The sequence below is a fragment of the Lytechinus pictus genome, chromosome 5 (assembly GCF_037042905.1).
Source record: "Lytechinus pictus isolate F3 Inbred chromosome 5, Lp3.0, whole genome shotgun sequence".
NCBI classification, from domain to species: domain Eukaryota; kingdom Metazoa; phylum Echinodermata; class Echinoidea; order Temnopleuroida; family Toxopneustidae; genus Lytechinus; species Lytechinus pictus.
This window is the reverse complement of record NC_087249.1, coordinates 45,060,137-45,337,370: the sequence shown is the minus strand read 5'-3', so window position 1 is coordinate 45,337,370 and position 277,234 is coordinate 45,060,137. Positions and strand designations below refer to the sequence as shown.

The 277,234-nt window shown below is 36.5% G+C and overlaps 6 protein-coding genes, 2 long non-coding RNA genes and 1 other non-coding gene across 18 annotated transcripts; 6 read left to right on the top strand and 3 right to left on the bottom strand.

Annotated features, from left to right (window-relative positions):
* The first annotated feature begins 36,384 nt into the window (after positions 1-36,384).
* On the top strand, positions 36,385-80,543 carry LOC129261360 (sodium- and chloride-dependent glycine transporter 1-like). Its single transcript, XM_064099523.1, has 15 exons — positions 36,385-37,297; positions 57,947-58,195; positions 62,337-62,558; positions 64,515-64,646; positions 65,687-65,951; positions 66,838-66,970; positions 68,036-68,170; positions 69,220-69,323; positions 69,808-69,938; positions 70,605-70,714; positions 71,342-71,476; positions 73,005-73,104; positions 73,917-74,044; positions 75,057-75,239; positions 76,192-80,543. Exons 1-15 carry the CDS (start codon positions 36,385-36,387, stop codon positions 76,564-76,566), a joined length of 3,315 nt encoding a protein of 1,104 aa, XP_063955593.1. The 3' UTR covers positions 76,567-80,543.
* LOC129260176 (N(4)-(Beta-N-acetylglucosaminyl)-L-asparaginase-like) lies at positions 80,040-100,162 on the bottom strand. Its single transcript, XM_064099091.1, has 10 exons — positions 99,979-100,162; positions 98,009-98,114; positions 96,845-96,892; positions 93,007-93,119; positions 91,004-91,064; positions 89,461-89,512; positions 88,045-88,244; positions 87,329-87,436; positions 86,636-86,769; positions 80,040-81,960 (listed from the first exon to the last, which is right to left on the bottom strand). The coding sequence occupies exons 1-10, from the start codon at positions 100,091-100,093 to the stop codon at positions 81,827-81,829; spliced, it is 1,071 nt and encodes a 356-aa protein (XP_063955161.1). The 5' UTR covers positions 100,094-100,162; the 3' UTR covers positions 80,040-81,826.
* A 231-nt stretch (positions 100,163-100,393) lies between these two features.
* Positions 100,394-100,465, top strand: TRNAE-UUC (transfer RNA glutamic acid (anticodon UUC)). Its single transcript has one exon. It is a non-coding gene; the product is annotated as a tRNA-Glu (tRNA).
* A 1,417-nt stretch (positions 100,466-101,882) lies between these two features.
* Positions 101,883-141,664, top strand: LOC129261363 (sushi domain-containing protein 2-like). Of its 2 annotated transcripts, XM_064099090.1 has the most exons (18): positions 101,883-102,337; positions 111,701-111,831; positions 112,488-112,805; positions 114,757-114,909; positions 117,511-117,676; positions 118,260-118,526; positions 118,931-119,276; positions 119,968-120,264; positions 122,186-122,475; positions 122,814-122,969; positions 123,374-123,541; positions 124,181-124,447; positions 124,740-124,988; positions 125,308-125,481; positions 126,509-126,650; positions 127,275-127,913; positions 130,808-130,854; positions 138,488-141,664. In XM_064099090.1, the coding sequence occupies exons 1-18, from the start codon at positions 102,262-102,264 to the stop codon at positions 138,532-138,534; spliced, it is 3,933 nt and encodes a 1,310-aa protein (XP_063955160.1). In that variant the 5' UTR covers positions 101,883-102,261; the 3' UTR covers positions 138,535-141,664. The 2 variants fall into 2 exon arrangements, with proteins under 2 accessions (XP_063955160.1, XP_063955159.1); XM_064099089.1 differs by lacking the exons at positions 130,808-130,854; positions 138,488-141,664 and adding an exon at positions 128,491-128,746.
* A 5,260-nt stretch (positions 141,665-146,924) lies between these two features.
* On the bottom strand, positions 146,925-155,148 carry LOC129260178 (crystallin J1A-like). 2 transcript variants are annotated; one of them, XM_064099087.1, is made up of 7 exons: positions 155,054-155,148; positions 152,424-152,543; positions 151,250-151,426; positions 149,586-149,777; positions 148,605-148,761; positions 147,798-147,991; positions 146,925-147,015 (listed from the first exon to the last, which is right to left on the bottom strand). In XM_064099087.1, exons 2-6 carry the CDS (start codon positions 152,485-152,487, stop codon positions 147,799-147,801), a joined length of 783 nt encoding a protein of 260 aa, XP_063955157.1. In that variant the 5' UTR covers positions 152,488-152,543; positions 155,054-155,148; the 3' UTR covers positions 146,925-147,015; position 147,798. The 2 variants fall into 2 exon arrangements, with proteins under 2 accessions (XP_063955157.1, XP_063955158.1); XM_064099088.1 differs by having other exon boundaries at positions 152,424-152,545; positions 155,059-155,119.
* LOC129261454 (ankyrin repeat and LEM domain-containing protein 2-like) lies at positions 154,463-183,584 on the top strand. Of its 4 annotated transcripts, none has more exons than XM_064099086.1 (13): positions 154,463-154,998; positions 158,081-158,556; positions 159,017-159,186; positions 160,132-160,296; positions 161,077-161,265; positions 162,206-162,328; positions 163,995-164,064; positions 165,743-165,924; positions 170,839-170,945; positions 173,116-173,249; positions 175,358-176,654; positions 177,403-177,531; positions 178,774-183,584. In XM_064099086.1, exons 2-13 carry the CDS (start codon positions 158,109-158,111, stop codon positions 179,051-179,053), a joined length of 3,294 nt encoding a protein of 1,097 aa, XP_063955156.1. In that variant the 5' UTR covers positions 154,463-154,998; positions 158,081-158,108; the 3' UTR covers positions 179,054-183,584. The 4 variants fall into 4 exon arrangements, with proteins under 4 accessions (XP_063955156.1, XP_063955153.1, XP_063955155.1 ...); XM_064099083.1 differs by having other exon boundaries at positions 154,512-154,998; positions 160,129-160,296; XM_064099085.1 differs by having other exon boundaries at positions 154,982-155,173; positions 160,129-160,296.
* Positions 183,585-187,988: 4,404 nt separating this feature from the next.
* LOC129261457 (putative methyltransferase NSUN7) lies at positions 187,989-232,727 on the top strand. 3 transcript variants are annotated; one of them, XR_010293479.1, is made up of 13 exons: positions 187,991-188,410; positions 193,110-193,858; positions 202,289-202,347; positions 203,047-203,330; positions 205,237-205,423; positions 209,937-210,147; positions 210,502-210,645; positions 212,433-212,534; positions 213,818-214,065; positions 215,634-215,841; positions 219,043-219,211; positions 223,576-224,334; positions 229,459-232,727. XR_010293479.1 is itself a non-coding variant. In XM_054899517.2 (12 exons), the coding sequence occupies exons 2-11, from the start codon at positions 193,477-193,479 to the stop codon at positions 219,165-219,167; spliced, it is 1,950 nt and encodes a 649-aa protein (XP_054755492.2). In that variant the 5' UTR covers positions 187,989-188,410; positions 193,110-193,476; the 3' UTR covers positions 219,168-219,211; positions 223,576-225,174. The 3 variants fall into 3 exon arrangements, 1 of the variants encoding a protein (XP_054755492.2); XR_010293480.1 differs by lacking the exon at positions 229,459-232,727 and having other exon boundaries at positions 223,576-223,975; positions 224,067-225,174; XM_054899517.2 differs by lacking the exon at positions 229,459-232,727 and having other exon boundaries at positions 187,989-188,410; positions 223,576-225,174.
* A 3,699-nt stretch (positions 232,728-236,426) lies between these two features.
* On the top strand, positions 236,427-245,889 carry LOC135154050 (uncharacterized). Its single transcript, XR_010293478.1, has 2 exons — positions 236,427-236,661; positions 242,347-245,889. It is a non-coding gene; the product is annotated as an uncharacterized LOC135154050 (long non-coding RNA).
* Positions 245,890-248,735: 2,846 nt separating this feature from the next.
* On the bottom strand, positions 248,736-266,564 carry LOC135154049 (uncharacterized). 3 transcript variants are annotated; one of them, XR_010293476.1, is made up of 8 exons: positions 266,472-266,564; positions 265,191-265,320; positions 264,114-264,276; positions 262,566-263,292; positions 261,037-261,184; positions 258,808-258,970; positions 257,540-257,749; positions 248,736-255,972 (listed from the first exon to the last, which is right to left on the bottom strand). It is a non-coding gene; the product is annotated as an uncharacterized LOC135154049 (long non-coding RNA). The 3 variants fall into 3 exon arrangements; XR_010293475.1 differs by having other exon boundaries at positions 266,444-266,541; XR_010293477.1 differs by having other exon boundaries at positions 262,566-262,699; positions 266,444-266,541.
* Positions 266,565-277,234: the final 10,670 nt, after the last annotated feature.

Below are 277,234 nucleotides of genomic sequence, written 5' to 3'. Positions count from 1 at the left end.
CAGCTGGATCTGAGGACATAATTAAATCTGAACAAAAGTTTATTTTTCAGACGTCTCCTGCATTTTTTCACAAAGTTTTTATCATTTAAAGTGTGTTTGCATTTCATTTTTCATTTAATACTTGTTTCTCCACACTTTTTCCAAGCTTGGCAATGATTTACAAAATGAAAATCAAGCCTAAGCCATTTCATGTAAATCACAGCTCAATGTAGACTGAGCATATATCGTCACAATGGCCTCGGTGTGTGGGGGAGTGGGGCGAGGCGCAATGCACTCTTCGAAGTGTTTTGGGCAAGGAAACAAGTTAAAAAAGATATCTTCAAATCAATTTTACTAGCTAAATTTCATGTGTTCTTCATGATTAAGGTCTACTTTTATTCGCATAACTATTTCTAAGTTCTGCTCAAATCATTTTCACTAACTTTTCAAAAGTAAGTGGTGCTCACTCAAGCGGAAATATTTTTCGACAATTATATCGTCATTTGCTCAAATGGATCTGTACCAATGTTAAAATGTGAAAAAATCTTCAGGATATAACAATTGTATAATTTTACAGGAATTTTTTCTAAGTGTAAACTTTTTTTATACGCACTGTATATAAGTATGTATCTCTATGGACAGCACACATCTTTGTCGCATTGCCAATAGGAGGGTGTACATTACAATAATGATCTAAACTTTCTTATTATTCATTCAATTTTTCTCAAACTTTTGTTTATCAGTTTCTTTGATTTTTCTGTTTTTGCACAAGCCATCTTGTTTCAAGGATTTAATTTTCCTTTAAAGATAACTTGTATATATTTATATATATATTTTTTAAATTCCAAGGCAGTAATGCGATGATTGCCCAGAGCTACTACTTACACTGCAAAACTCCGGTGTTGATTTAACACCAGACCGGAATCTATATTATGTCCACACCAGAGAAGTTTTGAAACAACACCAGTTTGGAATCAAACCGATGCTGTTTTAATACTAATTGGTGTTGTATATAATCAAACACCTATCTGGTGTTAGACCAAAACCAAACTGGTGTTGTTTAACACTTCTCTGGTGTGGATATAGATTCCAGGCTGGTGTTAAGGCACCGGACTGTTTTTGCAGTGTATACTGACACCATGGAAACCGCTTTCCAACTTGTATATATTTTTTAATCTACTACTTATTGTGTGTTGTTTTATATCATCAATAAAGAAGTATATCTTATATTTAAATTACATTCTTATAGACGGCTATACGACTTTATCTTGTTTCTTATATGTTTTCAACTGCATACTGTAATTTTGACAATGTACGGGTTAGGGGATGGAATTTCCACCAAAAGTTTTTGTTTTGTTATTGTTTTTGGATAGATCTAGTAGGAATCATGTATTTGTTGGGAGTGGTTCTTTGTTTGAACTTGGCCCGAAAGCTGTTGGTCCTTCCCCCGGTGGGTTACTTTGTCAATTTCCAAATTTTTACAAATTTGCATTAAAAAAAAAATTATTCATTCATTTTTAAGTTTTAAGTGTTGACGGTATGGTATGTGAGCGGAAGTGCATATGTTTTGCAATTTGAACTTGAAAGCTCTGAATGCTAAAGTACAACATGGATAAGTCAGAATCAACTGACGTGAATAATAAGAACTGACTACCGGGAAGAATAAAATTATGTGTACAATTTTCCACCCGATTTTTATGAAAATAGATTAATGTAATGCGCCCTCTTTAGTATATTGTGGACTCAGAAAAAAAAAACAGCCCTGCATTGCAGAAGTAAACAAACTTCAGGCTTTTGCCCATGGGACAAAAGCTCTCAGTCAAACTCGACAGTATTTGCTTCCCTTATTTGGGCGAAGGCTTACCCAATCGATATTCAACGGGTACATATTATTTGTTGTCGCATTTTATTAAGAAAACATTAGTCCTTAGATTTCCTAAACTACATAATCACTGGTTAATCTGGTCTTTGTTCTATCCCATAATAAGAAGTTTATGAGATTATCTCGCGCCGCTTTTAGAAAGAAACAAAGAAAGGGATTTATTCTGTACAGTACACCCCTACTTTATAAAATGAAAGAACCCATGGCAGTCGAAGGTCAATCCCTCGCGTCCCTTGATATTTTTGTGTAGTCTTGTCATAGAGCTATAGCTCCATGGTCTTGTTGAACGAATGTGTGTGTTGTGCCGAGTGTGCATACAATGCGTCGAAAGTACACAGCAGTGCGTAGTATAGTACACCAAAAACACACATTATTTACATTCAGGACTAACCGCAGGTTGGAGTACACGTGTGGGTCCCTTTGCAAGATTGACTCGGAGTTATTTGGTAAGAAAACCATGAGAAAATGTGCCCAATTACTCATTTCTTGATATCTACTTGCCTGATTTAATACTCATATGTTGCCTTTTTCTTATCACTACGGAAATATAGCACTGGATAGACATACAACTTTTGGTAAGTTTGATTGAGTTGTGATTATCGACCGCGTCTTATGAGGCTTTGTGAAGTTTTCAAGGCCAGTCGTTTCCCCCAGGCCCAGCAAGAGGTTTGGCTATACGGGTGGATGCAGCTGTGGCAAACTCTGGGTTTCGTGGTACGTGTGTGGCATGAAAAAATGGTTCAATCTTATTCCGTTGGTGAATTTCAATTTCTAGTATCCAATTTTATCCGATTTAGTTGATCTGGATATTCATGTGGATGAAAAGGAGTGAATTATGTACAGAAATTGACATGCATAGGTCTAGATCTAGTTGAAGTTTCACGTGACGTATCAATTGTAATTTATAATATCGGCGTTAATGAATATACCGCCCGGTTTACAATAGTGAATTGTCGTAGTATATTAAAATCTAACTGAATAGAATCTAATCTCTTGCTTGCTGTTTATCGATGGTAGAAATGATCAGTTCCAATTAAGTAACCTACCTAGCCTTTTTGATATTGTTCACTAACAAGTATTGCGTAATTAAGATGAAGACACTATAATTTCATGTAATACATAGGAAAAAAAAAGAAAATTGGGATGTGACATCATTTTATAGCCCATCTAATGAATACTCAGAATACTCTAATTAGAAAGATATAAATATTTTCAGCCCAGAGCACCCCTTTAGCTTTATCATAAAACTTAAAGGACAAGTCCACCCTGACCCCAACAAAAAGTTGATTTGAATAAAAAGAGAAAAACCTAACAAGCATATTGAAAATTTCATCAAAATCGGATGTAAAATAAGAAAGTTATGACATTTTAAGGTTTCGCTTAATTTCACAGAACAGTTTATATGCACATCCTGGCTGGTATGCAAATGAGGAGACTATGACGTCATCCACTCACTATTTCTTTTGTATTTTATTATATGAAATATGAAATATTCTAATTTTCTCATCATTGTCAAGTGATACAACGATTAATTCCTCCCTGAACATGTGGAATTAGCATTGTTTAATACTTCATGGTTTAGTCAAGTTGGTTCTTTTTGTCAATTCTATAAAAAAAAGTGAAATATTGTATAATTCAAACAGTAAAAAACAAAAGAAATAGTGAGTGATGGACATCATCGACTGACTCACCTACATGTAGTTGTGCATATCACTGTTTTGTGAAAAATAAGCGAAACTTGAAAATGTCATAACTTTCTTATTTTACATCCGATTTTGATGAAATTTTCAGCACTATGCTAGTTTGATTTTTCTCTATTTATTCAAGTCAGCATTTTCCTGGGGTGGACTTGACCTTTAAAAGCGAAATATTTATAGTATCACTTTCAAAATGAGTTTCATTCATGCAGTTTGTGTATGATAGCCCCTAGCAAAGTGGGTTGCCCCTCCCAAAACAATACGGTATAGGCCTGTAGACTAGCGTTGAGTATACTAGTATCGTCTCAATTTCCAATTCCCAGACTACTATTGTTGGCCTATACCTAGAAAAGGGAAGAAAACCAAATCGGATTCTCTGATTTTTCTGTGTTTTTTTCTTCATCTAATTGGAGTACAGACTAGATCTATACCCATTTGCTATTGCCTCAATAGACGAAAAGGTACTTTCTTTCCGAATTCCTTTTTTTTGGCTAACGGTACTTTATTATTCACCTTGTTTTTGTTATGTTGTACCACACAATCCCAACATGTCCTTTCTAATGTATTTCTTCCTTGTGGGCAGGGGATGTCTAACGAATTACGAAGGCTAATTAATACTCAAGAAACTCTAACATTACTAACTTGGAACCTACATGTATGTGATTTGGCTATCTTCCAATTCCTTAGTATTCAGCCTATGCCTGCCTACAGTTATTTTAAGTATGAAACCTTCACAAGGGTGTATGAAAAATATTTTTTTTTTCAATCAATGGTTTCATCCCATTAGTAGGCCTATATCTGTGACTGTGATTCTTTTAATGCTAAAAATAAGTCCAGACAATTGGTGGCTGAAGGGTGCCTGTCTTTCTCCATGGACCCTACTTTGTACAGCGCATGTATACACATGTTTATTTTCAATTGGTCTATCATCAGTTCGTCCACTATCCACATGGTCTAATTGCCATTTAGTCCACTCACCATTTCGTGTAATAACCACTTGGTCCAACAGCAATTTAGTCCATACACCATTTGGTCTAATTGGACTATATTTTAATTAGGCGAAAAGATTGAAAGTAAAATAAATATTAGACAAACTGGTTTTGAGACTAAATGGTCATAGACGAACTGGTGATTAGACGAAGTGATGATTGGACCAAGTGGTTATTGGGACTAAATAGTTGTTAGACGGAATGTTAATTGATGGAATGGTATAGACTAAATGAAGGTAGACCAGTTGGCAATTTACCGCATACATTTACCAGGGAGTTGGGAGGAGATTATACTTCATATCAGTGGATTAACAAAGAATGCGTAACATTATTAACCAAAATTAGTGATCAACACGTTCGATTTATTATGAACTTGGTGCTTCTTGCTTAGACACTTTCGTCAGGATAAAATCTAAAATATATCCTAAAATATTTTCATTTCCCTTTAAGAAAGTTAAGTATTCATTGAATACCACCTTGGCAAATTTAACCCTTGTTTCGACCTTCCTTTCACGATCTGTCATGTAAGAAAATAAAAATGAATGGAATGAGGTTTGATTTCATCCAGACTTGGGATGCTTGTGATTTTTTTTTTACTTGAAGACTCCATATTGTAAATACTTTCTCTCACTTTGTCTATAAAGAAATGAAAGTGCTGCCACTTCAACTTTATTCAGGCCGTTTTTATTCTCGATTGTCTTTGAAATAAGCAAAACTAACCGCTTATGATGCACAACTTCCTCGTACTGAAGTTATGTTCTTATTTTCAAATGAATAATTGCAACATAATTTGTGAAACATTCAGACGACATGCATTACCAATTTACCATGCAGGGTTATTGAATTAATTTTGTTCAAGTTGTGATATAATTTTTCGTGTTTTATTCATATTTTCTCTTTAGGCCTAAAGCCGCCTATTAAATTATTTGAAAAGGAAGGCGGTCTTTATTTTTTCAATACAAAATTTTATCATATTAGAAAGAACGGATCACTTTTTGTATAGTCTCGATGTCGATTATAGTGTGCGTTTTTTTTTCTTTTCGTTATTTTAGAAATGAGTCACATAATACCAGTGATATACATCTTGATCAAGTTTCAATTTGTGAACCTGATCGAACCAAGGGTGTAGTCACATAATTTGAAGAAGGTCAAGCCCAACTTATGCTACTTGACTTGATATTAACTTGAGCTGTTGAAAGCAGGAGACCTTCAATGTATATCACGCAAGGAAAGTAAAATATATTGAGTCGTTTTTATTAGTAGTAGAATTATATATGTCGAAGTCTTAGTAGCATTTTTAAAACAAAACACACACACACAAAAAAAGAGATGTAGTAATTTTGTGGGGGGATATTTTTCGACGAACTTGCAGTAAATACTTGTGAGAGTTTTTAAGTGTTTAAAATGAAACCAATGTCTTCATATCTGTTTATATGTTTTTGGTGTTACCAATACCGATAGGGATATGATGTAACATTGGACACAGATCCTTCCAGATATAAATTGATGTTAGGAGATGAGTGAAGAGGAAAATCCTGTGGGATATCTTGGTTTCAGAATCAATTCAACCAGTTTTACTTTGAGTGATTGCATCCTTGTTACTCTTATGTTGACACTGTGTTGCCCCATTTTGTGATCTTAAAGGGGAATTGAACCTTTTCATCCCTAGACAGCAAGGACACACACAAAAGTAGAAGAAATTGATTAATTAAAATGTAAGTTATATTATTGGGCCCTATATAAATCTTACAGTGATTTACTTTGTATTTGTCAAATTGAAATTTAGTGCTGTCCACTATACCGTCGTCATATCGAAAACCCCCAAATATGGATGAGTATCTCTCATAAAATTTGGAACTGACTACACTGTTATTTCTCTTGAAACTAAAGCAGTGCGTATTTCTTGGATGCGTTAATTGATCGTTTCTATATATAGTAGTGCCATTAAGTTTCGATGATGACATCACATTCACATGTATGCTAAATCGTAGGACAACTCTGCTAAAGAACAGTCATTCCTGTACTGACAAATAACATAAATTGTTTTCGAGTCAGTAAACAACATTTGCTAAACAACACTTTCTACTCCATCATGGATATCTACAGTAGTTATCTGCCCGCTATCTGCAATACATGAATGAATGAAATCTGATTTCATTGGCTGCATGCGAGATGGGGTTATTCGAGGAATCTTGATTCGAATGCCATTCGACAAAAACTTCCACGGAGGATTCGATTGGATGTTTCTTGATTTATTCGACAGGTTCATCATACGCCTATAATAGTATTATTGGTCACTTCGAGAAAATAACGCTAAAGCTGGTATGGACATTTTGTGGTCGACCGAACTCTTGCACTCTGGTGAAAACTTTGAAAAGAAATTAATGGCTTCTTTGCCATGGAAATTGAATACCATGGCAACACATGTCATCAGCCAATCAAAAGGTTATATGTTTGTGGTATTTGTCAAACGGCCAAAACGGAAAATTGATGGTTATATAATGACTTGGAAGTGATGGTTGATGTGGTTGTACATGTATACCGTAGCGGCCATGCATGAGATGGCGTTGTGTCATTTGCAAAAAAACAACAACAAACAAACAAACAAATTCATAAAGGCCCAATAGTAGGCCTACATGTATGAATGCTTTGCTGGTATCCAGAGAAGGCATATGACATGTGGCTACGAAAATGTAGGCATTTCATATAGGTCTACAGTTATTTTTTTTTTCAAGGCGCTGGGAGGGTAACCCTCTCCACCACCCTCCATGAACCTACCTCATCAGGTCCAACTCGTAAACTGTTCATCCAGGAACAGTCACCCATGCGGGGTTCCGCAAAAGGCATGATCATCATCAACTCAAACAGAGCTGGCGTGAAAATCGTCAAATCGGTTTAAAGGTGTTTCACGTAGTAATGCATCTGATTCCGGCATCCAGTTAATGTAGAAGAAGCTTATATTCATTAATCCGAAGCAAGGCGCCCAATTAAAAAGATTTGAGTTGGACCTTAACAGGTAATGACTGAAACAAGTCAACCAGTGACTTGTATGGGCGTGTATCGTTTCTCCGTCGGTACAGGGGTAATGCATATTCTCTCTTATGTTTGGTATTGAGCATAGAGCTATTACAACTCTGTAATAGCTCCATGCTCTATGGTAAGTAAGAGTGTGTCATTCACATTGGTTATCTTTCGGAGTCCTCATTATCTGCCCTTTGGAAGACATGTTTCCAACCTCATTATCATCTGTTGGAACATGGGACCTGTGTTTTCGCGTTGGGCGAGCAGACGTGTTTTGCTTGATAAAACTTGGCACGCCTCTTGATCGCGTCGATTCCGGTTGTTTGGACGAGAGGAGGAGCTTTGGCCTTGGGAAGGTTTAGCGTCATGACCCATATCCTTTGACACATGATTGCCGAATGATGACAGAACGCTCCTTGTCATCCTAAACACCGCCGGGTACACTGCACATGGTTTACATGTTTTGTTCAGATCAGGGAATTATTAGAAGTGCATCCAGGGAAGAGCCATGAATGTTACAGTGCAGAAGCTTCGTGGCAAAGCGAATCTGACCATTCCCTTGCAGAGGGTTGTGGGTTCGAATCCTGCCGAGTCGGCAAGACGTCAGTCTGCACTTTGCCCATGTTGCTGGACAGGGGCGTCGATCCATTTTTCAGATTGGGGGGGGGGGGGGCGAAATCATAATCATAATCGTTCCAAAGGCGCTCGATCACACACAAAAAAACAACCTCACCCACCCACACACACACATGCATATATATTATATATATATATGACTCATGAGAAACAGACACATATCTTATCAACAAATTAATGCAAGCGCGAAGCGCGAGCTGAAATTTCATACTATACTGACCTGAAAACAGGAAAGGGGTACCTGTTTAGGACTGTTTGTAGTAACTCATGAGGAGGATACATATCTCACTACACAGATATTGCGAGTGCGAGCTGAAATTCTTTATAATCTGACCTGAAAGCTTGACATTCTAAGCATTTTTGGTACCAATGATTAAGATGGGTATCTAAAAGAATAAATGCGAGCGCAAAGCGCGAGCTGAAAATTTTAATATTTCGATCTGGAAAAAATTGACAGTTTAATGGACGTTTTTAATAAAGAACAAGATATATATCCAACAAAAGATTATTGCAAATCGAAGCGGGAGTTCTTTTGAGGTTTAGAACTGAAAACGGGACATTCTGTTAACCTATTTAATCATGAAAAGTATGAGTTTTTGCTACAGAAATGATGTGAGCGCGAAGCGCGAGCTGAAATTTTGTATATTCCAATCTGAAAAGCGGACATTTTGAGCACGATTTTAAATAAAATATGAGTTGTGTTTCTTAATATTGCTTGCTGATTTCTGAGTAACATTGTCTTATTTTTTGCACATGCGGAATTATTGGGGGGGGGGGGTGCAAAACGATATGTTTGCCCCCCCAATATTTTCATTGGTGGGGCGATCGCCCCCCCCCCCCCTGTCTCCCCAGGATCGACGCCTCTGTTGCTGGATGTTTTGGTATTCGCCACCGTCTGCTAAAATGGGAACTGACTCTGTAGGATGTGAACATTAATTTGTTCGGGCATGGACCTACCCTCCTCTGATTGAAAAGTGGGAGGTCCATGGTTCGAGTAATGTGGGTGCCTCAAATGTAAAATTCAAATTCATTCACTGCACTTCGATATAGGCCCCAATTCCCAATTAAGTTTGAACCTTTACCCAAGTATAAAGCTACTGTTGGCCCTATTAGAAATGCATAATATAAAGCATGCAGGCATAGGGCCTAACCTACAACCAAAGTGGAATCTACAATTATGCACAGAATGTTTGATTGTCATAGGGGAAATGATTGGAAGTCTTCAGGCTTCAAGATTTTATTCACCTGGCAATATGATGTACATGTAGGCCTATATGCACTATGCATTATGCAATAACCTCAGCAAGAATGGCAGCACCTCGCACTGGCTCCCAAGATTGCCCTGATACAAGAGAAGGCTATGAAATATTCTCGGAAATTGTATGAATATCTTGACCTATATATGTTATACATCAAGATTTGTCCAATCATTTCATAAACCCACTGTGTTTCTAGTACCTGTACCAAATTAATAAATTTACATCACTATACCTGCCTCAAAACTTCAAACAATCATCAACAACAGGATAACAAGGGGATTGTTCGTTCTCACTTACAATTCCCTGACCTGGGAGATCGTAACAAATAACGCTGCGAATATTCTCCTTACCATGAACCTAGTATGTCCGTGTCCTAACATAACCATGATTTGAAGTGCCTCTCTTCAAACCAGACAATTATTTCCGTATCCGTGATGAAATTTCAGATGTTTTCATTGTCTATATACATTTGATGCATTTATCTTCAAGATTGACATATAATCTGATTTCGACTCTTCATTCTTAAGGAGTTTCTGTTAGCTAGCCCAGGGTATTCTTGGTAAGCCGAAGCTCGTGCATCTTGAAGAAAATAAAAGTGATTGGCATAAACAGCTATAAAGGAATATTGAAATGTATCAAATTCTCGATTATGTTGATTGTGAACGATGTTGTTCCAAGGAATTGTTAGTGTTTTCCATGGTTAGTTTGAGCAGTATCGTGTGTTCCTCGCGGATTCTAAATCTCTTCAAGGATCATACCAGGATAGGTGTCACCGTGTCTTTGAATTTGTGTATAGTTTCCACCCAGAGGATACAGTGTGTAAGCTCTGGGCCCCGTAACACAAACGTTTGATATTGATTATGAATTTGGAAGAAATATTTTGATCGGTTACTCTTGCAGCTTTAAGAACAATATGCACAATCAACAATGGTCATAATAGGTCATTGCAAGTCTTGCGATTGATTCGCTGCTGCAGTAAGTGTAACTAACGAGGCCCTAGGACGCAGAGATAACATTACTGGAATTTCAACCAAATAAATCGTGTAATATGGATTTTCGTCTGGTTTCCCGAGTTGCGTTCAAATTCAGTCTGCAACAGACCCGCGATCGGTTTGTAAATTAATCCCTGATAACGCTACGGGAAGAACGAAATTCTCTTGAACCTGACCCTTGTACAAGGCACCTGTGACACTGATCAGTGCTAGCTAGCTCCGGGATATAATGTAGAGGTCCAGGTTGGTTCACAGGACAGTATTCACCCAGTAAGTGTACAGAGGAGGCTTCAACATTGAGGCCAGACGTTGGATTTGTGGTGTTGAACTTGAAGCTAGTGATACCCATGCCAATTAATTGTATTAAAGCCTAGCTGTTGGAGGAAATGTATGGGGGCGACGGGCGATTATAGCCTAACCCCACCCCCGCCCCCCCCCCGAATTTCATCAAAATGACATGCATTAGGGCGGCCTTTTTTTTCTCGAGCCGCCCCAATACCTGCCACAAACAAATTTTCCAAGGCAATGGTTTATATCAAGAGAATGCTCCACGAATCAATCGGACACCCAAATTTTCGTATATCATTGATAAATCAAAGTCACTAACTTATTGTGAAGCATTAACCTTGTTTAACTGTTCGATGTGTGTTTTTGACACATCACAACAAAGTACGACTAGATGTAACCCTTAATAGGTCTATGTTAAGCTCTACATGATAATGTATGTTGGTAGGCCTGTCTTTCATAAGTTACCATCTCTTTGAAATTTGAATACGTGAAAAAAAAGTTTGAGTTGAATTACCGCAGAATTAATGCTCGATCCATCGACAGCATGATTGATCACGAAGTATAGTTTCTGTGTATATAGCGAAATTTCGAGTTTGAACCATTGATCCAGATTGCGTTTCTGGTAGGACATTGTGAAGAGAGAATGACCCGTGTAATTGGCTTTGGTTAAGCCCCTTTCACAATTGACGTACGACCATTTGCGAGCTTTTGGTCGTGCGACAGGCTGCAACAGGCATCAATCGCTAGTCATCTCATAAGATCGCACAGAGGCTTTCACAGTTGCAACAGCTGTCGTACAACAAAAACAACCAGTAAACCCCGTTGCACGAGTAAGTCGCACATGCTCTTATTGTGCTCATGCGATCACATGCGAGTGTTGCACGAGGGATTGCGAGTGGAACGGTCGCATACATGCGAATGAAACGGTAGTGCAATGTTGTAAGCCGTTGCTATTGGTCTTGCAACAGTCTTATGGCCCATATTGTTATCGCAACCAGTCGCAAGACAGGTCTCATGCAAGACAGGTCTCATGCACATGTGCAAGCGTTGCACGACCTCCAGTCAAGTAAATGCGACTACTTAGTTGTGCCACCTCTCGCACCAAGTCGTACAACGTTGAACAACACTCGCACGATGATCGCCCGACCGATGGTACGACCCCGGGTACGGCCTGATGCGAGTGAATCGATCGTATTTGATCGCGTTCGGATTTTGAACATGTTCAAAGTTCAGATGCGACCAGTCACGACCACCTCGAGTTCGTGCGACCGTCTACAACGACTGCGAGTGCTCGCAAGACACCAAGAGATCGATCGTGCAACAACAAGAAAAAACTGTTGCAGGCGGTCGTAAACTGGTCGGACGTCAATTGTGAAAGGGGCTGAACGGTCGCATACATGCGAATGCAACGGTAGTGGAATGTAGTGAGCCGTAATTTCGATCGGTCTTGCAACAGTCTCATATTATCGCACCCAGTCGCAAGACTGGTCTCTGTAGGTCTGTAAGTGTTGTACGACCTCCAGTCGACTAAATGCGACTATACTTAGTTGTGCCACCTCTCGCACCAAGTCGTGCAACGTTGAACAACACTCACACGATGATCGCCCGACCGATGGTACGACCTGTTGCGAGTGAATCAATCGTATTTGATCGCGTTTGGATTTTGAACATGTTCAAAGTTCAGATGCGACCAGTCACGATCACCTCCGACCACCTCAAGTTTGTGCGATCGTCTACAACGACTGCGAGTGCTCGTAAGACACCAAGGTATCGATCGTGCAACAATAAGAAAAAACTGTTGCAGGTGGTCGTAAACAGGTCGTACGTCAATTGTGAAAGGGGCTTTAGGCAGCTGGTGTCGAGTCGCAAGCCCTGACGTTGAGCACAACCCATGGAACAACCGTAATAAGAAACAAACACTCAAACAATTAAAAAATGAAAATAAATCATGCCGCATCAAACTTGGATTAGTACCATTTCAATGCTGGTAATACATGGTAACCGACCGATTCTTATTCGGCTTATGTCGGGGCAAATTGGAATATGAAATATTGGCTTATTTTTATCGTTACAATATATATTAAATCCTAATTAGTCTTACAAAGGGAGTCCCAGAGTGACGAGAGACAAATTTGAAATAAGGGCGGGAAGTGCTGGAGGGGAAATGATTGAGGAATGGGATGAGCGAATGATGTTCTCTGGGATGGGGGTGATCACCATAAAATAGGAATCCACCAGGCACAGTGTTTATGCTTGGAAGGTATAATAGCGGTGTATTGTTTATTTTATTAGGATCCATTAAATATTGTCTCTTCCATCACCAGTTGATGTATAGCTGGCAAATAAAGTGTCCTTTCAGTCTGATTTGAATGTAAACGAGTAGAGTTGAAGTAGAAATTGATGTACTTGTCGTCCAGAGGTCACAACTGCTTCTTTGCGTCTGAATCATAGAATTTGGAATGGAAAGTAGGCTACATGTCATGTACTTTTAAAATAAAGAGATTTGGGCCTCGTTGCAGTTACAAGAGTTGCAAATGAAGGTCCACCCGTCCGTTGACGGGTTTTCTAAATTATAATCGTGTTGACGTGTTGGACAATTCGGTGTGGCTTGTACATTGTTACATTGTCCTCAAGTTTATTATCATTATTATAGATACAAGTATTCTCATGTATGGAAATAAGGGCATATATAATTTATATATGCCCTTATTTCCATACATGAGAATACTTGTATCTATAGTTTGCCTGCATGTATGGCTGTGAAGGCTGTGATTGGATACCAGATCATACCTGTGAAAAGATCGATTTGTTTGTGTCTACCCCATTGCCGAATGCAGCCTTTGGTCCGTCCCTGGGGACAGAATAATTCATAAAATTAAAGAAATACATTTTGGAATAAACTACGTTTTACTTCGTTCTTTTACTTTTATTTCGGCAAAGAAGATCAGTGCATTCATTGATGTGGTGACTCATTTTATTCTTTCCCCTGTTTTGGAGCAAACAAATACACCTGTACATTCATGAAGTGAAAACATATTGGGCATCAGACCCGTGCTCACTCGCAGCACCCCGCGTCAATTCAAGAACGTTTTTCTTTTGTGCACCTTTTCAAGGGTGATTTCTCAACAATACTTCGCTAGGGAATAAACGAGGAGCTGGTTATTATTCAAAACGACCGACCTGTGGATATCGCCTTTGTACGCCATTGAGCTGAATATAAATAAATCGTTGCGAGTCCTTTTGTGGTCGTTCTTTTTGTGTTCAAAATGACTCGATATTAGAACATCGTTGTCCGTCTGGTTTGGAGAGGGATGTGGGGCTTACGTCCTTCGGAAGTGTGAACTGTCTGTAGTCTGTACAGTATATCTACAACATAGAAGCCATTCATCAAGTATCTTTAGGATGTCTTGGGGCAATACTGCACCTTCGAGGGATATATTTCCCTTGAAGATCCGTTTACCAAAGTCATGATCTAGATTGGAAAAAGGATGTGAGCCCAGTTGTAAAGTTTATCTGCTTTTGTTTTTGGCTTTTGATAGCCTTGCAAGGGCAACATTCATAAATCAATGCTACAGTGTACCTGCAGTAGCGACGTATAACATTTCAGTTATAGTACATCTAACTCCTTCACATGTTTGTGATGACCCTTGAAAACAGAAACTATATACTTCAAGTTGGATCTTCAGTCCTCTTGCAAGTGCAACTTGAAGTTTGATAAATCTGTTCAAGGGGTCGTAACTGGTTTGCAGTTCCTTGATCTGTTCGTGGATAGGTCCATGATCCGTTTAAGGGATTCTTGTGCCGTCACAAACACAATTTCTCGGTTGAACCCCTATGCATCTGGGTTTATTTGCTCCATTCCACCAATGTTTGTACTAATTACGTGTGTGCATGTACAGGGGCTCTAAACTCCTAATCAATAAACGAAAAACAAACGAGTGAGCCGATTACTAGCCTTTTAATGCAGGTACATGTAGACCTACTTGTCATGATTGTCTAAACTGCCATAGTTATTTGACGTTATTAGAAAGATGTTTTTTTATGTTTGAAATAAGTCTCGTGATTGAAGAATGAAGGTGCGCTGTCACCAGTGCTTTGGCCTAAATATATGAATCCTTCAAATCAACGTACACCCATATTGGTTTATCCTTTTGCCTACCGAATTGGATTACGGCAGGGGGCTCTAGGGCACGTTACCCTCTAACAATTGGGTTCAATTCCATGGCCTAATGCCGCCCCGGGGTCCTGCATTGACATCTCAAAACCACTGCAATAAATTCTTGTTTTTCCAAGACCACCGATTTCTGAATGGGTTCCGTGCAGAGATGGTGGGCTGTGTGGATTTTCGAGCGTCAATGAATATTTTTCTTCAAATTATAGCGAACAATGGATGGTTAAGAATCGACAATGGTACGTTCTCAATTCCGTTGTCGAAAGAATACATAAACATATTCGACATTTCTCTGCGATGGAGTGTTTAGAAAGCCCCTGAAAAAGAGATATTGTGTCAAATCATTATCAAATGAACATTTAATGTTCGCTTATGATCAGAATAGACACAATCATGAAGATACCACCATAGTTAGGGGAAGGCGGGGTAAGTTGTGACACTTTTTGCATTTTGCATGATAGAATTGATATGACTAATGATATTGTAGAAATAAGTACCTCGCCTTTAAATATGATTCTTGGGAAATCTTTTTCACCTATATACAACTTTCTACCCCCACACAGAAGGTTGTTGTGACCTTTGAAAAAAACGATGTCAAGTGGCACAACTTGCCCCATCTGTGGGGTAAGTTGTGCCACCTTCTAGGGTAAGTTGAGCCACAAAAACTACATGTACAAAATGAATGAGGGAAGAACCAGCATGTCAATATTTCATTTAAAGTCTTTTCACTCGCTAATTCTCTATAAATACTAACATTCTCTAAAAGTAAAAAGAACTGTCATGTGAATTTGCTCTTTTCTGCCTGCATATCGATGGATTTTTAAGGTTTGATTGTTTTTTTTATTTACATTACCATAAGAATTACCATGGCTCAACTTGCCCCATGTTGGCTGGCTCAACTTACCCCAGTCCGAACTTAATGCGATAATTTCACATCCACACATTTCTTATGCATTCATCATGTAAAAGACTATGACAAGAATGAAGGTCTATACCTGGACTAACAATATTGTTCTTATGTCTTTATTATATGTAAAGACGTGTGTGTGTAAAAAACACTTATCTATTTTACACCCGTTTTTACTTTTTTTGGTGAAATTTGTATTTTTCCCTCTAAAAAAGTACTTTTTGTTTCAAAGGTAAAAACAATGTGGTGGGGTTAAAGGTTATGTAATGGGTCATCAATACATGACACCACCATAATGTCTGACTCATTCATTTTTGGCCTGGGGCTGGTGGCTCAACTTGCCTCTATGCTCAACTTACCCCGCCTTCCCCTATACTTTCCTATTTGCTTCTTGGACCATGTTGTCGAGTTTTCTGGAAAGTGGAATCAAGCATGGAAATGTCTTCGGAAGAGATGTGTTTGGTTTTGTCAGTTTAAACTTTTTAAAATCTTGAACGATATGCAGTGCTGCGCACATGCTCGTTTGTTGATTGTCTTTGTACACCTGCCAAATCCGTTGTTGATTTAATGGTCTGGGACTCAAACATCTCCATTCACATCGGTCAAGTTACATACCCTAAAAAAATGATGGTGTTGCCGAGTTCTTGTGATCTGGTTCGCCCAAGGCTCCGACCCGGTTCATGGTAGGTTGTAGGCCTACCATACCATGTTAGTGCATAAATCTGAATTGTTTTTATGATGGATACCATGGATACTACTGATTAACGATTTCGTTGATCAGCTGTATGTTGAAGCTGTCATTGACCTATCATGGTGATCCTTGGCAATCTTTCACTTGAGCGAGGATTTTACATTATGAACTGACCGGGCGAGTTCTGTTATACTTCCATTGTTTGAAGGTGATGATCCCCCGAAGTGGAATGATACCGATCATGACGGTTGTTAACTTGTCCTCTAGAACCTGATGTTCCTTATGTAAAACACAAACGTATCACCTTTTGTTACAAAATGTAGTTACATGATATATATGCTAACATTTACTCGTGTATAGCCTATAGCCGAAGACTGTAATTGCTCTTTGTTTCATTACTGCTTGATCAGTATACTTTTCTGGACCAATCGAATGTTGCCAATCATATCCATGTATAGGGATCAATTCATCATCTTGGTCACATCACAAAATAACCATACCAATATCCGTGCTCCATTCCGTAACTTATAGGAGACAAAGGAATTTGTGCCTTGTTTACTACTTGTTTGCCCATTTTGATAGTGTAATGAATACGTGTTTTGGAAACAAGTCTTTGAAGAATCGTCACGGTTGTTGCCATTTATTATTATATTTTCCGCTTGTATACCCTTGTTTTCTCAGAATTGTTCGCCTGTTTGATGTAATTATGTGAAGAGTGTTTGTGAAATAGTCAACATCCGGCGGCCATGTCTGATGATCTGGGGTCCGTTTCATAAAGGACTTACAATTGTTGTAACTTTGCCATTATGTCAACTACCATGGTAACAGGGCTCAGCAGCCAATCAGAATCAAGGTTTCCATGGTAGTTGGCATAATGGCAAAGGTACACGTACCATAGTTTTAACTCTTTATGGAACGGGCCCCTGATCGTGTGATCTGCAACTGTTGAAATTACACATGGCAGTTCAAGAATCAAGAGAAATTCAGAGAAAATTGCGTAACATCGTAGAAATGATGAGCCAAGGCAGTTGTACATGTTTATGTACGCCTTACCACCGTCCTCTTGTCTCTCTCGTCTGAACTTGAAGTTAACCACACATGTTCATCAGACAAGTTTTATTTTGTCTTGTTTGCTCAGTTGCAGATTTCAAATAGGCCTAACCACGTTCGTTTGTTTTTAACTCGATAGAAATTGGAGTCGAAAGAAAAGAAGAACAGGCTATGATCTAGACTGGATATGAAAATGTGTCCACCAAATTGTAAGTTAAGTTATGAAAGTGGACCGTCATGCATGCCACAGATAACACTTCCATCAGAACAGTTTGTACAATGTTTCAAGTTTTAATTTGTATGTTTCATCTTGGTGTGATTTATTCATAAGATTTTGTGTACTGCGAAACTGCTCCGACATGAATCCCAAATCTGGTTACTTGCAAAACATTTCCCTTCTGGGGGTTTTGCTGAACGGGGAAAGGTAGTTACTTGTTAGTGTGTTTTCATCCCTTGTACATAATCCGGAGGGTATACAACAAAGTAACAAACAGAGAGAGAAAATTTGTTTGCGGGGTTAATCAATCCTGAAGCGAAAATGTCACGACATAATGGGTGAGTTTGGGGATTTCAGTATTAAATGACTGTAAAGCAACTCAACTTAGGTTTTGGCAAACATAGTTACATCAAACCTGGTTGCCATTGCCAAAACAAGTGTGTTTGAACATGTAAACTTGGATGAAGGTAACGGGAGGAGTGGTTGCTTTCCATACAAGTTAATGTATGTGTCAGGTTGTTGGATTTTTTTCAAGTAATTTCGTCCTTCCTGATTTTCTGATTGGATACCAAAATGATCGTCCCGAAAGCCAAAGCAATTTTAGTATTTTTTGCTTTCTGAACGAGAAATTCGGGCATATTCCCTGCGTCGGCGAGTTCATCAACAGTGTCATTCGTTTGTAATCAGTTCCATAAAGAGTTAAAATAATGGCAATTTTGCCATTAGGTAAGCCACCATGGTAACAGGGCTCACCAGCCAATCGCAATAAAAGTTTCCATGGTTTGATAATGGCAAAGATACCGTCGCAAGTCTTTGTATTTTATGAAATGGCCCCTACTTCAAATGTGCTAGAAAGGAAAAATTAGTCTGTTTTCATATTTAGACAAAATATGACGTTATGATTGTATGTTGTTACATCACTGTATTACAAATACTTTTCATATTTGTCAATTATCACTCGCGTAATTGGCAATTTGACACTTGTTTTGGCAGTGATACCTATGCCGATTGACACCTTTGGTTGACTCCAGCAACCCCGTGTTGTGAGCGATTTAGTGCCAATTATAAATCAGCGTTTTTGATTTTTACAAGCTAATAAACCTGACAGGTGCATAAACATTATTTGAGGAGATAGTTGGGGGTGGAAAACGGTAGCAAATCAATCGGTGAAGACCATGAAGACTGAGGATATCAGATAAGATCATGAACTTTTAACATGACGACGATGACGTCAAACAGACTCGGAGGATACAGCTTTTTAGCATTAATGAAACCGGCGAATTTCATTTGCAAATATGCCAGAACCACCCTGATTGGTTCTTGGTTATATAGTGTTTTAAAGAAAATGCGTATGCAACGATGATCTTAATTGGTCATTGACATTAAGCGATTGATTACAAAATTTATGTTACCAAGAACACAATGATCATTTGAGGAAGAGTAAAGGCAAGATACAAAAAAAGATACATGTAAATGACCATCGATTCCACAATGTTTATCTTTAGTCCAAGTTGACTTTTACATGACATAAGTATGGGAATGGAGCTATCATGGTATAGGCCTATAGCATTCGATTTTAGGAAAGACAAAAAGTCAGAGTTATACGCTTTTTAAATCACACTCATTGGTTTTTAATTTCTTTTTTATTTAGTTTGTACAAATCTGATCACTTGTGTCACAAACAAGGGCATTAAGATTGATGCTGAGAGTTATCTTAAATTACACTCGGATGTCACATTTGGTCTAAATATTTATGTTCAACAATTTTCCGCACGAACTTACGTGTATCATGGCATTTTGCAACGTCTTGCTTGGTGGTAGTGTCCATGGTCGTTTCAAATACATGGAGGAAGTTTGCCCGAGGGAGCAATGACAAGGTCAAAGTAGTTATGTTTTCTGCAGGAGATCATTAGCGATGATCGACGTCAAGTTCGATCATGACATGAGTCCCCCGTGTGGGCTCTCGGTACGACTTTGACATAATTGCAAGTTTTGCAATGCTTATCGTGTAATTTATCGTGCAAGGTGAACACGGGGCTAGGTGTTGGGTCAAATTAACTCAGTGGGTATCTTCATGGAGGATTTCCATGACCATAAGGATGTTTTCCCTTCCCTACTGCAAGCAGGAAAGTGGGAGTTCTTGCTTCGGGCGTTCGTGGGGGGGGGGGTATAGGAAGGCGAAGTTTTTTTCTTAATATATTTATTTGGTATATATTATACTCAAATCAGATTCACAATGTACAAATACAGATTTATCATACAAGTTAGATTACAAAACAAACTTTTGAAAATGCTCCGTAATCTATCATGGAACTGGTCAACTGGAAGGCTAGGTTTGTGCTTGAAAACGATACTTGTTTTGAATTATCGAAGGTCCACAAACACATCGGCGTTTGTAAGAAACGGAGAAGCCAGTTTTAATTCGTCATTTTAATGAGTTGTGTATAGTCGATTAGGTTCCTGAGCGGAACTTTCATGTATCACACGTTATTATTATGTTTTTTTCAGAGCTTAGCATAGAAAGCAAAGACCTAAGAGGAAATCAGTTGTCTGATGAATTGCAGGAAATGAATGGATGAATGAATGGAAAGTTCTGGGAGTAGTTTGACCCCGGTGGTCTTGTGATTGACCTTTCCAGGACCATCTCCGTGAATGTTAACCAGCTGTGCTCGTCTCCCAGACTAGTTGACCCCGAATGACCCTGTCTATTAAATTCGACCACGCTTTCCATGGTTTCCCATCCGCATTGCCATCTCTTATTTTTTTTCTGCTCTACAAAAGTGAAGTTTGGCTCTATCTGGTATAGCTCCATGTATGTTTTGAACGTCTTTTGCTCATTTCATTTGAAAGTTAATTGTAGGTCTATAAAAATATCGAGAGGACTTGGTTTTGGTAGGGTCCATGGTTTTAGGGATCTGCATGTGGATAACTATCCCATACTCAAGTTTGCCTATAGTATACAAACAGCTCGGGACACAGCTGGTAAATGGCATATCTCCAACGGTCTGTGGTCATGGTCATACCATGGATGCACTCCCAACAATTCTTGGCCATAGACCTGTAGGAGTGATCTTAGAATGTGCCTGTTTCATCAAGGAGTTACTGGTAACTCCTTGGTTTTATCAAGCAAGTCCAAGTCTATGATAGCGTTCCTGAGAAAATCGTATTCTGAAATTAAAACATATACAGCCTATACGTATATGATATAGGCCGATAGTATAGACTGGCAGTGGTTTGAGAAGTGAACCCCATTGGTCCTGGGATTGAAGTACTAATGACCCCGCTATTGACACACCTTTGTCTTGTTTATACAAGGTTCAGGGTTCATGACCCTCTTGAATATGACAGGCGTGGAAAGGTCACATCTAAATCGGCGAAGATGGACTTGAAGATCTCTCAAATTTTGATAAAATATAAGCCTATTACCCCGACATTTTCATTAGAAATTCATGATGGCGATTACAGTGTTTGTAAGCTAGGCGGAGGCGTTCGTTATGTGATCTAGAACAAATTGTGAAATAGGTGACGGATATTTGGAAACATAAGGTTCCATGGCACAATTATTGCAAAAGAATGATTCCATCGTGGCTTCCTGTAGTTTGCAGTGAGTGCCAACTTTGCTGGGAAGATATCTATCTGTACAATAGTAGGGCTGATCATGTTCACGTGTATGCATTTTAGTTCAATGAAAAAAGGACTCGGCAATGGGCCCTACAATGGAATTAATTGAGGTCCTAGGCTTTACAAATTTGAAATAAAAGCAGAAAAAGATGCAATTGCAACTCAGGAATGTTTAGCACTGCCAGAGCAGTGCGTGACTCCAAAGTGATCAAAATTTATATTTTTAATCTAGTTATTTTACAAGAGTAGAAATGCCCGTGTCCTTTATTTTTTGCTTTAAAAAAAGTGTATTTGTCGCTCGCTTTTTATGCTCCGCCCGTCTGGGAAGGTGGACAGTTCGCAATTAACTTTGTATCCTGGATAACCTGGCTTGCTGCCTCCCCACGTTTGTATGGTTCCAAACATCATACATTATATTCAACATTTTGTCTGCACTGTAATCAGCTGCTTAAAGTTTGCACTAATCTAACAAACTTTTTAAGGTAAACTTTCCCGCGCACTTTGTGACTGTGGGATTGTCAGCAAGCCATATATGACCCCTGTTACATCTGAGAGATTCCCTACCTCGGGCCGGCCCGGGGCCTACCTCGGGTCAGAAAGAAATCAGATGTAAACATCCCAAACCTACCTCGGGCCACCTTTTAGCGAACCTACCCGAGACCACATCCAGAGGTAGTCTCGGGTAGGTATCGGGCCGGCCCCGGTCCACCGATTCTTAGATGTAAACGCACACAAGCTTTCGAACCTATCTCGGTCCGTTCGCCAGCTGTCAAATTACGTCATAGCGCGCGATATCCCCTCCCCAGCCCCGTCGTTCTTCGAATGTTTTGTGGCATGCGATATGTGAATTGTGATTGATAAAGTCTTTGATTTGAGTGGAAAGAAGGAAGCATTTTAAACGTATCCTTTTCAAGTCGATCATATCTTCAACGACTGCTGAGATCATCAGCATTCTTCCAGAATCTCGGGTAAAGGTAAAAAGTGGTTTCGACTCTCTCTGGAAATGATCGGCACATGTCACACCCTGTCATTTCTGTGTAGCAGCCGACGACGAGTGTAACGAAATGTAAACAACTTCAATTAGCGCGCGCAAATTATTCAGAGCCTAGATCGAGCGCGCCCTTTGGTGTCAGCAATCGGATACCGCTCGAAACCGTACCGATAGGCATGATAGGGGAGGGAATGAACGCTTTGATGTAAACAGACCACATTTCGGACTCGGTCCGTTCGCGAACCTAATCCACCAATAATCCAGTCAAGGTTGCAAGTGGACTCGGTCGGGTCTCGGGTAGGAAACTTTCAGATTCTGGTCACAAGACTGCTGTAGGAAATCTTCGAAGGGCGAAGTTGATCTTCCCATAAGAATTGGTTGTGTTTCCGCCAATTGTACAAGACGCCCTTCCAGGTTTTGACTCCCCCCGCACTATCCCTTATCACTATCGCTTGAGATGTGGTTATTTTCTCATTTGTCTAATTGTGTTTAAAATATCTCAGATCTGTTTCTCTGAGTTTTCTATTCTTTAGTTTTTAAAATACTTTCTAATTTAGTGGGTTCCCTACAAACTCAATTTAATGTCATTAAAGTATCATTGGATGACACCCCCCCCAAAAAAAATCATTATTATCATTATCTATAATTTACAGTGCCAGTGCCAGTACCAGCATTTCCATTAACTGTCTTTCTATCAAGGTGTGGTTTATGGCTAAATAATAATTACTGATTTATAAAAGTAATTTGAGAAGGATTATCGTTAGTAGCAGCCATGCTGGTACTATTATACTGAGAGCACAATTCTTTATTATCATTGTCTTCGTACTGAATCACCATTCTCCTTTTCAAGGGTGTTGCCGAAGAAGTTTGAGTGAGAGAACGAACGAATTCATGTTTGATTTCACTCTCTGTGTAACGGAAATGCTTTTTTGAAAATATCGAGAAAAAAAACCTCGCCAAGATAACTCATGGACAATGTGCTGGGTTGCACCATGGGGAGACAGGGGACGGGGGTGAAAGTGGTGAAAAGGGGGAAAAGGAAGAGAAAAAAATAACAAAGACGAAGAAGAAGGTAGACAGAAGAGAGATGAGTATGAAAAGAGAAATATAGATGTGTTTAACTCTACTTATTTACAAATATATGATTTAATTGAGAGTGTGACAAAGTCTGACGTTTAAGGAGTTGGTCTCTATCAAATTTAATAGTGCTGCCTTTTTCTTAGTCCTTAGTCTGTACACATGCATTCGGAGGTCGATAAGTTATTGACGTTTGTATTATTTTTTATACGCTCGTTATTTTGTTAAATATGTTCTTAAAATGATGCTATACATTCATACCCAGTCTTATGAATTAAAATTCTGAATAATTAATGAACGTGTTCAATATTTCCCAATTTTATAACCACAATATGCTGTAATGTTATCTATGTAAAAGCTACGCGACTTCAAGCTTCATCAGTAACAGGGAGTTTTGCCTTCCATGCAGGTGAGTGTTTCATGACAAGTTTTCTTCGTGACTTCCAGACACTTAATTTGCTCTCAGCCAATCAGATGCAAGGATTCACAGTAGCTTATAACAATAGTCAGTAAAACTCACCATGTATTTGTTTCTTGAAAAATGCTCTCCAGTGGCCCGTTGCAGAAGGAGTATAGAAAATCTCAGATTTCAGAAAAAAAATGAATGCGGGGAGCGTTTCATGAAAAGTTTTATCTGTGATTAATTCTCACGGACTAATTTGCTCTCGACAATATAAGGACTCTCAGTAGCTTATGACAATAGTCGTTGAAAATCACTGACTCTGTTGCGTGAAAATGCTCTGCAGGAGCCTGTTACAGAAGGAGTATAGAAAATCTCTGAAAAAAAAAGAATGCGGGGAGCGTTCCATGAAAAGTTTTCATCTTGATTTTTTCAGACACTAATTTACCCTCAGCTAATCAGATGCATGTATTCACAGTAGCTTAAAACATTAGCATCATGTACTATTCGTTTCATGAAATGCGCTCCCGGGGCCCGTTGCAGAAAGAGTATAAAAGCGGAAGTCTCTAAAACTCGCTGTTGATTGGTTGAAAATCAAATTGCGTTTGATTTTTTAGAGTTTGGTTTGATAGCGACTCCTTCTGCAACCGGGCCCTAGGTCTGGTTTGGATCCTCCCGTTTGCCCTGGTGGATGAGGGGAACACTGTCTCGCTGTGAGATTCCGGTGTCGATATCCGATAATTCGATAACGGAGATCTGTGAAAGTCATAGCGATGGCATCCCAAATCTTCCTCTCATACTCAAACCATCGCGGTCTTGTCCACATTGCTCTCCTTTCGGAGACACCTATGTAGTTTCTCATTAGTTTGAATGCTGGAAATTACACATGGAATATGGTTAGAAAGAGAAAAAAATGTACTGAAAATTTAGACCACTCCAAATTTCCATTATCCCAGTACAGTGTGTGGTGCCGTTCCTGAGTAAGCCGTCAACTTGAGCTGATCATTGCACGCTCTAAATTGGCAACCCGATGGAAACAATAAATTCACTGTTAAGAGAGGCATATAGCATAGAGATGTATTATTAGTATATATCTCTATGGCATATAGGCAACTTTTCAGTTAATTAATTCATTTACCATTAATTTTGACTTGTGGGTGTTATATATTTTTTCGAACTATGAACATGAATAGAAAATTTATAATTGTTGCCATTTTGAGGAGAAAAATAAAATTAATGATTTTACCTTATGAAAACTGTGTACCTTTTTTGGTTAATGGCCTAAAGAGATAAATCAGTCTTATGATTGATTGCAATTTTCAATAGGGCCTACATGGTTATTGTTACCAATCGTCAGATTGGTTATTGTTTTGATATTTGTTTTACGTTACTTGGCATAGAAATTTGTTGCTATCATTCAGGATGTCCATTGCCATTGAGAAGTTACCAGCCACATCCAAGTTGGCGGGAAAGTAGAAATTAATTTGATTTTTATTTTAAGTTGAAGTTTAGGTGATGTTTTTGCTAGCTCAGATTTTTTTTCCACGAGTGAACAAAATGAAAATTGATGACGTCAATAATTTATGAGGCACGTTTGAATTGTGATTGAAGTTCATTGAACCGTATACCTGTCTTGCGTTTGCGTCTTGTCTATATATGTCCACACTAGAGAAGTATTGAAACAACACCAGTTTGGAATCAAACCGATGCTGTTTTAAAACTAATTGGTGTTGTATAAACACCTATCTGGTGCTAGACTAATACCAAACCGATGTTGTTTATAAACACGGTGTGGACATATATAGATTCCGGGCTGGTGTTAAATCAACACCGGAGTTTTAGCAGTGTAGGGTACTTTGAAATAGAGGGTTATGGGTTTGGTTCCGAGCCACGGCGTACTTTTCTTCTGCAAGAATTTGATCCACTTTGTGCCGCGCTCAACCCAGGTGTGGTGAATGGGTATACCAATAAAAATGCGCCAAGCGATTCAGCTGGAGCTAAATCAAGGGTTGAATAGGCAATTTCAGTAGATAATCGGCGCCTCATAAATGCCATAGTTATTTTACCATGGATATATTTGTATGTAGTATCGCATCCACAGATATATCATGGATTGCCATGGATACAGGCTTACATACTAGAATTATTCCCTGATTGAACCATGGAGCTGTAATAGCTCCATGATTGAACTGTTGCGTTGAAATGCTGTGACAGTGAGGACGTACCGCGGTGGAATGACTAACGCCTGTGACAGATACAGGGGGAAATAGAAATCGGGACAATCACAAGTCAGTCCTGTTTGATTCGAGTTTACTTTGAGGGGCATTCCAGCCTCGGACATCGATGATGATCAAGATGATGATTGGAAGATACACCGGTTCAAACGCCTGTCCGTCCCATCTTAAGACCGATTTATCGTGCCCCGAGATCTCGACGTGCCCACGCCTTTAAATTGAATTATTATCATAAAGAACCTGGTAAAGCACCGAATACAGAATCAAATGCGATATTAAAATGCATATAATTGGTAATTCGTTGATAATTTCAAAATTGAATGTATTCAAACGGGGGACAGGGTCCTGAGACTCCTGACGGGTCATCATACAATTATAAATCTCGTTGGAAAAAAAACTAGCCAATAATTTAGGCGGAGGCTGCAGCTATATACATTTGCTGTTACGCAAAATCAGATAACCGCAGTCTTTGCCTTGATTACAATGTACAGTGTCCAAGAGTGGTTTTTTCGACGGCATCGAAAGTAAAATTGTAATTTCATGCAAACAGACGCTACGTGTTCCGATCCATTTATTGCCACAACAACTCTCAAGTTTCACCTGATTCTCCCGAGACGCATTTATTATATTCTGACATCCATTTGAGATTAACAGGTTCATTACTGTGTTCCAGAAAGAATGCTCGGTTTCATGAGAACCACGTGATATGGGTCACCGTGGAGACCGTGACCCTGGAGTGTGCTATAGGATGCAGACGACAGTGACAATGTTTTCAATTTCAGGAGTGTGGAAGCCTTTTCTATTCCCCGCCATTTCAACTTTGACTGACCTGGGTGTGTGACCGGGGTGTGTGACTGATAGCTTGTGAAAAAAATCCATGTTACCTTAATGCCGTTTATAGCCTTGTCATGATTTTTCGTTGCCATGGCTTCGCTGGTACCAGTTTGAGATGGAGTAAAACATTTCCCCTGCTTTCTCCTATCTAAAATTTTTGAAAAAAACAAACAATTCTGGTTACAATTGATATTTATACATTCGGGATTATTTGTAAATATTTGATTTAGGCCTAGGTCTTCTGGATTGTAATCAAATAATAGCAGGGCCCGCTGGGAGAACAGTTTTCGGAACTGGAGTGGCCACTCTGGGTAAATATTATTATTATTATTATCACAATATGTATGATCTGATGATAAGGTCTATATTTTACTTTGCATGGTCTGTAAAATTCTTTCAAATGCGAGTTAAGGCAAATTGGAAAAAAACGGTTCAACTATTTCCTTTTCGATTCTTAACTGCAGTATTACTTTATCGAGGTTGTCTGTGCAGATTGTGCTCCTTTATTATTTCAACCGATTTGGTTATTAAAAATGCAATAGTTGTGTCACGAAATTCTCTTCAGTGTATGAATTATTGAAGATATTTCTTTGGAACATGTTTTTATCGAGGAGGGGCGGCTAGCCGATTTTGAATATTTCGTCATAATCATTTTCGTCCATTCATACAAAAATAAAAAAGCTAGGGGAGATTCTGAGTTCAGACATCTTGGATCGTTACAGGTGAAGTTTCAAATATGTTGAGACGTAAGGTTTATCTTGTTCTTTGGTGCTCACACCCTTTGAAGATATCACATTTTATCCGGGATGTCAGTCTGATTGCTCCCTGGCTACGGTGGTGCCATGAGGGCATCAGGAATCGCCCCCCCCCCCACTCCCCAATTCCGCGATAGGAAATATTTTTAAGACGGCAAAATAGCTTAGAAGTGGGACGAAAGGGATGGATTAAAAAAAATGTATTTTAGTCGACCCCTTCCATTTCACGTCTCATCTGGTTTCTGTGAATTGCGAAATTCTTGTATCTGCGCCCAACATCGGTCCTGTTTAGATTTTATGCAACCTGGGGAGCGTTTCATGAAAGGATTTTATCCGACAAGTCCTGTTTTATCCGACAATTACCATAGCAACAGTACCTCTCAGCCAATCAGAATCGAGGAAAGTTGTCAGATCTGACAACTTGTCGGACATAAATGTTGATGAAACGCTCCCCTGGTTTACTATTTGAATTTTGGTTTATATTTAGAGTTTAAACAAATTTTAAGCACTAAATTGCTTCATTGTTTTTTTTTTTACAATTCGTTTAAACTTTAACAATACGTCATCGGTTCATATAGTAAACAAAGTTGTCGTGGTTGTGTCAAACGGTTTTTAATGTGGCACAAGTTCGCACAACCCCCTTAAAAAACAATATTCTTCGCCAAATCCTATACTGTTGCTTCCTGGAGTGACAAGGGCGCTGAATGGAAATAAAACGTGATTGACTTTTAAATCAATATAAAAATTATATTGAAATAACTATATAAGCTTCCATTTCATTCCAAGTTCTATTTTTTGAGTGATGTGGAAGCTAGATTAGGGGGTACCTATATTATTAATGCGTATACTTTCAACTCTACTGGAAGTGAGATATCTCTTTGTTTATAATATTGACTATCATATCGCTCATTTACAGGGGAATTACAGTTTCCGTTTCTTTTCTTTTTTTCGCTTGTGTTTAACTTGGTTTTCATGGAAACTTGTGGCGGGAAGAGTAATGCACGTTATTAACTACAAGAACATTTACTCTTTGTTTAAAATTTAATGCAATCAATATCCGGCACTGGAAATAATATTTAAACCGTATACCTTGGATAGGATATCATCATTTGTATTCATATTAATTACATGGATGTATATCAATCTAACATTAAAAAATAAATAGGTTTGGGAAAGTCATTAATTAATTACTAGATTACATATATGAACGTATAATTATGCGGACTCGCTGGTGATATATTTTAGTTAACTGGATTTCTGTTTCGGTATTGCCAACTGATGCAACCTTTGAAGAAAATGTTCGATATAAAATGATTGCGTTCATTGATGCTTATATTATAGTGATGGTAATCGGAAGATGGGATGTCAAAGATCTTTAGGTTTGGATTGACTGTATGGACTAGGTTTCTTTAAACCTCATTTCATGATCAGAACTATACCTCATGTAAATTATATTTGAAATTGAACATAGGAATATTGTGTAAGCGATAATTTTCAAAGTGTTACATTTTTTCGCTTGTAGCCTTGACGGCCGATGTTCTTTTTAAACTGAAATTCATGACAAGAATTAAATGAATCATGCTTCAGATATAACAATGGATAATGAATAAAAATTATTTGAAATATTACATATGTTGTCAAGATAGGATGGCAATAGTCTTAGATTAATTGGGTTGGACAGAATGGTTGAAGTCCTTGAGAAAACTCAATGTCATGTCCAGAACTATAACCAAAGTTTAGATTGAGTATGTTCAAGTAATAAATCCGAATATATAAGATCATTTGAAATAGTCAACGTGTTATGATAGGTGCTTGTAAGTTTGTAACTATGATAATAGAACACGACAGGATGTCAAAGATCCTTCTTAGGTTGGGATTGACTGTATGGGCGAGGTTCCTTCCTGTTTCCTCAAAGCCAAGAGCTCTTCGCGTCTTCTTGGGATGGTAAAAGGACTTCAAACGGAATAAATCGAGAGAGATGGAATGAAACAGAAATCCGAGTGCAAAACGAACCGGGGCTCCGTAACACAAATGTTTGCGATGAATTGCAAATATGAAAGAACGACACTGAGTGGTCCCTGGTCAGTAGTTAAAACCAAACGCGCGTGTGACATTGATATTGATTGGTCAGTTCAGTTAGCGATTGATCGCTAATCTTTGTAGTACGGAGCCCAGGGGCGGTATTCTGAAAACTTTCTTATCTTAATTTTGTTCTTATCTACGTCACGATCTCAAATTGGTATTCTGAAAACGTTCTTATCTTTTTCTTATCTTTTGTTCTTATCTTTTTCTTATCTTGCTAAACATCCTATGCTGAGCGCGTAAATGTATTACTCGCGCATATAATACAAAAGCGCGCTAAAAAGATAAGAACAAAATGAAGATAAGTGGTATTCTGAAAACGTTCTTATCTTTTCTCTTTCTTATCTTTCACGATATTTATGATAATATTTAAGATAGCTAGAGGGTTATCACATCTCACGATGTCCGCGTTCTTTCTTGCTTAAAATCGATGGCCACTATTAGTAACAAGTTCCCACAAGTATTCCTCCCACCCTTTCTTTCATTCACCCTTTATTTTCCCTGTCTCCTTTTTCTATCCCTTTTTCTTTATTTCTTTATTTTCTCTTTTTCTTCCTTTCTATCTGTCTGTCTTTCTTCCTTTCTATGTGTTTGTCTTTCTTTCTTTTTTATTCTTTATTTATATCTTTGTTTTATTCTTTTGAATCTTTTAATTTCTTTACTTTTCTTTTGCTTTGTTTCATTTATTCGTCATCTTTCTTCCTTTTTTATTTTCCCTTTTCATTTTATCCCTTTCTTTCTTTTCTTGAATAAGTCTTTATTTCTGCTTTTATTATTTCCCCTTTCTCTCTTCCTTTCCTTTTCTTTTCTTTTCATTTTTCTTTCTTCCGTCACATTTTTGTAATCTTTTTATTTCTTCCTTATTTTTTCTTTCATTCTTTCGTCTTTATATGTGCTTTTCCTTTTTTCCCCTTTTTCTTTCTTTCTTCCTTCCCTTAATATTAATTTTTTCCCCTTATTTTTTTTTCTTTTTTTTTTGGGTTCTTTTTTTTCTTTTTTCGTTCATTCGTTTGTTCTTTCTTTCATTTTTTTTTATTTCTGCTTCCTGACACTCTTGTGTCTTATTTACTTTCTTTCTTGTGTTTTATTCTTTATTTCGCTTATTCTTTTTTCGTTCATTCTTTATTTACTCTCTTTCTTTTCTTTCCTCTCTGTGTCTTTCTTCTATCAATTTAAAAAATTTTTTTTTCTTTATTCTTTCCATTAATGTTTTTCCGTTTTCTTTTTTTTTATTCATTCTTCACTTTTCCTGACTTTTGATTTTCCCTTTTCGTTCCTTTTCTTTCTTTGAATTTTCCTTTCTTTCTTTTTATCTTTCTGTAATCTTTATTTTTGCTCTAATTTTCCTTTCATTTTTTCTCTCTCATCTTTATTTCTTTGTTTCATTTTCCTTTTCCTCTCTTTTTATTCTTTTTTATTTTGTCCTTTTACTTTTTTCCTTTAAGTTTCTTTCTTTTCTTTCTTCATTTTTTCTTCCTCACTGTATCATTGATAATCGTATCTATTTTTTTCCTTATTTTATTATTTTTAAGTTCTTTTTGCTTGCTTACTTTCGTTTACTCTTTATTTCTTTCATTATTTTTTGCTTTGTTCCTTTCATATTTTTTTATTCCTGCTTCATTCTGACACCTTTCTGTCTACTTTCTTTCTTCATATTTTATTCTTTATTCGTACCTGCTTTATTTACTTTTTGTCTTTACTTTCTTTCTTTCTTTATTTTGTGCACGTGTCTCGAAATAATAATCAGTCATTGCGTATAAAATTCCTATTTCGCGCAATGCGCCGGAAACAGTGTACGCACAGCGCCCATGATATTCTCTTGACATAACGAACGCTTCTATTGGTTAAACTGCCAATATAAAGCGCATTTTGATTGGTAATATCCTAAAAATGGGCGTGTTGAAGATAAGAAGGAGGCAGTCCTTACAAAGATAAGAACGCGTTAAGAAGATTTTCAGAATACCGATTTGCAATGATTTTAGCGTCTTCTTATCTCAATGAGATAAGATAAAAGATAAGACCAAAGATAAGAACGTTTTCAGAATACCACCCCAGGTGATTTACCTCGTTCCTGTACGATTGGCTTTTCGTAGCTGATCGCGAAAAGTTTTGGACGGTCTCATGTTTTTTTCTCCAATTAAGATCTGATAGGATCCGAAACGATCACGAGGTTACTCCACGATTTAGAGTTAGACAACGGTTTCAATCGTGGCGCGAATCATGAGAGTGGGAACCAGGTATTACCGAGTTTCTTTGAAACAGTTCGAATTCCGAACCTGCATGCTTTTATAATTATGATCTACTTCTGGTGAGCTCTACAAGAGAACATGATGCATGGCATTTTGAATTCCTGTGGTAGCTGTTTATACCAAGTTCCCTCTGCCACGATTCGCGCCACGGTTGAAACGCTGGTCTGAATCGTGGAGTAATCGCAATGATCGTATCAGAACGTATAAGATCGTATCAGATCAGTCGAGGCAATCGTATTGATCGTACAAAAAATTGAATTGTTCAAAAATTTTCGCGATCAGTTACGAAAGGCCAATCGTGGTGTTTGCACGATTTGGGTATACGATGTATTAATCTTTAATCAAGATATCTTATGAGTGTAATCGAGATATACTCTAGATACGTGACTACGTGTACTTAGAAAGTGGTAGTCACACAGACCAGGCCGACTCCAAACCGATCGATGAAATGTCATCGGAAATAACGTATTAGCTTTGAGCGGTCTGGGTCGCTGTCATGGCTGTATAGCATGGATTCCATGATATTTGCTCCGGCGACAATCGCTCCGCTGCAAACTCCACACATTAACAAAATAATCAACTTCAACCCTGGATTTAACACTATACCCTATCCTAAACATAACCCTAAACCTTACATAAAAGCCTATTGCAACCCTAACCCTATATCTAAGACGAAATAAAGCCCGGAGCAATTGTCGCCGGAGCAAATATTGTGTCACCGTAGCGGTTAAGCTCGATAGGTCCTACGATAGTACATGATCATTGGAGAGGTAGCCTGAGAGATGGAGGGAGAAACATAGAGATATAAAAGAGGGGAGAGAAGGATAGAAAATGAAGATGCATTTCCCAGGTGTCACTTTATTACACACGCCAAAAATAATAATCGCTCGTGTCAGTTTAATCAGGAAATATAGTCTGTCCTTGGCTCATCTTTCATTTCGAGCTTGTACAAAGACACACACAAAAATGTAGAAAAGGGATAAAAACAAAACAAATTTTTAACAAACACATCTATATGCTGAGTATACGAAACAAATAAATTGGCCATGTTTCAAAGATAATCTTGACCTTTTAGTGGAGAATGAGAGGGGGGGGGGCTTACTCCTTTTAGTGGAGATATTTATTTGAAGATTTGTAATTTAAAAAAATCTTAAGGAATTGAGGATCAAAGTGTTTGAAATCTTGGCAAATGTGAAAAGGGAATACAATACTGTAACGGTGCTTTTGGTTTATTTGCTCTGTAATTATATTGTACTTCATGAATTTGTAAATTGTCCCCTTCAGTATGTGCTGCTGGTATATGGATATATGTATATAGTAAAAATGCCAAGAAATACATAACTTAATATTTAAAAGATAAAATGAAAATGTAATCGAGATTTGCTTTTGTTTTTAATTTTACATTGGTCTTGGGAACACATTGGCACTTCATCATGTATTACCAGTCACAAAGAACTGTTCCTTGCTTCCGTGCCATCCTTGTTGGATTCATACATGCTGGCTCATGTATCTCGAAAATTGATTTTATTACAATTATTAATGTTACCAGTAGTAGTTTATGTTCGGTGATGAGTCACGCGACAATGCGCTGTGGATGTCATCTTTTTGAAATATGGCATTTTATAATTTATGATAATGTCATGCGACCGCTGCCGACTTGCAAAATGACTATGTTGATATGTTCAAATGCTGCCTTGGGAGTGCAGAGTAACGTTTTGTGTCGTGTAGTTTCAAATTGCTTTTCATGACATTTGCTCGAAAATCTGCTCGATAAACCAAGCATAAAACCTAACCTACATGTATAAAACTAAATAAAACCATAATCCTTATCCTCGCATTCTGAATGAAAGACACAATCAAGTTAAGTCCAATCCGATGCCTTCTGAGATATTAAGACCGGAGAAAATGTCGTGTCTATGGGAACGATTTTTTTCTTCAAATTTCTGCATTTTAGTATACCAACCTGATTTCCAGGGGTGTTGCCTATATGGTGTTCAACTTACCATCATCCCCGCTTCCACAGTGACATAGTGTTTATAGCTCATTTAATGGTATATGATCTGGGGTTATTAGGCCTATAATGTTTGTATGAAAATATGATGAAGAAATTCGATGGATGCTCATATTCAAGCATACTCAGCAACCAGTAAGATTATACCAGATCTAGTAAGATTATTATTTTTTCTCTCGAAAGGGCAATATAAAGGCAGAAATCAAATTATTAAAAGTATGTGCAGTATATAGTGTGTAAGTGCCCCAAATAAGATTTTTTTTTCTGTTTTAGTAGGATATTTCGTTTTGAAAAGTTGGCATGTATTATGATATTCACCAGTTTTTAGACGTTTTGTTGATCATGAGTGATATTTTTAAAAATAACATTGAACAGAAACAAGACGAAGCTTTAGTCAAGTGCCTTAAGTACATTTTTACAATGAAGGTGATATAAATACACAATTAACGCAATCATGAATGTAATGAATACTAAATTTGATATTTATGTAGTATTTGGATTTTCAAAACTATTTCGCAAGGCATGCTCATACAATGTCAAATTTCCCCGCTTCATATTCCACAAATCCTTTATTTTATTTCTAATCTCGTGTCATTGATTTTATTTCTCTTTTTTTTGTAAGGGGGGGGGGTAGGTAAATCTTGTATAAAATATTTAAACCTGTTTCTATAAACCATTCCTATTCAAATCCCCGTTTTTATGACTCTGAATAATGAAACATTTCGTTACAGCTTCATGACAGACAAACTGAAGAAAATCGATATTTACACAATAATGAACAATAACAGGTGCCTCCCTAAAAGGTAATATTTTCCCTTCAAACATGCATTCGCTAAATCTGATATTTTCTCTTTTAAAAATTGTCCAGTTCTGACTTTGTGTCACGTCACGGGTGCCACCCTTATTCCCACCCCAATCCTTCTGCTTTCTTTCATTCTCGACCATATTTTATCGAAACATGTTCTTTTTAATATCCATGTGACTGGAAATTATGAAGGGATATTGGATGAGTTAGAGAAATAGTTGAACTTGAGTTATGTACATGCGTGATGCGTGTCGGTAATCTAAATCAGGGAGACGTGAATCATGCCCGGGAATCATGGATGTTTCGTTGTTGTTGTTTTTTCTCCATCCCTGTCAGCACGCACGTTTAGAAGTCAACTCGTGTGTGTAAATATTTATGCCGTAATCTAGGCCAGGCAGACGCCATTGCTAAATTTGAAATGGAGCTGAACACTGACGATGGATACTCATCAACGATTGTAATGATAGTCTTGATCGATCAATTTAACCAATCGTCTGACTCATAATTAGTCTGCTTTGGTGCCAGGTTACGAGGTAGTTTTCCCACCGTGACGCAGGACGCTTTCGAGAACATAGAAAATGTCAAATGCCCCTCATAACAAAGAACAGTCGGGAAGTCTTTGTCGAAAATTGGTGAATCAAAACAGCAATATCTTCCTTGAACCTGGACAAACGGCATATTCGCAAATTTTCGTCACCTCCAAAACTTAGGACGAAACTGCTGTCCATGGTTACCAATTATCGACAAAGACCTCACAGCTGTTCATTGTCATTTGGCGGACATTTAAAAAAAATTACTGTCTTCTAAGTCGTGGAGTTAAAACTCCCTAATAACGGGTCTGTCACACCTACAGTGTATGCCGACGTACGTAGGATATCGCAAGCCGTTTTCACAATCCGTTCATGACATCAAGAATTTCCTTTCGGGAACAACACAAATGATCCTTCATGAGAATTTCAATACTTGATATTTTATGTTAAAATGCAATTATATCAAGAATGAAATGCTTGATGTTAAGAATCGATTAAAGGGGAACACTGCTTGGCACATGTAGAGTGCGTCTGCATAGGCCTAGTCTGACCAAAACGTCTCGGTTATGACGTCCCCTTTATAGGAAAAGCTTTCATGTTCGTATTTTCTGTGGCAGTCTATGCTGATGTTATGAGCTATTGACGTTTGTTGGGGGGGGGGGGGTATCCCATGACACTTGATTACTCCCACTGAACTAGAAGTAAAAGACAAGAAAGGAAAGCAAATTGATTCTACTTGAAGTTGAATCCTTAGCCTTTTTATAAAATTAACTTCAAAATATAATCTTGAGTGCTTGGGAATTTTGTTCATCATGTGATGTCAAGGAAACAATGCTTCAAGAATAAATACTCATATGACTCAAACTGAGGGTATATATGAAGAAAATGTTTGTCATTGTTTTATAGGTGTCTTCTAGCGATGTAGGTTTTTGCCTAATTTTCGAGCCTAATGTATTTCTTTTATCATATTTTGCAGATATAAGCTGAGACGCACTTACCCCACGTGAAGACCAGCCATGGACGGGGGAGACTATCCCGTTAGTATGGATTTCGATGGCGAGTACGGGATGGAGGTAAATGCCAACAAAGTGAAAGACGTGGAGGAGATTGAGCCTGCCATCGCCAACGGTGGCGGCGAGGAACACTACAGCAACGGCATGGACATGGACCTCGAAGCAGAGTTCGACGCACAGCTCAACGAGCTCAACAGATCTTCAAATGTTGGGTTGAGCGAAGCGATCTGGTCAGCACCACCTGAAGAAGAAGAAGAAGGAGACAGAGAAGGAGAAGGGGATAGTCCTATTCAGAATGATCCCGATATTGAGTTGCATGAGGAGGATGAAGGCGAGCCGGAAGCTCAGGAGGCTATTCCTCTCGTTGATGATACACCTGTGGTGGAAGAACCTCCAGAAGATATCAACACTGGTGAAGGTTTCCTGGACAATGACGTTGATATTGCGACAGAAGGTTCGCTCGACCTTGAAGTTGAACAAGGTGGTGACATCGCCACAGAAGGATCACTGGATCTCGACATTGAGGTACCTGATCACCAACAGCTCACGGATCGTTACATCCCACTGGGAGCTGAAATGGATCTTGGTGGAAGCGAAGGAGAACAGTTTCCGGTGGAGAATCCAGAAACGGAGCCCTTGCAGCAGGAGCAGGAACCGTTACCGCAGGAGCCAGAGCAATCACTGCAGGAACCACAGCCGTTGCTTCAGGAACCAGAGCCATTAAGGCAGCAGGAGCCTGCTGTGCAAGATGAACCTGATGGACGGTTGGGAGCTGTAGGGGAGGAGGAGCAGCAACTATTGCTCAGCGATGACGGGGCTTTAGATACTGAAGTGGAGGCTGGTGCTATGACTGAGGGTTCCTTGGATCTAGATGTACATGTAGGTGCCCATGTTGAGGACGAGGACGAAGATGCAGGTATGGTTAATGACACTTTCTTTGTCTCTTCTCTCTTCCTTTAAAGCTTCCTGTGGATTTGTAATCTTAGAACACTATTGCTTCTCCATCGTGGCTCACCACATGGCTCAGCAAGTATTTTCTGACAATACATGTAAGTTTAACATCTACAGTGGTGCTCAAAAGTTAGTGAAACCAACCAGAAAATGAACATACAATAAAGTGTTCAGGTTCTGCCACGTTTTCGATATTTGATGGTGATAAAATATTACGTTAGATAAAATGTGTTTCTTTGGGCTCGCCAAACATTGTAGTTATCTACATTCAACACTTAGCATGAAGGAGTGTATTTTGTGAAGGGGTTCACTACCTTTTGAGCAAAACTGGATGTTCAATATTCACCCTTTGAAAGTAAAATGTAGACCAGTGAGCAAAGGAAAAAGTTTTACAACACTTTTACAGTCTTTGTTGATTTTACAAAAAAGCACATCACACAATTGTCACATGGGCTGTGTAGCGTGGTCATGTATACAATTCTTAATGGTAATTTGTTTTTATTATTGTTGTTGTAATATTCTAATTGTTTATGGAATACTCCCCAGGGAGTGAGGATGTGCACACATTGTGTGCGGGAATTCCTGATTGAATCCGATGACCGGGGTAACATTACATTTAAAGCCCATCTGTAAAGCCGTTAGACACGTCGTTCCGATGTGTTAAGCGCTATATAAAAGCGGATTATTATTATTATTATAATCACATAGTTTCAAAGATGATGAAGGGTTGTTAAATCAGTATTATCCCTCACCACTTTGAATAATTTTACATTCAGCCGGCACACGTGTATTTAGATTCCCTTATATGTTTCACAAACACATGTTCGTAACTTAATATCAATGCTACCAGGGAGCTGGTAGTACCCAACCTGGTAATACCCAGTTGTCTGACCTCTCACACACTTTGAAAATGTATGGTGCATTTATGATTGACATCAAACAATAGCCTAGGTATCCCTGTCCTTGTACAGGTAACGTACATTTACAAATCTTAGAAGCGCACGTGATAGAATTAACACTTGTTTCTGCAAGGTTCATGAACTTATCCCCGCAACGGTTTTGTGAAACGTGCCCCGGAGTCCGAGTCCATCGCCCTATGGTGTCTTGTTGGTTTGCCTGTAAGCAGCGTGGGGTAATTTCCCCCAGCGGTCCCTGTAAGCAGGTACAGGATATAATGCCATCCTGCTACCCTGGCCATTGAAAGGTCGCAGTCTGGAGTAACCTGTAAATGCTTCAAGAGTTCAATGATTTTAATGGTAGTATTAATTACCTTATACTGTTGGAATTTCGGTTGGTAGTTTGATTGGAAAGTTAAGTGAATGAAATGAGATTATCTTACCTTACCAATGGCGTACAGTATAACACAATATTTATTATTATTATCATATTTTTTTTTACAGATTTCAATTTTGATTCTGATACGTAACTGTACAAGGTTTTTGCTATGGATTAACCATTTCATTATTAGGTCCCTTCGGAACATAGCCTTATTAGGACTTGGGGATTCGGTTTACCTGTTATTAATTATAAGAAAACCCAAAACAAATGCTACCGACTCAAAAGACCTGTTACGACCCGTCATTATTGACACCTGTCAATAATCTTATGATTGTCTACTTCATATTTTTGCCAGAATTTTCTTAACCCTCTCGCTTCTAAACGTTCTTGTATCTCTTGTAGTTTTGTTCATTTTGTTCTACCCTTTCAAACCCTCGTTATCTGACATCTTATCTCACCATTTCTATTAATAAATAAATAAATAAATAAATAATAAATAAATAAAAGATTTAAAAAAAATCATGACTAAAGGGAGAAAAGGAAAGGATATTGATGAAATATGATTCTATTTTTGGTATATCATATCGTATTCTTTCAAAAAGGTCAATATTTTTGTTCTGATAAGGGTAAACATTTTGCTTGCTTGCTTCGCTCGCTCGCTCGCTCGCTCGTAGCTTTCTGGTACTTTTGCCACATACATCATGTCTGGCCCCCTCATTTTCTTGTCGCATTACATTTCTGATCACTGATTTTTATCACCCAGTTTCTGATTTTCATGACATCGTAACATGATTTTCTGCTACACTCTCCATTCTTTGTTGGATTTTTCTAAACATCAAAATAACATTTTCCCGTTTTTGCTTGCCTACGATGCCGCCTACATGTATTCATATTCGCTGACGTTTCCTACTGTACGTGTATGTGTTTTCGTATTACGATGCGTGTTCGGGCGATGTATTTGGTATAGGCCTACTATTATGGGCAAATTCAATAAGTTGGTGTTGAGTCAGGGAGATGTTTGCATATCTAATAACTTTATTAATGAATGCTATTAGGGAAGCGCAAGGCGTAACCAACAGACGTTTAACGCTTACTCATCTTCCAGTAGCTTCAGCTAAAACAGCCTTTGTGGAACCCCGGCATATTTCAAGATGAAAGCTTAATTGGATCATCGTGTAAGGTGAAGATTGATACACGCTGTATCAAGTTTAAACCGATGTGCTCTAGCATAAAGTGTGAATTCGGGGGGGGGGGGGGGGTGGCGGTGAGGGGTCCTTGCCCCGATACTTTTTATTTTGGGGTGGGGGTAATTATATTTTTATGATTTTGTGTATTTTGCTTGGCATAAAATTTTTGTACACCACCTTCCGGTCAATTCTGGATTTCCCATGTTGGCTTATACCAGGAAGCCTTGGAGGAGGGAAGCTAAAATTTGGTTCTATCAATTTATTTTTTTGGTAAATTATTAATTTCCATTTTTTCCATAAAATTTATTTGTTCATTATTATTTTTTTAACATTTATTCTACAACTTTTTTTCTGGGAGGGGGGGGGGGGGCTTTGTAATTCGGTAAACTTCCACACAGTTATTTTCTGTCTGTTCAAAGCTTTTTTTCTATAGAAAAAAACTGGAGATTTACCGCGATAAGACAGGGACTCCTCTTCATGCTGTGCGCCCCAAGATCTGTATCAATGCGGTGCGTCCCTTTCGGTAAAGTTTCCTTTAGAATTCTGACAAAGAGATGCCAAAGACTATAAATTTCATCAGAAATAATTCGAGGAAGTTTTCGTCCTCTAGCTGTTGAAACTAATGGAAAGGGACAGGGTGAATCTCAGTTGTATGTGAAAAACGATCTCGTACAGACAGGGATTACGAAATATGTGTTCGGAATCTTGTTTAATTTCCGGGGATGCTACAATATGAATAATCATATCCTAGACTATATTTATATTTAGACTATATTTGCAAATGGGCAATTCTATAAAATATGTACGTCTGATCCCCTATTTTGTGGGACTTTAATGAAATTTTCTGTCTCTGATTTCTTGATCTTTTGGCAGTCTGTAATGCTCTCAAATGACCATGAGGTAGTCAGTTTATGAAAGGAAGTAAAAATTGAGAAAAATGGGGGTCGGACGTACAAAAGGTTGACTATTTTATGGAATTGCCCTATAATGCACAAATTCATATGTGGTTTGGTTCCATTTTTTATTTATTTACCGTATAAAAATAAAAAATTGTACAGTGTACAAAAAATGAAATACAGATGAGAATACTGCAGGTGAAAAGAAAAAGCTATCACTATTCAGATCCATCGATATAATTTATCCGTTCTTCCTAGAGGTCCAAGATAACGAAACTCGATCAATTAAACCATACCATACTCCTATGTGGAAAAATAATGTTGATATTATTTACGTTGATAATAGTTCATTCACTTAATTCTCTCGTCCAGCTGGATATACAATGCGTTACCTTTTCACAAACTCCACTGTTCAATCGATTTCTGGTTCATTAGCTTTTCTATAATTAACCTCGCTGTAGAGATTTAGTACCAGGATATGAGCCAACATCTTTATTTATTTATTCATTAGAACATATTTATTCAGGTACAAAAGATCAGCATAAAACTGTTTTTCATCAATGACCTGATGAAAACATAAAGAACAACATATATCATCATATCATACATGAAAATAAAGTCAAAATCTAAGTCAAAGATAACAATGCTTAGTAATATAAATAAACATATATTTTTACTTAAATGATAATATGAATCAAATTGAAATATTTTAAGTTATCAAAAGAGAACAGTTACTAATTATATAATTTATTCACTGATAAAAACACTGAAATCTTAGGGGGAAAACGTGTATAAAGGTCAGTCGCGAGCGAACAAAACTTTTTGCCATTGCTGGAATATAAAACAAATCACATCTCGCCCAGTTTGCTTTGCTTCTCCCTTTTCCTGGCCGTGGAACTTTTTTTTTTTTTGGGGGGGGGGCATTGGTACCCCGGTGATGCGCACATTTGATATTATTTGACAGTGACTTTGGAGGAGATATTAACTATTGTTCACTCAACCTTTTCCTTGTAACGCAACATTGCCTGCAAACCAAAAGGGATTACACGAAGGCTGATTATTGAGGAAAGATAAAGACAAATTGAAGATCCACTCAAACTGTCAAGAAATGCTTGACCTCGTCTCCGACATACCGTTACAACGTCTCGCAAGAAGTAAATGCTGGTGGCATGCATAGCCATGGAGGTATCTCCGCGACTTCGCATTGGAAACGAATACAGATTTTGAAGACGTGTTCAACTCCGTTGTGGGAGTCCCGTTGTATTTTCCCACGGTTCCCTACCGGTTTCCAAATACAAATAGCATTATTATGCCCCTTTCAATGAGTGCTCCAGCTCCCTTTCGTTCAAATAAAGCGAATTTGAGGGGGGAATCCTTGCCCAAATTCGTTCAATTTACCACGGCGAGTCCATTGGGAAAACAGAAATGGAGGCACTTATAACAGTGCCAGTCACCTTCGTTTTGCAAAATCTCAAAGTTGAAAAGAGTAAATTAGGAAAGGTTTCTATGGTTTCCTATCGCGCTAATCCTTTTAAAGGTCTAGTTATCCTCAAAAACCTATTTTATTCAACAAAAATCAAGTAAAATCAAGTACAACGCTGAAAATCTCATGAAAAACTTATATTGAAAGAATGCATTTAATTTAGATATAGTGGAATAAAAGCAAAATATTGAGGGAATCGACGACATAAACGAGGCCTGCTTATTCTTAATTCCTTGCGCATATTGTTGCTTGGAACAATTATGACATTTCAGTTATAAATGATTTGTTCTCCAATACCCCCACATGCTGAAATATTTCAGTCGTAAGTTAGAGAGCTTGAACTTCAACTTATAAAATCTATGAAATTAAAATATTTTTGCTTTTATTTGTAATACAATGAATGATAATAATGAGTGTGACATCAACAGCTCATCCCTTCTCACTCGTGTTCGTTCTCCACAATGCAGTTGCATAGAGGCGATATACTTAACATAATCATGATAATACATATCATAATATATAAAATGATTAGTTACATTGTTTGGCTGTTTGTTTATTCGAATCAGGGCCCTATTTCATAAAAGTTATACCATTATGGTAACTTTGCCATCCAGTGGTATACTACCATGGTAACGATGATCAACAGCCAATGAGAATCAAGGATTCCATGCAATTAGTTACCACTGCATGCTTGACAAAGTTACCGTTATAGTAACTTTTTATGCAACAGGACCCGGAGTGATGTATTCAGGATGTTATTCAAAATCCAATATAGTCAGGGCCCAGTAACATCGAGGTTATCGATATTGATGGTGGGCCTGATTTTTACGATTTAGCATACACAACAATCAATGCAATCAGTAAAATAGCAATCAACCTAACAATCAATATTGCTAACATTGATGTTCCAGGGCCCAGGGCTTCACCTGGATTGACCTTATGGCATCCTTAAAGAAGCAAAAATGAAATGGGAAAGGAAATTGATCATGGAGTTTTCTGTAAAGGAAGCACAGGAAATCTCGCGCCAATCTCCGAGCTTCTAGTCAGTTCCTTTCTACTCAAAAGATTATCACAGAATATCGGCGAGATTTTAATGTGATTACGGAAAATATAAAATAAAGCTTTAATCAATATTCAAATTATATAAGATACACGTATAGGCCTACATATTAAATGTATGAATGCTTCGTAGCATGACCAAATCCTCCATACAACAGGTTGATTCGAATAAACAATAAAAGCTAAATCAAACGTAAGTTAACACTATAAATTCTATCAAGGGGTTAATTTTACTTTGATAGTTAAAGCCTACAATGTATTTTCAGTTTTGGTATTAAACAAGATGCAAAAGTTTTGTTAAATCTCTAAAAAGTCCTAATCATGTTCATGTATTTGATCACATCGGGTCTTCTTCCTTATATTTATAGTTTGCGGTAGAAACTATTGCGGTGAAATGGTAGTTGTGGGCCAGTTAAGGTTGTAATATTGCCTTTATGAATTATGAAAATAATATGTAAGTTATAATACTGCATTACTAAACAAAATCTCATTGAAGGACTCACACAACGGAAGCTTGATGTAATAAACCGATAATATATAGATGTGAATAACCGTGCTATAAACAAACTAATTACTGTTATTCTGTCATTCCCTGAATGCAGTGACCAGCTGAACGCCTGTTAAAATCATAATAATTCAAAGCGATTATTCATACTTGAACATGAAAATAACACAACTAACTAAACTAAGTGGAGCTTTCCGAGACGATAATTTGAGAAGAACGACTTAATTCGAACTTCTTATGGGTGTGGTCGCATGCAGGTTACTGATATTATGCGCCGGAGATCGTTGGCAGTGTGTATTGCTCCGAAGATTAATTGCCGAGCATTTTGTTTCAAGAAATTCAACACGGCGGTGGTCGGCAGAGTGACTCGATATACAACAGTCGTTTGAAAATTAAAGCGACGTTGGGTAATCGAATGTGTTTTATTTAATTGTTTTAATGAATGATTACATTTTGAAGTTTATTATGATTACGATCACGCGGATTCGGAAATTCCGCCACCTACATGTAGTGTAATAAATATTGGGTAAACTTTTTACCACCACGAGGGTAAATATGTGTTCAACCAATTTGGGGCAGTAATTTACCCAATGCGGGAAGCATATTGTCCAGTAAGATTGAAAAATAAGCGTCAATTACTGTATAATGGGCAAAGTTTTCATCTTACTGGATAAATAAAAATGCCCCCCAAAATGCCCGATGTTGGTTGGACATATTACCCTCATGGAGCACTTTTACCCAATATTTCTTAGAGTGTAGAAGTTAATTATTCAACCAAGGGTTGTTATAGGAAACCTAACCCAAATGGGAAATCGTATTAAAGAATTGGAGAAAAATTGGGAAAATTTTGAACCACAAAAGGGAAGTTTTTAATTTTGAGTTTCAAGGAGTTGTAATCTCCTCACGTACATAGCAGTGATGGTTTCAAATTAGCCGCATTGAAAATGAAACTGTTGTGTGTGGGAATGACAAGTCGTCCATTTGTATATTATCTGAAATTGCTATTATTCTGAGTTTAACACAGAATTTTATTTTTATTTCATTTTCCCTACAATTAATCGTTCAGATTAATTACTTTTATTATAGCCTTAGTCATGGAATAAGTCTGTCATGATTTAAAAATATGGTGTTTGTACTGCGGATCGACTCGACTCCAAAATGTTGAGAGTATAGGGAGTGTACCTTGTACATGTTGTATGGCGTTAATGTGGAGGACGATAATATCAGAGAACAAACTTTTGCTATTATGGAATAACGCCTTTTTAAAACAAATCTGTCATATTTGCACTCTTTGATGACAAATGATTTTGTATGATTTATATTTAAAAAAAGATATTTTCTGAAAATGGGAGAATGTTTATTTGAATGAATGGAGGAAATTAAGAAGATCCACGTAATATTCCCATTACAAAATGAGGGAACCTGTATTAACGCATCCCACTTTCACGTTTTTCATGACATTATTAACATCTTTTTCGTGTACATTCTTGCATGCTTGCATCATGATATATCCATTGGTTTCCCAGTTACAGTCATAAACTCAGTGTCAGACTGTCCATAAACCCTTGGTCAATTGATAATATTGGATGCATGGCATAGATGCATCTGGATATACATGTACACGAAACCAGACGAAGTTCATATTGTAGGGAAAGGGGAAAGTCATTTCGTGACAGGCATAGTTTGGAATGTTGAGTAGAGTAATTAAAAAGTAATCAGTAGTCAATCATCAGTAATGATGGCCCATTAACGTGACATTGTGGGCTTCTGTTATGAGTTCATGCACTATTGATAGAGCCAAAGTGTCGATGGTCTTCCCTGGGCGACATTACCGAGTTTTCGCTCTGCGTTGCGACAGCGACGCAGCAAAATGTATTGAGAATGCAAGTAAAATCACGATGAAGTCTTTGTCGAGGGGTGGTGAATGCGGAACAGCAGTTCCGTCCGACGTTTCAGAGCTGACGACAAATCGGAATATGTCCTTTGTCCAGAGTCACTGACGAAACTGCTGTTTCGATTCACTGACCCTCGACAAAGACCTCATTTTCATGAACATTTGATAATAGATTCTCTGCCTTTCAGAAAGTGTCTGCGTTGCTGTTGCGAAAAATCCCTATATTGTATCTTCTCCGAGAGGGTTTTCACACTAAAAGTTTACTCTTAAACGAATATGTCTACGGTGGAGACTCGACGACAAACTCAAAGTCTAGTCTCCAGCTTCAGACTCTTGCATTGTGCGAAAAACCACACTCTAGAAACACTTGAGTAAAATTTTACCCAATATTGGGTAGAAAGGGAACATGTATGTTTGCTGGGTATATTTTTTACCCCCATATTGGGCTATTTCAACCAACATTGCGTAAAATTTACAAAATATTGGGTAAACCTTTTTTTTTAGTGCAAGGGTATGTACAGAAGTGTTCGAGTGTGTTAAACCATTGACCTAGTTAAACGGACATGAACGGAGGGGAACATCCCCTTCATAAACTCTCGGAAGCTTCGGCTCAGATTAGTCCCTTGAATGAATTAGAATAGAATATAAAGTCAAAACAATCTAGTATTTATTCCCGGCCCGTATGCATGTTTTTCCTTTGTATATTTCCCCTTTTTTCGTCTATGACTTTTGCTCTTCAATTTGATAATAAAACCTCCCGGTTTTGGAAATTATTTCCCACGACCACGACACCTTGCGCTTCTCAACTCGGGTCATTCATTTAAGATTTTTGTTCACTGGTCATGACCATGGATGTACAATGAATGCCCTGGCCTTGTTTTTGCGATGGCCTCTACATTGTTTTAGAATCATACCTCTTGTTTTACTTTTGATTGATATTCAAACACGAATTTAAAGAGTTCAGGCCTGTATATGAGAGGATGTCACTGACCGCTAGATAGTAACCTCATGATAAATGCATATTGCTGGTAGGTACTATGAGAGGGGATTTTAAAGGCAAAGTGGCACACCCATGAGTGGCATATGGCGCCATCTCGAGTCCCGAATTACTCGCAACGTACCAGCGCTTTACCCTGAATGCACGATTCGGGTCTTTTTCCATGATCGTAATTTCTCCTACTTTTGAATTTTGCTATTAGAAATATCAAATTATTCCCAACAATCCAGCAATATTCGGAGCGGGAAAAGGGAATAGCGCACGATAATGCTCCAAACATATTATGCAAACACATTTACTTTTTAAAGAAAACAACTCAAATTCTATACAGCTTGCCAGACATGGCAACAGTGATTGTTTCATTATACATGTATGTACAGATACAGGTCTTGTAAATAGGTGCATTGTTACCGGGCTAAGAAACAGTCGGCAGTCTATACTAATGAACGAAAGTGCGTTAGTGATGCGCCATTAGGGAGATATTCGCTCCGCGAAGTTCAGGGATTAAATAACGCCGTATTCAAAATGACAAGAATGTGATACTGGATATTTATTCAGAGAAGTTTTGTGCATTCACGGTCTATTTTTGGTGATTTTCCATCCATCCGCATTTGATATTTCATTGAAATTAATATAACGAAAGATAAGGAGCCTTGCTGTTCGAATTCCGATAAATAAATACATTTCTTTGGGTCTTTGGGAGGTCGGTAATTGTAATACTAGATATATGATAATCATTAGATATTGAGGCGTGCTGCTCGTATATAGGAAAGAACAATGATTTAAAAGAAATAGATTTAGTGAGAAAACACACCTCCCAAGAAAATTCAGTAGGGTCGTTTACTCCCAATGAATCATGATATTGGAAATCGACCGTGCTACCCTGTAAATTGAAACCTCCGTTAAACAAAAAATGGAGATTTAATGCGAATTTAAAGGGTAAGTTCGATAAAGTGCCGATTCGTCCATTGCCAACTCGTCCACTCACTACACGGTCTACCTTCATTGAGTCTAATGCCATTCCGTCCGTCAACATCTCGTCTAACAACCATTTGGTCCAATCATCGCTTCGTCTAATCACCAGTTCGTCTATGACCATTTCGTCTCATAAAAAAGTTGGTCTAATATTCGTTGTATTTTCATTTATTTTGCCTTAACACTTAGTCTAATTAGACCAAATGGTATATGGACTAAATGGCTATTGTAAATGGTTATTACACAAAATGGTGAGTGGACGAAATGGCAATTAGACCATGTGGATATTGGACGAACTGATGGTAGACCAAATGATAGTAGACGAGTTGGCAATTGGACAAATTGGCCTTGGACCAAATGAAAATAAATCGGTAAGTTCACCCCCACTAGAATTTTACTATTAAAGTACTATAAAAAAAAAGAAGATATTATTGGTGTAGGTTTCAGAAAAAAATTCATCAAAGATTTAGGAAGTTATTAGAATTTTAAGTTTATGATTATAATTATGCGAGCAGCTGCCCCTTACGTTATACGAAATGCATAAATGTCATTTTTTTTCATGACGACTATTTTTTTTCTTTCAGGACCATGTGTAGAATTATTATTCTGTTGATATAGGTCTATGAAAGGTACAATCAAAACAATTTTTTTTTTTAGAAAATGACATTTCATTGATTTTGTTTACAAGATATTTCTTTAATCTTTGATGGATTTTCCTCAAACCTTCACCAATATCAATACTTTTAATTATTTTCTCTGCTTATTTACGATATTTTTTGTCAGGGTGAACTTTTCCCTGATCAAGTGATCATTAATCTTCAAAATAGCATTATGAAATGTTGAAAGGCTGAGGTGATTTTTTTTTCTCTCTCTCTGATAATAACTAACGTGACTAATTTGGGATGGACTTGGTATAGTTTATGTTTACTTTTTTTTCCTCCCAAGTCTGTTTCTTAAGTCTTAACCTCCGTGATATCTGCCCCAATGCGGTCTTTTTTGTATATATTTTTCGCCATCAAATACAAAAATATTAATTTCTAGATCCTCCTGTTTGTCTTAACTTCTAAAAAAAAGTATCTGAAATAACTCCTAAAAGTCATAAAGTAAACAATGTGTTATGATAATGGTAACTTTGTAATTAATGCAACTTACAATGAAAACCTTGATTGTGATTGGCTGCTGAGCCATGTTTCCATGGTAGTTAACATCATGCCAAAGTTTCATCAGATTCTTTTGGAAACATCGCTCTTGGAGGAAGCGCGAATGTCGTGACATTCAAGTCTATTGAACCCGCCTAGACGAAATTTCACCAAAAGGCAGGGCTGTATCCGATTCTCATTATATTCATAACCGTGGTTTAAAAAAAAGGAATTAAAGGCAGTAGTCGTCATGATGAGTAGGTCAGTAAATTTACAATTAGGAGCAATTCACGTGGAGTTGTAAAAAAACCCGCACATGCACATCGAGTCGGTATTGTATCTCTGCGAACTCTTCGAACTCCTTATACCTCGTTCTTACAGTCTTGCGAACTTCATAAAGCCATGGTTGACCTTTCGTAACCAATCGCAAAAAAACATCAACAATAAACCGTTTAAAAATTATACGGTCAATATGATTGCCACAACTATCTGCTATGATCTGATACAATGTAACACTATCTCTACGGTTACCCCCACGAGAAAGACTATACGGTTTCAATCGTGGCGCGGATCGTTACATTGGGAACGAGGTATTAAACCCGGCACAACACTACGCGGTCTGATTTTCAAAGAAATTCTTATAGCTTTTTGTGTGAACATTCCAACCCATAAAGGCCTAAACGATTTAAGTTCTGAATACTGTTGCGAAATACGAATATCAAAATAATTAAAATCGAAATTCCAATCGAGCCTCCACGAGGAATAAATCGATTTTAATTCTAAATCGTAATGACGTCATCATCGGCTGTGACTTGAAGCCGATTTTAACTTTGCTCTGACCAAAAGGCTTTCAGTAAAACAGAATTCTGATTTTAGTATTCCTAGCATAGTGCCGAACTTTAAATTATCTTACTTCTTTTATCTATCAGATTTTATGCAAAGTGCCATCGTGTGGGATCGTGCGGTGTGCACCGGGCTTTATACGTAACTTCATCATCATTATCCACGTTATCAGTGTGCCTTCACAATTTGAATATTTTTACATTCAAACTCCCCTAACTTCGTATTTGAATGTGTTTTTTGCCCCCATGTATTGATTTCCATTGAAATTATATCATGTAGACTTCATACAAAGTATATCAAGTTCACCTTTTGACTGTGAAGTGACCTTTGAATGGAAAAAAAAATAGATCATAAAAATAAATGCAGTTCTGAGGGCTCTGTCCTCACTGTCTCCAACCATCTTCCCGACAGACTCTCGCTTCCATCTTGTTGTCTTTATAGGCCTATGCACATCGTGCGACAAAAAAAAATAATGTTCGTTCCAAATCACAGTAATTGTCATTGTTCCTGATGAATAATTTGAGAGATCGAGAAGATCTAAAAATATCAATTCCAAGGTACGAACGTCAGACTCATAATATTGACATTTCGTCATGTTGGGGGTGTTTTGATTTGTTGTTGTGATGCCAAGAAGGGGTTGTGGCACAGTGGATCAGTCTCCCGACTTTGAAGCACCAAGTCCGGGGTTCGAATCCCACCATGACACTCGTGTCCTTTGGCAAGGCGTTTACATGTACTTGGTTTAACTTTTAGACCTACTTATAGTACACGAATGTGGTATTTTAGCAATCACTTCGCATACGCTTTCTATAACGCAGAAAATCTATTGTCAAAAGCCCTTATGACAACTTAGCCTTTGTCGAAAACCGGTGAATGAAAACAGCAATGTCGCCCTGGACTCTGGACAAACGACATGTTTGCACTGTCTTGTCCGATTTAAATCTTAAGACGAAATGCTGTCCCGCGGTCCACCAACTTTCGACAATGACCTCTAATCTATATCCATTGTGATTTGACGGACATTTTCCATAGATTTCTCAACGTTGCAGAAAGCGTCTGCGAAGTGGATGCTACAATACGCTATTATAGACCAAAACGTATTACAAAAATGGGGATAGACCAATATTGGCAAGTTTCTATTCCCAACTTCACTTCCTCATCGAAACCTCGATGTTGAACGCCACCACATCGAGCTAGTCAATCTGGTCATCTTCTCGCAAATTAAAGTAGGCAAACTTTCACTAATCACTTCAACTGGAAGAGGCTGGAACGTGGGCTGGAATGATTGGAACGCGGAACGGACATCCCGAAATAAATTAGATTAAATGCACAAGTTATAGGCATCATCTTTGCTGTCCGCTCTCCCAAGCAAGAGTTCACGTTCGCCCCAAGGGTAATAAAACAAGGATTCAATTATCTTTGAAGGTTTATTCATCCTATGTGAAAAGGCTAAATAGTTTGGGAATATCATAGCAGGGAGGTGCTTCTCTGACTGTAGTATATCCCATATCACTGATAGAGTGAAAACATTTCATCGCTTTCATCGCAGTTCAAGTCATGGTATCCGGGAGAGGTCGTAGAGGGCGTAACATGATTCATGGCCAATGATCCGTCTTCCAAAGACTCATCTCGATGTAATTTGCTACCGAATTTCATGTTAGTATAGACTAACACCACGTATTTTTAGTATCTATAATCTTAGGTATGGTGATGGATGTTGCTATGCAACAGGGGTCTTTTTTATCGTGATCAGCATCATCTGTGATGTTCGATGGAAAGCTCTTGCCGTGGAGGTCTTCTCTTAGCACAGCATGTCGTTTTGTTATTTATTTTTCGTAGGCCTCTTGTTAATGTTGAAGATGGTAACAAAAAGTTATGGAAGAATTTATTGCATACGTAACGATTTCGTGAGTTTTAATGTTGGGGATGGGTGTTTGGTGATGGGCTTTCGCTCATATGCTACTATTCGAGGGTGGGACACACGTCCCCCTGCCCCCCCCCCCCCCAAGATCGCCGCACATTATCAATTGGCCTGACCAGGGAATGCAAATTTGGCACAGTGCCTTAATTATTTCAACTTTTAAGTCCTAACCCAGCAACCAAGACGCCTTCGCTTGGAAACCAGTTATCATGGTTATGTGTTGGCAAGTATTTTGCAGCGTTCGCTCGAGGGGACTCGAGTAGTATAATTTGTGGTCGAAGACTGTTGCAGGAGTCACCTGGAACAACTTTATTCCAAATTGCAAATAATTGTAACCAATGGCTGCGCATTCCATTTGAAAGTTGAAACTATAAACTCCCGCAATAATTTTGGTGTAAAACTCGGGACTAAACCTCATGACGATAAGTTTAGTTTGGTGCAGCATTTGCACAGTAAAACCACGGGGGTAGAACCTCCCAAATCTTCAATTTTAAAACTCGGCAACTACCTTCCGTCGGAAACCAACTCTCCCGTGCTTTATGGCAGTGATGATGATGATGAAAATGTCAGTCTGCCACCGACCTTAGCCAAGTTGGGTGATTTCCTCTCCCAGTTGGCAGAAGTTCTGGAAAGCAGACGGCTTGTCCAATAACCTAAACTTCCCCTCCATGACAATGATTCGAGAAAAAAAACATGATGTTGTTATCATCCGAAGGCTGTGTATTTTGTTGTTTTTAAAAGCATAACGAGTGAAGGATAGCAGGTTATGTCGCCAATAAACTGGCATGATAGAAACATCATGAATCTTGAGCTCATTCGTGAGGCTGGATGTTGAACTGGATTGACTTAAGCGGAGTTTCCTCATCGATACTGATTTTACGTATTTAACTCTTTAAGTCGTTTAACCGTTCAACCTTTTCAGTCATGACGCCTGTGAAGACAAGGGAGTAAAAAGGAATGAAACTAGATTGGACTTCCATGCCATTTGGTTGTTAGATCTGCTGTTACCAATCGAGCTATGTTTTGAATTTGAAGGGGGAAAGTTTCATGATTAAACGGGATTATAATATGGAAGATAACGTTCAGTATTATTGCAGGAGAGAAATGGGTGAGTAACATCCAAATGTGTTTTTTTTTATTAAAAAAAATAGATAAAAGAGGTTGAATTTTCCCCCTAAATTAATCTTGTCAGTCGTTCCTTCTGTGATGGGGAGGGGTGGATTTTATATTCTCAGAAGAGAATTTATGAAGAAAAAATCGTAATCCGGCTCTAAAGCCTCCCGTTGTGATTATTAAATTCAAGTTCAAGTCTCCCGCAGTGCGGGCCGCATCTTTTTCGCGGGGTTTTAATACTCGCGATGAGTTGGGGGCAGTCGACTGTCGTCCACAAGATTAGAAGACTCCATTTCTGTTATTGCGGGGCCGAATGAATTCATTTGATTTGGTCCGCGGAGGAAACCCAGTTAAACTTACCCAAACAATGGCAGGTGTTGGGTTCATCCCAGAAAATGAAATGGATTTGTTTCAAAATTCATCGCGGAAAATTGGCGGACCAGCGACAGCAGCGCGTGATTAAAGTGAGAAGCACCAGACGTATATTACAGACGCCATTTTGAATGTTACACGCGCCATTGAGTAATGCTTTCACAATGTGGGAATTGATAAAATGACGTAGAAATATTTTTCTTAATCGTTTAGAATGATTATTTTCTCATTGATAGCATTAGAGGGAACATAATTTATGAGGCATACCTTTTGAATCTTAATGTTCTCATTCTTTGAATAAAAAGGGCCCTTTGACGATAGTCTGGCTTAGTGACTGCATAAAAAGCTACAAATACATATTATATCCAGAAATTTTTAAAACTTTCCTTTCAGCCAACTGCCAAGTATCTTTTTTTAAATAAAATAAGAACAGTGGAACAGAGAGTGTGGTCACAGTATGTTCACATACATTTAAGTGGGCCATGTGAATTTTGATTTTACACTGGTACTCAAACTTATCAATAATAGTCCCATACTGACTGCAGACATCTCTACCAAGGAAATGGGAGGTAGAATTATCTGCCTGTACTGTGAGTGTTTACAGTGTGTTCAAAGTGTGGGTTGTGTGAAGGTAGGAAGTACACTGTAAAAATGTTTGAATTTAACCATGTGATAGCGATTTCACCCTCTTTCACACTGTAAACAGTTTGGGACACAAAAAAACTTATTTTTCTGGCAGGGATTCACACACCAACATAGGGCCTATGTAGCGGCTACAAGACAGTTCCACACTGTGGATTGCTCTAGAATGTCAGTGTTCAACAGTATGGGCTATATGAAGGTATAATTCACCTTGACTGTTAAAATACTCAAATTCAACAATGTGAAACTCAATAATGCGAATGCAGTTCCACACTGTGGATACTTGTACAAAGTAGTGTTCACAGTGTGTTTACCTTGTTGGCTATATGAAGGTGTAAGTCAAGATTATGACTGTGAAAGAACTCAAACTTAACAACGTGAAGACATGTCACTATGTGGATACCTCTACTGCATGAATGTTCGCAGTGTGGGTTATGTGAAGGTGCATTTCACCAGGACTGATAAAATACTCAAACTTAACAATGTGACTGTTCTACACTGTGTATACCTCTTCAGTGTACTGAGTATTCACTGTGTGTTCGCAGTGTGGGTTATTTGAAGGTGTAACATGTATTAATTCACCATGTGTTACGGCAACTGTGGATACCTCTGCAGTGTGAGCAGGGAAGTGGGTGTGTGAATGTTCACAGTGTGGTCACACTATGTGAAGGTGTGATTCACCATGACTTACAGCAACTGTGGACACCTCTGCAGTGTGAGCAGGGAAGTGGGAGTGTGAGTGTTCACAGTGTGGTCACACTACGTGAAGGTGTGATTCACCATGACTTACAGCAACTGTGGACACCTCTGCAGTGTGAGCAGGGAAGTGTGAGTGTTCACAGTGTGGTCACACTGTGTGAAGGTGTGATTCACCATGACTTACAGCAACTGTGGACACCTCTGCAGTGTGAGCAGGGAAGTAGGAGTGTTCACAGTGTGGTCAGACTATGTGAAGGTGTGATTCACCATGACTTACAGCAACTGTGGACACCTCTGCAGTGTGAGCAGGGAAGTGGGGTGTGAGTGTTTGCAGTGTTGTCACAGTAATAATATGTGAAGGTGTGATTCACCATGACTTACAGCAACTGTGGACACCCCTGCAGTGTGAGCAGTGAAGTGGGAGTGTTCATAGTGTGGTCACACTACGTGAAGGTGTGATTCACCATGACTCAAAACAACTGTCGACACCTCTTCATTGTGAGCAGGGAATTGGGAGTGTGAGCGTTCACAGTATGGTCACTGTATGTGAAGGTGTGATTCACACTGATTTCACCCTGTTTTACACTGACAACACTGTAGATATGCACACAAACATTTAATTATAGGGATTATAGGACAAGCGGTAAACTGCCGATTCGTCTATTGCCAACTCGTCCACTCACCACATGGTCTACCTTCATTTAGTCTTAATGCCATTCTGTCTATCAACATTTTGTATAACAATCATTAGGTCCAATAACCATTTGATCTGATAATCACTTTGTCTAATCACCTGTTTGTCTAAGACCATTTCGTCTAATAACCAGTTGGTCTAATACCGATTTTCTTTTCATTCATTTTGCCCAATTAACATTTATCCAATTAGACCAAATGGCTATTGGACCAACTGGTTATTAGATGAAATGGTGCATGAGTGGACAAAATGGCATTTAGACCATGTGGATAGTGGACGAATTGATGATAGACCAAATGAGAGTAGACCAGTTGGTAATTATACAAATTGACATTAGACCTAGCTTTGACCTAGGTCCATGCTTGTAGAGATGAATTCAGAAATTATAAGAACAAAAGAATCCAGATAGAGCTGAACACCATCATACTGTATGTACTGAGGATATATCCGGGGTATATATATATATATATATATATATATATAAATGTGTAAAGTTATACATGTACAACAATCGAAAATCTGTCTATCTGACGGTCAATCGGATCGGGGTCGCCCTAGCCACTAACCCGTCTCTGTGGTCTAGTGGTTAAGGCACCGGCGTTCAAAGCTGGGGGCCCGGGTTCGATTCCCGGCAGGGACATTTTTTCGGCATCACCAATTTTTCCAAAGGGTAGATAGCTCTGGGGAACCTTGATTTAAGCTACGCCTACCATTGTTCTCTTCATCCATTTCTTTACAATATATATATATATATATGTATATATATATATATATATATATATATATATATATATATATATATATATATATATATGCCTATACTATGATGTACACCTGTAGTATAATGTAACAGTGCACAATGGTTGGAGAGATAAGAGAATTATTGAAGTGTGAATGAGGATTGAAACACTGTAAGCTGCTTCTCAATTCAATAGTTCAGGCTTTAATTCTTTCTTTATTTGATTCTATTTTAATTCAAGATGGAGTTTATAATCTTTGTTCCAGTCCAGGGAGTTCATTCTGATTGAACTGTCCACATTTCTAGTTAGTTAGTCTCTTGGATCGTTTGTTGGCTTTACAAGTCATCAAGCATAAAGGCCTGTAGTGACAATCATCCTGTGGCTGTAGTTTGTTGCATTGACCAAAACCAGAGATATAATTCTCTTTCTTCGAGAGCTCAGAATTAAAAGGAAAAAATACCAGAAAGCATTATATTCTCCCCAAAAAATATGAATATCTTCATATTTTTAATGTCAACATGAAAAGAACAAATTATGTCAAACCAGAGATATTTAAATATGTGTGTGAATTTGTTGCATGAGTCATTTATTTTTAGTTCAGTAATTGAAAGGTGATATCACCATTTCAGTGGTTATGAACTTAAAAAATAACCTGTAAATTCCAACAAATGAAAGTTAATATGATCTGTTGCACTGATAATGACATTGGAGACAAAAAGAGATATATGATCTTACCAAGTTCCGATGTGGAAGTCTGTAAAAGCACAATCTTTAACCCCATATTGACCTATTCGGCAGAATTTGTCACGTATACCTGATTTTTTTTAATGTATAAGATTAAATGATCCTTCATTTAATCGATGATGATGATTCTCATTCGTATGTGATTTGTACATTACTAACATAACTCTATTAGTATTCATTTCTTTTCAAAGAAAAAAAAATCATGATCAGGCTGGAAAATGTGATTCTGCTCTTTCTTTACAGATTTAAATTAGTGACAATAATTATTTTGAAAGATTTATTATAAGTTTGGCAAGTGTGTGTTTTTACCTTGAGTGAAAACAATGGAAATAAGATACTAAATGGATGTACAAAGAGAAAAATACTACAATAAAAAAAGCTTTATCATTTATCAGAGATATGTTCAATTCAAATGTAATGCGACAAACTGTAATTTTATGACTGTAAAAGCCTACAGTATTAATTTACTTACTTGCACATTAATGTCGAAGCTATCGAGGTAAAATATCCTCTGTAAGACTACATAACATGACTGTAGACATTCAGCAAAAGCATCCAGGATGTTATGGTATCCTTGAAAGTCTGAAATTACTAGTAACATTGATATCATCAAGATGTTGCAAAGAGCTCAGTGATAATACTCGTATGGATTAGAAACATTAAAAGTGTTCATGTCTGTAGATTAGGTCATTCCTTATAGGAGCATTTCAGAAACATTGTTTTTTTTTCTGATAAAGACAACATTTCTGGGTTTTGATACTGGCATAGATGTAAAGTGGTAACTGTATGATAAAGCAAACGTTATTGGATAGTTCATTTGAGAAGTCAATTCATGAAACGTTTTCTAGAGCCCTGTCTTGCAAAGAGTTCCAGTTGTTGGTTATGAGATAGGAATTACTAGAATAGATCATATCAATTTAAGTTTAATTTAAATCTATCACAACTCTTTGAAAGACAGGGTCCCAGGTGCTCCACAATGAGCTGTTTTTGTCTTACAAACTTTTTTTTTTCAAACTATCTCTTGTAAAATAAAAAAAAAACAGTTGAATTGACTCATTTGCCACTATGTTATCTAACCTACGAATTTTTCAATCTCATTTTATTTTTTTTTTATCTTTATACCATTGTGATGGAGTGTCGTGGCCCAATGGATTAGTCTCTAGACTTTGAATCCCAGTCATGGTGTAATTTCCTTCAGAAATATATTGACCCATCATGCTGCTGCATGCAACCCATGTGAGGTAAATGTGTAGCAGCAATTTGTTCCTTGAAATGCTTGTCTGCCATAACAGGCTGCTAGGCTTCAGCCAGAGTAACAAAATCTAAAGTCTCTTTAGGAGTTCCATGAAATGTTAAATTGTACATGATTATGCGCCATACAAGAAATGAATAATATGAATATTATTATTATGATTATTATTATTATCTTTTCCTCTATGCTACAGATGTGTTTGAATCAAATGAGAGGCTGGAGTCTCCTTCGGCCACCTACGTGAACACCACCTTGGCCAGCAATGCATCCTCCTTGGGCGCCCACGAACCAGCCCCGGCGCACGCCCAGAGCCTCATCACACCATTCCGAGATGACATCAATGGCGACGTGACAAATGTTGACAGACCAGGAGATGGGGTTAGGGTGGCAACAGCAGTAGATGACATTACGGTGATAGAACCTACAACAGGTAGGGTAACTGGCGATATCATCACCAGTAGTCCCATGTAGTCATATGGATGTTATCTACTGCCAAGGTACCTCAAGTAACCCATCATGGTTCACCTTTGCACCTGTATTTGATAGTTTATTGATACCAAGTATGTGACACTCATTTTTTAATTGCTTCCTTGGTAGCAGCCCTCGCTTCCACTTTTCTCATTACTGATGCGATTCCCCATCGATCCCGTAACCCCTTCCCTCCCCCACAATGCACTTTAAGCGAGATTGAGATCATTCACCACGATCTCATTGTGGGTTTAAGGAAACGGCACTGATTGGAAACATGAGCTGGCATTGTTGCTATGCTAACCCATAAAGGATGTCAGAGAATTGAAAACACAACACTTGTCAGGAAACACCATTTTGACGTATTACATCTGAGCCCTCTCGAGCCCTACCCATAGGGGTTTATTTTCAAATGGTCTAATGCCAATTCGTCCAATTACCAACTTCGCTGATGTGGTTTATGGTACACCATGTACACCATGAGAAGTGTTATAGAAACAGTGGATAGAAGAAGAGAAGAAATGGATAGGCGAGAACGTGGAGATTTGAGAGTAGAGTATTCTTTCTTGAAAGTAGTCCTGAAAAGGACTGTAAACCAGGAAAGATTGATGAGTTGAGAACAGCTTGAGTAGTAGAGCTAGTGAGGAGATGCTGGTTTGAGTCGGCAAGTAGAGATGATGAGTAGTAGAGAGACTCGACGTTTCGGGCAGGTTGACTGTCTTCACTCCTGAAGACGGACAGTCAACCTGCCCGAAACGTCGAGTCTCTCTACTACTCATCATCTCTACTCGCCGACTCAAGCCAGCATCTCCTCACTAGCTCTACTACTCAAGCTGTTCTCAACTCATCAATCTTTCCTGGTTTACAGTCCTTTTCAGGACTACCTTCAAGAAAGAATACTCTACTCTCAAATCTCCACTTTCTTGCCTATCCATTTCTTCTCTTCTTCTATCCACTGTTTCTATAACACTTCACATGGTGTACCATAAACCACATCAGCGATTGTACATACCACCATGCAAACCTTCAAACAAATTACCAACTTGTCTACTATCATTTGGTCTACCATCAGTTCGTCCACTATCCACATGGTCTAATTGCCATTTCGTCCACTCACTATTTCATCTAATAACCAGTTGGTTCAATAGCCAGTTAGTCCATATGCCACTTGGTGTAATTGGACGAAGTGTTAATTTGGCAAAATGAATGAAAATAAAATGAGTATTAGACCAAGTGTTATGGGATGAACTGGTGATTAGACAAAGTGATGATTGGACCAAATTGTTATTAGACCAAATGGTTGAAAGATGAAATGATGATGGACGGAATGGCATTAGAATAAATGAAGTTTAATAGACCATGCGATGTTTGGACGAGTTGGCAATAGACGAATTGGCAAGTTACCCCTGTAGATAGCTCCTAAGCCTCTATCCCCTCCCAATACATCACATATGTTATCAGCGGTCTATAGCATAGTTATATTGTGGATGATGCTAACTTTGAAACCATCAAATTGCTTGATAGCTGCTGCAAAGGAAGTAGGCCCGATGCTATCATATGAAATAATTATGCGTATATAGTTTACAGGGATAGATGGGGGAAGATAAGTTCTTATTTTGGTCAGCTGGATGACGTCAATATTACGCCATTCCTCACCTGCTCAGAGCATGTTTTAAATTTCTCAAGAAAGTCAGACTTTATGAGGTAAAGGAATTGTGAGGATATACAATTTTGGGTGATAAGCGAAATGCTTCTTGATTCAAATCATAGAAGGTGGTTAAATCAAAAATAGCATGTAAAGCAAAAGGGGTAATTCACAGAATTTGGAATTTTAGGAGTCACTGATTCAGAATCTATTTTGAGATTCATTAGCTCACATGGCCTTGCAATCATTGCGCTAGATGTTGGTCTAATTTTCAGAAGGGCTTTGAACGATTGGGCTTATTCCTTTGATCCATGTTTCATTTTGTCTAACTTAGATTTGGTGTATTAAATTGCCAGAAGGACTGTAATGACCATTTGAGCTAATTATTACTTGTTCTGATTTCCCATTCATCTTGGCTGAAATAAAAATTTGTCTGGGTACATTATATTTAGTGGGGTCAGCAATATTGGATGTTATATGAAAAGTTTATTGTCCGAGTGGAACTTTTGAACATAACTTTTAATTTGGCCAAGTGGTTATTGAGCTATCGAGGGGGATCAAAACTAGCCTCTTGCAGAGGATCAGTCCTTGGTATCTGTATCATTTGAAGACATTGGCGGTGGAAGCCAAAAATTTTAGGGGGGACCACCAAAATTTTTTGACAAGCAAAAAAAAAGGTTATCAACCAAAAATGTTAGGGGGGACGCAAGAAACAAAATTGACAAGCAAAAAAAAAAAAAAGTTATCAACAATAAATTTAGAGGGGGATCGTCCCCCACCTCAAATTTAGGGGGGGGGACACGTCCCCCCCGCTTCCGCCCCCATGTTTGAAGATGACTGAAAGGCCATCAGTCCTCTGGTAAAAACCACTCAATTCAAACAATGGACATGCAGTACAGTTTATAGGCAAATTCCTGCACGATGACCATTTGTTGTTCCGGAGCATGTAATGTAATTGGTTGTGAGTAATTGTTCCCATGATGCAGCATTACCCACAAGAAAACAACTGGAAGTAGCTATGATTGATCACTTCTCCAGGGCCTAGTCATGAAAAGAGTTAACAATTGATTCACATCAACCTCATCTATGGAAAGTCAAGGAGTACCTAATCATTATGTAGAATGTGTATCTGTCTGCGCATATTGCTTTTGGGAGATGATTTACGTCATTGTGTAATTGATAATCAAGTTTTTACATTAAGTGATTGACACATTCAGGCAAATCAGGGATTGTTGTTTTGGCCCCGATGTATTTAAACTACATTTAGTACATGAACTCTGTATTGTTGATTATTTGTTTTTATTTCAATGGGTTGTAATGTATTCTTAACAGAGGTTTCAATTGTACCATGGTACAAAACCATGGACAATGCAGATTTCCTGTACATAATTATGCTTATTTCTGAATAAAATTCATTCTTTGATGAAGTGCGATAATGCAAGAGGTCTGCATAGTCCATTTTTTGTATCATGGTACTATTGAAACCCCTTGTAAGAATATAGGCCATTAAGAATAGAACAAATAATGTACAATAGGTCTGGCCAGGTGGCAGCGGTGGGATGTTACAGTGAATTCATTTTTGCTCACAAACCAAGAGTCTGTTCACCATCTTGATAACCAATTATGACTTTACTGGCTTGCCATAATTGACATTGATTTTCAATCAGTCACGTTTTAAAGAGTAGGCCATAGTCAGTAGTGGTTGGATTGGGTGGGTGTAAGTTATGGATTCAGGAGGGAAAATTTCAGGACTTTCCTTTTGTTGATGTTGAACCTGTTTCAGAAACCTTTCTTCCTTCCTTGTTCCGCGGTATATTCAGTCTGGCCTTAATAAATCCATTAAATGTTTCTATAAACTGAAAAAGGTTATGCAAAACAATGATAGGTTAAGCATGAAGATAATTCTTACATTGTTTTCATATAATGCATATATGTTTTTGTTTTGATTTCTGTTACAACTGGCAGACACATGCTTGGAAATATGTCAAGCTTGGGATCATAAAGCAGTTTACATATTAACTGGAGCATTTACTTATGCTTTGTGGGATACCCCATATTTAACTGGTGTTTTTACAAAATTGGACTAAATTTCCTTGTAAACTTTTGTCGAATAATGAACCTTGAATTGAATTTTTGTTAACATCGATAATTTTAATCACAAAGATTGTATTCTTTTAGCTAGGGGATTGAAATCATTGAGAACATAATGTAGTACATGTACCTTGGAACACTTTTCAGTTGTTTGTAAAGTCGTTAATAACCTACAAACATGTAAAGAAATAGTCATCGGAAGAGCCTGCATGTGCTTGAAGGGGGACCATTTTACTTTAAAAAAAATTCTTTGTCACATGAAGGAATTGAATCATGTGATAAACTTTAAAGTGATTAGGTGACAAGATAAATTCAATAATTGTTTCATTCTGCATCTTCTTTCTTTCTTTCTTTCTTTATTTCTCAGAAACAAAGCTCTTGGACCACAAAGGTAATGGCGATGCAGTTGTACCCATGCCCCTGATTCGAAAGGGCTTCCCTCCCCCATTCCCGATTGGTTACAATGATGAGAATCTACACAGAGGCAACTGGGGTCACAAGATGGAGTTCATGTGTGCCATTTTCTGCGTTATCTTCAACATCGACAGCTTCGCACAGTTTCCATATTTGATGTACGCCAATGGAGGAGGTAATGACTTGATTTTTTTGGTAAAATTGTCATGAATTTGTTTATAAATATACTATCATTTCATGAATAGATCTCTCAATTTTTTTATTTGCACTATGTTAAATCTCGATTGTAGCTTGAGTGTAATGTTCAAAAGGCTGTTTTTTACCTTGAAACACGGTTTTCAAGGAGGTTTTAGATTACAGCAAGGTTACATTCAAACAGTTTTTGTTAGTATAAATCAATTTAGTTTCAAAACAAGAAATTGTAAAAAAGCTGATTTTTTTTGGGGGGGCCTACTTTTCATAACTTATTTCCTAAGACTGCAACATTGGATGAGCTTCTCTTTTTTTATGATTTTTCCTGGATAATAATAGTAATACACTAACTTATGAAGCACCAAATCCACCTTGAAATGTGCTCAAGTTAAGAACTATTTTAGAATATATTTTAGCAGATTTTGAATAGACTCAACAGACAACACAAGATGCAATACAGTTTTATACCAAAGCACTGATATGTTTTATTTATAACGTCAAGGATCTTGACAATGATATTCATGACAAAACCTGTTTATTCCTGGGGAGGATTTGGTCTGTATTTCTTGTTTTACAAATTGGCAGATATACTTGATTCTATTTTTTTAAGTACATGTAGGCCTAGAAATTTATGTTCATTGCAGTTTGATATTGAAAAGTAGATGCTGATGGTGGTTATTGCACTCCATGCATGTCTATAACTTTAACCCTTTCATAAAGCAGGAGATAAGAAGCATGTACATATTGGAATAAAGCCAGTATTTGAAGTGTGCACTCGGCTGCTCTGACATGTATTTGTTGTCATAAGAAAGCTAATGATATCATGTCGTACTTGATGGTGTTATTGCTTAGCATTGGATTTCATTTTGTTTTCTCTTTGATAAGTGGGTAGGATCTTAGTTTATTTCATATTTTCTTTCAGTATCAGTCAGGGTTTTTTTTATAGTCACATTATATTGAAATGACATGTTTATTTGTGGTCTCTGATCGTCCCACTCTGTTTTCTCTCTTTATTTCTATCCTTCACCCTTCTCTCTCCCCTCTCTCCCTCTTTCTTTCTCTCTCTCTCTCACTTTGTCATCGACTCTTTCTGTTTTAGTCTTATTCATTTCCTTCTTGCTACCCCCTCACTGACTGTTCCTCCCGCCGATTTTTCCCCATTCTCTCTCTCTCTCTTATTCCCTTTCCTTTGTACTCTCTCATTTTCTTCCTCTTCTATTTTATCTATCTCATCTCTTTCCCCTTCCCCTCATTTCCTTCCCCTCTCCCCCTTTCTTTCTCACTCTCCCTCTTTTTCTCTATCTTGCTCACTTTTTTTTATCTCTTTCTCTATCTTCATCCCCCTCTTGTTCTCTCTCTCTCGCAGCCACCAAATTATGGAATAACTTGCCATTTGAAGTGAAAACATCTCCATCAGTAGAAACATTCAAACATTGAGTAACGGCATATATATCTTTCGTTAATTTCCTAACATTTTTCTTTCCTTTTTCTAAACTTTGTTTGTTTTCAAGTATTTCAGGAGCTCTTACAGCACAGAAGAATATGCACATAGTTTTTGCGCATGTGGAAGCGTCATGGTGCAGCGGTTCTGACTCTCGCCTTGTAATCAGAGGGTCGTGTGTTCGAATCCCACCGTGGCCTTACGTCCTTTGGCAAGGCATCAATTCACACCCAGGTGTTAATGGGTACCCGGTAGAATGCGAAAGCCTATGTAGTATGCCTAGCTATTGATTCTTAGAACTCTCGTTGGAATGCTCCCCAGGGAGTGGAGGAAGTGCATACAGTGTATGCAGGCATGCCAAGATCCGATGACTGGGGTAAAAGCGCTTAGAGACGTTCCGATGTATTAGGCGCTATACATATAAAAGCGGATTATTATTATTATCATAAATCAGTATATATATATCTCTCTCTCTCTGTCTTTGATTCTACCATCCAGTCGTCTTCCTGATCCCATACATGATAGCCCTGTTCCTGTTGATCCTACCCTTGGTCCTGATTGAGATATCCCTGGGCCAGTTTGCCAGCTGTTCTTTCCTCACCTGCTGGAAGTTCTGCCCGCTCCTAAAGGGTAAGTGCGGGCCTCGTCTTACAGAGAATTGCAATTAATCCGATCAACCACAGCTATGGAAAGCCCGCAACGTTAACAATTGAAATGCACGTTTGTTCAAAATATTTTTTTGTTATTGGGCATATCGTTTTATTGAATATTGTCTGTGCTTCTCTTTGTTTTCAAAGGACATTGTACAAATTTTCTGTAGAATGAATTATGACATTGATGGACTTCCATATAGTTGAGGTTGATAGGATCAATCGTAACTCTTTGTAAGACGGGACCATGGCATGAAACTTTAGGCCCTGTCACATCGTTTCTTGCAAGGCCTGCAGGTGAGTTGCAGTCACTCACCCACAACTCGCTTGCAACAAAGTAAGTTTTGAGCATGTTCAAAACTTTTCTGCAGGCAAATCAGACTTTTATGAACTGCTGCGGCTGACTGCAACCGAGATACTGCCAATGCAGGCGACCCGCAAGTCACGTGCAAGGCTTGCATGGAACAGTGTGACTAGATCTTAAAGTGTGAAAGTAAAACATGTCTTTAGCCACTTAAAATAAAAAACACTGTAAAGCTTTTGAAATAATGTAGAATGTTTCAAAAAGATGATTAAGATCTATTGGACTGACAAAGTTAGCAACGATACAATTCCTATAGAACGATCTTGTTTGGCAAGAAAGCAAGGTGTTTGTTAGATTGAATACATGCTTCATGTGAGATGAGAGATTGACTCAGAATGTGTGTGTGTTGATGATATTGCACACAAACAGTTGAGCATTTTGCTTTGTCACACAAATATGAATAAAAGCTGTGTTTTTTAATGTTTCTACGTTTCTTTCAATCTCTCATATTAAGGTAATAATATGGAAAATAAAACAATTTTCCCAAGCAACCCTTTACACATGCCCCAAAGTCCGCAATATTCCACACTGACTGGACCTTTCATTGGCGAGATCTGAAGGTCATGCAGTTTGCACCCCCTCCCCCCATCTTTGTAAAAAAATCTTGTCTAAAATGTCAGGTTAAAATAGGATTTAACCCACTTGACATTTTTCAGGTCTGAGTATCGGGATGCTGCTTCAGCTGTTGGGGTTCGCCTTCCTATGGGGACCATTCTCCGGACACAGCCTATACTACATGTACACCATCTTCCTACCGACCGATGACTTGGTATATACCACCTGTTCCAATGTATGGAACGTGATCAGCTGCCAGCCGCTGGTCCCAGGGAACTACTCCGCCCAGGATCCTTATTACGAGTCGTCCATCCAGGAGAACGTGACAGGTTTCAAAGCAAGCTTCCCTGAGGAAGAATTCTACAGGTAATTTGAAGGAATTTAGCAAGTTTTGATAAGTTTCACTCTCCTATCTTTCGCTTCTATTGTGTTTTGTATGAAATTTTACCCCTCGGTTAATTTGCATTCTCAATCATATTGTATTCAGATTTTTAAAGTCGGATTGTGTTCTTAATTATTAGGATTATTTGAATATACTCGCATGATTATCGACCCGTTGTATATATTCGCCGTTAATCTCTATATTTGTATGTATAATTAATTTTTCGTAATGGTGTTTTCACTTTCAGTTTCTTTGTTGTTCTTTTACTTTATATCTTGTACTTATATTCTTCTTTGTTTTCTTCTTTCTTAGTGGTTTGAAACGTCCGTATATTATTATTTTATTTTTTTGCATTTTTAAAAATAATTTCTGTACATGATGGTGAGAATAGCTATGGGATGAAATATTGAATGATAATTCAATGTGATCTGCAAGGGCTCTCATGATTAACAAAATAAGCTCTCTTTTTAACCTGTTGACGACTGAATTCTTTGATTCCTATCGGCTTTTTACAGGGATCTCCAGGTTCCAGTCGGCAACGGGTTAAGTGAATTTAGTATGACCTTTGACCTCTGTTTTTTTATTGGTGCTTTGTTCTCATGGAGATTGATGCAACCAATAACCTTGTACCTTATCACAAAACTTCTATTTGCCCATGTGATTATCATTGGCAATGACATGGATGGTTGTCTTTCCATTTATGCTTTTTACTTTTGATGTCAATCCGACCTTAATTGATGACCTTTGACCTCAGTGTGATAGGAACCTTGTTCTGATAGATAACCTATGACCCACTGTGGTATGGGTGGTGTCTTTTCAATCAAATTTTATCTTTTATTCATGTTTGATGACCTATGACCTTCTTTACAGGCACTATGTCCTGATGGATGCCGGTACGACCAATAGTCTTGGGTACCCTTTGACCCACCTGATGATAGCATTGGCCGTGGCATGGGTGGTGACTTTTAATATCATCCTCTTCGGCATCAAGTCTTTTGGCAAGGTAAGAAGAAGAGGGATGCCCAGAAAAAATGGAAGATTCTAGAATGTGATAAGGATAAGAATACTGTTTCTAAAGCATCAATAATATTTGTACAAGTACTCATTATTTATATAGATGGGAAAAAACAGTGATACATGTAGTTCTGTTAAGGTTAAAGGGGAAGTTCTCCCATACAATAAGTTTGATTTGATATAGGCAGAAAAATTAGAGAAAAATATCGGTAAAGGTCTAGGTCAAGGTAAGAAGAAAATCCATAAGAATTAGGAAGTTATGATTTTCATAGTTTTTTATTTGTGATTCATTGAAATAAAGAGTGGATTCATTTGTTCAACAGTGTTGGCTCATTAATTGAGGATATGAATATAAAAAAAGGCCCAAGTCCATAGGAGGTAATTTTGAGAAAATCGAAAACAAACTGGATATTTTTTATATTTGGGCAATTAAAGTATATGTGGCCAAAAGACATCAGAGAACATCATAAAACAAATTTAAGTCTACATTTTTTATGAACATTGATATTCACATTACTTGTGGGCAGGGCCTTTTGTCTGGTGGACTTGGGTCGTTTTTAGAATCATATGGACCTGGGTCATTCTTACATTCATATACATGGTAGACTTCTGTAGTAAGTAGTTGAAGTAATGAGAGAGGGTGCTATGATATGAATGTAAGAAAAGCCAAAGTCCTGGACTTGGGCTTTTCTGACACTCATACCAGATTTTCCTCCTTAATTTAAGGCATTTCTGAGATGATTTTAGATTCATCATTTATACACAAGATAAGTCATTTTTTAATGAACAATTTCCCATATTTAACTCAATTTCGCCAAAAATTGGACTTGGGCCGTTTTTATACTCAGATACTCAATTGTCAAACCACCAAAAGCAGGTGTAAATTTTGTGCCCTTTTATAAAAGAACAATTTCATTGTTGGACACTGAAATACACTGTCTTAAATACTGTATGAATGAAGTTTGTATAATCTGTGGTTTCATTGTACTTATGATCATTCTATTGTGTTCTGTATTTCAAATCTTTCTTCCTCTTATCAATTGTCATTTTCCAGATTGCGTATATCTTGTTCAGTGCTCACATCATCCTCCTCATTGTATTGCTAATACGGGGCGCCATCTTGGATGGAGCAATGGACGGTATCAAACTTCTATTCTGGCCAGAAGTTAGCAAACTCTTGGAAGTAGAGGTATAATTTCAAAGAATTTTCTGTTTTTGTTCGTTTTTTATTTTTTCTAGTTTAGTTGTTTACATATATATATTTTTGAATGATTAATTCTCTCTTATCAATTTTTTATGTATGTTCTTTAATCTTTTTTTTTCCATCATTAAAATTGTATTAATATTTTTTGTTAAATTATTTATTGATTTATTCATTATTTTTTGTTTTATATGTTTATTTTCTATTTACAATATGTTTTGTGTTTGGTTGGGGGGGGGGGACCACTGAGGATATAAGCCAAAAGTAAAATACCTTGTCAAATATTGGAATTGTTTCTTTCGAGCGGGAATCTCGCAAGCTGCCTTTCATTACCCATTCTCACCCTTCATAATAGACAAAACATTTGGGGAATGGGGGAAAGCTGCTATAAAAAGATGCATAGAGCCCTTATAGCAGCTAATAGACTCAGCATAGACTTATGACGAGGTACCTAAAATAACTAATTGATTATGTCCTTTGAAATTCGTTCTTGGGATTACCGAGGAACCATTTGAGGGATCCAATCTTGGTTCATTTGTGCTTTACTCGGGGGATGAGATGATCTGATTTGATTTTTGGTCATAGGTCAAAGTTTACGATGGTCATTTTGGACCTGAAAATATTTGTCTCATGCCATAATTGAAGAACTGCTTAAGGGATCAATTTTAAACTTAGCGCATGTTTGCACATGTGAGTGACATATGATCTTGGGAGTGTTTCGTAAAATTACTGTCAAACCTTTTATCCAGCAGTTACTATAGTAACAGTGCTTCTCTGCCAATCAAAAATCAATGAAAGTTGTTAGATCCTACAATTTATTAGACAAAATGATGATTAAATGCTCCCCTCATTGCCGATGGAATATGGGGTCAAAGGTCAAAAGCCAAGGTGGTTATTTATTGAATGTATGACAATGGTGTAGGCATCAAATTTTAATGGGTGCAGTCAAGAATCCATCTAGTTTGTTTCGAGAAATATGTTTATTCTAGAAGCATATAGATTGAAGTCTTTAATATGCTGTCCTTTTATTTTCACAGGTTTGGTCCAAGGCATTGAACTGTGCAATGATCACGTTTGCACCAATGTGTGGGATTCTGATGTCATTGAGTAGCTACAACAAATTCCATAACAACTGTTTCATGTAAGTATGAAACACAAATGTCAGTTGTGGTAGCGATTTCTAAATGAGTTTGTACAGAATCCAATAAAGTGACTCCCCAAGTCCCTCAGTTTGCATAAATAAAGAATATGTGCCAAAAGTTTTTGGAAGAAATTGTGTAATTGCTGAGAAAAAAGCAAACTAAGCATGGGTTTCAAGCCAAATGTCTGGTATTTTTCCAAGCAATAATGATAGACTGTCCCACATGTGCGTAATTTTGTTGGCGGTCTGCAGTGTGATTGTTTTTGTCTCGCCTGCATATAGTGAGAAGCTACAGGCGCCGCTTTTCCAAAGGTGGCACCCTCCCCCCCCCCCATCTTCTTAGGCGTCAAAATAGCCCAGACTTTTTAGTCTTTTTTTAAAAGGAAGGAACAGATTTCATTGTTATCATGATCTTCAAAGTCAAGGACAAAAAACAAACCATGTGCAGGAATAAAAGATGGAAATATTTTGATTTCCTCCCTAGGGATTCTGTCGTTCTCATCCTGGTGGCGCTCTTCATCAACCTCCTGTCTGCCGTCACATACTTCTGCTATGTCGGTTATGGAAGCAAGGCCCTTGATGTGAATTCCCTTCACCTTTCTGATAAAACAACAGGTTAGTTTTTTTTTATTTGTGACGTCATATGCAAGCAGCGTCCCCATATATATCGTGCAGGAAAAAAATCAATGAAAGAGAGCTACGAAGTAGAACTGGTGTTCAGTAATTATTACTGAAAAATGAGAAAGAATACTCAGGTGGTTTCATGCAGATTACTGATTTCTAAAGTTTCAGTTTACGTGTTGTCCTATGGTATTTCTGTGAAAATAATGATTTTCTTTCCAAAATTTTGATTTTCAGCCTTTAAAATACTGAAATGTTCTTGATCTGGTTGGCATCTCTGATGAAATGCCATTTTCTCAAAGTATTGAAACTGGTTTTTATTGTATCTTCAGTAAATTAACAGATAAGTCATTTTACATCCACTCCTTAAGGAAAAAATAGTTTTCATGAACCATTAAAAATGGAAAATTATGCATTTTATATTACATAACATTTGGTTGTTTTGATGTCACAGATCAACAACTTAAAATTCTAATAACTCTTAATTGATTATCCTCAAACCTTCACCAACATTTTTCTACTTTTTTTCAAAACAAACTTTTTGTCAGGGTGAACTAGTATCCCCTTTAATGGCATGCGACATATTTGGACCAATGGTGATGTTTTTAGTAGTAATATGTCAACCAGTATTTCATTAGAATTTCATGTGCTTTCTTCCAGGAGAAACAATCTTTGTGATGTTTACAGCAATTTTTGGCTCCCTACCACATACGAGGATTATGTCTTTCCTTCTCTTCTTCTTCACATTCCTTTCAAGTCTCAGCTTTCAGGTAAATAGTACTTTACTATACATAGAAACATCCTTTTATATCCCACTTAAAGGGTCATTGTAAGAAACTTGTTATCATTTTCAATTTCTATTGAAAAAGATGAATAATTTATTGGGGGGAATAACCCTAATAGACCCAGGTTAGCACCGAATAAATAGATGGAAAAAAAATCATCTTTTTAAAATTTGTCATTCTTACATTTGTCATTTGATATTGGTGATGATAATAATAATTAAAATGTTTATCATTTCAATGTTTTGTGGAAGCGTTGTGGTGTCGTGGTTTTGACTCTAACCTTGCATTAGAGGGTTCCAAAGGGTTCAAAACCCACCACGGCCTAGCTTCCTTACTTTGGCAAGGCATCAATCCAAACTTTGCCACTATCCACCCAGGAGTTAACTCAGTACCTGGTAGGATGCAAAAAGTATGCCTAGCAAGTGAGTCTTAAAACCCTTGTTGGAATACTCCCCAGGGAGTGGAGAAAGTGCCGACGTTGTATGCGGGCATGCCAGGATCCGATGACCAGGGTAATGATAATTACTTTGTAAAGCACTTAGAAACACAAAGTATTAAGTGCTATATATTAGTAACTATTATGATTTATTATTTTCCATTTTCCCTTTTCAGGTTGTTGTAACACTCTCATTAGTAATTGGTTTTCTGGATGTATTTGGATGTCGTCATTCGTGGAAGGTCATCATACCGGTCTCGTTCTTGGTCACCGTGGTTTGTTTTGGTGGTGGACTACTCTTCATTACACCTGTAAGTCATGGTCTATTTACATGTATTATGATCCTTTAATTAACCCTATCTTAACTGGACTATTTCGGACCAGTATATACTGGGGGGGGGGGTCAATTTGAACCCCCCCCTCAGATCTCGGCCGCTAATTGCGCGATCGCCGCGAAAATTTGCACACTCGTAGAGCCAGATGTAAACTACAAGACTATAAAAAAAAATCCAAAATATTAATTTTTTATATTTTTTTATTAATTAATTATGCAAATAAGCGTTTGAAATTTGCCCTAAATTTTGGTTTTGTGTATGTTTTTGCCTTAAACTCAATTTATATAGCTAGCAGAAAGCTAATTTTTGGTGGGAGTATCAATTATTACATTTCTGACAAATATCTACAAAAAATTGCAAAAATATAATTAATTTCTTATGTATTTTATTGTATTTTAATTCTTATGTATTTCTTTGTTTTTTCAAACCTTTGTTTTTTATTGTTTTTTCCGATGAACTTTGTCAGGGACGCTTTTGCGATCATAAATAGCATAAAATAAATCCATTAAAACCAACAAAAGTGAAAATAATCATACATTTATGATTTTTGGTTGAAAAACACAATTTGCATTGACCTTGTACACGGAATCACGTTCTTAAGCTATTTCGGGTCCGACATGCACTTACAAAATGTTGCGTAATTTCGGAACCAGGTACCCGGGCGTCGCAAATTTGGTCTCAAAAGATGCGCAAGACTTGAAAGTAAAAAGTCAGCGAGCGTTGCGGTAAAAAGATTTGGCGCGACGGCGTAGTGACAAACTTTGTCAAGGGGAGTGGGTCAAATTGACCCCCCCCAGTTTAATAAGGGTTAAATAATATATACATGTAGGCCTCATTTGATCTGCTTTTAAGCTTCAAATTGTCAAAGTACAAGTTCACCCCAATAAAAAGTTGATTTGAATTTATAAAAATCAAACAACATTAACGCTGAAAATTTTATGAAAATTGGATGTGAAAGAAAGTTATGGTATTTTAAAGTTTTATAATCTTACAAAAAACAGTTTTGCCAATCCTAGTCAGTATGCAAAGGAGGGAAACAATGACACCATTCACTTACTCTACTTCTTTAGTATTTTATTGTACGAAATACGGAATATTCTAAATTCTTATTTCAAAAGTTGACACAAATTCAACACTGAACAATTTTTCAATTGCCAATGTTATAGCCTACTTTGATATGATTAAGGATCACATTTTTGTCAAATCTGCCAAAAATTAGATATTGGATAATTCATACAATAAGATATAAAAGATGAATTGAGTAAGTGACATCACTGACTCTCTTATGGTTTCCACTTTGACCTGATTTGGTTAAATAATATTTTAAATGTTTGTATTGCCTTGTTTGTTGAACGGAGAAATAAATATCTCATATCAAATCAAACCAACCAATATTATCATCAGTTATAACTGTAGGTCCGACGAGTCATTCTTGACCGTATCATCCTACGTTTCTCTTCTTTTTGATTTATTCATGACTGTGTTTGTTCTATTTGTAATACAGGAGGGACCACATTTCTGGGAAGTCCTGTATAAGTTCTTCATGCCTCACATTCCCTTCATCTTGTGCATCATAATGCCTCTGGCTCTCACATGGATATATGGTGAGTGAGAAAATTATTGCAAAGTCTAGTTATATTTTCTGCCTTTAAAATAAAAAAAATTAAGTTCTGGGGAGCATTTCATAAAGGACTTGTTGGACGTTCCATCCGTTAAGTCCTGTTTTATCTGACAGTTGCCTTAGGAACTTTTCTTCTCAGCCAATCAAATTCAAGGAAAGCTGTGAGATCTGACAACTTGTCAGATGAAAATGTTGATGAGATAAGATGAAAGTGTTCATGAGATACATGTAAGATGAAATTTCTTAAGTGTTCAAGATATAAGATAAAAATGTTGATGAAATACTCTCCTGGCCTATCCCCCCAAAAATCCTAAGTGTTCATGATATAAGAACATGTAGTGCACAAACCACAGGGTCAATCTTATAATATAACAGAAATGAGTTAGCAAAACTTTTTTTTTTACTTGTGGATAAATTTGGAATGATTTTTGAGAAATGCCTAGTCAGATCTTCTTCATTCAATCTTGGTGTTACAGTTTTATTAATCAATGAACTAGCCATTCATGTTGTAAATGAAGAAAGAAAGAGACAGATTTTTTAATGAGTGAAGTCTGTAAATACATTTACAAGCCCTGGCTGTAATCCTTTGGCCAGTATAATATAGAATTACGATTAAGGCAACTTTGACTTCGCAAAGGGCTTGAATTTTAAACAAAAATCACCTGAAATCAAATTTATATTTGGATCTGGCAAGCGGATGCACTGTGGGCTGAAAGTCGTTTGAGCCATGATTTTCGACTTGCGAAATTTTCTTGAGAATGACCCTCGACCATAATTTTTATCTTCCTTTTGAAGGAACGATACCAGCCTGGAAGTTCCTCAAGTTCCAGCGAGACATCAAAGCGATGGTAGGATGCTTCCCGATCGTCTTCCAAGGGATGTTCGCCGGACTAGAGGCAGTGATCATCCCAGTTGTCATTTCGGTAAGATTGGTGTTTCTCCCCCAACTGAGAGGAAGGTATGCACAGATTAAGTGCAAGCAAACCTGCTTGAGGTGGATATCTGTGTTATCCCATTGCCTACTGGATTCTGGTAATCCATGTACAAAAACTACGGGAATGACTGAATTTGGCAGTCAACAGGTTAACCCATTGCCTATGGAAGTCGATGTTCCCTGTACAAAGCCTATGGGAAGTTTTTTTACAGAATCCACTTGTCGACTGGTTTACCCATTACCTACTTCAACCAAGTGATCACTGTACAAAGACTATGGGAACTACAGAATTCAATAGGCAACAGGTTTACCCATTGCTTACTTGAATCTGGTGAGCCCTGTACAAAACCTATGGGAATACTAGAATTCAATTGTCAACAGGTTGTGTAGAAGTTTTATGGGAGGAGGAATACAACTACATGTAGAAGTATTAGTAGCATGCATGGCGATTTTGTGTGATTTTTGGTCATCGGGGGGGGGGGGGGGGGGCAAGATGACCATCTCCCATAGGCTGCCATACAAATTTCAAGTTCAAGGGGGGGGGCACACCCCCAATTTGGAGTAACATTGTTTTTGTTATCTTAGAGATATACACTGAAATAGGTAACAACAAAAAATAATGTGTTCACAGAATTGAACAATATCTTGCACAGAAATTTAAAAACTATGAATAAATATTTGCCTAACAATTTTTCAGGAAAATGTATCATTACAGAGTATTGAGCAAATGACGATCAGTAAATTACTGAAAAAGCCTGTCCGTTCATATTGTAGTCCCACAGTTGTTTTCTATCTTAGCTACATGTATGCCAGGAAAAGCATGTGGTAATGAAATGAATATCATTTTAAGCAAGCCTGAATTATTTGAAAGTTGTTCTAAATAAGCTTTCTGGCATATAATATTTGCTTTAAGATTGCTTCCAACCATTTCTGATTGAAATATACCAGAATTCAAACTTCGCTTAAACCATTGGAATGTTTCTAATTTTCTCCTTCTCCAGGTGGCGTGGGTTTACAATCTTTATCTTGTCTTCAGTAACATTGATCTGAACTTTGAGGTCTACCAGGGTTGGCACATTGCCGTGGCAATCATCTTAGCGTTCGTCCCTCTCATCATCGGCTTCCTGTCGGGTGCCGTCATGGAACTCTGTAAATATGTGACGGTCTATAAATACTTTACCGAGGTAAGGAAATATAGAGCAGCGTACTATGTGTATGGGAAGACAAAACATTATATTGAAGCTTGTCTCAAGGTTAGGTAAAGATTGCTCATAGGACAAGTCCAGCCCAACAAAATATTGATTTGAATAAAAAGAGAAAAATCCAACAGGCCTAACACTGAAAATTTCATCAAAATCGGATGTAAAATAGGAAATTTATGACATTTTCAAGTTTTGCGTAATTAAAAAAAACATTTATATTCACATCCTGGTCGGTATGCAAATGAGGGGACTGATGACATCACTCACTATTTCTTTTGTATATTATTATATGAAATAGTCAAATTTTCTCCCTGTTGTGCTGTGAAACAAAGTATTATTCCTCCCTGAACATTACCTTTAAATTGTATTACCATTGTTTTAACATGTTATGGTTCAGTCAAGTTGGTCCTTATTGTCAAGTCTATAAAAATTGAAATATTGTATGATTTGATAATAATAAAAAACAAAGAAATAGTGAGTGAGGAACATCATCGACTGTCTCATTTGCATAGCACTGAGTTGTTCTGATAACTGTTTTGTGAAAAATAAGCAAAACTTCAAGTTGTCGGAACTTTTATATTTTACATCCGATTTTGATGAAATTTCAGCATTATGCTAGTTTGATTTTTCTCTATTGATGAAAATCAACATTTTTCTGGGGTGGACTTGGCCTTCAAGTTGTATCTATTGGGACCAGCAAAAACTTAAGAGAAATTTGGCTTAACCCTAACATGGCTGGCCCCTCCCCTCAACGCTTTAAGCCAATCAAAATCAAGGAATTGTCAGATAGCAAACGTTGATGGAATGTTTCCCTGATGTTTGCAGTCATACACATCCTATAAAGCAAATGACATGATTTTTTTAATAGGTTCACATGATTTTCCATTTGTTGTGAGGATTTATTATTACTTCTGTTTGTATTTAAATTTCCCAGCTCTTTTGGCTTGCATCAATGCCTCTGCGTGAGTGGGGGCCAGCGGTTGAAGAAAACAGGACAGAACATGACTACCCCATCGTCAAAGCCCAGAGAGACGACCTGGTAGTGGAAGAAAAATACCGTGAGTACTCGCAGGAGAACGTCAACAACGCCAATGACAATTGTCTGCGGCAGAGCCAAGGCTATTCCATGTCGCTGAACAACGAGGGCAGCAATCCACCGTCGCCTCGCGACAAGCCGGACAATGTTTACCCGTCGAGTAGTGACACGTTGGACAGGGACCTCGATCCAGCCATCAATTCAAATGCGACGTTACCGGCGGGCACGCCTTTGCTTGGACTCAGTTTGTGCTCGCATGAAACTACACTGTAGCTCAAACCTTCATAAAGACTCGGAACATCATGCAAGAAAATAGACTGCAATTGATGCCAAAAGTTTACGTTTGAGAGAAGGATTTATTTTCTCACAAGAATTTGAAAAATATATCTGTTCTTTTATCACTTCTTTCTATTTATGTTTTGCTACACATTTTTATTACCAATGTACATGTACATGTGAGTAAACATTTGTCATCTCTTTTTTATTTGTGGATAATAATACAGTTTATATTTCTTGTATCAGTGCATATATTTTTCCTGACAAAAGTGGGATTCTCTACTTTTGTTATCACTAAATGGAATGAGAGTTTTGTTGTTCTTGTTACATTACTTCATATGTTTGTAATATTTGTATAGAATCACATGTAGCTGACATGGCTGAAAAAGAGGAGTTTCAAGTTAAGATAAATCATTTTTTTCACGTTCATTTGTTCACTTTATTTCGAGAACACTCCTCACAAAGTCCATACATATCCAGTCTAAATAATCCAGAAGTGTTAAATAATAGGATGAAACAGAGATATTTGTTTCAATTTTGGAATATTCAGGCAATTACATGTAGTATCTGTTTTGCATTTATTCTTCTCTAAAATTCATGAATTTCAACTCTGCTATCGTTGTGGAAATTTGATTAGCTAACACCAGTATTGCAATTGTTATCATTGAAGTTTAGGACAGGTTGAATAATGATATGATTTTTTTTTTATTTGAAGTTGCACTGTACATTTAAGCCTGCAAATATTTTATACTTTGAATAAACAAATATGAAAATGGCAATATCTTAGCATATATATAGCATATGGACAGAACCATTGTTGTGTAATGGTTCTGACTTTTTAATCAAAGGATTAAATGATCGCACTGCAGCTTAGCGTCCCTTGGCAAGGCATCGGGTGACACTTTGCCACTCTCCACCCAGGTGTTAAGCTGTTCCCTAGTAGGATGTGTAAGTCACTGTAGTATGACCAGTGTGTCAGCGTAGCAGCTCTTGTTGGAATGCTCACCTGTTAACAGAGGAATAGCTGAACTATTGTGTGTGGGCAAAAAAGGAAGGATGTTCCAGAATTTGAAGTACAGAGTTTTATCTCAGCAACGACAATATCATGGACTTTATCCTACAATGAGAAAACAGCATTAACTTGATATATAAAACTATATAATACTATCACATTTGCATTGAAATATTTGCAGCATATTTACCTTTTCACGCAACTTCTTGGTTAGGACCAAATCGCCTACAATTGAAATCCTTGGCATTGGTTGGCAAGTAGACTCTGGTTTCTGATTGTTAATATGTTGTTTGTCAGAGAACAGCAACTTGTCAGTGATAACATCTTTTATGAATGAAGCCCAAATTTGTATGAGTAATGGAGATTCATAAACTAATATGCACAGTATCAATTAACAGTGGACTCAGACTTTCTACTTTTGCTTTCCTATTCCTATAATTTTTACTGAATAGTTCCCAGATTTTATACTTGATGTTAAGATGACAGGCATAGATACGTTTTTAGCATTTTGCTAAATAAACACTGTTTGAATAGCATCGAAAGACAGTAAACGTCTTGCAATTAAGCATATTATTTGACAAAAAACACCCGTTTTATTTTGTATATACACCTCATCAAATATGTATATACACTTTGTACACACTGTTATTATGAGATATGTACAGTTTTATAGTAGTATTAGTTTTGTATAGAACATTTGAAAAGATATTGTCTATGTTGCCCTTTTAAACCTGATGTTTGCGTGATGGGGATTTTTAAACCATTTTGATGCCAATTTGTCCAATTTTGTCAGAAACCAGAAAGGGCTTGTGGTTTTGATTCTAAGAAAATTGAATGATAATAGGAAATAACATCTACTTTTTAATATTTCATGATAAAAAAAAAAATCCATGATAACAGCGTGGGTTAGATTACATGTACAGTTTTGTTTAGTGTCTTGGTTTGGCACTAAGTTGATGGTAACACTTGCATTTAAGACTGAAGTCTGTGTGAATTTTACACTTTTTTGGGAGAGATTCTTGCTGGGTTGGGGGCTCCAGGCCTTGCAACTATTCTGATAACAGCCACACCTATTAAATTGATTCCAAATTGACCAATGATATTCCATTTCAAATGATATAAATTGGTCATTGGTGTAACCAAAACCTTAGTAATCAAAATTCATTGTGATCATTGTGTAATAAAAAGAAAAAGAACACCCTCTGTAGGCATTTTGCAAAGAGTTAGGTGCACATCCAAGCTTTTTTTTTTTTTGATGGTGATCTTGTTTGATAAACTCACCAAGAAGAGTTCTGTCATACTTTCTTCATGATTTTGGTTCTTTATCTTGCAGGTTGTATTGTGCCACCGTCTTGCCCTTATTTGACATGTTGCCCTTTAACCTTTTAGCCTTAAACCTTTTCAATCTCAATAACTTCTTAATGAATGAGTTTATGCATAGGATAGCTTCACAGACTTTGCTTATGATATTCTCTATTTAAAGCATGTCCTAACATCATCTACTCAGATTGTTGACATACTTGCAACGCAATGAATTGGAAAAAAAAATCAAGTGAGAACTGAATTGTAGTATGGTGATGGTAAAGTGTATTTATTATTATTATTATCATATTAGGAAAATGAAATTTACATGTAGCATTCCTTGTAAGTGAGCACTTAACTTTGCACAATTTGGATTTTATTCATGGCTTATTTCAGAGTAGACAAACAACAACTTATTTTGAAAAAATTGTGATTTTGTGAAAATGATGTAAGTAATTTTCTTCCAAGCAAATGTTTGCTTACAGTACCATGTAAAAGCTAAAGGATCTGTCATGTCTGAATGTTTTAGCCAGGGTATGCCTACGTACATACTCTCTGACAAGCCGTTTTCCCCTTTCTTGGTAGCACAAATTGCCCTTTGTCAACAACACAAATGGTTCTTCATTATACAGGATTTGAATGATATTTTTTTTATGTCAACAAGTGCAGTTCTTGATATCATGAATAGGATTTATGGAGAAAGTGGCTTGCCATAGTCTTCATGCATTGGCATAAGCTGGCTAAATCTTTTCAGGTGTGACAGCCCCTTTAATGAGTCACTTACAATTTGTGCAACAAATGGATTTGCATGGCATAAAAAACACCGCTCTTCCCAAAATCACCCTTTTTAGAGGCTTTTTGATGACCATCTATACCGTACACTTGATGCGATTCTTTTTTTTGCAGTAACGGCAGTAGAAGATGCCTGTATATTTTTCAGGTCAAGATAATCAAGAAATGTACAGAAATAAAGCAATAAAATGGACTTTCAGTGTGATTGCAGAAGTGCACTTGAAGATGAAAAATAGTATTGATGGAAAGGCCTATATATTTACTCTAGTGGTAGTTGTAGCACCAATGTAGTGGCACATGGGAGTTATGGTGATGAAATTGTACATGGTCATGATTTGTTGTAAAACTTCATGTTGATATTGGATTTGTTTTTTTTAAGACCATGTGAATTGTCGATGAATTGCAATTATGAATTCAAGGGCAAAACTGTAGTAAAGTGAGTGAACATTTCGTCTTCCTATAATGATGTAATGTCTAATAATTTTCTCTTCCATAATGTCTTTTGTATTAGAGATAACGATTCTTGCCCACCTTTTGTGTTACTTTCGTTTTAATCATGATTTAAGTCGATGATTTAGTAATGTAAATGAATTCAACTATCTACAATTATCAGATTATCATGCACTTTCCTAGCAATATTCTAGAATTTACCCAATTTGTATCCATTATTTTGATAGATATGAAATTAGAATTCACTGAATATTTTATCGATTTACTCCATTATCTTTCAAACACAACAGATACAACCTTTCATACACCCTTTTTTTTTTACACAAGAAACGGCCTCTATTTTTCTTATTGGTTATTACTTGAATGATGTGAAACGACTGTAAGTCAGTAATAAATACTGCATGTATTTGCTTATAAATTGTTGTGTGATTATGACCATGTGTTTGCATTGTTGAGTAGAGTACTGCAGTTTTGAAGTCTGTCTTTTGGTTCACATCAGAGCGGTGGTTTCAAACAAGAGATCCTCGTGCAAGGCATCTATCCAGTCGTCAGAGCCTAAAACTTGTATTATTGGCATCTACTGCAATCTGAACAATTTGGGCTCCTGAAAACTTTGTTGGGCCTGTTGCCATGGCAGAGGTACCAACATTTTGAAATCGGAATTAGGAAGGATTTGCAAGTGGCATCAAATTATGTGCTTGGAACATGCATCTCGAACTCCACCCTTGTAGCCAAAGTCCAAGAGAACCAAGTAAGAAAGGAGCGGATATATAGAAAGGAAAGGGGTTTAGAGAAGGAACCAAATGTACGGACATATAAACACACAAGAGTTTTCTGTTACATTTACAAAATATATTTCATGTCCTTCAATATTTCCTTTACATCATAACAAAATACAAACAAGTAGTAGTTCATGTTTTACATGATAAGATATCAGGGAGTTCTTGCAACTGCAACATGGACAGATACCAGAACACAGTAAATCTATTGAAAATGCCTGGCAAATGACAATGAGCAGCTGGGAGGTCTTTGTCGAAAACAGCTGACGGAGCCGACAGAAATTGCAAATATGTCATTAGTCCAGAGTCAAGGATGAAACTCCTTTTTGATTCACTGTTGTTCATTGTCATGTAAGACATTTGACAATACATTTTCTATGTTCTTGAATTCATCATGCTTTGTCGAAGTGAAAACTCCCTATTCAAGGTTAATGAAAATAATGAAATTATAAAGTATTGCATTGCTCTTCGACTCAAATTTCAGCGACATGTGCATAACATGATTACAATGGTGCCACAAACCTTTGCCGTAATTATTACCGTTTTGCAACCAAATGTTGCAAAACTTCTGTTATTTATGCAGGCAAATGGAATTCCTATTGTGTTTACATTTTGTGTTTAGTAACTGAACTAAAATGGGTGACCCTGTCGTCAAGATCAAGAGAGGCAAGGCCTATCACTGAAATCAATCTATATGACTGTGCAAACAATTAAAAAATCTGGTAGAGCTAGAAAAACAATGAATTTGCACTTTCGTACTCAGCTGATACTTCCCGGCTGTATATGGTGGCGCTGTGTGGAGCTGCTGCACTATTTGCGACTGGAAGTCGCAAGGTCGCAGCAAATTTACTCAGGATTTTGGTATCGATAGTGGCTCATTATTGGCTATATGCGATAAAGATATTTGATAGGGTTTTGACCTTCAATCAGTACTTGATGTATTATAAGTGGTGACATGAGGGAACGATGAGCAAGGCACTTCAATGACTTGGACTGAGGACATCGATGGGTCCCTGACTGAGTAATGGAAGGATGAAAAGCCATGACAAGCTCCACCTATAAGAGACAAGAAATGGGAATGTTTGTTATGATAAATGTATATGAGAATGAACATCTGTTTTTAAACCAATAAATAGTTTTATCCCCCTCCTCATCATCCTCATCATCATTACCATCATTAGCATTACCACCATCATCATCACCAACACCACTGCCATCATATTCATCATCAATGGATTGTAGTTGCAAATAACGTTCTATTGAATACATAGCAAGGATGGCTAGGTACAAAGAAAGTTTGAGCAAGGCATAGTATTACAGATCAATGTGCCATTGAATACATTATAGGTTTTTTGATGCAAAGACAAGCTTAGGCAAGGCATTGTATACCAGATAAGGTCTCATTGCTAGGTTGGTTGGGTACTAAGAAAGCTTGGGTAAGACATTGTATTACAGTTTAGGTCCCAAATGAATACATTGCTAGGCGATGCATTGTATTACAGACAATATCTCATTCAATTCACTGCTACATGTAGGTTGGTTGGGTACAAAGAAAGCTTGGACAAGACATTGTATTACAGACAAGATCTCATTCAATTCACTGCTAGGTTGGTTGGGTACAAAGAAAGCTTGGACAAGGCATTGTATTACAGACAAGATCTCATTCAATTCACCGCTAGGTTGGTTAGATACAAAGAAAGCTTCAGTAAGGATTTCTATAATGGACATTAAGATCTCGTCCAATTCCCTGCCAGGTTGGTTGGGTACAAAGAATGCTCTCACAAGGCATTGTATTACAGTTAAGGTCCCAATGAATACATTGCTAAATTGGGTGACCACAAAGAAAACTTGGGCAAGGCATTGTATCACAGATTATGACCCATTGAATCACTACCTGCTTAGGTTGGTATTGACTAACAATGCATTCTGTGCAGAGAAGCCATGTTTGAATGTGTTTTGGTTGTAAATGTTTGCTGGGCAGTCACTCTTGTCTGAATATGATGCTGGAGTTGAAAGCTGATTATAGAAGGCTTTTGGCTATTTCATGCTTCTGGACACCTGTATTCACACCAACAGATTAATAGCTCCTGTGCAATGCAAATGACTGTATCACAGAATTGTGCTAACCAAATTAGATATGTGTCCAGAAGAATCACATGCACCAGCAATGGTAATGGATTCCTGTGTGCTGTCATCAAGTGCATTCACACTTGTGCTACCAAATAAGAATAATATCAAAGGACTTTATGGACTCTCATAGTCACAGCATGAAATTCATCCCATGGAAAAGTCAACACTTATTTCATGAGATTTCCAGTGCTTACAAATGTAAAATGCTGAGATGCGCTGGGAGGATATAAAATCAACGACCAACCACGGCAGACACGCTCCAAACTGACTGTAAGTGCTATTTTACCTTATATTTTTTTATGATTTTAGGGGGTCTTGAGACCATGTGAGGCTGAGAGTTAAATTTGTCTACTTCAAATTTTTTTCTGCTTTAATAGTCTGAACTTATAAACATGGTTTCGCCTCCAAAACACACCCTGAGGGTGCATACTTGATTTCTACGTGGTTAAAACAACTGCTGTGTTTTATAGTCTTTTAGAGTGTATATTTCAGTTTACATTGAAGATCAGGCTAAGTGGAAAATCTTTTAATGTAGATAATTCTACATTAAAACCCTAAGCTAAGCCTCGTGAACCCTCTCTGAATTTACAGACCAACACATGATATCAGTTCAGGTTCTCATACCATTTACTTTAACATGAAGTAATACATTGCAGTTTGTCATTTATAAGAAATCCAACATTTCTTTTCACCTGGGCCCCGCAAAATAAAAGCTGGTATCAAATGCAACCAATCAGATTCGATGTTGTATGTATATCCTGCACAAAAGACTGCTCAGTAACCAATCAGAGTTGAGTATTCAAATCAGTGATCAATCAATCACAAAGCTGGAGGTCACAGGGCCAAGAATGCTCATCTGACTGACACCCACCAGCCTCAAGAAAAATATTCTCCAACCAATCAGGAATCCACCATTATTGGCAACTGCAATATTTGTGCGCGCGTGCCACAAAGACTTATCACGCTTCCTTGATTAGCCAAGAATAAAAATATTTCATAAATGCAAGAGAATTACACGTAGGGCCCTATTAAAGGACTGGAAAGCCATTTTCCTTTTTGTGTGTTGGCAGGTAGGGCAGATACTCTACAGGTGTTTATTTTTCGGCATGACATTGTATTGAAACAAGTGGAACGCCTCTGGCAGTCTCGCCTGCATTACGCAATTGAACATAGCAGCAGTGCTAACTTTGAAAACTGCTATAAAATAATCATTCACAAAAACACCATTCATATAATGATATAATACCACGTCCATTGACCATAGATGACATTTGAACGGTGACTTAAGACTTGTCAACTACACCCATGTCCACATTTCATTCATTCTCTATCCATAAACTTTCAAAGTTATGATGGCACTTCAACAATTACCCCAACATGGCCTAAGTTTATTGACCTTAACTGACCTTTGACTTGGTTTTGTGACCTGAAACTCACAGGGGATGTTCAGTGAAGCTTGATTACTCTTATATCCCAAGTTTTATGAACTAGATCCATAAACTTTCAGAGTTAGGATGGTAATTCAACAAATACCCCCAACACGGCCAAAGTTCATTGACCTTTAATGACCTTTGACCATGGTCATGTGACCTGAAACTCGTACAGGATGTTCAGTGATACTTGATTACTCTTATGTCCAAGTTTTATGAACTAGATCCATAAACTTTCAGAGTTAGGATGGTAATTTAACATATACGCCCAACACGGCCAAAGTTCATTGACCTTAAATGACCATTGACCATGGTCATGTGACCTGAAACTCACACAGGATATTCAGTGGTACTTGATTAACCTAATGTCCAAGTTTCATGAACTAAATCCATAAATTTTCAAAGTTATGATGGTAATTCAACAAATACCCCCAACTTGGCCAAAGTTCATTGACCCTAAATGACCTTTGACCTTGGTCATGTGACCTGAAACTCAGGCAGGATGTTCACTAATACTTGATTAACCTTATGTCCAAGTTTCATGGACTAGATCCATAAATTTTCAAAGTTATGATAGTAATTCAACAAATGCCCCCAACTTAACCAAAGTTCATTGACCTTAAATGACCATTGACCATGGTCATGTGACCTGAAACTCACACAGGATATTCAGTGGTACTTGATTAACCTAATGTCCAAGTTTCATGAACTAAATCCATAAATTTTCAAAGTTATGATGGTAATTCAACAAATACCCCCAACTTGGCCAAAGTTCATTGACCCTAAATGACCTTTGACCTTGGTCATGTGACCTGAAACTCAGGCAGGATGTTCACTAATACTTGATTAACCTTATGTCCAAGTTTCATGGACTAGATCCATAAATTTTCAAAGTTATGATAGTAATTCAACAAATGCCCCCAACTTAACCAAAGTTCATTGACCCTAAATGACCTTTGACCTTGGTCACGTGACCTGAAACTCGAGCAGGATGTTCACTAATACATGTACTAGATTAACCTTATGCCCAAGTTTCATGAACTAGGTCCATATACTTTTTAAGTTATGATGTCATTTCAAAAACTTAACCTTCGGTTAAGATTTTGAAAATAATTTTCCCAACATGGTCTAAGTTCATTGACCCTAAATGACCTTTGACCTTGGTCATGTGACCTGAAACTCAGGCAGGATGTTTAGTAATACTTGATTAACCTTATGTCCAAGTTTCATGAACTAGGTCCATATACTTTCTAAGTTATGATGTCATTTCAAAAACTTAACCTTAGGTTAAGATTTGATGTTGACGCCGCCGCCGCCGTCGGAAAAGCGGCGCCTATAGTCTCGCTCTGCTATGCAGGCGAGACAAAAACTGTGTCGCAATGCTACAGTGGTATGTTACAAATTTAGTCTCAAAAGCAGAGTTGCCATCCTGTACAAGGACATTTCAGTATTCTAACATATGAAAACCAATATTTTGGTGAGGAAATCAGCATTTTCAAAGAAATTTCACAGGATAACACATAAAACTGAAACTTAAGAAATCAGTATTTTGCATGAAACCATCTGTATTCTTCTCATTTTTCAGTACTAAATACTGAAAATCAGTACGAGTTGGCAGCTCTGCAAAGGTGGAGAGAGACAAAGCAAACATTCATGAAATTTTATGGGACAACCTATCTGTGTGCTTTCCAAAAAAATGATCCGAAATGTCAAAGGGGCCTTCATGTCCCCCCCCCCCCCAGTCCAAGAGTAAATGTTATTTTGAATCCAATGAAAACTAGAGATGCTCAGCGGGTCGCGCGGCTGAGCACATGTATCCCCCGAACCCACTGAGTCATCCGTCATTGCGATATATAGCTCACATGGACATCTCTGCTATTTCTACAAAAACTCTTGTTACAATAGTAACAATGTCTCCGCCCACACCAAAATCAATAGGCGGCTTCGCTATACCATACTCAACCTTCATGCCAAATTTGATGATTGGAGAAGAAATGCAGCTGATAGAGCGGCCACAAGGAAATCTCCGCGGCGGCGGCGGACGCGGCGAGGCCAAATCCATAGTATCCTCCGAATCTGTTCGGGGGAAACAATAATTCAAGGGGCTGTTGTAGATATTTGAAGGGAACAAGTTGCCCTTGGCACTTGTGTGATTTTCTTCCTCAACTTACCATATTTTCCATTGATGGTAGCAGCTATAAGAGCACCGCTGAAATCTGGATGATATTTAGTGATTCTCTCGAGCGCCGACAGACATGCTTTGTCAGGTGCCATCCCATTCCTTAGATTCTCCACAATCTGATAGCTGTGGATACAAAAAAAAAAAATTGAGAAATTCAAGCTGAATCAAGCAGGAAAATTAAGAAATCCTGCTTGGTGATATTATTTTTATTGCTCTTCTTGGCTGATTTAATGTTTGGAAATACACTATCATATGGAAGTTTCGATATATGGATCAAGTTAAGGAAATAAAGGCCTGAAAAAGTGGTTGATAATCATAGTCTTTGGTGACACTGAATTGCATTTATATATTTTGGCGGCCCACCAGTCTCTGCTGAAAAAATCTCTGGCAGTCAACGGTAACAAAAGAAATGGGATGACTCAGGCCTATTATTTACGCATTTTTATTTTTGGAGACCAAATTTCTATTAGGGCTGGCTAAAAATAGAAGTGGAGCGCCTCTGGCAGTCTCACCTGCATTACACGATTCAATATAGGAGCAGCGCTGACTTTGAAAACTGCTATAAAATAATTATTCACAAAAAACACCATTCATATAACGATACAATACTCCCCCTCAGCCCCCCCCCCCCCATTCCTCTGGCCATGCACATATCATGCCATTAATGCTTCTATGGTCTCACCTGGGTAAAAATCGCATCATTACATCACCATCCCCTGTTGCAGCTGCCCCGCCAACTTCTCTATCTACATAGGCACCTGATCCAGCAATAGGGGAATCCCCAACTCTCCTATCAAAATAGAAAAGAAAAAAAAAGATATTTATATATGCAGAGAAATCATTAATTTCCAGTGTACATAAATTTTTTTCCATTTGGTAACTATAGTGCAATTTTTCGCTACTTAAGGTTAAAAGTTTTTAATATTCTTTTTTAACTTTGTTGATTGCACTATTACAGATACTGAATGAAAAACATTTTTTACCATTCAGGTAGTTGCTGAGTTTATTACACAGAATTAATATACAAAAAGATGAATGAATGAATGAATGAATGAACGAATGAAGAATGAAAAAATGGATGGAATACTAAATGAATAAATAAAGAATACAAAAGAATAATGCCAACATTAATTAGTATTACTTTAAATTCTCAAATAGTGGTATAGAAAATAAATGAACAAATGTACGAATGAATGAATGACTAAATGAATGAGAAAACAAACAAATACATACATTCAGAAATTCTGTATTACTTAAAACTTTTATGACTAAGAGCAATGTGTACTTTGTATGCAAGATATCTATAAACAAATAAACTAAAATAATGCACACACATAAATGACACTATTAAAGATTTGTAACAAATACACAGTCAAAACTTGAAGTTACTAAACCTACCCTGGCACTTTATGTGTGGCACCATTCGTGGATGTACCCCCGGCTATATGCCCATCAGAGTCGATCACAATCATACCAATTGTGTCATGATTCTTGCTGCTGACATCTTTGTTATAGCGCCCTCTCTTGTTTGACTTCACGTGATCTCTTTTCAGGGGGGTGTATGGACCGCATGATTTTGACGGGTCAGGGGACACATTCTGTAAGAGGGATTTAAAGAGCAACATCAAAGAAACATCAATTTTAACAATTTTGTTAATGAGATTTTCAGAAATCATCTCAACCTGAATTTGATCATGTACAATAGACAAATTAATTAGCCAGAATCCTTAAAGGAAAATGAAACATGACGCTGAAGTCACACTTTTCAACTAACCCCGCGAACATGGTGACCTCCATCCAGAAACTTCGAACCTGAAGAGGCCCAACTGTGAAGAGGTGGTACTCCATACTGGGAAATCAGATGAGTGTATATTAAAGTAGTTTCATTTTGATTATCCACTAATTTGTGTTATATGTGTTATTAGATTTTGGGTTCATTTTTTTTAAAAGTGTATAGCAAGAAACAACTGCTGATTTGACTACCTATACTACCCCATATCCCCATATTTATGACTTAGACCTTGAAAAGTCACCCCTTTCACAGAATAACATATTACAAACATCCGTTTTGGAGCCAAATTTGCTCAAATGTCACCTACGTTTTGAAATTTATGGCCTTACATCAATAATTGTTGTCATTGAGTTAAATATCCAAAGCAACGACTTTCTCAACTACTAGACAAAAGCCTGAAAAACATTGAAACTATGCAGTGGAACTTAACAAGTTCAGCGCCTTTCACCCTGTTGCTAGGAATATAAAGGCCAGTATTCTCAAGAGGTTTCAATTATACCATGGTACACAACCATGGACTATGCAGATTTGTGTTCATAAATTATGCTTATTACATCACATACACTAAGAAAAGTCCAATAATGAATGCGCATTTTTTGGCAAAGCCAAAAGGCATCTTGAATTGAAGCACTAATAATACAAGAATCTGCATAATCCATGGTTTTGTACCATGGTACAATTGAAACCCATTTTGAGAGTATGGGCCTTTAATGTTAAAGGTTCAATCAGAAAGCAGTTGAAACATCACAATTTAACAGCAATATTTAGGGATTTCCATGGCGAAGAATTAGGGTTTAGTGGTTCCACGGAACACCGTGTATTCTTCCGAGGGCGTACATGTATGTTGGTTGTAAAAAGGACCACCCAAGCTCCACAGTTTTACAAGTGTGATCTTGTCGTCTTCATGAAAATGAGCAAAAGATGTAAAAGCAGGCTCTATATACTCTGCCAGGAAGCTATATGAACAGTGCCACGATCACTTTGTTTATTCATTTGATTTCCAATAAAAACATGGAACTTACCTGTCGAAAGTTGGGTTGGCAATTTGATTTTTGCCATTCCTCCCACATAGATCTGTAAATGGAATATCATCAGAATCAGATATTATCATAATCTCACTCCCCTCCCCCCCCCCCCCCTTAAAAAAAAGAAAGAAAAAAGTCAGTATCTGAAAAAAAAATTGAAGTTTTATCTGATAGACAAAACGAAGGAAAGTTCAGACTATCGAGCAGTAAATGAGAGCTCACCTCAACACGCATGTCTGCAGGGGCCATTGGCAGAAAAAGTTACAATCAAATACTTCTCCAGAAATCGATAGCAATTCCATTTTCAACCTTTCAGATGTGCATGTTAGACTTGTACTAGATCTTTTTTAGTTCCATTAAATGCAACAGGCCCCAGGATGAGCATCCCTAGTCACAAATTTCACTGTCGCAGACAATTAGAAAGTCAAGTTTTAAATATCTTGTACCTAAATTCTTTGTGAGATATATACCCTCTACAATGTAGGCCTACATTATAAACTTTAAACTTTATATTGTCATTCTTTTAATGTTTTCAATGATTTTTATGTAACTTGTAAATTTCGTTCAATTGCAACAAATCTGTGTGGTGCTCATTATATTATTTTGATATTCTTTTGACAATAGGGTATCGCACAAAGAATAACATCATCCAACTGTAGTTCATAAACCAAAATTTCGTCACTGGAGTCCAAGGGAAAAGATTACAAAACTAAGGATTTGATTTTTTTTCATCCTATATCACACAAGTAATATGTGGTAGCCTCAGCTGAAAAAAACAATTGGTTAATCAGTTTAGATACAAAAGATAAAGAGGGAATGGTTAAATGTTATGAAATGGTGACATAGATCCTAATCAAATGATCGGCTCAAATGTGTCATGTGACCAAGAAAATTTACTAATGAGTGGTATTAATGACAAGTTCTATTAAATGGTCATGGTTCTGAAATGGCGCTGATTTATCAAATAACACAGATGCCACATCTTATAAGCAACATTACTATAATACACATAATTTTGCTTGGACTTTTAATCACAAACATCTGTAACAGTCCAAATTCACTCAGCTAAGCCTCGGGCATGTTATAACTGTTCAAAAGGTACCTCATGTGTGTAATGCCATTGATGAGGTGTACAGTGAGTGATTGTATTACCGACCGGCCTTGTATTACCAAACGCGTGCATCATATGCGTCAGAAAATAATTTCATACACTCATAAACGCATTTTCAGTCTTTATATTCTCAAAATAATTAAACATTTTAAAAATAGCTCATCAGTTATTTTGGGTTTTTTTTTTCAACTTTTCCTATAGAAACACACGTTCGGTAATACGATACCATTTTTCAAGTGACCAAAATAATTCACCTGATAAGAGGGGTCAGATTGGAAGCTGATATCGTACAAAAGAAAAAACGATTTCTGCAAAATGTTTACATATTTATTTTTTGTAGGTATTTATGGTAAAAGTTTGTTGAATTTTATGAGAGTATTGTGATTGATATTATCAAATTCATGAAAAGTATTTTTTTATGTTACATACCTTGATTTGTTTGTTGTTAAATTTTCCTGCTTGAATCCCATTTCAATTGCAAATTTGGTGGCTAAGAACAAAGAAGAATGCAATTACAACAAAGTTACAATCTAAATGATCTTAAACATTATGACTTCTGAACAACTCAATCGTGCATAAATCAGAGTTCATAAGTCTTATAAATTTACTTCAAAATAAATACAAGGGTATATTACCACATAGAAACTCATAAGTGTATTTGATTGATGACACTTTAATATCTACATAGCTATTTACATTTACTTATCTTTAATCTGAAAATTTAGCTGTGACCTTCATTTCTCTTTAGTGAAACACAAATTCATTCAATAATAATAAAATTGTAACTGTACAAGTAGTATTCCCCCCCTTCTAGTTCTACAACAACAACAAAAGCTACTACTACTGTGGTTTAATTCCAATCCGTCTATTGCCAATTCGTCCAATTGCCAACTCGTCTACTATCATTTGGTCAATCATCAGTTCGTCCCCCGGGGGGCCACTTACATTGAAAAGTGGATACCATGTGCGACCAAAAAAACACGTAAAAAGGATGTCTTTTTCAAGAGAGGGCACGTTACGTACGTTACGTAATAAGGGTGTCAAACACACTAAAATAATGAAAAAAGGGTATCTATTTTCGCTAGGAAAGCTACGTGCTTAGGGTCAAATTTGCGAGGGTGTAAAAAATTAAGACTAAAATGTTTTATAAAGGATGTACTTTTTGCCCCAAGTGTCAACACTACGTGATTAGAGTAAGATTTTGCGCGAGATGTGGGAGGTGGGGCTGTACTAAACCCAATCAGGTAAAACCATAGTCTGTAATAGCTCTATGGTAAAACCGACGACCGAGTGACATAACAATAAAAATATTGTACTTGTTTAGGGGGTCAATTCAGGGAATACTTACCAAGAGTATCGTTTTGTTTCCAATACTTGTTAAGGGTCGGGTTTCACACGCCAATACTTGTTAAGGGGTGCATTTTCAGAATATGGAAAATACGTGTTTAGGGTGCTTTTCGAGACCTCATGGTCGCGCATGGTATCCAATCGTCAATGGAAGTGGCCCCCCCAGGGTTCGTCCACTATCCACATCGGTAATTGCTATTACGTCCAATCACCATTTTCTCTCAACCTGTTGGTCCAATAGCCATTTAGTCCATATACCATTTGGTTTAATTGTGCAAAATGAATGAAAAAGTCAATATTAGATCGACTGGTTATGAGACGAAATGGTCATAGACAAAATGGTGATTAGACAAAGAAATGATTGGACCAAATAGACAGAATGGCATTAGATAAATGAAAGTAGACCATGTGGTGAGTGGAAGAGATGGCAGTAGACGAATTGGCAATTTACCACTACCACTACTACTACTACTACTACTACTACTACTTCTACTTCTACTACTTCTACTTCTACTACTACTACTACCACTACCACTACCACTACCACTACCACTACCTCTACTTCTACTACTTCTACTAGTACTTCTACTACTAAAGGCCATCGCACACCTTACGACTGGTCGCAATCCGATTTTGGAACAAATCGCATTTTGCTCATTTTCTGAAAATGTGAATGGAACATATCATTTTATTTGAGGTTTAAATTAATTGAAAGAATACTAATATAACCATTCTGAAAGATTGCAAGCCTTTATTTCGGAGTAAAGGCCAAATTAGTTTCAAATCGTAGCCAATCGTACGACTGCTGTGACGTCACTACGACTAGATATTAAATTCGCTTTATTATAAGAAGGATGATAGCATAGTCACAGATTTCAACACAGGTATTCGTACGATGATTTAGAACATTTCACGGTAAGATATTCCACGTCTCAATGTTAGCATCAAATTCTACTACATTTTATTCTGAAATCGGGTCGCAGACCAATCGCAAGGTGTGTGGTCGCCTTAAGACTAGGACTTTTAATAATACTTCTATGCATGTACAAGTACGGTATGAACAATATAATATACAATGTACAAACCTGATTCTCCCACTAGCAAAGTCTCTTTTGTGTACATCATTACAGCTCTAGCAACTGAAATAGCACTCTTAATGCGATGAAGTCCCCCAACAGAACCAACTGTATGAGTATCCCTTCATTAAAAATTCAAGATATGATTAAAAATACATTATTGCTCAGTTTGTGAGTGATCTGTACATGCACATGTAACTGCAAAGGAGAAATGTTGTTTGGTTCAGTGTACTACATGTAATAATAATAATAATAATAGCTAATTTTTATAGAGCGCTTTTCCCAGAATGGCTCAAAGCGCGTTACAGCATATTATTACTCCGGTCATTAGATTCATTTCAATCCCGCACGAAAATTGCACAATTTCCACTCCCTTGGAGCAATCCTTGCATTCATCGCAGCCTCATTATGGCGCTGGCAAAATCAAACATACAATATCTTTCGCATCCTACCGGGTACCCATTTAGTACCAGGGTCGAGAGTGGCAAAGTGTGGATTAACGCCTTGCCAAAGGACGCTAGACCGCGGTGGGATTCAAACACACGACCCTCTGTTTACAAGGCGAGAGTCAGAACCACTACACCACATTATGTACATTATCATAATAATCACCATAGTCATCATTATCAAAATAATTATCAACACCCTCCTCAATCATCATTGTTTACATGTATGTCATCATTATCACAACAATCGTCATTACCATCCTCATTATCACTATTTACATTATTATCATTATCACTATTGATATCATCATCGCTATCATTATTACTATACGGGGTAAGAAACTACTTCAATACATTAACTCTTTAAGAGCCATTGGCAGCTATAGTTGCCCATAGCCCTCTAGTGCCACTGGCAGCTATAGTTGCCCAAGTAACTTTTTTTTGTTAAACCAATTTTACAGCCAGAAAATCAACACCATATTCTGTGTTTTTTATGTTGTTATATTGGCAAGGAATTCACAATTGATTTTGTTATATAAAAAATAGTGGTTTACATAGACATTTTTTGAGTAAAATGGCATTTTTGCATCATTATTTTGAAGAGTTGATTTCGGATATTGCCGCGATCTGAATCAAGATTTCCCCTATAGACACGTGTGATATAAAGGTTGTGTGTAGCAATACACGTACTTCTATGGACAGAGCAAAGGCGAGTGTGCGAAGGCATTCAGCTCAGAATTGACCAATGACAGAGCGGTACGATGTCTCTCACCCAACGCTACTCGCCCATTCGCTATTGTTTTATGAATATTCATGAGCTATCGATCGGTTCTTTTGCAGGCCGGTATGGTAGTATTCTTGTGTCGAGGCCTTTTTCTGCCTGCAAATGTGCACGGTTTGGGGGAATTTTTTTGGGGGAGGGGGGGGGGGGGTGGGGGGAAAGGTCTTATACTTTGTATTTTTAGCATTCTCACAAAATTGTTCTCGTTATAAATATATGAGTAAAGAAGGCTGTCATTTCCAACTCTCATCGCACTGCAATCATCACACTCATTATTTATTTATTAATTTATTATTGTTATTATTATCATTATTAGTATAACTAGTATCGTAATCATTATTATCATTATTGTTATTATTATTATTATCATTATTCGATCTCCTTCACCTTCTTATTATTAATGTTATTGCCATCAGAATCATCATCATCATCATTATGATTATTATTCAAAAATAATTGTTGTAATCATATCAATTGCATTCCTTCTGCAGCCAAACTCTCTCTTCATAAACTTAAGATCAGGTTAGTAACGGTTCATATTCGCTTGTGTTTTTATAGCCCAAACCATTAAAAAAAGAATGATGATAACGGGTTGAATATTACATTTCTTTATACCACGCATATTATTGTACACTATGTTATCTGAACAAATTATTTCTTTTACCACGGATAGTGCTACGAGCTGGGGAGGCCCTGGGCGGATGCAGGAGTTTTCTGTAGGGGGGCAAATTGTTTTCTCTTTACCTGGGTCACTCATAAGAAATCAATACCGGAACCTTTGAAAGTATTAAAAAGTCAAATCAAAAGACGCGCGTAAGCCCCGATTTCTATGAACATCCTGTGCTAAATTACTCTCCTAGATGATAGGTCAGGAGGGAGCGCGGATTAGAGATTCCTCATGAAAGAGAGTCTGGGCATCTATTGTTCATGACTTGGTGGCATGAACAAAAGAATGTAGTCACGTAGAATGTTAACAGGTGGCTACAACCAGTAATACAGAAAAAATAGGCCTATTTTCTTTTTGAAAATTTGTATTGATTTTTGTGTTTGTAACTGATTTGCATTCCCTCTTCTTTGATTCACGAAAAATAAACTTGTTTTTCTTACTTCTGTGCACTTTGCCAAGAACGCCCATATTATTTTGTGGGATTTTATACCCCAAACTTGAAAGTATTGAATCTGTCCGACCCCTCTTTATCTATATTTCAATATATCATCTTTAGTTCTTTTATATTTTGTCTCCTTCTGACTGGCAATAACTTTGTTTGTTACACTAGCTACGAATAAAAAAAATTACAGAGTCTTATTTTGAAGACTACACGAATGAAAGGGTACGGTTGGCCGCACTTTGAAGATACATGGCTCTAATATATTATTGTGTGTGTTTGCGTGGGGATCGCAGCTGTGCTGTGATTGGTCACTTGATTGGCGACAATGCCCTTTTTTGGAACAGGTCGCTTTCTCGTACTTCAGAGGAAATAACTTGAATAGCAAAATAGTATTTCATTCAAAAGAGCATTATTTTTTCGTTATTTCTGTTTGTTCAATTTCATCAATAGATACGTCATTTGAAAGGGTAAACATTGAACTATCATTTTATCTTCTTAATTTCTTGGTATCTCTACAATTCATCAGGTTATTTACTCTTTGAAATGTTCAAGAAATCATAATTTTCTAGGTTTTACTTATTGAACAAAAAACGATGTAAAATATTACATCTTTTCTCAATTTTTCCATACGCGAATATGAAAAATAATAACACGACCATAAAGCACATGAACCATGCATCATTTCATGTGTAGAAGGTTTTATTATACTACGTACGGGTAAAGAATTATGACCGTTTTAAAATCAGTCGCTGCTCACATTTCGGTCAATTTAGGATTCCCGCGAATATCCCTGGCAGTAGAGGGGTATTGGGCCTGGCAGAGTAAGAGTTAAAAGGATGGTCCGGGCTGAAAATATTTATATCTAAATAAATAGAGTAAAATTCACAGAGCAAAATGCTGAAAATTTCATCAAAATCGGATAACAAATAACGAAGTTATTGAATTTTAAGGTTTATCAATATTTTGTGAAAACAGTTCTATGCACATCGTCACGAATATTCATTTGATGGGCTGATGAGGTCATATCCCCACTTTTCTTTTTCATATGTTATCACATGAAATCATAAATGCTTTTCATTTTTCATACTTGTGTAAATGATGTGTCTCCATTACGATGAAATAAGTTGCGGCAAGAAATAACTAATGCACTTAATCAGTTGTCAATCCAATTTTTTTAGTTCTTGGTAGAAAATTTTTGAATAATCCTAGTTTTTATATAATAAAATACAAAATAACAAGTGGGGATATGACATAATCAGCCCACCTAATAAATATTCATAAAGACATGCCTAGAACTGTTTCACCAGAATAATGCAAATCTTTAAAATTCAATAACTTGTTATCTGTTATCCGATTTCGATCAAATTTTCAGCATTTTGCTCTGTGAATGTTACTCTATCTATTGAGATATAAATATTTCCAGCCTGGACCATCCCTTTTAATGTACAGTACTTACAGTAGAAGATGTTTCTAAATGAATATACACAGAATATATTAAAAATCTTCCTCACCCATCCATGATCATAGCATCCAATGTGGTCTCCCCATATTCATCAGGACTATAATGAAAACAACAAAGAAAAGAAATCTGAGAATAAAATTATCCCCAGTTTCCCCACTCCAGTACTCATAGTATGAGAGCTGAAATTGAAGAAATTGATATCAAATCTATGATAGATCCTAAATAAAATAATGAAGAAAGGAATTTTCAAAGTTTTAAGTTTGTGACGTCATAGACAAGCATCTCCTCCACGTATCGTTTGATACAAATTCACAAAAATACAAGTTTGTCAAAAAATATAAGTGACTTTATTTGTGCAGTGGATATCATACAGTGTTATAGCGACACATTAGAAACACATACTTTGGTATGCATCAACTGCCTGTTCAATATGAGAGTGTATTCCTAAAAGGACTGAAATCCAACAAATATCGCATAGGCTCCCGTACAAAACTTGCTGTTCAATATGAGACCTTATTCATCAGTTTTGTGCGCATGCGTGAATGCATGAAATATACAAAGCGTACAACAATGAAAGCAATGCGATGCGCAGCATAGAGCACAATGGAAACATGTACTTAATGACGTCATAATGAACTATACGTAAGTCACATCTCTATGATATTACAGAGTGAGACCATATTAACTGATTGTGGTAAGTTACATGAGTTGCTCAATCAAATTTTTATCTTTTTTTTTTTTTTGGGGGGGGGGAGTGGGGGTGGGATAGATAATTATATTGGATGGCTATATTTCATGGAATACCAGAAATATTCCACTCATTACAGCCAATACCGGTATTCCACTCTTCTCTGACTCATGGAATATCTGCCCTACGTCTTGCAATATTTTTGGTATCCCATTCAGAGCCATCCAATATAAAATAATAATCAGACCCCTCAATTTCGTACCCCGTTCTTTGCAAAAAATATTTTTATTAATCCTGTTTCATCAAAAAATGGAATTCATATCGTGTGATACATGGGGGGGGGGGGCTGCTCCCATGACATCACAATTTAATTCATAAGTTTCTTACTCTTTGATGGATTTTTTATTTTTATCAGATTTTTTGTTTGAATTATCAAAACCAACTTATCAACCAATTATCATCCTTCATCAGAGGTCATCCACCAGCAATTAATTTTCTTTGTTTTCATTTATGATGATTACTTACCTTCCACCATAGCCGACGGTGAAGTCACATTGCTCTACCTCACAGACTGAACAGCCCTCCTCCACGGCATCCAGAACAGAGGCCCCTTCGTTGATTACATTCCATGCTTCAGGGATAAATATAAACAGACATTTGAAAAATTCATGAATTGTCTGACATGTGAATCAAAAAGTCAAATATCTTGGCACCAGGGGGCATAGACGGCAGGGGCTGGGGAGGAGGGGGATAAAACCTCCCAAACTTTCCGGATTGGGGTATGCTGTGTACAATCATCCCCCAGGTATCAAGGTGAAAAAATGTACAAATTGTAATATTTTTAATAATACATTTACAGTGATTATCAGAATCTTTATCATTATTGTTATCATAAACATCATTTATAAATGCATTTTACAACAAAATCAATACATTATAGTCATGCAATTTACAATAAAATCAAGTTAGAAAAGTCGATTTCTTCCCTGCCCACTTTACTGGCTCTTAACATTCTTTTATTTAAAAATATAAAAGTCCACATCGGCCAACTGATAATGGAATAACGATGAGACACTACGGGGTAGGCCAATTACAGAGACCGAAGTTCTAACTCGATCTGTACACTACAGCTACAGGGACTCAATGTCCATATGTTAAAGTTCTGATAAACCAGGGAAGTCACTTGTTCACTGCAACCATCCTGCCTGTGGAGAATCTACAGGTAGGACTATGGCATGCCAATGCTGTACACAGCACACACTTTAAAAAATGATTAAAATATCACTTTTGTGACCAAAATTACTAATTTCCATACAGTTGCAATTTATTTTTCATTAGTAACTTGGGAATAATTTTTGTATTCACTAGAGCGCTCAAAAACTTGAATTTTGGGCATATTTTTGTGTACGCCCTCTATTGATAGAAAATAATATGGCAAGAAAATTTTCATTTTTTAATCTCTATTTTTAATTAAGAAAAAATAATTTAAAGAATAAAATTTACTTAAGGGCCAAGTTGTATGACGAATAACTGTGATGGAAACTGTCAGTGTAAAAAAATCAAGCATTTTTCCCAAAGAAAAAGAGAAAATAAGCCAAACATTGCCATCCTTATTTTGCCACACATGGAGATATAACTGAGAACAAGGTTATATCATAACCTTGTTCATTGAATGAGTGAGGGAAGTGGGAGTTGCGCAACAGCCAAAGTCACTGTTTTTTTTCCTATAAGTTTATTTTTCCCGTTTTGGTGCATTTCAGGCCAAAACAGAATAGATCTAATAATCTTCATTTTGGAATTTGGCGACTCCAGGGGCCGATTGCACGAAAGGGTCTTTCCAAGGACCGTCTTTCGTGTCGCCCATCTTTTATGATACGCCATGTGAAACGCATTTCAAATAAATTATCTGCAAATACATTTTATTTGTCCGTTAAAATAAACAAAATATTTGTTTATAAAATGATGTGATATCTCATGAAATTGTATAAAATTTGATTTAAAAGCAAGCTTACGAATTTTATTTGTTTATCATAAATTTCAGAAACACCCCGCTTATAGCGCATCATAAAAGATGGGCGACACGAAAGACGGTCCTTGGAAAGACCCTTTCGTGCAATCGGCCCCAGATCTTTATATAATTAGGTCTATATTATGAAATTAAAAAAACACAAAAACAAATCGATGAACCCCGTCAGGGGGATTTTGCATTGTTATTGTTAACCCCCTAATGGCGGCTGCAAGATCGCGAGCCGACTGTGTACGAGGAGAAATAAATAAAAACTCCTTGAAACAGACGGCTGCCATTGCCAGCTGTCTACTACGGGGCCGGGGTAACCCAGCCGGAGCTCCGGCCCGCTCGCGGGCCGGAGCTCCTTGGGTTAACTACGGGGCAGCTTCGGGGCGACGCTCACAATGTCAAGACAATGATCGTGTTCGCTGCAGCTGCAAAAACCAACGTCCAAACAAAAATATTGACAATATTTTTGTTTACTCACCCTTCTCTGTTGCGTTTGTAAATGGCCAGGTATTGATTACAAGTGGCATCCCACATTCTACAAAATATAGCCCGTTCAACCAAAGAAAAAGAATAGTTGCTGAAAATATATGCATTTTCAGGAGTTTCGAGTACAGGCTCGACGACAATACGCGTTAGTTTATTCAGATCACGTGCCTAATGTTATTGAGTGGTCACCTGACTTGCTAAAAGTAATCATGTGATATTGTCAGATTTATTTAACTTGAGTAATTGTGGTAAATGCCTAAATATTCTTTACAGGCACATTAAATTTTCGGAAAATAATGATATTTAGGCAAACAAACTAAATTCATGGTAAATTTATTCCCGTTTTTATCCATCATGTCAATTTGTATGCTTTAAGTTTGTTACATTCGCAGAGATAGGCATGGCAATCCCGTGTGGTCTAGTGGTTAGGATTCGTGGTTTTCACCCACGCGGCCCGGGTTCGATTCCCGGCACGGGAGACCTCAATTTTTTTTTCTTTTCCCTTCATGTAGTTCTTTATGTAATCTATAATGAAGAAACAAGATTAACTTCCTTCTTAAAAAATTGGAAAATATATATTATATATACATTGACATCTTCCATGGGCTTTTATAGATACCTACAGCATTATGCAAATAAGTTCTATTATACCGATACTTAAAAAAGGGAAATTCCAGTGTAAAGAATATTGGAGCCAATTATTATAATGAACATATCGTTCAAGAGAGCAAAGGTACGCACTACTACTGTACTTCAGTTGACAAATGACACAGAATCAACAAAAACAACAACAACAACAAAACCCAGAACGTGACATGCAATGAAACTTATAAAATGGGGCAACTTGAATTAGTAGCTCAAAATTGAATTTTCTTTTATCAGACTCCCCTGATTGATAAATAAATATATGACTAAATGAAATACGTAAATGAATAGGCATACATATATAATACATAAAGTAATGAATAAATAAAATAAATGCAAGATAAGTATTAATAAAAAAAACTTGAAATTGAATAAGAAAAAATAATAATGATAGTAATACATCTGAAAAAAGCAGTGAAGAAGCTGGAAAGCAGAAATGTCACACTCATCGTAAGCGGGAGGGACCGAGGGACAGAGAGAGTGAGAGAGAGACTGAGGGGGGGGGGACATAATGCTGTGAGGCGATGCACATTACCCCTTCACCTGTCGTCTGTCTGAGCTAACGACCATTGGGGAAGGGGGGGGGCGTCCATCAGTGAAATTTAGAGAAAAAAAAATTCCGCTACCAATGTGAAAGGGTCGTCTATATCCCCCCTCCCCTTAATTCTGAAGAAACTTAAGAAATATTAATCTATGCATTCTGCAATTCCTGATAAAAGCGTACAGATACAATTTGTAATAAGACTTTGGATACAAAGTCATATATAATTCATTTTAGGGCTTTTTTAACTTAAATAGGAAGTTCACTCAGACAAAAAGTTTATTATATAAATAGCAGAACTTGTTTAGACCTTTCTGATAAGTATCCTTGCCTTCCCCTCCCTTAATTTTCCGGTTACTTTTTTATAGTTGGCATATAGTGTGAGACTGAATTCGTCTCACACGTCCATCATACACAGACTTAACGCCTGGGTTGAGTGATAATGCCATTTGAAATTTTGCGCCCCCCCCCCCTCCGGCCCACCGTACAATCCCCTTCCAGTTTTTGGCTGACAGACATACTATAATGTTTCAAAACCGAATTCGTCTGTTCTTGGTTTTCACAGGACCATCATACACAAACCTAAAGCCTCAGTTATAAGTAACAATACCATTTGAATATTGTACCCAGCAATCAATAAAAACCTTTTGTGATGAAAGAAAAGAGGCCTTTAAATTTTACAGCATGCATGAGAGCGCCCGCTAACGGTCCTACACCTTCTGCATTAAACTAAATAAGAATAGCATTTCAGTTATTCATTTCGCCGGAGCGTATCAGTAAACCAGTGGACTGCATAAAGAGTCGGAATGAATTCTTTTACAGTTGCACTGCGGAACTCCACCTGATTATATCAATGGATAAGTGAAGATCAACGTTACAATGAGGACATTAAACTTTGCAAAGGATTGTCATTAGACAGCGAAGATTATGGTTGGCCTATATAGCGTGAAACCATCACTTACAGAAAACTGAGCTTATATCTGAAATATCTCTTGATTATTAATGTTGGAGCAAAAGAGGAACTGTACTTCAAAGACTCCGAAGGATTCATAATATTTAGAAGAATGGTCTGAATGATTTTTGGTGGAAATGGAATTGGTAGGAATACGCATTACTTTAGTGTTCTTTTGGATGACGTCTTTTGCTAGGATATCATACCAAGCAGGTAGGTGCTAAGGATATACAGATGATATGATTTTAAATTTTTGAATTACATCTATTTTTTAGATGACACTTGATTTATTTGACTCGTGTTTTTTTTTCCAATGAGATACATGCTAGGGACGACATCCCCAACATGGGGATTTTTTCCTTTCAGTTAAGAAAATTAAATAGGAAAGAGCTTAAACAAAATAGTTTGGAAGATGAACTTTCCACCCTTATTTTTATGGAGGAAAAATATCGTTTCCCTTAGGTCATATAAGCCCCACTGGCGTACAGGTCTGTTGGGGGAGCTTGTGCACATGGACCCATCAAAATTTTCAACTTGACCAAGAGAAAAATTGAGAAAATTAGAGAAAAGGAAAGTAAAATTGATGAAATATTATTTTCTGAATATTATGTCAAAATCTATCACAATAAAATCATAAGACATTTTTATCCCATACGTCATGTCTGGCCCCACAATTTTTTAGCTCATTGCGCGACTCTCCCCTCCCTCCCCCCCCCCCAGCGAAATATCCTGGCAATAAGAACGCCACTAGATACCTAGATTACAGGGTTTGATTTCTCTCTTTATTTTATTTTATTCTAGCTATGAAATATGCCTATTCACCAGGTAGTCAAATCCAAGGAATGTTCACTTTTCATGAAATCCAGTTTCCATACATGGTGCCACTGGCGGATCTAGGGGGGGGGGGGGGCAAAGCTAGCCCTTGACCCCCCCCCCCTCCCTTAGAGAGGCACAATTAAAATTTGTAATGTAAAAATTAAAACAGAAGTGTGCCCCCCCCCCCCCCCCCTTTGAAAGTAAAGACCTTCTTTTTTTTTGCTTGTCAATTTTTGTCGTGGACGAAATACCTTATATTTTGGTTAAGAACCTTTTTTTCCTTTCTTGTCAATTTTTTCCTTCCCCCCTTGGAAAATCCTGGATCCGCCCCTGCACGATGCTCTATCTGGATATCCTGTGCCAAACTATTTGGTTGTCGGAAAATGTTAGGGAATATGTTGATTAGTTTTGTGTCTGGAAAATGGCGAGGGAAGATTGATAAAAATGTGATTGTATCTCGTTCCATTTTGCCAACCCCTTGAAGGGGTGACATAATTTTTTTTATTGATATTCATCTCTCTTGAAATAATTCGTAAAACGTTGGTGAATTTCATTCATTTTCAGTACTTTGTGGCACCGGAGGTTGTTAAAACAAAGTAATGCTGATATGTGTGGAAAACTTACTATTTCACGTTTCTAGTTCATACTACTTCAACGTACCGTATTGAATTATGGAAAGTGGTCATTATTCCTAATTTGTAGATGACGTATTAGAATTACGCAATTTACACTATCATTATATTCGTCATATTGATAGGGGCGAATTCAACAAAAACAAACTGGGACGCTTGTTTGTCTCTTTTCCACACAGTGACTTCATCCACTTGGGTGTGTTACAAGTAATTCATTTGCAATCGATTGCGAATTTTACCACTCATCATCTTAACTACAACATATGTTTTCATACTTTCTTTTGCAAGAGAGAGAGGCAACCGATCACTTGCTAAATTTGCGATCAATTACAAAATTGCGATTAATTGGGGTTCACAAATGTGTCTGCGATTGATTACAAGTTTCGTGAAACGCGTCCTAAAATGCTTACCACGCGAACAGGTGCAATGCGGTCAGCCTTGTGAGTTTTATTCGCACCCATCCCTTATCAATTGCTGGAAAATTATCTCTATTGTATAGCGTTGACGATGATTGATTAAAATTGGTATTGTTGATTGTAAATATATTCATATGGACTATTCCAACTGAGAAATGTCTGAGCGAAGAAAACCTATCAATTGGGCTTGTCGGAATTAGGTTAAGCCTATGAATGAATTACAAATTAAGTCTGGTATTGTTATATGATAACTGATAATTATTTCGAGGTGATATTATTGAGTGTACTACTTTCATGATTATTATTGTCACTATCTTTATTGTTAAGATAATAAAGTGGTAGTATTAGTTATTACTTATTAGTACAGTAATTACAGTTATTTCATTTTCATCGTCATCATCATTAGCAACGAAATATGCATCGTCATCGTCATCATCATCATTATCATTATTATCATTGTTATCATCATTATTGTTATCATCATCATCATTTCTATTATTGTATTAGTATCATCATTATCATCATTATAATTGATGCTTGTGTATAGATATAATGATGATGGTCATGATGACGATGATACAATGATAACTGTATATATATATATATATATATATATATATATAGTAATAATATTTATAGCTGTATTAGTAGTAGTAGTACTAAGTAGTAGTACTATGTAGTAGTAATAGTAGTAGTAGTAGCAGTAGTAGCAGTAGTAGCAGTAGTGGCAGTAGTAGCAGTAGTAGCAGTATAAAGTAGTAGTAGTAGTAGTAGTAGTAGAAGTAGTAGTAGTAGTACAGTAGTAGTAGTAGTATAGTAGTAGTATAGCAGTAGTAGCAGTAGTAGCAGTAGTAGCAGTATAAAGTAGTAGTAGTAGTAGTAGTAGTAGAAGTAGTAGTAGTAGTACAGTAGTAGTAGTAGTAGTAGAAGTAGTAGTATTAGTAGACAGTAGTAGACAGTAGTAGAAGTAGTAGTAGTAGTAGTAGTTGTTGTTGTTGTTGTTGTTGTTGTTGTACTAGCAGAGGCAGCAGTAGTAGTTGTTGTCAAAGAAGAAGTAGTCGTAGTAGTAGTAATAGATAATAGTGGTAGTACGAAAAGTGATGACGGTAGTTCTATTAGCAGTATATAAGTATAGTGGTATAGTAGTAGTAGTAGTAGTAGTAGTAGTAGTATAGTAGTAGTATTAAGTAGCATGTTACTCGAATTATTATCATCACTTATCATTATTATTATCATTATAATGTTAATACTATTAATAATAATAATTATTATTATTATTATTATCATTATTTATTATCATTATTATCATTTTTATTATTATTATTATCATTATTATTATCGTTATTATTATTGTTATTATTATCGTTATTATAATTGTTATTATTATTATTGTTATCACTTATCCTTATTATTTTTATTATTGTTATTACTATTATCCAGACCTATCCTATTCTCGTATACCTATTACCAGTGGCGTAATTAATCCCAAAACATAGTGTATGGGAGCAAAATGTAAAAACTCGCAAATGAGCGAAGCGAATGAGCAACCCTGTTTTTACATGTTTTTCCTCTTTTAAAAGCAAATCTTTTAAAAAGCAAAACCTCTATTTAAAAGTCAATCTATATTTGTGACAAAATTTGAAACAAGTATTCAGAAATAGTTTCGAATTTTTTTACCCACTTTTTCCTTAATTAACTCAGCTTTGGGCATGGTATAGGAAGCATTTAATTTTTTATTCAAAATCTAAAAACAATACACAAACAATATATAGTTTGAGACAAAATATACGAACAACATTGATTCGGTCGAACGGTGCCACGCACACAGGTCTTCTGTAATGTACATGCAGAACATAATGAATTGAAGAAAAAAGTCTAAAAGTAGATAACAACGAATTAAAAAATATACACATATGGCATACTGTGCAAAGGTAATTGAATGAATATAGATAAGGATAATGATTGTTGAAATAATATAAGATGAAGGAATAAAGGATAAACGAAAAACATTAAAATTAATCAAATTAAAATTGGACATTAAAAAAAGACGTCCAAATGAAATGACCGAATTCAATTAGACAGATCAAAACAAAACGAACTCTTCACTTTCTGTCTGTCTGAACCCCCCCCCCCCTCCAGGCCCCCCTTCGCCTAATTTCTCGATCCTATGTCTCCAAACTGTAATTATGTACGAAATACATCACAGTGAAATTAAATTTTTGCCTCTCTTATATGCTGCAATAACAGATCGAACTTTCTTTTGTTCTTGAGCCTTCCCAGCTGTTTTTGTTTCGTTTTGAATAATACCACACCTCCAAATCACGTTCGAAGAATACAGATTTTTGCCCTTGTTATTACGACCTTCAGTGATTTTACTCTTTTGTTATTTTTTTATACGCTTTTCGTTTCATTTTGGGAGACACAGTCTGATCAGTGAATTAGATGCTTTACAAAATTGTGTATAACACGGGAAATTTGTTGTCTATGAATGCTCTTTAAACAGTATACATTCAAACTGCTCATTCTTATACTCAACACTTGGCTCTTATTTATTTCAGCGTGTGCGACAGTATTTTCTTTCATGATCTATTCATTCATGTGGATTTTTAATACATATATAATTATATATTGTTATTTTAAGCGTGTTATTTTATATTTTAAAAAAATGTTAAGGTTTTTATTGAGTGTCGCAAAGTGATGTTTACTTTTGACATGCCGGATGGTTAATGAGCCCCCAAAATCGAGGTGGCTAAAAATCGCGTAAAGGGCATCGCTTCTAAACAGCTGTGAGCGAGCAAAGCGAGCGATCAAAAATTCAACTTTTTAATACTAGACATGTGGAATTATAGATTTTTTTTCCCTTCCCATTCCACCTATTTCCCCCCTTCCCCCTCTTTCCCCCTTTTTCATTATAGGAAAAATCATAAGGCATGTAAGGGGTAATCACATATACCCAATCCCCTGTGGCACTATATAGCCCGTGCATTTCAGGAACCTAAATCTTTCAAGTTCGCTTTCCTTGTATGGTTTTTCCTTCAGGAATGTCAAAATTGTATTAAAAAAAACATATGATTGAGAAATAAGAGACAGAAATTCATCACGTGCTTTTGTAACACCAACCAAAATCATTCTTTAGATTGAAATTGATGACTTACTTTTTATTCATATCTTGCGCCTCATTACGTTTCAATACAGTTCTTCAAAGCACTCTCCGTGAACCCTTAAAAAGAAAATATGCTTCCTTTTTTACCCCAAGGTGAAGAATTGTCAGTGCTATCATAATGAAAAAGACAGTGCACACAGATAACTTTTTTTCTCTATGGTTACATTTTAGCCAAAGTAAACATGAGGTAAAATGAAACGAGAAGTTGCTATTTATGGGTACCCCTGACCAAGATATGCATGACTTCTTACGGGCCTTACAAACAGCATGGACAACAGGAACGCATCTTGGGGCCCCGTCTTACAAAGAGTTACGATTGATCCAATCAACCACAACTATATATCGAAAGCCAGCAACGTCAACAAGTTTGTACAAATTATTTTCTAGATATGATGTATATTCATACAGTCACTGTCTTCTTGACAATTCAGTATGATTCTCTTTGTTTTCAGAGTAAAAATTTCGTAAAGAAAAAATATGACATTGATCGGTTTCCATATATACATGTACTTGAGGTTGATTGGATCAGTTGTAACTCTTTGTAAGACGGGTCCTAGTGGGTGTTTCATGAAGCTCTTGGGAAGTTACGAGCAACTGTATGACCGACTGGTGCTCATTTCTTAGCAACTAAATCAAAACAAAATGTGAAAATTTGGTGAGTATAATTTACTACAAGAAAGGGTAACCAGACTTTCGTAAAGTCGCTCGTAACTTAATTATGAACTGGCGAGTGGCGCTCAATCACTTTATGGAAAAAAATTGGGGATGAGAGTTCTTAAGCAGCATTTACAAAATACTTCAAGCAAGTCTAGTCTGTTTTGTTGTTTTTGTTTCAATTTGTCCGTTCTTGTGCTATTTCGTATGTCTTGTTTAACTTTTTGTCATGCCTTGTTCTTGTACCGTTCTGTCACGTCCTGTTGTTGTCTCACCTGCATAGCAGAGTGAGACTAGGCGCCGCTTTTCCGACGGCGGCGGCGGCGTCAACACCAAATAAAACTTGGACATAAGAGTAATCAAGTATCACTAAATATCCTGTACGAATTTAAGGTCACATGACCAAGGTTAAAGGTCAATGAACATTTGCCATGTTGGGGGTATCTGTTGAATTACCATCATAACTTTGAAAGTTTATAGATCTGATTCATGAAACTTGGACATAAGAGTAATCGAGTATCACTGAACATCTTGTTTATTGGTCTAGTTCATAACACTTGGACATAAGAGTAATCAAGTATCACTGAACATCCTGCCTGAGTTTCAAGTCACATGACCAAGGTCAAAGGTCATTTAGGGTCAATGAACTTTGGCCAAGTTGGGTGTAAATCTGTTGAATTACCATCATAACTTTAAAAGTTTATAGATCTGATTCATGAAACTTGGACATAAGAGTAATCGAGTATCACTGAACATCTTGTGCGAGTTTCAGGTCACGTTACCAAGGTCAAATGATATTCAAGGTCATTGAACTTTGGCCATTTTGGAGGTAATTATTAGATTGCTGTCATAACTTTCAAAGTTTATAGATATAGTTTATAAAATGTGGATATAGGGGCAATCAAGTATCACTGGCAATTCTTAGGTCGCATGATCAAGGTCAAATGTCCTTATTGTCAATGAACGTAGTGTTGTATCATTACATGAATGGTGTTTTTTTTTTTTCAAAGTCAACACTGCTGCTATATTGAATCGCGTGATGCAGGTGAGACTGCCAGAGGCACTCTACTTGTTGTAACGTTTTGTGTCCTTCTCACTTTTTTCTTCATATCTTATAATATTATCCAGCCTTGTTTATCTTTTACCTGGGAGACTATGATAAAATAAAATATATTTAGCGATGATCTACATCTAATTTCTCCAAGAAAGATATGGTGATTTGTACATTATATATATAAACCCCTCAAAAATTTTTTGGAAATCTGTGTTTGGCCATTAATTTCTCCAAACTCCCAATTTAACACAATGCATATTTTACATAATTCAAGAGATCATATAATTCTCTTTAAAATGATACCATGCTTGTTATGATCATGCCATTACGAAAAGAGCAGGATTCAAAAGTGTTGGATGAGATCTGAATTGAAAAGCTGCAAAACGAGCAAAAAAAGTTTGGAAATCTGAGTTTGGCCATTGATTTCTCCAAACTCCCAACTTTACACAATGCACATTTTTGATAGCATTCGAAAGATCATTTAATTTTCTTTAAAATGATACAATGCTTGTTATGATCATACCATCACGAAAAGAGTAGGATTCAAAAGTGTGGATGAGGTCTGAATTGAAAAGCTGCAAAACGAGCAGAAATAGTCATTAGGGTCAATACATTAACATGATTCCTGTGTCTGTGTCAATAGAGATGAAAATCCATTCAAATCAACCCCCTGCTTCTGTAGTGATGGTTCTGTGAAATAACATGGTTTGAGTCTTGGTTTGAAATACACATGCATTTTGTTTGTTTGTTATGTGTTTGCTTGTGCAGAGGTGTGTTTGATTCCATGTTAATGTTCATGTTAAGGTGCATAAAAATAATTACAAGAAACCGCTGAGAAACCCACTCATCACCCAGCGGCGTAACAGGGGTCGGTGGCCAGGGGGGGCAAGAGCCAAAAATTTCCCGGTCATATCATGGTATAAACAGGCGTAATGGTGTAATGAGGCGACTATTTTGAGAAGGCCAGATATTGCGTATCGGGCAGAATTTATCTTTAAAAACAGTTGCGAGCGAGCGAAGCGAGCGAGCAAAAATTTTGATCTTTTTAATACAAAAATCAAATTTTGTGATAGATTTTGACATGATATCCAGAAAATAATATATTTCACTCTTCTCTCTTTAGATTCCTTTTTTGTGGTCTGTACGCCACTGTGAACAGGATTCTTTGTGGAAGTAGCGTGAAGAGTAAAAAAAAGAAGAAAAAAAAAGGGGGAGCAGTATAGCACATGTGCTAAAAAGCTGCTTTATATAAGTCCCGAGCGAGCGAAGCGAGCGAAAAAAAAATCACCTTTTCATGAGAATCTAACTTTGAGCTATTTTTTTGTCATTATATTCAGTAAATAAAATCATATCCTACACTTTTCCTTTGTTTTTCTTTCCTCTTTTTTTATTATTCTTGTGTGTAGAACTTTTGGGGGCCATGCCCCAACCCTTCCATACGCAGTGCTGTGCGGTTGGGGTCCGGGCGGAGCTCCCGGAACTTCTTGATATCAAAGCCATTTAAACCTCGCAGATTGCCGCTATTTTAATCAAATCGCGGTCATATACAGAATATAGCTTTTACACAACACATTTATTCAACCCGGTTGCATAGTAAACCAAATATTTTTAAGGGGCAAAACATAGCAATGTGGGAAAATTTGTAAAAAAAAAAGTCGCCAGCATGCAAAGCGAACTGGAAAAAAAAAATTACCAATTGAAATTAAATTCTGATTATGTGATAGCTTTTTCCATTTCATTCAGCAAATAACGCATTTCATTGTTTCCATTCATTTCATTATACGTTGTCTCCTACAATTTCTTTTATTTTCTCTTGGGTGTGGAACCAAGACCCCCCGCGCCTGTATGCCAGTGATTGATTGTGATTGAACGGGGGGCGTTATAGAGCCATTTGAAGGTTATAAATGAAGAGCCCCTACTGCGTGGGGTCTGGGGCAAAGCCCCAGTAGCTTATTTTTCATAAAATTTAGCAAGCTTATAGCACAATGTTGTATGCAGTCCATCTTTTTTCCCGCTCTTTAATTTCAATCATCGGCAGCCCGGTCGTGTTATTATTTTTTTTCCTTGTCCCTTTTCTTTTCCAATTTAGCTTTTGACTAACCCTCTTTACCTTCGTTTCCCGCTATTGGTTGCCATTTTGTCATCTTTTAATTCATTTCCCACCGTGATATTGCATTACATAGGCCTATTTCGGAATGATTTGTTCTTTCTCAAATGTTCTTCTTTCGTACATTTTCCCGCTTTCCTTCCTATTCCATTAAAAAAAATTGTTTTTTCTTCGTTTTCTTTTCCCTTTCCTTTTCCTCCTTTCCTTTTCCCCTTTCCTTCCCCTTTCCCTTTCTTTCTCCCTCCTTTTTTCTTTTTCCCGTTTTTCTTTTATTTTCCCGGTGAAATCCGCCAGGGGGGGCAACTTGCCCCCCCTGCCCCCCCGCCTGTTACGCCACTGTCATCACCACTGAAAAAAGAACAGTGACTTTCAAAATTGCGTCATTTTGCAACTTTTGATATTTGACGTTGCCCCCACATTTCACGGCACTGCACCTCCATGTGAACAATAATCACATCATGTAAGGTATCATTTTAAAGAAAATTAAATGATCTATTCATTGCTATTAATTACAAATTGATATTTAATAAAATCGATGGGAAATTATCGATCAATATAAAAAAAAACCGCTGAGAAACTCACTCATCAGCAAGGAAAAAAAAAAACAGTGACTTTCAAAATTGTGTCATTTTGCAACTTTTGAATTTTGACCTTGCCGCGGCCCCTGATGAAATGCAATGGTTGAATGGTTATGTTTATATATTTCTTTTCTACCTTTCCTTTTCTCAACTCAGAAAATGTTCTCTATCCATTTGGGCCAGCTGAGGGGGATACGAAGCTTCCAAGCAACGATGATGGCGATTCTGGAAAAATCAAACTCGATTTGAAATTTCCATATTTTGATGAAGATCACGCCTCGTTAATAGTACGTATTACGACTTAACGTTACACTTCAAATATCGTCTGTTTTAAAGGGGTACTCCGGCCTGGGGAGCGTTTCATCAACATTTTCGTCAGGTTTATAACAACTTTCCTTGATTATGATTGGCTAAGACGCACTGTTACCAAAGTAACTGTCTGATAAAACGTCTGACCAGTCCTTTCATGAAACCCTCCCCTGGTTTAAAATCATGCGATTTGGACGGATAGAGTTTAAAAAAAAAAACTCTTGTAATTTCATCAACTTGATTTGGACGAGATCGAGATTTGGACAAAAGTTGTGACAAGTAAATTTTTTTCTCTAAAATTTAGATAAGACATTTCTATGAATTTCCTCATTATGAGTGAGTTGATGCGATGGTGTTATCTCCCCACTCATTCTTTTGTATTTCATTGCATGAAAATAATGTTAACGCAAACTTTCTCCACCAGAATGTAAAAAGTCGAAATTAATTGCTGAAACATATTTCTACATGGAAAACCCGTTTTTACACAAATGTTTGAAATATTAAATTTTTTATATCATATAAATTAAGAAAAAGTCAGCTGGGGACATGACATTATAGGGTGTCTGCGAAAGTAACAATTGTGACGTCATCGACTAATATCCCCATTTCAATCCTTGATATTTCATTTTCCAAGGTCAACACGAACGGCATCATCTCGTTTATCAAGAACGTCTCCCAGTACACACCCGACGTCTTCCCCCTCGACGACGACCGCCGTATCATCGCTCCTTATTGGGCCGACGTCGACACGTCAGGCCCCCGTGGTGAAAATGGCAAGGTCTGGTACCGTCAGACTACGAACGACACGTCATTCTTGCAGAACCTCACGGATCAGATCGGGAGCATCTTCCGAGTGGAGTTCAGGTTTCGCCCTTTTGTTGCTCAGTTCGCCTTTGTGGCCACATGGGAGAACGTTACATTTTATTCCATCAGCGGCGGCGCTGCTTCAAAGGTGAATACTTTTTTGTCTTAGCAGTGGCGGATTTAGGGGGGTAGGGGTTTAACCCCCCACCTGTGGCTCCCTAAAGATAATTTAAAAAAAAGTGTGGGATCAAACTCCAACCCACCTGTTTACGAGAATCGCGCAAGCTGAAAAGTGGTGGATCTACGGGGACAAGCCAACTTGTCAAATCCCTTCTTAGCAAAAAAAAAAAGAAGGTTAGATCCGCAACTGCTTAGTGGTCTTTAAAATAAGAGAAAATCATTTCTCTTATTTTAATTGGCCATTTTTTTTAAATCCACAAATGTTACTTTTTAAGAATATTACACAGTCCATATTGTCAGCCACAACTGCATTTTAGCCACACGTCTACACTGTAAAAAAAACATTGTGTAAATTTTAAACCAGCACGAGGATAATTATGTGTCCAACCAATTTTGGGCAGTATTTAAACCAATGCGGGAAACATATTGTCCAGTAAGGTTAAAACATAAGCAGCAATTATTTCAGAATGGGCAAAATTTTCATGACACTGGATAAATAAAAATGCTCAAAAGAAATGCCCAATGTTGGTTGGACACATAATTACCCTAATGGAGCATTTTTACCCAATATTTTTTTAGAGTGTATTCACTTTTTGCTGTAACATCTTTGAGAAATTAACGACAGTAATAAACACATGACTTAATGTAAAATTTATTATTTTGAACTTCCCTTGAAGAAATGCAAAATCAATGTGTTTTTATATTTGCCTTATGAGCACGTGGCCCTATAAAAACCATAATCAGGCCATTCAAACTTTAATTATCATCATGATGACAAGACTCACCAATGATAATTAGGCATCTTCCGATACGCTTTCAAAATATATTGGGTCAACATTTATAAGTATTTTTTAAAAATATTTTAAACTAAGAAATCGGGAATATGCAAATGAATGGAGGATGGGCCAGTGCTATCAAAATTGTAAAAACGAATAAAGCAAATTCAACTGACTAAAAATGTTATCAACACTCAGCATTGCTTTGCTTTGCATTTATAATTTTCCCGTCCATTTTTTGTTAGGGGTAGCCTTAGAATGTGTGTTTTGCTTGCATTCGGGTATAAACTTGAAAGCTTATATAATTATGTTGACCCTAGCATTGAGGACTCCGTGATGATATTCTTTTAAAGTATATGTAAGAATATTTTTAAAAGGCTATGTTGACCCCCTTTATTTTTACCCATAATTTTCGAGCAAACACGACAGATCGGCATCCATTTTTATTCCCATATTGTTGGCCTTGTATTGTTTACTTTAATGATATTTTATACTGAGTGAGCAGTCGACAATATCGGTCAGCAAATTCAAGATTTTTGGACGGTAATTGAGTGCGCTATTATGGATGGCATTTTATAGGATACAGATACAGTCGCTTTTTAATTTGGATAAAACTGGATAAAATCGGACGTCTAGTGAGAGTGTGTAATTGGGGACGATGTGTGAGTGTGTGGGAAGTGTGGGTGGGTGGGTGTGTATGTGAGCCTCTGTGTATGATAATCGTGGTGAGTTATTTTGAATAAAATCTGATACAAATATTTGAGAGAAAGGGGTGAGAGGGTATTTGATGGGGTGTAAGAGGGTGTGGTCTTGTACATGGGTGTGGGTGGGTGAGTGTGTGTGTATCAGAGAGAGGGATAGTTAGAGAGAGAGAGAGAGAGAATGAGAGGGGGAGATATATTGTAGTACTATCGAATGTAATTAGAATGTTAAAAGGGTTATATTATTATCTGTCATGTCTGTGGGAAATAAATTTGAATTTGAAATTGATTTAGAGAGCCAGAAAAATAATTATTAACAAAACGATGAAAATTTAATGATTGAAGATAAACATTAGGAAAATTACCCAGATTGTTGGCCTTGAGTGTTGTTTACTCCAGTAATATTTTATCCTTTTCTCCTGTCCTGTTACCGTGCCAACAGACCAATACATTTCAGGCCGTGCTGGTGTCTGATGGCGACTATTCTTTTACAATATTCAACTACGAGAAACTCGAGTGGACAACTGGGAGCTCGAGCTTCGGTGATAAAGGGACAGGGCTCGCTGGAAACAGTTCGGTAGCAGTAGCAGCGCAGGTGAGTAATGGGCACTGGCGTAGAGATCGGGGGGGGGGGGCTTTGGGTCATGAAAAGCTCACACCCCCTTATAAATGTAATATTATTATCTGAATCTTATGTTAAAATCTATCAAAAGGTTACAGTCTTCTGAAAGGTTTTTTTAAATCTTGCTCGCATCACTCACACGCAGATTTTTTAAAACAAATTTTGCCACATACGCCATGCCTTGACTCTCAAAACTGTTGTTTCATTACACTACTGATAATGGGGGAAAATGATCCCTGCTTGAAAGAAAACAGTGTTACACAGTAAGTTCAATGAGTTGATTATCCGAAAATAATTATTTACACTGTTAAAATATTGAAATACTAGAATTCAACAGTGTGAATGTATGATCACACTGTGGACACCTCGACAGTGTGACTGTTCACATCGTGTTCTGTTCACATGATCGACTATGTGAATATGTGGTTCACACTGTTTAAATCTTGAAATTTAACAGTGTGAAGGTGATTTCACATTGTGTTTCACACTGTGAACACACTGTGGCACACACTGTGTGACACCGTTCTTTCCAGTAGGGATATTATTTATCCGTATCAATATACTCAGAGTACAACAATGAAGCAATGATCAATTGAATCGTCACAAATTATGTTGGCATAACGACTTCTGTAAAAGGACTTATTTGTTTGTTTATATGCATGACCGTAGGGGACAAAAAATATCGTTTTTAAAACAAATATTCTTAGTCTTGGAAAATGCCAACCGTCAACTCAATATACGACAAAACATCCTTTTCACAATACGCGTTAATTGATTGGTTTCCAACATTGATTTTGACCAAAGTTAAAGGTCACATGATTGATTAATGCAGAGTCTGAATATAATTGTGCTTTGAAAATCCTGTTGAATACATTTTTTACTTACACAAAGGGAAGCCACATTAATCAATGTGTCGCTTTTTAGCCCCACAAAACCCGGGCATAACCGAAGATCTTAATTGCTTTCTACATACGAAGACTATTATTTTTTCTTTAAATCAAGATGTACACATATTTGTTCTTTGCATATACGACGAAATTATTATCATTATTATTTTTTTTACAAGGAAGTATTCAATTTTTTCTCTATAAATGTATTAATCAAATAAATTTTCGTTGGGATTGTGTTTTGAAAGCAATCTGCTTTATGATGGCAATATTTAATCTCCTGTAAATTGTGAATTTTGTAATTATTTGGCAGTAGATCATTTTTGTTTGAAATAATATTTGTACCATTTATCTACTTAAAAATAAGCCATATTATATTTATTAGATAATGAAAGTATGGATGAATTTCAAGAAGTCGTAACTCATCTATTCATAGATATGTGATAAGAGGTATAATCCACCTTCAATGCTCGAACAGGTGAGGGACTTTTAGATTTGCACGTCCCGATCTAGTTGACGTGACTTATTAAGGACAAGTCCACCCCAACAAAAAGTTGATTTGAATAAAAAGAGAAAAATCCAACTAGCATAACGCTGAAAATTTCATCAAAATCGGATGTAAAATAAAACAAAGAGAGTTATGATATTTTAAAGTTTCGCTTAATTTCACAAAACAGTTATATGCACATACCGGTTGGTATGCAAATGAGGGAACTGATGACATCACTCACTTACTATTTATTTTGTATTTCATTATATGAAATACGAAATATTCTCATTTTCTCCCGATTGTCCTGTGGAACAAAATTTTATTTCTCCCTGAACACTGTGGAATTACCATTGTTTAACATTTTATGGTTCAGTCAAGTTGGTCCTTATTGTCTAATCTGTAAGAATTGAAATATTGTATAATTTAAACAATAAAAAACAAAAGAAATAGTGAGTGAGTGACATCATCGATTCTCTCATTTGCATGTGACTAAATTGTGCATATAACTATTTTGTGAAAAATATTAAAGCGAAACTTTAAAATGTCATAACTTTCTTATTTTACATCCGATTTTGATGAAATTTTCAGCATTATGCTTGTCTGATTTTTCTCTATCAATTCAAATCAACATTTTTCTGAAGTGGACTTGACCTTTAAAAGGCATCCTCTTTGTTGACGCTATATATCAAAGTCTATGGCCTGTATCGTGAAAACCATCTAAAACTATGGGAAGCCGCAAATTTCAAATTGCATTTGTATGAACAACCAAGAAGTCTTTGACGAATATTGGTGAATCAAAACAGCAGTTTAGTCCTTGACTCTAGACAAACGATATATTTTTATTTTTTTCCTCTGAAATTTGGACGAAAGTGCTGTTCCTGTTCACCAATTTCCGACAAAGACCTCCCAGCTGTGCTTTGTCATTTGGCGGGCATTTTAAATACACTTACTCTGTCCTCTGGAACGTCACCGAGTGAAAACCCTCCTGATAAGAAATGGAGTGCGGATCCAGGGGTAAATATACACAAGTGTGCCCCCCCTCCCATTTGAGAGTCACAACAAATGATGACCTTTTTTTTGCTTGTCAACTTTTACGCGGGACAACTCTTCTTTTTTTTTTTGGGGGGGGGGTGTCAATCCTGGATCCGCCCCTTGGTAAAATTGACTAAAATCCGAGTTTCCTCCCCTCTGCAATAGGTTGGTTTCAATGCCGGTGATGGAAGTAACTACTATTCGGTACCCGGATCCAGAACCGATGCGATCCTTGAGATAAGTCATACCAGTAACATCCTGGTTCCAGGTAGATGGGTCTTCAGAATCGACGGCAAGTCGGTAGAGGCTGGAGGATGCAGGGAAGATACAGGTAAGAATTTTTTAAATGAAAAAAAATCTTTACTTTGTAATGGATGCATTCTTGCTGTCTCCTAATATTCGTTTAACAAGAGGTACAAATCAATGAGCAAAACTATAAAACTATAAACCTTAAAAAATGTCGATACGTAATGTCGAAAGACGTAAGAGCTTCTCGCATACGACGTCACAAAATTCAGTTTTAAAAATCCATATCTCTGCTATTTTTTAATAGATTCTGGCCAATAGTTTATCTCAGTGATAATTTTGAGGGTGACGTCATGACATTACGGATTTCCCTTTGAATGTTACTAATCCGATGAATAAGATGTTCATGTAAGAACAACCAAAAATACGTGATTTCATTTTGAATACAGCTATTTGGCCCGGGACCCTCTTCCATCAAGGACTAACAATTTATGGTTTCTTTGCCATCACGGCAACTACCATGGTAACAGGGCTCAGAAGACAATAAAAAAAATATGCTTTCCAGTGAAAAAGTTACTATTGTTGTTAGTATTTATGAAACATGGCCCAATGATTAAAATAATTTAAAGAGGAAGAAAATTATTCGCCCTCATCTTATTAATATTTAGCAAATGCGGCTCAACTTCAGATCTCCCCTCAACAAGTGAGCATGCTCGGGGGCGACGTCCTATCGATATCAGGACCCTGCTTCAAGAGCACGAACATCATCCTATGCCGCATAGAAGACGTGGTGATAGAGGCCATTTACGATCCCGAAACGGACCCGTTCACTGTTAGATGCCCATCCCCTATGTTTATGCGAGTGGGACCATCTGAAGTGATGTTGTCCAGGGATGGCGGTGGGTCCTACAACTACACTGGACAGGTCTCAGTAGGTGAGTACTGTGGTATTTCAAATCATTATTGAGGAGGGGAGCCCGCGAGAGAGGGAGGGAGGGAGGTAGAAAGAGAAAAAAACGTGAGAGGGGTGGGAATAGTAATACCAGGCTGTACATCATAGGTGGCAATGGTAGTGGTAGTAGGCCCTATACAATTAGGAGGAGGAAGAAGAAGAAGAAGCAAATGAATGAAGGTGATGACTCGAAGCAGAGGTAGAATACAAGGTAAAGAAGCAGATAACGGGAGAAGGAACTAGTGTGAAAACTAATCACTTTCTTTTTTTAATAATCATTTTAATTTAGATAATATATAGATATATCCTATTTCAGTCATCCAAAATGTAATTTCTGAATATTTTTCTTTTTTGTTTTGTTTCTCTTTCTTCCATTTACAAATCAAGTCGGTCTTGACAGGATCGATCCAGCTATTAGATCACATCAGATGGTTGATGACATCATCAGCTTGACATGGAACACCGACGGGTTCCCCAGTCCCGACTCCAGGGCTCAAGACATCTATATCGACCTTCTTCTGTACTTTTATAAGGAAGATACGGCAACGGGACTCGTGCAACTAGCTCCGGCGCGCCGAGGTGCCATCCGAAAAAACACCAGACTTGACAATGCTCAGATGCTCTTGTCGACAATGGAAATATCTGATGTAGCAAGTGAAAGAGGAAGTGACGTCAGCGTGGGCATTTTCCGCATCACCGAAGCGAATGAAGTAAATCTCAACATGTCAAATAGGTCAGTGTTTTACTCCACCACCAGTGGAAAATCATAAAGGAATGCATACAAAATAAGATAAAACATAACTGAATTTGAATGTCAAATAAGGAATTTTCTTTTTTCTCAATTTTTTGCCTCCTGATCAGACCTCCTCCTTTTCCTCATCTTCTTCTTCTCCATCTTCTTTAAAGTTACCTCCTCCTCCTCTTCGGGTCTCTACACAAATCTTGATCAGCAAAATCTCGGCTGCGTTTCGCGAAAGAACTTGAAGGATATTTATCCGACAATTACCATAATTATCAGGCACATGTGTTTCTCGGCCAATCAAAACTTGTCAGACAACCAATACTGTCATACTTTGTTAAAAGTCTGTAGATGGTAGGCAGTATATGGTCAATCATCACACTAGGAAGCTATCCATCAGCAGGTGAAATCTTGTTCATACTAATCTCAAAATTTTGGCTGGGAAAACCACCATTATCCAGTTTTAGAAACGGTTATTCTGACTCTGTTCTTAAGACGAAGCACACAAACCCACCAGACACAATTGAACCCTCCCCCCCCAAAAAAAAAAGAATCTTTCCACAATGAAGAGATGGATACTGTAATACCTTATTACCATTCTTTTTGTGATGCATGTATTGTTCGCTGTCCTTGACATTCTGACCATCGATGTTCGTCGGACGTCGGTTCTTTTCATTTAATTCAGATGGGTTGATGGGAACCTGGATAACATGAATATGGAATCCCCTATAGCCGCCATGTGGTCGTTGCCTTTTAACCTCAACCCGGATTCCAGCACGTCGGAAGTAAGCTGGTGCAGTAAATGGGCGTCCGACCAAATCCCTCCGTCTGCCGACAACGCCCCACCTTGCCCCTGTCTACTTCAGCAGGCTCTGGCAGATATCGGCGGGTTCGAAGACTACCCGTGGTGCGATCATCGCCTCCATGACGAGTGTCTCTACCGTTGGGAAGCCAAGCACTGTGTTAGAGCTAGAATAGCGAGGTAATTACGCATTTCCTGTTTGAAAGAACTAGTATACACATCAGTGTGTAAAGTGTATCACAGTTTGTACACTGTGTTTTCACAGTGTGTACACAATGTCACAGTATTCACCGTATGTTCACAGTGTGTACACAGCTTGTCACAGATTATACACTGTGTACAACAGTTGTTCACAGTATGTACACAGTGTGTAAATATTGTGTTCAGTGTGCAAAACAATGTGTTAACTGTGGAACACAATGTAAATCATTATCACTTAGATAAACTGCTCAGGTTTAACTTTGCGAGCTGATAATTATGTGCAGGGTCCACCTTTTTGTAACACACTGTGAACGCTTGTACTCTGGAGGTGTCCACATTGTGTAATCATCCTCACTTTATGAGTAATCTAACATTGTAAATCACCTCTTCAGTGAATTACACACTGTGTGATACCGTGACCTTTCGACCAAGGTTGACCTTCCCCTTCTTACTTTTTAATGATTTTTTTCATGTATCTTTTTTTTTCTAAAATTTTCTTGATTTTATCCAATATTAGTTCCCTTTGCGAATTCTCTCTGAACAGTTTGTCACATAGTTGTTGTCTTGTGTACCGTTTGCGTAAATCCAGTTGTGTTTCGTTCATATATCTTTGGCAATCATCAAATTCAAATAAGATTGATAAAGAGTGGGAGAGAGAAAAGAGAGAGGGGAATGGGAGGGGTACTTAATACTCTTTCTCAAACCGTGAAATGAATTAACCTTGGAGTTATATAACAGAAAGACCTCCGTGATTCAGCTAAGCGACATGCCTACAATCCCTTCATCATACCTCCCTTGAAAAATAGACGTATTTTATCTTGTTCCTGTTTTATACCATCAAGTATCGACTCATATATCCGTTTATCATGTCCTATCCTGACTTCCTCTTTTATGTCGTGTACAGGGGCGGATCCTGAGGGCCGTTCCATAAAGCTGTTCGTAAGTTAAGAACGATTGGTGATCGTTTCTTACGCGCTAAACCATCGCCAATGAATTTGCCATTTAAAACAAGGGATCACCAGTCGTTCTTAAAGTCGCTCTTAACTTATGAATAGTTTTATGAAACACCCACCAGGATTTTCCAAGGGGGGGGGCAGATTTTCCCGATGAAAATTTGGCAAGCCCCTCCCAAAAGGTCCTCACTTTCAAAAGGGGATGGGGCACACTCGGATAAAAAACGGTTTATTTACGTTATAAATTTCCATTATGGCTCTCAAGGGGGGGGGGGGGGGTGGGCCAGATCTGCCCCCCCCTGGATCCGATAGTGGTCTTGTAGATCACTATTCTAAATTGGCCCCTTTTCTGATTCGCTTGATTTTATGTCAGCTCTTTGTAATACACTGTTACTGCTATCTTCAGCTGATGTGAACATAGGCATACGCCGTTTTTCGTCTAGGTCTTCTCTAAAACTCCAACTGCGCTGTACAGCTCCCCCAGAACGTGGATAACTAACTTCCTTTAATCTCGCAAATAATATATGATTGGCTAACCACTCGTACGCTAGGGGAAGTGGCACTCACGCAACACCAGCCATGTACAATAAGTTTCCTCACGCACTCAATAATTTCTCACGACCAAGTTCTGTAAAGAACAAGCTTACCAACTTCGGCCGTATTTATTCTACTTTACGCTACGTGTGGTTCGATCTCGTTTATTAATTTGCATTATATTCTCTTTTGAAACGTCTTTAGCATAGTTTAATCGAAAAGGACATGGCGCCATAACTATAATGCCATATAGTTTTTATTATCATAAATAATCACGTTATGAAATAAATGATAACAATAGTGGTAGTCGGTATCGGAATTAAGAAACACTCGAGGCATGGAACGCAAATGGACACACATACAATTAACAAATAGTGGCGTTATCTACTTTTGATGTGAACCTCGTCTTGCAGCTCTCGCGGATATGGCCAGCTCTGCTGCTATGGTTTCGATGGCAACATCCTACACCTCAACGACACTTCTGCTGGTGGATACACACAGAAGCATCACCACCGCGGCTTCCTTCCTCCCAAATTCCCCGGGAACATCCCGTACCTCTCCAACTACCTCTGGGATCGCATCCCCTGGGAGGAATGCTGCGGGAAGACGCGGGGTGGGACCGCAGAGGAGAGGGGACGATGTGACCTCTTCAGGGGGAAGCGACCGTCGAGTTACTGCAAGGATTATAGGGCGCCCGCTGTTGGTACGTACCGATTGTATCCTTTGCGGGTTATGAATTTGTTACATATTGATGTATTAAAAGCAGATAATATTGTCATCTTCTTTGAATATTCAAAGCATTATAGTTATAAGCCAACTATAAAACAGGAGTATGGTTATGCCCAAGTCTACAATATGTTAAAACAAGTTTTGAAAGCGATGCTGAATTTTTCCACTATGAATTAATAAATTTTAAGAAACACCTGAAAAACATTAAGAATACGAACGCTACACTATGTCATAGAACACGAAAACAAATATTTACAAATATACAAATTACGATATATATCACATTAAATGCATTTCGATCTTTCGGTACAGGGGCTGTGTTCGGCGAGCCTCATTTCATCACATTCGATGGTAAGGACTACATCTTCAATGGTCATGGAGAGTACACGTTGGTCATGACCGATGATTCCCCGCCACCAGAGGGTCGAATCCAGGTTCATGGTCGGCTGCAACAATTAGACGAGTATGGTAAGGTTTAATTACAATATAATACTTTTGAAGGTGTACATGCCGAGTATTTTTTTAGGGTGGTGCTTGTTTTCGTCGCCACACTACGAATATTATAGGTAAAGAAATTTGGAATTGGTGTGTGTCGCACTCGTCCCAGGTTGACCTTTATGCACCTGACGGGAATTATAGAAACAATCCTTTGGCAATAATAAAGTTTTTTCTTTTCAAGCGCATGAGACGTTTGATGATAAATTTTAATTGCATTATTATTGTTATTATCATTATTATTATTATTATCATTCTCATCATGTTTTATTATTATCGTTACTACTACTACTACAACTACTACTAGTACTACTACTACTACTACTTCTACTACTACTACTACTTCTATTACGTTAATCATTACTCTTTGTCGACAGTTCGTGCTACTGGGTTGACGGCTGTTGCCGCCGGAAGTGATACCTCTTCCACAGTTCATGTGGAGCTGAATGACAGAAGAGAAATGGATGCGTGGATCAGGGCGGATGGAAGTGACGAGAGCTGGAACAACATCAACTTCATCAGGAGCAATTTCTGGATGGATGATGGTAATATGATTCAAGCCATATAATGAACTGAACTTTGATGGTGATAGGGACTGGGATGGTGATGATTGTGATGATGATGGTGGTGGTGGTGGTGGTGGTGGTGATTATGATAATGGTGATGATGACGGTGGTGGTGATGATCGTGGTAATGATGATGATGGTAATGGTTATGATAATGATGATGATGGTGATGATGGTGATGTGATGATGATGTTAACATTTACATCAAATACTAATACAAATTAAAACCCCAGGCTTATTGATGATGATGATGGTTATATTTATATCAAATACTAATACAATTTTAAATTCCAGACTTTTTGAAGATTTTGCTAATGACGATGATGATAATGAAGATGATGATCATAATCATGATGATGATGATAATAATACCAGAAAAGATGATAATGATCATAATAATGGAAATGGCCATAAAAGTAGTGATAAAAAACTAATAATAACAATATGATAAAAATAGAAACAATATAATAATCGCCTTATTTGAAATGGCAACAATCTGAAAACTCGTTGTTTTCCTAAGCAATACGATTTCGTCAGCATAAAAAAGCCATTATAATAGAAACGCCTCAAATCTAAGTCGTGTACAATTCATTGTATTAATATTACACATAAACGCAGGTGTTACCATCGAGTTAGGTTTCACGGAAGACAATCGCAAGCTCTTATGGGTCACTTTCGACCAGGGAATCGCCATCATGCTGGAAAAGCCCCTCGGCAGCACTGCGATGTCGGTACGGATCTACATACCTTCCACCCTAAAGGAAAGGGTCATTGGTCTCTTGGGAACCTGGAACGATGACGCAACCGACGACTTCACGATCCCGTCCGGTCGGTCTATCTCCGGCAACTCACCGGAGAATCTTCATCACTTTTTTGGCCAGGAATGTAAGATTTCAACCTTATTCTTTAGCGAAAATCATAGCATATTTTTTCGATTCTTGACATTTCTGTTCTTCGGTCGAATGACTTTTTGTTCTGTAAAATTCTTGTTTATTAAGCTAAGAAGAAAAGAAGTACTAATGGCACAAAAGATGGTATAATAATTTTGACTTATTTGTTTCTACACTGTTTCTCTCATTACTTCTTTTTTCCAACTGGCATGATGATACTACTCTTTGCCTGAAAAATAAATGAACCTTTGGATAATTTTTTGTGCTCATGCCACTTTTTTTTCCAGGGAACGTCGATCCCTCGGAATCGCTTTTCCGATACGATGTCGGTCTCAACCACTCCCTGATCAACCACGAGGACTACGAACCCCACTTCGACTTCGTACAGTTCGTCACTGATGAGGAGCTCGATGATGTCTGCGGAGACAATAGATTCTGTCTTTATGATTACATTAAGACAAACGATCCAAACATGGGAGAGGCAGCAGACATTGCTCACAATATGTGGGAACGGACGCGAAATCATACAACGAACGGTATTTCACGTTTGTTTGGTTGTTCGTTTGTTGTGTGTGTTCGTTTCACTTAAAACATTACAGTATTCTTCAATTAAAAGTATATATTGCGGGCTCAAAATGTAGAAATATGAAGTCTACATTATTATGGTGTCAATAAAGACTCTTGTTTGCATGAAGTTACATGCCTAGCTATCTCATATTTGTTTGTTTCTGTTACAAACTTAAGTCATGAATGCAGAAAAGGAAAGCTTATATACCCGCCATATTTTTCGTCCTATAACAATATTGAAATATTGACGTTTACATGTTTTTCATTTCTTTCTTCTTTTTTTTTAAGTCGTGAGTTGTGGCTATCTTCCTCCGCCTGGTAACGGTAGCAAGGTGGGCGTGGTTTATCTGGCAGGTTCCGTGGTAACGATGACGTGTAACAAAGGCTTTGATATGATTGGCACAGTGGAATGGCTCTGCCGTCCTATCGGTAGCTGGTCTGGCAATGAGACTTCTACATGTGGTTAGTTGATGCTTCCAATTCACCGAACAAGAAACTCCCCATTGACTCTTTGCACGCTGAATTAATTTTTTTGGGGGAAAATAATGACCATTGTTTCCATTTTATTTTCTTTAATTCAAGATTTCCATCTTTTACCATTGATACTTATTATCATTATTATTATATAGATGTTATCCAAGAACTATTGCCTTTTATTAGCTTATCTAATTTGAAGGTAGGGGAAAAACTGATTAATACGATTGTTGAATCTAATTGTACGAATATGCAAGATTGCGACATCAGCGCGCAAAGGGTTAATCTTTGGTGTGTTATAAGCTATATTGGGGGAGCGGGAGCGGGGCATTGTGTATTGGAAGGCCGGTGAGGGTGTGGGTGAGGACGTGCATGTGAGAGTGGTCATAAAGGTGTGTGCGTGGGGGTTGGTGTGTGCATGTGGGTGTTTGTGAGGGGGGATGGTGTGTGTGGGTGTAAAGTTTGCGTGTGTGTGTGTGGGCGTGTGTGATGTGGGCGAGCCTGTAACAGGTGTGTATGTGAAGGTTTGGTATGCGTCGTGTGTGTGTGTGAGGGTGTATGTGTGTGGGGCTTTTAGTTGATGTAAGTTTGCGTGGGTGTGGGTGTTAGTGTGTGTGGGGTGGGGGTAAGTGAGAGTACGGGTGGTGTTCATTATCATTCAAGAACAAAACGAGAAAAATACTATTGAATTGTTCTCTTCAGTTAGTTAGAATGAGTTCTCTAACTTCTGTCAGTGAAATCTCTTGATCAATAATTTGACTTAGGATTTTGTATTTTAAATAATTTGACTTCACATTTTCGATACATTTTGTCGATCTCGTTTTATAATTACCTTTGTTTAATACAAGCAATGATATTTATCAATGTATGGGAAAAAAACTCCTTATGAAAACTTTTTCTGCGAATGAATCAAAATGTCCTATGAAAATCATTACTGTCACGGTATTAATTGTATTTTTGTATCAATATAAGGTATGAAAATCCTCTATATCTCCTAAATCTTGCTTTGTTTCAGTCGAGAGCAAAGATACCCGGATGTGGTTGATTCTATACATCGTAATGGCTATTGTGGCGTTCCTTATCCTTATTTCATGTTGTCTCATCTGCTTCGTGTGTATTCTGAGAAGGCGTAAAGACAAAGAACATGATAAAGAAAGGTTAATTTTGCCTTTATTTTCTTTTATTTTACTATTCCGGTATATACACTATGACAGGTAATAACGTAAAAACGTGAGTGCATGAATTATTATGCATCTAAATTTTCTGAATCATGCTTTTAATGGCTTTGTACATCTAAATCTACACAGTTTCCTATACAGTGGAAGTGTTCTACCTGTTGTTAAGGAAATTATAAATCTACTCAAACTTGAATAAATATTATGCAAATCACGAGTTTACTCAGTTTTGAGTAGACCACCTTTCCTCGTTTATTTATTCATCCATGTATGTCATTAAGATATGGTTTTATTACTTTATTAGTATTCATATTTTATATTCCCAAAATCATAAAAAATACATGTAATATATATTTTTGTGAAATATACACCGATTTATAATTCAGTATTTCAGAATTATATTTTTTTAATGGAAATTATGAAGTAATGGAAGGTCTGGCCAAAATGCAGTGTAAAAGGCTAATGGTGGGGTGGGGGTGTTCTGGCTCTAGCGATGTTCTAATATAAAACACAGTAGAAGATGACAAAATATTGTATTATTTTGTGCTTGATAACCTTAAAGAATTCATTGACATTTTGTGACTGTTTGTATATTTTACTGTTTAGGGAGAGATCTAAATCAAACGCCGGCTTGTCCGTTGCCTACCAAAACGGGGGTTACACCCCTGATGGGGGAATTACGAAAATAAATGGCACCACGCCCACTTCGAACGGAATTAGCAACGGCAACGGGGCATCGCATCATATTGCAATGGAAGAAGAGACCGACGGAGACGTGGATAATGGCCAACCGACCAATGCGCGTGCAGCAAATGGACACACTGCAAATGGGCACGCGGCAACCAATGGGCACGCGGCAACCAATGGACACACCACCAATGGGCATACATCAGCCAGTAGCTCGCGTGGGCACGCAGAAGCCCCTCCCTCACAAAATAATGAAACATTGGATAGTACATTGGATTCGGCTGCTGGCGGAGCTGGGGGTGGGTCAGTATCCAGTAGCAACGTTAGCAGCCCGAGGAGACCAGCCCAGGTTTCGACGAGTCACCGTGATCAGCCGTCAACCTCCAGTGATTCTGCTAGTAATTACAAGGGTGGAGCTCCGCCCATTGAAAAGAAACTGAAGAAGAAGGCAAAGGAGAATCCTTATGACGCATTACCTGCCAGTTTAAAATCTAAATTGAACAATCCAGATTATGAGACGTTATCAAAATATAGGAAGGAGATTCCCGCTCTTATGGAGTAAGTTTTCTCTCAAATCTTTTAATTAAAATTTTGAACTACACTTTGGTGTCTTTGTTATCAAATACTTTGTTATTAATACTTCGGTTTGGATATTATGTTTGCGAATTTAGAGTCTTTGGACACAAATTTGCATTCTTGTACAAAGTCCTAATTTCCTTTGTCCATGTGGTCTTTATTGAATTAAATCTCCTTTTGAGGGTCAGATTTTTAACAGTACGTGGTAGGAATTTATCAAGTCCATGATTGTTTTGCTTTTTGTGAGGTATTTAATGAGTATTTCATTATTTTTATAAAGTACATCAGCCTATACACTCGTTCACTTTAGTCGAGACTTCTTTATTTTCACTGTATATTTGAAGTTTCTGACCCCTCAAAAGAACTTCAGCTGAAGATGGCCACATCCAGGTACGAGGAGAAGAAATATGTAAAGTGAAATGTAAAGAAAATCATATGAATCAATCATAGGAATCTATCGAGTACAATATTTTATTAGTTTTAACTTCTTGTGTGCCGTTATCTTATCGGTGACGAAATATATTTTCTGTTTAATCCATATCCCAATATGCTTATCAAGATATCTATGGCTCATCAAGAGATACAGAGAGGTTTGCACTGTATGTGAAGTAGGCCTAATGGTCATTATAATGGGCACCGTCCAGGGGGGGGCTGCAAGAATCTTGAAATCAATTGCACATACTTTTGGACCCCAAATCGGTCACAAGTATTACAGTTTCTTGCAAATCAATCATTCCTTTCAATGCATGCCTCGCAATAATGTTTTGTTGTAGAAAATGAAAATTTGCAATCGGTTGCAAAATTTGTTTATGTGTGTGTGCGAGCGCGCAATATTCCTTGACCACCAATATTTAGGTGAATTTCAGATTGATCAACTGGGGTGTTTTATTTCAAAATTTCAACATCTGACAAGTTGTCAGATCTGGCAATTTTATTGTGATAAGCTGAGAAACACAGGTGTTTTGCTGTTACTATGGTAACTATCAGATAATGATAACTTGTCGGTGCTGACAACCCCCGTGACAACCTCAGTCCCCGAACTCTTAAATCAGAGATCAATTTCAAAATTACGATTAATTTATATCATTTGGCCATTATAAGGCCCTCTGAATACAACTTCGGGATCAAATGGAAAAAAATTATATATATAAAATCAAATATAACCTGGATTTCGGTCTACCAGAAGTGGTTTACTTTTATGTTTAATCGCAAAGAATACACTTTGTTTTAAATCTGAATTTTTATCTAAATTTCAACTGTCCAATCAATGCCAGCAAAACGCGTGCATACAAACCGTAATATACATCAGACGCTTCTCTATCATATTTATTTGTTTGTTGGACTGTGTATACAAAGTCCCTAGTTGATTATTTTTCATTGTGTTTCGTAATAAAAAAAATATGTGCAATAATATCACGAATCATTTTTAGATATTCATCTGACCAATGTGTTGGTTTTTCGAAGCAAAAAATGAATGAAATACATTTTTTTTTTCATGTTTTGAATTATAGTGGGTTTTTCTTTCAACATGCTTATCATTGTTCCTCGTTTATATATTATTTGTATTAGTGTGCCAAATTGCATAAATTTTGCTTCTTGCCTGTGATGTTTTTGCTTTGTGGCTATAGTAAGCAGTCGATATATTATTTCGCTTATGTTTTGTCACTTTTTATACGCCAGTTCAAGACGGGACGTATTAAGGTATTGGTGTTTGGTGTTTGGTGGGGATTTTTTTACCTGATTGCTAAGAAAGCATGAATGCTTGTAAGCAAGCAACCAGAGGACCGACGGCTTAAGGTCCTCTCCGAAGGACCTGGTAATGAGGATTAATGCCTTACCAAAGGGCACTAGCGCACCAAGTGTGAATCGAACCCGGGTCACCAGAATACGAATCCCCCGCTCTACCGACTGAGCTATCGCGCCTCCTCCGAGGTATCACGCTCGGTGTCCGTCCGTCTGTTTGTCTGTCCGTCGATCCTTCCGTTAACGCGATAACTTCACTTAACTTAACATAGGCTCATATAATTTGGTGTGCATGATACTAGCATGGATCCCAGGAAGCCTATTGATTTTGAGGTCAAAAGGTCAAAGGTTAAGGTCACAGTGACATGTTTTCAATTTATCCTTCTGCAGTCCTTGAAAACGCGATAACTTCAGTTTAAACTAGGCTCATATAAATTGGTGTGTATAATATTAGCATGGATCCCATGAAGTCTTCTGATTTTAAGGTCAAAATGTCGAAGGTCAAGGTCACAGTGACATGCTTTCATCTTACCCTTCTTTAGTCCTTGTAAACGCGATAAAGGTGAAGTCGCCACCTTCCACTTTTCTTGCTTGACCAATAACTGCACGTTACAGGCGGGCGTGTTATGTGCTTGCCTTATCACTCTTGTTATGTTATGGTATGAATGATTCAGATATACCATGTGAATGACACGTCGATTTACGACCAAATTAATAATAATGTCACATTTCATTTTGCTTGTTTATTATTATTATTATTATTATCATCATTAGTAGTAGTAGTAGTATTCTATTATCATTCTTGTTCTTCGTCTTTTTCTTCTTTTCATTCTTCTCCTCCTCCGCCTCCTTCTTCTTCTACTACTACTAGTACTACTAGACCTACTACTACTTCTTCTTCTACTTCTACTTATTTTCCTTCTTCTATTTTTATTCCTTCATTGTTAGTATTATAACTATTTTCCTCATAATCATAATCATCATCATCATGGCATCTATCATTAGTTTTATCATCATCATTTCAAATATCATCGTCATTAATAGTGGTGTAATTATTATCATACATTACAGCTGTTACTATTATCATCATTGTGTGATTTCGTTTTGTTTTGTTTTCTTCACGATTCTTTCAGGGACCATCATAGTGATGAAAGTGAAGATGAGATTGCGGTTATCAAAGGTAGGTACAAAATATCAAGAGAAGGATTTTCGCTCCACGGCGCATGACGGATTCAACAACAGAAAAAGTATTATCCAATGCCCTTCATGACAAAGACCCACCAAGAAAATCGGTAAATCAAAACAGCAGTTTCAGCCTGGACTCGATCTCTGGACAAACAAATTATTTGCAATTTTTCGTCGGCTCCGAAATTTAGGACGACACTGCTGTTCCGGTTCACCAAATTTCGACACAGACCTCCCGGGTATTCTTTGTCATTTGATGGGCATTTTCAATACATTTACTCAGGGACCTGGGAATGATTTTTTCAGTGGGGGTGCTGAAATCTCTCCTCATAGTTGGGGGAAGGGGACACAATTGAGTTTTCCGTAATTACCCACACACACGCACACCCACCTCTAAGGGCACCACACACACACCCACCAACCCACCCCCCACACACATATATATATATATATATATATATATATATATATATACATATATATATATATATATATATACATATATATTATATATATATACATATATTATATATATATATACATATATACGGCTTGTCATTGTTCAAAACCCACCTTCACCCGACAAAGGAAATTACAATTGGTATGGTGTCGAAAATCTGTCTATCTGACGGTCAATCGGATCGGGGTCGCCTTAGCCACTAACCCGTCTCTGTGGTCTAGTGGTTAAGGCACCGGCGTTCAAAGCTGGGGGCCCGGGTTCGATTCCCGGCAGGGACATTTTTTCGGCATCACCAATTTTTCCAAAAGGATAGATAGCTCTGGGGAACCTTGATTTAAGCTACGCCTACCATTGTTCTCTTCATCCATTTCTTTCACACAATATACATATATAGTATATATATATATACATATATATTATATATATATACATATATATTATATATATATACATATATATGACAGACACTTAGCTTTCTTCTTACAAAAGAACATAGATATATAATTAGATAACTCGAGCGCGAAGCGCGAGCTATTTTTTCTTTGGGGGGGGGGTGAAATTTCATGTACTTTGTCCTGAAAATTGAACATTTTGAGCAACGTTTGTGGTCCTGTACAAGATGCGTATGTAACAAATAATAACTGCGAACGCGATCAGCGCGAGCAGATATTTTTTATATACGCTCTGGTGTGATCGAAAGGGAAGTGTTATAAGGACTGTTTGCTTTCACCCATTAAGACGATACATATATCAACAATCAAATAATGCGAACGCGAGCTGAAAAATTTGACATTCCGACCTAAATACTGGACATTCTAAGCACTTTTTGTAATCATGAACAGGATAGGTATATAACTATACAATTGATGCGAGCGGAAATAAAAATGAGATTTCAGACCTAAAAACGGGACATCTTAAGCACTTTTCTAATCATGAAAATGATGGGTAATTGGATATATTCTTATATTAATAATGTGAGCGCGAAGCGCGAGCAGAAAATGTTTGATATTCCGATCTGAAAAAGGGTGAATCTAAACACTATTTTAAGTACTGTGTCGGAAAATTCTACAAAACGTCGTTCATTATCATTACATTTCTGTCATTTATCAACTTACCACTAGATTTCCAGGAGGTGCTGCTTATGGAAAATAACACATGCAGCACCCCAAAATTTTGGGGGTGCTTCACCCCCAGCACCCCTGCTTCCCAGGGCCATGGGGCAGGGCGAAAAAGACTGTGAAATTTGATTTCTATTGTCTGACTTGTAATTGTTTATACAGAACACGGGCGATCGGGCGCGCGCACACTTGATTCGACATAAAACCTGGAAGTTTCGAGTCCAACCACACCCATGTCCCTCCCTGCTATCGGGTAGTGTGTAAACTATGGTTATGCACGTATCGCGCGCGACCACGTCTGTATCGGAGTGCCGGAGCTTGATTGAGTCGCGTTATAGGATCGAGGGATGTTATTGGAATATGTGAAAGACTATGTAAATGATTTGCGATTGTCGATATATAAAAAAATACAAAGGGAACCTGATTTCGTGGGGGCGCTGCCTATGGAAAATAATACCAGCACCCCCATGAAAATTTAGCACCCCCACCACCCCCGCTTCCCAGGTCCATGCATTTACTGTCTTCTTGAATCTGTTCCCTTTGCAGTTGCAAAAAATCCTTATTTACTACCATAAGAAAATAATTTCGCGCGCTCAAGAGTAAAGGATTGTGTGTATAATTTATACTAAAAGAACAAATTTCATTGAGTTGGGATGCATACAATATGACCAGATGCCGCTGTTTAATATTATTTGAGGTCAACCAGGGGCGTCGATCCATTTTTCAGATTGGGGGGGCAAATTCATGAATCGTTCTAAAGGCGCTCGATCACACCAAACAAACTCACCCACACACACACACAGGCCTAATTATATATATATATGTGAGAAAGAGACTCGGACACATATCTCACCAACAAATTAATGCGAGCGCGAAGCGCGAGCTGAAATTTTTTAGAATGCTGACCTGAAAACAGGAATGGTACCTGTTTGTAGCAGTAACTTGTGGAGGATACATATCTCACTACACAGATAATGCGAGTACCGAGAGCGAGCTGAAATTTCTTTATATTCTGACCTGAAAGATTCACTTTTGGTACTAAAGATTAGGATGGGTATCTAAAATGAAAATAGATGCGAGCGCGAAGCGCAAGCTGAAAATTTTGATATTTCGATTTGAAAAAATTGACAGGTTAATGGAGGTTTTTAATAAAGAACAAGATAATATTAAACAAGATTATTGCAAATCGGAGCGGGAGTTCTTTTAAGGTTTAGAACTGAGAGCGGGACATTCTGTTCACCTAATTAATCATGAAAAGTATGGGTTTTGGTACATAAATTATGCGAGCGCGAGCTGAACATTTTTATATTCAAATCTGAAAAACGGACATTTTGAGCACGATTTTAAATAACGAACGAGTTGTGTATCTTAATCTCGCTTGCTGATTTCTGTGTAACACTGCAATCTTATTTTATTTTTGCACATGCATGCGGAATTATCGGGGGGGGGGGCAAAACGATGTTTGCCCCTCCCGATATTTTCATTGGTGGGGCGATCGCCCCCCTCACTCAGGATCGACGCCTCTGAGGTCAACACTATGTTGCAGAAGAAGTTATCCAAATAATATATACCGACGCTACGTCCATACAGTTCTCGCTGCGGCAAAGACTAAAGATTGTCATGTCGCAGGTGGAACTGCTAGACGGCATAATGAGTACGCAACGAGTACCGCCATTGACGTGGCCTAGTCTGCATATAAGTTTTCGGAGTGCCATCAGAACAGAGCTTAGTAGCGATGCAGTAACGGCTTTCTTATGACGTACCATCAGCTCCATTGACGTAACGTAGACGTAGCGGACACCGAAATAATGTAGCAGCAAATCAATTGCGCTGCCGCTGAACGATATGCATATGTTCGCATATACACACACATATCCAGTTGTCAATATATAGACGTAAGTACAACGAGAAGTAATGCGCTAGGATGTAATATAGTCCAGTCAATCTAGCCAGAATAGGGGGTAAACCCACCACTAATTGCAACACGAGATATTCCACTGAAATGCTTTCCAGGAAGGTCCCCTAAACAACATACTAAAAGTCCCAAGAAATCCAAGCAGTGGAAATTTATGAAATTTGCATATTATGCAAATTAGCCATGAAAAATTAGAAAAAGAAGGGAAATAATTAAAAGATTACAAATTAAATGTCCAAAACAATTTTATTGGAATGGAAATTTGTGATAAATAAATGAATTCAATGTTTTTTAGTCAAAAGTGCAAAAAATCTACCTCATTTACATATTATGCAAATAAGCATCCTTATATGGAAAAATGACAAGATATTGTGATTTTTCTCATATAGCCTGCTTGAAAACATTTCATTAATGTTGACATTAATATGCTACTATATCACTAAGCATGAGAATTCATCTCAATGCTTGAAATTAATTTGCATATTATGCAAATTAGCCATTTAAAAAATAGAAAATAAGGAAAATAATCCAAAGAATACAAATTAAATGTCCACAGCAAGTAATTTGAACAAAAGTTTATGATGAATACAGAAGTTCAATGTCTTTATTTAAAAAAGCTAGCAAATCTGCCTCATTTGCATATTATGCAAATAAGTATCCTTCTATGGAAAATGTAAAAAAAAAAAAGATTTTTATCACATATACTGCAGTGAAAACATTTCAGTTTTTCAAATATGCTGCTATCAGTAAGCATTCAAATCTATCCTAATAATTATGATTTATATTCAAGGAAAAGTACTGGAAATATGTTCTTCGCTTCCTAAGCCGCGTTGTTAGTCTGACAAGATGATGGGATTTGCAAGAACAAAGCACAATATTTGAATTGGTGTGTAGTTTGTTAGAGCTGACAACCCTTTTTTATATGGATGGGAACAACTTAGACTTTCTTGAAATTTCACCGTATAAAGGGAGGCCAGGAAAAGCAAACTTATGGCAGTTAAGATCTGATGAGTAGTCTCATTAGGAAGTGTAGCAGAGATTCCGTCTGGCCTAGTAGTTTCATGCAGGTTGTTTTCTTTAACAATTTCTTCAGTAGTCTGGCTACACCATATGGGTCAGGACTGGGTCCCAGGACTTGTAGATCAGCGTCATCATCATCATGATCAGTGGTGAATACTAAGAATAAAAATCTTTGCCTTCCTTTAATAATGCTATTCCAATGTAGTCATAACAATTGATATTAAGGGCTCCCAACATGCTAATTATTACAGCCTGGATCATTGTCAATCCGGTCAACAAATTATGTATTATAGGCTTGTCTACAAACCCTCTTGTGGTCCTCTTGCATTGTAGCAATTCTAAGCTTTACCTTACTGATGCTTTTGGAGCTCTAATATACACAAGCCTTCCTAGCCTTTCTCTAAAACTCTTGACATCTTCCGACACAACTTATGTCCATTGTCTCATTGGGGCAACTTGTGTCGGAAGAAGACATGGGTAACGGTGTGTTCTTGTTAAAGTCCTCTTGATTGGCATTCAATCTCCTGTGCTCGACTTGTCGGATTTCAGTACAGAGAGTTGTATGATTGTCCAAAATACATCTGCATGACACTATTAAAGTCAGCATTCCTCCAGAAGAACATCCTCAGTCGTACCATAATTACTAAAAGGTTTATTCTTCTGTATACCATCACATTATACCCATGAATAACACGTTGAGGCAAATAAATCCTGGAAGTGGTACGCACTGTCTAATCAATGTTGGATGGTATTTGATGGTGATGTTAAGGGTGTTCCATTATGTTGTGTCCACTTGTTGGAAATGCAATAATCTGGCTTAGTCCCCGTATTGTTTGTTCATTGTCTCACTGAGGAATTTCTGTTTGCCATAAATATCAGGAAATTAATATTATTTGCATACGATTTGCTTAGAAACTATAGCTATAATATTTGGAGATGGTTGCCATCCTTAGAGGAAAGAACAGAAAATGGATGCTTCATCCTGAAGCAGCAACTAGATTCAGCAAGAACGTCTAATCACGATTCCTGTATCTGAGAAAGATGCCTATAATGCACTTTAAGCCTTCATCATGACTTTATGAATGGCTTTCATGTCGCTCGTATAGGCAAATGCCCATTTTTACTCCTATCAACCATGCCCAGAGATCTTGTAATCCAAGCAAGTACTCATATTCACCAGTGCACCAAGACAAGTGGTGTGCTACAAGGACCAAATATTCGAAGCTAATGGGCTTTTATTTGTACTGGGTGTGACATCACAGGAGCTTGCTAGCGTGGACTATACTCGCAAGAAACGCAAAGTCTCTACAAAGTCAAGAAGAGAGGAAGACTTAGATGGAAAAAATGAAGCATTCAAGCAGTGGGATCCATGTAGAATGGACTCATCATTGTACAGTATGAGTGGGGTAACTGCTCATGAAAAAAGTCAATATCAATTAAGCAAGAAGTGTAGGGAAGGTCATCATGGTTAATACACATAATCTACATGGAATTTTAGAGGAAAGTATCACGTATGTGTTTCCTTGAATATTTATAACATGTCGGATGCTTATTTGCATAATATGTAAATTACTCTTCAGATATTAAGCTGATATTTGTATTGTCCATTCTTAGTGATCACATCATATTGATCTAGACTGAAATGTTTTCATAACTGTTTTTGTGAGAAAAATCAAAATTTCTGGATTTTTTCCATATAAGGATGCTCATACATAATTATGCAAGTGGGGTAGATTTATTTACGATTTTTATTTAAAAAATAAATGAATTTGTAAAACTTATCATGGGCATCAGATCAATTCATATTGCTTTCTACACTTGATTTCCAATATTTGGATTATTTTCCTTATTTGTAAATTACTATGGCTAACTTGCATAAAATGCAAATTTTGTGATTTTCCTATATGCTTGTATATTTAAGGACTTTTAATATGGTGTTTAGGAAACCTTGTTTTAAGGTATTGCCATATTCCAATTTCAATAGATAATCTACTTGCAATTTTTGAGGGATGTATCAGCAGTGTGTTTTCTTGAATATTTATAACATGTTAGATACTTTTATTTGCATAATATGCAAATTACACTACAGGCACTAAGCTGAATACAAATGTATTCAACGTCCTTAGTGACAGCAGCATGTAAATTTCAACATTAATGAAATTTTCAAGCAGTTAATGAGAGAAAAATCACAATACCTTGACATTTTTCCATAAAAGGATGCTTATTTGCATATTATGCAAATGAGGTAGATTTGTTTGCACTTTTGACAAAAAACATTAAATACAGTTATTTATCATGAATTTTCGCTCAATTTAAATTATTTTGGACACTTAATTTGTAATCTTTGGGCTATTTCCCTAATTTTTCTAACTTTTTATGGCTAATTTGCATAATATGCAAATTTCATAAATTTCTACTGCTTGGATTTCTTGGGACTTTTAGTATGTTGTTTAGGGGACCTTCCTGGAAAGCATTGCAGTGGAATATCTCGTGTTGCAATTAGTGGTGGGTCAAACCCTATATTGACTGGACTAATAAGGACGTAACGGTAACCGGTTCGACACCGCATGGACTGCTTCTCCACCACGCACAATAAACTTAGTTGGAACACCAATGGCGCAACATGAACTTCGCGAGGACGAGATACATACGTAGCATGCACGTGACGATTTCACATTTTTCAAAAACATCAAAATTGGCACAAATGAGAAAGTCGTAGGGATTTCTTCAATTTTTTAATGACATAGCGGCAACTTACTCCGGTGTACATTGTGATAACTGCTTTTGGTTTAAGAGTAACTAAAATAACCATATAGACTCCATTCTTAATTGCGCATTTCATTATGTAGGCCTATACAAAATCAATTTTGACCAAGGAGGTGATATCTCCTTGGTTTGACTCACCATTTAAACAAAAAACAATAAATAAATAAATAAATAAATAAATGTGTGGTCTCCCATTGACTGTGTGTTATAAATGGCATGTATTATATTCCCCGACTATGAATTAGCCCTAGCCAGACTTGAGTACCGGGGGGGGGTGAGGTGTTCCTTCTGGTTCTTATTTACTTTAACTAATTATTTCTTAACTTTTCGTATTCTCCTTTTCCCCCAGCACAAATCAAGAGAGACATGGCAAGAGACAAAGATGGACGACGCTAATTGAACCAAGCATTTCGTTCAATGTCGAATTCCTTCATCTCATCCCGAACGGGAAATGGTACAAAATATAAAACCGATTTGTTAATGGGATCGCGCCAATATCAGAACAGCAATAGTGTATGATATTGAATAATGCGATATCTACATGTATTTGTTTTGACTATATAATAGTAGGCCTATAATATATGACAAGTATGGTGATGTCTTTCATTGAAATAATGAAGTTCTCTCGATTTTAACTTAATTTGTAAATATTGGTAATCGAAATTACGAAAGTTGAGTCAATATATTCCAAATGCATTAGGCCTATACTCTTTCATGCATATGGAAAGAATATGCATATTCTTTATAATGCGGTTTATGGGTATAATGGCATATAGGGAAGTTATTCCATCCTATATGTCAAAAAAATCGACTATTAATATGTCTTTCAAGGTATTAATACCTATTTTATAAGATCTGTTTTAATATTTTTGTGGTATTACTATTCATGAGTTTCTTTTTTACGATTCCTACATTTGATTTATATATGAAAACAAAATCAATGTAGTCTAATTAATCGAAATTCTTGTGAGAAAACATATATTTTTTAAAATAAAAATCTGTATGGTGTAATGTAATGATTATAATTTTGACAATGCGGAATTAGAGATATAGTTTATCAGTACAAATATGTGAAATAGTTTATAAAAGATATATGAAATAGTTTATCAAAACCAAGTCAATGTTTGAGAAATTAACTGATCACTCAACGTCACATCTAATGTTCTGGATTTTTTTCCCTTCCCGATTCTTTTTAGAGTGTAAATATTTGACTATGGAGGAAAATATTAATGTGCAATAAACATTTGAATAAATTGGTAATGAATATTATTTTGTACGAATATATAAATGACTGAAATAAAAAAAAAAGTTTAATACTAGGATCGTAAGTAGTAGATTTCAGTTTGAGACATGTCGACGTAGATAATCAACATTAGCCCTTCGTTAGGAAATTAGAGAAATAAAGCATGCAGCTCACTTTTGAAAATAATTTAAGTTATAGATAACTCATACATGTCATATATACATTGTGTAATAATGATAAGGATAGGTGGAAATGAATTCATGAATATGCATTTAATAATGAAAGCTACATGTATACTTTTTGACGGTTTATTCCCAAATCGTCTAATGCCAATTCGTCCAATTGCCAACTCGTCTACTATTTCTACCATCAGTTCGTCCACTATCCACATTGTCTAACTGCCAATTCGTTCACTCACAATTTTGTCTAATTACCAGTTGGTCCAATAGCCATTTAGTCCATATACCATTTGGTCTATGGTTGGACTAAGTGTTAATTGTGCAAGATGAAAATAAAATTGAAATGGATATTAGACCAACTGGTTATGAGACGAAAGGTCGTAGACGAAATGGTGATTAGACGAAGTGATGATTGGACCAAATGGTTATTGGACCAAATAGTTGTTAGACGAACTATTGATGGACAAATGGCATTAGACTAAATAAATGCAGACAATGTTGTGAGTGGACGAGTCGGCAGTAGGCGAATTGGCAATTTACCCTTTTTGACATATAGCACTACTACTACTACAGGCCACGGTAGGCCAAAGTTGTTGGAAAAACTATTCAAAACGCTTGAGATTGATTACATCGCCTTCTTCTGTTTCTGACATCATTTCTTAAATGCTCCGGGTTGAAAATATTTATATCTAATTAAATAAGAGTAAAATTCACAGAGCAAAATGCTGAAAATTTCATCAAAATCGGATAACACATAACAAAGTTATTGAATTTTGAAGTTGAGAAATATTTTGTAAGAATAGTTAAATGTACATCACTATGAATATTCATTATGTGGGCTGATCATGTCACATCTCGACTTTCCTTTTTCTTAATTTATTACATGAAATCATAATTGTTTAATATTTTTATACATGTGTTAATAACATCTCTCTCTTATAATGAATTAAGTTGCAGCAATGAATATCTAATGTATTAAATCAGTTGTCGATCCAATTTTTCAGTTTTTGATAGAAAAAAATGAATAACCTAATTTCATATAATAAAATAAAAAAATTGGGGATATTACATCATCAATTTGCTCATTGAATAATAACGAAGACATGAACTGTTTCATCGGAATAATGTAAATCTTTAAAATGCCATAACTTTGTTATTCCTTGTCCGATTTTGATCATATTTTCAGTGTTTTCTTTGTCTGATTTTCTTTATCTGTTTAAATCATAGTATTTTCAACCCGGAGCATCCCTTTAATTATTTCTTGTCTCCCTCCTACTTTCCCCGACCCCTTTTTCACAATGTGGAGGGCCGGTCCCCACCCCCTCTGTGGCTCCGCCCCTAACTGCTATATGTATACAGTGATAGATTTTCCTTATGTCTTAAAATTGAGAGTGAAAATATTTTTGAATAAGCAAAAACTACATCTTTTTACAGGGTATTATGAATGTCAGATCATGTACATGTATACACTTATTTCTTTGAGTCAAGTTTGACTCTCACTAGTGCCAGTAGGGAGTCAAATCTAATCCTATTTAAATTGAGTCAGATTTCAAATGAATTTAACTCGAGTGGTGTGGCATCAGCTGAATAATCACTCAATTTTTTGTCAACATTTGACTAAAAAACAAGTCACTTTGACTCGAAACAGTGTTGACTCCCACAGCTGGCAAAATTCCTAGTCAAATTTGACTCCACAGAAATAAGAGTGTTTACACTAATTCTAGTTAAAATTTGTACTAGAAAATCAGCACTCAAAGTGCAGTCACTATATACAAACACATAAAGTGCTAAATTAGCACTTCATTTTTAGAGTGTATACTGTAAATAATTTAATAGCCTAGATTTGAAGTAATCCACAATCACTCCATCTATCCTAGGATTTAGACTTATAGTGAAAGAAAGATAGCAAATAAGGGCGAATCTCAATGATCTTTCAAAGTTTAATTTTATACCAATTATGAATTTTAATAGGCCTACATTTTCTTGTATAGGGCCTACATGCAACTTACAATCGGTATTAAACCATCTAGGAAATTTGGAATGAATTGTGTATTAATTTCTTGTCAACTACATGATAAAATTGTATTAAAATAATAATTAAGACAAACATATGATTTATTATTGTTGTCTATATCTGAGTGGAAGTCGGTTTACAGAATGGAAATATCCATCCTCTCTGTTGGGTGAAATTAAAAACTAGAAAAATTTGAGAGCATAATCACTTTTAACTCCCCCCCCCCCCCGACCCTTGCTTCCCCTGTCTTGTCCACATGAGGGAAGCGCGAAAGCTCAGTCTGTAGAGCGGGGGTTTCAGATTCCGGTGACCTGGGTTCAATTCCCACTTGGTGCGCTAGTGCCCTTTGGTAATGCAATTACCTCATTACCAGGTCCCTTGGAGAGGACCTTAAGCCGTCAGTCCTCTGGTTGCTTGCTTTTAATACAAGCATTCATGCTTTCTTAGCAATCAGGTAAAAATTCACTACCATATCACTCACTCTCATTCAAATAATCCATATTTTATTGTTCGAAAAAGAAATTTAGAAAATAGAAATCCTTTAAAAATTCTTTCTGCCCAAATTGACTGTTGGCTCGGCAATGACTGTGCAGCACCTGTACCCCTTAAATCGTCAAACACTACAACAGGGTAGCAGCAACTTCCATCTTTTAACATCATTTTGTTCTGATGCGACCAAGGCTTGAACTCCGACCTCCTGGTTGCGAGACAGACGCTCTACCAACTGAGCCAACACACCATTCTTCTTCAGAGATTGATTTTAATGATAAATTGAAAACATGGAATCATAATTCTTCAACTACCTTAGCTATGAAAAGTACAGATCTTTTTATTTATTTTATACTTCTATTTCACACACATAGACATACTATATATACAATGAGGCCAGAGGTTTGTCATCAGGGGCTGAAAAACATTTTAGGTGTCATTTTTTCCCCTAAAATCTTCATATTTTTGACAAAAACATTTCATATTTGTGCTAGTTACTTCTCAACACAAACATTTCAGAATACACTTATTTGTTCAGTGGTGACATATCATGATAGAAAATGTAAAATAAATCACAGATTTGACATTTATATATTTCTATGAAACGATGTTTGAAAATATAATAACGATGGCATGAATATTGTTTTTTTTTCTTCAAAGGAAATTCCACCTGAAATATACTTTAATCCCAACAGCATCCCAATCATGTGTATTAAAGAGCTTAATAAGCTCTTTCATTTGATACCAAATTCGTCATGGTAGTATTTATATTTCTGAAGATATAGTAAATGTTACGATGTTTGGCAAGCGAACAAATTTCACTGAATTCCATGGGTGTATGTAGACTTTTGGCTTCAACTGTAGATGTATATAGAGTGACACTAGAAAGATCCGGGGCCGTTTCATAAAGCTGTTTGTAAGTTAGGAGCGACTTTAAGAACGCCTGGTGATCCTTTCTTACGCGCTAAACCATCGCCAATTCATTATACCATTTACCACAAGAAAGGATCACCAGTCGTTCTTAAAGTCGCTCTTAACTCACAAACTTTATGAAACAGCTCCCAGAGCAGATAAAAGATGGATGAGGCAAGTGATTGCCCCTCCAAACTTTGGTTTGATCAGGTCCTTCTGGGGAGTGTTTCATGACACAAATAATCAGTGATTTTCACTGATCTATTTGCTCTGAGCCAATCAGATGCAAGGATTTCAGTAGCTTATAACAATAGGAAGTGGAAATCAATGACTATTTTATTCATGATATTCTCCCCAGGTGCCTCATCATCATATGTCATTATTTATTAAAAAAAATATGTCATTTCATCATCATTAAGTTTCAACTTATATACTTAGTTGCTCTAATTGCACATGCAATCATTCAAGATTTTAACATTCATTAGCATTGTCATATCAAGACCATAGTTTTTTTTAAATATCTCTTTTATTCTAAATTCATGTCATATTTTGCTACATATGTAATACATTTGGAAAATTTGAGAGACGGTCATTCAATTAATTAGAGATCAGGACTGATTTATGAAAGTAAAGCTGTGCAAAAAATATTCTGCAAACCATTAATTTCATATTCTTATAATTACTTAAATATCTTCAAACAAATATACTTAGCTGCTCATATTGCACAGCAAATCATGATTTGAACACAATCATTAAGTAATGATCAATTCCATTTATTTGAGTATTTTTCCACATCGTCATAATTATCAAGAGTCAAGACCATAGTTATATATGTCTTATATTCTAATTTTCATGTTATATTTTGTGATAATACATTTAGAAAATTATTTTGAGAGACAGTCATTCATTTAATTAGAGACCAGGATCGATTTATATGATTTATGAAAGTAAAGCTGTGCAAAAATATTCTGCAGACCCTTGATTTATTCATCTTTAAATTATTTAAATTTTTACATCATTATGCAGATCACTAAAATGTTACTAATGTGTATTATACAGAGTATAGAATCATCTTTAAAAAGTGTTGTAACAATAGACATTTATCCCTACCCCCCCCCCCACCCCCCCAAAATATTAATTAAATATTGCTCTTTTTCCCAAACGGTGGATCAGATGCATTTTCCCCTCAATTAAGAATTTGAAATAATTATATTGAATTCTTGAAACCTTGGCACACTAACATTTGCATTTACCTTCAGATTTTGTACAACCCTGTCCCCCTCCCCCCCCCAAAAAAAAAAAAAATCAAACTTTTTTCTTTACAAGGTATCAAGGCATGAACATTCATTTTTTTTATTATCAAAGTAGAGTTTAATCATTGATGATGACAAAAAGTCTATTCCACTTTCAAACTAAAGAAAAAATATACACCTTTATAATATGATTTCAAAGATACATAATTCTAACCAAATACAATTTAATTAATATGAATACATATGAGACAATTTACAGAAAAAATTGGTCATTAAATAGTAATATACTACATACATGTAAGAAAATATATCAATTTTGGTAATGACTTCTTTAATAATGCATGATAGAAACAGAAAACTAGTTATCAAATGTGTCTTCATGATAAAGAAATTCCATCAACGTTACGACCAACTTTCAAAAGTGTTTAGTCATGACATATCATCCAACTCATGACATGAAAACATATCCGAGATATTGCTCTATATTCCATGCGCATATTGCTGAGTATACGTACGATACCTGCTTTCATCAAATAAAGATAATACAAGTACTGGTACAGATACAAAACGAAAGAAGCACACATTCAGGTAGTAATTTTGCGAGGTGCAGACATAAAGAAACAAATTCATTTTGATGAGGTACTGAAAAAAGGGTTGGTATCGAAAGTCATAGCAGTGGCAGTCACAACCTCTCACAACCTTTTACATATAAATTCATTATCACCATGTTGAGTTCTGGGCTTTAATGAATGCCTTACTGCTCCTTTTAATGGCCTGAGACATTTTGGGTATCGTTATTTCTTTTCCCCATTCATGTGGCTGCCCTGTACTGGTTTCGGCTGGGTCTGCGCCTGGCTTCCCGCGCCCTTGTGGTTGCCCTTTTGAGCTGCGCACAACCATAACAACCAAAACAACTATTTCATTTGTAGTTTTGTCACTTTTGCATAGATTTGTATTGAGAAGGATAATTTCCTTTGGTCTCTTTCAATCCCTTGGTTATTAATTGTCTACTTTTTGACTGCCAAACGTTAGGTTGTCCGCACAAGTTTTTTCACAGCTCTGATTGGAATAAATCTACACCAAATGTACAATGTTGATTTTGTGTCCTTCATAACTTGTGGCAGCCACAATCCATACTGAGAGAAAGTAGCTTTGCCCTGATAGGTCTGTGAATCTATTCACCTTTGTGGTTCACAAACATTGCAAGCGTTGAGTGTTTTGGCCAGATGGATTAGTCTTCTGACTTTGAAACAGAGGGTCGTGGGTTTAAAAAGCCCAGTCATGACATAATTTTCTTCAGCAACAAATTGATCCACATTGTGCTGGACTCGATCCAGCTGAAGTACATGGGTACCTGGCAAAAACCTATAACTTGAAAAGCAATTGCACTGTAAAAGGTCTGCTGGGCTAATGCAACCAGACTACCCATATAACTTTGGAAGCACATAAGGACATTAAATGGTACAGTATATGTGATGTACAAGTAATGAAATATATTATTACTGTTATTATTAACTGATTTTGGACATAACCAAGGCCATTCCGGCAGAGAAAAGAGAGCAAGTACATCTTGTTTGCCTCGTCACCTGAAATCAAGAGGTGTTTATATGTTACATGGCCTAGACTTTATAGAGTTGTTCCCATGTTTACTATAGTATCGTAAATACTTAGGCCAGAATTAACACGGGTAGTTTAGATACGGACAATATATCTATATATGAATTTTTTTTTATAAGCATACATGTTCATGCATAAGTACACTTAATTGGATCAATTACAATTTTGCATTTATGGAAACAAGGCACATGAAATCTGTTATGATTATTTTATAATAATTATATATTTAACTTTGATCATATGAAAAAGAAATTTATTTAAACAATGACAAATGAAAATTAGCACCTTTTTCATACATTGATTTAAGAAAAAAGGATTACTGACTGTGTTATGTACTCATATTGTATTATTGGAATGAGAGATGTGATTAATTTTCCTTTCTAAGATCCTTCAGTTGTTCACAAAGTTCCATTGCTTTCTGGGTGCACAATGTCTTGGCTTTCCAGTCTTCGGGAATGTTCTCCATGCCATTCTAGAATAAAAACCAAATTGAAATTGAAAGCAATGAACACAATGTAAAACAATTCCAAGTTCAAGTTATATCTGGAAGATGTTTTGCAAAGTGTGACCTTAAAACTCACCTAAATGTTACCAAAGCAAAAACAGTGTTTTAAGGAAATGTCATATATTTCGTGGAATTGCCAAACTGTGATAATAAGAAAGAAATTCCATAGCTGCTGCTTTCCAGAAAGGGGCGCCGAACTCTGAACATAGTGCCATATCCTGCCATCAATCAGAAATAAATTGTAAATTTTATGGGGCTTTTAATATGATGGTTATTTCATCTTTATTGAAAAGAGAATGCATGAAAGCATACTAAAAACATACGATTTTTTGCTATATACTTTGGAATAAACGCTATAAAGATTAGGGGTAAAAATTACTCATCATTGTAGTGAGTATATATGATTACTACATATTGAAATATTGCATCCTGGATAAGGGTGCGGAGTTGCAATGAGGTAGTTAATGAGTATAGATGGCGCTGTTTAAAGTGGTTGTGACATAGTGGCTTTAAGACTCTACCTACCCTCGCTGCAAGACAAGCTCCTATGAATCCAGCACGGCTTGCGTTGCAGCCCCCAGCCTTCAAGGTCAGTCGGATTCCCTCAGCGTAGTCGGTGCTGTTAAACAGGGCATGTAGGGCGGACTGAAACGCCCCGGGCAAATCTGAAAAATCAAATCCAATCAACTTCTTACTTCAATGTATATAATAAAGTCTGTGACCTTTGACCCCAACATCTTTTGAGATCATTGTCACTGTCATAAGCATACATAAGCAAAAGGGTTATATTGAGCCATCAAACAGTTCTTTTAAATTATTGAAAGAACAACATACTTTTGTGTATATAATGACCTCTGACCTTTTGACCATGTGACATCAAAAACAATTAAGATCACTATCACATCTACATAATTATATTGGACCAAGTTTGAAGTTGATCCATAAGACAGTTCAAGAGGACACTTTGATCTATTGATTGTCTTGTAGGTACAGCCGGGTTACAATTTAAATGACTTTGAGTACAGAGCAATTTAATTACAATGTTTAATTCTGTAATACACCATTTATCGATGCATTTTGTTTTATTGAAAATGTAACGCATGTTTTGTAAATTTTAATTGTTTTTCTGACAAAGAAAAGATAAAAAATAAAGAGAACAAAAACAGGACAAAAGGATGAATGGCCTGGAAGCATGTCTTGAGAAACCACCTCAAAGTACAGTGGGTGGAGGCATAGAAATGGCATGAAGTAATATAATTCTTGTCATCTTGCAATACAAGGCTTTTTTTCACTAAACTATGTGGTATCACTCATTTCAGCCTTGGTCTATCTTTGACCACTACATTGGGAATGATACCATCTTTATTGACAGGCTTAAAAACATTCAAATCATTTGAATACTTTCTATAAATTGGATATACAGAGTATCATTTGAAACGTAACTTACATCAGTTATTTTTGAAGACTTTGGTGGCTGCATTGAAGTGTGGAACAGTACGGTTCCTCTTGACTTTCTCCAGGAATCCTATGACGGCCTTGTCCAAAGAATGTGGGCTTGTCCTGTTGGGATCTCTAAGCTCCTTGATGACATCATCAAGGACATTGCCATTGCTTCCGTTCAAGATAAAGTATTCCAAAATCCTGCATTGGATTAAAAGGAAATGAAAAAAATGTAACCAATTTAAATATTGGTGTGGGCATCATTAATATTTAATATGATACCTTTGAAGTACAGTCAACTCTTCATGATAAGTTGATCTTCTATAAGTTGACTAATCACCTATTAAGCCTTATCCATTTTTTAGATCAGATTATGTAAAACATGTTTTATTTACCTTCTGTAAGTTGAATATATCTGATGTCGAATTTTTCCTCACTAGATCTGATTTATGTGTTTCCGAGTGATTCTAAGGTTGTTTTAATTTGCCCGAAGCTACAGCAGAAGGCAGTTTTAAAGGACCAAGGGCAGGTTATACTACCAAAATTATGCATATTTTTTATTATAAAAAATAATTGTCCTTCAATGAAAACCATTACCGGTCTCAATATTTCAATTTTTGACCTTCACCAGTCATGAAAAGAATTAGTACAAGGCAAAGTAACTGCATGGGGGGTGCTTCATGAAGAGTTTTGAAACTGATTTCCACAAACATAAGCTCCTGCAAATCTTTGCATCTGATTGGTTGAGACCAAATTAGTCATCGGTCTTGCCTCTGATACTGGATGGCACTAGGGCATTTCAAATTTCTCTCACCTAGCGGCAGCCAGGCTGTGAACGATGGCTTCATCTGCTGTCATGGTGACCGAGACGGCTTCTTCCACCTTCTCTAGCATCTCCGGCTGGCCAGCGTAGAGTGCAACGACGGGAACGACCTGGATGACAGCATGCATGTCAGTCATATCATCGCTACCTGTCATGAGTGTATATGAAAGACAAGACAGATATCAGTGTAAGTCTGTAAGGGCATACAGGAGTGCTCAAAAGTAAGTGAACCTCACGACCAGAAAATGAACATATTTAACCGTTCAAGTTCTGCATGTTTCAGATATCTAATTGGGAATTCAGGTGGTAAAATATTACATCCAATAAAGTTTGTTTCTCTTGGCTGACAGAACATTGCAGTGCTGTTGTCTACATCCATCACTCAGCATGAAGGAGTGCATTTTATGGTGGGGTTCACTAATGTTTTTAGCACAACCTGATATGTTCGTTTCAAAATTCCCCTTTTCATACATTAGAAAAATTCATCTATTTTTCCGAAGTAGCATATAAATTACATGACAATACAAAAACAGCATATTTAGAAGCAAACAAAATGATATAAGAGTCTGGAGATTTTGGTACAAAATTGTGAAGTAACACTAACAAATTCTGAAAACCATAAGCTTTAGTATAAGTTCCTGTCATAAGTAGCTGTCATGAAAAACTTAACTCTATAAATTTGCTTGGCAAAGAATTCAATCCACTCGAAATCACATTTCCTCCAGTTACAGCCTCCCATGTGTAAACCCTCGACATAGCCACTACCAAATCTCATTTACATGAGGAAAGCACTAGAAGCTAAACCGTATATACATCAACGCATATCTTACATCCAAGTCCTGTATTACAAAGCCTATTGACCGATTGTACGACTGATTTTCATGACTTATTGTACACTGTGGTCAGTGCAATCAATTATAAGTCCTGTTAACGATCGATTGGTATGTTTTGTGATACCAGACCCTGACCTACCTGTTTCCTCTTCCTTTGTTGCATATTTGACGAGGAAATCTTTGAGGACTTTGTCTCTCCATGGTCCGTGGATGGGAAAGTTTTTCTGGACGCCAGATTTGATCACAAACGCTGCATTCAGTTTGTTTTCGTACTCAGATTCGGGACCAAAGTAGCGATACTGAGTCGTAGCATAATCTTTTACGTCGAGACCTGAAAGTCAGTTCAATCAAACCTGGTTTAGTGACAGAGTGTAATTGATGATGATGATGACAGTGATGATGATGATGATGATAGTGATGATGATGCTGTTGATGATAAGGATGATGGCGATGGTTGTGATGATGACGAAGAATAAGTTGATGATGGTGCCGACGATAATGATGTTGATGGTGGTGGTGATGAGGATGATGATGGTGATGATGAAAATGATGATGAATACATTTATAACAAGTATTGGAATAACTGTAAATTTTATAACAAAATAAACACAATCCACGGATGTGTGATAATCAAAGTACAATGATCACAAAATGAGAGTACATCACCATTCACCCTAGGCGAACCGTACCTGATTTTTCCAAAGGATACCCCTTACCCCCCTCCACCATTTCCATCTAATATTTCATAGATCCATTTGTGTCATCCATTCTTCAAATTCAGTTTTAAATAATGTGAATACATTGAGTCAGCAAGGATTGAGTGGTAGGCCATTACTTATTTTGTGTGGTGTGACATATCTATTAAGCCATAGAAGTACATGTACATAACTTTAATATCTTAAAGGGGGAGTGAACTGTGTGTGGTCTCTCATTGACTGTGTGTTATAATATATACGTTTTCAGATATGTACTAATAACTCATGAAAATTGACCTCTAATTGTATTTGTATAGAGTTTTCTAAACTAAAATGTTTTGAGGGGAAAAGTAGGCTAATTGTTTTGCTACTTGGTAACATAATTATTGCGGTAAAAATGAATTGAGTAGTTAATTAGCATGTTATCATTCAAGTGGGTCTATATTACTAGACTACACTAGTACTAGTGGGGGCGTCGTGGTCTAGTGGTTCTGACTCTAGCCTTTCAAGCAGAGGGTCGTGATTTCCTAGCCATGGCGTGTTTTCCTTCAGCAAGACATTTATCCACACTGTGCCGCACTCGACCCAGGTGAGGTAAATGGGTAGGCCTACTGGCAGTAATTCCTCAAAAAGCTGTGCGCACCAGAATCGGTAGACCAGCTTAGCCGGGGGAAAATATAGGAGCGCCTTGAGCACCTAGCAAGGCGGATACGTGCGCTATACAAATCCTACATTATTATTATGGGTCAGGAAACTGGCCAGGTATGAGTAGTTTAGGACTCGAGATGGCGCTATTGGTTTGTATCTGCTTTAATGTCTTATGTTTAAAAAAATTTCCCCTACATCCATGTAATCTTCTTCTAAATACACTTCTGTTTGGGGATAAACAATATTTTTTCCCAGGTGTGGGGCAAGAAGCATAAATTTTGAAGAAACTCAAAGCGAGGGAGCGTAGCCATTGCAGTTTGTCATTAGGGCGTTGAACATTGCATTTTGTAAAGTGAAATTGAAGGGCATTGTGCAAACTTTTGGTGAATTTTGTGAACATTTTCAGTAAACTCTGTAAGATTTCTAGGGGGCAACTGCAAACCTGCCCCCCCCCCATTACCTTTACATCTCACGAGCGATTCAAGAAGAGCCATGGCCTGGTCTCCATAACATGTATTCTTGCCAGTGTCGATGCGGTAGTAGGGATTCGCCGAGGGGAAGCGAAATTCTGGATATTCAAGAGCTGACAGAATGGCCTGTAATTTGCCCAGGTTGTATATCCAATGAATAGGTTGAGCTAGAAAATCAAAACATATAAAACAAAATGAAGAAGAGGCACAGGTAGAAATAAAAGTATTGGCCTAAAGATTTTATCATTTACATGTATCATCATCATCACTATTGGCACCTTTATGTTTATCAATAATGATGATGATGATAATAAAACAATGATAATAACAAGAATAATGATGATAATAATAATAATAAAATGATAATAATAACAACCTACAACTATAATGACAATAAAAAGACAATAACAATAAAAACTTGATGGTAATCATCATGATATTATAATGAATACAGTCAAGAGTCAACTCCTATAAAAAATAATGTAAGCAACAATACTGCTTAATGAACAGTGATAATTCTCTAGCTGCCATAATACTTTGATTGTGGTCATCATTTGGAAAGTGAAGATTTTGCATCCTTTATGAAAAAATAATGCCTTTTAAAATGATTTTGATACTGTAATGCCTTTCAATATTCAGATTTCCTAATCTTGGGAAGCAAGTTCACTATACTCTACTGACTAGCTGAAATATATTGTAATGAACTCAGCAAATTTTTCAGATATGTGATGACATCATAAAATCTATTTAGGTCCTTTCCCTTTTCTAAATAAAGTCAGTCAGCATAAACTAGGATGATCTTGTCTAGAAAATTGTCAAACATTTATACTAGACCCATAGGCGGAAATCCCAGGGGGGTGGGGACAGGGGGACGCGTCCCCCCTACCAAAAATAGTAGGGGGACACAAAAATATCAAATGTCCCCCCTACTATTTTTGGTTTTTATGATGGAGAAAAAAAAAATGCACAATAAAAATAATACATGTATTTTGTACTAAGTGACCTTACATTTTGGGTGAAACCTTTTTTTTTTTGCTTGTCAAATTTTTGGGTTAAAATTACCTTACATTTTGGGTGATAATCTATTTTTTTTCGCTTGTCACCTTTGGGGACAGATTTCCGCCCATGACTAGACCCTATATAGAATTAAAAATCTGAGCATACCTGCGGCATCGCCACAAAGACACCCTATCACAGCAGCTGCTGACCTCTCCTTAATATTAGACATGGTTTCACTTTCAGCCGTTTCCTCTCAGCATTTCCTTGGATTGCTCATTTTGTATTCTGAAAATTTGAAAAGGAATTTTAATACACAATATTAAAATGAACTGAATATTCATTAGAAGTCACATGATAAACAGGCAACTTAACAAATTGCCAAATCCCATTGCTAAATCTAGCAAAACCATCCCCTCCCCCCCAAAAAAAAAATCAATCAAACATACAATTTTATGGTCCACTCCAATGCCCATGCAATTTCAATTGCAAAATGCGCACTCTGTGTATGGAGCTGTTACTGCAGTGTGACGAACGATTCCTATTCAGTTTTTTCTACACTGAGGCTGCAATAAATCACTAAATACAGAGAAAACCAGCAACTGTTTGGAACTTTAGAGTTATATTCACTTTGATTCATATTTTCCTATGAGAATATGAACATTATTTAGAAATTTAGGAACAGGAAATACTTTTTCTTTGCATGATAAATTGAGTGCGCGAAAACACGGCGGGAATATCGTCTTAGTGAGTTTTGTGATATTTTCTTCCAGGTTAAGAATCTTTAGAATATAATTTAACACAAATTTGTGAAAGATGTTTCGTTAAAGTATTAAAATTGGCATAGTCTTTATCGTTTATGTGAGTGGGTCCAGTCAGACTGCAGGTCCCAAGAAAGTGGCTTCTTTCATCCAAGTGATATTCATGACTTGAGATGTTTTGCATATTTAATGAGCTTGATGCGGACCAAAACACCTCTTTTCATTCGGTCATTGCTGCTCTAATTATGCATCGAATTTCATGAATTTGGTACCATTGTAAAGAAGAAGAATCATTCTTTCAGGTCATGTGTTTGGATTTATTCAAAGATTTTGTAATAGGTTAAAATTTTGATCTAAAATATGCTACAAAATAAATATTTTCACCTGACAAAAGCTGCTATTTTCACACTTTATTTCTTTTTGAGCCCAAAGGATTTTTATATCATGATAAAGCTGAATATGTATGCTTTGAAATTATATAGGTTTCAAAATAAGAATTGGTTTAATCGGGTCAAGATCACACTTTTCATTTGCCAAGTACATAAAGCAGCTTGAAAACAAGTATACTGCACTCTGATTGGTCAAAAAGACCACACAATGGCAAATTCCAACGGTTCCAGTGCCTGGGTTCGTGGGAAGGTCACACTTCCCATGTGGTAATCTCCTCAAATACCCCGGGCCTGTTGTTCTGTGAACCTTATCCAGCCAATCAGAACTCTGGATTTCATGCAAGTACAAAATTTCAGAAATCTCGTCTTGTACCTTGGTGGGAAAAGTGTGATCTTGACCCGATTAAAAGGTGCCGCATATCAATAGTGGCATTGTGAGAAAGTACAGAAGTTCAGCTTTATGGTGATATAGATATCATTGAGGCTCAAAATAAAAAGTTTTGCACAATTTGCAAAAGAAAACAAAGGAAGAAAATTCAGTTTTGAGGCACAATTTCAGGCCAGAAATTTACTTATTTAACAAAATATTGTATACAAAATAAATGACCAATATGAAAGAGTAACTCTTACTCTATCTGATGGTGCAATAATATTTTATTTAACTTGAGGTTAAAACAGGTAAATTCTTAGAGAAAGAAAATCTCACGAATCACGAGATTTTGCAAGGAGGAGGATTCAGCCACGAGATGATTTGGATGAATCTGGCCTTTTTGCTCATTAGCATAGGGACCTGCGGTCTGACTGGGTCCCCCCATCATGAAACATCAAACTTCACTGTCAGAAACGTCTAATTTCTATCTGCGTACACAAAGCAGGGGCCGCGGAACGGTTTTCAAAGTGGGGGGGCTGAGCCAAAAGTGGGGGGGCTGACCATGCTAAAAATCACAATCATATGGTCATTTTTACGTTTTTGTACACGGTTTTGGAAAAAAGTGGGGGGCAGAAGCCCCCCTCAGCCCCCTCGGTTCCGCGGCCCCTGCAAAGCTTTCTGTCTGCCTGACTTGTCTGAGCATGTGAGAAGGAGTGAAATTCGAAACGGACAGAACTTTTTTTAGAATCCAACTTAACTGCAAGGCAGCTAAAATCTGGGTCAGCATCAGCTAGCTTAGACAGCTGGCAGCCGTCTGTTTTGAGGAGTTTTTTAACATTTTGTTTTTTTTATTTCTCCTCATACACTGTATTTGGTGAGTGAAGCCAACGGAGTTCAGCTGAACAACCAACATAACAGAGACCGAAGCTTTTGGTCTACAGCTAGCTCAGCCTCGGATCTGTAGACTGTATACTGTCTATATAATGAACAGAACCTCGTTGAGCAGCGCGCGCAGCGCTATCGATGCCTCAAATCCAGGGACGCCGGCGCCGCCCCGATAGGCCGAGAGTAGATTGAGCTTTCGGGGAATACCCAAGCGAAAGCCAAGACTGGAGTAAGATACCTTCCACTTCAAAGTTCTAGGAAAAGCTTGTTTGAATTAGTAGTCGCAACGTCCTCAAGATATTCATCATATGATCGACCACCATCATTGCAACTTCAAGGTAATATCTGTAATTGTTGTTTTTTAAGATCTCTAAATTAACCCCACTCACTCACCTAGAAGAACTTCAGCCGATGCGTTGCAATTACAGATTGTGTAAGCAGAGACAGAGTTGTGCTTCGGTCCGATACACTCATTTTCATGTCAATGGTGGCACGGCGTCTTCGAAGATTGAGGTACGAATTTGAATTTCTGGAGCTCAGAGTCAGACTCAATTTTCAACATATGACCACTGCCAGGCCCTCCCAGGACCTAGACTACTATTACTATAGAGTATAGACTCGAGTCTAACTCGTCTTAATACTCTTAACAAAACGTTAAGTACCGGTATTGGCGGTAAATGACATCGCAAATATATTATTTTCAGTCAATAAAATTACAACTTTGAAGTTTGAAGTTTAACTTTGACTTGAGTTTGATGGCCGATGGACCATATCCATGACCATAACGTCAAGTTGTACAAAGAACTAGATTTATTGACTGAAAATAATTTTGCGAATTGCGATGCCATTTAGATCTAGACCTACCCACTCATCCTACGAATGAGTGGATTTTAACCCTTGTAGGATTATGACCATGTCATGATGACATTGACATCTGGATCGATTCATTCATTGCATTCATTAATTTGGCGCAAATCAAAATTTATAATTACTGCAAGGAATACCTTCTGATCATCCAAGCGTCAACACATAGTACCAGGCCATATATATATAATAATCATGTGTTCATTACATAATCTTTCCTTAGATTGATTATTTGTGAGGTGTCAAGGTTTTTTTTACTCACACGATAGAATCATTCTTTAAAGGAGAATGAAACCCTTGAAACCAGCTGAATCCATATCAAAGAGAAAAATCAAAGAAACATATTGTTGAAAGTTTGAGGAAGATTGAATGATTAATAAGAAAGTTATGAGCATTTGAATGTCGAGATCACTAATGCCATGTAGATCCTCCAATTGGCAATGCGACCAAGATCTGTGATGTCACACACGTACAACTCCCTCATTACTTTAGTACTTATTTCACTTATATTCTCACTTTTATAGAGCCTATCACAAGGTGAGGTGTTCTCTTTATGAGAGGACAAGTACAGAGGTTTCACAACATTATATCATTGATGAATCATTTGTCATATGATTAGAATGAGCAGAAATAAAGAGATGTTTTGGGGTTTATTTTCAGTGTCCAAATGGGGAGAGTTGTTCATCTGTGACATCATAGATCTTGGTCGCATTGCCAATGGGAGGATCTCCATAGCATTAGTGATCTCGACATTCAAATGCTCATAACTCTTCTATTTCTAGTCCTATTTTACTCAAACTTTTGTTGATCTTATTCTTTGATTTTTCTGCTTTCACAAAAGCTAACTTGCTCCAAGAGTTTCATTCTCCTTTAACAGCCACAATCATTCTGAAAGTGGGCAACAACGGAAGGACAAGACCACTCACACTAATACGAGGTTATATACAAATAAGTTGCAATTTGCCACATATATCTATGTGCAACTAGATCTAGATCTGCGTAGCTAGTTACTTAATATAGTGAGTGATTGTATTACCGGACGTGCGCATCATATGCATCAGAAAATAATTCCATACGCTCAAAATTTTGCAACATCCTTTCAAAGAGAACTTGAATGGAAAGATGATGAAAATTTGTCAAAAACACATTTTCAAAGTCTTAATATTCGAAAACTAATAAAATGTGGTCAAAATAGCGCATCAGTGATTTTGTCGTTTTGTCAACTTTTCCCATAGAAAACACACGTTCGGTAATACGATACCTATTTCAAGTGACCAAAATATTTCACATGCGATGAGGGGTCTGATCGTAAAAACGATTTCGGCCAAATTTTTACATATTTATTTTTTGTAGGTAATTGTGTATTTCTGGTGAAAGTTTGGTGAATTTTATGAGAATAGTGTGTTTGATATGATTGAATTCATGAAAAGTGTTCGGTAATACGAACCACTACCATAGTCCATACTAAGCTAGCCTTAGTCTAACATTAAACCTTAGTTTATGAGGTTTATCAGGTTTATGACCACTTGACAATAACATGTCCATTTTATTTGCTGCAGCAGTGCAGGTGATGACTTCAAATTCAATTATTATTTCCTTTTTATCCTCTGAGGCTGTGAGTACAAGTTGTTTAGCTTTTATATAGCTTTTTATAGGGGTAAGGGAGATTGCAGACAAAGAAATGAAAAGGTGATTCCATAATCACGTGTGGTGCATGTTGCATGATGTCACACATTCGGTAAATTTCCAATTCGTCGACTGCCAACTCGTCCACTGCACCACATGGTCTACATTCATTTAGTCTAGTGCCATTCCATCCATCAACATTTCGTCTAACAAACATTTTGTCCAATAGCCATTCGGTCCAATAATCACTTTGTCTAATCATCAGTTCATCTATTACAATTTCGTCTAAGAACCAATTGGTCTAATACCCATTTTCTTTTCCTTAATTTTGCACAATTAACCCTTGTTTACCAAATGGTGTATGGACTAAGATATTGGAAAATTGGTTATAAGACGGAGTGGCATTAGACTAAATGAAAGTAGACCATGTGGTGAGTGGACGAACTGAGTGATGGTAGATCAAATGATAGTAGACAAGTTGGAAATTGGACGAATTGGAAATAAACCACACATTATGGCCTACGAGCAGTTAGGCTACTTCTCAAATAGTCTTATGGGCTAAAGTTCAGTCTACTATAAATTTGGTCTACTGAATTCATTTGGTCTAATACCCACTTATTCTCATTTATTCTAATGGCTAGTTGGTCTAATTTCCACTTTGTCTGCTTATCAAATGAAAACCTGGTTCATTAACAGTTCATCTAACCATGTATTTGTGGTGTTGGAGCAAGTGGACAAAATGGGTAGAGCCTTACTGGAAATAAGACAAAACTTGTAAATTTGCCAAATAGCAATTGGACCAACTGGTTAACAGACAAACTTGTTGTTGGTGAAATAAGATTAGACAATGTAGGATGACACTAAAGGGAAAGAAGATGAAGTGGGAATTGCTATTCATCAATTTACCAATACATACATTGTATTTTTCAGGAACCTTTGATGTAGATCATCCTGCAGGATGGATGCCATCCTTGAGGAACTCGGCTCTCTCTCCGACTCCGATCTGTGCCAAGAACTGAAATCAGCCGGACTTCCCTTCGGAGGCATCTCAAAGTCCACCCGGAAGTTCTTTGTGAAGAGACTTGCCACCCACAAGCTCAAAGAACAAGGCTCTGGAAATGATGAACCCCAAACAAGATCAGAAAATGGCGAAGGACAGGAGAAACCTTGTGCCTTGGAAGATAGCAAGAAGGAGGGCCATGCAAAGACCGGACCAACAACAGAGGAGAGAAAGACCGGTAACCCAGTAACAAACGGTGATACTTCAAGTAGCAAGGGAGCCGTTGGTGATAAAGTTGTGGCTGGGAACCAGTCTACATCCTTTGTTAAAGGCGAAATTATCTACGTGGTGTGTATTCCTATACAAGATGGGAATGTTCAGAATGGAGAGTCAAGCGTTGGTTCAGGTAAATCAGAAATAAAAAAAATAGTTTTATGGCGAAATAGGTAGACCTACTGCCTCTCCTTTTAATACAGCAAAAAATAAAAATAAAAATAAAAATAATGGAAGACAAACACCCACACACAAGGTCAAATGGCTATTACAGAATACTTTCAAGGAGTTTGTTTTATTATCTTTTGTAGGTTTGCATGGTGGAGTTTATAACATGGAAAAGATTTACGGTTCACCATGTGTAATATGAAGAAGGGAAAGGAAATACAGGCAGAAAAATTGAAATGGAAAGACTAGAAAGGATGAAAAGAGGAAATTGGAGGTATTCTTTTCTTGAAAGTGAGTGAAGTCCTGAAAAGGACTGTAAACCAGATGAGATGAGCTGAATATCAGTATGTTTTAATGCATTATTTAAAAAATATTCAAGATTGCATTTTGGTTTTTTTTTCTTTCTTTTTTGTATGTGTCATTAGTCACCACAAAGTTTTCCCAGAACAAGAAAGAGGTGCTGAAGCTATTGAAAGAAAACACTGAAGCAAGATTCAAGCAATTTAAGACTTTGGATGAAGCCCAAACATTTGCCAGATCACAAGCCAATCTCACCACTCCCAAGAAAGCAAATATCGTATCCAACTGCTCAGAGGTAGGAACTGCTTCTTAATTTCTCTCAATTTATTTAGTTACTCATGATATGTGAGGCAAGGGGTAGTTGCATTCAACTGGAAACTGTTTTACACAGCTGTGCTGTCAATCAATTAATCAAACAATCAGTCAGTCAATCAAACAATCATTCAATCAATCATCCAATCAGTTAATCAATAATTCAATTAACCAATCAGTCATTCAGTCAATCAATCAATCATATATAGTCAATGAGTTAATCAATCAATCATTCAGTCAGTCAATCAGTGAATCAATTAATCATTCAGTCAATCAATCAGTTAATCAATCAATAATTCAGCCAATCAACCAGTCAATCAATCAGTTGATAAATCACTCATTCAATCAATCAATCAATCAGTCAGTCAGTCAATAAATCAATCAGTCAGTCAATCATTCAATCAATCAATTAATCATTCAGTCAGTCAATCAATCAATCAATCAGTATTTAGTCAATAAACCAATCAATCAGCAAATTAATCAATAAAAATTAATCAATTAATCATTCAGTCAGTCAGTCAATCATTCAATAAATCAATCTATCTTTCAATAAGTCGGTCATTCAATTAATGAATTACTTAGATGTGATTTATTACTGTAAGATTCAATAAGGTCTGTAAATATAGCTTGTGATACAAGTACCACCATAGTATCTACTCCCTCTCTCCTTCCCCCCCCCTACAAAATAGCAAATAGAACATAATGCATCCATGATTTTTAAATTAGGTTTTAATCTTCATGATAATGATTTTTGTCTTGTATTTAGTATTTTACTATTATGAAATGAATGGTGTTTTTTGTGAAAATTGTTCACCTTAGTTGTTTTCAAAGTCATTACTGCTTTAATATTGAATCGCATAATGCCGGCAAGACTGCTAGAGGCATTCCACTTGTTTTTTTAATGTGATTTTATTTGAATTTGCAGCAGCCAGCTTCAAGTGACCGACCTAACAGTTACCGTACCCCCAAGCCTCAGCAGCTCAATGCACTTAGGTTTGCAATTGAGAAGAAGGACAAAGAGAAGTTCAGGTCCCTTGTCTGGGGAAACCCAAGACTTCTTGTGACGTCAGTAGACACCCCAACAACTCTTCATGTATGTTCTTGAATATTCAAATTTGAATGATGAGGATGATGATGACGAGGATGATGATGACGAGGATGATGATGATGATGATAATGATGACGATGATGATGATTAAGGTGATGTTAATGATGATGACGTTGATAATGATGTTGGTGATGATGATGATGAGGTTAATGATATTCAAGTCTTTCAAATCTTCGAGTTTGTCCTGTCTTCAAGATTGAATGATGACAAGTGATAAATGAAGAAAAGTGCTGCAACATTGCAGTGGGATATACTCATCATTATCAGGGAGAATAATGAAGCTCTGCTGAGTTTCGTAGATCTCTGTGATGCCAGTGGCAGGAAAAACGAAAACTTGACAAAACGTGAAGACTTGAAAGATTTGAAACTATAACTCGGCATAGTTTCTTTTATCGTGTGATGACGTTTGAAAACGTACAAAACTGTTGCTGCATCAATTAGTTTGCATCATTTTCAGTTCAATTCGACTCATCTATTTTATTTTTCTCTTCAATCTTTTTATATTTACAATGATAGTTGAAATTAGATGTTTACAACATAACAATGCAGTAACAGCAAATAGTGAATATTGATCTCAGAGATACTTCTCTTTTGTGTCTGCTTGCAAATAGATTCAATTTTAACTCTCTATCTTCTCGAAATGGTGGTTCCTGTACAATTGCTTCATCGGAATTACATAATTACAAGAGAGGTCTCATTTCTGATAACTTTGAAGAAGCCTCGTAACATTCTCTTCATCTTATAATCAATCTCTGAAAATTACAGGAGGGCTGCAAGTACAATGCCTTACACGTAGCAGCCATGAAGAACCTTCCAGGTATGATGGAGCTGATCTTGGAGACCATCGGCGACCCTGAGATTCCAAGGATGCTGTATCCTGGGGAATCGGAGGACGCCAGGACGGATCGGTGGGGGTTCCTCACACACCTGTACCTTAACTCGCTGGAAAAAGGGGTAAGGTTGTGGATAAGTTGTTACAAAGTTTTACCAGTCCATGAACAATATAGCAGAGCTTCTCAGCCTTTTTAATCTCAATGCCCTCTTTGCCATTTTAGGCCTACCTTCTCGGGGGGGGGGGGGGGGGGGGTGATCAATCTCACATAATCTTAATGAGAAAATTATCACTTAAATTTTGTCTTACTCGTAATTTTTTTCCCATTTTGCATCCTTTACAAAAATATCTTTAGAAAATCTACACTCTGATGTATGAAATAATTAAGATAAGCCACTTTGAAGGATACAAATTTTCTTCATTGTTTTCATTCATTTCAAAATAAAGAGGAAAGCGATAGGGCAAGATGGAACTCATTTTTTTTTTTTACATGAAATTTAATATTGCACATCATTTTACTCTTAGTGCTGCAGTTATTTCAGTAACAGTCTCCTTTACCTTCAAAATGTTTATTTTTTGTACATACAGTAAGTGAGTACTTTAAACTGTAATATTGCAATATGACGATAATCGCCATAGAATGGTCTCATATATATTAGCTCAGGTCTCTTCTTAGTTGAGATTGTTTTATTTGTTGGCTAATATCTTATTGCCTCCCTCATCCATCTTGATGATAGTAATTTAAATCTCTAGAGCTCTAGATCTTCCATGATGACATTTGTAAGGACAGGCAATCTTTTTGAATACTCTGTCAGCCTTCAAAATTGATAATAAAAGTGTTAACAGCAAGACCCTCTCCGTTTTGTCAACAAGTTTGGTTTTGTTATGTGCATTTGCGTCTTACAAGTTCATAAAAAATGTAATGAAAAATCTTAGCAGATTTTTGCTCTCAGGACTGTAAACCCAACTCAGTTTTGCTAGCAAGTTTTGGTTTGTTGAGTGCATTACCATCTGAAGTGTAATAAATGAGGTTTATTGTTTTGTGTTTGTTTTTGTTCTTAGAATGGTGAAACCCCGCTCCATTTTGCCAGCAAGTTTGGTTTCGTTGACTGTGTGTCTCTCTTACTTGGCCATCCAAAGTGTAACAAACAGATGGCCAATAAGTATGGACAGACTGCTAGCGAGGTAAGCACTGGTACAGGCAAAGTAATCGGGCATCCCATATTTTATGGGATTGTATGGAAGGGGGCAAACTACGAAAACAAGGATGATATCACTCTGATACACAAGAGCCTGAAAAAAACAATTCATGGCCAGGCAAAGTGTGCACGTGAAGTGAAAAGGGTATTCTCCCCATTCATTATTTGGGGTGGAAAAACCATGACAAAATGCTTGTTTAGGGTACTTTGAGATTGAAGAATGATTATTGTTTTACTTAACTCGGGGGAGGGGGTCAATTTGACCCCCCCCCCCCCTCTACAAATTTTGTCACTTTGCCGCGTGCGAAATTTTTGACCGCGCTGTTCGCTGACTTTTTATTAAATGTATGATTATTTTTACTTTTGTTTGATTAAATGGATTGATTTTATGTTATTTATGTTTTTGTGCGGGATTGAATTGAATCCAATGACCGGGGTAATAATATGCTGTAAAGTGCTTTGAGCCTTTCTGGGAAGAGCGCTGTATAAAAACTGGCTATTATTATTATCATTATAAAAGAATTAAAAAAAAAAAAAAATACATAGGAAATTAAATTAATTTTTTTGAAAATTTTACTATACAGTCTTGTAACTTAAATCCAGCTCTACGCGCTTGCAAATTTTCGTGGCAATCGCGCATTCAGCGGCTGAGATCTGAAGGGGGGTCAAATTGACCCCGCCCTCCCCCGGTATATCCTGGTCTGACATAGCCCAGTTGAATTAGGGTTAAGGCCCATTTTGAATGTCCATGTTTTTGTACAATCATGGTTTCCTCCTTGTAATGACAGTGCCACCCCCCCCCCGGATAGTTTTATTCTATTTATTCTAAGGCCTTAGCATTCAAAATATTGGGGCAAGTCTACTTTTCATTCGGGCACATTTCTTTTTTACAGTATGTTATTCATGGGGAAATTTGAAAGGGCACACAAAATATGCTTTGGCAAATACCAGTATTGAGGTAAATCAATTAAAAGCTTGAAGCAAGCATTGATTTCATGACAAAGGCCCGTATTCTGAAGACAGGTTTAACTTAGACCATGGTCTAACTCTGTGCTGAAATTATGGGAAGCCATAAGTGTCAAAATTGTTTACATTGTTTGTTTCTTATGTTTGCTGTGCTCTTTTCTGATTCTTCAATGGTGAAGACAATGATCTTATTCATACTTCCTAGACAATTGAGAAAGATTTGAGAGTCAAATGAGCTGAAATATCATATATCTACTGTTAGTGAATTATGTCACAATCGGCTATCCATACTTAAACCACAACTTTAAACCCGAGTTTAATTTAAACTCGACTTCAGAATACGGGCCAAAGTATTTCAAACCAAGGTTGATTGTCACTGTAGCCCTTCAACTCAATCAGAAATTCGTAGAATATCCTAATATCTAGTTGCCTAATTAAAGGTGCTGATGAGATTAAGTAAATTTATGTTCACGAATTTTACTGAGAAAATTTGTAAGCATTATAATTCTTAATATCTTTCGAATGACGTTAGTGTCTGTCCAGGCTGGTTTGAAAATAAAGTTAGCCAAATTTGCAACAGTCTACTGGGTTTTATTTTGCGACAGAGGGTCGTGTACACTTGTTTAATGAAAAAAAAATGTTTTCTATCAAAAAGTCTAATCATTGTTTGCATTTGATTTATTCAGATTATCTGCAACCGATACAGGAACAACGATAAAGAAAAAGTGAAGGCAGCCATTGCCGAGCTATTGGATGGTGAGTGTTATCCTTGGGGGTGTGTTTCACAAAGGAACAGTCTGACTGAATTTTGCCCAACATGGGGCCTGTTGCAGTTGATATGAAACTCTACCCCAGAAATGGAATACAATCAGAAGTGCACATTTCTGGTTTTTTTTATTTAATTTGTTACGTTTAAATGCATTTTTTTTTTTGGGGGGGGGGCAATCAGCCCCAAATGTACCTGTAGCTTTAGCTGGGGATCTCTCTATCAAAGACAAGTAAAATCTGTTGGGCGAAACTAAACATTACTGTTTACGAGTATGAAATACAGTTTTGCATGTTTAGCTTGCCACTATCTGGTTTATAGTAACAAGAATGATCTTTCTAATTATTTTACAGAGTGAATTAAGCCCAGGAAGTCAATTAAATAGTTTAGAATTTTCTGTCTTTTTTGTGTTGTTTGAGTGATTTTTGTGCTAATTTTCATCTTAATCAAGATGCAAGATTAGAAGGGTGAAATTCCCCTGGGCTAGGCAATTTTAAATTAGCCTGGGTTGTAATAGGGTTAATCAAAATACTTCTATCCCGTTCAGCTAGATAACTTTGAAACATGATCTTGGTAGTTAAAAACTTTTATTAACAAGTATCTTGGTATTTGCATGCAAAATGTAATATTCAGTCCCACTTTGTGGAAACAACAGGGAAATTTCAAGCTGCTTGGCATATGAAAAGTATGATCTTGACCGACTAAATCTCAACCTCTTTTAAAAGTTGTTTTGATTTGAAGCATAGATCTTCAGCTTTATCATGATCTATAAATCAGTTGCGCTCAACCAAAAACAAGTGTAAAACATTATTCGTCAGGTGAAAATAATTCTTTTGTAGCCTGTTTAGAGGTTTTAAAAAAATCACCTAAATTACCATTTTTAGAAATAAAGCCAAACACAAGACATGAAAGAATGATTCTTCCTCTTTGCAAAAATAGCAAAAAACAAAATTTGATAAATATTTTGGAGCAGCATTGACTGTATTAAAAGCTACTTAAATATGTAGAACCTTTCTATTCATGCATATTACTTGGAAAAAAGGAGCGAATTTTTAAGGACCTCTCTACTGACTGTAAATTCATGCATAACTTTACAAACTAATTCATGAAACAGCCCCCCCCCCCCCCCCACGTTACAAAGTCAACACTGCTGCTAGTATGAAAGGATGTTCCTCTGGTTAAGTAAGGAAAGTTTAGAATCTGATAATATGTGCAGACATTTTAGCCCTTTTTTTAAAAGAGGTGTCAATTGTACCATGGTACAAAACCATGGATTATAGAGGTTTTTGGGGCCTGTTGCATAAAACTTTTGCCATAAAAAACTCTGGCAAATTTTTTGCCAGATTTTTTTAATGAGTAATTTTCAATGGCATAATTTTGTTTTGCCAGAGTTTTTTTTATGGCAAAAGTTTTATGCAATGGGTCTTGTGTTGTAGCATTTCCCTTTTAGCGCCCTTTGCCAAAAGCATGCATTTTTAAAATTGTATTTTTCTCAGTGTAGGCAATGAAACAACAATATTTATGTACAAAAGTTTGCATATTCCATGGTGTTTTACTATGGGACAATTAAAACCTCTTTTGAGGATACTGGCCTATGCTTTTGTGTTCTATGTATGCAGGAATGGACAAATATGATAAAATGTATTCCTTGATAATTCTCCATTGTAGATCACTTCTACGTGCCTATGTGGAGAACAGAAGACAATTCATCGCCAGCTGTGATTGGTGAACCCTGGTCACCTGACGTTCCTAATAGCCAATCAGCTCTCTTGTCTGAGCAGCCCAAGGGTAGTCCAATAGACAGTAATATATCACTGCGAGCGCTGGCTGGACCCATGTCACCGTCGGAGGTTAGTTTGCTTGGAATGCCAGAAAGATTAGGTGTTTCCCATAATGATAGAAATAATATTCAGTTCTAATAAAGCACATACATGTATATGTGAGTGGCGAGAAGCCAAAAAGTGGCTTATTTCTTAACTTTAATCCCCCTGACTGGATCAAAGCAAAATTGTTAATCAACCTTGAGAAAAATTTCTGAATTTTTCGGAATCAGGCTTAAAAAATGCCGCAATGTGTAAACATCACCATGAGAACTAGCGTTGGATAGGCGATGCCCATTTTCACTAATTGAATATTTATCAATAATAATTATCCACTCATTCATTAGAATTAATACATGTAGGTATTTTTTCTTATTTCCAAAGGGTAGGGCCACTATAATTTGTTAGAGGAATTGCAGGAAAACAACGTAGCATAAATTTGATGACCATATCTACTGAATTGTTGCCTAGCAACATAGCTTTCCTTAGCTCCTTATGTAAACCACTTATTTTTCCATTTCAAACCTAAATTTTAGGCTTTTTTGACTAGGTGAAATTAAACCAAGTAAGTTGCATCAATAAAATAATATAAATTCTTATTGAAACATGATTAAAAACAAAGGAAAATAACTAATTTACACACCTAAAATTCTTTTTTACCAAGCTCCGCCTGACATATCTATCCCTTCACATATTGTTTTATTTTGACTACATTGACACACTGTACAATATACATATAAACTCTTAAAATAGTTGGGCAAAAATGCCCAACTTTTAACCAACCCTGGGCAACATTCTGTCCACACAACTATTGGTTAACCCTAACTAGGCCGGGCTTTTTTGGCTGTTCTGTGGCCGGGGGGGGGGGGGGGGGGGGGTTGATTCAACCCCCCCCCCCCTGAGATCTCGGCCGCCGATCGCGTGAGCGCCGCAACATTTTGCACGCTGGTAGTGTGTGATGTAATCTACAAGGCTGTATGGTAAAATTTTCCAAAATAATGAAATTTTATTTTATATGAATTAATTATGCTAATTTATGCATAAATCATACTTTTTGCTCTAATTCACTAAATAAAGCTCCTAGAATGCAAATTTTTTGTAAAAATATTCTTTGTAGCATTCTTAACAATCGCAATTAAAAAAAACTTCGGTTTGGAAATCAATTTCTTATGTATTTTATGAATTTCTTTGTTTTTCAACCTTTTGTTTTTCTTTGTTTTTTTCACCAGATTTATTGCACAACCTTTTTGAAGCATAATTATTCTAAAATCAATTGATTTCAGCTGTTTAAAGTAAAAATAATCATATCTTTATGAATAAGATGAGAAAACTCAATTTGCATTGACTTTGTACACAAAATAAGTTTTGGAACAATTTTTGGTCTGACATGCACTTACAAAATGTTGCGTAATTTCGGAACCGCATACCCGGGCATCGTAAGTTTGGTCTCAAAAGATGCGCAAGACTTAAAAGTATAAACTCTGCGAGTGGCGCGGTCAAAAAATTCACGCGGTGGAATGATCACAGAAAATGTTGAGGGGGGTTTGATTCAACCCCCCGGCCTGTTTAGGGTTAAAATCTGTCCAAATTGGGTATAAATAAAAACTAGTAATTAGGTAATAAATTTGCTACATTGGATAATAATTGCCCAGAATATATATATATACATATATATGAAAAAAGGGCAGATAGCTCTGGGGAACCTTGATTTAAGCTACGCCTACCATTGTTCTCTTCATCCATTTCTTTCACAAAATATTAGAATAAAAGAGTTGCCAAAGCTGTTGTACGTGTATACTTTCACACATTTGCATGCTTTCTCCTATAAGTGTACTGTATCAAAGCAATATAGCTTTGATCCAGCTGAGGCATGGCGGCTTGTCATTGTTCAAAACCCACCTACACCCGACAAAGGAAATCATAATTGGTATAGTGTCGAAAATCTCTCCATCTGATGGTCAATCGGATCGGGGTCAGAGTCCTGGGTTTTGAGGATAGCATTGAGAATGATTGGCTGTGATGCTCTGATCAGTGTCATTATCATGGTAGCTGGTGAATTACTTTTTTGTACGAAGGAGACTGGAAATAGCTGCTTTCAATGTAAGCAGAAAAACAACTGGTGAAAAGGAAACCATGTTGACTATAAAGTCCAGAGAATGGGAAAAAACAGAAGGAAAATATAAAGTCTGCCAGATCCTTGTATTGGAGAGAAAATGAAGTCTAGAATAGGATTTAAAATGGCTGAATTTCCCACCAACATGTGTGTGCGCGGTAGATGGAGAGGGAGACACCTCAAACATCAAAAGCTGTGGATGGGACTGTTGTAATCTATTGCACACATCGGCTTAATGGGATTCAACTTTGATAGTCAATTTAACACTATATTCTTGGGCTCTTAGAGGGTAAGATTTACTCCAATATCATGGCGAAACATAATTCAACAAAATAATGAATCTGTTACAAAAGAAAATTTAAAAAATAGATTGAAAATTTAAAAAAATATATATTTTTTAAAAATCAGGCAGTGTCTGGAACACATCCTCCTCACTCATTCCAGACATGTATTTTGCCACTCTCCATCCAGGTGTCAAGTGGGTATCTGGAACGATATGAAAGCCTATGTAGTATGCTTTGCAATTGAGTTTGGAAACTTTTTTTGAGGTAGTGCATGTACTGTGTGCGGGGGAATGCCAAGATCTGATGACCAGGGCAAGGTTGAGAACTTTTAGATGTCGTTCTTGGGAGCAGTTCATCAACATTTTTGTCCGCCTATGTCAGATCTGACAACTTTCCTTGATTTTTAATGGCTGAGAAGCAATGTTACTATGGTAGCTGTCTAATAAAATGGGACTTGTCAAATAAAACTTCCGACAAGTCCTTTCATGAAACGCTTGCCTGATGTATTAAATACCATATAAAAACAGAATGATAATACCATTTTAATTATTGTGGCAGGCCAACTCTGCAGAAATTATCCTGATGACAGCTCCTCTGTTCCTGCCATTAGCCATGAACTATGAACATGTCCCTATCATGTGATATGATCAGTTCTGGAGTGGCTTTTAACTCTGCTGAATCTGTCTTTCTTGCCTGACATCCGATGCAAAATTCTTTTCTAATTACATTGCAAAACTTTTTGAAGATATCCCAATCTTTGGGCAAACCAGATCTCTTTGCTTTATTATACAATCTTTGTTTTTTCCTACACATTCTCCTATGTGTTCTTGTGAACCATGGTAAATTTCGTCTATTAGAAGCCAACTTTACTGGTACATGGTCCTTCATTATGGATTTCAGCTCTTTTTCCAAGTTATCCCATTTATCCTGCGTTGAGCAGTTCATAAAACTTTCCCTGTACTTCTTACAAAACTGGTTTATTCTTTCTTTAATTCTTTCCTCATCAGCTTTCTGTCTTTGGAAAATTACTCGTTTAGGTTTACAATTCCTTCTTACTTTGACATTGATACTTGATTCTACTATATCATGATCACTAAGCCCTGCGATAACATTTACGTCTTAGACGACAGCAATGTTATTTGAAAAGAAGAGGTCTAATATATTGTTTTCCCTTGTTGGGCTATTTACTAACTGTTCTAAGCCATTGCTAATTGTAACATCTAATAATGCTTCAGCAGTTTCTTTTGAGGCTGAACTTGTTTGCAATACAATTGCCTCTTTCCAGTCAATGTTACTTTGATTAAAATCTCCTTGGATGATGACATCATAAGGCTTAACATGAGCATTTATCAAGTCAAGTGATTCTTTAAGAGAATACACAGTAGTCATATCATTGTGTTTAGGTTTATAGACTGTAGCCAATAAAATTGGTCTTCTATGTATTAGACTGGTCTTGTTCTCAGATTTGGTTTTGGCATTGTACTTGACTAAATGTTATGCAACCAAACAGTCAGTTGAATGAGTTGAGTAACAGAGTATCCCAGCAATAGAGTAGGGTAACCAACACTACATAAAGTCTGCCAAAAGAGTAATTTAAGACTAAGAATGCATACTGAGCTCAATGTGACGTAGAAATGGAACTTTAATGATTATCAATCCAAGTCAAAGTAGGGGTAATAACAATGGCATGTCAGTTGAGGCAAAAGCAATTATGTTATTGATTTTTATAGATATCAATGGAAAACACTCTGTAAAAACTATCTGGAAAGCTATCTGAATCAAAGACATACAGGTGTATAGCTCAGAAATACTTAATACTTAGGATTGCTGAGTTAGGCAAGAAATGGCTTCTGATGATGGAAAACAGTATCTGCTATCAAGTCCATTATTGAGCACATATCCGCAATATTTCCATCAAAATAGATGAACGTAAAAATCACATCATTCGAATAGCTAATCACTTGGGTATTCATTTGTGAAGAACTACCATATATTGCATTGTTCATCTCCAATTCAAGTTTTGTTGTTTTAGTCTCCTAACAAAATCTCATGCTTCTTTGGTTTTCTCATGATGCAGTCCAGAGCTAATAGTGCTGTTGGAATCAGTTTTAGTTTATAAATGGGTGTTTATAATAATAATAATAATAATATAGGTATATTTACCCAGGGAAGCCACTTCAGTTCCGAAAACTGTTCTCCCAGTGGGCCCTGCTATTATAATTACCCCGGCTTTAGCTGGGCTGCGTAGGCGCTCAAAGCATTCAAGGAATTTCTTCCTACCGGGTACCCATTCACCTCACCTGGGTCGAGTGCAGCACAGTGTGGATAAATTATTGCTGAAGGAAATTACGCCATGGCTGGGATTCGAACCCACGACCCTCTGTTTCAAAGTCAGAAGGCTAATCCACTGGGCCACAACGCTCCAGTGTTTCTTCAATCCCTTTTAAGCCAGAGTCAAAACTGATCTCAATGGATACTTTTGAGCTCTGATACAGAGTTGGTAATCATTAGTCTCTCTCCATCTCTCTCACACTCTCTCCTTTACAGGCTGTGGGCTTCCAGAAGGAATGGAAAACACCACCATCTTCCAGTAAAAAGAAAGCTGTTGCCGTCAGAAGAGGAGACAGTGAAAAAGGATTGGAACGATTAGGAAGGTGAATACTGACGTTATGTTCAGAATACTTTCATTCCTTTTCATCTTCTTCCTCCCTTTCCCCTTTCCTTCTCACCTCCTCTTCTTATTCTCCGTTCCTCCTTCCAACCTCCCTCTTCCCCATTCTCACCTTCTCTTCCTCTTCTTCCTCTATCATACATTTCACCTCCTCTTCTTATTCTTCCTCTCCCTACCTATCTCTCACCTCCCTCTCTCCCTTCTCACACCCCTTTCTTTCCTTTATTCTTCCCAACTCTCCCTTCTGTTCACTCTTCCTCCTTCCTAGCTTTCCCATTCTTCCTACCTGTCACGTTCTCCTTCCCACCCGCCCTTTCTATTCACTCTTCCTCTCTACCTCTTCCTATCCCCCCCTTCCTGCTTGTCATGTCCCCTTCCTCACCCCCTTTTCCTATTCTCCCTCCCTCGTTCCTACCTCTCACTTTCCCCTCCCCTCTCATCTCCCCTTCCCTTTTCACCTCCTCTTCCTATTCTCACTCCCTTCTTTGCAAACTGATGATCCAAATATCATTATTAGACTACTGCTTTATCAAATTTTATTCTGATATTCTTATACTGGGTTTGTCATGGATGGACATTCAAAAGTTTTTTGAAAGAATGAAGGCCCACAGAAAATGTAGCAATGAGGTGTGATGAGTCATTTTATGTTTCATTTTGATGGACAGTGTGGTTGCTACAGTGGTCGGCACCGGTCGTAACTCTCCACTATTCAAAATTTCTGACCAGCCTAATGTAATATCACACCCGCCTGTCTGGTACTATTTTCCCACTGATAAAGAAATCAATGTACTAAAAAGGATTTTGGTTCAAGCCTATCTTTAGAAGGAAAATCAGGTGCGCAGTCAAAAATGAAATACCTGTATATTTTGGTCTTGTTTATGTAACCCTTTCTCATGCATTTCAGGATATAATCTTTGTCTGTAGCATTCTAATATACAATTTCTAAATTTGTAAAGTGCTCTAAGGGCCAGCTTTAAATGTAAATAAAAACATTACCAAGAGCAGCTTTTAGATGCCAATTTAAGTTATCATGGCTTGGGAGAAAAAATGCCGAATTTGAATTCTAACAGCTGCAAAAACATCCTATCACCACTACACTTTTGTAATATGGAATGCTACATTATACGATACTTGAGTATAATTCACTTTACTTATCCTTTATCAAAGCTGTACAGGTAGAAGCCCGACTTTCCTCTGTTCTATCAGGGAGCTTGCCCATACAGGAAAGTACCCTGTTCGAACAACTGAAAAAAACTGCCAGATTCAAATTCTAATAGCTGAAAACATAATTATCAAATGACCACTACATGTACATTTTTGAAATATTGGAATATACATGTAGACCAGTTCGTAGTAAATTCATGGACAATTTTGGTCAAATGACCTTTCATTTCTTTCATTGTGATAGGCAGTTTTCAAAGCAAGATATTATGTAAGCATGCCTTACATAGCAGGATGAAGAAATTGAATAGATCAGGTGACTAGAATAGCACACCAATGAACACTCTATGGAGGTATTTGTTGCATTTCTACTTTGAATGCATATTATAGCATGTTGTACAATGTACTTGGCAAACTGAAATACCAGTCATTCGTGGACGCATTGTTTTTTTGTGGATGTAAATGAAAAATACAATTCATAAGAATATATGAATAATCAAGACATCAAAGTTGGTGCTTATCTCATTAGATTTTAAACCACCATGTCACTTTAGTACCAATGATCTTCCTCTGATCATGCGCAGAATCTTCTGATCATGCGCTGAGTGGAACTGCGAACTGGCTTATTAGACGATACTTGAGTATAATTCACTTTACTAAAAAAAACCTTTATCAAAGCTTTAGATGGGCTTTGACCCAAAAAATGTGACAAGTTTTTGTTGCCTTGAACCCTTAGGCAAGGTGTGGGGCATTAAACGTTTGCACTTTCCACCACTAAAAAGTCCTTGGTGGTGATGCTCTACCTACATTACCTATGTTCCTTCTCTTTAAAGAGGTTAGATGTCATGGTTTTTCATCATTCTCTACTTTTTTCTTTCTTTTTCATTATCTTTCTTTTTGTTTTTCTTTCTCTACTTTAATTTTCTACTGTTTTCTATCTTTCTTTCTACTTTCTGTTTCATCTTTGCTCTACTTTCCTTCTTTCCTATCAGGGAGCTTGCCCATACGAGGAAGGTACCCTGGATGGAGTACTGGACTTTCCTTGATGACTTTGTGGACTTCTCAAAGACCGAGGGTCTTGAAATCCTTGAAGGCTATCTTGCCAACAGATACTGTGAACTGAAAGGTAATCATGGGCCCTGTTTCATAAAACTTGTTATAGAAACAAAGTTAACAGTTAAAAGCTACTGAAATCCTTCAGTCTGATTGGCTGTTATTAAATTTGTTAAAGGTATTCAATTCAATTCAATTTATTCAACCATAAAAATATGTATATAAAAATCATACAGTGTACATAATAATGCAATAAATAGTACAAACTATGGCTAGGACCATAAAAAAGCAAACTGCTTGTAGAGAATGGCCCCATTATATTATACATTTGTTATTATAACAAATCATTATGAAATTGGACACCGATCTGGGCCCCAACTTACAAGGAGTTGTGAATGATCCGATCAACCTCAGCTATGGAAATCCACGGATGTCATAAATTTTCATCCAGCAAATTTGCACAAGTCCCTTGAAAAAAAAAGCACATTGAATTGTCAAGACTACATGTATGATACGTGCATGGATATACATGTACATCATATTTATAAAAAAATTTGAACAGACATATGCATTTTAGATGTTAGGGTTGCTGGCTTTCCATACAGTTGATTGGATCAATTACAATTGTTTGTGAGACAGGAGCCTGTATGTACATGTATGTGATTAACAAGTACATGTAGCATGATCTGGGGAGTGTTTCATGTAAGCTGAGTACTGCAAATCCTTGTAGCTGATTGGCTGAGAGCAAATTAGTTAGTGAAAAATCGATGACGAATCTTTTCATGAAACACTCCCCTGGTGGTTTGATTTTAGAGACCTAACTGTCTGGATAAGACTCTGGTTTAGAGATGATGCTGCAACTCTTAGTATCATATGTTATAATCAGGAGAATTGCACCACTTAGTAGTAGTAGTAGTAGTAGCAGTAGCAGCAGCAGCAGCAGCAGTAGTATGGTTTTATTTACTGATCGTTGCAGCCTGTAGGTTCAATTACATCCAGTTTACAAGTTAAAAAGATACAATCATAATATAGAGTAATACAATACATGTACGTACAATGGGTTAAATGAAATACAATATTGTACAGAATAAACTCATACAATAAAAAGAGAAAGGATTATGGTAGACAATTGTAGATAAGAGGGGGTAAAAGATAAAGAAAAAATGGACAGGATGAGAAAAATAAAGACGATAGGGAGGAAAAGGAGGGAAAGAAAAAAAGAAATGATTGGAAAGGGATGAGGATAAAGAGGAAGAGGGGGTAAGAAGAGATGAATGGAACTAGAATTCATAATAGAAAAGAGAAGGAGAAGTTCGATAAATTAGGCAATCAACGCAGAGAGTGAAAAAAATAATTGTATACATAATTTACAGTATCGTATTTCGTTCAGTATCATAAACAATTGCCAACTTTCAAAATTAGAATTCAAATGCAAATAAACAGGTATTGTTTGCTTCAAGTCTGAGAAAGAGCTCCAAAAGTGTGTGGATAAACTCATGGCATCATTATTTTATTACTACACCATGATTTTTCCTGACTTATGAGTTAATCTGTGCATTTTTTGACAGATTTTGACGCCAAAGTTTGTTTTGATTTCTGTTAGGAAATATGTTATAAAGAATTTGATTTGTCCATAGTTTCTTTCACCATGCAAAAAAAGGTATCTTTCCTCTGAAATTTTATTTTATGCCTCATCATATCCCATTCCAATTTGTACACAAAGAAATTTCTGATCCTTTCAAGAAAAGATGAATGAAAAGTTGCAGTAAACGCGGATTTCATGAGAAAATCTGTGAAACCATTGTTAATTGTTACTATATCTTTATGGATCTAGATGTGGTACAGTTACATGAGCTTTACTTTTGTGAAATCACAAAATCTAAGATGGACAAAAATATCATTCTGCAGATTGCCAACACCGATAAGAACATATGGAACAGTGTATTATTACTTGGAAAAATACCTGTCAAGTGGCTGGAATGTCATGCTTATTTTGCTAATTTCTCAGCAATTACACAACATCTGGCAGAGTCATTTGGCATTTTTTCTCTTATTTCATACATTCAGACAATTTGGTGGTTATTTTATTGGATTCTGTATGAACTCATTTTGAAATCATTACCACAACCGGCATTTATATTCAGCAAGTCTTGATAATGCTCTGTTCATTAATTTTTTTAGAGACATCATCTGTGAAGAAAAGCAGTATCACCAAGGACCCTTCTGCTGTTATGAAGAACTTGGTGACTGAGTTTGTCTCAAGTACCTCCAATCAAGCAGGAACCAGCACTAGCACTCCCAATAAGGATGGTATGGATGCTGTAAAAAGCAAAACGGGGGAGGAAAGAATCAGCAATATGGAACTGAAAAAATGTGAGCCAGATAACCAATTTACTTGTGACCAAACAAATAAGTCTACAGATTCTGCTAGGGAAAGCAATGTGCAAAGCATTGCCTGTGAACTTGAGGAAATGTCATTGAGCTCGAAAGAGAAATCAGATAGGAACTTTGGAGAGAAAAGAGCGGACGACAGTGAGGGGGCTCTTAGAAATTCTCTGAGGTTAAACGCTGGTGGCGATTCCTGTACTGTTTCTTTTGTTCAATCGCCAAAGGAACCTTCTTCAGATACTGTACTGGGAGCGACTGAACAGCCACCAGAGACAAAACCCTCAACTCCTGATGCTTTAGGAAGGATCAGTAGTGCTGGAGAGTTCAAAGAAACATTAGACCGGACTTCTCATCCTGTAGTTAGTCCAAATTGTAAACCTATCAAGAACTCAACAGAATCTAGAGCTAGTGGTGAACTTACAGAACACACTTCTCCTGCGAGCACAGCTTGTCAAAGTCCTTGTCCAGAACCAATTGGAAGTTCAAATTTAAGGACTCCTGAAAGGACATCAATGGCAGGACAGATGACCAAGCTCCTGTTTAGTCCTGTCCAGATGATAACAAATATGATGTCACAACTTAGCCTAGGATCTGTGAAAAGACAGATAGTTAGTGAGGAGAGTGATGTTGACACTGGTGTGTCTGATGAAACTGAAAACCTTGTGGACCACGAAAGAAAAGAGGGAATGAGTGTATCAAACAATGCTGCCTGTGATTCACAAAATATTCTTGAAACCCCTTTAAATCATGAACAGAATCAAATAGCCTCTATTGGACCTAGATTTAATGATGGTGCTAATGAGAACACAAAGAAGTCGGACACTTCACATCCCGTTGCCTCAGTAGAGCACAGTTCAACACCTCGTACAACTACAAGCCTTGAAGGAAGTGCCATGGCTACTCATCAACCGGAACTGTCTGAATCTGATCATGTCCCACATCATGAAGAGAATGCCAGCCCAGATAGAACAGGGGATGCGACTGCTAATGGTGTTTCTTGCTTTAAAACACCAGAAAACCAGAAGATTTTATCAAGTTCCCCATCACCAACAAGCGGGAGTCCAGAATGTAGAATTCTCTTCATCAATGGGTAAGTTTAATTTGTTAAAGCTAATTACAAATTACATGTAGTATAATTTGACGTAAAAGTCCGTAAAGTCAAGATTTATTGCAACCATGTCATCATATATTTTGATCTGGTTTATATTCGTTAACATAATTTTGTGAAATCATGAATTTTAGGCTGAAAAATGACCACACTGAAGATAAGCTTATGTGGGATAGGGTACTAGTAATGTACTCCTTGGAAAAATACCTGACACCTTGCTGAAATGCCATGTTTTTGTTTTATCTATTTCTCAGCAATTACACTCTTTCTACTAGAATTATTTTGCTCATAGAAATGAAAATATTTGGGTCATCATTTACTTGGATTCTGGTCAAACTCATTCAGATTTTTACCACAACCGGCTTATACGTGTAATGTCAATCTATTTACAGGGTTCATTGGCTTGGATTACAATTTTGCAGTCGCAGGGTGGGAGGGGGAGTCACAATGATTAGATTGTCACTGAAAATGAATTTCCTAGTTACATGCCATATTTTATTTACCATTTCCTCTTCAATTCATGCTGTATTTATTCACCATTTCCTCTTCAATTGATTAAAAATGACTTCATCCATTCAATACATGAAGACACATTATTCAGAACAGGCTTACATCTATTTTCAGTCATTATGACCCAATTCGGCACATGCTTGCATATCACAAATCAAAACTTGAAAAGTCATAACTAAACTACACCTTCATGAATATATTTCTTTATTTAATTTTTCAGTGATCTTCCAACTAAAATAGACCAACACGTTCTTCGGGCCATTGAGAATATAGACATTGATGACAGGTTTCCCTTTGTGAAAAGATGGAGACAAGCAGTGGAGCAGGTACCCGAAGAGACGAGACAAAGGTGAGCTTCCTGATGATGGTGATGATGATGATGATTGTGATGATGGTGATGAGGATGATGAGGATGATGATGATGATGATGGTAATGATGATGGTGATCATGAAAATGATGGTTATGATAATGATTATAATCATAATTATAATTTAATTTAATCTTCCGAATGCTAATACTAATCATCCGCAAATCCAGAATTTCCTTTTTAAGGGGGCTGATACATATATTTGCCTTGAAAATTAGACAAGCAAAGAATTTGAAAACTAAAAATAAAGGGTCATTACTCCATAATGAAAGCATTTTATGGGCCGGGCCATTCTCTTTTCCAAATTTTACACTGGGTACCCCCCCCCCCCCCCCGAGTCCGCCACGCTAATGATAATAAAGTAATAGTAGTTAAAAAAATAAACATAATAGAGTCAATATAATAATCAAGTTCATAATCATAATACCCATTCTTCCAATAAATTTCATTTATGGTCTATCAAGTCAAGTCCCGAAGCTAAATCATTGAGTTATGTTGGTCTCAAATAATGGAATGAGATTCCCCAAATAATGAATAATTCAGAATTTATGTCTTCCTTTAGAATAACAGTATAACATTTTTCTAGTAAATGATTATTAATTTTCACAGTTGATATAAATGCATTACTTGTACCATATCTACCCCCCCCCCCTTTCAACTTTTGTTTTTTGTACTCTAAAGTGGTTTTTCTCCTTTTTCCTACATTGTATTTACTATGATAATATGAGATTTTTTTTTTTTTTATTAATATTGTTGTGTTTGTACTATGTTTTGGCGATTTAGCCTTACAGGTTTCTTATAACCTTCATGGAAAGCCACACAATTTATTTTATTATCAAATCACATTATTTGATGTTTCTTTGTATGTTCATCCTATTTGCGAAATAATGATTGAATTGAATTGAATATAATTACAGGTGATTGCATTAATTTGAGGTTGAGGTGTGTTCGCCTAGGAAAATATGCTGTCATGTTTTCTTTATTAATATATATTGTTGTCAATTACTGTGAATAAAACCAGCCATTCTATATCAATTACTCCCCAGGGAGTGGAGGTGGGGCGCTTAAATGCGGAACAGTGATGGATCCAGTGACCGGGGTAACAGTAATTCAATCTTAAGCACTGTGCAAGCGCAGGTATTGTTATTACTGGTATTGATTGTGTAATAGTTCTGTGAATAAAACCAACGAATAAAAATTCATTTGTGTTATCCTACCTCTAGATGGCGCACTCCCGCTCACAGTCGCTATGGTTCTCCCTTCCGCAGTGGTACACCCCCATCTCACCACCGGCACCACGCCCACAGCCCTCTCATAGGTGGGAGGTCCCCCGTTCTACAAAGACTTCACTGTTGGTCGGAACCCATCAGCAGGGGGGCAGGGTCGAGGACCAACCAGGCCGGGGACCACAGGGGGACGTTTGGGCGGGGCCAGAGTCCTACAAGTGCCGGTCTGGACAAAACTCCCAAACAGAATCTGATGGTGTCTGCCTACATGCAGTGATTAAACATTTTTTTTATCTACATGTATTTCAAAATGTATCTGAGTTAATCAGTTTGCAAGTGCCTTAGTTCGGAATGTAATGAAAAATCATATATGATTTTAAAGTCTTGTTCAAATGATGAATATGAATTACTTTTCTAGTAAATTCCTCAGTAATTTCACACAGCTCTTCTTTTTGGTGTTTTTAAATTTAGAGTAGTATAAATCAATATCTGAATGGTGTATAATATGGGAGAAATTGAATTTCCACTATTTCTAAAAGGTAGTTTCAATTGACACACATGAACTTGGTTTTCATAGGCAATTGAAATACCAAATTCTGACACTTACCCCGGAGTAAATTTGGCTTGGCTTGGTTTCAGTTGTAAGTTCATAAAAAGCCTTTATGAAGATGTTAAGGGGTTATCGCACTTGAACAATTAAGTAAGTGTATGCCAATGTATGAAATCTATGGCTAGCTGTGTTCATTTCTTGATATCAATAATTCAATTGCATTTTGTTAATAGTACAATGATTCTTCAAATATAAAGTATTAAATCTTGATATTTAGTGTTAAAAGAGTGCGATGCTTATTATCAAGAATGGAATACCGAGGAGACTTTCATGACCTTTCGGACATTTTATCCAATAAGTCTTGTTTTATCCGACACTCACCTTAGTAACAGTGCTTCTCAGCCAATCAAAATCAAGGAAAGATGTCAGATCTGACAAAACTTTTGATGCTCTCCTGATATCAACGAAGGGGATTAAACGAGAAATCCGCAGACAATACATTCAGTATGTCAGCTTACACTGACTAGAACTGTGACATCCTTTTACAAAGCAAATTTTATAAAGGTAATTAAACTCAAGTGGAAAAATACTATTCTATACAGTAAGGTTTTTTTTAAAGTTGTGGGGCTTAAGCTCTACGATAATGCCAGTAGATCACTCTTTTTATACGCCCGTCCTAGACAGGACGTATTATGGTATTACGCTTGGTGTCCGTCCGTTAACTTTTCCTTGTAAACATGATAACTTCAGTTTGACTAAACCTAAGCTCATATAATTTGGTGTGTTTGATACTAGCATGGATCCCAGGAAGCTTAACGATTTTTAGGTCCAAAGGTCAATGTCACAGTGACATATTTTCATCTTACCCTTCTAAAGTCCTTGTAAATGCGATAACTTCAGTTTAACTTAACCTAGGCTCATATAATTTGGTGTGTATGATACTAGCATAGATCTCAGGAAGCCTATTGATTTTGAGGTCAAAAGGTCAAACGTCAAGGTCACACTGACATGTTTTCATCTTACCCTTCTGCAGTCCTTGTAAACGCGATAACTTCAATTTAACTTAATCTAGGCTCATATAATTTGGTGTGTATGATACTAGCATGGATCCCAGGAAGCCTATTGATTTTGAGGTCAAAAGGTCAAGGTCAAAGTGACATATTTTCATCTTACCCTTCTGCAGCCCTTGTAAACGCAATAACTTCAGTTTAATTTAACCAGAAGGTAAAAGGTGAAGTTGCCACCTTCCACTTTTCTTGCTTGACCAATAACTCCATTTTCCGTGTTACAGGCGGGCGTATTATGTGCTCGCCTTAGCGACACTCTTGTTCATTTTGGAATTTGATCCCAGTTGGTTCTGGCAGATACTGGAGAATGAGAGAAACGAATTAAAGAAGATTTTATCAGTTATTTTTTCAAAACCAATCTAAGAATGGAAGAGCTACAAACATTTGAATTTTTGATATTTTCTTCATATTTTTGTCTCACCGTAACAGCAGAGTGAGACTTTAGATGCAACGATTACATAATGTTATGTTTGTAATTCATGGTGACTGAAAAAAATGTTTTCTCATATGCAGAACTTTGTGTGGAATGATGTGTTAGATATATTGAACATGTAAAATTGGTTTCAAGTTTCTGAGAAAAATGGCCTTTATTGGAATTCATACCATATGACATATTTTTGGAGCTGCTCACATGGAAGTAAAAAAAAATTGAAATTGAGAAAAATCTTAAATCTGTTATTCTTAATTGGATTTCTGCAAACCTGCTTTCTCTGCTTTTTATTATTTATTTATATAACCAACTTGATGTCATATTCAACGCCTTCTTTAAAAAGGAAATCTTTAAGTCCAATGAACCAATTTGTATGAAGTGTGTCCGTTAGTACCAAGACTACTGTTGACCAAATATATGGAAGGACCTCAGCTATGTAAGAGAAAAGTATAGTCCTGACCAGGGGGGTGTTTCGCAAAGATTTAAAGGAGAATGAAACCCTTGAAACCAGCTGAATCCATATCAAAGAGAAAAATCAAAGAAACATATTGTTGAAAGTTTGAGGAAGATTGAATGAATAATAAGAAAGTTATGAGCATTTGAATATTGAGATTACTAGTGCCATGTAGATCCTCCCATCGGCAATGCGACCAAGATCTGTGATATCACACACGTACAACTCCCTCATTACTTTAGTACTTATTTCACGTATATTCTCACTTTTATAGAGTCTATCACAAGGTGATGTGTTCTCTTTATGAGATGACAAGTACAGAGGTTTCACAACATTATATCATTGATGAATCGTTTGTCATATGATTAGAATGAGCAAAAAGATATGTTTTGGGGTATATTTTCAGTGTCCAAATGGGAGAGTTGTACGTGTGTGACATCACAGATCTAGGTCGCATTGCCGATGGGAGGATCTCCATAGCATTAGTGATCTCGACATTCAAATGCTCATAACTCTTTTATTGCTAGTCCTATTTTACTCAAAGTTTTGTTGATCTTATTCTTTGATTTTTCTGCTTTCACAAAAGCTAACTTGCTCCAAGAGTTTCATTCTCCTTTAAGTATGACTTAGGTAGCACTTAAATGGCAACGCGTACATGATATGCAACGCGCAATCTTATTGATCAATCGCAGTAGTGCGCATCTTCGTGGCATGATCTGACCAATACTGTCATTCCTTTTATACCACGCGCATCTAGGCATTTAAGTACGACTCTAAGTCATATCTTAAATCTTTGTGAAACACCCCCAGGTCCTGTAACACAAAGATTAGTAATTGATCATAGGACTTGATTGATCCACTCAATCGTAACTATGGAAATCCATGATGAGTGTCATAATTTTTTCAACAGGAAATTTGCAAAATGTCCTTTGCCAACAAAAGCGAACGCACCTAATTGTCAAGAAAACAATAATTTATGAATAAACATCATATCTAGAAAATATTCATAACAAAGCTGCATTTTAGATGTTGATGTTGCTGGCCGTCCATATTTGTTGTTGATCGGTTCAATCGCAACTCTTTGCAAGACGGGGCCCAGATGTGTCCTATTTCTTTAGGTTTCTAAATCCATGAGTTTTTTTAGGAACTTGACCTGATGTATGCATTTTTTTTTTACTGTGTGCTGATTGAGGATCCATGATCTAGTTTGAAAAATGTACTCATTTGAAATACTAGTTCATTTCAACGTCTTGCCTTTTTATTGTAAATGTATTGTTATTGCAATAGCCGTCTAAGACTCCATTTACATGCACTCTCCCTAATTTTTGTTTTTTTTCCTTTTTTTTTAATTTTCCCTTTTTTTCATTTTTTCTCGCTTATAATCTGGGGGGTTTAATTCCCCCCCCCCCCCTGTACTAAACTTTTTTGTATTATTCCCATTTACCTAATTCAGAGTGTGTGTTTTCCATAACTTAAATTCCTTGATATCAAAAGTTAATTTACACCAACTATTTCAAACAAAAGATATTGATATATGGCATATGACATTATTAAAGTGACATTAGTTGTTGTTTTTTAATCACAGTGATTATTGGAGCGTTGTGGCCCAGTGGATTAGTCTTCGGACTTTGAAACAGAGGGTCGTGGGTTCGAATCCCAGCCATGGCGTAATTTCCTTCAGCAAGAAACTGATCCACAGTGTGCTGCACTCAACCCAGGTGAGGTAAATGGGTACCGGTAGGAAGTAATTCCTTAAAAAGCTGTGTGCGCTATGAACGCCTAGCTTAGCCGGGTAATATAGGAGCGCCTTGAGCACCTAACAAGGTGGATATGTGCGCAATATAAATACCCTATATTATTATTGGATTTTTCTTACAGTTTTTGCAATAATTATAATGAAAGGCTAATTCCATGAATGGTCCTGCTTTTCCCCTTTTATTGAAAGTGAGGGTCTGCAAATATTGAATTAATATTAGTCAATATGGCAACAAAACTTGTGAAATAAGCAAGCAAACATTGCAAAACTTCTAGATGTACAGTCCCAGTCTTTGCAGTTAAAATTATGAACATTACTGCCAAACCCAAATCTTGTAAGATACTGGAGACAAATCCTCTACACCACAACACTTCTACATGATTGCATAAATCAGAGATATTTCATTTTGCTTGGAGCTGATTTCCCATTTTGTTACATGTGTGTATATACCTTGAAATATGGTCCAAGTACTTGATATTTATAACCACGATATTGTGCCTGTTGTGTTATGAACTGAAAAGATATTAAAGACAGCTCATTGAATCATTTTAGATATACGACATTGAAAATTGATAGTGTGCTTTGTTGAGTGTCCAGTTTCATATGTATTAATCTTGGCCATGGAATAGGGACAGAGAGAACGGATTGACATGGGTGGACATGAGGAGAGAGAGAGAGAGAGTCAAAGAGTGAGAAAGAGAGGGGGTGGAGGGGGAGGGAGAGAGAGAGAGAGAAGGATAGACTAAGAAGAAAGAGAGAGGGAGAATGAAGAGAGAATGGGACAGTTGAAAAGCAATATGTCAAATAATTGCATTCGACCTGCAATATGCACTGTGGAAATAAATAAACATAGAATTGAAGAAGAGGAAAAAAATCTATATTACTTCTCTCTGTCATATTTTGTCACATGTTCTACTCTTTATTGTCCCAATATTTCTCCCTGAATATGCTCCTCTTTTGATTGCCTTCTCCCTGTCTCCTTCTGACCTGACAACCCCCTCCCCATCCTCTCCCCCCCCCCTCCCTCCTCTCTCGGTTTATTTCCAATTCATCTAATGTTAATTTGTCCGATTGCCAACTCGTCGACTACCATTTGGTCTATCATCAGTTTGTCTACTCACCACATGGTCTACTTTCATTTAGTCTAATGCCATTCCGTCAAACAACCAGTTGGTTCCAATAGCCATTTAGTCCATATACCATTTGGTCTAATTCAACTAAATTGTTAATTGTGCAAAATGAATGAAAAGAAAATGGGTATTATACCAACTGGTTATTAGACGAAATGGTAATAGACGAAATTGTGATTAGACGGATTGGACCAAATGGTTATTGGACCAAAATTTTGTTAGACAAAATGTTGATGGATGGCATAGCATTAGACTAAATGAAGGTAGACCATGTGGTGAGTGGACGAGTTGGCAGTGGACGAATTGGCAATTTACCCCTCTCTCTCTATCTCTTTATCATACTTGTAATGCATAATATCTCTTCTTATAATTTATTTATTTACTTATTTATGTATTTATTTATTTAATTGAACATTCATTCATTAATTAATATATTTATTTATTTACTTATTTATTTATTTCATTTATCTTATTTTATTTCCAGGCCAGATAATAACAAACATGACAGATACATTAGAAACATTACAAGAGAAATATAAAATCGAGCACCAGCCAATGCTTGGGGATCAGACCAAAAAGAATTGGAAATTCTGTCGAGAGGTTCACCACATGAGTCCTATTAACATGAAATAGAAATAAATTTAAACATGTAATTATGATGATACTTCTAAATAAATAAATTGTACCTTCATTGTAATATGAAAAGAGAAATAAAAACATGGCTATCGAATTAAAACAAGAAAGAATACAGGTTGGGTCAAATCATCAATTAATCAATTATCAAAAAATTAGAAAACAAAGATGGTAGGTCAATTTGGTTGAATTTTTATTTTTTTTAAATTACATTTTCACTTTTCCTTCAGCAATATCTCCAACGAAATAGGCATATTATGAAGAGCGCCACCTGACTCCCCAGCTTTTTCTACTGTTTTTCCTTTGATTTCTTTCCTCCTTTTTAAAGATATTTTGTGCCCTTTCTTAAAAGCCTAATACCAACTTCTGGTAAAATGAATAGGAAATGATTCTACATAATTATATTGAAAGAAAAAGTAATACTAGTAGACAACTCTGTAGACGGTGGAGGGGGTATGTGTGATTGCATGTGGCTAAACTGGCTACCATAGATTGGTTGATTGCTATATACACACATAGAAAACCCCGGGGGAGAACCATGCAAAGGGTGTGTAGTTTTGCTGGTCTACAAAAATGTGTGTGATATCTTGGATGTCAAAAATATCCGACAGAAAATCATAAATGACATATTTTAAGTGAGAAGCCCAAAACCGAAGAGCAATGGTACGTTTTTAAAAGTCTAGGGTAGTTTAGGGTAGCTTTAGTATGGGGGTATTCCAGGCTCAAATTAATTTGGTTTGAACAGATCCCGCCGGGGGGGGGGGGGGCAGTCAAATGTATTGCTGTACACTACACGCGTGGCCAAATTATTTCTAAACACCCCCTAAACGAGTTTTTCTCTGTGTGCAAAATTACCCCCTAAACAAGTTTTTCGCGGGCTTTATTTACACATTTTGGCCCCTAAACAAGTTGTCGCCAGAATGGCTCCGGGGAAAAGGCTTGAGAGGGGGGAACATACCCTAAACACTTTTGGCTTGTCTTTAAAAACAAGCTTTGGAGAAAAAAAATACCCTAATTACGTTTGACCATGCAATTGACCATTGACCAGTCTTTTAAAACTACCCCTTAATGTGTACAGCAATATATTTGACTGCCCCCCCCCCCCGCAACCTGATATGTCATATCCCTACTTATTATTTTTTATCACATGAAAGCAATCACTAAGATAATCTTAGATTGGCATCCCATTTGCAATTGCAAAGTGCCATTTCCCACTGGTTGATATCATATTGGCAATCTTCATGAAAGTTTAGTACTTAAAAATGGAATATTAATAATTTGTGTATTGGAGAAAATTGAGAAGCTGTTGCCTAGTATACATCACAATGGCACATGGCCCTGAGAACGATTTTTTGAGTGGGGGTGCTGAACCCCCCCCCCCCCCAAAAAAAAAGAGGTTTTCACTACAAACTGGAGATTAAACGATTCGGGTCCCGAGAAATTTAAAAAGCAAAAAAAAAAAAGTGTTTTCCCCCCAAAATGGACATCAAATTGGTCCTGAGAAATATTAAAAGCAAATGAAATGAAATGAAATGAAGGTCGTTATAGTTACATTTTTACACACCTTCCAGAATACCTGGGGGTGCTGCCTATGGAGAATAATACACCCAAAGTAACTTTTGGCGGTGCCTCAGCAACGGGCCCATGCAATGGCAATCACCTGTATACAACGAATTTGAAACATGCATATAAAATACTGTTTATAATTTTTTTTCTTTATTTTATACTGCAGGGTAGGTCTGTTCAGTTATGCAAAACTGCTTTCCAAAGGCGCCATGCAGTTTAACAAATTACTAAACATCAAGAGCAATTCAATGTACAGATGAATGTAACATGATAATAAAGAAAAAACAGAATACATTATACCGGTATTAATATCATGGAATCACACATGATTATAAATTTGTATTTGATTATTACTTATAAGTCTTAATGATAAACTTTGAACAGCCGCGAGTCCATGCATGATCTACTTGGAAAGGGGTGGTCCAATTTCTCTTCCATTAGCTGCGTCTGACCAAATTTTGTACAAATATCCCGGGGGGGCCACTTACATTGACGAGTGGATACCATGCGCGACCAAAAAAAACACGTAAAAAGGGTGTCTTTTTCAAGATAGGGCACGTTACGTACGTAACGTGATAAGGGTGTCAAAAACACAAAAATATTGAAAAAAGGGTATCTATTTCGCTCGGAAAAATATACGTGTTTAGGGTCAAATATGCGAGGATGATAAAACAAAATCAAAATGTTTTATAAAGGATGTCCTTTTTGCCCCAACACTACGTGTTTAGAGTCCGATTTGCGCGAGGTGTGGAATGTGGGGCCGTACTAAACCAAAATAATGGTGTCTAAAGGTAAAACCGACGACCAACGGACGCGTGACATAACAATAAAATGTCTCTGTACTTGTTTAGGGGTTCATTTCAGGGAATACTTGCTAAGAGTATCGTTTTGTTTCCAATACTTGTTAAGGGGTGCATTTTCAGAATATGGAAAATACATCGCTGTACTTGTTTAGGGGCTCAGTTCTGGGAATACTTGCCAATAGTATTTGTTTCCAATACTTGTTAAGGGTAGGGTTTCACACGCCAATACTTGTTGGGGTGCATTTTCAGAATATGGAAAATACGTGTTTAGGGTGCTTTTCAAGACCCCGTGGTCGCGCATGGTATCCACTCGTCAATGGAAGTGGCCCCCCCGGGACAAATATAATAGCTTTTACTGTTTGTCCGACTTCGTTCAAATTTAGTTTTTATTTTAGGCGTGTTAATCCCATGCAGTTAGCAATTAATACATGTATGCCGCCCCCGAAACTTTCATCGGGGCTTGATGGGAATAAAATTTAATACCCTAGATAGGAAGACAACATAAAAGCTTGACCTAGAAATTTGTCTGCAGCAACAACTGCAGGGGCCGCGGAAGCGGGGGGGGGGGGGGCTGGGGATGGGCTTCAGCCACCCCCCCCCCCCCACTTTTTTCAAAAACCGTGTACAAAAACGTAAAAATGACCATATATGATTGTGATTTTTTGCATGGTCAGCCCCCCCCCCCCCCAATTTGAAAACCGTTCCGCGGCCCCTGAACTGTATTTTCCAGTAGATCCTAAACTGTATAAAAAAAATGGGGAGGATATTTTAAGAAATGATATCGATATGATGATTCCATTATATTGATCGTTTACGTTTCGCAGCAGAGATATGACGTCATCAAACTTTGTGGAAGGTTGAGTTTTAGAAAGTCCGGGGACCGATCTTTAACTTTAGTTTAATAGCAGATTATCAGTATAATAAACGTTTTGAACTAACATCTTGAACCAGTTGGATCAACCATGACCTGAAATAATAAAGAAGTGATAAACTGATATGCAGAACGTTAGCGCAGGAAGTTTAACAACAGGTTTCAGCAGGCAGCATCTCGCCTCCTCCATTCCAGCTCCGCCCAGCGCATCTGCCAAATCTTCCTCGCGGAACGCATGGGGGATTTGACTACGCCGGGTACCGTATGATGCTGAGTCAGTGAGTGTTCCTTCGCATAGTGCCATAGAAAACCCCCGAGTCTGAGCGTCAATAAACCATGGCATTTGAGACTGAGACCAAATAGTGTACTAGTTGGTGAGTATAATACGACTGATGTTGCACTGCATGATAATTGTTTGCAACTTCTTTACCATGATTTGTTTGTATCAAGACAGTTTTTTACCGTATACCAATAATATTCTTGTGCAGAGAAGAAAGTAACAAAAAAAAACCAGCCACTGACTTTTGCAGCAATATCTTGAGAGAAGATGGGAAATGCCATTCACCAAATTAACTGCTGATGCCCACACATGAACTCTTCATAATCTTTTACCCTGTGTAACGTGTAATGTATGCAAATATCTAATGGCAGCGTAGTTCTATAACTTATTAAAGGAAACTTTGAAGAAAATTCAGCTCTGTGTAGTTCTGAACTTCTGAGACTCGGTAAAATATAACATTAAAAAAATTTAAAATGTAAAAAAAAATCAATTGATTTTACTTTTTTTTGTTTTTGTTTAGAAACCCTCTTTTTGATTTGTTGATTTGACCTCTTTAAAGAAACCTGTTTCCTTGTTATAATAATGACTTGATTGAGGATGCCCTTCAAATCAGAACCCCAAACCCTGACTTAAAACATAATAACTCAAAATTTACCAATCCACTCCCAATTCAATCTCTCACCCAAACTCGTCCCAACTTCTTCGTCTGGGTTGATCTGCCTCCTTCAAGATTGAAGATTCTTGCAGATATGGTTGATGCAGTGTGTGAGTAGCTGGGTTCAGGTTTAGTGTGCGTATTGACAAGGTGCAAGTAAAAAGGATTGGTGGTTTAGCTTCTGCCTTCCGTCAAGCTTTGACGGAAGGCTGTTAGAAAATACAGGCCTTAATGGAGCTGGATGGAAGAGCATTCCATGCCCTGACATGGTGGGGATTTGAGACATATTATCCTTGTATAATTTCTTGCCATACAATTTCCTCCCTTGTGACTCAGCAATATACGTCAGTAACATACTAGGGCTCTTTATAATTTTGAATGATAAATTTTCAAATGTAACTGATCTGCTTTTTATGTCAGAGATGCTCCTACCTTGAAATATATTTTTTGCAATTTCATTCATGGTATTGAGCTGTTGGTCACTAAGTAATAAAACTGTCATCACAAACCACACTTGACCACAATCAACAGTTTCCCCTGCGGACTTAGGGTGAATGACCAATGCCAGTCCCCAGTTGAAGCATTAACCATCTCATCATGTACAGTACCGGTATAACAAGTTTTTGAAACTCAGATCTGATTTATAATCAATATTGATTCGCTTCTGGACCATGAAATACAAAAGTCACTGCTGATAATGAACGAGGAATGGCTGAATATGGTTTTATGAAATGACCCCTAAAAAAAAAACCGGTCATGAATACATGTACATGGACCCTTGGATAATGATTAATTAACACAACTTAACCAAGTTTTACGTCATCAGCATCATGTCAAAGCTTCATTTTGTTTTAGTTGTAATCAATGACTGAGAGAATGCACCTGACCTTCCATGTATCAATTCAACATCCAGACAGGTTTTTGTCCAATTGAGTGTCTGTCAATACCAGCTCAGCTGCCACTTCAATAACTCTGAAAGCAACTGCAGCCAATTCTTGCTCCTCAGGAACAAGTATTGATTTTCTTTTGTGGTGTTGTTAAAACCTAAAATGGGATGGTACAATGGACGAGTCTGAGTAGTAGGTAGACCAAAAGCAATATGCCCTCAGAGAAGTGTTCTCATGTTTATTTGAATTGATCGAGATATCGGCAAATGCCGCATGTTCCTGACAAATTTGTTTGTATGTGGAATCATAGGGCATATTTGTATAACATTTTTTTTATCAGACTACTTTGGGCCTATGTTTGTTTATAATACAATCCTGTCTGTCTTGATACTTTCTACTCAGGGTACAGTTTGCTAGATATTGCCACCAAGCAGACTACATGTATCTGCTTTAATAACAAAATTATTGTTTGATGCTATAATTTGTCTCAATTGTGTGTCCTTTGGCGCCGATCATGAAAAATACTTACTTTTTACTCATACTGCAGGAGCCACATAAGGTTCCGATAAATTGTTATTGAGATCTATACAGTTGCAATTGCAAAGTGGTCTCGGGTTGCCCAATTTTTCTTGCATTGTAGCCTACAGATCTAAAGTTCTTGTAATTTGATTGAAAAATACCTTTTAACTTCCAGGTATGCATTTGGGATGAAATATTCAGTAGTTTGCTTAAAACTCACTTGCAGTACCGGTATACCCGATAGTTTCTGTGATCAATGGATATCAAAGCACATTGTCCCTTTCGCCTCTAAATTGTTTTGAGAGTTTGTCCTTTGCATTAACATCCAAATCCTAATTGTGCACAACAGATTACATCATGAAAGATGCTGTAATCTCTCTCTCCCTCTCTCTTTTGCTTGTATGTCATTGCCCTGTTTCAATACACTATTAAATGAAATGACACTGAAGAGTACATTTGTACAGGTAGTTTCATCAGGGATGAGGGAAAAAACAAGTCATTTTGTAGCTATAATAGTGTACAATTCAAAATGGAAATTGCAGACCTGAATGATTGATAGTCAGCAATGAAAGAGTGTTGCTGCATTCTAATTGCATTTTTATTGAATGATGTTGTTGTGGAAGAATGACGTTTGTGACATACCACTGCTAATGGGAATTCTTTGAAGCTTGTTAATATCTTGTGAAAGATGTGTAATGTAAACAAATTTTACTGTATCTTTTTTTTTCATTAAAGAATGTTAGGAGCTTTTTATTTTTCAATAACCCGACCTCAGCACTTCTCAATTGTAAGTACTGCTTTCTCGCTTAAAATTAAGTGATTACAGTGTTTGTTTTTTGATAGTCACTTTTTCATCACGTTCTGTTCAGATACATATGTGTTTTTGTACTGAGCAGTGAGCAACTGTGTATATTTTCATAAACCTTAATTGCTGAGGGAATCATTAGTCTTTGACTAGCCCTAACATTGTCTATCTAATGAGCTAATCATTCATTGGGTCATTTGGGTGATTAGGGCTTTTATAGGCTTTCAAACAAATTCTCTTCTTGAAGTTGAACAACTGCTCCATTTTTTTTTGCTGCTAGAAATGTAGAGAATGCAATATATCTGTACTGCAATTCTATTACTGCATATGAGTGATATGAAGAGCTTGATTCTAAAAGGGGCTAAGAACTGCACCATGTCGAAAAAGAAGAAAAAGAATTGGGAAGGTTGGCAACGATTGATTGCAAATTTGATTTTTATTCCAAAAGGAGCTAAATCCAAAACAGTTTTATTCCAAAAGGAGTTAAATCCACTACTGTATATGGTAATTTAAAATTGGTTGATTTTACGACTTTACATGAATTCATGCATTCAAATGTTTAAGTACATGTTGTGGATACAACTTCACACCATCAGACTTTGATGAAAATAACAGAATTTTACTATTTTTATGAGTAAAGTGTCTTAACTTTTGAGCTAATTAGTGACCCCTGAGTCTAATCCTCTTTTTGTCACCTTTTCACAATAGCATGTTGGTATTGTGCTTTAATAGACTTGTTAACTTTAATTTAGATGATCCCTGTTTTGACAAAATTATCATGGTACAGGTACAGGGCCCCATTCCATTACCATTATGGTAAACTACCATGGTTACGCTGATCAACAGCCAATCAGAATCAAGGATTCCCTGCAAGTTACATGTACCATTGGATGGCAAAATAAATTACCTTTAATGGTAACTTTTATGCAATGGGACCCTTGTATGGTAGTGAATATTCTTCTGTTGCAATGAGGGTCATCCAATCAAAACTTAAGCTGAGAATGTCTGCTTCAGTAGGGATATGAAAATAAAAAAATCATTTCTGGTGACATTTTAGGGGTTTTGCCATGCCTGGTCACAATTTGTTATATTTTTGTGAGATTTGAAATATATGGCATTCAACATTATGGAATCTTCACCAAACTTAAATGGACTTTGTGGAATTTGAATGGAGAGTTTTTAGCTGACTATATTCATGAACGATCTAAGGCTTTTAAACAACAGCCCTGGCTTCCTGAACAATTAGAATCAATCCTGTATTTATAAATAGAAAAAATAAGAAAAGAATGGCTAAAATATGTTATGGACTATACTGTGAGAATGAGATGATAGATATTGAACTGCATGTACAAGTATTACATGTATGTGACAAAATGATGAATGAACACAAGCAATTGTTTGTGACACTGAGCTGTGGTTCATATTCTTTCCAACACAGAAAAAAAAATCATTGTTTGCTAACAATTAAATAATTAACCATCTGTAAAATACTGATAACAATCTGTCAAATAAACCAATCAGAGAGAAATCAAATTTCATTATCTCCCAAAGAAAAAACTTTTTGAGATGACAGTTTTAATCAATAAGCCATTTTATTCTTCTATTCATCAGGCTGATTGTTTTTGTTTGTGTTCTAACAATGCCAATAAACCTCCATCAGGTAACGGCTGTTGTGGTGGTGAATTGGACATCAAATGTAACTAACATTCAGGGCCAACTTCATTGTGGAAAATTGATTTCTTCCAACGTTTCAAGAAATTTGAACTGTTTGGTTATGAAGTATAACCATACACTTCACATCAAGATTACCCGCGTTAATAAAGTCATCAGCGTCATATATTTTTTTTTATGATGATCTCACAACTGGTTCCATTCAATTCTATTTATTTTATGCTTTTCAAACTATTTGTTCTCTTTTCCTTTACAGGTGGAAATCCTAGCCAGACCTGTTATACGAGCATCACGTTGCCCTTGACAACCTACCAAGCTGTGACTCCTGATATTGTGCGCACTGGGTTCTGTATACAGGCTTGAGCACAAACACTGGATAAAATCCACAGTGATATCTCCAATACTGTCAGTGATCAGTGTACTTTACGAAGGCAATACCAACATGTTTGCTCACCCTGCATATCTGATTCTCCCTGATGCAAACTCAGAGTAAATGTCCTTGGCAGGCGCACAGAGCCCCAACCACTCAACACTGCGATGCTAATTTTGGCCTTCCGCACCAGGATCTTAGATAGCGAAATCAAACATTGACTTGGTAAACATTTTCCTGTCCAATAGCAATCATGGCCCTGTGGAGTCCTCGGCTGGGCCAGAAAGGCAGCTCATTTGGGAACATACCGTCCCCTACACACAACCGGCGGCAGTTCTCGCCACAGAAGGTGTCCAGGTCTTGGCACAGCTCCGGTGTCGACATGGAGAGCAACGGGAACCTCCTTGATGGAACAATCTTGGCTAGTCTGGAGTCTTTAGAGAACAATAACATCACAAGTCATCTCATTTACCACTATGCCAGTCAGGTGTTTAATGGATTGTCTCCGGGACCTAAATCAGACAAAATTTCCTATGAGAAGGACGTTGATGAGACAAAAACTATTCCAGTGATCAGCGTCAAAGACGCCAGAATTAAGAGGAAAATCTATGATCTTGCCTTTGAAACTTTGAAATGTAAGTACATTTGTAAACATTTTTTTCTCTTTTCCTTTTTTTTTTTACTCTTGTTTCAGAGTTCAGTGGATTTCTGGCTTCTTTCTCTTCCTACAGTTTATAGTCATAGAGGAACTTTCCTTTTATATTCCGCCTTTATTTTCTCAATCAAATTTTGAGCTTTTAACAGGGTGTACTTGATTTTTTTTCCAAAAATGCCACATGCAAAATGATTTTCAGACTAAAAAAGTTGTTCAGGTACATCTTCCAATTTGTTTTTTGTTTTGTTATAATAATAATAATAATAATAGCGGTATATTTACCCAGGGTAGCCGCTTCAGTTCCGAAAACTGTTCTCCCAGCGGGCCCTGCTATTATTACCCCGGCTTTAGCTGGGCTGCCTAGGCGCTCAAGCATTCAAGGAATTAATCCTGCCGGGTACCCATTTACCTCACCTGGGTCGAGTGCAGCACAATGTGGATAAGTTTCTTGCCGAAGGAAATTACGCTATGGCTGGGATTCGAACCCACGACCCTCTGTTTCAAAGTCCGAAGACTTGATCAAAACTAGAAGAGAAAGAATTGAAGAAAAGTCATTAGCAAGAGTGAGGAAAAGGATGATGAATGGGGAGGGGTAGCTGAATAGTACAGAGAAATATCCATTTTATTTTTATTTTTTTTAATTTTTTTTTTATAGAGGGGGAGTGGGAAGGGAAGCAGGGATCATTATAAAGTGGGTCTCATGCACTCTGACAACAGCAAGGAATGGGCAAATATAAACATGTGTACCTGTACTGGAGTTTAATACTCACATTATCTATCTGTATTGCACAATGTACCATTTATTATGATAAGCATGGTAATAGAAAATACACAATTATTAAAAAATATTGAGAACTTACAATTTCAATAAATTTCAGCAATAAATTCTGGTATACCTGTACATGTTGTCTAGGACATGAACTCATATGTCATGTACAGTAAATGTGTAAAATATTATCTCGAAACTCCAGAAGGTACAATGTACTACCGGTACATACATGTACATGTATCATGAGAATGATAGTTTAATAGTGAACCTATGATCAAGTAGGGATATCTCCCTTTTGTAGACAAATTCTGTACAAATTTGTTTTTGCTTGAACTTCAGCAGATATGTGCATTTTATATGTACTTGCTAATTAGTAATTAGTGCAGATATAACCAGTCTCATGTGTTGAATGTTCAGATACTGAACAATTAGATTAAACAAGAACTTCTAGATTATGCACAATCATTTCACAGACAATCAGATAAAGAGACTTTATCTGATAACATCTGTCAAAGATTAATGACAAATTGAACCATGTAGTGCTCCAATTATAAAGGAACCCAGGTATAAAAAATCTCTATTGAAACCCTCCTACCATACAGGTAGACAATTGAACCCTCCCCTTAAGTAGACTGAGGAGATTAACTACCTGACTCCCTGTGTATTTGGTAACAATGGAAGTTAGGGAACTCAATTGGAAATGTTTACAGTTATATGCTAAACATGCCTTTTAGAGTGCATTGTACTGTATAACTAGTGCCTCAAAAGAATGTAATCATGCGTCCAATGATTAACTACTCCAGGCACTTTTTCTTATCCCAAATACATGTAAAGCAGGATAGACACTTGCATATCTGGTTGTAAAATTCGTCGGCTTCCCGCAAGGAGGGACTTATCGACATTTTCTTTTCAAAAATCTTCTTTTTTTAATTGCTGAAATGGAAAAAGCATGTCATGAACTTTTTCTGGTACCATTCTCGAACCTACATGTAAATGTGATGTCATATTTAAAGCAAAAACATTCCAACGTGCTTTAAGTACAGATCTATGCATCTTTTTTCTGGGAAATGGATCGTGCATTTCGTTCCCGGAAAAAAGACAGTTCTTCGTTCAACGTGCTTATGCGCATAGGCCAATTCGCGCTAGCGGCCTTTTCCCAGGAATTTGATTGCGCATTCGCTTTATCAGTGGACTGCGAATTTTTCTCCCCGGAAAAAGGGCGTAGGGTAATAATTTCTTAAGATCAGAAAGTGTCTAGAGTGTTTTAAATAAAATCACAAAATACTATTTAAGAAAAATCTTGCTTTGTCAGAAAGTTTGAGAATTATGATAGAAAATAATACACTAGCTGCTAAAAGCACAAAAATGAGGTCAAAACATAATTTGCGTTTTCTTGAAAATGTACGTCTTGCGCACGTGTGCACTAAAGTCCCTTCTTGCGGGAAGTCGATGTATTCATTAGTGATCTGATGCAAGCAGCTCATCCCCCATGGTAGGCGTGAAGGTTATTTTATTTTTCATTAAATGGCTCAAGAAAACCCAAACAGATTCTTTTTTGTACAAATTTAGTATGTACTGCATGAAGGCTCTTCCATAAAATAGGAATACATCATGCACATGTACTTGAACAAAAGTTCATTCCTCCCAGTTTATTTTGTTTTATACAGTATGTCTATTAAAAGAACTATCTGTTGCTGAGCATAATTGATAAATGGGAGAGAGAAGGGTGGGGCAGGCAGATTCATGAATACAATGATAAAATTCAATAACATCTTTTCTTTGATGTATTTTTGCTCAGCACTTTCTTTAAAATAATTTGTTTTGGACATTATACAAGTTTGGCATTATTGTCATGGCAACACTTGTTAAAATTGGCCATTAGCAAGATGAAAACATACAAGAATGTAGGCTGGCGAGTAAAATAGTCCTTGAATTCATAGAAGTACTAGTTAAACACTGTACAATTGAAGAAAATATATTATTAGGAATGGTAATCTGAATCTGAACGCGGTCTTTTTTTCTCAATATTTTATCTTTTCTCAGACCTGTATTCTGGTGGATAAAAAGTATAATGCACAATTTTATAACTGCACTTAATCCTGTAAATGCAAAACAAAACGACAGGTTCTTATAGTCTATGGAGATGCACTATTTTTATCCTGTGATTGTGATAGATAGGGGTTTTAAAGGGGTTCCCATGGTAATTCTACCCAATGTATATTTTATTCCTCTGGGGTTTCGTGAATGCAGATATCCTGTTTGAAAGTTGGCCAAGCGACATGTGGTTCAAAGGTCAACTCAGGTCACCAGAATTGAGGAGTTTTCTTGATGAAACAATACTTTCCTGTCTTTTTCAATATCAGTTTTGGGGTGTTTCTGCCATACTTGGCATTTGGTATGATGAGGATATGGTCTCCACTTTGCCTATGGGGTTTGAAGATTAAATCCCTGGAGGACTGGCTGTTTATACAGAGTCTGATCTGGTGCTCTCATCTGGTTGAGGTTTCAAGAAAAATAATGAAAACCTTGTTGAATTTGACTATCATCCAAGTTACCTCACGTTCAGACTTGTCCAAGAGGAGGGGGATTTTCTGTGTTTCTTGGACAAATGTCCTGGCATTAGGAAACAAACTTGTATTGAGGAAATTTTATTTGTGTGAATTGATTTCCATGTTCTGTACGAGGCTTTGTACAGTGTAGTCTGTGTCCAAGCAGTGGAGACAGGTGTGAATGGTCGGAAGTTAAAAAAAAATGTTTTGGAGAAACTGCCCGGGTTATATTAATAGGACTTTGTGGGGGAAATTGCTAAATTTTATATCCTGAAATGAGCATGAGAAAGTATGAGCCGTAAGCAAATCAATCTGGGGATTTGAAAGAACTAATTTTTGTCTCACCTGCATAGCAGAGTGAGACTATAGGCGCCGCTTTTCCGACGGCGACGGCGGCGGCGACGGCGACGGCGGCGGCGACGGCGGCGGCGGCGTCAACACCAAATCTTAACCTGAGGTTAAGTTTTTGAAATGACAGCATAACTTAGAAAGTATATGGACCTAGTTCATGAAACTTGGCCATAAGGTTAATCAAGTATTACTGAACATCCTGCCTGAGTTTCATGTCACATGACCAAGGTCAAAGGTCATTTAGGGTCAATGAACTTAGACCATGTTGGGGGAATCAACATCAAAATCTTAACCTAAGGTTAAGTTTTTGAAATGTCATCATAACTTAGAAAATATATGGACCTAGTTCATGAAACTTATACATAAGGTTAATCAAGTATCACTGAACATCCTGCATGAGTTTCACGTCACATGACCAAGGTCAAAGGTCATTTAGGGTCAATGAACTTTGGCCGAATTGGGGGTATCTGTTGAATTACCATCATAACTTTGAAAGTTTATGGATCTGATTCATGAAACTTGGACATAATAATAATCAAGTATTACTGAACATCCTGTGCAAGTTTCAGGTCACATGATCAAGGTCAAAGGTCATTTAGGGTCAATGAACTTTGGCCAAATTGGGGTATTTGTTGAATTACAGCCATAAATTTGAAAGTGTGTTGGTCTAGTTCATAAAACTTGGACATAATAGTAATCAAGTATCACTGAACATCCTGTGCGAGTTTCAGGTCACATGATCAAGGTCAAAGGTCATGTAAGGTCAAAGAACTTTGGCCACGTTGGGGGTATTTGTTGAATTGCCATCATATCTCTATAAGTGTATTGGTCTAGTTCATAAAACGTGGAAATAAGAGTAACCAAGTATCACTGAACATCTTGTGCGAGTTATAGTAGTTTTCAAAATCAGCACTGCTGCTATATTGAATCGCGTGATGCAGGTGAGACGGCCAGAGGCATTCCACTTGTTTAAATAATCTGTACAGTATGTATTGGATTTATTGGCTGACGTGTAGATATAGATCATCATTTTTCCTGAAATAAGGAATTCTCTTGAGAATGATTGAACCCCCCCCCCCCACAAAAAGAAAGAAAGAAAGAAAGACTAGAGATTACTGATTGTTTAGAGCTGATAGCCTAAAATGCCATGAAAATGTAGAAATTATGATAATCAATATTAAGGCCAGGATTGGAGTTAGGATTTAATTTTGACTCAAAAGCCTGGTTACTTGTACAGAGGTTTGCTTTGTCAGATAAACAATGTACAAACATTGTTCAAGTTATAATATCAACCAATCAGAATGTATGTTTTTCTGTTGACATTTGATTGGAAGTCTTGTGTAACCGGGCCCCACTCTAAAACATTCAAATGAGCACAAAAAGGATATTAATGAATACAGTACAAAATAATAGAAAATAAAATGCTTGTTAAAATAAATTAGCATTGTATACACAGGTGATGTTATCAAAATCAGATATCTATGTACAGTAATCATTATTCCATTTATTATAATGGTATATAAAATGTACACTATAAATTATTGAATTTTATTATTTTCTATTTTCAGAAATCAAAATTTTCTCAGGAATAATGAGAAGGGGAAAGAAATAGTCCCAAAGGACACCAAAATGGATTATTGGATTTTGACAAAAAAATAAACACTTTGTTCTGAAGTGTAATTGTTGCTAAAATTGAAGAACTATTGTTAAGAATGAGAACAGATGGCAGAGTAAGTAATTTTCTTGGGAAAATATGTTGGGGAAAGCCAAATAACAAATGAACTATACATTCAGTAATTTGGAAATTAAACAGAACAGGGTCATGTTGAAATCTCTGTTTCATGTATTAATTGATAGTCTAAATTGGACATTTTTTTTGTAAGTCCTCACCTAAAATTCACTGCTTTGCTATATTTTTATTAGGCCTTGAATCTGAACCATCTGGAGATTTTTTAAGATGTTTGTTCGTGAATCTTGAAAAAAAAGTTTCTCATTTGAGCATCAATAATTATTAAACAACAATTATGGAAAGACATACCAATAATCCTCAGAATTCTTTGATGCAATAGTTGGCCTCACTTTGTCGATGAAACATGAAATTGGGATCACTTTGAAATTGAAGGAAAAAAAATGATCACTTACATTTCATTTTTTTTTTTTTTTGGTGAGTACATCACAAGAATGAATCTGATGTTTGCATTGGTATTGTATATTACTTTCACACAATAAATTGGATCAAATTACAGATTAAAGTTTTTCCCCAGCATTTGATTATTGATACAGTGCCAAAACTGTACTGTACATTTGCTGAGGTCATGATGAGGACACAGAGAATGAATGAAGAGATATTGATATGCTGGTGTGGACTTCTCTGACAATATATTCCAATTAAATTCAATTCTGTTTGCAGTAGTTGCTAGGTGACCACAGTGCTGGAGGCTCTAAATATTTGAATCTCCCACAAATTGTTTTTTTTTCATTGCTCAGCTATTGATCAATTCATATCCTTGCTGTTGCAATAAATTTCAATATGTACTAGTTTGCTTTCGTCATGGTAGATATCTACATGTATGGTTCACGATGCTTTTTTTTTTTCATTCTTCCCAGGTCTTGTTAATACCTTTACTCATAATAAAGAACATTGGTGAAAGTGATGAGACAAACCAAGGGTGGATCCAGAGGGGCAAATTAGGTCTTCTCCTTGCCCCCATTTTTTTTTTTTTTTTTGGGGGGGGGGGGAGGGCTTTAGTGACTAGGGGGTTGATAATCAACTTATGTTTGCAATTGCTTCATTGGTGGTATCCTTTGAACCATTTTTTATACTGTTAGTCAATTTTTTGTAAGACGCCCCCCCCCCCCCCCCCCCGATCAATCCTGGATCAGACCATTACAATCTTATTTCTGAGGCAAGTTGGATTTATGTGTAACTGTCTTTCAAAAGTGAAAAGGAACACATGTACACTGATATTGCTGGAGGTAATAGTATGTCTTTTCTACTGAAACCACAATGTAATTATTTGCTTCTTATTCCATACTGGAAACAAAAGAAAGGGGGTCATACATATACATGTGTGTATTTCTCAAATAATAAATATCTGAAATCATTTTAAAAGCTTCCAAATAATAAAAAAAGAAAAAAAAGAAGAAGAACTGATTAGAAATGTCATGATTTATAAAAGGTAAGGATAAAAATAAGATGTTTAAATTCTTCATGTACATGGGTAGAATGTGGTAGGGGGATGAAAAAGCCAGATAGTTCCTATCGGTTGCTCGATAACTTTAATTTCAAGGCTGGTATTCATTTGCTGTACTTACTGAAGTCATTCATTGTCATCAAATTATGTTTCATTTATCTTTCACCACTTTACATTCCATATATTTAGAAAACTAATTTGGTAATTACAAACTTGTCACTCCGTTCAGGTGGTGGTTGTGCTCGGTGCTCGATAGACAATATCTTCGGAGTAGATTGATTGCTTCCGTTGTGTGGAAGGTGTTAGTGAATAATTGAAAAGTCTGTCAGCATTCAGCCTTAACGACCATGATAACTACCTGTCGATGCAGCTATACATCAATGCTTTATTTTCTGGTGCAATGTGGCATTTCAAAAAGAGCTTTGTCATTGTTTTTTTTTTTCAAACATGAAACTAATGACAAACTGTGAAAATACAACTTCATATTGTATGATCATTGATCAAGATTAGAAAGGAAGACATTTTGTTTCAACTGTAAAACAGACACACGAAAAATGATATACATGTATGTTAAAGTCATTGATTTGGCATCCCCTATAGGCTTATACATTATGGATGTACATGTAAATGTAAAAAAACAGTCTTGAATGTATGACTTAATGTTTGTCATGAAACTGAACATGAGATGAATGATCTACATGTATGTTCAGGGGAAGGTTAATCTGCTTGTTAATGATATTGTGAAGGGGGACGACTATTATGTACATGTGGGGAAGTATATGATGGAACAACGATACATGTAGCTTGCAAGTGTCAAATAGGGCTTACACTTGCAAGAGTAGGTTATTTGTGCAATATACATGTATACTGTTTAATAATTGCTGGATTTACATATATAGCACAGTTTGCACAAAGCACAACTATTATTTCAATAATCTGGCTTTAACTCACGCTTACACTTTTTCAGCTGCATTCAGTGCATTCAAAAATTAATTTTGCCGGTTACCCATTTTACTTTAATACATGTACCTCACCTGGGTCTAGTGCAGCATATTTTGTGTATGTGTGTGATTTAGTATACATGTACAGTACATGAAACCCCGTATTTAGTTTAACCTGCATTTCAACATGTTTACCCAAACATCTCTAGTTATATTCTGAACTTTCAATTTTAACTTGAATGTTCTATTTGAACTATATACTTTGGTAAACTACAGATTTAGACCAAGGAATGACCTGTGAGTGTTTTACAAAGATTTACAAAAAAAAGAGTCTGACTAAAATTTATTCTTGACATGTATGTGTGGTATTTCAGGTTTCACCACATTTTCTGTTCATACTCATAGAATGCAGTCTACCATGTTTCAACTAAATCAGATTTACGTCAATATTGGCACTTTCAAAAAGCTAATACTCTACACCTTTTCCTCTTGAAACACCCCCGAGGTTAATATACAAGTAGATATTTTTTTTTAAGTATTCATTATACAGTGTGCATTCTGTGTCATCCTAGAATAATTAAAATTGAATTTTGTTTTTCCTTTCAGATCAAGCTCTGTTAGAAGATGTACTTATGGACAGTGGATTTTACAGTTACGATGCATCAGTAAGTATTACAGTAATTTTAATAGAAATATTGATAGAAAAATGTGGTGAAAATATGTGCTTGCTTATTGTGAATTTTATAGGAGATTCAGAATGCCCAAGAAGAGGCTGCAAACGATACAATAATTGAAGCTGATATGGCTCTGTAATTTTGACAATGAATAATCAATAACGGCTTGGCATATTTACCAACCCACTTGTATGGTCAATTAATTTGGGCATTGTTATGTGTAACTTTGCAGCAAATGTAAACAATATAAAGCCTTTTAGGTACAAAGCAAACAGTGGATAAATGGAATATTGTATTTGGTTGGTAAATATTGAGTGATTAATGACATTTCTACCTGTATTTTATATCTAGATAAGTCTATTATAGCTTTTTTTTCGCTTGGCAAATGCATTTTCAGTGCATCATTTTAACACAGAATAAGTACAGGTACTTGCAAAATATATAAATTACAAGAAGTACCATTTTTCTTCCTTTTCCTCTCTCTCTTTCTCTCTCTCTCTTTCTCTCTCTCTTTCCCTCTCTCTCTCTTTCATGTTTATAGTTGAATACTTGCCATAAATTTTCCTTTTTAGATTTTTTACAAGAAGGTAATACTATCATCATCATTTTGTCATCCTCTTCATAATTTAAAGAGATTTGTAATTTTTGCTCCATTTACCAAAAGCATTTTATTTCTATTCAATTTTATAGGCTGGTGAGAATCATAGTATGATCATGGTAATTCTATGTGACATGGTCTACCGCAAGTTTGCCAAGCGAGCGCGACGTCAACCAGAGACGTGCATCCCGTACGTTCAGGAGGTGGAGGAAGACATGTTACGGTACACCACAAAACTAAACGCTGCCCTCGCCAGGAACCGCATCAAGTACCAGGCAGCAAGCATAGAGAATCTACTGCCAGCGACGGTCAGGGAAAGGGAGAAATGTGGATCGCAGCTGCCCTGCTATGCGTGGATTAATCAACTTTCGATAAGGTTTGTATAGCAATCGTGGAAATAACAAGAAGATGTCGCAAAAGGTGTACCTGGCCATCCCTTGAATCATCGTAAAGAAAATTTCTGGTTTTGATTTTTTGTTAAATCTTATGGATTTTGAGCCCTGGAGAGCACAGATTGATGAAAATTTGAGAATAATATTTACAGTCAGTAGAAAATAATGGTTTACTTTCGGGTACAAGTGAATAGCTGTATTTTGATTCTTAAAAGAAAATGTCTCATTGTCTGTCTCAATTTTATTTGTATTTCATTTATTTGTTTATTTAATTACCACATCATTTCATTTTTGTTGTCATATTTGCTAATTTAATTTCCACATTAAAAAGACATTAAAAACATAAAACAAAATTCAATAGTTTATCCTGGAGAGGAGGCATAGAATAATATGAATAGCTTTACAATATTTATGAAGTCATTCACCATGTGCAATAAGAGATGATTAACCCATAGGTTACTGGGCGATTATGTTAACGAAGAAGTGTTTTCGTAGACCCAAGCTGGCTTATATATTGAGGCTATTAAAAAGGTCTCCAGCGGGTTTAATTCAGATAATTTAAAGAAATTGTGATTGATTAGAATCCTATACCCTTGACCCATCTCAGTGTATTGAACAGAGATTCAATACCCCTCTTTGAATTGTGATTTTATTCAATTCTTTTGTGAAAAAAGAAACACTACCATGAAATTGTAGTGGGTGAATAAAGGGGGTGCTCCGTCAATGGTTTTTTTTTAATGGATCTGCCCTCAAACCCATTTGTTATCGGACCTTTCTCAGATTATGTTCTTTTAGATTTATACCGGTTTTGTTATTATTTCGAGCTATGACCATTATATTACAAATAGATATTTTGCCATAACTTCTGCTGAAGTCATAGTTTTAATTCAAATAAAGTATTTTCAATTCTTGCCAATGTTACTTAAAAATCCAAAAAAATACTGTAAAAAATGTTATTATAAAACATTTGCTTGTCCTAAAATTTAATTGATAAAGTAACAAAGTGATATTAAACCCTCAGAAAGTTGATAATGATATTGCTTTAACAGCTTAAACATATTGAGGCAAAATGTTTTGAAAAAGATGAGCATGCAGATGTAATCTTTGTTGGCTGTAAAATTATTTTTGTGAAATTGAGAAAAAGCCTGGCTTGGTCTAGTTTCATAGATACTATAAGTTTTCTATCAACCAATCAAATTGTATGATTTCAGTAGCTTCAAACTGATAGAGCAATTTGTTATAACAAGTTTTATGAAACAGGCCCCCTGGTGTCCAAAATGGAATCCCTGCAAAGCATTGCTCTTCAAAAAGCATTTAAAATACAACAAATAACAGCTGAAGCTTTCTGTGGTGCATGTAACTTATGAAAGATTTTAGTCAATTTTATCATCATTTGGTGATTCCATTGCTTTCCAGCAAACACCAGGGGTCTGTTTCATAAAATTGTAACAATAACAATGTGGTAGTAACAGTTTAAAGCTGAAATCATTCAATTTGATTGGCTGAGACTTAACTTGCTTAAGAAATTGTGCATTTCAGGGGCGGATCCAGGATTTTTCATAGGGGGGGTACATTTTCCTGATGAAAATTTGACAAGCGCAAAAATTGAAGGTCATTTCGTCCTCGGAAAATTTGACAAGCAAGGTCCTCACTTTCAAAAGGGGGGGGCACACTTGCGTAAAAAAAGGTAGATTTACATTACAAATTTTGATTATGGCTCTCAAAAGGGGGGGGGGGGGATTTTATAGCAAGTCGTTAAGAAATGCATTATAAAAAAAGCATTATGAACATCCTTTCACAATCACATTAAGACAGATTCTTCCAGTATTCCGTCTCACAACCAGAACTATTGAACTTTTATCTTTATATTCTCTGAATCGCTTTCTGTAGCGTTCAAGATGCAGTTGAAGAACTTCAGGAGGAAGGCTTCAGGTTGGTGAGCTCAATAGACAGAATGGTAGATAGTCATTCCTTTGTTACCGATCATCACTGCTCCAATGTACTCATGTTCCATGCTTCGGCCAGAGAAGAGATTCAAGAATCTGAGCTGGTCAGGTCATCCAAACTTATTCTGCAGGTGAGTATCGTCCAAAGCTTGAAGGGGAACTTCACCCTGAAGAAATATTTCTTGTAAAAATACCAGGAAAATCTATCAGATTAAGAAAGTTATTATAATTTGAAGTTTTGAGTTGTCACGTCATATACGGGCAGCTGCTGTTATATAATATGGAATGCATAATTTTTAAAGTTGTAATGGTATACAAATAGCGAATAGGCATGAGTGCGATGGTGCAAGATTTCGCATGAGGTGAAAGAGAGATGCTCTATTCAACGAGGCGTGAGCCGAGTTGAATAGAGCGTTTCTTTCTTTCACCGAATGCGAAATCTCGCACCATTGCACGAATAAGAATATTCGCTATTTGTGTTGTACAACGCCTCGGAATTTAGCGAAAATATGAAAAAACAAAGAGTTTATCCCTATAGTAATCTATGAAAAGGGAGCAAAAATACCGAAAGCAGAAAGCAAAATCCCACAAGCGCACATGACCTTGGGCAGCCTTGCGCATTTAGCCAGCTGGCTTATACGCGTATTGTTCATTTTGACCGAGCGCAATGAATTAAATCGTATTGTGACGTCACCTCCTAAAGCCGTGCAACGGTACATTTTGGATGGTACGTCTTTTGTGCAACGGTACGAATGTTTGACATTCAGCCTCCCATTTGCTCGCGTACAACAAGCTAAGTAGGCGTTGTACAATTCCTGATGACTCATTATATTTGTTTCTTTCTTGAGTGGGTGTGAAATGATACATATGAGTATGTCTGTCGATATACTGTCGGTACAATAAAAATGTCAGCTTTAATCCTTCTACCAAAGATAACAAACTATAATCAATAAATTATTTGGAATTCTTTTAGTTATTTTTTTACTGTGGGTTTCGTTAGAGGATTAGCCAATCAGGTGAAAGGATTGTGTTATCTTTGGTAGATACAGACCTGCCAACCAGTACGTTTTTTGGGTATTTAGTACGTTTTTGCAACAAAAACACGGCAGTACGTTTTTGCTTTAAATAATACCTTTTTTTTTTTTTTTTTTACAAAAATCATAATTTATTGAGAAAAATCATCTCTATATGTCTCTATTTCATAAAACTTACACAAATTTGGTTATTAGATCAATGTAATTTCAGGTACACTTGTAACTTGTTTTTTTTTCAATCATTTTTTCAAAACCAGGGTGAGATATACACATGTTTAAATGTGTTTTTTTCATCTGCAAGAGCAGTGCACATTTTAGCTTGCATGCAGCTTGAGCGCCGCGATGAGCAAGTGCGCCACACATTTTATTATGAAATACACTTTTTGGGGAATAAATACCCTTTTTTATCACAGAATACAATTTTTCATTCCCAGAGGTTGGCAGGTCTGTAGATATCAAAACAGTATCACAGTGTATTATAGTATTATAGCATTTTTGTTGTTGACAGATTTGTTTTTAGCCAGTTAGATGAAAGGGTTTGTGTTATCTTTTGTATAAATCAGTATTAAACTGTACAACTTAATAGGGTAATATTTCATAAACCAAGTCAATTATTATTTTTTTGTTGACAAATTTATTATTAGCCAATCAGATGAAAGGCTTTGTGTTATCCTTTGTATAAAACAGTAGTACACTGTACCACTTAATGGGGTAATGTTTCATAAACCATCAAGTCATTGATTTTTTTTTGACAAGTTCATTATTAGCCAATCTTAAAAGGATTTGTTTTATCTTTTGTATAAAACAGTATTAAACTATACAACTTAATGGGGGTAATGTTTCATACTTTCATAAACCATCAAGTTATTTAATTTTTTTGGACAAATTTATTATTAGCCAATCAGACGAAAGGATTTGTGTTATCTTTTGTATAAATCAGTATTAAACTGTACAACTTAATGGGGTAATGTTTCATAAACCATCAGTCATTTTTTTTTTTTTTGACAAATTTATTATAAGCCAATCAGATGAAAGGATTTGTGTTATCTTTTGTATAAATAAGTATTAAACTGTAATAATAGGGTAATGTTTCATAGACCAAGTCATTGATTTTTTTTGTTGACAAATTTATTATTAGCCAATCAGGTGAAAGGATTGTGTTATCTTTGGTAGAAAACAGTATCACAGTGTATTATAGTATTAAACAGGAATTTACTGATTTGATCTTAGCCAATCAGAGGACAGGATTTGTGTTATCTTCTGAAGATATCAAATCAGTATTAAAGTGTACAGCTTTAGGGCAATGTTTCATAAACCATCAGGTCATTGATTTTTTTGACAAATTTGTTTTTAGCCAATCAGATGAAAGGATTTGTGTTTAATATCTTTTGTATAAAACAATATTAAAGTGTTTATCTTTAGAGGGTAATGTTTCATAAACCACCAAGTCATTGGGGTTTTTTGAAAAGTTTTACTATTAGCCAACCAGATGAAAGGATTTGTGTTATCTTTTGTATAAAACAGTATTAAACTGTACAACAATAATGGGGTAATGTTTCATAAACCATTGATTTTTTGTTGTTGACAAATTATTAGCCAATCAGATGAAAGGATTTGTGTTATCTTTTGTATAAAACAGTATTAAACTGTACAACAATAATGGGGTAATGTTTCATAAACCATTGATTTTTTGTTGTTGACAAATTATTAGCCAATCAGATGAAAGGATTTGTGTTATCTTCTGTATAAAACAGTATTAACTGTACAACATTAAGGGTAATGTTTCATAAACTATCAAGTCATTGGGTTTTTTTGACAAGTTTATTATTAGCCAATCAGATGAAAGGATTTGTGTTATCTTCTGAAGATATCAAAACAGTATTAAAGTGTACATCTTTAGAGGGTAATGTTTCATAAACCATCAAGTCATTGATATTTTGACAAATTTATTATTAGCCAATCAGATAAAAGGATTTGTGTTATATTCTGTATAAAACAGTATTAAACTGTACGACTTAAAAGGGTAATGTTTCATAAACCATCAAGTCATTGATTTTTTTTCTTTTACAAATTTATTATAAGCCAATCAGATGAAAGGATTTGTGTTATCTTCTGAAGATATCAAAACAGTATTAAAGTGTACAACTTAAGAGGGTAATGTTTCATAAACCATCAAGTTATTGAATTTTTTTTGACAAATTTATTATTAGCCAATGAGATGAAAGGATTTGTGTTATCTTCTGAAGATATCAAAACAGTATTAAAGTGTACAGCTTTTAATAGAGGGTAATGTTTCATAAACCATCAAGTTATTGAATTTTTTGGACAAATTTATTATTAGCCAATGAGATGAAAGGATTTGTGTTATCTTCAGTATAAAACAGTATGAAAGTGTACATGTAGTATCACAGTGTAAACAGGAGGTTGATGTCCCCTGACAGACATGATCTTTAATAGCCAGATGAAAGGAATTTGGGTCATCATCTGTATGGCCAGAGACTCTAAGCTTTTGCAAAGATAATACATGTACATGTACATCCCTTGAAGGTACCCTTTAAAAAGAAACGACCTCAGGACTACATGTACATGTAAATCACCCGATAGGCAAATACAACAGTATCATCAAAGCGCATTCGCTTTTATTTGGTTTATGTACCCATACTGCAAAAGAAATGTTTTCAGATTTCACTTTATGGATTAGAAGTGTTAATGTAGCTAGCCCCACCTGCCTCTCTTTCATATCACATGCTTTTCAATCGATACTTTAAGGAAGGATAGGAAATGAAACGTTTGCTGAATAACTTGCCTCCCTGTGGAAATGGGGAAAGGAGGGATTGAGGGTGTGCGTGAGTTCCGTCAATGAATTGAGATCTGTCGGGTTGCCATTTGGCGAGAAAGATATGATAAAATGAAATCTGTGAGTTTGTTGTGCAGATGCCTTATTAGGTTCATTGTTGACTAGTGCTTGCCGATATTTTGATACAAAAATTATGAAATGTAAAAAAAATATTGAATGTTCGATAATGGTTCAATGATTATGTTGATGTATCATGAGTATTAAACACGATATGACCAAAAAGTTGTCGAATATAAAAAGTCAGTAATTGTTTATTGACCAAAACTGCTACTCTGTATTGCTTTTAACCAACTCAGAACTTTACTCAAATGCCTGCTTTTCATGGACATGCACTGAGGATAGCCGTTAATAATCCTCTTATTTCCCCCTTTCCTGCACTCACGGAATTGCAGCTCATAATGATTGAACATGTATATAGTTAATTTTCAGACAAATATTTGTTTGCCCTATGTGTATTTCTCTTACCGGTATTTGAATTTTAAAAAATCAATGTGAAAGAAAGGATATTATTAGAAAGAGAGAAATAATGCAAACAGCTTTCAAAAAGTCTGTGCCATATTTTTTTTAAAGCAAAATATATGTTTTTATGCCATCTTTAAACAGAGCATATTTCCGAGCTCTTTTGCATGCTGGCAAACAAGCAAAGAGATATTAACGTGTGATTCCCACTTTGGATATTAAGAGCCCTTTCTTTAATACATGTCGAAGGACTGAGACTGTTTATATTAAATGTATCTGTGTTTTATGTGATAGGATAAGACATGCTGCTTAGGCCCCCATTCAGTGAAAGCCATGCTGAACGAAGGGGATGACATCATTCATACAAACGTTGGGAATGGCTGGACGACGGCACACCTAGCCACGTTGACCAATCAGGACAACACTACCATCTACGCATTCGGTGTCAAAGACGACGAGCATCTGGAGATGTTAGAGGCACGCATGGGAAGGCTACGAATTCATAGTATCCTTTATCAAATCAATTTCAGTGATAATAATGATATTTTTATAGCGCTATTTCCATTTTTGTAGACATCCTCAAAGCACTGTCAGGAGACAGAGAGGAAAGGAGGTGAAAAAGAGTGAGAGAACTGGATTTATTGTAATCTATGATCTACATGTAGTTTTATATTCATTTAATTATTTAATTTTTACATGTCATGCCTCTTGAAAAAAAATTATCAGAAAACGAAATCATGTTTTTTTTATCAGTTGCAACCTCAAAGGCTGTGTTCAGCACCCAACAGGTTGTCATTTCAGATTAAGCAGTAAATATGAAGTCATCATCTTGTGACCTTGACCCAATGACCCCCCTCAGATATAAAGTTCATCCGGGATGACTTTCTAACTGTGCAGCCGAACGATACCAAATATAAAGGCGTCAAGGTCGTGATGGTCACACCCAAGGATTCAAGATCAGGGATCATCAACCCTGTGGAATACATTTTACAAGAAGGAGAAGGTAAGACAGGTGTGTGAGAGGAGAGGGGGGGGGGGGCAAGGGCATTTCTCCCTCAAACGTTTGAAATTGCCCTGTAAAGCTTCATGCCAAAAGTCAAAGCTACTTCTTCTCTCGCAGGTATCTTGCATGCATCTTTTCATTGCTAATTTCACGCTATTAAATCTTCATGTTTTGCAATGGTTAAAAAATAAAAAAACAATGGGGGCTGCCGGAATGCTGCTCTGATAGCGATTCTAAGTCGTCAAGGTCGTGATGGTCACACCAAGAGATTCAAGATCGGGTATTAATCCTGTAGAATATATCTGACAAGAAGGAGAGGGTAATGATCTAGAAAGGGAGGGGGGGGGGGCTGGCTAGGGCAATTTAACGTCAAAGTATTGAAATTGCCCTGTATAGCACTTTGCCAAAATTCAAAGCTACGTCTTCTCATGCAGGAATCCCGCAAGTTAACCCTCATAATTCCCCATATTTTGGATTCATTGCCCAATTATAATATTTTCTATTCAAGAAGCAAGTAACTCTCTATATATTTGCTATTCTAATTTTTTCATCCTTTTGTAATTGAACATAAATATTATGAAATGCACAAATTATTATAAAACTCAAATGATAGAAAGTAGAAGAAAACAACCCAAGTCCAAGGATTTTTCTTGTAGTGTGTCAGTGAATAGATAATGATGCGTGGGAGAGGACAGAAATTAAATACACAAAAAAAAACACATCCTTGAATCAATAACTCACTCTTGAGAAAGAAGTTGTGTATTGAACTTGCAAAAACAGGTGGAGTGTTCGAGGAGATACCATAGTCAAAGGACGATGGCGAACGATACAATAGATGCCAAGGTGGTGAACAACCTGTTATTCTATTATCTTCTTCTTGATTTACTTGTAATCTCACACGTCAGAAAGTATGATTAACAAGACTCAATCATCAGAAAGTACACTTCTGTGTGACTGAGAAATAAAGCTCAGTTGTAAACACAGTATTGGAGTAAATTTGTGATATGATTGGAGGTAATTATTTTTTTGATTGGAAGAATTTGGTAGCCAAGGTGGTGAACACCCTCTCGTTCTTTAGTCTCCATGTATTACTTGTAATCTCACACATCAGAAAGAACGCTACAGTGTGACAAAGACAGTTAACCTTGAATGATTAACAAGTCTCAATCGTCAGAAAGTTTACGTTGTGCTCATGTGAAGGAGAAGATGAGAGAGTACACGTCTGCGTTACGGAGAAATATAAGAATTTTTGATGCACTGTGCAGCTTTATGATATGATTTGGAAAAAAAAATATATTTTTTTTTATTAGAAGAATTTGGTAGTTCTTGTTAATTGATGTACCCCTTTTGTCAAGGAGAAAATAAAGAGTGGGGGAGGGGAGGCAAGTAGCAAAACAACACTGTTTAATATAACTAACATCTAAAGTAGATGTGAAATGATTTAATATATTGGCTTTAATAGTGATACATGAAACGTGGGTTTTTTTCTGTTTAAATTAAAGAATAGTTTTCAGTGATAACTTTTCAAGCAATGACAGGTACCATGGTTACAGCGCTTAACAGCCAATCAAAATCAAGGTTCCCTTGGTAGTTACCATTGATGTAAGAGTTACAATTAGTGGTTTGTTTTAAGGACCCATCTTGATAATATATAAATGTGGGGTAACAATATTGTTTTATAAAAGAAAGCTCAGCTTGTAGTTTACTAAGCTTTTCTATGTTGATTTTTTTCAAATGCCTATGCAAATTTTGCAATGTGTTCTTCCTTTTGTTTTTTCAAATTCTAGATCCAAGTATTTTGAGAGAACTTTCCCAAGAAGGACAAGACACAGATAGGATAGATGAACTAGCACAGGAGCATATGGACCTCATGAAACATGCCTTGAAATGTGAGTACTTTTAAAGGAGACATGCCAAGTGTCACGTCTTAAGCGTGAGACTCCCTCTTTTCCAACCTCTTTCTCTTCCCCGAAGTATCTTTCTCATGCCTGTATTACAGCCTATCCTCATGTTCATACAATGCCTGGTAATCTTACGCTGAGTCACTGTCCCCTGCCTAAAAGTATCTCACACATCGCTGGTCTTCGAACTTGGCATCTCTGTTTAGAGGTCAAGTCCACCCCCCCAAAAAAATAGAATAACGCTGAAAATTTCATCAAAATAGGATGTAAAATAAGAAAGTTACGACATTCTAAAGTTTTGCTTATTTTTCAAAAACAGTGTTATGCACAACACAGTGTCATGCAAATGAGTCAGTCAATGATGTCCATCACTCACTATTTCATTTATTTTTCATTGTTTGAATTGTACAGTATTTCATTTTTTACAGATTTGACAGTAAGGACCAAGCTATCTGAACCATATAGTCTTAAACAATGCTAATTCCCCATGTTCAGGGAAGAATTATTCATTGTTTCACTTGACAATGAGGAGAAAATTAGAATATTCCCTATTTCATATAATAAAATACAAAAGAAATGGTGAGTGGATGATGTCATCAGTCTCCTCATTTGCATACCAACCAGAATGTGCATATAACTGTTTTGTGACATTAAGCGAAATTTTAAATTGTCTTAACTTTCTTATTTTAAATCAGATTTTGATGAAATTTTCAGTGTTATTTTTATTCAAATCAACTTTTTGTTGGGGTGGACTTATCCTTTAAGGGAGAGAAATTGTTATTAAATAGTTTTGAAATAAAAAACCTTTTTAGACAACTATTACTCACACAGAGAGTAAATTAGCCTATAATTTTAATTGTATAGGAGAATTCAAAGGACTCGCTTGCTACTTGGAAACATAACTATTGTGGCGTGAATGTACATGTATCATTGGTAAGAAATGGATAAATGGGTTACCATTCAAGAGGGCCTAAATGACAAGACTACACTGCTCAGAATGTTGCATTATGGGTTAGAAACCAGGGGCCCGTAACACAAAACTTAGCAATGATCGTAGAACATTTTTCTATGATTGATTCCATTGACTACTATGTACAATCAATCGTGAAAATCAAGCTTACGATCAATCGCTAACCTTTGTGTTACGGGCCCCAGATTTTGGTATTCGAGGATTTCAGGTGGTACTGCAAGGGGCCGCTGGTTCTTATTTGCATTAAATGCTTGTGAAACACCCCCCCCCCACCTTATCTTGATTTTTAATACATACACAGTTTACAGAGTCCAAGCGGTAGTCTACGCCACCACGTCAATCATGAAGGAAGAGAATGAGAACGTCGTCGCCAAATCTGCCGAGTTCACCAACTCAAAGATGAGTTCCAAGAATAACCCCTACCGGCCGGTGCCCCCCGTCCTGCCCCTCACCCCGCACGACCTCGAGCTGCAGAGCTCGGGCAAGTTTCTCAGGATGGAACCCTCAAACATCATGGGAGGCTGTTTTGTGGCTATTCTCAGCAGAGAGGTAAGAGAAACCCTGCATAAATTCAGTTCAAGGGGTAATCTCAATAAAATCTCTAGAAAATCTGAACAAAATGACTCAACCATCTTTTCGGTATTGGTATTTCTGTATAAAGAAATCTTGAAGATAGAAATATGAAAGAAAGGGGTGTCTTAGCTCTGATTATGAATACAATAGATAGTCTACATGTAGTTATATTTTTGTGTTTAGAGGGAAAATTAAAAGGTAATATAAAAATTATAACCGTTGGGATAGTTTGGGAATGGGGGATTTGGTCCAGTTTTAGTGTTTTACTGGACTACATCATTTTGTTCTTTAACATTTCAAACAGAATTTTCATAGTTATTCATCATAAATAATTACAGTATTACATTTTTACAAAAAATATTCACATATATTTGAATTTAAAGTGATATATGACACATCTTACATGCATGATTCACATCAGAGCAAAATAGTATACCTGCATTTAGTATATTTTATTTGAATGACTCATTAAGAATTACACAAACGAAATCTTATTTTGCGCCTTTCATGGAAGAAATCAAGAGATTGCGCATCTCCGATCAACCTTGATTCTCCGGAGGGTTCCGACGATGTAAGTTACGCCCAGCATAGGCAGACGTATCCAGTACCAAAGCACAAAATATTGTATAATCATATATATATCTTGCACTGCAAACACAATATATATACAATATATTTCCACTTCAGGTCAGTGTAACCACCAAGATTATATTGGATATTCTACCACAAGACACTCTATGTAACTATGTTGTCTTCCATTGAAAGAATTTGTTTCTCTTGATATATTATATTAGAAAAGAATCTCTGCCAAACCACACAACTGCATGAAACAGATGTATCACAAACAGCACAAATTAGGTTTTGGTGTACTGTTATTCAATACAATTTCTTTTGAACTGTGACTTGTAGGATATATTAGATGGTTTGAATTAGAATTACTTATTTCTACATTCTTTTTCCCTTTCATACCCTATTAAAAGTCTATAGACCTTTATTGGTATAATTTTGGCAGACTGAACCAAAATACAATTTGGTATTATTCCTGCAGTTGGACTATAAGTACATTTGCACTTTATGTAGATCACACTGTCACAGAATACATTTTCAGTATAAAAGGAAGAGAGAAAGAAGCACACTTCGAAGAAAGTAGAAAATACGGTAAAATTGGGATGAGAAAAGGGAAATAGATAAAGAGAGGAAGAAAGAACAATGAATGAATGAATAAACGAACGAACAAGTGAGACTCAGTGAGTGAGTGAGTGAGTGAATGAATGAATGAATGAGTGAGTTAGTGAGTGTTTGAGTGAGTGAGTGAGTGTGTGAGTGAGTGAGTGTGAAAAGGGGATCTAGAAAAATTAAAAGATGAGAGACATAGTAAGTTTACTTCTTCAATGTATGATATTATTTTATCATGCAAGTGATGCAGCCGATTCAATTTTAAACCAAACTTGGTTAAAAACAAATCTTCAGTCTTTGACACTGTTTTTCCTTCTACATACACATTCTTTGACCTTTGACATGTGTGCCTGAAATCCCCCACATAGGATGAAGCTATGAGTGCTGCTGATGTGCTGGCCAGGGCTGCTGCCAAGGGCCTGTGTGACCTACCAGACTCCAAGGAGGAGAAGAAGAAGCGGAAGGGGAAGGGTCAGGCTGCAAACAAGAAGTCCAGGCAGCCCAAGACTATGGCGCAGAAGGTGGAACTGCCCAAGGAAGCCAAGTCCGGCAAGCAAAAGCCAGTCAGGACAGCGAGTAAGTACTCAAACCCACTTTCCCCTCACTCTTGGTTTACACCTACATTTCAGGGACCAGTTTCACAAAGGACTTATGATTAAGATAACTTTGCTATTATGATTACTACCATGGGAATGGCCCAGCAACCAATGAAAATCAAGGTTTCTGTGGTTGTTACCATAGTGGCCAACAAACCTTGATAATATTTGTGAAACAGGGCCCTTACAGAGCCAGGGCTGTGAAACACCTTGCATCCCCAAAGTGGAACATCAGGCATATTCAATATTAAAATTTGATTGCATTTTAGAAAGTTTGATAGAGACTTCAGGAAAGCAACGTAAGGCCCTGTGCTGACGTGCTTGGAAAAACATAATTGCAGAATTTACTATATGTTTGTAATATTTACCTGATGACACATTTTAATCTAGTACATGTAGATCTTGAGAGACAGAAATATTCTAAAAACTTTTTTTTAAACTTATTACGAGAGTTATGAACATATTTGTTACATTTTTATGACGTGTCAGGTTTGCAGGTGGTTGTATTTCTATCATATTTATTCCATACTTTGATACTGTATTATCATTATATGCATTTTTAGAGTTGAATAAGCATGTGAAGATCTCTCTTGTTTAAAATATTTTGTTATTTGGAATTTTGCATGTCATTTTTAGCATCACTTAAAAATAATTTTATTTTTCCTGTTATATTCACTTTTTATTTATGATGCTATTATGCATTTTGCAATATCACAGGAGACACAATTGCTTTGTTTTCACTATTTTAATATGCTTTCTTTATTTATGATTTGATTTGATTTTCATTTGGTTTTGAATTATTTTCTATCATTTGAAACTTAAAAAAATAATTAGATGATCACTTAGTATATTCATCACAAAGAATAATGTCCTTCATACATATGTTTTTAGCACACATTACTATACAGCGTAGGATATTTATGCCCACTTTGAGATTATTGCATGTATGATCCCTGCATAATTCACTGCATATTTATTTATATTATCAATACTATTTGAAGTGTTTTCTTCCTGGAAAAAGATTGATAGGTAGATAGATGTAGATAGATAGATAGATGTAGATAGATGTATAGATGTAGATAGATAGATATAGATAGATAGATAGATAGATAGATAGATAGATAGATAGATAGATAGATAGATAGATAGATAGATAGATAGATAGATAGATAGATAGATAGATAGATAGATAGATAGATAGATAGATAGATAGATAGATAGATAGATAGATAGATAGATAGATAGATAGATAGATAGATAGATAGATAGATAGATAGATAGATGTAGATGGATACACTGTAAGTAGACAGATATAGTAGATATTTTAGATATATCTACGCGTGCATAAGATAGATTGATACCCACTGGCGGATCAAGGGGGGGGGGGCAAAGCTGGCCCGTGGCTCCCCCCGTTTTGAGAAGCAAAATTAAAATTGGTAGTGTAAAAATGCTGATAAAACAGAAGTGTGCCCCCCCCCCCTTTTTGAAAGTGAAGACCTATTTTTTGCTTGTCAAATTTTTTTGGGGACGAAATATCCTTAATTTTTGGTTAAAAACCTTTTTTTTATGTGCCCCCCCCTTTGGAAAATCATGGATCCGCCCCTGTCGATACCAGTAGTTCATTTCATATGAAAAAAAATTAACATGACCCAGGCATAAAAGTCTCAAAGTAAATTGATTTAGCCATTGATACAAATTGAAATAATGAACAATGAAGAGAATTTGTGGTGTTTTATACTTATTCATTAATTTACGTTATAACGAAAAAAATCAATAAAGTCTCCCTCTATTGTTATATACATGTAAGGTTTAATAGTAGTCTCTCTGGTTTTAGGAATAGACATACATGTACATGTAGTAGTAGCATGAGAATGAACATTAAAAACCTATAAATAGAAAATGCACTGAAGTATAGAAAACGTTTATCTAGCAGAGATTAATTAGTAGAGAACCCCCTGATGAAAAAAAAATCAAATTATTTCCATATTTAATTATTTTTGTTCACATCTATATGCATTGGCTTAAGAAGAAGGTAAATTTATTGGATTTATTTATTTATTTTGTTACAGTTTATAGTTTAGTCTGACTCAGTTTTGTTTCATCTTCAGAATACTTCATGATTGCATGAGACCTTACTTGATGACTAACATTGTAGGTTTTGTATTTTCGCTAGTTTCTTATCCAAGGTTTAAAGTCTCATAGGAAATATGATCATGTTATTTAGTTTCTGTAGATCTATCTTAATATACAGAGCTTTAACAATAATTTATTGAAGACAAGAAAAGGGTAATTAAATACAATTACAAATTACAAATACTCCATAAATATATGACTATAAGAACAGCCTAAGTTCATGATATTTCATAAACAAATCAAGATAAAGAGGATATTTTTGTGTTGTAGTATGATCACTGAGAATTTTTGGTCAGTTTTTCATCACTCTGGCACCTCAGCAGGCCTTAAATGTCCATATTTCTCGGGCAAGGCCCCTTTTCGAAATATACATTTTTATATTTTGAGAACAATTAAAAAGTGCACACAAAAAATATGCAAGGCCAGTGGGAGGGGCATATTAGTTGAGCCCTATCAATTGAGCATCCAAGTCCACAGCCATTGGTGGCCATGGAATGAATGAAGTCCTCCTGCATTTGGGATGGAATTCCAGGGTTTGAATTACCGGTACATGCAAGATGGGCTCATGTGAGCACATATTTGGCTTAGAGATGGACTAGGGTTGTTCTTATATTCATCGTCCTGTATTCTGAAGTCGGGTTACACTTGATAGACCATGGTCTAACTCTGTGCTAAAATTATGGGAAGCCAAAATTGTCAAATTTGTTAACTGTATATATTTCTTATGTTCAATATGCCCTTTCTGTTTTAATAGTGATGGAAACAATATATTAGTTTTCGTTCCTAGACTGCTATGGATGAATAGGTCACCAAAGTGCTAACAAATTCAACCTCTGGTGTAAGAGATGTATGTCACAATTGGTTTTTCCATAGTTAAACCACAATTTAAGACCAGAGTTTATATGAAACCCAAGTTCAGAATAAGGACCACGTTTACTCAATCGTAAATGCACACGATTCCAGTAATTCTCACCATCAGACCAATGTAAGTATAGATACATATGAAGCACTGTCCTTTGCAACCCTTCAATCTTGTGTGACGATTCAGAATCCGCGGACGGTATGAAGCAGCCTACCAAGAGGAGCCCCAAAGCCAAGCCCAGGACCCGCCACGATGCCTGGATGCACATCAGTTCACAGCACCACCGCCTCATGCTCTCGTCACCTCCCTAAAAGCCAAACACTGAACCTGAAGCAATATCAACATGCATGCATGGGTACCAATCACAAAAAAAAGCATTTTGAAATTCAATTCTAATCAATGTTTGCGGTGTGTGGCAGCTTATATTAGTCTAATCTTGCACATGTAGATAGAAACCAATATGCATAGTTTAGACCCAAAGTTTGTCACAAAAAGCATGTTAAAATCAAAATATTATTGATGTTTGTGGTGTGCTGCGGTTCATAATAATCTTGCACATCATCATCATCACCATCATCACCATCATCACCATCATCACCATCATCACCATCATCGTCATCATCATCATCATCACCATCATCACCATCATCACCATCATCATCATCACCATCATCATCATCATCATAGAGTAACTATGCATAGTTAGACCCCAAGTTCTCTTTTTCATTTGGTGCCAGTCACAAAAAGCATTTTAAATTAAAGTCTTAGCAATGTTTGCGGTGTTTTGTAGCTTGTATTAATGTAATCTTGCACATGTAGGTTGAATCCACCATGCATAGTTTAGACCCACAGTTTGCATTTTCATGTGGTGCCAGTCACTAACAAAAAGTATTTTAAAATTAAAACCTAACCGAAGTTGCTGTGTGTTGCAGCTTATATTAATCTTGCACATTATCATCATCACATCATTCCTGCACATACAAAAAGTATGAATTTAGATAGCTCTGTCTATATCTATGTTTGCAGTGTTGGCCTTTGCGTTTTCATTCCTCATGATACATATGCTCATTTATTTGAGCCAAGAGGGCTTTTAATCAGTGAATTATATGAGGAATTTTGTGCGGCTCTTTCGGCACCAAAGCATACCTCAACACCCTGAATTTGGTGGACATATAAGAATTTTTGACCAATCTCCTCTTTAAACATGATTTTCCTTCTATTCTACTGCATAATCCTTTATGGGATATTTAATATTTCTGTTTTTGAGCAAAATCATCCCCTTTTTCCAGTTTACATGGGAGGTCTGCCAATTTTTTTTGCATGGATTCTTATTCCTCATTCACAACTCTCAACTGACTCAAACTATGGACATTTCTACATGTATCTGTCACCGTCAACACAGAAACAGTTCTACACTTGTAATATGCCTTGTATAATACATGAAATAGTCAGTTGTTGAGCATTTTCTCGCACTAAGATTCCAAAGAAAACTCGTCTGCTTCAGAGTCCAATATTTTTTCGTTCATACTTGAGAGCATGCATCAGTGCAACCAGAATTACCGTGAGAATGATCCTCAATCCCTGTTCCATTATCAAAATGCAATGCACTGTATCTATTGTTCTAGCTGTATTATTAAACTGAATGCAAATATCATTTCAAGTGATACCTGTTGCATGCTTTTCATCATTAATTTCAACAATTTAATTCATCATTTCTTTTGCAGAATTCTTATTCATCAGGCCTTCACTTCATGATTTTAATTCATTTTCTCTTCTTTCTTTTGTGTTGATGCTTAACTAACAAATCATTATACTTTCCCTTCAGACTTAAAATCCTTTGTACATCTATAGATTTTGTTTTCTTCCTATAGATACTATAAGCTTGATGCATATTTCATTCAACTTTGTTCCTATGCGCTTCCAAAAGTCTTGGATATTATTACCCTGGCTCTGGCTACCTAGTAGGATTCGAAGGAATGAATCATACTAGGTCCCATTTACCTTACCTGGGTTGAGTGCAGTACAGTGTGGATTAATTTCTCGCGAAAGAAAATTATGCCATTGCCAGTATATTAACCCTCAACCCTCTGTTTCAAAGTCTGGAGATGATAAAAAGTTTGACTCTGTCATGAAATTTTCTCTGAAAAATATGTGGGTTTGCTTTTGATTATTTACTTAATTTTTTTTAATTAATTTTATTTTACTTTTAAAGGTCATGCATTCCCTGTTGCAATATATATATATGTACCTGATAAAATGACATGTGAAACAAAATGCTTGTTTATGTATACTGTGACTTTGCACAACTTTCTGGATCTGAGAGCTAGAAGAAAAACAAATGTTTTCCTTTAAGCATTTGATGTGTAACTTGTGTGAATTGTTGTTGCTAATCAACCATAATGAATGTAATATTAATATCTGGTATTTCTTTTGGTTTTTTTTAGTAATTCTTTTGATTCAGGGGATCATGATCTGTCCAGCTTTGCATATTTCTTTATAAATGACACTTTTTTTTGCTGGATGTAATCTTAGGGCTAGACAAGTAGCTTTTGTGGTTAAAAAATCCGGGGGGGGGGGGGGGGGTATGGCGCGCCGTTTGACCAATAATTCAGATAAACACTGTTTATCGCCGATAAACAGTGTTTATCGCCGATAAACAGTGTTTATCGCCGAAAAACACTGTTTATCGAGCGATAAACACTGTTTATCAAGCGATAAACACTGTTTATCGAGAGAAACTATGTTTATCGACTGAAAAACACAGTTTCTCTCGATAAACAGTGTTTATCGCCGAAAAACACTGTTTATCGCCGAAAAACACTGTTTATCGAGAGAAACTGTGTTTATCAGTCGAAAAACATAGTTTCTCTCGATAAACACTGTTTATCGCCGATAAACATTGTTTTTCGGCGATAAACAATGTTTATCAAGCGATAAACACTGTTTATCGAGAGAAACTATGTTTATCGACTGAAAAACACAGTTTCTCTCGATAAACAGTGTTTATCGCTTGATAAACATTGTTTATCGCCGAAAAACAGTGTTTATCGGCGATAAACAGTGTTTATCGAGAGAAACTATGTTTTTCGACTGATAAACACAGTTTTTCTCGATAAACAGTGTTTATCGCTTGATAAACAGTGTTTATCGCTCGATAAACAGTGTTTTTCGGCGATAAACACTGTTTATCGGCGATAAACAGTGTTTATCTGAATTATTGGTCAAACGGCGCGCCATAGGGGGGCACTCAAATTGTATTTTTATGGGGGTGTGCCTCACAAAACCCTGAAATGGGGGTATAAGAAACTGACCACACGGGTAAAATACAGAGTCTTGGGAACTGAATATATACTTGGCGGTGTGAAAAAGAAGGTCGCGGTACAGTATACGGTGCATGCTAGCGCTAGCGGTGCATGGAGCTGCTTCAAGAGGGAGTTGTGAAGCCATGCGTGCAGCTCTCGCATGTGGTGCTCGCGCTGGACAAATTTGGCAGGGCTAGGGAACTGAGATGTTTCGTAACGGGGGTCTTGCGAGCAGGGCAGCTTCTGAAAGGAACTTTTGTCATTCGGAGTATCTAGAGAACTGAAAATTAGGTCTGAAAAAAGGTCATCAAAGTGGCACGTCCCCGTACAACCAAGAGTGCCCCCCCCCCCCCCCCTCCGGGAAAAAAATCATTAGAATCAGTGAGTGAACGATCAACTAGATACATGTTGTTGTGATTTTCATTGTACACATATGTAATTCACCTTCAAAGTTAAAAGAATACATGTAAAATTGATGTTATTATTGTCTGCACTCCATCTTCTCACGTAAACTGCACAGCAATTTCATTCATGCTGTTGAATAACTTCTCTTCATTCATGATTGAAAATAATTTGGTCTTGTATTCTCAAAGTCTGTTTTGGTTAAACACTGACTTATCAATTGCTGTGGCCTAGACATGGCCAAGCTGTCGGCCTATGTGAAAGTCAGTTTGCTAGTCAGGCCGGGTTTGTCTCTCAAAATGCTTCTGTGAATAGGTTATCTAGCAGAATAAATCATAATAAGCAGTCAAAAATTTAAAGTCAAACGAGAAATAAAAGTTAGGCCACAGCATAAAGTTAGACCACTGCATAAAGTTAGGCAGCTTTTGAGAATACTGGCCTTGATGTTTTGGCTTGCTGGCTTGATGTGCGAGTTTAAAGGAGATTTTTTTTTAAATATAAAAAGTTATCCTTGTTGTTGAGATTTGTTTTAACTTTACTAGTTGAGTACATGTATATTTATTGAAAAAAAAGAGTAAAGTCCGATTTTTACACATATCATCATAGATTCGCATTTGATCGGGAGGTACTGTTCTAGTATAACAATGTTCATTTTGATTGATATTCAGAGGAGGTTTGTCTTGTGAATAATGGATGGAATATTTCCTTTAAAGTTTGATTATTGTCTCCTGAGACACCATGATATCATTGAAATACCGACACTTATTCATCCGAAAGCTGTTTGTTACAAAAATACCACGTATTCAGAGTTTTTTTCGTTCAAATATGAATTCCATAATAAGAAGTTTTGCAATCAATCAAGAATATAAAGAAGAGATCATTGGTGGTCTTTGCAATGGGTAATGATCTGAATTGAGCATTGTTTTTATCAATCGATTGTAAATTGTTGTGTAACAGGGTTCTTGACGTGTTTAATCACCTTTGTGATTTTTGTGTTTCATCTCCATCCTCTCAGGTGCCATGTTTGCGCATCATTTCAATCGCAAGGAATCAAAGATGCAGACCATGGCCAGGTCCCAGTGCAATGTCCCCCAGGCCCTCGATAAACAACCCAGGGGAGTACCCCTTACCCATTCAACCATCATCCGGATCCAACCAAAGGTGGAAGTCACCCCCATGCACAAGAAGGTCATCAACCACCCGAAACCATTCCTGTAAATGACACCTACGCATGAACCAGGTCCCAGTGTATAGTATCTTAGGCCCTTTGATAAACAACCCAGGGGCGTACCCCTTACCAATTCAACCATCATTCGGATCCAGCCGTAGGTGGAAGTCACACCCATGCACAAGAAGGTCATCAACACTTACACATACTTGGATGATGTTTCATATCGCTGTTTGTATTGTTACAAGCAATCTTAAGAACGATTGGTGATCCTTTCTTACACCTGTAGAGCAAAATCAACACCATTGAAGCATACCGGTATACATTTTAACATGAAGGATTGCCAATCGTTCATAAAGTCATTCGTACAGTTGTTGGTAATAGGTTACGAACAGCTTTATTAAACACTGACCCACCAACTGGCTTTCCCTATCTGATACTTGTAAGGAGAGTCCAATGTTTGGTTGTACATTTCATATACATGTATTTGTGAAAAAAAAAACTGTCTTTTAATTCTAATGAATAGGACATACAGCAATGTCCCTTTTTCAGCCTCTTTCTTCCCATTTCCCATTTTCTTGGGTTATAGAGGGTGGGCAGGTGAGAGCATATGGGTCATTTCACGTTAAGTGTACACTTTTAGTCTCACTGGGGGTCAAAAATGAAAGTTGTTGTTGAGTGACAAACTTCACAGATTCTGAAACTTAAGGATATATACCATTAATATCTAAAATTACAGAGCGTCAAGTCCATTTTTACATGTTGAAATAGTTAACTGAAATAAGGTAACAAAAATAAGCGTCTGGAGAGGACATTTTATTTAACAAGAAACACATCAACTTTATAACCCTGTAACTGTTATACAAATGGTTTTGTGTTCATTTGTAGGCATCTGTATTGCTTATCAAATGTCAATATACTCATTTCACCTTCAAGCATTCTGTCTTTTACCATGAAATAAGTGTGTGGTATGGCAAAACGAGATACGAAGGGGTAAAATTTATGTATTAACATCAATGAATCAATTTTTTCTTTTGATATTGCTTCAAATATGAATTACACTGCTTTATTTAGGTCTTAACTACTTATTTAGGGGTATAATGATCAAGTAAGTGGACGATTCAATCAACCATGAGCTTCTGAACCTTCATTTATCTTAGTATACTGGAGAGGACAATTGTTTAACGATATTCCCTACATGTATGAACTCCAAGAATGTGAGCTAATATGTGAATAATTGTGCATCAATACTATTTTATATAACATGCCAAATGTTGCTGCAATGTTACAGAGCAAAATGACGCATTTGGGTATATTATCAACTACAAAGTTCTCACCATAAATGCAACTTCAATAATGTCAGAAAAGATGGCGCAATTTTTTCATGTTAACACACACTGATATAACAAATAAGCAGTATTTTACCATTAAAGTGATACCTCTGAAGTTCCTTGGTGTGTTTGTTATTGATGTTAATTAGATTTTTGGAATGTGAGCTCTCAAAGTGTTACTCACTGATAAGTTCTGGAGAGGACATTTTGTTTAACAGTTTATTTGAATGCAACTTTATTGCTTGGAATTTAATCATTTGACATTCTTTATTTATTAAAGTAAACATATACCCTGCATACAATAATAAAAGTAATTTTAACAATTACATGTGTAGGAATTGTATCTAAAACATCAGCATATATTATCCAAGCACAAGTTCCTTGTTTATAACTGCTGGTGCAGTAGTAAGTGATGAATGCTTATGACACAAAAAATGCAACCCATAATTTACCAAAATGAAAACTTACATGTGTCCTACATAGTATTAGAGCCTTTAGAGGACAATGTTTAACAAAATACATATATACTATTAAAAGTTACTTTAATTGTACTGGCATACATGTAGGCCTGTCTTTTTTCAGAGTTCTCATGTCTTTATGAAAATAAACATCAGATGAATGCACATTTAGCATCTACTTTTCTATTACGTTTAACAAATCAATGAAATATTTTTTAATTCTTTATCATTATCATTAGTAGTTGTAGTAGTGGTTTGTTATTAGTATTAACAACATTATTGTTGTTATTTCATTGTCATTATTATTATTATTTATTGAACCGGTAATTATTATTGTTAAATATTATTATTATTATTATTAACTATTGCATTCAAGTTCATATAGAACAGCACTATTTATATGGCAGTGTGTAAATGCAGAGAGTGACTAAATACCCCGTATTTGACTTTTAAGCTTAAGGAACTTAAGTATTGTAACCAACTTGAAGAAGAAACCCTGAAAAGTGTTGCAATGTAGAGAGGAAAAAAAGAAGTTAAGTTTGCAAAGAGCTCTCCTTTCGGCAGTGCATAAGTTTATGCGATAGCAACTGCTAGGCTCAGGAGGATGCTGCTGAATATACTCCAAGTCGTAGAAAGTTTGTGTGCCGCAGCCGCTTCGTCAAGGAGCTGGGTATCTTTCCACCATCAATCCGGAGAAACCAAAGAAATCAAATAACGTAGCCCTTTATAGTCGGGATACAATTCATCTTGTTCAGTGATTCTACCAAGGTGATGATACTAGTCACCTGGCCCCTGGATGGAAAGATGTTTTATCTGAATTTCTACTGTGGAAAGAAAACAAAATGCAGCATTTTGTATCATCTGTAATAGAAACATCCAGTCTTTTCCAGAAAGATCACCCAGATAACACAACGGGTTAAAGCAAGTTTGCAGAACTTTGAATGGTAACAAACTCCCAAATAATTTGTGCCTTTTGATTTTTCAAAAAATTATGCATGTGTAGCCAAGATGATATCCAAAGTGCACACTGGAACCAAAGACAGTGGCAAAGTGGTCTGCAGGAAAACTTTGCTCCAGCATTATGGTATGTGACAACTTGAATCACACAAAGAACAAAGCACAGCCTGATGTAGCAATGCTGTTTAAAAACCAGTATATTGCTGAAGTAATACCAGTTCTTGAAGCCAGACACCAGATCAATCAGAAGTGGACCTAGTGCGTAAAAGGTCCAGTTTAAGGGATCAGGGTTTTACACAAAGGGCAGTTGTCATGAATGGTTCAATGTCTTCCACCTCTGTTACTGCTTCATCGGGTATCCAGAATTTCAGTGTTTCACTATGAAATTAAGCCATTTGCAGAAACAGAAGCCTTATTCTGCAGAAGTTTTCAGAATTCAAAGCCTATGTAATAGAATCTTTTCAAGGTGCATGGGAGTGTGGCTGCATATCAGCATCTGGAAGATGCTCCTCTTGATGAAAGTAGCATGCCCACATCACTATCAACCATGATTCTGTCCATTTCAGTGAGACTGGCTAGTGCTTTAATACTGTTGAGAAAGGGTCCTTTAACGAGAAGCAATTGCAGTAGGAAATGTGGATGACTACATGTACAAATTGTACATGTACCAAGTACCCTATAGTCATAGAACAAGCCCATTGGTAGTGACCAAATCCTAGAGATGAAAATTTTCTACCCAAAGAAAAGCTTGAGCATAAAGATAAACCAGATTTAACTAAAAATCACAGCCATTTCAGGTCTTCTGATCATGCCTTTATCAGAATTTTCTTTAATAATGATGAATGAAACTGTATCTTTTGTTATACCAGTCTATATATGATTATTGCATATATGGCCAAATGTTTACCACCAGTAATTTCTACAATTTTGGTGTTGTGCTTTCAAGCATTTCAATCGGCATTTGATTTTAGTTTAGTAGAGGACAAAATGTAGCACTTTCTGTCTTCACAAATTGTCTTTTTTTTCTTGGGGTATAATTTCTTTCACCAAAAAATGCAATACAGAAAATGTTTTGGTCAGAGTAATTAAAATCATCTTTTACAAGATTATTCTGTTCATCAAGTACGGTAGTTATAATGTGCAAGCATCATCAGATAGGTTTGCTTGTCATTCCTCACAATAATTCATTCATGGTATTTGAAGAGAAATTTAGATTTTTTAAAAGTTCATGTTTGGTTGCATATTTGGATTGCACATACATGTTCATGTACAGTTTTATGCCCAAATAATTATGCATCGACATTTTGTAATATTCAGCTTCAAGCTATTATATTTTCATGGTAAGGAGCATGGCAATGATTATGTAATATCATATGCTACATGTATGTAAGTAAAACTTATTTTGGTAAAATTGTCAAACATAATGTTTCTAAAATTCTGAGCTTCTACAATTTGCAAACATCTGTCAGAAATCACATACCCATTACCCACTGCTTGTTATTTACAATGTACATACCGTGCAGTGAATGAGGACTATTTTTTAATAAGCACATGCTCATATATGTATTATTTCCAAATTTTCATATAGCTTTGTTAAATAAAATATATTATACCAAGGTGTATTTAAAAAATCACACACCTTGCACAGAAAAGAGATTGTCAAACTCCACGAAAAAAAAGGGCAATTACAATGTGCTAGGATGCCTACAATGTGTAATTTGAAGAACATGGAATCGCCATGTAGTAAGAACAATAATGACAATTAGCCACCCTACAACCGAATAAAAATGATTGATTCAGTAGTTAGCTCTAGATATGTGTAGAAATGACCCAATGAGTAAATGTAATCATTGTGTTAAAATATATGTCCTCTCCAGAACAAAGTGAAAGCATACAGTTTGCTGCTTGTAATTGTAATATATAATTGCCAGGGTCAGCAGATTTTGTCATTTACACAATTACAAATAGCATCACATTAAATTTTCTTGAATATACAAACACGGTGTGCTAATTTTATCGCCTGATCCTCCTATATTGCCCAATTGTGTTGATATTATAAAAGATAATTCAATTTAGAATGAAATTCTCATAAATAAAATGATATTTTATGATTTATATCTCTGTGACCAGTAACAGATCATCATTTTCTTACATAAAAGAAGGTTTTTTCTTGTTAAAATTATTATTTTTGTGCATTGTTAAAAAATGAAGAACCTTTGTACTGGAGAGGACATTCCATTTAACATTGCATAAGTGTGAATTACTCCCCATCTATATAAATTAAGAGGGAAAATTGAATCTCATAATGTTGAACTGAAGTATACTATTAATTCTACACCACAGCAATGGGCATCAGATTCCTTAGTGCTTCAAAAAATGAAAAAGTCTTACGTTCTGGAGAGGACGCACTTTTAACGGAGAAATGATACATCAAAATAGCCAAGAGATAAAAAGTATCCAGCAAAATAGAGTCAAAGATTTGACATATGTCTTGACTTACATGCATTCTGAAGATTGAATTAGCAGAGTTTTTGCACAAATTTATCAATTTAATTCACTGCTGGTGACATATATGTTCTGGAGAGGACATGTCTTTTTTGTTTAACGGAGAAAACACATTTTACAAGAATATTCATAAGTTTCTCAATTATGGGTCAAATTCGACCAAATAAAGTTTATTATATTGATTACTAGTTGTACTTTTCCATAACATTAATATTTAACACATCTCTCTTCAAATTTATCCAAGATATCAATGAACTTTTTTGAAAATGTTGAATGAGACTCCATATTCTGTTAAAAATGCCCCCAAAATGCTGAAAAATTACAGAAAAAGTACTTGAACCATCATGAAATTGCATCTGTAGATTGGAATAGATCAGGTGCATCAAACCAAACTGCAAGTGAAATAAATTAAATGCTACAAATCAGCTAAAATAGGGGAAAATCCATTTTTTCAAAAGTGTACACTTAATGTGAAATAGCCCATATATTCCAAGCCTTCCCATTGGATTTAATCTTTGAGACCCCGTCTTTGAGAACTTCCCTAACATTGTGGTTTTTTAGGTAAGATTTGTTGAAAATGGCTATTCGTTTCTACTTTTTCCCCAACTCAGGTCAATTTTTTCATTCAGAGCCATTAATCATGGTCGCATTATGACATCCAAATTCAATGTGGAATGTTTTTTTTTTTTGGGGGGGGGGGGGTTTGTTGCTTTTTTTTAGATTTCAGTCCAGTTTTTAAATGGTGATTAATTGTGGAATGTTTTTTTTTTTTTTTTTTTTTGGGGGGGGGGTTTGTTGCTTTTTTTAGATTTCAGTCCAGTTTTTAAATGGTGATTAATTGTAGATACTTTTAGGGGCTTTCGCAATTGGATGCGCGACTCTTTGCGAACATTTTGATCCTGTGCAAATAGAATGCAAGCAAATGGTGATGTGAACGATGGTGCGGACAATTGTAAAATCCCCGTTTTGCATTAATGTTCAATTCACTCATTGAAAGATGTGATTTTAACCAGCTGAATGAGTGGCTGCTTGTCCAGACTTAACAGGTGTTAATATTAACTTTGTAGAAGTTTGAATGAATAGATAAATAGTTTTATTAATTCATAAAATTGTCATAATTGTGTAAAGATGTTCAGGCCGAGTCCACCCCAAAAATGAATTGTAAATAAAGAAAAATTAAACAAGCATAACACTTAAAATCAGATTTAAAATGAATTTTTTTCAAACATTTTATTTAATGTTATGCTTAGTCTTTATTACAAACCAGTATAAATGAATTCTGGTTGGTGTGTGCGAATGAGGGAACCCATTCATTTTGTATATTGGTCTATGAAAAATGGAATACAGTAGGCTCTTCATAAGTTGCCTGAAAATTAGCTGGTAGCCTTCAAGAAGCCAGTGAGACCTTTCTTGCAAGTGACGGCAACCTTTTTCAAAATGGCGGATGTTCATGTTGCACATGGCACAGCCCACATGGATGAAAGTGCTGTTACATACTACATAGATAGTGACAGTTGATATGTGATCATATGAATTATTTAACTAAAAGTTTACCAGCGGAATATCACTATTATATTTTCGTTGAAATCAAGACAATATAGGATTGTTTTATTCACTCTCATGCAAACTGTACTGTAGCTATCACTACTGAACTTGACTTTGAAACAGTCTTTTGATTCTTGTATTTCTGTGAGGTCTCTTTGTGCTTTGAAACAATTTTTCTATTGATGATTATTGATTATTTTAATATGATTCATTCGTGATAGATCCTTATTATCACAGGTTCATGGGTAACTCATTCTTCAAGTGCATTTCTACATAATATCTCCTTGCAACTCATGTGTGCCTTTCCATATATTTTATTTTATGTTTGTAAAATTGCATTTATTCATATACAGTATATTTCCACACATTTTTAAGCGACTCCTTGGCGTGAATATTTTTGAAGGAAAATATTGGTACACGTACATTTGTGCTTTTTGTTTTTACAAATTTCTGCATTTATGTTTGATATACATGTATTATTGGGTTTGAAATATTCACTATTACTGTTTTTATATACCATTGAATGTAAACTTACATACAGTAATTTATTTTAGAAGTTTTTTAGATAATGGAAATAGGATTTTTTTTTTTTTTTTTTTTTTGGGGGGGGGGTGAATTGTTTAAGAAAGTAGTTGGTCATCTTGGCATGGTAATTTACATGGTTGCTTTTGTATTAACCAATGTTACCCATTTGTATATACCCCCCCCCAAAAAAAAAAAAGGAAATGTATTCAAATTAATTGTAAATTAATGAGTAAATAAATGAATAAGAAGATGAAAGATTATTAATAAATAAATGACTGAATAAATAAGTGAATTGATAAAATAGCAAATGTTGAATTAATAACAAAAGTATGTAAAATAAAAGATTTAAATTTTTAGAATTACACTTTTAAGGATATTCGTCTAGACATCCATAATGTCACAATATTGCAAGATTTCAAAGACATGAGAACATTTTATGTACTATGAAAAAAGTATATGTTCCTGTAATTGGATTAGTTATTTGTGGAGTTTAACCCCAAATAGCCTAGGAGTCACATTAGAGTGTGTTTGGAAGGGATAGAGGTGCTTGCTGAGGATTTTTTTAACTCTGTGCACACTGAACTAATGCTGTGAGGATGAGATCCGAGACAGAAAGTTGCCCTTTTTAAATATTATTATTCTGTTAAAATCCCACCTAATTGATGCAGTTTTCATAGTTGTGATAAAATGATTATTTTATGAATGTTATCTGAGCATTACAGGGCTTACCTTGAAAAAGTGGTGTTGCCTTCAATAGTGCAATGTTGAAGGAAAGTAAACATCGATGGGATTGTAGAATTTTATTGTAAATGGCAACATTGGGAAAGAGTGAATATTGATTTCATCAGTCGGGATTTGAGAGAAAACAAGTTAATTTAATGTCATTTGAAGAATAATGGTGACTACAATATCAGTGGTTGCTTTCTTTCTCACTGCTTGGTTGTGGCATGTACTGTTTCAAGTTTTAACATGATTGTTGTAGCGATGTATTATCTTGTAGAATGTTATTTCGTGCATAACTTTAGGAAAATTTGCAATATGTTTTGCATTTTCATGACCAAAGTTGTATATCTTTAATCGGGACTTGATTCTGTTCACAGTAAATATAGGTATTTTATCACTCACTTACTGTATTTCTTGGGTATTTTTGAGGACTTTTATTTGTTGTGGTAATTAATGTAACTTTAAATTAGATTAGGCAATCTTAATGTAGCACACATCAGACGTTATGCAATAGTTGCAATCATTTTATTGTCCGTTCATCTTGCCGATGTATTATTTCCAATATGGTTTCAACAATGTCATCTCTCAAAACAAAGTAAGAACTTAATCCTTAGCAATTTCATGAATATTTTATGTTAGTAATTGTGTTATCATATAGAATGGCTTGTATAGTGTTGTTCTGTGGTTAGAAGTGTGGACTTTAAGGTAAAAGGTCTTGGGTTCTAACCAACCCCCTTTTTTTCTTAGTCAGACTTCAATTCATCTATTCTTCACTCTTTAAAAGGAAAGTGAACTTCAAAGAGGTGTACCCCACAGTCATAGACCCATGCCTTTTCGGACAGTGTTTATACATATACATGTACATGTACCCTTCAATAAAAAAAAAAATATATATATATATACTGTGAGTTTTGGTTTAAAAAATTAAAATTTAGCAACCAACATTTTTCTGATGAAAAAAAAAAAATGCTCTGAATCATTTCAGCACAAAATTTTCCTGGCAAATATTATGAATTAGAATTATAAAGAGAAGTGAGAATATCATTAGTCATTCCAAGTGGCTTGTATCATAAGACTACTTGTATCCTAACTATTATATTGGGGTATGTTATAATCTTGGATCGAGGCACTGAATAGGATGAAGAGTTGGGCCTTAGTTGGGTACTGTTCAGATTGTTTGTTGTGTATGGCTTTTAGCATTTTAATAGAACTTTGAAATATACATACCATTGTTTGTTTCATAATCTACAATTGAATACTTGGGGTGTTTCATAAAGCAGTTTATAAAGTTATGCATAACTTTACGAATAACAGTGTTTTGAAGCACCAAATTGTGAGTCAACAGTCGTTCAACAAATTAAGACTAGTACAAATTAATTAAATTATTAATAAGCCACGAACCATATGTTACCCTGAAGCAGCTTTGATACAATGTTGAATATAACATTTGCATATTTCAATCTTCATGAAATCATTTCATCTTCTGTCTAAAACACACATTCAGCATTCCATATCCCAGTTGTTTGTAAGTTTGTGCATAACTACATGGTACTTAATGAACATGGCAACTTGTTTCATTTTCTGTGGCCCAATGTAAAAGTTGATTTTATTTTATTTTTCAAATCTCCCCATTGGACAATCTTTTCAGATCATGTAAATAATTTCATTTTGGCATTACTATCGATGCAGATACGATCTGCGTGCAGTGTAACACATGTTCCTTTTCTTTATACCCATGTGGTCATTAATAAAAATAATTTATTTTTGAGGAACAAGGCCTTGTGCAGAAATATTTTCAAGGGGGGGCAAAATGCATAAATTTTTGAAGAAACTCAACCAAGCTTGTTATGGGGGCACTTTTGTAATTTTTTAAATGAAATTGAAGAATTTTGTTCACACTTTTGGTAAATTTTGTGAAAGTTTTTAGTAAAAAAGTGAGTTTTCACAATTTCGGGGGGGGGGGGCAATTGTACATGTACATCAAAGCAAGTAACTGCATAAAATGGGTACTATGTAATTTGTAAATCTCTACGTGTTTCCAGGTAGTTATTCCAATTTGAGGGTGATGTATGCCAAAGAATATGTAAATAATGCTATGATGCATGCATGCTTGAATCGGTGATGATTTAAAGCTTTACGATGTGATTACATTTGTATATACTTATGTTATTTTCTGAATTGAATGGAAATAAAAAATAAATTGTTAAACAAGGATCTGCTTTGGTTTTGAAATGTAATTTCTTAGCTTTATTATTTTTGTGTGGAATGTCAATTTTTTTTTCTTTTAATTAAAGTTCCCCTAGGAGGTTCTTATCCAACTGTCTTTAAAAATTAAGAAAAGTTGGAACAGTTTTATCATTTTTTCTGCAAATTTTGGCAAGGAATTCAAGGCATTGGTGTATTATTTTTGCCCAATATATTGATTTTAAAATCGTTTTCATAAATTGTTTTTATGTCAGTGGCCGCCACATCTTGCAATTTGGAGAGGTTCATGAAAAAAAAATTGTAATTTTACGGAAAATGGAGAGAGATTGTTTCTTAATTTTTCTCCAAAGATTTTGATTTTTTTCATATTTCAGTATTATTGTTTTTTTTATATTTACAATGAATGCTTGTATATCCTAGCTGAAAGTCCTTTTTTTTAGACAAGGAAAGTTTTGAAGAATTTTTTTTTGAAATTTCAACATCATTACCTTTAGTAAGCACTGCAAGAGGTTCAAGATGTTTTCCAAATCTCGATTTTTTTTCTATTGAATTGTATTTTTTATTTTTTTGTACTCCTATTGTTCCCCATCCTAAGCAGATGTGTAGTACTACATTTGAGTTTGCCTGTGAATGTTTTAGACAGAAATTGTGTAATATAAATGCTGTGGATCGTCATCATCATAATGGTCTCCTGTCCTTGTGATTTTGAAAACGGGGGCAATTTTCATCAAATTTTTTTTTGGAAAAAGTAAGTGCACTTTTGAAATTTGAAAAACGTTCTTCAAGAAAGAGAGAGAGGGCGAAGGAAAGGGAAAAAAAAAGGAAAGAACAAAAAGTAAGGAAGGAAAGAAAGAAAGGAAAGAACAAAAAGAAAGGAAGGAAGGAAATAAAGAAAGAAAATGGAGAGAAGGAAAGTAAGAACATGATTGTGATGAGGGTAATGATGAAGATGGTGGATATTTGTGATAAAGATGGTAAAGGCGATGATGATTATGGTGGTGAATGTGATGATGATGAAGAAGGCTATCATGATGCTGATGATCACAATGAAAGATGTAATGATGATGATGGCGATGATGATGAAGGGGTGGTGTCAGTAGTGTTGATAGTGATAGAGATGATCATAGATGTAATGATGTTGGTGATGAAGATAATTGTTGATTATGATAATGACGAAGGTTATGATAAAGGTAATGAAGATTGAGGTGGTTGTGATGATGATGATGATTAGAAGATGAGGATAAAGGAGATGATGGTGGTGATGACAATGATGATGATGATGATAAAGGTGATGATGATGATGATGGTGGTGGTGATGATGATGATGACGATGATGATGATGAATATGAATATAATGAAAGTACTTGATACCTAACTGTGATAGCAGGGTTTCTTTGGATGTCACAACCTATAGCCCCATGATATAAGCCTACCTCCATGTGCCCTCCCATTCATGTGCAATACATGGCCCTGGGAAGCGGGAGTGCTGGGGTGCTCTATTCATCATAGGCATACCCCCCCCCCCGGAAGTCAGGTAGATATATGCTAAAAAGGTTAAACAAAAAAATACCGAAATCACCTTCAATTTGCAGTATTTTTGTTTTTTTATCAAAATCCTCCTGACCCATTTTTTTTTTTTTTTTGCTTGTCAATGTTTTTCTCCCAAAACCAGCAACCCCAACTATTAATCGTTCCCTGTGCCCTGGGCTGGCGTAGTAAGGCTGATTTCACTAAGCCCGACGATTCTGGATGAGATGAGAAATCTAAAGCTGCCTATTTATGATATTGGTAATGATGATGATGGCGATGATAAGGGGAGCAAAGTTGACCATTTCGAGAATATTTTCTTTTTTGTTCCGTTTTTTCCTTTTTTTTTCATTTCATACCCCAATAGGCTCCTTTGTTTAATGATCTTTATCTACCAATCTTTCCTTCAGCTTAAAATGATCTTTGTCACAAACTACTCAATTCCTAGCAAGCCTAAATTAATTTGATTCAGTATGCTTTTGGGCTCCTGATTTTAGCTTGATCAATCACGGTATAATCACTATTATTCCTGAAATTATTTAGTATCGTGGTTTAATCAGTTTGAAACAAGAATATTTTTCCTTACGGATCGACAGAGACTCTCATGCATTTATCAGATTATTCTTTATTTGATTCTATCAAGCGCTTTGAGCTTTATGGGGAAGAGTGCAGTGATAATAATGAAAATAAATATGGTGATGGTAGTAGTAATAATAATAATAAGAATGAATAGCATGGTAATATTTATGATTATTGTCTCATGTGCATGGAATTTTATTGAAACGACATTGACGGAGGCAATCACCATGAGTCCAGAGTCCACGAACAAAGCGACGAATGTCGTCCAATTGCTAATGTTGATATGCATTGGCGCGAAACAAATACGAGCGCACAATGGCGGGAAATTTGAATTTGAATAGTTGATCAATGGGGCAGGCGAGAGTGAATGTGTTTTGCCTACAGGATCGGGATACAGCTAGCCGTGAACATGTGAATGACGTAAATGCTTGTAGAACTAATAAAGATGTCCGACCAGACTCAAACAGCAGATCTCAAATCAGAGGACAGCCGACAGATTTTCTTTTCCTGATTTGACTGAATATGAAAGGAAAGGATGGAAACTTCGGGCATTTCAAGCATTAGTTTGGTGATAACAGGTAAGTAAATCAGTGTTAAAAACTAGTACTGAATCTTTTGGAAAATGGCTCAAAGAACGTTTGAAATAGACGCACTGCTTCGTATCTAGTCATGACAAGCATAAAGTGTTGGTGTTTACCAATATCAATTAGAAGTTAATGTCTCAGATATCCTTGGAAAGTCTCTTAAGATTTGAAATAATATTTCACTGAATTAAGTTGTGACGTAGCTTCGCTCTCGTAGACAAATTAGAAGAGATAATCAAGATGATGAATATTATAGATGATAATTTTTCGGCGGTAAAATTGTTTCTTCTTGTGAATGAAATGTGTGTTTATTATTTAACATAAAATTAATCATGTGTAAAATTACAATTCTGATAAATCTATCGTATCTTGATTGGCGGCTGAGTCGAGCTGTTACCATGGTAATTGCCATAATTGCTATACGTTTTAAAAAAAAAACCTGAATGATTAAGATGGATTCTTGGATGTACCTGAAAAGGCCAGTTCCATCGCAACAAAAACCCATTTGACAAGAGAAGAAATTAAAAAAGTCATAATATTGAAAACTTTATTAAAAATCAAATGTAAAAAAATTATTTCAAAGTTTTGCTCAGTTAATTTTACAAGAAATGTGCACATACTCTTCATTTTGTGTGTGTGTTTTTTTTTATAGGTATCTAGCTAGATTCATTTTTAGATTTTAAAGTTAATTTGTAGCTTTGTAGATTGTTTTATACAAGAGAACTGTTGTTGGGCCAGCTCTATGAGCGCCTATGGATGGTGTCATCATTATAAATTGATGATGTCGCCCACTCTTTTTTTTAAATTTGATATGGAATATGGAATTATTTCCTTACAATGAAATAACGTTTGATTTCCATTAAACATGTGGAATAGAGATTAGTGCAACTTATTTATAATTCAATGAACTTGCTGAATAGCTTATAATTGTCAAATCTGCAAAATTAAAATATTTTATCATTAACAAATAAAATACAAAGAAATAGTATATGTGTGTGACGTCATCGGCTCTCATTTGCATATTACCTGCGATAACTGTTTTGTGAAAATGACCAAAAGTAAGAAATGTCATGACTTGCATAATTTAATCAAATTTCTAATGAAATATTAAGCATTTTTTTTACGTTTTTATTGTTCTCTCTTTATTCAAATCAAAATTTTGCTGTAATTGACTTGACCTTTAAACAAACAAATTTAGATGTATTTTCCTGGTGTGAAGTTTGGGGTTATTAGCTTGAAAATTAAGTTTTATTTGTTGTATGTAGGGTTATGAAATATGAAGGATTTTTCTCAAAAATAAGATAAAGCACGCTTAAACAAAGAGAGGAGCTGTAAACACATGCGACTTTATAAACACCAAAGTAGTTTATGCTGGTTGAGGTGAGATTTGCGACACTTTAAAAAGGGGGTACTCCGCCGACTGAAAATAGTATATCTAAATAAATATAGTAAAATTCAGAAAGAAAATGCTGTAAATTTCATCAATATCTGAAATAACGAAGTTATCTAATTTTAAAAAATCAGCAACATTTGTGAAAACATTTATTATGCACCTCATCATGAATATTCATTAGGTGGGCTGATGATGCTATGTCCCCACTTCTTTTTTTAAAATGTTAATTACATAAATCATAAATATTTCATATTTTCGTACATGTGGCTATGGTATGTCTCCCTCATAATAAAATAAGTTGCAGCAATGAATATTTAATCTATTGAATGAGCTGTCAATCCATTTTTTTTATTCTTGGAAAAAAAAAACAATCTCATAAAATAAATAACAAAAGAACAAGTGGGGATATGATATCATCAGTTTGTTCAATTAATATTCATGAAGACATTCGAATCTTAAACATAATGGCATAACTACTAGTACGTTATTCCTTGTCCGATTTTGATCAAATTTCCAGTGTTTTGTTAATTGGCCTAATGTTTTTTTATCTGTTCAAATCACTATTATTTTCAGCCTGGAATGTTGAAAATGTATTTTTCTGGAAATTGAAACAGAACTGCGAGGGGGTATATTTCTGAGTTCCTCATATTGCATTTCGGGTACCCTTTAGGCCTATACTTCGGAATCCGAATTGTTATGGATTTCAGTTTGATTTGCCCTCTGTTGGCGCTATCATGATTTTCCATGTTTACTGGGCTCAGTGCAGATTTGAAAATTAACCATAAATTTAGATATCTGAAGGAGCCATTAAACTAATTCTCAATTGACATTTGCTCTTTCAGATTGTCTATCGGCCTATTCAGGGGCGGATCCAGGATTCTCCAAAGGGGGAGCACATTTTTCTGAGGAAATAATTGACAAGCAAAAAAAAAAGGTCTTCACTTTCAAAGGAAGGGGCAAACCTCTGTTTTAATGGCATGTTTACATTACAGATTTTAATTTTGCTTCTCAAAGGGGAGGGGCACGAGCCGGCTGTGCCCCCCCCCCCCCTGGGTCCGCCAGTGGACCCATTATAAGCCTATATAGTCCAGGATAGGCCCCATAGAAACTTGACCAAACCTTGTTTTTTTATATATACAATATTTTTTGATGGTTTCTTGTCAATTCGAGGGTGCTGATTACGAATCTGGATGATGCCACTCGTGTAACCTTGAGCATTTTCCGCAAATTGGCAAAATCCAATATGGCCGCCAAAATATGCAGATTACCCATGAAAATCCTAAAATTGTCCGCACATTGGCTATGAAATGCATGAAATCGTGTGGCAGGAGTGAAATACTCTCTGAAAAAATAATTTTTGACAAAATATGTATTTTCCTGATATTCAAAATGGCCGTCATAGGCCATTGTATACTTTATTATGTACAATATGAATAGGGAAAACTAATTTTCACAAAAATTAGCACTAAACCGCAAAAAAATCGCGATGTATGAAAGAAGTAATATATGCAAATCATCATTACTAACGAGATATATCATTTATTATGTCATATATGGGGATATTGCTGTATTTTGATATCTAAAATAGCCGCCACTGGCCCAAAGAGTATGTACAATGACAATGGCCGGGGCCAAAAAAATGATAAGAGTGAGCACTAAAATGCATATTATTAAGATAAACGAGTGGAATGTTGACTAAAAACATCATTGCCATCATTACCATTAATATGCTATTTATGTGATAAATGCAGTATTTTGACATTCAAAATGGCCGCCAGCCATAGGCCCTATGTTTATCATGTACAATGCGAATGGACAAACTAATTTTCACAAGAGTGAGAATTATAAAATGCATATTACTGTGATATACGAGTAAAAATATTGTCTTAAACATGATTTCTAACTAAGTACGTCACATATTTGTTGTGGAGGTAATAAATGCTGTACTTTGAAATCCAAAATGGCTGCCATAGGTCCTAAAAGTATTGTGTACATTGTAACATGGGACATATAACTTTGACAGAATTTGGCTTTGCTTGACTCTAAATATTGCATATAATTGTGAATTGTGAATTGTGAATTGTGAAAGGGTGAAATATTGTCTAAAACCATGGTTTCTACGGAGATATATCATATCATGTGTAATTAAGTTGATAAATGCTGCATTTTTAAATTGAAAATGGCCACCATAGGCCCTTAAAATATACAATTTGAGTGGAGATAAACACTGTTCACAAAATTGGCATATGGCAGCCATTTTGAATGTTGAAATACAGTTTTTATCACCTAAATTGCATAAGATATGATATATTTTGTTATAAATCATGTTTTCAGACAATATTTCACTCATACATCACCATTTGGCCAAGCAAAGCCAAATTCTGTTGAAATAATTTGTTCCCATTCACATTGTGCATAATACCATAAGGGCCTGTAGCGGCCATTTTGACTTTCCATTAACAGTATTTGTCACCTAACTGGCAGATTAAATGATATATCTTAATAGAAATTATGCTTTCAGACAATATTTTACTCATTGATCATTATTACGTGCATTTATGGTGCTCACTCCTGTGAATATTGGTTTCCCACTTTGCATTGTACATAATACTGTTAAGGTCTATGGCGGCCATTTTGAAAGTCAAAATACAGTATTTAACACAAACTTGAAACCTGAATGATATATTTCGTTAGAAAATATGTTTTTAGACAGTATCCCATTAATTTATCACATATATATGCATTTTAGTGCTCTCTCGTGATTTCTTTGCTCCTCTTTCTCATTGTGCATAATACTTTTAGGGCCTTTGGCAGCCATTTTGAATATCAAAATAAAACATTCATCACATACATGGCATATTAATAATATATTTCGTTAACAATTATGTTTTTAGTCAGTATTCCACTCGTTTTATCTTAATAATATGCATTTTAGTGATCACTCTTGTGAATTTTTTGGCCCCCATTGCCATTGTACGCAATACTGTTTGGGCTAGTGGCAGCTATTTTAGATATCAAAATACAGAAATGTTCCCATATATGATATGATAAATGATATATCTCGTTAGTAATGATGATTTGCATATATTATTACTTCGTTCATACATCGCGATTTTTGCACTTTAGTGCTAATTTCTTGTGAAAATTAGTTTTCCCTATTCATATTGTACATAATAAAGTATACAATGGCCTATGACGGCCATTTTGAATATCAGGAAAATAAATATTTTGTCAAAATTTATTTTTTCAGAGACTATTTCACTCCTGCCACACAATTTCATGCATTTCATAGCCAATGTGTGGACAATTTTAGGATTTTCATGGGTAATTTGCATATTTTGGCGGCCATATTGGATTTTGCCAATTTGCGGAAAATGCTCAAGGTTACACGAGTGGCATCATTCAGATTCGGAATCAGCACCCTCGAATTGACAAGAAACCATCAAAAAATATTGTATATATAAAAAAAACAAGGTTATGCCTCTTCTATCCTGGACTAATATACTTGTTGTGCTCATTCGGGCTCGAGTTTCAGTAAAAAAGAAGAAGAAGAAGAAGAGTCGTTGAGAAAAGGGAATTATAAATGGAGAAACTTGTATTTAATAAACAGATGCAACGCTCTGAAAGTGCTCCTATATAGACATCGCCGTGTAGATGGGGGGGGGGGGGGGGTGGCAATGCATGGACTCCTCAAAATCCCACGATCTACAAGTTGATAAATATACTTTTATGATCTCATTTTAAAGATCTACGAAACATGTTATATTATTATATTTATCTCATTGTATGGATACAAAAACATAGGCCTGCATGTTCGAGTTGTATTCGGCAATATTGCATCGTCAACTCTCATTGAGTTGCATGGGTGCTTTTGATTGATACGAGACATACACACACAAAAATTATAACTAAATTTATATATCATAAGTTTGTCATTATTATTATTGAATCTTTGATTGACATGATTGTTATTGGTTGCTGAGCCCTCAACCATGGTGATTGCCATAAGGAAAACAAATTACCATAGTGAATAATTGATTAATTAGTTAATTAGTTAACTTTTTAATTAAGCGGGTTCTATATATATATATATGTAATGTTATTGGATAACACAAAGGCGTTGATCTTGCATGGGGGTAGGGGCGATCGCCCCTAATAAATTGGCAAAAATTGGGGAATCGATGGTTGCCCCCTCCCCCCCCCCCTCACTCCCTCCCTGAGATGATGGAGAATGAAACTTATTTTTAAGACTGTTTCATTTGTTTTCTTTAATTTTTTTCTGTCAGCGCAAGAATTTACCTGATGTCGACCAAGACTAGCTTCTATCCCCATCGACTGTCTGATATCCTGAACCACAATTGGAAGTGAAATCAACGCGGCCTGGTGAGCAAGGAGTGGTGCAGCAAGGGTTTCATCAGGAGAAGATAGTGGGTCAGGTGGATAGGAGAATGTTGCTTGGAAGGCATCCGCATATTTGGTTATGTTTCTGTGAGATGAGGTATGACGTCATCGCTGACTGATCAATTCGATTTTCCCAAACCAGAAAGGAATCGGTTTTACCATGGGAAAGTGTTGAAGGTGGACTCTGGTGGACGAATGATCAAGCTTCCAGGATCGAGTTGGTCTTCGATCCGCTAGCCAGAACCAGTTTTTACCACGAGTAGAGATCGAAGGAGCAAGGTGTTGACGTTGGACTCCTGTCGACGAATATGCCGAAATTGCCGATACCTTGGATAGTCATAACCTGAAACAGTCTCACTTTAGTGAGGGAGATATTGCCCCTATTGCAAGCTTCCAGGACCCAGTTGGTCTTCCGCTAGCCCGAACCCGGTTTTACTATACGAGAAGGAGTCGACGGTGGATTCCGGTCGACGAAAATGCGGATACCTTGGAAAGTTGACCCGATTCAGTCTCATCACGGTGAAGGATTATCACTTCTTCCCGGATCTCCAGTTGATCTTCCGTCGGCTGGAACCCGAGGGGCCCAGAAAATGCAGAAGAGATGGAAAGCCAAGAATCTCCATCTAGGTTAAATATTAATCTATTTTGCTAAATTTGCTAAAAGATTAGGCCTTAATTATTTCTCAATTTTGTTGATTCTACTCCCAACGAAAATATAAAGAACCCCCCCCCCAAAAAAAAAGCTGTCCATTATCATCAAGTTTTTAATTATCTCATCCAACTAAATTTCATTGTATTTTTTGTTCCATGGGCAATTGAGATATTGCGTGTTGCAGATTAAACTTCAAATTGATATCCACGTTTAAGCCCCCCCCCCCGGCCAGCAAATATGTGAAATTTCGCTTTTCTTGGGGGGGGGGGGGGGCTCACCCAAGCCGAATGCAGAATGGAGATACGTATAATATAGGGCCTACATTTTCAAATAAGCTCCAAAACAAGGGACCAAAGCTACCAAGCTAATGACAATTTTCAATATGGAAAAGACACGTCAAATGCCAACTGAAGATCGCGCCTCCCCCCAAAATGAGCTTTAGACAACATCTTACTTTTATCATCTCATCTCGACCTTTTTTTTCTTTGGGGAGGGGGGATGTCTTTTTGCCCCACTCTCGGCGCCAATGCTTCACATGGAGAGAATGAACATCATTTAATTCAGGCATTTTGATATTCATCCGAAACTATGATTTCTTATCTTATTCTATTTGATCCAGTTTATATTATACTGAATAGTTAGTTTGATTGTAGTAGTCACACGCCCCATAGCAATATCAAAATAATTTAACTATTTCATTTTGGATGCCATGCATGGTGTACGTAGCCGTTTCAAGTATTATCATACGTTCTACGTACCTCTGATTTTGTATATCATTTATTGTGCATTATTATAATTATGTAACTTAACACAATCTCTTAAATAATTAATTCATTTATAGGAATCACAACAATTTGATTATTTAATAAGAAAGACATGATGGATGATCGCATAAATAGCACAGATAAATTCAAATACTTCCCCCTTTTCGGGTTTTATTTATATTATTGTCACTGGTGCACAGATGCGGGCATGACCCCCCCCCCCACGACCAAGGAGAAAGGAGAAAAAAATGGAAAAGGAATCATTCAATTAACTTCAATTCGTTCATTTCAATATGATATTTTCTTATTATGTAGAAATTATATTTTTTGTATTAAAAAATGTCAAAATATTGCTTGCTCGCAGCTTTTTTTTTAAATATAAATTTTGCCTCATTTGCCATGTTTGACCCCTCAAATAATTTTGCTCATTACGCGCCATTGGTTATTGTTTTTATTGGTTAAGTTTGTCATCTGCTGAACGAATGAATAGAATAAGTAGATGAAAGAGTATTACAAAGTGAATAGACAAATATGGATGAATGGTTAATTTGATAAATAAACAACTGAGTAAGCAACTAAATAGATACATGAGAAAGTAATTAAAACTGCTAACTCTTTTTTGGACCGGTAATTTCCAGTGCTGGGTGCTTTGATGTCGATCTTTACGGGGGAAGGGGGTGATGGTTGGTTCAAAAGATGAGTGCAGAGGTATAGTAAGCCATATTATACCATGCATTTTTAATTATGGCCCCCGTATTCTTCCCCCTCACTTGTGCAAATTTATATTACAGATAAAAATGAAAAAGATTGTGATAAGAAAACAATTTAGATTAAATCTATTACGTTATTAGGTGTTGGGTGGGTTATACATTTTATTGATATTATTTTACAAAATAATATAAGTAACGAGGTATATCACTTATTTTAACGAGTTCAATATAATACTTGAAATGCAGATGCCTAGATTTCTTGTTCCATTTTGTGGTAAATATCATCTGATAAATTTTAAGGTCGCCCAAAATATAAGCTTTATTTTGTAATTATGCATCAATTTGAACAGTAAAAATTTATAATTGTAGGCTTTCAACTGCTGGTATCTCCGAAAACCTTGGTTGAAGTTGATAATGGTAGGCCTATATATTCATGAAGTGCACTGGGAAAATTTTGAAAAATATGTACCTTAGCAAACGACATTTTGGGTTAAACTTTGTAATATGATAATTTGCCTAAATGATTGATTATGGCGCAGTAACATTTCCCATACGGGGGTCGTACGACGAGTCTAAAACGGCTGCTTTAAAGGGGATATTCCGGACTAAAAATGCTATCTACATGTAAATAGAGTGAAATTCAATAAGCAAAACGCTCAGTTAAAATTTCATCAAATTCTGATGACAAATAACGAAGTTATTGATTTCAAAGTTAAGCGATATTTTATGAAAACAGTTGTCTGCACACCTTATGATATATTAGATGTGCTGCTGACGCCATGTCTCCACTTTCCTTTTTCTTATGTTATTACATGAAATCATAATTATTTCATATTTCATACATGTGTATGATACATGTATTTCTCTCTTTCAACATGTTGCAGGAATGATTATCTTACTCATTTTATCAAAAAGTCAGTCCATTTTTTCATTCTTGAAGGACAAAATTTGAATATATAGATAATATTGATCAATAAAGATTGTAAGAAAAAAAAAATACCTCATCGGTTTGCTCAATGCATTTTCATTAGGACATGGATAGAACTGTTTCATCGAAATAATGCAAAACTTATTATTGTCATAACTTTATTATTCCTTGTCTGATTTTGATGAAATTTTCAGCATCATTTAATTTTTCTTTATCTGTACTTTTCAGAATGTACATGATGGAGTACCCTTTAATCATTTTGTGCCAGTTACATATGGTTCGTATATGGAAATGGCTGTTTTCGACTTGCCGCGCGGGCACCGTAGGGGAAATGTAATTGCAGCAATATTAAATGATCATGTTACACCTCGTTTGGCTACTTGTATTTATTCTCGTGACGGTTAAACTTGTCCCACTATCACCCCCCCCCCCTTTGCACTTTTCCCTCTCTCCGTTCACATTTACTATATCTTCATCATGTGAGATTTCTCTTTTATCATTAACCAATCTTTCCTCCTCTTTACTTCATTTTCTCTGCTTGTCTCTATTAATTGAAATAATTTCAGCAATTTCCTTCTTGTTAATCGTCTTAACATTGTCCTTATTCCATTGCAACTGACCCCTCATCCTTCGCCTCTATCTATTCTTTATACACGATTAACTTTCCTCTTAAACATTTTCCCTTCATTAATTTCTGTCTTTCGAATTCAAGCATTGTTTACTCTTTTATCTTGAGCACCCTGTTTTATCTCATCTCCTTTCTCATTCATAATGGATCTTGCTTTTTAGATTTAATAATTATTCATACAAATATATATAAAAAGATTTAATAATTATTCACCTATTCTCAATTGATTTTATATCACTATTATCATCTTTACTCTAATTCTCACCCGATTGGCGTTGGTCTTTTTTTTCTCTATCCATCAAACTTAATCCATGGCTCTGTCATTCTCCCTTATCAAGCGACATCATCATCCCGTGCACCTTCTCTTACAAGCCTCTATTTCCCATCCTTACTCTCTCTTCCTCAATAACCCCCATCCAATCTTCTTTTTTCCCCTACTCTTCTATCCATCCCTCATTCTCTGTCTGTGTCTCTTCCGCTCTCTTCTCTTCTCCTCCCTTCTCTCTGTCCTTCTGTGCTCATGAGCATATAAAGAGCTTTCACAATAGATTGTGCATCCATTTGGTTACAATATATTATGCACCAGTGGCGTACAGATGGGGGGGGGGGGGGGGCGCTTGCCCCCAATTTTTTCTTGACCCCTACCCCAAAAAAAAGAAAACGAAAAATAGATGGGTGAAATATATTATTACTGAATATTATGTAAAAATCCATTACAATCTTTTTTTAATTTCGAAAATTTTGCTCGCTCGCAACTTTAAAAAAATTAATTGTGTCTGATACGCCATGTCTGGTCCCCTGAAAATTGTTGGATCATAGTAACACTACAGTTTTGCACACGACATTGCAATGCTTGTAAGGTCAAGCAACCGATTGTGAAAGCACTTTTATATGTACATCTTGTTTATCCCATTCTCACACAACCATTGGGAAAAAGAGTGAACTTCATGAAATGCATGTTCAGAGTAATAAACCTGATTCAACAATCACTTCAGGAAAAGACTTAGCATTGCCAATTTGAAGTGATATTGTTTTTTCAAATGCAACATATTTTTAAAAAAGTGTATTACTCGTCTCTATGCATTGTTAATTATCATTAAAGAAAAGGGGATTTATAATATGTTTATAAAGAAAAAATATACAGCAAATTGTCTGAAAATAAACAAAAAATATGCATCAAATATTTTCTCAAAATAAAAAACTTCATGTAATCAATTTCCTTTTATGAAGTTCAATCTTTTAAAAGAAATTAATGAAATATCCCCTACATTTGAATTTAAATATTACTGGAATGTTGCAAAGTGCTTCGTTAATTGAGGTATTCCCTATGAATAAACGTTTTCCTCCAGAATTTGTTTCGGATTATGGGGAAAAAATTGGGATCAACCAAGCTTACTTTCAATTGGGTTGATATATATCACATATTTGGTCTCTTAACAGAATAATTCAATGGAATTGTATTCTTTTAAGGAGGAAAATTTTGTTTTCAATTTCAATGCATTTTGCAACATTTCCTGAATCTGATGAGGTGAGGCGGGGTGGGGATGGCTAATTGAGGATTGCACATCAACAATGGGGCAATGCTCATGGGGGTAGGGTGGGTGGGTGGGGTAAACCTGACCTGCTGCAAGCCAAAATGTGACATTGCCACTACCTTGAAAAAAACTACCTATTTGGCTTGTATCGTGCAAAGGTGCATTCCAAATGAGGGAGGATGATAAATTTTAGAAATGAAATGAAATTGTAAAGCTGGGGGTAATTTGGAACAATGTCACTTTTGGCTTGCAAAAGGGTTACATGGCATTTGCTCCTGCAACAACTGCTGTTACAGAAAATCCACAAATGAATACCGACCTTTAACCTCAAAACCAACCCCATTCATCATCACACACAAACGCCCTATTCACAACTCTAATCATAATGCAATTGTTGCAGGGGCAAATGTCACATTACCACACACAAAGGGGGAGGGGGCTAATGGATAACAAAGGGAGGGAGGAGGTGGGGGCTAATGGGTAACAAAGGGAGGGGCAAGTGACTGTATACTGGTGCACAAATAAAGAAATTAAAACAAAGTTATTTTCAAAGGAATTTATTATATCCTTTTCTTTAAAAAAAATTGATAAAAAAAATGGCCGGCAGCCAAGAAGATCCATCTAAGTTGTAGGTTACCATAGCAACTGACCTCTTGATTCAATGGAGCAACCCTACCACCCTCACAAAATGGCCGCCAGTCTGGTCTGAGCTGGGGTCTCCTTGACAAAATCACACAATATATGACATCAATACCAATCGTCCTATTTTTAAGTGTACAGGGCGGGGCACTGGACACTGCCATGCATGACATACCACATCCATAATGCAGGTGCTTTATTTACATTTTCAATGATACTTTGTGTAGCCAAGTGTATGAGAGACAATGCATTGATTTTCCAGCCCATCCCCCTTCTCCCCCCTCCTCCCTCCCCCCATTGGTCTGTTAATCTCCTTTGTAGTCTCTTTATTCATCCTTGAAAAAAGCCACCACCTTTATATTTCCCTTAATCTGCCCCCTTCGTCACCACCAGCCCCCCTTTCCCTCTATCCCCCCCCCTCTTCTCCTTTCCACATGTTTACCAGTTAATCCATTAATTGTGCCTTCTCTCCATACCTCCCTGTACTATCCACCCAGGGAAGCATTTCATGAAGATTTCTGTCTGTGATTTTCACCCACAGATGTTATGAGCTATTGTAAATCACTGCATCTGATTGGTCAATAGCAAATTAGTCGGTGATAATCACTGACAAATCTCTTCATGAAGTGCTCCCCAAATCTGCTAATCTTCCTTCATTTCACATTTCAAAATCTAAAAACATGACTGATATTAAAATGTTCTAAATAATTAAATCATACAGTATTATTACTAGTTTTCATTATAATTTTGTCTTTTTTGCATTACTTTATTATTATTATTCATCTATTTATTTATTTACCTTTATCATTACTATTATTATCATTTTTTTTGGGGGGGGTTGCCTTTTCTTTTCAAATGAGCAGGTGGGAAATATTAGAACAATTCTGTCCTTTTGTATATTTTTTTTATTTTCATTTATTTATTTATTCAATTTTTTTTTTTTGGGGGGGGGCCTTTTCTTTTCCAGTGATCAGTAGCCTGAGCAGATGGGAAATATTACATATTTGCAATTAAATACACCGTTTTTCTGTACAAATATAATTGTGTTTTTAAGAACTTCAATGAACACTGCATTTTGGTTAATAGAAATAAACCACCAGTGAAAACAATTATTTGATGGTTTCTCTGTATTCTTTTTCTTTTGTTTTCATTGTTTCTCCTTCAAGTTCATTTTATTTATCCACCATCATACAAGAACCATTTTTTTTGGTCTGCGTATGCATCCAACACTTCTTCCACACAATTTTGAGAGACAAAGCTATTGCATTCAGAATGATAAGATATTGTGAATCTAGATCTAACAGGTCGAACCCTCAAGATAGGCTCGTCCTGAGGAAGTGCACTCTATATCCCACAATGAACCATCAATCATCACAGTACAATGCATGTTATCTAGTAGTAAAGCACAATGTCAAATTTTTGAGACAGCAGCCTATGAAATTTCAAAAACTCGTTCCAAAATAGATGTAGGAAAAACTATCCTCAGCCAAAAGAAAATTGAGGAACTTCAAAAACAGCACCAAATCGACATTTCCACAGCTCACTCCAGACTAGATGTAAGAATCCATCGCTTTAGGCAAAAGGTCAATAACAATCTTCTGCACAAAAAAATGTCAAACTTCACAGACGGAACCAAATAGAATTTCCAAAATTCATTCCAGACTGGATGTCGGGAACCGTTGTAACAATCTACAGAAAGTCGTCGTCCAATTACTCCTTATCTTCAAAAAAAAAAAAACTTTACAAACTGAGATACTCATAGGCTAGAGTGCCCCTTCGTCCATGTCACAATCGTAGATCTATATCAAAATCCTGCTGAGGCTATTCAAGGTACGAAAATCCTCTTTAATTGAATAATATACCACGGTCAAGCCTTGATCAATCATTCGCTCTGAACCCTTGAGGGTGATGGCACCATGTGTGGGTGCTGATGAAGCTTTTCAAGAAATTACAAGCATCTTCCATTGATAATCATGGTCAGAACTCGCAGGTCTCGAAGAGTCGTCCTACCCTGGCTGCTTCCTGCAAGCAATGTTACAATCCTCTATGACCACAGAAGGTATAAAAGCCTGATTTGAACCAATTTTTTAGGCTTGTCCAAAGTTTTCAAATCACAGGAGAGAGATAATGGCAATTTAAAAGACAACCAAATCAGAAATGCCAAGTTCCATCAAGTGCCTTCCCAAATACAGCAACCCTTGTTGAATTCAGCCAAGTGAATACCGGTAAATGCACACTCATTCACAAAGGATATGACTTTAAATGTTCTCTGGAGGAAAATACCAGACAATGCAATGATCGAACAAATATGGACAATTTGGAAAATGAAGACTTCTTCAGGTTGACAATCTGGTGGAATACTGCTCTACCCACAGACTGAAATGTGGATGAATTCAAGATGTGAATAAGCTCAGATAGCAAGAGCCATGTAGACCACCTGTAAGGCACTATGTATCAGTAAAACAATCAAAAGCACAGACCCCTCATATCACCATTTGAATTTCTAGTCATGCAACTTGCATGATGTTTTGAAGAACACTGGATACCAACAAATAGGTTGAAAAGAACACTATTCCTCTTGGTCAGAGAGTATTGATGATTACAACAACATTACCAGATTTTCAAACACCAAATACAAAAATGTCACATGCAATTGAAACACTACTCCAGAAGTTCACAGCTCCCTCTGCAAACATAGGTCAACAGTTCATCTCTTCTCTTCTTTGGAGTGCCAACTGGTTCTTGATCGACCTTGATCCCTGCCACTAAACCCAAATGCCGTCTGTGCTAAACTGCTCCAACAAATGGATTTTACAAATGTGCAAGAGGCACGCTACAAAATATCGATAAGGGTCAACTAGAAACACTACAGTGGGCAAGGCTCTAGAAAAGTAAAGAGCACTTGCTGGCAAGATAGAAATCAAAATTTGACATTGCACTTCTAAAACTAGATTCCAGACAACTTGGATTGCACTGATTGAAGGAATATTTTCTATTTATAACATTGTGGAAAAACCATTGAAGCACACAATCCTCATAAAAATGGGTTCAACTTTTTATTCAAAGTTGAGTATAGAAGCCATTTTTTGTTGTTGCTTTTTTTTTTTTTTTTTTGGCGGACGAAGCGATATTGAGAAGCCACCTTCATCACAATATCATTATCATCCAATACAGGTCTGGCTAAATCTCTCGCATTGTGTGTTTACATGATGGATACACACTCAGCATTTTTACAAACATTTAGGTTTATGGTGAATGGGGAAAGGACCAAACAGTTTGAAGAATGACTTCAAATGAGTCTGTCCGAAAAATCAATACGTACAGAAAAAAGGTATAGATTTATTGCAAACTAATTCTCACTGCTCTATCATGGCTCTGCAATTAATTTTAAAAATGAGATCAAAGTCTTTAAATATATATAAATCTCCTAACCTTTTACATGTATGTCCTATTAGCACATTATTATATCAGTCATGTCATATACTATGTTGCGACGATGTGAAACAAAGATGAATTTAGAGCAGCAGCGAGAGCAGATAGTACAGGGAAGTATATAAAGAAAGACGGCAATCAAAGGATCAACAGATAATGCAAGTATTTTTGAGGTAAGAAAGAAATTTTATCAAAATTGCCGTCGGGAATATTATTTTTTGTATTGATTGACTTTCATGAAAAGAATTTGATGCCAAAGATTAAAGAAAATTTCATGAATTAAAAAAGGAAATTGAGGCAAAATGCGGATTTACAGCCCAATGTGTGTGAAATTGCTGCCCAATACTTTCTATGATAATTTTACCCTCGGAGTAATAATTTGTGGAAAACCAATGGCACTCTCAGCTACACAAAATATCATTGAAATCAGAAATAAAGCACTTACATTATGGATGCGGTATACCATGCACAGCAGTGTCCAGTGTCCTTCTCTGCACACTGAAATATAGAACTCTTGGTAGTGATGTCACCAATTGTGTGATTCTGGCAGGAAGACCCCAGCTCAAAGCAGACAGGGAGCCATGTTTGTGAGGTGTCAGGCTTACTCCATCAATCAATGAGGTCAACTGCTACGGTCCTCCAACTTGAATGAATCTTCTCGGCTGCCGGCCTTACAATTTTTAATGAAAATTTACAAAAAATATGAAAATCATAGATACAAAGCAAGTATAGAGTACAAACAATCATACATATACACTACAGTAAGGGACAGTGATTTTTCCTTTAAAAAAATTGTTTTTCTGTTTCTGGAAACCTGTAATTCCATTTCAAAATTGATCTAAAATGGAAATTCTGTTTTTTCATTGAAAATGAACACAGCAATAACATGAATTCCATTTTGCAAAGGAAAATTCAATTAATTTTCACATGAAAAGGAAAGAACCAAAACTGATTTTCAATTTTGATTAACTGGTGAACAGAAAATCACTGTCCCTATATAGGGCAGGTCCAAGCTATCTAACATTGGATGTGACATACGAGACATATCAAAGGGGTGTTTCACATAAATTTAACTGTGGCTACGCCTACATACTCCCTCTTAAATTCCATTCGCGTGTGGAAAACAAGCGATCATCATATTTATAGCTGGATACCAAAGGATCACGCTCTGTGATATACTGCGGATTATCAATAAGATTGCCCATTAAATTGTGTTGGCACTTACAAATGATTTTACTTAGGATTTATTTGTGAAACACTCACTAATTGTATTGTATTGTATTATATATAGCAGCAAAAGATTTTCTCTTTTCCATTTTCCATCTGAATGTACAATGTAATAATCAAATGCCATGATGGGGCAATTTGCTCATGCCCTGTTGGCTGGACTCTATTCTCCTATCATTGTGGTTTGAAATTGTTAGCGCCTTCTAAATTTTCTCCATCTATGCTCAATAAAGAAATGTTCTCTATAGAAAAAAAATTGCCTTTTCCTATATTGAAATTTTATCTTATATTCAAGTGAAAATATACATAGATACACATGCAACATAATATACCAAACATATATTTTCTTTACATATGTGCACAAACTTCAATGAATAAAGAAATTATATGACCATTTACTTGAAGGTCTGAAGCTATGGTGTAATATACATGTAGCCCTTCAAATGAAACAATAGCCTCCAAAACACACCAATCGCCCAAATGTGAAAAAATAACAATGATTTCCTACCCTGGCCAATATAAATTGAACAAGCATTGAATGACCATAATGCAACAAAAGTAAGCAAAAACACCGTAACCGTAAATTTTACGACTGGGGGTTGGGGCTTGGTAACTCCTTCCCTAAGCATTTTGTGCAAAAAGCAATATGTTTGTAAGACAAAAGGCAGCATCCACTTCATTTCGTAAATTTTTCTTTTTAGTCTCTCGCAGCTTCTGAGACCTAGCTGGCAAAGTCTCACACAGGGTTCCCACATTACATAATATTTTGTGAGTGCAAGTCAGAATTGCACAAATTTCATATACAAATCCAATGCAACTTGTGTGACAAGAAAATTCATAAATCAATAAAATAATTACTTTTACTGATTAGATAATTAATTTCATGGTTTTTAAGATCAGAACATTTTGGTTACGCATGAATCCCTCGATGTGAGGTTTCATTAGTTTTTTTTTTCTTCTTGCACATACTGAGAGCAAATTTACAATGCCTATTTCAATAGAGCTAATCACAATTTTGTGACTAAGAGTTGGACTGGAAACTACTAAACAATATACAGCTAAAAAATATTTCATTTAGAAATTCAATGGAATTTGTGTTTTCATCTAAAATATTGTATCAAGGTATACTCATCTGTCTCACTGGACACATAACAAATTTATTGGGTTTTTCCCCAATATTTAGTCATATGCCTTAATGAATAATTTCTTTTGATAATAGACAACACATATGATATTCTGTGCATTATAAAAATATGCCTTTTCTCTATCAAATTTGATAATACTGAGAATAAGAATGCTCATATTGTAACTCTCTTTGTTGTAATGGTGCAATAATTCATATTGCACAGAACATTTCAATGATATTCATGATAAAATAAAAATTATTTAGGCATCATGCAGAAAATTCGGAGGGGGTGGGGGGTGTTGAACAATTCTACGACGAGTAGATCCAGGGTAAAAAACCAGAGATAAAACTCAATAGGGAAAATCTCTGGAAAACCTTTGGATCCACTTTTGCAGAATAGTCAACAACAAAAAAAAGAAAAAGAGTAAAGTTGCAGACTAATATGAGTCTATGAATATCTAACAGTCCTACATGTAGTTAATTTATCATCTTAATGCTAATAGAGCATGAGTCTTGCACTACTTCCAACCTAAACCCTGACTAGCCCAGGGGGGGGGGTTGTCCCCCTTCAATTTTTTTTTTTGATAAATCTGTAATGCAAAAAAAAATTGTGCCGCGATGTTTCTAGACTTATTTCCTTCAAGACCCAAAATTGCTCTAAAATGGGATTTCATGTACAAATTTAATGCAAATCTGGTAAATAGCAAAAATCCATGAATGTATTTCAACTATTTTTACTGTTAATGATTGGAAAAAAATGATTTCATCTTATATATGACTTACAGAATCCCTGACAATTTCCATCAAAAATATATTAAAAAACATTAAGTTTGAAAACAGAAATACATCAGAAATAAAAAATCTTATTTTTTTTATAGTTTTTTAATATTCAAATGTTAAGAATCCTAAAAAGGGTGCCCAGACAAAAAAAAAATTGAAGTTTTGTAGCTACATGAAAAGATTTGCAGCTGAATTATGATTTCATCAGTTATATTAGTTAATTGATTAAAAATGAATTTGAATAATTGTTGTTCATGAATGTGTAATTATTTCCACTTTTACAGATTGAAAAAATAAAAATAAGTAAAAAATATTTTGATATCACCATTTCTTAATATACATTTTCTAAGATTCCTAAGGGTTTCCAGAACAAAATCTAGCAGTTTTGGAGCTAAACTAAAAGATTTGCAGCCAAATTATGATTTTATGCATCAATTAGCAAATTTGATAAATTTGAATAATTTTTGTAAGATAAACTATCCAATCATGGAGATTATGTCATGGGTGATATGCATATAAATTTTTGTCATGATAGCGCGATCCCCCAATGAGAGTGAGGGGGGAAGGGTCAAATAAGCCTCCCCCCCCCCCCCCCCGACTATGCAATCTTGAAATAGCGTGGGCTATAAAGGGTTTAAGCAATGATTTTATGAAACCATTCTTTACAAATTGTCAATGAAACAACAGATAATAAAAGATACTAAAGAAATAATAGCTTGGACCTGCTCCTTGGATCTACACAAAAATCACCATAACATACATACAAAAGTTGGTTCATGAGTAGGAAGTACATATACAAGGCCCCTACAGTAGTTGATACTAAAAAGTTTGGACAAACTGACATAAAGTCTACACCGATATCTAGTTAATTTACATTGATTGAAACCTCCTGTATTTAAATAGAAAACCTGAATTTGACTTCTAGAAAATGATGTTTGATCCTCCAGACATCTTAGCCCTGTCACACAAAAGGTTTGCTTCACCGTATTCTTTGCCTCTGTTGCAAGGTCCTCTATGTTTGGCAAGATAACCGGGTGGTCCTCTGTTCTACGGTCTTCTAGCATGCTCTCCCTTCTTAAAACAGCTACAGCTAAAATGACACAAAATTGAAATGATCAATGGTAATATGCTCATCAATATATAAACATTTCTGCAATACTTAGTCAATTATTAACCATAACAGCAAATATGCCTTTTAGAAATGGGTCCAGTTATCACACAGCTTTATGATTGTTGTATAGTTTGAATGCCTAATTTCACAAATGATCATGTTATCAAATGTATAAATCAGCCCTTCAAACAAACACTTACTTCTTGTGCCATAAGGCCCTGATCAGAAAAGCAGGAAAATTCTCAAGAAAAGGTGTTTCCGATATCAAATATGTTGCCAGGGAAGGAATTCTTACTTTTGGGAGAAAGACATCTTACCTGTACTAATAACACTCTTCATGGCAGACATTTGGCCGGTGTTTGCTTTGCACCAAACACCAACTCCAGGGTACAACACCTTACTTCAAATTAAACAATATAATGTGTCTCACTTGATCTAGGTTTTCTCAAGAAAGAATATCTTATGAAAGAGAAGACATTGACCACCTTAAACCGCAACCTTGGAATACGAATGTCGGTTCAATATTGTTTACTACTGCGATGATTCCTCCCTTAAAAGAATTAGCACAATATACTTCAAATATGATACTTAACTTTAAATTAAAAAAAAGGTGAAATTCTCCTCAAAATATATTTTGAAACAACATCTCTGTAGTAACCCTCACCTTACATGCATGTAAAAAAATAAAATAAAAACCCGATAGAGCGCAAAGAGAATTTATTGCAAAAATACATGTCATATTTCTGGGGAGTATTTCAGAAAACCAAAAACTGCCTGTGGCATTCTTGCCTGCATTTCGCAATTCGATATAGCAGCAGTGCTGACTTTGAAAACAGCTATTGAATAATTATTCATAAAAGAAAACATTCATATGATAATAAAATACTATGTCCATTGACCCAAAATTACCTTTGACCATGATCATGTGATCTAAGATGTGTGCAAAACAATCATACTTGATTACCCTTATGTCTATGTTTCATGTACTAGACCCATAAACTTCTGATGAATGATGCCAATTCAACAAATACCCCCAACATGCCCAAAGTTCATTGACTATAAATGACCTTTGACCTTGATCATGTGAACTGAAATCAATGCAGGATGTCTAGTAATACTTGATTACCCTTATGTCCAAGTTTCATGAACTAGGTCCACATACTTCGTAAGTTATCATGTCATTTCAAAAACTTAACCTTAGATTAAGATTCGATGTTGACGCCGCCGCCGTCGCAAAAGCGGCGCCTATAGTCTCACCCTGCAATGCAGGCGAGACAAAAACAGTGAAATTCTCCTATATATAATTTGAAACAAAATCTCTGTAATGAATATTCAACCCTAAATGCATGTGAAAACAACCCCAAAACAACGATATGAAGCAAGGAGAATTTATTGCAGAGGTACATGTCATGTTTCTAGGGAATGTTGCATGAAAAATTTTGTCAGTGATTTTCACCAACAGATGTTATAAGCTACAGCAATCCTTGCATCACTGACAAAACCTTTCATGAAACACTTCCCTGAAATATGAAGTGGTTTTACTTACCACCTGAAGCTTATCAGTCTTCAGCCTGACCTGGGGATCAATGGAGAGTCGTCTTCTGGGTTGACGGGGCAGTGGACTATGGGCAGGCAATGAGGATGCAGAGAAGCTGATTGGTTGGTTGGTACATGTATAGTTGCTGTGTACTGAGATAGCACAGGGGAGGGGTCACACCTGGTGGTAGGGGCACTGATAATCTCCTTTCATGGACACCTGGTAAACAATGAAATTCAAAGGTTATAGCTATCAAAGAGAAAAAATATATACAAGAACAAGAGTGTCGCTAAGGCGAGCACATACTACGCTCGCCTGTAATGCGGAAAATGTAGTTATTGGTCAAGCAAGAAAAGTGGAAGGTGGTGACTTCACCTTTGACTGTCTGACCTCAAAATCAATTGAATTCCTGGGATCTATGCTAGTATCATTCACACCAAATTATATGAGCCTATAGGTTAAGTAATTAAGTTATTGCATTAACAAGGACTTCAGGAAGGTAAGATGAAAACATGTCACTGTGATCTTGACCTTTGACCTCAAAATCAATAGGCTTCCTGGGATCCATGCTAGTATCATACACACCAAATTATATGAAAATCCATCCATCCATAATGAGCCTAGATTAAGTTAAACTGAAGTTATCGCATTCACAAGGAAAAGTTAACGGACGGATGCCGAGCGTGATACCATAATACGTCCCGTCTAGACGGGCGTATAAAAAAGGAAAGTGGAAGGTGGCAACTTCATCTTTGACCTTCTGACCTCAAAATCTATAGAATTGCTGGGATCTATGCTAGTATCATACACACCAAATTATATGAGCCTAGATTAAGTTAAACTAATCGCGTTAACAAGGACTTCAGAAGGGTGAGATAAAAACATGTCACTGTGATCTTGACCTCTGACCTTATGACCTCAAAATCGATAGGATTCCTGGGATCCATGCTAGTATCATTCACACCAAATTATATGAGACTAGTTTAAGTTAAACTAAAGCTATCACGTTTTCAAGGACTTCAGAAGGGTAAAGATGAAATCATGTCACTGTGATCTTGACCTTTTGACCTCAAAATCGATAGACTTCCTGGGATCTATGCTAGTATCATACACACCAAATTATATGAGACTAGGTTTAGTTAAACTAAAGTTATCGCGTTTACAAGGACTTCCGAAGGGTGAGATGAAAAAAAGTCACTGTGATCATGACCTTTGACCTCAAAATCGATAGACTTTTCATGAAATACTGCCCTGAAATATGATGAAGTTTTACTTACCACCTGAGGGGCGGCTGCTGGGTGGGCAGGACACTGGACTATGGACAGGTGATGAGGATGCAGAGAAGCTGATTGGTTGGTTGGTATGGCTGTGTACTGAGGGAGCACATGGGAGGGGTCACACCTGGTTGTAGGGGCACCAATGATCTCCTTTTATAAACACCTGGTAAACAATGAAATTCAAAGGTTATGGTTATCAAAGAGAAAAAATATACAAGAACAAGAGTGTCGCTAAGGCGAGTACATAATACGCCCGCCTGATATGCGGAAAATGGAGTTATTAGTCAAACAAAAAAAGTGGAAGGTGGCGAATTCACCTTTGACCTTCTGACCTCAAAATCTGTAGAATCCCTGGGATAAGTATCGCGCTAACAAGCACTTCAGAAGCGTAAGATGAAAGCATGTCACTGTGATCTTGACCTTTGACCTTAAAAATCAATAGGATTCCTGGGATCCATGCTGGTATCATACACACCAAATTATAAGAGCTTGATCAAGTTAAACTGAAGATATCATGTTTACAAGGAAAAGTTAACGGACAGACAGGCTGACATGGAGCGTGATACCATAATACGTCCCGTAGGATGGGCGTATAAAAACTAATTTTGGGTTGGTACACATATTAACAGTCTTACATGTCACATTCTACAGTACATTTCAGAAAAAAGGTAATTCAAATTACACACCAGACGAATTTAAAAGTGATGTTTTAAAACATTACAACCGGTCCTTTTTTAAGGCTTATCATTTCAATTGTCGTAGTCTAATATCTAACTTCGATGAATTTGTAAGTACAATTGATGTCATACAAGACCCAATGACCATAGTAGGAGTGACAGAAATGTGGCTAAAGGACAATGAGACGTTAAACTATGGCATACCCAATTTTGAATTTGTTGAGAACTGTCCCCAGGCCAAACAAGGTGGTGGAGTTGGATTGTACATGTATATCCACGAGAATATGAAATTTAAAAGGAGACCAGGGGGCCGTTACATAAAGCTGTTTGTAAGTTAAGAGCGACTTTAAGAAACATTGGTGAACCTTTCTTACGCGCCAAACCACCGCCAATGGTGTATATCATTTACCACAAGAAAGGATCACCAGTCGTTCTTAAAGTCGCTCCTAACTTACGAACAGCTTTATGAAACACCCACCTGATCTTGATGTTCTTTGTGAGAGTCTGGAAAGCATATTTATTGAAATATATGCTAAACATAAAAAATGTGTAATCGGTGTTATGTATCAGAGTTCGAGATAGACTCAGAGAACTCTTTTGACATTGAGTTGTTGCCTTCAACCATGACGTAGAATGGCCACCGAGATTGCCTGACCTCACGTCCTGTGATTATTTCCTTTTAAGACACTTAAAACAAGGTGTTTACAACTCCTCCCCAAGATCTTGATGATTTGCAGGACCGAAATCGACATGAGGTGGATGCTTTGCGCAATACTCCAGCAATGATGCTGCCAGCTTTGTGTGCAAAGGAGAGGAGGACATGATGAAGGTGTGGGTGAATAAGAAGTACAGGTACTGTAGGACATTAACTTTTCAATCATTTCAAAGGAATGCCTTGAAGGTTCATTCCAAAAATTACTTTGAAAAACATTTTATTCTACCATTGCGCATATTTTACCCACTTTACCAAAACTTGGAAAAAGTGGTACCTGCACCTGTTGTCTTCAACATCAATTAAGTCAGTCATGCGAGAAAGCTGATGAGTTTCTAGTTCATATCCATGCAGAATAATTTTATCAAATTAAATATGATTTGAATATCAGCCCTCTACATTTGGATTACCTTTATTCTGAAATGCACCATTCTCTTTCTCATTTGTTCAATTGTCTTGATTATTTTTTTTTAACTGAATGTTCTGATATGAAATAAAATAACGTTTAATGCATTTATATTTACAGGTAAAAATCCTATGAATTAAAATCATGATATCTTGTCCTGTAATTTATGTGATATGAATTTGGTTGAATCTTTTATGATCTGTTATGAAAATATGATTAATCATGTAATTCAACAAAATGGCACCAGTATGTCATGATGACCCATGACCTCCAAAAAATATTGTTTGTCATGTTCAAGATAGATTTAATATATGGCGTAAAATTGAAGGAAATTGAGAGTCAGAGTTTGATATATTGTTCACACATGAATCAAGGATAATGAACAGAAACACAATAGTAATAAAGACAATTCTGATGCAATTAAAAGGACTTACCTTCTGATTAAACCAGTGCTTTCATAGCCTTCACCATCTGCGTAGCCTCTGATGCAAGGTCAATAGGTCCTTTACGTTTGGAAAAATAATGACTGGGAGGTCAGAGTCTCTTTGTCCCTCTTCTAGCATTCTGTCCTTTGTTTAACAGCTATAGAAAAAAAATACTGTTGCATTTAGTCAGTAATAAATCATAACAGCATGGATGGCTCTTAGAAATGAACGTAGTAACACATATGCAATTCAAAATAATGACCAACCTTTTTGTACGTCCGACCCAAATTTTCCTCAAGTCTTTAATACTTCTCTTCATTAACTGACCAAGTCATGGTCCTTTGAGAACATTAGACTGTCAAAAGAACACAAAATCAGAGACAGAAAATTTCATGCAGGACCCTCATATGGGGGGTTGGACAAAAATAATTTTAGGAATTGCCCAAATATTTACGATATTAAATGCTTGATTGCACAAAATTATCAATGTAAAGTGTAAAATTCAGCCCTACCATCAACCACTAATCCTGATGTTATGGAGCTCTAGTAAAATTATCAAGGTAAGGTATTTTCTCTGGCCAGAAAAAACTCAATAACAATGTAAACAGTTTTTTAATATAGAGCAAATGAAATCAATACAATTAATGTTTCATTCATGTAATGTCAACCAGAGTCAAAAGAAACAGGCCGGGGTGCTATTCTGAAAATTGTCTTAACTTTTCTTATAACTCAACAAGATAAAACCTCGCTTAAATTACCTCACATTGGTATTCTGAAAATCTATATCTCAGTAAGGATGTACCCTATTCTATTTTTGACATGTCAACCACTTCTTAACTGTTTCATATGATTAGTTCAACCAAAAGAAGTGGCTCTTCTGAGAAGAAAATTATGCGCATTATTGACACGAGGCGTCGTTTCCCTTGTGCCCCTGACGCTTTATGCTTGTGCGCTACTGTGCAAAAATTACTCATGGCCATTCTCCCAGGCATATTCTCTATGAAATGATTCATAATCTTCAATGAGATCTTGAATGGCTGAAAAGTCTGCCAATACATCTCTGTAATACTTCGGAATGTCTCCCTTTGTAAAACAGATGCTATTGCGAGATCCAACAAGAAATTGTCGTCTGAGAAATAACGGATGCAACAATAAGTTATGTACAATAGCCCCCTGTTGCTTTTAAATTCTATTATTTTTTCCAAGGAAATTAACATTAACAAATAAGAGGATTTCAGAATACCTTTTCTTTTGATATGTTATCTTGTTCATCGGGAAATTTATGCACCGTTTCTAGCTTTACGTATATTTTAGCTCTGACATCATGTGCTCTCAGTGAAAATTACAAGAAAAGATACGAAAAATTTCAGAATACAGATTTTATTACAACTGAAGATACAAGAATATTTGTCTGAAGTCAATTTTCAGAATGTGGCCCCAGGATTGATGATGGCATCAACCTCATTGGGGAAAAGATAAACCTCATTCACTTTAATATTTCAAAACAATTTACATCAAGACCTAAATTAACCACTTACCTCACTCTGATCGTTGTAACAGACTGGGCATCTTTCAATGTCACATGCATCAATGGTTGATCGTTGATGGTAAGGCGGAGTCGAACAAACTGGTCCACAGAGACTGACTGATGCTGCTGGTCAAGGTCCGATTTCTTCCAGACCAGTGGACCACCAAAATAAATACATTAGAAATTCACAGCATCAAAGATTTTTGACAATCAATCAGTAAGAAATAGTTATATATGAACTAAATTTCCTCAAAGTTTCATATGATATTATCATTTCACCAATGAATAGTACTATAGAAACATCACAGAGCAGGATACCTCAATTTTTCTGCTTGAATTTACTAGCTAGTGGTTATATAATCCTCATGCGTGGGCGTAGCCAATTTATAGTCTGTCTGTTTGCGATTGTTAATACTTCGCTGCTATCATGCAGTGGAGTAGAGTCGCTAAAAGAAAACGTAAGCACCATGCAACCAGATTATAACATCACTGGCTAATAAATTCAAGCAAGAAAGCTCTGCTTGATTGATTGAAGGTTTGAAATATATAGAATCATGAAAAGGTTTTGACATATAGGTCTGAAAGTGGTTGACGACACTGAATTTCGAATGCATTTATTTATTTCAGCGGTCCTCTGGTCTCCTCCCAAAGAGCAGTAACCGGTCGAAAGAAACCCCTGTAATGGCTCGGCCCTAGGTGATAGCGACCAGCCTGTCCTGGGCCCATACTCATCCATCCTGAATATAAAAAAATTGAACCACATTTTAGGTCTGAAAATCATGCATTTACTGCACAAGTAAAGGCGTAGGTGGATTCTTTTTTTTAATCATGTTGATCATTTTTTTCTTGACTTTCATTCTTCAACTATGGCCTCTGGCAGTCTGATCTGCACCAGGCGATTCAATATAGCAGTAGTGCTGACTATGAAAACAACTATGATGAATGATTATTCATTCACAAAAACTCCATACATAACATATTAAGTTCACTAAGCCTAAATGACCTTTGACCTTGATCATGTGACCCGTAACTTGTGCAAAATGATCAGTGATAAACAATATGTCATATGGGTTTCATAGATTTGCTTACTTTTAAAGTTTTGATAACATTTCAAAAGCATATTATAATCCAAATCAGATATCTAGAGCAAAATCATGAAAATATTTCACCATTTATGAATATTGATCTATTGTGTCATGTTGTTATCAGATCGGAGCTTTACTATTGTGGTGTAATTATAAGGTCATGTCTGGGGACAAACATCCATCGTTTTTTTAGCTTCATTCTGATGTATAATGTTGCTGCACGGATCAACATGATCAATATTTCTTTCAATGCTTCCTCAGATGCCTGTATGCAAGATCATGAAAAATACAAAGAGGTATATTGTGCGGGCATCGTGGTCAAGTGGTTATGACTATTGTCTTTTTATCTGAGGGGCGTGGGTTCAATTCCAAGCCATGGTGTGTCTTCCTTCCACAAGAAATTTACCCAGTTTTGTGAATGACCAGCTCAGTTGTCTGATACGGAAAATAATCATAACTATTACACAACTTACCACTGGTTCTGGTCGCATATTCTTGACCTTTAACCTGAGAATTCATCCTCCAGCGGGGCAAAATTTCTTCCTATTCTAGTGCCATACTCCGTACTTCCCTTGGACCACTTGTGCCAGATGAATCGTTCAGGGTGTTGCTCTTGTGGATTGCACTCTATGCTTGCTGTAGAGACAAAAATATATTTAAGATAAAGTTTAGTTCTTGGTTCTGTACTCAAACAAATGAAATGTAACGCCTAAAAGCTGTCTCGCATGGATTGCGCGATTCAATGTACACACAGGAATGTGCTTTCAAATATCAAACATTAAAAAAAATCATTTATCCCTTGAATATACAATGTAAATAATCCAGGACGACGAAGGGGCAATGTTCTGAATGCCCTGTTGTCTGGTAAACTGTGCAAAGTGTAGAAGAAATTCAGTGAGAGCCTTCGAAAAGAATGAATACGGTTTGAAGTACAGGGTTCACCCAAGCATGAGATGTGCAGCCTGCAATCTCAGTGAAACTTCCAAGGAGTCCACAAAAAGAAAGACTCTTGTCTTATACATGTTTTTACATGCTGCTCTTCAGAAAGAAAGTTAATCCCCCAATTTCTTTTTGTATCAACATTTTATTCGATATACTGTACCCTAATTGTAATTTTTAAAACCCTTACTCAGATGACGATGAAGTTTTCATGAATTCATTATTTACTGAACGATGGATGTCCATCTCTCAGAGGTCCATGGTTAGAAATGGTCAAATATGAAAAAAAAACGAAAGGATGTTAAAATGTGTTTACAAGCCTCCAAGTTATTATATTGTTGCGATCAGACTTGAGGGAAGATGCATATGTCGTGTTGGTGTGTTGCGAACAGGTAAAAAAATTATTTTTCATAGGCAACTTTTCCAAAACTACTGGTAGAATCTACAACATTGAAGAAGCTTTAACATTGCAGTGAATGGGAATTTTACATGACTCTTTTGAGCATTTCGGGTGTGAAATTGCCAGAGCCCCAATGTAATCATTTCCCTCGTTGCGAACATTGAGAAGTTCCTCCAACTTGCATCATTGAAATTAAATTCAATAAACATACCAGTCCCAAGGTCAAAGGAGATGATCACCATTGCCATCTTTCTCTCGTTTCAATTCCTCTGCTGTTCGGAGATCGGCAGGTAACACAGAACTAGAGACCATGAAGATATATGCATCAGTGCTTGTTCAGTCTGCAATGTAATATGAACAATACACACTTTTTATTAAAAGTCATACATGTCTCAATATTTTGTTCACATTTCATAAAATACAGTAATCCCCCCATTTGCAAACAAGTGGAACGCCTCTGGCTGTCTCGCCTTCATTATCCGATTCAATATACATGTAGCATCAGCGCTGACTTTGAAAACAGCTATTGAATAATTATTCACAAAAGAAACACAATAAAATACTACAGTATGTCCATTATTGACCCAACATGACCTTTGACTATGATCATGTGACCTAAGACGTGTACAAACAATTATTCATACTTGATTACCCTTATGTCGATGTTTCATGAGCTTGATCCATAAACTTTCTAAGTTCTGATGCCAATTCAACAAATACCCCAACACGGCCGAAGTTCATTGACCTTCAATGACCTTTGATATTGGTCATGTGACCTGAAACATGCATAGGATATTCAGGGATACATGGTTACTCTTATGTTATGAGAAAATTCTAAAGATGGAAATGCACACCTGTATACAGGGAGGAAAGGAATGTGTGAAAAATAGAGGGGGAGAATAAAGTGGAAGAAAGAAAGAGAAAGAGTGGGGTAAAGAGTTTAATAGAACTTAGAAGAAAAAAATATATACACAAGTTAAGATCCTCAACTTTGCAAGTTCCAAAGGACTTGCCTCTCAAAATTGAAAGAAATTGGAAGGCTAAGTGGGCAGGGCTCACTCAGTCAGAAAAATTTTTCCAACTTTTTGGTGTCATTTGAAAGTTTACTTTATTCATTTGACTTTCCATATTTGGAACCGTTCTCCATAAGCGATATGCCTACATTGTTTGTTAGGAATTCATTATATTATAGACCCTCTAACTTTATCTTGTATAAATTATGCCATTCTCACACCAGCCAGGGTCGTCCATCCCCAGGCCCAGGGGCGAAGACGAAGTCAGTCAGCTCAGCGGGCTCAACTACACGTGAATTACGTAATAGTATAATACACATTCACACGCCATGGCTCATTCGAATGCACTTCTCCCAATAGTGAAACTCAGTAACTTGCCACTATAAATTATCATACTTAAATCTCGTGAAATTACAAGCAAGTGTGTTATATAGACAAATTAACTATTTACCTTTAATATTACATGCTCATTTACTCACATCATTGTGTATGTATGCAAATTTAGACAAAAATCAAATGGCATCGGCACCCGGCATTAACATCATTCAGACAGCAAGGCAGCTCCAATAATAATACTAGTAATTGATAACGCCCTCAACCGGTACCAGTGTTTCCACAGCTCCAAAATAAATTTCCCGAAACTGAATCCCAAATTTCCTGAAATTCATAAATATTTCCTGAAATTTTCAACTCTGATTTTAAACAAAAATCGGGCAATAATACAGCGAGTGTAAATTTGGTCCAGGTGGCCAAAATCATGGAATTTAGATTTTTTTGTGTTCACGCCCTCTTTAAAAATGGGAACGACATTACAGAATGCGAGCGCGGAGCGCGAGCGGAAAATTTTGAGCTACGTATGGAGGTAAAAAAATTACGTAAATATAACATGAATATTAATAGTTGCTATGTTTAATTGTTGTTTGATTGTAATTTTCGGATTTCCCGAAATTTCCTGGAATTTTTTCATTTCCCGAACCTTTCCTGGAAAAAGTCAAAATTTCCTGAAATTTCCCGAATTTCGGGAAGAGTGGAAACACTGACCGGTACTGTTGTAAATCTTCACTCAGGCTCTGGATAGACAAGGTCCCACCTTCTGCTAACCTCCTATATCCTAAGCAGGGGCCGCGGAACGGTTTTCAAAGTGGGGGGGGGGGGCTGAGCCAAAAGTGGGGGGGGGGCTGACCATGCTAAAAATCACAATCATATGGTCATTTTTACGTTTTTGTACACGGTTTTGGAAAAAAGTGGGGGGGGGGGCTGAAGCCCCCCCAGCCCCCCCCCCCGGTTCCGCGGCCCCTGCTAAGTACTCTATATCACCTACAATTCGTCACGCAATTATAGTTAGAGCCCAACTACTGTCCTTTAGGTACCTAACTCAAAGTCGTCTATACACTTTGAAGAAATCCTCTACTCGTATCTGCCCCTTATGCAACTCTGCGGATGAAACAGCTAGGCTACGGTGGAGCATTTTGTTGCAGCCTGCCCAAATCTCAACCATCTACGTGTGGATTTTGTCAACAAAGCTAAGGAGTGCCTATAGTAGACCACACATATTGTCACAAGTGACAGTGATGACCCCCACCAATTTACGTGTGCCACCTTAGTATCTTACCATCCTTGCTTGTCATCTGAAGTTCACACTAGCTTACTCCTACTATCCCTCTTTTTTCTTCACAAAATCTTGAAATAACCTAAAACGGATCTGTGATTACATACATTTACATTCTATCTGGACTCCAGGAATCTCCAAAGAAGTGGAGGGATCAGTTAAGAGAGAGAGAGAGAGAGAAGGTACTGCAATAATGCACAATCAAAGAAATATTGCTTCGAAATTGCCGCTTGTGACGTCAGTATCACGTTCACACTGATTTGACTCCAAAAATATCATGATAAACGAGAATTAGCTTTGTCATTGCCTTTTATTACTTAACTCCATCTCGTCTTTGCATCATCTTATCATATTGTTTTAATTCACGAGATTCTGCAGGGAGGTGGAGTCAGCCACGAGAGGGTAAAAAATATTATGTTCAAAAGTTACAGCATTTCAAATAAAGGGGGACTTTTTTGTTGAGTATATATATCAGCACCCTCAGCACACATACCATCACCCCCACACAAAACTTATGATAGTGCGAAGCACAAACTGAACTATGGCTAATTCTTGACTTGGAAACAAGAAAACAATTTATCATAATCCTTATAAGACTGGAAAACGGGATCTGCTTGAGTAATGCGAACGGAATTTTGTAATTGATATAGTGACCTGGAAGGTTTGGGGTTTTACCCCTCCTCTCTTTTTTCCTCAGTTCACTTTTCTTCATTCTTTATGTTCTCATAATTGTTTCTTCCTCTTCTTTGCTCGATCCCCTTTTTCTTCTTTTCTGTATATTGGCCCAATTGACATGATGGATCTGCCTATATATTATATCTGTCCATTTTCCTTCCTCATCTATTCATTTTGTAAGATAGGAGACAATGGCTTTATAGTAGGGTGGGTACGAGGCCATGCCCGGGGTACGGTATATACTCCTATTTTCATCTTTTCTTTTTCCCTATAGTATCTTTATTGTTGTTACTTTTCATTAAGGAGGGGATGAAGCTATAGATTTTTTTTCTCTTTCTTCCATCCCTTTCTCTCTTTTCTGTTCTTCTCTTTCCCCCTCATTTCCCTATTTTATGGTTATTTTTCGGAGGGGGGCCGGGGGGGGGGGGCCAAAATCTCTCACACTGTCCCAAGAACAATGAACAGGCAAGGATGTAGGTGTAAGACGTCTTGAAAGGGATTGAAGAACTTTAGCGATGTCAAGGTCCTGAGTAGAACAGTGGATACAGGGGAAACTCCCCTGTCACGCCTCCAAGTTTTATAAAAGAGGGACATAAATTGAGCACAAAGTTTTGATGGAGCATATTGATCACCACAATCAGCAAAAGTCGGTCTATCAAATGTTAAAATGAACCAGCTAGTCATTTTATTTGGAAAGGGTAAACTGTCCCCAAGCGCCAACAGCATGTCTTCTCAATTATGATCACATTATAGGCCTAATGGGAGGCAATAACATGTTATTAATGCATTTCTTCCTATCCTGAATGATACTGTTTAGAATGATGACTTTTTAATGATATATTGATGAAAATTACAGGCTATTGACGACTTCCTTTGAATAACCCTTTAAGCGTTAACATTACCATTAGATGAACAGCTAGCACTTATTCTGACGTCGATCATACAAAGGTGTCTCATGGCTTTGATACGAGACAGGATTTATATTATGCCTATCAGAAATTGTAACATTTAGGCTCGTATTATAGGCTGAAGTCAGGTTTAACTTAGGCCATGGTTTAACTCTGTACTAAAATTATGGGGAGCCGAAAATTCAATTCTGCGATGCACATAATCAGAGTCAGTGTTTTTATAACTCTACCTTTAATTCCGCAATAATTAATTGGCACAAACAGGAAAGAAATGGTGGATCGTTTGTATGGGTAACATACCTAATTATAATTGCAACGTTTGGTTCCCCGTATAAGGATTTACAAAAAAAAACCTTATTGAAACCTTTACTAAAATGACTATCTTTGCCAAATGACCTGATCCCCCCCCAAAAAAAAAAACATGTTCAGACCACTTTTCTTACAATCACCTTTCCAAAAACAGTCGATCATGACAAGCGTAACATGTTCAGGGGCAGATCCAGTCTTCGCCAATAGGGGGGGGGGGGCAGGATTTTTTCAGCCACATTTTCCACCATCGGCCGCTCGAAGTTGATTTTTGTTTGTTTCTTTGAAGGGGTAGTCCTAATAGTCACTTCTAAGCTTTATTCTTATAAATCAACATAAACATATAATAATCTCATAAGCCTTATTTAAATAGTGCGAGTGCGAAGCGCGAGCTATTTTAAATCTTTTTATGTCATGTATTTTGTCCTAAAATTTAAACATCCTGGGCAATGTTTGTGATCCTAAACGAGATGTGTATCCAAATAAATAATTACTGCGAGCGTGAAGCGCGAGCAGAAATTTACGTTTTGATCTGATCAAAAAAGGATCTGTTAACGGCTGCTTGCAGTTAGCCAAGGAGGCGTTACATATTTCAACATTTGAATTAATTATGAATATGACGCATGAATTAATACATTTTCAACAATCAATGCGAGCGCAAATCGCGAGCCGAAATTTTTGATAAACTGTCAGGAAATGGGGATTTTAACTAGTTTGTTAAAGAATTAATATTGAGATATACATAACTCACCAATCAAAATGCAAACGTGCAGCGCTAGCTGATACGTTTTGACAATCTGACAGGGATATTTTTGGAACTTTATGGAATACAGGAAAATATTATAGGTACCTGACAAATCAAATTTTGCGAGCGCGCAGCGCGAGCAGAAAATGTTAATATTCAGACCATAAAACATACATTTTTACGAGCACTTTTTAAAAATCAATTAGCAAATCAAACAAAATAATGAAAGTTCGATATCCGAGCAGAAATATGTTTTCTATATTGACTTCAAAATTTGATATTTTAAGCTCCATATTGAGCAAAATATGTAAATCACCTAAAAGGCAATGCGGGCGCAAAGCGCTAGCGAAAATTTTATGTAGTGACATGAAAGATTTTAAAAAAATCTTCCCCTTATCTAATTTTATTCACTCGTCTTCCTCCTCTAATGTTTCCCCTTCCCTTTTTCTTCTCTCTTTTTCCCTTCTTTTTCTTTGGTCTTTCTTCCCCTTTTTTTGCTCCGCCAATAGGGGGACCCGGGCCCCAGTGGCGTAACAGGCGGGGGGGGGGGGGCAAGCTGCCCCCCTGGCTGATTCTCCGGGGGAAAAAAACGGGAAAAAGAGAAAAGGGAGGGAGAAAGAAAAGGGAAGGAAAGGGGAAAAGGAAAGGAGGAAAAGGAAAGGGAAAGGGAAAAGTGAAAAGAAAACGAAGAAAAAATATATATTTTGGGATTGAAAAAGGAAGGAATTAAGCGGGAAAAGGGACGAAAGAAGAACATTTGAGAAAGAACAAATCATTCCGAAATAGGCCTATGTATGATAGCATGATGGGAAGTAAATCAAAAGATGAAAAAGTGGCAAACAATAGCGGGAAACGAAGGTAGAATGGAAATAGTCAAAAGCTAAATTGGAAAACAAAGAAATGGGACAAGAAAAAAATTAATAACACGACCGTGCTGCCGAGGATTGAAACTAAAGAGCGGGAAGAAAGATGGACAGTATACAACATAGTGCAATAAGCTTGCTAATTTTATGCAAATAAGCTACCGGGGCTTTGCCCCAGACCCCACGCAGTAGGGGCTCTTCATCTATAACATTCAAATGGCTCTATAACGCCCCCCCCCCCCCCCTGTAGGGACTCTTCCTACATTAAGCTTTACGTTCAATCACTGGCATATAGGCGCGGGGGGAATGATTATAGGAGACAACGTATAATGACATGAATGGAAACAATGAAATGTGTTATTTGCTGAATATAATGGATAAATCTATCATATAATTAGAATTTAATTTCAATAGGCACTTTTTTGCAGCTCGCTTTGCTCGCTGGCGACTTGTTAAAAAAAATTCCACATTGCTTTGTTTTGCCCCCTCAAAATATTTGGTTCATTACGCAACTCGGTTGAATAAATGTGTTGTGTAAAAGCTATATTCTGTATATACCCGCGATTCGATTAAAAATAGCGGCAGTCTGCGAGGTTTAAATGGCTTTGATATCAAGACCCCAACCGCATTGCACTGTCGTATATAAAGATGGAAGGATTGGGTCATGGCCCCAAAAGTTCTACAACCAAGAGCAAAAAAACAAGGGGAATGCCTCTTTCTGTCTCACCTGCATCACGCGATTCAATATAGCAGCAGTGCTGACTTTGAAAACTACTATAAAATAATTATTCACAAAAACACCATTCATATGATACAATACTACGTTAATTGACATTTGACCTTGATCATGTGACCTAAAACTTGTCGGTGATACTTGATTACCCCTATATCCACATTTTATACACTATATCTATAAACTTTGAAAGTTATGACAGCAATCTAATAATTACCTCTAAAATGGCCAAAGTTCAATGACCTTAAATGACCTTTGACTTTTTTTGGTCATGTGACCTGAAACTCGGAGTGGATGTTCAAAGATACTTGATTACTCTTATGTCCAAGTTTCATGAATCAGATCCATAACTTTCAAAGTTATGATGGTAATTCAACAGATACCCCCACATGGCCAAAGTTCATTGACCTTTGACGTTGGTCATGTGACCTGAAATGCGCACAGGATGTGCAGTGATACTTGATTACTCTTATGTCCAAGTTTTATGAACTAGACCAATAAACATTCAAAGTTATGATGGTAATTAAACAAATACCCCCAATTTGGCCAAAGTTCATTGACCCTAAATGACCTTTGACCTTAATCATGTGACCTGAAATGCGCACAGGATGTGCAGTGATACTTGATTACTCTTATGTCCAAGTTTTATGAACTAGACCAATAAACTTTCAAAGTTATGATGGTAATTCAACAGATACCCCCAATTTGGCCAAAGTTCATTGACCCTAAATGACCTTTGACCTTGGTCATGTGACGTGAAACTCAGGCAGGATGTTCAGTAATACTTGATTAACCCTATGTCTAAGTTTCATGAACTAGGTCGATATATTTTCTAAGTTATGCTGTCATTTCAAAAACTTAACCTTCGGTTGAGATTTGGTGTTGGCGCCGCCGCACAGTGGGCCAGAATGAGTTGAAAGTGCGCCAAAATTATATTCCGCGTTGTATGTTTACTTTCACATGCTGTTTATGGGTGATTTTGGGCGTAGAATCGACTGAACATAATTTAAAGCCAATATGACGTCACCTTGATACCTACTTTTGATTGGCTACTTAAAACCTATCTGTGAAAAGACAAATTACTCTAAACCATGTGTAGTATATAACCGTTGTGTTATGTGTTTCTTTAAGATTGACCCGAGTGAATGTTGGTTTATGCTTCTCACATGCCTTAAAAGTGTGTATGAGATCCTGAAAATAATTTTATGGCATCAAAATGATCATTAGATTTAAAAAAAATACTTAAAAATCTGAAAAATATTTACCGTGCTTTATCAAGCGGTGTAGACTTGGGTAAAACGCAGAGCATATAACACCACGAATGTTTTACTAGAGGGTTTTTGGCTGAAATTATTCTACAAGTAACTTTTATCTCTGGAAGAGGGGTGTGTAGCCCTAATATGCGTTATCAACATTCATTTTGTTTGCATTGTGCCCGGAATTCATGTAATTTTCATGGAATGGAAGGGGAATCGTCCTCTCAGTGCAAAAATGAACGGCAATGTACACCCCACACGGTGCGCTGCGATGACTGCGCGGTATAAAAATGACCGTTTTTTTTTTACAGGTTTTAGGGGTGTTGTGTCAAGTAAAATCGGCTCTATAACATGAAAACGGGCAGCTAAATTTGGTATCGACTTAAAGCTTAGACATCTGGCAAAATGATGATGATAGAATTGGAACGGAAATCCACGGAAATCTAAACGTTTCTGATGTAAATGCAAAAAACATGGATTATCAGACTATTTCGAGGAATAATTATCCTATAAACCTCCTGAAATGTGTCTTTTATCTACTTTGAACCCTTTCACACGAAAAAAGAATATATCAGGACTATGTGGGTGTCATTTCAGATTCCTACATGAAAAACCTCCTGTGAAATGGCTTGTTTTTCAACTAAGTTGTCATATCCGCGTCATTTCGCAAAATGTCACATTTTACGATTTTAGGTAGGAAATTAACAACCTTTATGCAAATTCCCGAATGAAATATTTTGCTGAAGTATTCTTCAAAGTGTTGTCTTTCAGCTGGGCATGACAAAAATTAAGAATCTGAAATTGCCCAAAATGACTTTTGGCGCACTTTTGTTTCGCCCCGGCCCACTGTGCGCCGCCGCCGCCGTCGGAAAAGCGGCGCCTATAGTTTCACTTTGCTATGCCAGGTGAGACAAAAAGGATGAAAGAAAAGCAAAGGAAAAGCAAAGGATACGATTTTCTTTAGTGAATATAATGTAAAAAATATCCCAAAGGTAGATTCTCATGAAAAGGTGATTTTTTTCTCGCTCGCTTCGCTCGCTCGGGACTTATATTAAGCAGCTTTTTAGCACATGCGCCATATTGTGCCCTCGTTTTTTTTGTACTCTTCACGCTACTGCCGCAAAGAATCCTGTTCACAGTGTGGTACAGACCACAAAAAAAGAATGGAAAGAGAGAAAAATGAAATATATTATTCTCTGGATATCATGTCAAAATCTATAAAAAAAAATTAGATTTCTGTATTAAAATTTTTGCTCGCTCAATTCGCTCGCTCGCAACTTTTTTTAAAAGATAAATTCGGCCCGATACGTTATATCTGGCCCTCTCAAAATCGTCGCCTCATTACACCATTACGCCTGTTCATACCTTGATATGACCGGGAGAATTTTTGCTCTTGCCCCCCCCCCCCCCCTGGCCACCGACCCCTGTTACGCCGCTGCCGGGCCCCTCGCCCCTGGATCCGCCTATGAATTGAAAACTAAGTGAAGTACATGTAAATAAAGTTTAGATTTTCAGCATAGAACCTTACAAATTTCATTTTTAAAGTTTTTTTTATAAATATTTTACTCAAGCATGACTATTCTATTCAATCTAACCTTTAGAAAACGTGTATGAATATTGCCCAAGATCTATTTTGGTGATACTTTAAAAAAGATTCTATTCATTTATTATCATTTATTCGGGTGGATTCACGATTTTTTTTGTGTGGTTATATTCAAATTATTCCGAATTAACGCATGTTTAATGTCGGTAATTCAATGTGTGGTACTGTGAATATTCTATTGTTGTTTTTCTGAATAATGAATGAATCTTTATTTCGTTTCAATTCCGATATCAAACAACAACAGTAGATTATTGGGATACAAGTAAATAGTAAAGAACAAAAGAAAATAATTACAGGATAATATACATAATACATGCACTACTTTTTATGGAACATTAGTAACACCCATGAGAAGAGATGGAAATGAAACGTGGTGACCTACTAAGAAGCTTAGCTTGTGGGCCATAGGCCACCAGAATGTTAAAAACTTACATTAGCAATCATTTTAAAACATCATAGAACAAGCAAACAAAAAATTGGAGTAAATAACCAAAGTACAGATATACATATTTACAAAAGATACACTAAAAAGTAACAAAAAGGTGAAATACAGAATGCAAACATTTTATTAGACCTTAAGTATAAGAATCTGAAATTCGAAAAGAAGAAAGAAAAGAGGAAAAAATAAAGAAAATAGGCAGAGCTCTATTTTTGCATAGATAATTGTGGGAAGAATACACTTTATAAAGTTAGACGACATATAACAAGCAGGCATTCGTTTACTGATCTAAGTATTTCTTCAGTAAATCGGTTTTTAACTTGTTTCTAAAAACACTAAGGCTAATTGATTGCTTCAATGAAGAAGGAAGGGAGTTCCATAATTTTGACCCTGTATAAACAAATGTATTTAGCCGAAAACTAGTTTTGACTAATGGCAAGTGGAGAAAAGAAACTTGTCTTGTAAGAATGGATTTTGTCATTTCTAACACATAATGAATCAAGGGCAAGTGGAAGTTTTCTTTTATTTAATTGATACATAATGCAACCAAGGTTGAGATCAAATATGTCATGTAAATTGAGGAACTTGTTTTCATAAAACAAAATATTAGTGTGAGATCGTGAACTTACTCCACACTACATGTACTATATAGTCTAATTACCCTTTTCTGGACTTTAAATAACCCATCTAAATGAACTTTAGCAGCGTTACCCCAGGCAAGGATGCAATAATTCAAGTAAGGCAAAATGAGAGTTGAGTACAACAAGCATAAAATATTTTTTGGGAATATACTCTTCAATGAATTAATGATTCCTGAATTTCTGTAAAGAAGTTTACATAAATAAGATATGTGAACTTTCCAATTCAGCTTACTACCAATGTGTACCCCAAGGAATTTTGTACTCAAGACTTCAGTAATCTGAACATCACTGATTGTAATATTATCTGGCAATGTTGCTAGGGTGTTGCTGAATAACATGTAGTTTGTTTTAACAAGATTTAAGGAAAGCCTGTTAGCAATGATCCATTCGTTAACAGAAATCAATTCTGAATTGATAGTTTGCAATAAATTGCAGGGGTTCTTTTCAGAAAAAAATATGCTTGAGTCATCTGCAAACAGGATAAATGAAAGGATTTTTGATGACTGAGGGAAATCATTAATATATATGAGAAATGAGATAGGACCAAGGAGTGAACCTTGTGGCACTCCACATGTAATTGACTGCATAGAAGACTTAACACCATTTAAAAATACAAACTGTTTTCTATCAGAGAGGTAGCTCTTGAACCACTCCATAGCCTTACCCCGGAATCCATAGAAAGATAGTTTATACAAAAGGATGTCATGGTCAGTCTGGTGTAGTCTAGGAATATACCGACAGTGTGTAGCCATTATCTTTTGCGGAAGAAATTTTGTCAATAAAATGTAACAGAGCATGAGAGGTAGTATGTTTTTCACGAAAACCAAATTGTTCAGGAGCGAGAATATTATTAATTTTCAAAAATTTCATAACACGAACAGAAATTATCTTTTCAAGAATTTTAGAAAAACATGTAAGAAGAGAGATGGGCCGGTAATTTCCAACTTCCTGAGGGTTTCCTTTTTGGTAAATCGGCACAACTTTGGCTATCTTCATACTCAAAGGAACGATTCCATGTACAATAGATAAATTGAATATAATAGGAGAAACAATAACATCAATAACTTCTTTAATAAGCTTATTAGATAGGCCATCATACCCAGCAGCCTTATTTGTTTTCAAATTATGAACAATATCAATCACTTTCTTTTCAACGACAAGAGTAAAGAAACATGAACAGGGAAGTCGATTACCAAGGTAATCATGGAAGAGTTTTTGACTTGCGGGAAGACTAGATGACAATTTATTTCCTGTTGATGAGAAGAATTGATTACAAGCGTTACTCAATTGTACATGATCTTCAGTCAAAACCCCATCTACTAAAAGTTTAGAGGGACCCTGACTCTTTTGTTTTGAATTTAGCGTTTGTCTTATAATTTTCCAGGTTCCCTTCATATCTTTGAAGACTGACTTAAACTTTTTTCATCATAATATGATTTTTTAGCGACTCGTAGTACAGATGTT

What these genes read in the sequence shown, in the direction of transcription:
- LOC129261360 (XM_064099523.1), top strand. Translation starts at nt 36,385, where the DNA reads ATGGACGGGGGAGACTATCCCGTTAGTATGGATTTCGATGGCGAGTAC. An exon ending in GGACGAGGACGAAGATGCAG is followed by an intron (nt 37,298 to 57,946) that starts GTATGGTTAATG and finishes ATTATCTTTTCC; the next exon opens with TCTATGCTACAGATGTGTTT. An exon ending in GTTCTGCCCGCTCCTAAAGG is followed by an intron (nt 64,647 to 65,686) that starts GTAAGTGCGGGC and finishes GACATTTTTCAG; the next exon opens with GTCTGAGTATCGGGATGCTG.
- LOC129260176 (XM_064099091.1), bottom strand. Translation starts at nt 100,093, where the DNA reads ATGCATATATTTTCAGCAACTATTCTTTTTCTTTGGTTGAACGGGCTA. An exon ending in GATGCTATGATCATGGATGG is followed by an intron (nt 93,120 to 96,844) that starts GTGAGGAAGATT and finishes TTTTTAATGAAG; the next exon opens with GGATACTCATACAGTTGGTT. An exon ending in TTAACAACAAACAAATCAAG is followed by an intron (nt 89,513 to 91,003) that starts GTATGTAACATA and finishes TTCCATTTACAG; the next exon opens with ATCTATGTGGGAGGAATGGC.
- LOC129261363 (XM_064099089.1), top strand. Translation starts at nt 102,262, where the DNA reads ATGGAATTGGTAGGAATACGCATTACTTTAGTGTTCTTTTGGATGACG. An exon ending in GTTAGAGCTAGAATAGCGAG is followed by an intron (nt 120,265 to 122,185) that starts GTAATTACGCAT and finishes CTCGTCTTGCAG; the next exon opens with CTCTCGCGGATATGGCCAGC. An exon ending in TCACTTTTTTGGCCAGGAAT is followed by an intron (nt 124,448 to 124,739) that starts GTAAGATTTCAA and finishes TTTTTTTTCCAG; the next exon opens with GGAACGTCGATCCCTCGGAA.
- LOC129260178 (XM_064099087.1), bottom strand. Translation starts at nt 152,487, where the DNA reads ATGTCTAATATTAAGGAGAGGTCAGCAGCTGCTGTGATAGGGTGTCTT. An exon ending in TCTTTGTGGCGATGCCGCAG is followed by an intron (nt 151,427 to 152,423) that starts GTATGCTCAGAT and finishes TTGATTTTCTAG; the next exon opens with CTCAACCTATTCATTGGATA. An exon ending in CACAGCCTGGCTGCCGCTAG is followed by an intron (nt 147,992 to 148,604) that starts GTGAGAGAAATT and finishes AATCCAATGCAG; the next exon opens with GATTTTGGAATACTTTATCT.
- LOC129261454 (XM_064099083.1), top strand. Translation starts at nt 158,109, where the DNA reads ATGGATGCCATCCTTGAGGAACTCGGCTCTCTCTCCGACTCCGATCTG. An exon ending in ACACCCCAACAACTCTTCAT is followed by an intron (nt 160,297 to 161,076) that starts GTATGTTCTTGA and finishes TGAAAATTACAG; the next exon opens with GAGGGCTGCAAGTACAATGC. An exon ending in ATGGACAGACTGCTAGCGAG is followed by an intron (nt 162,329 to 163,994) that starts GTAAGCACTGGT and finishes TGATTTATTCAG; the next exon opens with ATTATCTGCAACCGATACAG.
- LOC129261457 (XM_054899517.2), top strand. Translation starts at nt 193,477, where the DNA reads ATGGCCCTGTGGAGTCCTCGGCTGGGCCAGAAAGGCAGCTCATTTGGG. An exon ending in CATTTTACAAGAAGGAGAAG is followed by an intron (nt 210,646 to 212,432) that starts GTAAGACAGGTG and finishes TTCAAATTCTAG; the next exon opens with ATCCAAGTATTTTGAGAGAA. An exon ending in AAAGCCAGTCAGGACAGCGA is followed by an intron (nt 215,842 to 219,042) that starts GTAAGTACTCAA and finishes GTGACGATTCAG; the next exon opens with AATCCGCGGACGGTATGAAG.